This window comes from Tympanuchus pallidicinctus, unplaced genomic scaffold (genome assembly GCF_026119805.1).
Source record: "Tympanuchus pallidicinctus isolate F22 unplaced genomic scaffold, pur_lepc_1.0 scaffold4, whole genome shotgun sequence".
Classification (NCBI taxonomy): domain Eukaryota; kingdom Metazoa; phylum Chordata; class Aves; order Galliformes; family Phasianidae; genus Tympanuchus; species Tympanuchus pallidicinctus.
This window is the reverse complement of record NW_026294758.1, coordinates 47325205-47613562: the sequence shown is the minus strand read 5'-3', so window position 1 is coordinate 47613562 and position 288358 is coordinate 47325205. Positions and strand designations below refer to the sequence as shown.

Genomic DNA, 288358 nt, shown 5'->3' with positions numbered 1-288358 from the left:
AACCCATTTTGATTTAAAACCTCATTTCTTATCTGAGAAAAAAAAAATTCAAAAGCATCACCTACTCTGTGATTTCCTCATTCTTATAAATGGTATCATGCTATAGGAGCTAATGGTAGCACTTCCAAGAATAAAGTGCCTACTAGCTTTTCAACTAAGTATTTCTTAGTGTTTTTTCCTGTTGACTTTAAAAACCTGATTTATGTGGGTAAGCCTTGGCAGTTTTCAGGTTTTCCTTGTCTTTTTACCCATTTAAAACATTTGAAATGTGTGGCCTGTGAATGTCCTTTGTGTATTTAAAAAGCAAGTTGAGAACACTGTGCAACATGTCAGCAGCAGATACTACTAAATAGAGATGCTTGTTCCACATCATGAGAATACACAGCAAGCAGCAAAACTTTCTTTGGTACTCAGATTCCTACTTGGTCTATGCAGGCAACTTCAGCAGACATCCTGAACCAAGGGACACAATGCCCTGTGACCAAAAGGACTGGAATTGCTGTGTTAATTTTAGGAAAAATAAGGATCAAAGACAATTGTGGTTGTGTGATGTTTTAAACTGCTAGAGTGTTATGAGAAAGCAATACTGCAAACGTTCACACTTTGCTGGAAAAGCGCTGTAGGTACTAGTTACTCCACCAAATACTTTGGAGTTTAATATCAGTGATTAATATCAACTATCTTTCAGTTTAATTAAACTGGAAAGCAGACCTTCAGGTACAGTTCCTGCTTAGTCACAAATACCTGATCTATTAGGTGCCCACCAAATAAATTAACCAAATCAAAAGCAAGACAGATCCTCCTAGGCCCGACTGAGTTGCTGTTCCTCTACATGGATATTCAAACCTCTATGTGCTGCAATCCTATTCCCCAAGGATATAAAGAATATTTACAGCTAATTAGTGCTATCACTTATGCATTTAGCAGTTACAGTTACTACAGGGCTACAGTTCAGAGAGAAGGAACAGCACAGTTCCCTGAACAGCTTACATCTGGCCTGCTATCACACATTAGAGCCCATGCCACTGGGTGTGCCTTGCTTTTATTACTCCAGCATAGAGATTACAAAGCATTATCTATGCTGTATCTAGCACAGATAAACTTTCACAGCACTGTAGCAGCACCTCATTCAGCTGCAGGGAGATATCCTTCAGGACAGTAAATAGCACCTCTATTTCTTTTACAGAAATAAAAAGCTTAATAATAGTAAAGACCATTCATATATCTCTGCTTATTCTGACTCTCTGCCTATGTTATTTTATCTCATACTACTGAAATCAGAAAGGATGTTTCCCTTGGAGGATCAATACTCTCTATACAAACTACAATTTTTCTTAGCAATGTAGCTGTAGATTGACTTCCCAGCACTGCGCTACTGTTAAACAATGTCTCACCACAGCCTAGCCTTGAATCCTTAGGCTGAAGAGGTCAGGAGCAGCTGGTAATGTAAGTGATCTAAACTGGTGTGGTGAAGATCCTGGCTGCTTAAAGCACAGAAAGCAGCACTTCCCTTTGCGGCTTTAGAGGAAGGAAAATCAAAACTGATGACTGAAGTAAAGAAGTGTCTGCTACCATTATGAGCCTTGAAGCTTGTTTAGCTCCATATCCATAAGAAATGCTGTCTGCAGTCTGCAGACAGGGGATTAAACACAAAGACCCTAAAAATGGATGGAGCCAGTAGTGTTAGTTAATTATTCTGAATGGTATTTTCAGCTGCTTGTAGGATTTATACTGAAGGTATTCAGTAAGATAAGCTGTAAGGTGTAGGCAGTGAACCATGCTCTGGTTGATTAGAAGCGCCACTACATGAGGCAAGTGCAGATACTATGACTTGATCAGCACTAATTTGAACCATATGCTTTGGGAATACTGATAGGTCCACTTGTTCCAGAGAGGTACTTAATTACTGAATTAATTTATCCTACCAGTCAGAATTATATTACAAGCAATCTATGTAATGTAAACCTTACAAAACAGAAAACGAACTACTATGTTTTTCCTCCAATTAGCTCTAATCATTGTTAGAGGCTACTTTCACAAACTGGCCATCACAAATCAGATTATATATCTATCACTGTAAAAAAAGAAATAAAGAAACAAAAAGGAACAAACATATGAAGATACAGGGTACCTTTTCAAAGTTTTTGGATTGGTTTGTTTATGCCTGATTCTCAAGTGCACCAACTTTTAACTCTGTAGCTCAGCTGTTTGTACACCTTAGAAGAAAAGTCCCATCTCTGCCTCAGCTTTCAGATGCAGCTGTGATTTCCTGGGCACACCCAGGAGGTCAGGAGTTACAGTTTATATTCTCTCCTTGGTTTTAGTTTTTCTCCATCCAGATTGCTGTAGACTTGTCCTGAGCTTTTGGTAAAAGTGAGAGAAACTCTGATGTTGTTTCAGCTTCACTATGGAATTCAGCCCAGCATTGCTAGAAATTGCTGCACTCTGGCTAAATTTCCCCAGTTGCTACTTCTTACCCTGACTGCTGTCTAATTTTTGGAAAGCTATTAGCATTGTCTGCCAAACCACCCAAATTTACTCTTCTTCAAGGGTCTGCTGTCCTGCAAATGTTAGTTATTTCCACACAGCTGCAACATGAGAGAAATAACAAAAATAAGCCAGTGCTGAGATATTAACTCAATAGGGTTTGATAAAAAGTGGGATAAAGAAAGGCACCTAAGAAACAGAGATCAGCAAATGGCACGCAGCCTCTTGGCTGATCATCTGTTTTGTCAGTATCTCAGTATTGTTTCTTTCAACCATATATTTTAAACCATTTTTTTCCAGAAGTTAATAATTTATTGCTCCTGGTGCTGAACGCTTGCAGTGCATCATCTGAAAAGATAAACATTTTATAGCTGAATCATTAAGATAAAAGCATTTTTATAATCAGTTCCTGGTCAATGCCCTACAATCGCTGTAAATGCTAGAACTGAACAACCAGTAGTAGGTTTAAATAACTTAGTACAGTGCTGTGGAACTCAGCAGCCTACAGTTCAAAAATTTAGTGATGATTTTAATTAAACCTGAGTTGCCTATTTTATACCATTTTTTAAAACATGCTCTGCTGCTTTTTAATAGCCATATGAACAGTAGGACCTCACAGCTCATCAACAGATGTTAAATATTAAAGCATTGGATGCTTGCTTATTGTGGAGTCTCCTATCCCCCTGGGACGAGTCCTGAATCTGGTCTGAGAAGCTCGAAATGAACAGTCTAAAGTTCCACGATATTATTTTATAGTTTACCACACTCAGAAATGTGTAGGCTGTATCTTATATTGCCTGATACATGTCATCATTTCCAGCCAGCACTCCTAAAAATAATTTGTGTTGTTAACATAGGTACCTTACCGGGTTGCAGTTGATTACTTCTTGTCAGAGTCTCCAGTACCAGTCCAGCTAATTATCCTCTAAAACACAGAGGTAGTTTTGACTGGTTTTGCACTGCCATTCACATCTCTAATAGGTAGTGCTCCAAAAAAAAAGTGTGTTTGATCCATCAGGTTAAGATGAACGAAGTTTACCAATCACAGCATGTAACATGTCTCAAGATCCTCAAGAAATGATGTGCATAACTAGCTAATATTCTTAATGGAGTTTTGTTTACTTGCTAGTAGAAACTTTAGCAGGGCATATTGAGTAGTAAAAGCATATGGTGGTATTTCATCATCCCTGAAAGAGCTGCTGTTCAATCCTATTTTATGCAGTTAGATACTTACAGACATTGTAAGAATTTAAGGATTTCAGAATTAAAACAAAGAAGGAATAAATAGCCACTAAACAGAAAATGATCTTGGAGAAGAAGGGACACTTGAGAAGTGCTAGTTGGTAATAACTTGGCTCTTCAGTCAAGAGAGAAGGTATTGGAAATGGAGCAGCGGAGAGCAACAGCACATCCCAGTAGCACAGGCAGCTCATGTACCTTTCTAACTGTTATACTTCTGACTGGTTTTCTACTCTCACGCATAGTAGAGGATAAAGAACAGTGCAAATATGGGCTTGCTGTATTTTAAACACATCCTTTTCTTATCCTCACAGTTAGTGGCAGGTTTCACAATCAGCATAAGCATGAGCAATGTGGAATGCTCACTAGTGTTGCTGAACTGAATGGTTATCCCACACACACACACATACACACAAAGCAAATATAAAAGCTGCATTTTCACAGTACCACCACGTAGTTGCTAATGCCAGCACAAAAGAGATGGCAGGAGTGCACAGTCTGGGAGTTAAGACTGTTGTGAAATTGCACACTACTTATGGACAGGACCATTGTATTGTCACACCAGGAACACTGCATAAACAGAGAGCTGCATGACTGGTTTTTGAGAAGGCATGATTTGAGAGCCATTTGCCAGAAGCTGCTTTGTTCTAGTGTAATCTTTCTTTTTACTCCCCAAAAAACACAAGAAAGTAGCATCAACTGAAAGGAAAGAAGATGGTGTACATTTCTGTAGAGTTCATTAGTGGCTATGTTTATATCTCCTGGTAGGACAGGACTCAGCAAATTCATATCACAGTTTTTGAGCACTTTTCCAAATAAGATACTCTGCTGTATTCATCTGACTGAATAAAAGGGAACTAGTGTTAGAATAATGCTTATGTCAGAAGTACAGATGCTACCTTAAAAAAATATTTTATTGAGTGGATAATCTACCAAAAAGCTGATTTTGATGCTCCTTCTATGTTTGAACTTATCAAATGGATCACATTGTCAGTATAGAGGCATGAAAAACACTTAGTTGATGGCTGCTTAATAGCTGTGGTTCTAGAAAATGAATTTAATTAGTTTCAAAAACGGACTATGCAAGTGCTGCTTAACCTATTTTTACTGAGAGGTTCCAAAAGTATCAGAAGCCTGTGACAAAGAAAAGTTGAGAATGCAGAAACTTACTCTTTATGAGTTGTAGTTCACAGCAGTTTTTTGATGCGGAAAGTATAAGTAAAACTGTAGTGGCATTTATCTTAAAACTTTGTTAAGATATATACATCCACGCATACATATACATATATATATAATATATATTTTTATATATGCATTATATACATATATGTAATGCATAAATACATATATACATATATATTTATACTTGCATATATAGATGCACATTTATTTATATGAATTTACAGTAGAGATTGCTTTATCTAGCAATACAGACTCCTAATCTGTAGTGACTACTGTTAAGTTATTATCTTAGGCAAAAAGCAAGAAATAAGACAGGAGGACTAGGCAGTTAGGTTCTCATACTCTTGAAATAAACTTGAGGGCTGAGCAAGGCTTCACGTGATGTCTGCATAACATCACTGATATACAAGATGGTGAATTTCTCTCTTTCTTGTCATCTTTATATGACAGAATTCCATGGATCACCACAGGTGAAGCAAATTAACAGCCAAATAACTTTAATCTATCTCAGCACTCCTAATGGAGGCTGAGCAGAAAAATACCCCACGGCTTCTTTCACACTCCTATTGACTGAAAATCATGGAGAAAGGTGCAGTAATTGATGAGCTAATCCCAGACATAGCCACAAACACTTCCATTTGTGGATAAGATCTTAAAAAGGAATTCTTTATTAAAGCGTAGGATGTGTACCATAGTTAAAAATTCATTGAAAACTGGTATTCTGGAATCTTAGCAAATCAAGGCTGTGTGACACTTACACCTGGATTTAGAGATAGTGATAGGCTGTGGCAGAAAGCATCTGTTGGGCTCTACTCCTAGGCAGAGCTTTCTGCCCTTTTGCATTGTAGCCTCAGGGGAAACAACTGCTTGAAACTGCTTTTAGCACCATGTGAACTCCCAGTGTGAATAAAAATCAGGAGAAAAAATGGCCTTTTGGCACTGCATCTTAGACTTCAGTTCCCCATTTAAAAATATTAAACCCAATATAAACTCAGAAACAGAGACTGGAACCTGGCTGTTTTCTTCTCAGTCTTTGTTGGAAATATATTGTTGACTAAAAAACAGGAATGGTAAGTCACAATCTGAATTGGAAAAAAAAAAAAACCTTCAATAATTTTAATTTGGATGATTAGAGGGTTGTTTTTTTTGGGGGGTAGGGGGAAAGGAGGGAAGAGGGGAAAAGAGGGGAAGACAGTGTGCTTCAAGGAGGTTGTGCTCTTTGCACCCTACTTACTAAATCACTGAGAAAGAGAACTCCTAAAAGCAGGAATTAGGTAGAAACAAACAAGTTGTTTCTTCTTTTCTGCTCTATAAATAACTTTATTATTTTTTTTCCCAACAGAAATATTGCTATCACTTAAAGCAGAATGAGTCTTATAAAAAAAATAACTCCTTTTTCCTTCCACCTATAAAAATTTTCATTCTTACTGTAGAATCTTCTCAGGGAGCTAATTAGAAGTAGAAATCTCTTTAACTGATGAGCATCTGACCATTAGGGCATTTTCAATTTCTCATGGCATCCCAAATGACACTGTTACGGAAAAGCGTAAGCGAAAAGAAAGAGAGACTAATTGGAACAATTAATTGAAACAACGTATAAATAATTTCAATTATAGGAATCCCGACTGCTCTCTTGTTCCTTGTTATGCGGCATGACGCACTGGGGTGATACAACAGAATTCTCAGCAAATTCTGTGCCACATTCTCATTTGCTGCTGATAAATACTGTATTTATGATGTGTTTTATAATAACACACATCAGCTCTATTTCTGCTCCCAGCTTCCAGTACAAGGTGCTCCATACAAGCAGAACAGGAGAATTCGTGACTGTAGAGGTGTGTGACATTGCATGCTTGAACTATCCACTCAGCCAGCAAAAAAGTTAAGCCACTCACTTGAATACTTTGCTTTTTAAATGTTCCTTAAGAAATGTCAAAGAACATTTCTAACTTTCTTTCCAAATAAATATCCAGCTCTGATACTCACCAGACTCTGGGCAAAAGATCTAAAATGTGCATTTTACAGGCAGGCTTGTCATGCTCCTATATAGAGCTTCATAAACATTGAGACACAAAATCTACCGATCAGTTCATTATAAAGCTTATCATTCTTCCAAGAAGCAACTGCACACCACTGCTTATGCACCAACACCACCGCCTAAGTTGGGCATGGGCTCACCTTGAAGTGACTGCATTCCCTTGATCTGCTTCTGCTTGGGAGCTTGTGCTACCCATGGTGATTAGTAAAGTTATGATCCTGCTGAACACATAACAAGGCATCTACTTCTCTGGGTAAGGCTGGAATTCATGCTGCATCTTTTGCATGGTGAACCTTTTGTACAGAGTGCACTGATGCTATACTGAAGAGCAGAATTTATCTACATTCTATCTTGAAATTTTCTATGACTCTTGCAACAAATACAGTGGGTTTATACTTCAAGACATTAGCTGTGCTACAGCTGCTTGAGGTAGAAGATGTGTGATTTTTGATACTAGCAGTCATTTCATATGTCATGGTGACTCCTAAGTATGCTACAGGGATCTTACATAAACAACCTATTCAGCAAGTCAGCGCGGAGTTTGGGACTAATTATAATTTTACATGGTTGAGTGAATCAGGAATGTACCATTCAAGAAAGGCCTGGCTATAGAGTTACATTTACTCATAACATCCACCAATATTTTATCTTGCTTTGTCATGTACCGTGCTCCTAGCAATAGGCATAAACCGTTCAGCAAGAACCTCAAATTAACATTTGCTTCTGTATTGTTTCCTATCTGCTTCTTGTGTAGTTTTTCACAATTCCCTGCTTCTGTGTTTTTGCAGGAAATACAGTATGAAATTCAGTTTTGTATGGACATAAACTAATCTCCTGGCAGCAAAGCAAGCAACCCTTCAGATTATTGGTTGTGTTAACAGCTCAAGGGCCCCTGCGTCACTGTGAAAACAGGATGTGTGGAAGAGAAAAATGTGAAGACCTAATAATTATACTGTTTTAGACGTAAATCAAATCTTTTACTTTTATTTTGCAAACCAGAGACAGTCATCTATTGAAAAAGCACCATTTCCTTATCAATGCATTCTACAAAACGGGCATCACACCGAGATAATACTACGTGTGTACTGATTATCTGCATGAACAAAAGGTACCCTAGTGACTAAGTACTTACGCTTGGAGGATGATTTAAACTTTGTAAAGCTAAGCATGCCAAATACACTCACTGAGATCAGTTACGCTGGTCCTATCTTAAATTATGTCTTATTTCACACAACTGTGGTTGGAAGGAAACGACCTTATCTGGTTTCCAGATGTCCACCAGTTGCTCTCTCAAAAGAGGGATGGAAAATGTAAGATGGAAAAGCTAATGAGTTGTCATAAAGGCAGTTTAACAAGAAAAGGAAAAGGTGTTCATGAATGCAAAGCAAAAATAGGAATTTATTTGCCAACTTTCTGCCAACAGGTAGATGTCCAGCCACTTCCTGGGACGTAGGGTCTCAATATGCATAAAGGTTGCTTGGAAAGACAGAGACCATACCCATGAATGTCTTTGCATTCTTCACCTTTCCTCCAAATTTTACTGCTGAGCATAACATTTCATTGTATATAATATCCCTTTGGTATACTGGAGTCAGTTGTCCTGGCAGTGTACCTCCCACAACTTGTTCACTTCCAGCCTATTGGCTCTGAGTGCAGAGGTTGGTTTGGAGATGCAGTCTTGATACTGTGCAAGCACTGCTCAGGCACAGGAAAAACTGGCTAACTACAAATACAAAGCACAACAAGCTGCCGTGAGGAAAGTTAACTCCATCCCAAAAAGACGCTGTATGAAATACATCAAGTCATCATGGACAAAAGCGTCAATACACACAACTGATGTTTCATGATCAGCAGAAATGATATAACTGACAAGAAATCAACAGTGCAGCAGAAAAGTCCTTAACTCGATGATGAAAGCAACCTCGGATTTTGATGGAAACTGAACCAAAATATTTAACATTTTTCCTGCCTCAAAAGCAAATTTATTTTCTGGAGATTGTCCTTACTGTACATCTAGCAGAAGAGTCATGTCATCCATGGGCTCGAGGGGCATAAAAACAGTTTTTCAGAGCCACAGTGTACAGCAAGACAACAAATTCTACGGGCAAATGAACAACTCATGATAAAATAAACTTGGTAAAATTCCACCTGTCAGATTTAATAAAATGAAAAATCACAGAGAATTAAAGTATGGGATACAGGAGGCAGAAATATTTCCCGTTTTAATTAAAATGAGGTCAAACAGTTGGCACAAAGCTTTTTCAAATACAAGGGAAATTTCCATTTCCTTTTTCTCATGATTACTCCTCCTCATGTTTGCCCAGCCTACTACATTTCTAGGGTTACTGAAGCCAACTGCAGTGGCTGATAGTTGACCTACAGATGAGAACTGCTATGATATCCAGAACTTCCAAACCATTAACAGATGCTGTTGCAAAGGCAACAAAATAGAATCACAAACGTAAAAAAAAAAAAAGAAAGAAAAAAAGAAAATATTTTGTATTCTTTCATTTTTGAGTGCTTTCAAGGTTAGGAAGAAGGTCTGTTTTGTTTAATCTCTTGGCATTGTAGCCTAATGTGGGAGATTTCACACACTGATGAAAAGTTTCCCAGTAGCATTAATAATAACTGAAATAGGCCTCACACATATGACAGGAATTACTTCTATTCATATATAGTTATTAAAAAATAGCACAAAACATTTGTTGACTTACATTTAAATTTGTCCCCATCTTATTTGTTTTAGTCATCATTTTTCTGTCATTTGGAAGAGATAATATAAAACTGAAAACTCTTGCAAGCAGCAAGAGAAGGTTAGTAAAATCTCATTTAAAGGCATAAATTGATTATTTATGGAAAGAGTTTTCTCTGTGATGTAGTCTTGTTGTGCAATTGATTAGATAGAGAAAACAGCAGCTGTCTTAAACCTAAAATATTGATTATAGCTGCTAATGATAACTGGAATCAATAACATGATCTGGCATGTCAACACATATGTTCCTGTATTTCCAAGGCAACCATACCTTTTAATGCTGCTCACAGCTTTATATTTATAGTATTTGTCCAAGGTACTAATTCAGAATAATGATTTTTCTGTGAGGCCTTGGTAACCTAAAATTTTTAGATATTAATTAATTGAATTATAGTCATTTTCCATCAAGCTATCACAGCAGGCACACCTGTATGTGATCATCAGAACTGAGTAGATTGAAAGAATTCTGTAAGACCTATCATAATATCTTCAAACCTTATAATAAGCGTTCAAACTTCTGAGGACTCTAATCAAGTTTGAATGCACTCACTTAGTGGAAAATGTCACTGTTTCAACCTAAGTCCACTTCACTTTTTGTGTAGGCTGTATGTACTTTACAAACATACATATTTGTATGTGAAACACAACCTGTGCTTCTGGTTGCATCACAAAATGTTTACTAATTAATCCTGTTTGGAACAAATTATTATGATGAAAAAACAACAAAGAGCAAAATTGGGTAGTCCAAAAAAGGGGCCTTGAGCTTTGTTTTACAGAAAAACTTCTGTCGGAGTGTGGTATATGGAGTGCCAGGCCAGCTTCTGGCTCTTCATTCACTCAACATCTTAGCCACTCTAGCTAGGTCGTAATACCATTCCTTCTACTCTCATGCAGATGTATGCACAATTCCTTTATCCCTCCATGATCCAATGCACTGACAACATAAATGACTGTAATGCAAAAGTTGTACATTTAATTTTCATGGAATTTGACAGCACTTAAGTACATCTTTTATCACTTTCACTATGCGGCAATGACACACAGCAAACTTGTCAATGAGTGTTGGTTACTATACAACTTCTGTGCTTGTAGGTAAGACAATAAATAATACAAGCTGATAAAATTTGTCCACAGAGACAGGCCGATATCCAGACCACGAGGCTAATCAAGACTTTTTTTCTGAAATGTGTTATAAATACGAACATTACCGTATCAAGAGTCACTGCAGGAACTCAAATCTATGTGGAAAAAGAACAGTACAAAACCTGCTGGAGAATCTGGGGCATTGTGCTGGCACTATCATGCATAAAATTTCATTATTTTGGATGGTTTCTATGCAGACCTATGACCCACTTCTGTTCCCACTGAATTCCATGGCAGATTTAATAGGTGCTCTATTTTTTTTTTCATTTTAATTGGCGCTCTATTTATAGAAAAATATGTAACTTAAAATTATGCGAATTCTAGTCTTGCCTCATCTTCTGCTCCTCAAGGAATATTTCTTACTGAAGGACAAAATGCTACTCCACAACAGTAATTCTGAAAGTGGCCATGTGCGGTGTCTGCGTCATAGCTGGAGTAGCAGACTATCCTACTCTGAAGGATAGTCTTTTTTTTTCCTAACTACTAAGATACCATAAGTACAGTTCATGACTAAGGTTTTGCCTGAATTTTACAGATTACCCCTCAAAATAAGGTAAATAATTTTATACTTCCCTATTTTTGATTTCTTAGCAAGCAGCATTTGTCAAAGTAAAAGTTATCAGAAAATGCACTGATGAGGTGTGAAAGCTGGAAAGCCAGGAGCTCCTTGCCATTAGTTAATCTTCATTCTCTTCTGCAATATCAAAAGTCAAAGGTAGATTCGTAGATACACTCCCCTCTTTTATTTTATTAAAGTGAGCTGAGAGAAAACTCCTCATGCTAACATGTCTGGAAAGCATCAAGGTCATTTCCACTCAAAAGATTTCATGCCACAGTACTCAATATTCAGTTTTTTGAAAGGTTTTGTGTGGCTGTCAGAACCTCAGAACAGGACAAGTGAAATGAAGAAACAAAAACGCACATCTGCCACATAAAATTAAGTTTAAAAAAAAAGTAATGGGTAATGTCAAGATAAGTTGTGGTGTTACTCATCTCAGATTTAAGAAACTTCTATTTGTTCCAGACCAGTGCCTAAGACAGGAGGGGACTCAAAAGCAGTGAGCTGAGGAACAACACCTGAACTGTGCTGCCCCTTAGGAGATGTGTAGTTATTTGATGCTGAGCCACACAGGCATGCAAGGATAGGCAGCTCAGTGGGGATTGAGTGGTACATAGATTGCTCCAAAAGTAATGCTTCCTACTTGTTTCCATGGAAACAGATACAACAGATAAAAAGAGCACAATAACAATATTTGACAGAGCACATTCTCAGCTACAAAGCACTAGTTTCCAATAGAATCATCACCAGTAGCTATGTGTTTTCATCAGCAATGAGCAAGTGCCTGAATGCTGCTCTTCTAAAAAAATTCACCAGTGAAGGTGACCCACCATCACTGTCATCACTCCTGACGTGCACCACCCACCACCTCACTGTGATCACATCCCCTGTTTGGTCTCTATAATGCTTCAGCAAGTGTCAGTGAATATCAGCGGGTGTCATTTTTTCCACATGGAGAAATTCAGCAACACAACTTTGCTTCATTCGCACTCCATGTCAGACATCATTTGTCAAAGTGCCCCTCTGCTTCCATCTGTCACATGGCAGCAACATGTGGTCAGTTACTGGTGGGAAGATTCAACCTTTACTGCCATACCACAGACATCTGCCTCTGACATCACTGGCCAGCATCATAAAATAGGAGACATTACTTCTGGAGCAGCCCTTGTAAAATTATCCTGCAGGTGAGGTGTGACTGCTCTTTCTACACTTCAAAAGTCTGGCTTGGCAATACCCTAAGTATATGCTAACCTTCCTTTAAGTACTTAAAAGCTATCAACTTCCATTTCAATGACCTTTAAAGCTATTTCAATGATCCAGTTCACAACTAATTTACAAGCTTGTTTAATTAAAGCACTTCCATTTAAAAGAAATTCAGAATGTGCTATTTCTGAGCAGCAACATTCAGCAATTGGATGCTTATCCAGTTCTGGCACCCTGCTAACTTGTGGATGCACACAAGCAAGCTACAATAAGCAGATATGAACTCCCTTTGCCAGCACACCAATCTAACGGGCCTCCAGCCAGCTCCAAACTGAAAACTCTTGTGACCTTGTTAGGGTGACACTGTGCTCAAGCTAATATGCTGTGCTCAGTCAGAGCGATCTGGGCTGGGCTTCACAAATATGCTTTTGAACTGGAGCTGGCTTGTGTCCAGGTGGCTGAATGTACACTCAGAGGGAATTTGTGCATGACTGCAACTAACCATGTAGACACAGTTCACTATCATCAGGCGAAAGGCTATGTCTTATCTCCAAAAGACTTCCAATTCCAAATGCATGCACTGCATTTCACGTAATTTTCCCTTCTGAGCAAGTGAAGACCTTTTGCTGTACCCTAAAAAACTATTACTATTATCTTCTGGTGTTACTTACTCTTACCAATTCCAATTTTGTAGGATCTATTCGGAATCTCTTATTGCAGGAACCACCCATTTTCCTATGTTTTAAGGAACATTCCTATAGTTTGGTTTTGCAGGGCATAAGTAACACTGTTATGCGTGTTCCAGTTTTGTAACTGCCATCTCTCACAGAGCTGAAGTCCAGTCGTGTTTCATGTACAAACTTCATATGAATGTCTGTGCACTAAAAAAGGCTTGCTCAGTAAAGCTTATCTTCTAAAGCATTGGTAAATATATACGTTTTGACCATATTACATAATTAACAATTGTTTTAGTTCATTTTACTACGATCATAACTGAAGATGAAAAGAAAAGCCACCCAAAAACCTAACATATTTTCTAATTTGATGATTATAGGTAGTACCCAGGTCTTTTATGCACTTCAGAAGAGCTGCTGCATTTATTTATCACAATACATAAAGCAAGAATTTTTATGATTTGCATAGTTTTGTGTCTACAATTGGAACTTAAATTCACTCTTTCACTCGTTCTCACCCTCTCCTCTATGTAAAATTATTGACAAAGCTGAGTTCATAATGCTCTATACCTCTGAGGACATGAAAGTCATGCAAATGAAAAGCAAAATAAGTGTGGAAAACCAAACTGAAAAGCAAACCCTAGCTCTATACAGAAGAGTAATAGATTATACAAAGTGCAAAGCAGAAAAAGACTGCTGTTAGGTGTTAGAAAGTACTTAGAGCAGGAAAGGCAAATCTAAAAATCAATACCGAAAAGGGAAATTAGGTCCATTATTGAGTAATTGGGTAATAATTGAAGTGTGGTACTTCCAATGGACAAAAGGCATACCATACTACATACCTTAGGCAGATATTCTAACAATTTAGGTCTGCATGAAATGTTGGATTTTCCTTGTGTAGTAGACACATCCTACCTCCTACTGCGTCTGTGTGGGAAAATGCATTAGAGACTGTGAGCTGTTCGGCTTGTGATATAGGCCATGTCTGATCACTTACACTATTACCCTTAATCTAGGCCATTATGAATAAATTAAGGCTCTTCTATGTCTTCAGTGCTTCAAGTACAACTAAGACTTCTAATATATTAACAAGAAATTCAAGGACTTTTCTGACCACATAATGAAATAATTCTGTGCCTTTACTATGTAACATCTACCTGCTGTTAAGAGTGGCTAGCATTAAGATATGATGCTAGGGCCTATTTAATTTCATACACACTTGGTCATGAGCAATTCCTTCTTTCTTTTTTTTCAAAACTGCCCAGATTTCTGTCATTACATTTATTGCAACCTCCTTAGTATTCATAACAGCTTGTTTAAAATTGCATTAAGAATTTTGACACTGGATATTGTGAAAGCAAAACTTATGTAAAAGGTATCATTATTGATCTGTCTTTAAACATCTGGAATGACTGCTGGCATAAAAAATGGATTAAAGCATATCAACTGGCACAATGAAAGTAGGAGACACCTCATCTACCCAGAATCCAATAGCAAAAAAACAAAAACAAAAACAAAAACAATCAATACTTCCCTCTTCCTGGAAAGGAAGAAAGAACCAGCAGCTGTCACACTGCATACACAACAGAGATCTGTCTGAAGGACCGGTATTCAGATTTTCATTACAATGAGCAAGGAGTGTCATTAAATTGTCTGTCTGACTTAGGGATCTATGTTGCTCTTTTAAACAACGGTTAAACAAGCAAAGCGAACTTGATCTTTTAATCTCCTCTGGGTACCTTTATTCTAACTCACTTAAATACCTTAGAAAGTATGCCCATAGGAGACATCTTCAAGAGGAAAGGACAGAAATCTGTGCCAACAGTGAGGAACCTGATACATAAAAGTACTGATTCCCACCACCTCCAAGGAGAGGTAAGAACACAGTGTGGATAATCTAGCCCATATGTGCAAGTGCACCAATTCCCTAGGGATTTCAGTCATGTCTGGGAAAGAGAGGAACACAGCTTCAGTTGCCCAAACTGTTTGCTCTGTCACAGAAATCCTGCCTGGGCATTTAGAATGTTGTTTAAGCTGTGCCTTCAGGTCCCCAGACCTGTAAAATAGAAGCAAAATAAAGCATCCTACTTCCTATTGCATCTGTGTTGGGAAATGCATTAGAGATTGTGAGCTGTTCGGCTTGTGATATAGGCCATGTCTGATCACTTACACTATTACCCTTAATCTAGGCCATTATGAATAAATTAAGGCTCTTCTATGTCTTCAGTGCTTCAAGAAAAAGACTGTGGAGGCATTCCTAAATTAAAAAGACATTTTTCGTCTTTGTATGCTTTTAAATCTTTTTAACCTTAAATAAGAAAAAAATTAAAATTAAAAAATAAAAAAATAAAAATAAAACAAATCTTGGCTAAGCAGTTTAACTAAGAAAGATTGATTCAAACTGTTTTTCTAGTAGTTGTTGCTGATGTTGTTTTGGTATTATAAAAACACATTCAGCTATTCAACCGTGCTGGATGTTAATATGTAGGTCTTCGTAAAACCTAAATTAGATTACAATGTTAGTAGGTCATAATGGATCTATTGTTCTTCTACCATGTACATTCCTATGCAATTCTGCTTCTGATAACAATTCAGCCCCAAGAATCCAGGCTGAAGCAGAATGTTTTATCTTTATATCAAGTCATCTAATGAAAGCAAATACAAAGAAATCATATACTCTAGAAAACAGGTGCTCTGATAAGTACTTCCTTCTTCCATTAACACTGAAGAAACAATCTCAGGCATCTTTCTGGTGATGCAAAAACTACCAAGAATGCCCAGTGTGGCCATTCAAACTGGAGTTATGAGGCTCACCACTGGAATAGAAGAGAGACTCCTCTACACAGGAACTAATTTGTCTGTGAGCTCAGTATTAGCACACTGTACCTGCACACACACCATGGAATGTTCAAGTTTCCATGGCAAAAATCTTGTTTTCTCAGTGAACTTGCTGGACACACCACCTGCAAAGGGTGGGAGTGAGGAGGAACAGAGATGTCCGTATATTCTGAATAAGATATCGCAGATATCTTAAGATAGCGCAGACGGGATTTGCTGTCCAGGCCTGGGTATGTTACCAGGTGAATTATCCACTTGAAAATAATTGCTGAGATCCTGCAGAGTGGCAAAAGTATTTGCTGGCTTATTTTGCTATTGTTCCTATTACCTGCAAGTCAAAAAGTATCATTTCATGTAAAACTGCAATGGAAGCAATTGCAGGAGACAGGCAGGAGCCTGGACAGGACCCAACCCCTCCACCTACAGCAGGGCCATTGTATAGATGAGCCCCAATGCCTGAGCACACAGGGAAAAAGCGAGCCGCTGGCAGCAATCCTATCCACTGCTCTCTGGTAGCAGATTTCATCACATGCGCCATGACTTGTATGTGCACAGAGCTCAGCCAGCAGTGCGCACACTGGACACCAAGATCACAAGGGAACAAGATTACAAGGGATCCTTTGACTTTCAGCATGACCTTTTGGCCAGGTCACATTTAGATCAATTCTTAAAGTGAATTTGCTCGTAATCCCAGGGCTGCTTCTGCCTCGTAGAGCAGCTGTAAACTGAAGTTTCCAGCTCTCTGCTAAGTGTCCTTGAAAACTGCTCCATACATTAAGATAAGCAAGCTCTGTGGAACATTCGGCTTGTTTAACCAAGAATGAAACTACGTAATTTAAATTGGCAAAGATGGACTCAGAGCCTCTCATTCTTCTCTAAGTGTGACCAACTGAATGTAGCATGCTTAGAATACTGTTAATTTTCTCTCAGTAAAGCTTAAATACAGGGAAGAAAACTGTGGGTAAACTAAAGAGACAATGGTATTTAGTTGCAGGAGAAAAACTGGAGTCTCCGTTGTTGCAAGGCTTTATAAACACATTAGGCAAACATATGTGAAGAATGACATGGGAATATCACAGCCTTCCCTAAAGAAAGCAGGTGGATCAGATGACTCTGGAGAGGCCCTTCTAACCCGGTTTTTCTATAAGTCTGCCTTGAACTGCTTACCTCCAGCTGCACTTACCCACTTTTAAAGATGCCACTTTATAGATGCAAATGCTAATGCCAATCTTTGCTTACCCCCAAGTCTGGTAAGAGTGTCACTGGACCCATGAAAAAGCTAGGTTAAGATTTTATGATTTTATGTACTGTTATCACCAGTTATTAAAACTGTCATAAAATAATAACAAATACTAAGAGTTAACTGTGTCAGAGTTACAATTCCCTACTCACTTACAGCATTAGACTTCAGGTGTCTCAACAGCAGCTACGCTGTATTTTTTCAAATAATTCTTTTAGAAGCACTTCTTTTTGCTTGGGCTGACCCACCTCCATATTATACGATACACTCATTTATGTACTTTCCCCACACAGATAGCTGAAGCTTGGGGAAAAAGTCTGTTGCTACATTCATATCCAAAGGAGCAGCAGAACCACAGCAGACAGCTACATCCACGCAGCTGCCCGGCATGCATTAAGCAGGGTGCTACTAAACAGTCAATTAGGAGTTGTTATTGTCACTGTTATTCCAGCAAAGAAAGTGAGAAATAGACACTTCTGCTGAACCACAGGCCTGGATTTAGACACACGAAATTCCTTAATGTCAAAGTGAGCAGAGAGATGTTTCTACTGACGGTCCAAATATAGTACTTAAGCCCCAGTGTTAAGAACAGACATAAAAAAAATATTTACTTCATTATATAATTGGTTTTAAAATTTAATTGGCAAAAAGCATGCCAGAAACTGCATAGAGACTACTCGTATATACTTTTCTTTAAACTGGGATCAGGTGAAACTTAGGTTAGGGGCTTGGTTAGAAAGTGTGATTCACATCAGCTCAGGAGAAATTCACCATCACAGCTTTCGGGACCTGGAGGGGGAGTTTGTTCCCAACTGTAGAAATGCTTGAGTTCGACAAGGGTGCCTGGGAAAGTGCTCAAGGCCAGGCTGGATGGGCCCTGGGCAGCCTCAGTTAGTGAAAGGTGTCCCTGCCTGTGTGTACAGGGTAGCTGGAACTGGATGATCCTTAAGGTCTGTTCCAACCCACACCATTCTGTGATTCTATGAAAATCTATGCGCTTACACTAAAGCTGATTTGTTTTTTAGCCACCAACGCTTCCTCTCTGAGATGCACAGTTCCTGGAGATGAGTCCTCCAGAACCATCTCTAAGGCAATAACCACATTCAGAGTGAAAACAAATAAAACAGTGACAGGACTGAATCAAGCAGTGAGGCAGAATGTAGTCTGTAAACAACCAGGACAGATTACCATGGCAAATGCCTTCCTGCTGAACCAGTCCTGTGGGCTGTCCCTCAGGCTACTCTGCACAAGCTCTTCTACTGGGCTGCCTGTTGTAAAGCTTAAATTATAGATATATGTGGAGAGCAGCATGTCAGCAGGAACCACAGAATTCACTCCCTGCAAATTAAATAAGAAACAGCAGATTCCAGCCACCATGAATCTGCTGATGAAGGTTGGGATCTTGTTCCAATATTAAACCTTGGCTTTTCATCTCCAGATGTGAAGCAGCATGCAGCACCAGTCAGTCATGTTCCCATTTTGTTGTTAAACAGCCACATTCCCTAGCTGTTGTCCACAGAGGCCATTTCTTTGGAACCCTAGACCAAGTGAGCTACTTTTGGGTTGATGGCAAGAAATCTCACTACTGCTTACTCTCTCTCAGCAGTGCAACAACCACAAAGAACTACCCTAATAACGTCCACAGATAGCATAGAGACCAATGACGTGAGAATCTGGAACTCACACATACTGAAACATACATTCTTTGGCTTTTACTCATCACAGAGATGACTACTCAGCTAAAATCTCATACGTAAAAGAGGGGTAGCTGTTCTCAGCTATTTGGAGCTGACATGTCATAGTAAGACATATCTTTTACTTCATGTCTTTCCTAACTGAAGAGTATTCCTCAGCAACTTGTCAACAGCACCACTGATGCTTACACATAAGCAGTAAGTTCAAACATGACAATAAGGATGATAATGAAAATCTACTCTCGAAGGGCTGAGTAAACAACAGTCAGAGCAAGAGTCAGGACATGCTGGGAAAAACAGCACACAGAAAACAAACTCAATATAAATTTCAATTTCGTTAATTTTACACAGTGAGTGTGACCCTTTTCTCACTGAATTCTCTGGCAATCACAATCCTGGCTGCAGAATGAATTCCAGCATAGAACGTGAATGGAAGAACGTGACTGGCAGCTGTAGAAGGATGTGGAATTTAATTAAGATGATGTAGAAAAACAGATTAGCTTTTGCAAACTCTTAAAATGACTATAGCAGCTGGAAATCTTGCCTACGTCACCTAGATTGTCAAGCTCCACTTTGCAGAAATGCCCTCAACCCCAGTAGCCCATCTGCAGTGACGCTGCACTGTTCTCTGTTTCACTGTTCAATTACTATCACTGTTAGAAACACCTTAATGAGTTGAGATTTTCCCATTTCAGCTTCAGGCCATTGCACCTTGTCTTTGCTTCTTCTGAGAATGTGCATAATTCCCTTATTTCATTTATACTATTATTGCTGCAATTATTTATAGTCTGTTATTGCAAATCTCTCAGGTCCCCCCATGATACAGCTCTTTGAGCATCCTTTTTCTACAATATATCTTACTTTAATGTTATCTTTGTATCTTTGTTACCTTTGTATCTACCTCATTTTTTAAACAATTTTAACATTATGGGGACTAGATTTCATTCACCATTCTAAACATAGTGAAAAATAAATAAAAAAAAATACAGCTACATGAACCTGGGAAATTGCGGGTGTGCTTTATGCGACAGTGACAGATAGATTATGAAGGCCCTGATAACACAGTTTTCAAATGGCAATTCACACATTTTAAACACGGAATTTTAAGAGCAAAGCTCCAACTATTCGAGGCATGTCACAAATATTGTCTTTTCTTCATTCTCATGATGCAAAACATGGGAACAGACCATCATCCTTAAAATGAATTATAAAAAAGAAAAGCATGTTTTTATCTATTAGGGTGGAAGTGATTCCTTTTTACACATATTTACACAAGATGAATTTGAAATTTAAATCATGAATAATTAATAATATTTCCCTAAAAATTACCAAAATCTTCAATAATAATAAAAATTAAGAAAGACAACCACAAAGTTTATTGTAAAACCAGTGCACTCTGAATACATAAAATAAATGTGGTTTAATAAAAGAAACCATTAAGAATAGCACAGTTAGGATTGGCTAAATAACACAGAGGTTTCCATCTATCTGTGGGAACAATCTTAATAGGTTTTCTCAGCCTTTATTTGTGAAATCATTTCATTTATTACTACCTGCTGGCTTATTGATAGAATTGCCAGATTATTCAAAGCCTTCCCAGATTTTCATTAAAAAAAAAAACAACAAACAAACAACAAAAACACACACACACACACACAAAAACCCCAAAACCAAAAACAAAACAAAAACCAACCAACCAACCAACCAAACAAACAACAAAACAAATAAAAACATAGAAACATAGACTGGTTTGAGTGGAAAGACTTTTAAGATCATCTAGTTCTAACTCCCCTGCTATAGGCAGGGACACCTCCCTCTAGATGAGGTTGATTAAAGACCTATCTTGAGTGCTTCCAGGTCTTGAGTGCTTCCGGGAGGGGGCATTCAAAACCTCACTGGGTATCCTGTTCAATGTCTGGTCTCCGCACCCTCACAATGAAGAATTTCTTCCTAGTATCTAGTTTAAATCTACTCTCTTCCAGTTTAAAGACATTTCCCCTCATCCTGTTGCTACGTGCTCTTATAAAAAATCCCTCCCCAGCTTTCCTGTAGGTCCCCTTCAGGTACTGCAAGGCCACTATTAAGCCCCTCCGGAGCCTTTTCTTCTCCAGGCTGAAGAGCCCCAGCTCTCTCTAAGCCTGTCTTTATAGAAGAGGTTCTCCAGCCCTCTGACCATTTTTGTGACCCTCCTCTGGGCCTCCTCCAACAGCTCAATGTCCTTCTTGTGTTGAAGGCCCCAGAACTGGACACAGTGCTCCAGGTAGGGTCACATGGGAGCCAAGTAGAGGGACAGAATTACCCCCCTCAATCTGCTGGTCACACAGGACCTTGCACAATCTACTGACATTCTACCCATAACTAAAAATCTATTAACTGCTGTTCTCCAGATTCAACCCCCAAACACTGAAGACATACTGCTGTAGACTGTTTCTATTTCCACAGTGTTTCCACTGAATTACTTGAGCACTTCCAATGATTAGTAAATACAACCCCAAAACATGCCTTCAGACACAGTGAAGCACTTTTATCTTCATTTTACCAGATAAAAAGGGATAGAAAGAGGGAGCTGCCCAAAGAATATTTGAATAGACTTTTAAAGAGTCAGGCCATAAATTGAACCTAGGTCTCCTGAGCTGCTTGCTCAGCATCTTCACCACTACATTTTTTAAGAAACAAACAAACAAACAAACAGATTTTGCAGTAGTGAAATCCTAGGAATCATTCATTATATGCAAATAAGATTCATCTTTCTGTATCAGAAGACACTACACTGTGTTGGTGCTGAAATGACTGACTACAGAGACTGGGACAAAATGTATCTCCAAAGAAAAACAGTAACATAATAGCATTGCAAAAACACAGCTTTAAAAGGGCATGGGCTTACATTTTAAAGTGCTCAAGTAGAGACAATGGTTATAATAGTATAGTAATCTTGCATACTAATGATGTGATAGACTACAGTGGAAAAGATGGGGAAAACAAACCTGACTCAATCAAAATAAGCCTGGAAAAAGAGGGCTCTCCTGGAGCCAGCAGATAGGGACAGCTCTGCAGCATTACAAATGAGAAAGATGTGTCAGGACAGCATGTTATTAGCGAAGAGTTAAACTTCTACACAGAGAACAAGTACTAGTGACAGTTGTTAATCCTGACAATTTCTGGATTTGATTGATGGTAAATTTCTTGTCAAGCAGCATAACCCATACTGCTATGGTTCAGCTTTAGGTTTCTTTTCCATCAACTTTTTCAGCTCAGAAATGAAGAGATCTGACCTGCATGTCTATAAACTGATTCACTTAAACACAAATAAAATGGTACATAGAATTAATTTTTCCATTGTAAAACATTAAATATTGAAAAACTAAGAGAACTGTGGGTTTTAAAGAGTTTGGAATTACTTCAAACGCTCATCAAATATGCTAATAAATAAAAATGAAAACATGATATGGATGTGTTGCTTATGATACCAAAATTAAAGATTCTGTAAGTGTAACTATCACTACATTAATACTTGGTCACAGTTTTCAACAGAAATAATGACCATGCAGTCAAAGATAGTATGGCTAATGGAAGAACAGGAATCACCAAAATGAAGCAGAACAGAAACTCTGTGGGTTTCTGCAGTGGAGTAGACAGCCTCTGTCCTAGGACACATGCTACAGGAGAACAAAACAAACATTGTATTTAAGGAAGAAAGAGGAACTATTACTAGAACTTCTCAGTGAAATCGAATGTTTGAGTTCAGTAGCATACAAGGTTTTAACACAAAATGGAAAATAACAAACTGAATATGTTTGGGAAATGCGAGAAAACACAACGTGGATTTATCGGAATTGGATTGTGCCCAGCTCACCTGAGTCCATTTTTCCATAAGCAGCCTGATTTTTTCAGTAAAATATTTAGACTTGGTCCATACAGGACCCAGCAAACCATTTGATTACCCTACAAAAGAAACTATTAGTTAAGAAGAAAATCCTGGTAATTCTGTACAAGAGATGTCAGATTGGAACGTACACCTTGCAAAGAACATATATTCGGTTGTAAAGGTTACTAAGAATCTGTGATCAGCCATCAGACCGATTTATTTAATATCACCAACAATGTAGCCACAGAAATTAGAAAGTGGATAATAAAATTAAGGACTCAAAGTTGAATAATGCATATAATAGAAAATCAAACTGAAATGCAAACTGAAAGGCAAAAAATGTCTAAAAATCTATGAATTGCCATGCAGAAGTCACTTCCCTCCTTTGATTATTCAGTTAGTGGGTAAGTTTCCATGTCTTGCACTTTAAATGCGGAGGTGAGGTGAATACCAAAAACAGAGACTATGGAACTATCAAATGAATCTGGAAAAGAGGCAGAGTCAAGGTATTTCTGTCTAAGAGAGTTCTAACATCAACATTAAAGGGCTGGAATGAGAGCCTCTCTGGAACTGTATACACCCTTCAACACCATCTATTTTTCTGTTTTGTCAGTCTTGAGAAAGTTGGACTCAAGCTGGGAGACAGGCTGATGATCTATCACCTGGCATTCCACTGGTGACAGGTACTGCCTATCACCAATAGAGTGCCTCAAAGTTCTTCTAGATTAGTTTAGAGAGAAGAGGAATGAGAGCATGGAGATGAGGATATCAAGTAATAGAAGAATTAGAAACAAAATGATCAGAAATTAATTTTATGTAAAAATAGGAAATAATGAGGTATCCCAGGAGCAAGACATTCAGGTAAACCTTGACAAAGTTTACAGTAAATTTCACTGGGGAAAGAAGTAGGAAAAAAAATAATAATCAGGGAATCCTCTGCCACCAAACAATGCTGGGAAGGACTGCAACATGATACACAATCAATTTATGGCTTCTTTATGACTTACACAGCATGGCACCAGACTACACTTAACCTTCCCTCCTAGCTTTCTGCCTAATATTATAAACAGATGCTTCCCCTTTTGAAAACATTTGCAACAAGGGAATAATTAACCTTACGAGAATAAGACATATTTACATCTACCCTGTCCAGGTATGTCCTAAAATAGCCCAGACTCAAGAAAACAGAATTTCAATCAGCAGAACGAGAACTAGAGTCCATTCAATTCCGATAAAAAGACTGATTTACATTATATTATCTAAACAGACAGAGAATCAGGATTTCATGGCATCATTTCATTTTGCAGGAGTAATTCCCTTGTAAGCAGAATCAAACAATTTTTCAACATGTAGAACAATAATATCTTGTATATAAATTCAAAGACACCAGTGATGGCAAACTTCAGTGTAATTTGAAATTTAAAGGAAGTGCTATTATACTGCACTTCCTCAGTTTGTAAATCTGTCCACCACTTCTTGCAAAACACCACCTGCATCAGAAAATTTGACCACTTTCCTGTCAAATACCCCACCCCCTCTCAGATGATGGTATCCAAAAAAAGACCATGAAACTCAAACACAATGGGAAGAGAAAGAGCTAGTCAATAAAAATGGCAAGAGTTTACAACACCCTTAGGGATAAGAAATGAAATGTGCATTTAAAGTATGAGTAGGAAACACACAGTGTGTCAACAGATAATTTTTGCAGCAACCATGGGACATGGAAGACACAGTCCACTGTCGCTTTGAATAACTGATGAGCCCACTGTGTCTCACTATCCATGCCCTTAGTTTACTCCTTTTCCACTGCCAAGCAGTGCCTATCTGACCACACAGAGAACTCCCTCAGTAGAGGTCTCCGCTGCTTGCCCTTCTGCAGAGGAACAATTCTCTTTCACATTTGCTACCGCTTGTTCAGATAAAGACCTGTTGGGAATTTTCAATGTTCAGACTGTAATCTTTTCCACATTATTCTACAAATTTGAATGACTCCAGAATGTTACAGGTTATCTGTTCATGGTTTTGTGTTAAGGGAATATAACATTTCATGTATCTTCAGTTATACCCTAATCACCTCATTATCCAATTAAGAAACTTCTCTGTTAGTATTCAAGAACACAGTGGTCCATTGCAAACTCTTCAGTAACATTTTTTTTCTATTCCTCATCATACTTTCTATACTCTACAAGCACAACAAAACTGAAATATAAATCAATTCTGTTCATTATTTTTAATATACACCATCATTTTCCGTCCTTTCCAAAGAACCCAAGTATTAATATCCTGCCACACCAAACACAATTTTGGAACACAGATATCAGATGTGTGTGTACTGCCACAAAATCACTATTACTCATGAGCACACATGAAGAAAATGCAAACAAAATTAAAATTCCTCTTTATTTTCCACCAGAAAGCTTTACAAATATTTACTTCTGGATGAATTGTAGTGAACACTATTAATAGAAGCAGGTATCACAGGAAAAACTCCCCAGAATATAGCTCAGTTCCTATTTTATAATGTTGGTCCACTATGTCAGAGGAAAACATTGGTGATACGGCAGCAGAGGTTGAACATTCCCACCAGTGTCTCATTGCCACGTGACAGGAGGCAGCACAGGGGCACTCTGACAAAACGGCGCCTGAGATGGAAGTGTGGATGAAGCAAAGATGGGTTGCTGAGTTTCTCAGTGCAGAAAAAAAAGTGGCACCTACTGACATTCATTGATGCTTGCTGAGCAGTGAGGCGGTGGGGGGCGCATTTCAGGAGCGGCAGCTGTGGGTCACTTCTGCTGGTGCAGACTGTTACAAGAGCAGTGTGCAGGCTCTTGTTCACAGCTGATGAAAACGCACAGCTCATAGTGGTGAGTGTTGAAAAACTGATTTGTAGCTGAGAATTTGCTCTACTAGTGTCATTTTGTACTCTTCATTGTAGTGTCCACAGAAATAAATAGGAAGCATAGCCTTCAGAGCAACTTATGCATATTGAAAATAAACATTGAGGTATCAGCTATCTAGCTTATTACTGGAATCTACACTGCATGTCACAGGAGGGAATTATGAAAGAATATCTTATTTCCAAAGATAAATATAAAAACTTCAAGTACTGACACAGCTGCCAAATGAGCTGGGCTGTATTTTGAAGCCACTCATCCCCTTTTCTCACCATAATTGAGATGTTACCAGTTTCTAGTGGGAAGAAAAAAAAAAAAAAAAAAAAAGGAAATTTTGGATCCAACAGGTGACATTTTTTGTAAAAAATGTGCAAAGCACATTAGCGCTTTAACTGCTTTGACATCCTCCAATACTGTAATACTAAATAAAATGTGTTGTTGTTCATATTACACATGCTACAGGAAGAAAAAACCCTGCATAGAGAAAATGGGTAATCCACAGCACAGGAAAAAAAAAAAACGTCCTCAAAGAAATCAGGAAATTTCACTTCATGATGGCCAAAGATTGTATCCAGTATTGAAGAATGCATCCAACAGGGACAAGAATATCCTAACATACTCCCAAGTTTCTTGTACCCCTTTTGATAGCAAAGTACTGTAAAGAAGTTGTACTAAAATGAAGAGCAACACGTCAGTTGTATGCCTCATCTTTATATCTCAGATTATGTTAATGGCATGGGTAGGGGAATATGCTTGTGAGTCTTATGTTCCTATTTGTTAGGTGTCCAAAGAACAACATAGGAACAGGGTATTGTAAGTGGAAAATTTTGTTATTATCACTATATTTTCTCAAGCTGCACAGAAAACACACAACACAAACCTGAGTAGCATTTTTAACAGTGATAAAGGCTTCCATATAATTTGCTGAGAAACCTTGTAACAATAACACAAAAACAAAAACAAAAAAAGGCCAATTTCTCCTTCAGACACAGGTATCAAATGATGTGGGGCAGAGGGATTCATGCACACACTTATTCTATATTATTACTAAAGGATGCATTCTGTCTCTATTAGGCTGTGTACAGCTCCACTAAGGTTAGTTATATAGATCCTGGCTCTGCACTTCAAAAACACAAGAACAGCTCCTTCAATTACTGTCAGTTTAGGCATACAACGATCTTATGAGCAAGTGATATCTTTGATAGCAGCATATTTCTGAAGACAGTATTTTTGCAAGCAATCCTATGGCAGGATGCTAGCTAGCCCATGATACTGTTACTTTCTCTCCCTGTGAGGCTTTCTTTTTCTTTATTACATTAAGTTACTGCTGCAGACATATTCTCATTTTGTGTCCTTCACCAAAGGAACTGGAGGCAAAAGTCTCATTGATTTAAGACCTGAGGGTAAACTAGTAATCCCAGTGCTTCAGGAACTCATTTGGAAGGGAGACTATAAGGTCTTTAAGGCAAAAAGATAAAGGAAGACCAAACACACTGAGTTCACACAGATTGTATCGACTCCAGAAGGCCCCTTCACGTTCTTTGTTTTCTCTTTTGATTTTACACTCCACAATAAAAACAGCCGACTATCCCAAAGAACCCAGGCCTATTCTAAGTCCAAAGGCATTTTCAGGTGAATTGATGCTGTAAAGTCTCTAGGTCCTTATATCCATCAGAATTCCCAAAAGGTAAGTTAACGTGATGCCATTTCCACTACTAGGGTCACTTTCCAAGGCAAAGGCAATGCCTGGCTGGTTCACAAAGCTTCTTGGCAATCTTTTCCAGCTTTTTTTTCAAAGGGGCATCACCAAATATTCAAAAATGTTTGCCAGTGATAGTACATGGAACAAAATGGAGATATGAGGAACTGTCTAAAAGAATAAGCAACTATAAAACTGTTATTTATAAAATTCAATACCAAGTACCACTTGACTCTTTACAGTTCCCTGCACGTATGAACAGATCATTTGTAGAATACTCCACAAAGACAGCAGGTCCTCTCATCCCAAATGATGACACCTGTGACAAAAAATTTCCTATCTGGTGAAGCCCACTGAATCTGCCTGTTCAAGTTATGCAGAAGCCACAACTAGAAATAAATTTTCTGAATGCTTTTCTCTGGTCTCTCAAACAGTCTGGATGTTAGCCCTGGATAATGCCTAAAAGCTTTTGGAAACATTAGCCCTGTGCTCTGCACATCATGTGTATTTATAGTGCACAATTAATAACATCATAGCAGATACATAGTAATGTGAGTAACAGCTGACAGACCAGTAGCAGCAGGTTACGTGAGCAAGGGGAACACTCTCTGAGACTGCTCTTGGCTACAGGACCTTTAAGAACAATGTGGCAATGCCAGCTCTCTATCTCAATGCCATCCTGTGCTCCCATTTTTTCACCCACCTTGCACCTTTAGCTGCCTGATCTCTTGGTAGCTGAAGAAGTTCCACTCAAACAGATGCAGCAAGAACTGAAAGAGACTCAGAGCGACACACAGAAACAAAGCAATGCTTATGCATTTCTCAGGCAGATGATGAAAGGTCTCAGTACTAAAAAAGCCATCTCACACTCCCTGCAAGCTTCGGCATCCTTACTGAACTTCAGGCTCCCCTGGATGCTTTACCCTTCCATTATCCGTAGAGAAGGGTTGCTTTTCTCACAGGAGTGCGTATTCACAATCGAAACTGTTTTATTCTGCTTCTCTTGTATAGATCTATCTGGGCTTGAGTACTCATGCGTGGCCAAAGCCACACATTGCTCACAGAATGCACCACAGACCCTTTCCCCCCCACACTGCCTATGCAAGGCTACAGCTTTGTCAAGGCACAAAACCTCCATGCAGACATTCCTGGCTCCCAAGGCACAGAGGTCACTATATAAAGGGTGGCTATCTCCATGCCCCTCCTAAAATAGGCAGGTATCCTGTGAGGATGCTAAGGAAGGGAGAGACCTCTTCAGTCCAAGATCCTATTCTGGAGATAACACCAAATGTTCAGACTCAAGCACATCTTAACTTACTTGAAACATTAAAAAAAAAAAAAAAAAAAAAAAGTATTTACCATAATTTTTGCTCTAGAAGTCCAAATGGTTAGATGTAGAAAGGGATGGATAATGCAGGGGACACTCTTCTCCCTTCAAGTGAATCTATACCTCCCATAGACAAATAAGAAAGACCATCATCCAGTAGCATAAACTCAGTTATATCTGATTGTGTACTGCTGTGGAACTGGGGTCTTGCTGTGTGTTGCTTCACTCAGCTCATGAAATATTTCTGTAATGGTAACAGACCATTTGTGAAAATGAAGTTCAGACTAGAGTACAGCAGATCATGCAAGGGTAAGCACTCGACTGAAGGCAATTTGTCATGCAGAAGTTCTGCAAAGAGAACTATGTTTTCAGAGTACCGCTTAAACTAAGCCATCTTCTCGAGGACCCCAGTCAACCCGCTTGTACTTAATACATTTTTCTTGTTGGAAGCAGCATATGTTTGCAAGGACATGGCTGTAGCAGCCAATGCCACATCCAAAGCAGAATGAGAAAGCAGAGGCTTTTCCACCCTGCCCCTGAGGCCAGGACGAGGGAGGGCTGTAGGAAGGTAAACAAAAGGAAGTGCTCTCTTCGCGTTTATCTACATATTAGAAATACAATTTCCAGGTGTACTCCATTTACATGAAATTAAATTTTGCCCTTTTTTAATAAGTCTCTGCAACATCAACCATTTGCCCATTTGGATGGCCTGGATGATCATTAGTTACATGCCAGTGCGAGATAGTCCACTCCAAAGTCATTAATGCAGTGGTGTGATTTGGCTTCAGTGGAATCACGACACAACTGGATATGACTCAAGTAGGGCTCCATCTGCAAACAACACATAAAGAAACACGTTATGGCATTTCAGCAGCATGGAACAGCAAACAGTGCTTCATTCCAAGAATCATTCCATAAGTGAAAGTGACCAACAACTAATTTACACTACTGTCAGTTTAATTCAAGATTTCACTTCCAAGGAATGAAAGCACATCCTGCTCCTTAATTGTTTTTGGATGAAGAATCTCACTGAAGCTTGCATTTCCACCAAGATATTAAGAGCATAGAACACGCAATTAACGTGAAATACAAAAAAAAGTAAATATGATACAGAATCACTAGAACTCAGTTGTAAATTTTAATAGTGCCACAGACAAAATCACATTTGCTTTTTAAGGATCCATCCTTTTTTTCATTCACCGAGATATAACTGGATGTTCAAAAGGTTACACGTGCAGAACAAAACCACCAATTATCCTTCTTAAAATATAAGGGTAAGCTTGTAATACACACGACTTTGGCATACCATTTCGTGCAATTACTAACTACAATCTCTGATTTCAGAATGCAGAAGTAGCGATTTTCCTCCTCAAAAAGCAGCGCCCGCTTCGTTTAAGCCAACTTCTGCTGCGGGAGGGAGGAAACACGCAGGCGAGCACGCGGCGAAGGGACACCGAACTCAACAAACGCTCTTTTGGCAACAGCCATCCGTCGGCGCGTGTTCCGGCACGCCTCGCGGTGCTGCCCAGCGCGGAGGGCCCAGCAACACCCCCTCCCCGCGGCGGGGCGCGGGATCGGCGCGTGCGGGAACAAAGCCGGCGCAAGCTGCTGCCCGGCACAGCCGCTCCCACCGGGGCTGCCCTGACCGCCGGCCACGCGCAGGGGCTGGCAGCGGAGCCGCGCGCCTCCGCCCTCGGGAGGAAGGCCAGGAAGAACGCGAAGCTCAGCCCGCGGCACACACCGCGCCGCCACTCACCGCGCCGATCCGAGCCGGTGTGCGGGCACGCCAGAGCGGCCGCAGGTGCCGCGGAGGAGGAAGCGGGGGCGGGCGGCGCTGGCGAGCCAACCGGGGCCCGGCGCGGCGCCGTGAGTCACCACGGCCGCGCAGGGCGGCCGGGCAGCTGGTATAAGAGCGCCGCGGGGACGCCCTCCCCCCGTGCATGTCTCCGGCGCCCTCCTTTCCTCGTCGCCTTTCTGACCGCGGCGTCTGCACGCCCGCCCTCCCCGCCTCTCCTCCCTCCCTCTCTCCGTCCCCTCGGCGCGGCGATGCGGTCGAGCCGGCAGCGTGGAGATCGGAGCGCGGTGGCCGGCGGCGGGTGTAGGGCGCGGCGGTGGACGCTCCCGCGCTGCGGTGCGCTCTGCCTGCTGCTCGCCCTCGGCTGCCTGCTGACTGCCACCGACGGTGAGTGCGGAGCTGGGGCGCGCACCGCCGGGGTGCTCCCGCCGCTCCCCGCGATCGCTTCTTCCCTTTCACCTCTCTCGGTTGTTTTCGTGGGGCTTTTTTTTTGTGTGTGTGTGTGTGTGCGCCTTGTCTGGTTGGGGTGTGCTTTTTCTTTTGTGCGGGGGCGATTGGGGCTCCGCGGAGAGGAGGGGAAGTGCGCGGGGCCTCCGGGCTCTGCCTGCCATCACCACTCTCCGCCGCGAGGCACCGCTTCCACGGGCGGACAGAGCACGCATGGGGCGCTGCGGGTGGGCCCGAACCAGCGGCCGGCTCGCCCCTCCCCGCCCCGGAGCGGCTCTGCCGGGAGCGCCGCGGTGCCGCCGCTGCTGCGGGAGGTTTGGCGATGTCTGGCGGTGAGGGAGGGTCTCTACGCTGGGCTGCGAAGAGGGCAGCTCCGGGACGGCCCACCGTGCCGGAGGGGTTGTCAAACTACTCTGCAACTTCGGCTTGGTGGCATCCAGCAGCGCTGGCGTGGCTCCTTCGGGCCAGCTGTAACCACCATGGGGGATCTCCACCTGGCGGCGAGGTTGAGCCTTACCGCGCTGAAGCCCTCGCGAAGCGGGCCGTCACAGGTAGCTCAGAAGGTGGTTGTAGCCGGTGTCGATGTGGTTACCTCTGCAGCAATGGAACTTCAACGTTAAGCTAGTTGCATGGTCAATTAAAATCATTTTCCCTTTGACTGGAGGGGTAATCAGTGAACGGACTTCTCTCTTTCTCCGGGAGACGAGCTGCTCTCCTAGGGGGGTGGTGGGCAGTTGCTGTGTGTTGTTGTACCGCATTTGAGCTGATGGCCTGGGAGCAGTGTGCTGTAATCTCCTGACCAGCGCTCTGAAGTGCACTGAAGTGTTTGGCTTTGGTTGTGTTCTCAACACATGCTTATAGAGAAGGCTTTGTAGCCCCAGCAGTGTGCTGCAGTTTAGACATGGGGTTTGCTGGGTAGGACCCTGCCAGGAGACTGCCTCCTAGTTCTCCTACCGTAACTGAGAAGGAAGTCTGTGTTCAGACCATGTCTCCATTTCCTGATCTGTAGACTGCTTCCATGCCTTCTCTACAGTAGACACAGGCCCTTTGGTTAACAGCTGTAACACGAAGGTTGGAGTTGCTGGCACTGAGACCACTGGTGCGTGGTAGTTAGAAATCTTATGAGGAGTCAGGCATTGCAGCAGCTCTAGTCCTCTGAGTTTCTTCATTCAGTTTGAGGTGGTGGCCTCCCAAAGCAGCTCTGCTTGTTCCTCTGTGTGTGGGTTTCCCAATCAGGATTGCAAGCTTTTCTGGTAGTTGGTGTCATATGACAGCACACAACTGTCACATGTCTGGCTGGCCTCAGAGAAGTAAACTGACAATCTGCTTAAGGAGTGGAGACAAATGGTTAAGGCAGAGTTAAGAGAAAAAGCTTTGGATGTGTTAACTTAGTTGGAAATGGTAACTGATCCTTCATCCTGCTTGTAAGTTTGTTCCTCAGAAGTGGGTAACCTGGGAAACAGTACAGTGATATTTCTGACACTTAGCTTAGAAGTAACTTGTAGTTACTTGTCTTCCTCTTCCACCCAAGACTTATTCTAAAGAGGATGAAAGGTTCTGATGTATGACCAGCACATGTGGAACAGCTTTTGAATTAATGGTTGTTTGATATCAAGCTGAAAATCACTAGATGGCTAGCGACAGAAGCAGCAGCTGAGCTATGAGGCTGTTTCAAAGAATGGTGGATTAGAGTGGTAGCGTCTTGCTTAAATGTCTGCCTGGCATTGCAGAACTGTGCTTAGTGCAGGATGGGACTGAAGGTGGTGATCAGCTGGAACTTGCTGAGTGTGGCCTTCAGAGCTTGAGAGCTATCTTAAAGGAGTAGCAACAGATGATAACCTTGGTGGGTGAGTGTTTGGCTAGCAATTCCTTATTTGTTCACAGGCTGACAAAAGTAGTTGCTTTGGTAGGTCAGCTGCAAGAGAAATGGCACCTCTTTGGGATGACTCCTTGCAGTGATTGTGAAGTTATAGCTTTAACTCCCAGCTCAGCTCCTGTTCCATTTAGCTTTGTGGAGTGTTTCCCTGTTGTTTTTTTTGGTCAAAGTGGTGTTACACTGTAAGTTACAATATACTGTGCAAGCCTTTACTAAGTTATTCTAGCTTGAAATAGCATAACTAAAGGCTGTGGGAGTTATTTTGGGATCTCCTGAGTGGCAGGCTTAGTCTAATAGTGCTCTGGCGTGCTATTTTGGGAATGGTTGGCTGTTCCCACTCCGAAAGCCTGGGTAAGAACGTCTCAAAACTAGCAGGAGTCAGTCACTTTGTGTTTTAGCTAGTAATACAGAAATAACTAGAATGCTGTGTGACCAGGCAAGCAGATGTCTACTTCTGTTAGCAGCAATTGGACAGTAGAGTGATGCCAACTGATAGCAAGCTGATAGCTGTGGCCTCTGTACACGCTCAGCTGGCTGAAGTCTCCCCTCTGGCACTACTAGGCAAGCTGCTTGTTTGACAGCTGTTGACCAAGCAGTGTTAATGTTGAAAACCTTGTGTTGGAAACTGCCTGCTGGTACAACTCCCACCCTGGAAAGGAGTGATGGAAGTGAAGAGTGTATGTGCTGATGTTCAGTTGTCCTGGCACTCCTTAAACAATTCCCACAAAACAAAATGTTGCAGCTTGACTCTGTCAGTGTTTCACTCAACCAGTAAAACTGCTGAAACATCAGAGCTCAATAAGCTGCTATTTCAAATCGTTTACTTACAGCATGAATTTACATTATACAGTTGGCAAGTAAAACTGCCCTTGTTCTCTTGCTTATGCTCTGTCCAGTGCTTGCTGTTTTCTAATGCTTGAGAGCTAGCAGTATAATGTGAAATGGATTGGTTTCAGAAAGTTTATTGGCTTCCCTTCATTTGGAAACTGTCTTGCATATTGCATGTCATACACCAAAGATATAAAATAGCAAGTGGAGTTCTGCTAAAATTAGATGCCCTATCAAAGCTGTGGAAGGCCGAAACGGAGCACCACCATTACAGTAGATCAAGGAGGAGCAGGAGTTTTGCATCATGCCATAGACATGTGCAGCCAAAACTTATGTATGTACTCACAGACTTGCATTACGTGGAACAGATCTGGCTTCTCTGCTAAAGAGGCATGCTGCTGCTTTCACTGACAGTTGTGGCAGGGCTTCGAGACAAAGCATATTCCCTTGAGGGACAGGGACATACCATTTCAGGATGGAAGATATTCTGGAGAGTTCACTTCAAGCATCATGCACAACAAGAGTACCTGACTTAAGCATATTAATAATCAGGCTTAACAGTTTGCAGACAAGAGACTTAATTCCAGAAAGAAGTGATAAATTGTCTTGCTCTCTTAGCGTTATGCTAGACCTAGCTTTAATAATGAGGAAAACATACAGATATGTCATCGCACTTCCTTTTGCATCTACCAAGGAATGCCTCTGTGGACTCTTGCTCATGGGGACTCTGTTAACAGTCAGATAGTGGGAACTATCTCTGTTCATTATTGTAATTTCTGTAACTTTGGGGCTATTACTGAAGTAACTTACATGATGAAAAAATGTTGTTCAGTTATAGAGCTGATATCTAAGCCACCTTTACAAACATCTTGGGATTGTAATACATTATCTTCAGAGTACTGGAATGCCAGTCCGGTTTGAAATTTATTCATGTTTAAAAGCAGCTTGATCAAAGTCTGTGGAGGTTTTTAGAATGCAGAGACAGGCTGTAGGCAGCAGGAGCCTGCTCATGAGCATCCCTTTGCCTTGCAAACTTGACCCTGTCTTAAAAATGAAAGCTCAATATTGTGAACACTGAGACTGATTTACTACCATCTGGCAGGTAAACTGTTATACTGCTTAATCTCTGCAGTTTTACAGTGAAGGAAAACTTCTGGTTCTACTGTCGTGATTCACAAAGGTGGCAACAATAAAATAATTCATGCTTGGCATCAGCATGAAAACATCTGTTTATTGAGTATGGGATGGAACAAAGGAAATAGTGCTAAGTAGCACAGGGGCTCAGGTTCTTTTCTTTTCATTAAAGGTGCAAAAACAAAATGTGAGGAATCCCAGTTCCCTTGTAGTAATGGGCGCTGTATTCCTTTACTCTGGAAATGTGATGGTGATGAAGACTGTTCAGATGGCAGTGATGAAAGTGCTTGTGGTAAGTAGTCAAGCAGCAGTAATCCCTTTGTGGCTGTACTTAGTAGTTTGCAGTAGGGGTTAACAGCAGAAGGTGGGTAACTGGAGAGATGTTTATTCTGACCAGCATTTCTTACAGCTCTAATACAGATTAGAGGAAGAATTGCATAGAAAAGCTGGGGGACTATCTAGGTGTCCTGTATCAGTATGATGCAGCTGAATTTTCCTAGTCCCTGGAAGTCTTCTGGAATTGAGACAAAGGCTTATGACTGAAACTTTATTTGCTGGGGGTGGCAATTGCCTAGAATGCAACAGTGTTTTTCAGTTTTTGCTTGAAAACACAGTAGAAGCTTGTTGCCGTTTGTATGCAGCTGATGGCTATTGCAAGGTTAGATGTCCTGTTATGTGTGAAAGTGGTTCTACTGCATTTCTTGTAAACACTGATTCTAGCTCTGGCTGCCAGCCTGATGGTTTTTATTGACATGAAGGCCAGGGCAGGTGACTAGACATACTTAGAGACAAGGCAGAACAGACTTCATATCCAGCAGTGGTGTGGCTGGACTGCTGGTCTGCTTGAGTTATGCAGTTGGGTTACATAGTACCAGGCTTCTGTAATGACACCACAAATCAAATGCCTTGATAATGAGCATGAAGTTCAAAATCTGAAAATAGCTGTTAACAGACCTTAATTTAACTCATGTGTAAATGAAATCATGGCTTTTCTACCTACCTAGCTACTCTTCTTTAACATTAGCAGTCCTTCAGTATCTGCTTTTGGGAGTATAAGTGTTTCTGTGTGCTGTATAACTCTCTGGGAAGTATCAAATAGTGGTGGTGTTAGGCTGGTGGGGGGGGGGGGGGGGGGGGGGGGGGGGGAGGAACAAAACACCAGACATCCAAGAACTAAAGGTTGTTGCACTGGTTTCCTGGGGGTGAGGTAGCTAGTCTCTAGCTGCCAACAGAAAAACTGACATCTGGTATTAAAAAAGTGCCTATCTTTTTCCCTTTCAGTGAAGAAGACTTGTGCTGAATCTGACTTTGTGTGTAACAGTGGTCAGTGTGTGCCAAACAGATGGCAGTGTGATGGGGATCCAGACTGTGAGGATGGGTCTGACGAGAGTGCTGAACTGTGCCGTAAGTGTGCCTTGCCCGTCAGTGCAGGCAAGCCAGCAGGTTGTGCCCATTTGACTTCTTTCTTACTTGTCACCTGGCTTGCCTTCTTTTTTTTTTTCTTTAAAAAAAAAAAAAAAAGTTTCACTTGTCTTGGAAATGCATCTCTATAAGGACTAGCTTGGCTTTTGGCCACATCAAGGTCTTGACAAGACTTACTGCTGATTAAAAGGATTCAGAACTGGGACGTCTGCACTTGTACTTGGCTAAAGATAGCAAATACGAGATTTCTGTTACAACTAGAGAAGTTAAGCACAGCATTGCAGGCCTGTGTCATGTTCAGAGTGATCACCATCCTCCAAGACAGCTACTTAACCAGGGCTAGCCGTAGGAACTAAGTGACTGACTTTGAGCTGGGGGTACAGAAGCAGTAGTACTAATCTCTGACTATGAGATTAGCAGACTGTGTATTACCTAGTCTCCTACAGTTTAATAGTTTGTGATATTCAATCACAAAAGCTACTGTGACAGAGATACTTTTAAAAGATGCTTCCTGTTCCTTTTTTTTTTTTAAATATACTGAATAGTACAGACTAATATAGCCTCTTCCATGTTAGAGCCAATGATTTCATTGGATGCTGGCTGTGTTCAGAGCAGCAACCTTTCAGACTCAACTTTCAGGACAACTGCTAAAATCCAAGATCAATAGCTCTTAAATTTCAGAACTCTTAAATTGAACTTAAACTTTTTTCAATAGATATGAGAACATGCCGGGTAAATGAAATCAGCTGTGGTCCTCAGTCAACCCAATGTATCCCAGTGTCCTGGAAATGTGATGGTGAAAAAGACTGTGACAGTGGAGAAGATGAAGAGAATTGTGGTAAGGGATGAAATGGTGGCTGCATAACTCTATTTGAAATTGACTTGTCTGAAAAGGAGCTAGCTGGACAGTATACCTGGGAAGATAAATTTATTATATCACTATTTTCTTAAACCTATATGTATTGCAGCCCACTTAAAAAAAACCAGATCTTTTCTAACAGTCCTCTACACTTCGAAATTAAGAAATACAACAGCGTAAGCTATTCAGCATCTGTCTTTTTCTCTGGCTAGTTTTGGGAATAGCTGTAGGCTTAGTTACATGTCAGATAAACCATCAGAATTTGTTCTTTTTAGGGTTTCTTAACAGATAACTCTACTTGCTCCTTATATTAAGTTTGTCTCCTAAAGATGTAGCTGGGATTTGTGGCCAAGGAAGCAGCTAATTTACTACATAGCCCTGTTTTACAGTATTTTGCACGCTTATTTGAAAGTGTAGATTAGGGAAGCTGGCTTTCAAGCGTTAAGGGGCAACTTCAAGCCAGTCCACAAGTGAAGCCAAAGCTGCCTCTTAGGGTGCAGTGTTTGTGGCTTGTTCTAATGTTTTTGCTGTAAATGAGTTGCCTGAGGTGTCCTGAGGTGAGACAGATTTGCTGAAGCAGAGTTACAGGGCTTGCTTCTACCACAGCTACCTTGCCTGGATGGCTTAATGAGGTACAGATCTTTGGACTTGTACTCTGCATCTGTGGGGTAGCTGTCTTTTTCAGCAAGCAAATGATTTAATCTGACAAGTATATCTACAGACAGCATTTCTAATGAAGTTGATAGAACTATCAGCCTAGGCATACTGAGCTGCTAGCTATGTTACTATAAAACCAGTATTATCTGTACCAACAGAAGTTCTGCGACTGCTTAATGTCACAGGACCAACTTTTGCAAGATCTTCATCAGCTTATCTTCAGTGGCCCAGGTATATGAGCCACTACTATCCTGGCACAAAACACTTCAATTTCAAACTACAGTGCATGCTGACCATCTGGCTACCAATACCTTAGACTATATTCCAGAGTTAGCAATTCTCTTACCTTCTGTCTCTGGTTCACAGGTTCTGAGCCTGTTTTCTTAAAGGCTAGCATGCTAAAGCAGAACAAACTCACTGCTTCAAAATTTTCACTCAGTAACTCAGAACTGATGTTTCTCACTTTTCATGCTTAAGGCAAGGACAGCAGTTCATATGTCATATGTGCCTTGTAGGTGGTCAATAAGATTATCCCAGAGCCTTCTTTGTACAGGATATTGACCTACTGTCAGCTTACAGCTGATAGAGCAAAGAAACTGAAAAGCAAAACATGTTCTTTCAAAAGTCTTCTTTATGATAACCTGCTAATATTTTTCACTCCTGTTACTGCAGGCAACGTGACTTGTAGTGCAGCAGAGTTCACATGCAGTAGTGGACAGTGTATTTCCAAGAGCTTTGTCTGCAATGGTCAAGATGACTGCAGTGATGGTAGTGATGAGTTGGAGTGTGCACCTCCAACATGTGGTGTTCATGAGTTCCAGTGCAAGAGCTCAACTTGCATCCCTATCAGCTGGGTGTGTGATGATGATGCTGACTGCTCTGACCACTCTGATGAGTCTTTGGAGCAATGTGGCCGACAGCCTGCACCTCCTGTGAAGTGCTCTACCAGTGAGGTGCAGTGTGGCTCGGGTGAATGTATCCACAAGAAGTGGCGCTGTGATGGAGATCCTGACTGCAAAGATGGAAGTGATGAAATCAACTGCCGTAAGTTGACTTGGTCATTCTTCTATAGGAGGTGCTCCTTGGCCCCTGTCTTTCCTTTGGCAGACTTCAGGAGTCAAACTGTCTAATGGCTGTCCCCACAGCTTCTCGGACCTGCAGACCAGACCAGTTCAGGTGTGAAGATGGGAACTGCATCCATGGGAGTAGGCAGTGCAATGGTGTGAGAGACTGTCTGGATGGCACTGATGAAGCAAACTGTAACAATGGTGAGTGTGCAGCTAATCAAGACTGAAGACTTGCAGAGTTGCTGAAGCTCGCAGCCTCCTCATAGTCTTCATTATCTCAGTTATTCAGTGTTCTGGACCTGGCAAATTCAAGTGCAGAAGCGGCGAATGCATAGATATTAATAAAGTGTGTAACCGTCAGGGAGACTGCAAGGACTGGAGTGATGAGCCTCTCAAGGAATGTAGTAAGTGAACAAACTTCTTGTGCAGTGCTAACAACTAAATGATTTCTCAGCTGTCAAATGTTGGGCTGAAATACTTATGTGTATTTACTTAGTAGCAAAAATAAACAAGAGTAACCCAGTTAATAGAACTGTTCTTTATCATAGCCAAACTGACTATTGGGATGACTTTGTGACCTGAAGATACATGAGTTCATTAAACTCTGAAGGTTACAGGATCCTCAGTCTTATTCTGCTGATGCCTACTTATAACACAAGCAGCATGTTGATAGCTGAGCATATGTGGTCTTGAGGTGGTCTTCTTCAAATGACTTCAAGTACCACTGTGATCTTTCTCCTTGTGCGAAAGCAGATGAGTGTCTGGTACAGCACTCCATAACTAAGATTTTAGGACTACATATATATGCTGTTTAAGAAATGACCAATTCTTCTCTTCTAGACATAAATGAATGTTTAGTCAACAATGGTGGATGCTCTCACATCTGCAGAGATCTTGTTATTGGCTATGAATGTGACTGTCCAGCTGGGTTTGAGCTTGTAGACAGGAGAACCTGTGGAGGCAAGTATCAAATAAGTTAATAGTAAACCTACTAGTAATACTGTAGATGAGAACAAAATTTATTTCTCTTCACAGATATTGATGAATGTCAGAATCCTGGTATCTGTAGCCAAATCTGTATCAACCTGAAAGGGGGTTACAAGTGTGAATGTAGCCGTGGCTATCAGATGGATCTTGCTACAGGAGTGTGCAAGGCTGTGGGTAAGTATTGGCATAAGACAATATCTCTAAGCCTGAAGCCATTGCTTTGAAGTGAGGCAGTAGGTGATGTAAATTTTCATGGTACTGTAGTTGTGACCCTGGTTGTGCTCTTAACAATGTAACTTCTACAGACCTGGACAGTCCTAGCATTTTGAATAATGCTATGACACAGCACTTAAAGCAACCATGTCTACCTGACAAACTTTCTCCCGGGGAGGAGAGCGTCCATCATAAAGGAAGAAAAGAATGGGGTATGGTACAGCTAAGATGTTTTTCAGCATCCGTTTCCAAGTGTGGAATGGCAGATACTAAATACAATTCATTAAAACTGTCTTGAAGGCCATTGGTATGTGACTTGATGTCTAGAAGCATCGATAATATATACTTTTTTCTGCAGGGAAAGAACCATGTCTAATTTTCACCAACCGACGGGATATCAGGAAGATTGGCCTTGAGAGAAAAGAATACATTCAACTAGTAGAGCAGCTAAGAAACACAGTTGCTCTAGATGCTGATATTGCTGAGCAAAAGCTTTATTGGGCTGACTTCAGCCAAAAAGCAATTTTCAGGTAAATGGACTTGGCCTCTAACTCTTAGTGCTACCCTTAGCATCCTGCATTTTACCCACGATTCTCCTGTAGGCTCTTGTGCTGAGAACTAGATAACTGATGTCCATGACTAAGCAGAGCAGGTACAACCTCCTGGAGCTAGCATGTGTACACTTATTGCACTTCCTTGTATCAGGTTCAATTGAGATTTTTTCTAAGGTTTTACAAGTACATCTTCTAGAATGCACACAGCTCCTGGGCATGCAGCATTTGCTGAAGTGTGCAAAGCTGTAATCTGTGGGGAGAAAGAGGAGTAAAAGCAAGTAATTTTTGTTTTCCAGTGCTTCTATTGATACCCGTGATAAAGTTGGTACACATACTAGAATCCTAGACAACATATACAGCCCTGCAGGAATTGCTGTTGACTGGATTTATAAGAATATCTACTGGACTGATTCATCTGCAAAGACCATTTCAGTGGCAAGCCTGAATGGCAAGAAAAGAAAGGTTTTATTTCTTTCTGAGCTGAGAGAGCCAGCTTCTATTGCTGTGGATCCTCTGTCTGGGTGAGTATTTGTCCTAGTTCTCTGGAAAGAACAAATCTACCATCTAATCCATGTGTGTTTTGATAGCTGATTTACACAGCCTTTGTCTAGCTACTCGTTAGCAAATGTCATAATTTAAAAGTGATACTACACAGTACTATAGTGTGTTATGTAACATAAATTCTGCTTCACAGCTTTATGTACTGGTCAGACTGGGGTGAACCAGCGAAAATTGAAAAAGCAGGAATGAATGGATTTGACAGACAGCAGCTTGTGACAACAGAAATCCAGTGGCCTAATGGAATTGCTCTAGGTATGTTGAGTTTATCTCTGTGCCAGAGGTAGTGTGGAGCTTTAGCAGTCTCTTGGGTACAGAAGCCAAGGTCATCCTTTAGAGAACTATTTTCAGCTTTTGATATCGGGAAGCTCTTGCATGCCTAGAGACACTACAAACAGGTGCAGCACTTCAGATGCTGAAGTGGTAACCTTCCCTGCACTGTTCTGTATCCTCGCTGAGGCACAGTGTGCTTAGGCAGCACTGCAGCAGTTTTTTGCATTCAAATATAATAAGAAACAGTATGGTAGACTGCAACTGTTCTTGAGTCTGTGGGTGTTGCAGCCTTCGCAGGAAGCTCTGGCAGTCTTGTCCATGTAGCCAATAAGTGGTGGTGTTTGGTATTTCTTTTCTCCTCCTAGATCTTGTAAAAAGCCGTCTGTATTGGCTTGATTCTAAGCTACATATGCTGTCAAGTGTGGATCTGAATGGCCAGGATCGTAGACTTGTGCTGAAGTCTCATATGTTCCTTCCTCATCCTCTTGCTCTAACAATATTTGAGGTAAGAATGGCTTGCTGCAGTACTTGTCAGAGCTCTTCTTCCTAGTATGTGGCTAGCAATTATTGTGCTGAAAGAAACATAGAGATAATGGGAGGTAATGACTATTTTCTAGGATCGTGTATTCTGGATTGATGGAGAGAATGAGGCAGTCTATGGTGCCAACAAATTTACTGGAGCTGAATTGGTCACCCTAGTAAACAACCTCAATGATGCACAGGACATTATTGTTTATCATGAACTTGTTCAGCCTTCAGGTAACTACCACAGTTTATAGTTATAACAGCATATACTTGCATGAAGCCTGCCGTGATTGTATGTTACCAAATGGTATCCTACCCCTGTATACTATCTAATTCATTTTGGTACTTGAAGCTTTCAGCTAGCCTAGCATCCTCACTGGGTTTGAGAGAGAATCTAGTTGCAGTTTTTCTTGCTTGGACAGAGCAGATATAACCTGCAGAGATAAACAACTTACTAGAGCAACTACTGAGCAAAAAATTATGCTGTACCTCTGGAGCATGAAAGCTCACTCCTGTCAATCACTTAAAATGAACCTGTACCAACAGGCAGGAACTGGTGTGAAGAGAACATGGTAAATGGAGGCTGTAGCTACCTGTGCCTGCCTGCTCCTCAGATAAATGAACACTCTCCGAAGTATACTTGTGCATGTCCATCTGGATATGTCTTGCAGGAGGATGGTCTGAGATGTGAAGGTATGGTAACAAAATTCTTTCAGGACTTATGGGGGAAGAATTGGGAATCAGAATGCTAAACCTGTAAGAGGCAACAATGACAGTACAGACTGACAACTTTGCATGAGTAAATATGATGCAACTCCTCTTGGAGAGGGTGGTCTTCTAGCATGCATTAAGCTGCCCTCCAAGTCTGCAGGTACTGTTCAAAGTCCATGCCTGGCTTCTGTATCATCATCATTTGCAGTAAGACCTTGTGCTTCCACAGCTTTCTGCAGACAGCAGGCATGTGCACAAAGCATATCTGGTCCCTTTGTTAGAAAACTGGGGGTATAAACTAACATTGCAGTACAGTGAATCCACTATCTTGAAATGCTTATGGGCTGATCATGCTGAGTTTGTGTACCTCCTTTCCAGTTCCATGCAAACCTGCTGCTGATAGTACACTGAGTGCTGGCTGTGTGGCAAGCTTGTTTGTCCAACCTAGTGGCAGTAGAATCTCCAAGGTGTCTCTTAATAAATTGCATGTCAATTGACTGCTCCAGTCAAAGCAGTGAATGTGAGGACATGGTTCTCCATTGGCTGAAGGTAGTGGCTGCTGTATAGGATAACAATGAAAGTCAAAGGCTGTATTTGACTCTATGGAACCAAATATTATACAGGGAGCCTGAAATAAGGAGTAGGGTGGCTTATATTTTCAATTACTTCAAATAAAGCTTATGCCTGTTTAACTGGCTTACTTGGTTCATGGAATCATTTTTGATCAACACCTTCAGTGGAAGCTGTACTTACTGAAATAACTAATGTCAGTGTTTCCAATAAAGCTAACAAGCTGCATGACCATTCTGCCATCTGCTAAGCATTTGCTGCCATGGCTGTCATAGTTAAGCCATTGCAGAACTTTAGGATTAACTGGGTTCTTGATTTATAATTAGTTTCAGGTACTGGAACAACTGTGGCTTACACTGAGACTAAAGATACCAGCACAACTGAAAAATCTCCAACTGTTGGACTAGTTCCTGGAGGTACTGGTCCCAATAACTCAGATTGCTAAACAAAAGATAAGAGAAATGCAAACTGACCTACTAGCATACTTGAAATCTTCTCCTTTGCATGCAAGTAGAAAAAACAAGCTACTTCATGTATGTAGTAGAAGTACAACAGCTGGAGTATGTGATAAACGGAATTTGTTTATTTATGACTGTATGTATGGAACCTGTAGGTTCCATGAAACGCAAAAAGTGCTCAAAGAAGGGTAGCAAAAAAAAACTTCTTAAGATGAAGCCTCTTAGCGCTGTTCTTGTAGAATGTTAACCTAATAATTTGGAGCAACTTTTGGGCTTAATGAAAAAATCTGCTAGCTTGTGATTAAGCAACCTCATTACTTTATCAATTCTTGTGTAGGTTTCAACATCAGTAGTGTGGTGTCTGAAGTAGCTGCAAGAGGAGCAGCAGGAGCTTGGGCTGTTCTTCCTATCTGTGAGTACCATTTGTTGAGATCCCTTTTGGTGTGGTAAGCTCTTCTTGTTCACAAGTTTGACTTGATGCTACTCTATACTTAAAATGTATGTCTCTTCCTAAAGTATTGCTGGCGATGGCTGCAGTGGCTGGCTACTTCATGTGGCGTAATTGGCAGCACAAGAACATGAAAAGCATGAATTTTGATAATCCCGTCTATCTGAAAACTACAGAAGAGGATCTCACAATTGATATTGGCAGACATGGTGGTTCAGTTGGACACACCTACCCTGCAGTAAGTAAACTGATTGACATGCCTGAGGTTCCAAGCTAGTCCTCAGACTAGATGTAGCAGAGGACTGCTGATTGACTTTCAAGATGAGGCTGGATCAGGCCCTGAGCAACCTGATCTGGTTGTGTATGTCCCTGTTCATTGCAGGGCAGTTGGACTAGATGACCTTTAAAGGCCCCTTCCAACTCCAAGGATTCCATGATTCTGTAAATTGGGGGAGGTGGCTGTTTTGGAAAGCAGAGGCATACTGACTGCTCGAAACTACTGGGCTGAATCAATTGAGAGCTCATACTTTTAATCAAGATTTAAGTCATAGCAGGCAACTTCTGCTGTATTACTCAGATGGAGTAAACCAGTGCAAGTTTTTAGCCTGCAGAACTAGAACATAATTCAGACTGCCCTATAGCAAAGACTTGCATTGGTTGTTTTTGTTTTTGTTTTTGTTTTTTTTTTGTCCTTTATTGGTAAAATTGTAGTTAACACGCTTCTTTTCTTTTTACAGATATCTGTTGTAAGCACAGATGATGATATGCTGTGAGCACTGGATCAGTAATCACTTTCAGTTTACTTTGTGTTTTACACTTACGGGGATGATAAACATGCTTGTGGCTGAAAGACTTCCTCCGTTCTTTGGAAGAATGAAGAAACTTTGTGTATGGAACACTTACATAATTTGCTGTTTTATACAGCTTAACAACCAACTCTGTAAATACCTGTCCACAACAATTCAGCTTTTAGTGGTTACTGTTTTATCAGTAACCCTTGAATTGGTCAGTCAGTAACACCACTGGCCAAATACAAAGCACTTTCCATAGAAAGCCATATTCCAGCCACAACTTGTGCTATAGTATAACAGCTGTACATATGTGTATATGCCACTTGTAAATATTTCTGGAAAATCACTATCAAGCACTTTGAAATACTTAAAATGTAAATTATTGTACACTGTCTTTTTCAATGGTTGGGGCAATGGCAATAGGAAAAAACGGGTTACTATGATTGCCAAAAATTTGTAAGCATAAGTAATTTTGTATGTATGACTGAAATAATCTTGTCTCATACCTCTTAGAGCTCTGCAGGTATGAATGCTCTTTGGGGAAACCACTGTAAATCTGAAATTCAGAGAAGGGGGAGAAAATAAAAAAAAAAAAAAAAAAAAAAAAAACTAAGCAGTTAAAGTATTGGTCTCCATTATTCTCCTCCCACTGTAGTGGAACATATCTCCAGAGTCAGTAAGAGTGTGAAGTGCTGGCTGAAGTTATTTCAGCAGTGCCTAGACTGTGAAGGGAGTACTGACCTGACAGCTGCTTGAGCAGGGGTCTGACCTTGTTGTCTTTTATAAGAGTCCAGCTGGACAACTGGAGTAGTATTTTTTTTTTTTAGCTACTATCAGTCCACAACTACACTTCAGTGCACAAGAGGTAGTACTGACAGATGCTACATGCCAGAGGTGGGTATCAAAGCAGTATCAGTCAGGTAAATGTAAATGCCTTGCATAGTACAAGCTAGCAGTGATACAAGTTGTTAGCCCTTATTCTTGATGGCAGCTACAGTGCAGATGGCATCTTAGTGCCTATGTTTGCATGAAGGAATGGCAGAGGTGTAGCTTTATTATTTACCATGGCAGCCTGCTCTGGGAGTCTCAGAGCCAAAAAGCCCATGTTGCTACACCTGTGAGGTAGTGTTTCCTTCCCTTCTGGAGCAAGGGCGCTGTTTGATTTGGAGTAGGAGGGGAGGAACTGATCCATTGTGTGAGTGATGCTGACCCTTGTACTTTATTGGTGCTCTGCCTTCAACAGATGAAGTAGGTGGACCTGCTGAGCTTTTCCTACTTGCTTATACCTTGGGGAATTTAACTTAAAATGCAAGCTGAGTTAACAATTCACCTTAGATTGTTAATTTATAGTATTGGCTCTGATCACCTTCACTGCTGGAGCCTTTCTCCTGGGTGAACACAACAATTAATAATCTCTACAACTGTTCTGACTCTAGAAGGTGGAATTCATCCCCCTAGTAGCTGTCTAGTGCATTCTGTTTCTGTGTTCAATTTGGTAGCACCAGATCTATTCCTTGTATACTAGTGCAATAAAGAACAACAACTGAATTACCTTGCAGCTTCTGTGGTTCAAGTACTTTGTTCTGTGATTGGAGTCAAGAAATGCAAAGATTTCGATGTTTATGCTATGACTACTTTAGTAGTCTCCAATTTATGACTAGGGAAGCCATCTTCTGCTCACTCATTTTCTTAATGCCAGATTCATTTTTTGGATCTTGGTCTTGAATTGTCACTCCCATGAACTGTGCTGTGCTTCGTTGTGGCCAAGCCTAATGCAGATGTGATAAAATAGTTAACTTCTCTCCTAGGGTGAAGAAATTATTTCTTCTTGGATAAAGGTTTGAGGATAAGACATAGTCTAGAAGATGCTAACATTTCTTGGTCTTGCTTCAGTAATGCCTTGTTAAGAATTCTCCGTCAATTATACTCTAATAACCATAAAAATCAAGACAGAACTTGGATTAGTTCCTGGACTTGGTTCTAATGCCTGTTCTCACTGTGCTTACATTTAGGGCCTGCTCTCTTGATGCTGTTCTGTGTATGTCTTGACAGATGAGGACAGTATCCAACTTATGCAGATTTAGGAAACTTACTACTCCTTGGGGAGTTGAAGCTTTATCAAGCTATCTCTGGCAACTCTTGTATGCCTCTAGATGATTTCTGAATCTGGAATAACTTGCAAATAAGAGATTTCAAGGAGACCTTTGAATTTTTTTGGTTAAGAATATTCTTTATCCCAGAAACTACTCAGGAAGACAAAGTGCCTTTAATTCCAGCATAATAGGCGAGAATCATTAGTTTGGCTTTATTTCTTTGTTTTGCTTTTTTTGTTGTTTGGTTTTTCCTGTTAACTGTCTAACTCAGGATGCTATGAAGTAGGTGTGCTGAAATGTGGCAAAATCTAAAGCTGAATTGTCAGCCAGCAGCTAAATGGAAGCAAAAAGCTTTGCCTTTTTAGTCTTTGTATGGAATATGTTTAACATCACTTTTCTTGCTAAAATTCCTTGCTGTCACTGTGTCATACCAAACACCACATGGAATAATCAATAAAGGCACTTATTCCTGATGTTGACATTCAGTGGAAATTGAAACTTAAATCCTTTTTTCGGAATCTGAAACAGAAATTGTAAGTTCTAGGAATTTATCTACTGATTTCAGTATACTGAACAAAGTTGTCAGAACAGTGCTTAGACACACAAGTTGTTTCTATAGTCCGTAGGAGGCCTAACACTTTTTACCTTCTAATAGCTGGAGGGAGGAGGGAAAGGTGTATAATAGCCAGTTACATAACATGGTCTAAGAGTACATAAAATGTACTTAGTTACAGATGGTTTTTGTCTCTTTCTCTCACACAGATTTTTCTGCCCTGCCCTCTATCGTTTTTTTTGTGTGTTTTGAAATTGTTTATTTCTACTGCAGGCTTGGAAAGTAGTCAGGGATTCCTTCTGTATAAACCACTCCAACTTGCATAGACAAATGCCTTACTATCTTTGAACAATTTTTTTCCCCTGCCATCTGCATGTCTTTGACTCTGTTTTATTGCTCTGTCATGTGACTCTTCTGGCACCTAATGAAGGTGGTGTAGCTGCACAGAGTACTGCCTTTGCAGCAGTCTGTGGCTGTGTTGATGGCTGCTAAATGGATTCTCAGAGCTTATCCTTGTCTGAGCTCCTCAGCTGTGGTCTCAAGGGCTCCCAGAGCAATGTGATATTAACAAGGTCTTTGGTCAGGTTTCACGGATAACTTGGTTTCCTATGGCACCTGAAGAATGTATTGCCAACAGACGCATAAATATGACTTCAGCTGGTTACTGAAGTAGTATTTAAATGGTGTAATTCTTGTTTCCTATCTGAATTCAAAGCTCTATGGTTCTGAATACTTTTTATGTTTGATGTCTGCTAATCAGTATGAGTTCAGAACTAACTTTTAGGCTTTTTTTATTTCTTTCTCTTACAAATGCTCACATTTCTTTTAGCAGTGAATCTGCTACCATACTTTTTTGCCTGTTATTTGATGTGCCTTTGAGCAATAATGTAAAATACCTATAATGCTAGCAAAAGCAGATGAATATAAAGGGAATTGAAGTTGCTCAGTGCTTCGCTTCTTCCTCTTGTCTGTTTCTCTAAAAATAGCTGCTATGTACCTTTTGCCAAGCCAACTTGTATTTGCTTACATTCTTAATGAAAGTACCTATCTTTCTTTTCCTTCAAATCTTTGCTCAGAGAAGATACACTTATCTTCACACTTACCTGTTTTTACATGAGTGCTGAATCTTGCTAGTTTAGGGAAGATGGAAAATACAGACAAAGGCTCAGGCATGAAGAAATGTAGTGGGAGGCCTCAGATGAAGGAAAAAAAAATCTTGCAACTGTAGCAGCACTCTTCTTTCAATAGCCTTGGGTGTGAGTGAAGGCCTGCCAGCATGCTATGGGATGTCTGTAAAGGAATACATTCCTCTTTATCTTGCCTTGTTTGACACAAATGTATTGAAAGTGACACAAGTATTGAAAGAACAGGCTTGGAGTGATCTGCTCTATTAAAATACATTCCTGGTTTACTGTTTTTCACTTTTATTGTCTTGAAAAAAAAATCTCAGATTTCCCCCGTTCAATGAAAAAACCTTTAAGAGAGAGGCTATGAAGTCACACAGCTTGCCTGCTGCATATCTGGGCATTTGAAAATCTAAAATATAGATTGCATGTTGAGTGATACTGGTCTTGATTCTGCCTTGCACAGTCCTATTCCAGACATGTACATACCTCTAGCAAGCTATAAAAACTTGCTCTAATTTGGACCTGATCTGTGGAAAAAAAATCTAAATTCCACAAACTGTGAACCGATTACAGAAATCTAAAGTTAACTAGGACACTCCCTGGTGTGTAATGAATTGCTTGAACACAGGAAACAATGGGCACAAAGTCAAGTTAAATTATTTGGAAAAACTGATTTAATAGGTTATGTTTGTTTGTTGCAGACATGCTGTCATGCTAAAGGGTTAATACCCAATTCAGTGGTGCAGATCCAATTGCGTGGAATGGAATTTGTGATCACTCAGGGAGTTTGGCCATGCCCAATGAGAACTCTTACCATTATGAATTCACTGATAGCATGGAGCACCTTCATCTCGCTGTGTCTGAATGGACTTGTATGATCACCCTTAAGAATTTGGCTGTGGAGTTTTACACTCTGCTCTACTCTCCATGTATTCCAAGCTCCTCTGATGGTGATAAGAAGCTAAGGTTTGTAGATCTTGTGTTGCTTACAGAACTGCCATGGAACACACTCCACAGATGTTCACTGTGTTGCACCCTGAAGGTTTCTCTGAAGCTTTTCTTCTTTTAAAAGGGGAATATCCCAATAAGCTACTTCCAGTAATAATTTCACATAATCCACTCTGAGACTATAGTCACTCGAGCTTCACAATATTTAGAAGGAATTGAGGGGGTCACAAGCAGTCTTGTTCTGAGGATTAGAGTTCAAAAGGCTCTTGGGCTGCTCACTATTTATGGGATAAGATGGTTGACTCATTATATTTAGCAGTACACTGTTAGCAGTCCTGAGCAACCCTTGAGCATAATAGCCAGGCTGGAGAAGGAGAATGGGAGTAGGAGGGAAAACACTGTCACAACATATCTTCTGTGGAAAAATTAAGTGGTTCTCAGGTACTTTTCCCTACGTTCTCCAGACATGATTTTTGGAGTTCGAACTTCAGATTATTCATAAATGAAAATGCTTTATTATTCTGCCAGTCCATAGGTTTCAAGAACTTGGATAGGAAGTTGAGAGGATTAGCTTAATGTTCTGAGCAGCAATTTCCCTCCAGTGAAAGGTATTCCTTGTTGAAAGGCCCCTTGGAAATGGTCCCTGATCACTGAATATAGAGATTGCCATAACTGCATAGAAACAGTGTTGCCTCCTATGTGGTCCCTCTTGCAGCTGCATGCAAGTGATAAATTGTGGTTTTGTTTGGGCTAATTTTACTTTATAATTTCTTAGGTCTTCATTGTATAAAAACTAATTTGTACATTTATATCTATCACTTACCCTTTCTAATTCAAGAAAGCCTGTAAATTTGTGCCTATGTAACAGATCATGGTTAGCATAAACTCAGCATACGAGAGGGAAGGAAAAGGAAAAATATTGATATTTTTAATTTGTATTTTACCTACACTAGTCCCCTAGGCCTAGATACTCCTATTAGTCTCCATGATGAAATTTGATGGACACATGAAGGGAAAGATCATGAGAAACATTTTGCATAGAGCTAACAAGTGTTGATTGCACCTTACCAACATGCCTACTGTCAGTCTTTCTACCCTGTCTTTTACAATATTTCTGTGTACAAACTGTGATACATCGCAGCTTGAAGGGGAGGACAAAGGGAAGGGAAAAAAGTGGTTAGGTGCTTGTGTTGTGAGGGATATGGTCAATGATTTGTGCACTGCGTGGAGGTGGATAACAAGAAGGAATCATAGAATCACCAAAGTTGGAAAAGACTTCCAAGATCATCTTGTCCAACCATCCACCTACCACCAATATTTCCCCACTAAACCATGTCCCTCAGTACAACATCTAAACACCTCTTAAACACCTCCATGGACAGTGACTGCCCGGGCAGCCCATTCCAGCAAACTGACCTGACTCGGAGAAGTATTTCCTAATGTTTATCCAGAATCTCCTCTGGTGAGGCTTGAGGCTTTTCCCCCTAGTCCTATTGCTAGTTACATGAGAGAAGAAGCTGACCCCCACCTCACCACAACCTCCTTTCAGGCCTTTGTAGAGAGCAATAAGGTCTCCCCTGAGTCTCCTCTTCAGACTGAAGAATCCCAGTTCCCTCAGCCTCTCCTCATAAAACTTGTGCTCCAGACCCCTCACCAGCTTCATTGCCTTTGTCTGCATACAGCCCAGTGCCTCAATGTTTTCCTTATATGAGGGGTCCAAAACTGAACACAGTATTCAAGATGCAGCCTCAACAGAGCTGAGCTGAGTACAGAGTTCTGCTAGCAGCACTATTTGTGATGCAAGCCAGGATGCCATTGGCCTTCTTGGCCACCTTGGCACACTGCTGGCTCGTGTGAGCGCTGACAAAAACTCCCAAGTCCGTTTCCTCTAAACAGTCTTCCAGCCTGGAAGACTTCCCTCTATCCTGGGATGAGTCTTGATCAACATCTTTGTCAGGAATTCTGAGAAGTGCATAGAGGATATGATTATCAGGTTTACAGAGGACAAGAAACTGGTGAAGAGGCAGAACACTGGTTAAGAGTAGAAGTGCTGTCTGTGGATACCTGAACGTGTGTGAAGAGGCGGCTTGGTAGGGACCCCAGAGAGATGTCTCAGAGAAGAATACAGCCCTGAGAATCAAGGGAGGGCAGAGGCTGTCTCCTCTGCTAAGAGCTCATCAGATCTCATCTGGGTATTGCATCTGCTTTGGGGCCACCAAAAGAGGAAGGATATTGATAAACATGGCCTTATTCAGTAAGCAGCCAGCAAGATGGCTCTAGGAGAGGTCTTGACCTGAGAGAACAGGCTACAGAAAGAAGCCACTTCTGCTGGGAAAAGCATCATTTTATTCTCCAGTTCCATCTGAAATGAGTAGCTCAATAATTTTGCACTTCAAAATATATTACTGCTTCAAGCTCTTGTAGTCTGCAGGTCATATGAAGATTGAAACTTATTTACTCCCTCGAGAGTATTCTTACTCTCTAGGAAGTAGTGATTTTCTAAATTTCAGCTTGTTCCTGAAGTGCTAAAAGGAGTTCCCATGTGAACCTTTTCCAAATAATGACATTTACTAAAATCTCAGTACAAAATTTCGATTAGATGTGCAATTATTAATGCAAGAACAACGTAGTCATTCTAATTTTCTTTGAAGAAGAAAAAACTATCTCTTTCATTAAGTAGCAGTAGTAGGAGTGTTTTGGAGGGTTTTTTTTTGTTAGTTTCGTGGTTGCTGGTTGTTGGGTTTTTTGTTTGTTTTTGATTGAGGAATAGGATAAAGTAATTGAGGGAGGAGTTGTCCCCGCTGAATTTATATCTGAACTTTTTGTTGTGATCCTTTCAAATTACTAAGTTCCCACTACAAGGTAAATTTTGCCTTAATAATAGAATTTGCACAGTTGCTTGGAAAGAAGTAGATACTGTCAAATCATTGAATGAGCTGCCAGTAGATGAATAGTTAGCTCTGCGTAACCCTTTTAATTCCTCAGACATCTTCATTGCTGATATAAATTATGTTAAGAGAACACAGACAAAGAAAAGCTGAAAGATTCTTATTTACAGGGAGCAGGATTTAAATGGTTTCATAAGAAAAAAGAGAACATGCTAAAAGTGATTTTTTTAAGCTGGCAACCTAAATACAAATCACCACCAAATGCTGAAGGCTATAATTTTGTTGGCTGTTTCAGTAATTCAAAGATTACTTGCAGTCATCAAACATTTCTCCTTATAGGATACCATATGAAGGTCCTTTGTTGACCAGCGAGAATCCCTTGCTGGTGAGTGAGGAGGCTGTTCAGTGCTCCACGCATGAACGTAGTTCACTCTGACATGACTTTCACTAAGAACAATCCCAACACTTCCACCTGGTGTTCAGCACTTACACTTTGGGGAATGGCCTCTGCAAGCAGCTGTGAAATAAATCAGCACTAATGAAAAATAATCAGCACTCCTGATGTTTATTTTGTTCTTCTATTCATTGTCTGACACTTCAGTAGCAGCCAGTTAATTTAACGAAAAACAGTGTGGCACTTTTCAACATTGTGCTTTAGAGATAACTGAGAAAATGAATGTGCCTTTAAATTATTTTGGAATGGGAGTAAGCAAAGCATCCAGCCTGATCATGCATTCAAAAAGAGAACAGGAAAACCCCAATCCCTGAACCAGTGCAGGATACAGCACTCACTTCTAGCTGTTATAGAGCTTGGGTTAGTCCGGAGTAACATTCACCATCCATCTCCCGAGTCAAAGAGCAAGAATAAGCACATCCTGGATGTACATCCTGGATTATTCTGATTTTCAGAAACAAATAAAAGTATTGGAGCATTTGATTACAGAGAAGAGCATAAAATAAATTAAAGCCAGAGGTTAAGCTGCCACATTAACTTGTCTTGCTTGGAATTGCTCTTGGTTCAGACTATTACTTTATGAGCTGCAGTGAGTACAGAGAAGAGAAATAAAAAAGATTCCCAGTCCCTAGTTTGAATATGAATGAAAGTCCAGAAGGTGAGTACAGCACAACCCAGAAGAAGGGAATATATTTTGTTAGTGCTTTAATTCACTTTGGTGCTTTTCATTTGGTGCAAATTGGAAGGAAACGAAATCAATGACTATTTTCAACTTGACAAATTTATAGCTTAAGTTGCCTAAAACTTAACAGTTTGCTTTTAAAAGAAGTACACAGATAAGTGTATCAGGAAACAGTCCAGTTTGCTCTGTACAATGTGCTTGAAAGAGGAAAATAAATGTGCAAAATTCACAGAAATCCTTAGCCTGGAACAGAAGAAAATGCCTTGCTCAGCAATTTGTCTTCTTAAATGGACAAGCTGACACAGCTAGATACAAAGAGGTATTGTCACTGGATGCTTTGGCTTGTTAGAGTTTCTGTGCTCAAGTCCATCATGTTCTATTATTTATGGTTCACAGACCTTAGAGGTATGGCATGACAACACAGTCCCGTGCTGTGTAAGGAGTCACAACTGCTTTTGGATTAGGTAGATACAGAAGGCCATTAAATAGCCCTTCTGGTAAGCAAATGGAAAGTCTATTCCAGCCATTTTGCTATTTGTCTCTCATTTTATTTACAGCAGAATCTATTTTCTGTTCATCAGTTTTTCTACGTGTAACATTTCACAAGAGATTGGTGAACATTAACTAGAGCTTGTAAAGCTCTAGCAGAGCATGGAGGGGATGCAAGTGCATGTATGAACACTCATAAATATAAGAAAACATAGATAAGCAGATTGCATTTATGGATGGCCAATGACACCTCTTTCTTAACCAGATTTACACAAAGACTTGAGGTGATTTCTATTGTTCTGCTACTTTGGCTTTCCCATTAGGTCATGTATCCTGGTGTGCATCATAAGAACGTTTACTTCACTGTTAGCTGTAAAACTTTTCAGTATGCTGTGCCTAATGAGAGAGAAAGCCAAAATTAAATATGAAAACTGAAATGCAAACGTATAAATTGTCATTATTCCATGAGCTGTAATGCCTGAGATGTAATCAGCGAGTTTGAATGTTGCCAGACAAGTAAACAGAAAAAGCTGTGTTATTAACTGGATTTTAAACACAGAACCATAGGAAAACTCCCTGGAAATCATCTAATTCACTCTCAGAGCAGAACCAGTTCAAAGCTAAATTGTGTTGCTCAGGGCCTTATATGGGCAAGTTTTGAACTTTAAGGGAATGGAGTTGCCACTGCCTCAAGGCGGCTTGGTGCAAGACTGCATTGCTCATGCCCAGAAGACTTCTGAGGAACTGTTCTCCATGATGCAGTCAATCCACTTGTTCTTTTGCCCACTCTAGTACCCAGGGCCCAGTATAGCACACACTGTCATACTGGCTGTGTTTGGGAGCAGCAGCTGTTGGTGGTCCCATGTGTATGCTGCTGCGCATGACAATCCAAATACCCTGGTACTTGTATGCCCTTTGCTTCTTTATGGTAATAACTAAATGTCTCACCCACAGTTCTCAAATTCTCAAACAGTAAGGGATCTGAATGCAGATGCCAACTGTTAAGACAAGTAAGCAAGTATTCCTCTTTAGCACAGCTAACATAGTGCTTTTAATGAAAGTAAATGTACTCAGGGACCTAGTAAGACTTTTGAGTAAACACATAGATCTCTAAGCCTTCAATCCACAGCTACAGTCAGTAGATCTGAAACAGCTCAGGCTACATGGGAAGCTCAAGAGTAATTTGGATTTGCTTTATGTTGCTAATGTTGTCCCTCTAGTTTTATCAGTGGTTACATGAGATAAGAAGCCAATCCCCAGCTCACCACAACCTCCCTTCAGGTAGTTATAGAGAGCAGTAAGGGGTCACCTGAGCCTCCTCCAGGTTGAACAATCCCAGCTCCTTTAGCCGCTGCTCATAAGGCCTGTGCTTCAGACCCCTCATCAGCTTTGTTGTCCTCTGAACCTGCTCCAGGGCCTCAATATCTTTCTTGCAGCAAGGGGCCCAGAACTGGACACAGTACTCCAGAACTGAGTGCAGGGGGACAAGCATTGCCCTGTTCCTGCTGGCAGCACTGTTTCTGATGCAAGCCAGGATGCCATTGGCCTTCTTGTCCACCTGGGCACACTGCTGGCTCATGTTCAGCCAAGCATCAATCAATACCCCCAGGTCCATCTCCTCTACACAGTCTTCCAGCTACTCTTCCCCAATCCTGTAGCGTTGCCTGGGGTTGTCGTGGCCAAAGTGCAGGACCCAGCATTTGGCCTTGTTGAACCTCATCCCATTGGTTTCAGCTCAGCTATCCAGTCCATCCGGATCCCTTTGTAGGACCTCGCTACCCCCAGGCAGATCGATACTTCCAGCCAACTTGGTGTCATCTGCAAACTTACTGAGAGTGCACTCAATGCCCTCATCCAGGTCATGGTATTTAGGCTGTAGATCCAGTCAGGAACAGGTTGAGAGCCTGTGGGTTAGAATTAGGGACAGGACTAATAAAGGCCAGCTGGTGATAGGAGTACATTACAGGCCACTTGATCAAGGGGAGATTGTTGACAAGGCTTTCTTGCTTCAGATGTGGGAGGCATCATGCTTACAGTCTCTCATCCTGGTGAGGCACTTCAATCATTCAGATATCTTTTGGAAAGACCGCACAGCAAGCTGCAAGAAGTCCAGGAGGCTCCTGGAATCCATTAATGATAACTTTCTGGTCCAGGTATTGGACAGACTGACCAGAGGTGAATTACTGGACCTCCTGCTCACCAATGCAGAGGAGATCATTAAAGGTTGTAAGGTTGGAGGCAGCCAGGACTGCAGTGGCCATGCCCTGTTCAAGTTTGTGATCTCGAGGAATGTGGTTCTGGAGAAGAGTGGCATCAGGACCCTGAACTTTGGAAGAATGAACTTTAAGCTGTCCAAGGAATTGTTGGCCAAAATCCCCTGGGAGGCTGTCCTTAAAGACAATAGATGTTCAGGAGAGCTAGCTACTCTTCAAGGATGTCTTTATCAGGGCACAAGAACCCTCCATCTCTCTGAATAAGAAAGTGGGCAGAGGAGATAGGGAACCAGCAAGGCTTGGCAAGGACCTGCTGGCCATACTGAGGGCAAAGAAAGGTGCGTACAAGCTCTGGAAATGAGAGTGTGTCACCTGGGAAGAATACAGGGATGCTGTCTGGACTCACAGACATGGGACTGGGAAAGCCAAGGTGCAGGCAGAACTGAACTTGGTGAGGGATGTGAAAAACAATAGCAGGACATTCTACAGGTACATTGGCCAGAAGAGACAGGCCAAAATGATGTACTTCCTTCAGTAAATGGAAAAGGAGAACTGGCTTCAATGGATGAAGAGAAGGCTGAGGTACTGAATGAGTTCTTTGCCTTGGTTTTCACTGGCAGCCAGGATTCTAACATTTCTCATGTCCTTGAGCCCTGCATCCCTAAATCTCTTGGTGGGGACCAGGACAGTAAATCCCCCCCCACTGTAAGGGCAGAGCAAGTCCAAGATTGCCTCATGAGATGGAATGTGTGCAAGTCTATGGAGCCAGATGGCGTGCATCCCAGGGTTATGAAGGAGCTGGCTGAGGTGGTTGTCAAGCTGCTCTCCATCATATTTGGAAAGTTGTGGATGTCAGATGAGGTCCTGGATGACTGGAGGAAAGGTCACGTCACTCCCATTTACAAGAAAGGGAGCAAGGAGGACTCGGGGAACTACAGGTTGGTGAGTCTCACCTCTGTACCTGGGAAGATCATGGAACAGATCATATGAGGAATGAACGTGTGATCCGAGACAGCCAACACAGCTTCACCAAGGGAAGGTCATGATTAACTAAACTGGTGGCCTTCTATGATGGAGTGACAGCATTGGTGAAGAAAGGGAAGGCGACCTATGTCATTTATCTGGACTTGAGCAAGGCCTTTGACATAGTCCCCCACCACATCCTTATTTCCAAATTGGAGGGGTGTGGATTTGATGGGTGGACACTCGCTGGATAAGAAATTGGTTAAAAGGCAGACAGAGGGTGGTCATCAATGGCTCCAGGTGGAGGCCAATAATGAGCAGCATCCCCCAGTGGTCTGTTTTGGGACTGGTGCTCTTTAACATCTTTATCAATGACACTGACGACAGAATCAAGCGCACCCTCAGCAAGTTTGCTGATGACACCAAGCTGAGTGATGTGGTTGACACAGTGGGAGGAAGGTATGCCATTCAGAGGGACCTCAGCAGACTTGAAAGGTGGGCCCAGGTGAGCCCAATGAGGTTCAACACAGCAAAGTGCAAGGTTTTGCACTTGGGCGGCAGGAATCTCAGGCATTTATACAGACTGGAAGGAGCAGTCCTTGAGAGCAGCCCTTCAGAGAAGGACCTGAGGTCCTGATGGATGAAAAAGTTAACATGAGCCAGCACTGTGCTCTTGCAGCTCAGAAAGCAAACGGTATCCTGGGTTCCATCAGAAGAGGGGTGGTCAGCAGGGACAGTGGAGTGATTGTCCCTCTCTGCTCTTGTGAGGCCCCATCTGGACTATTGTGTCCGGGAGCTTCCAGTACAAGAAAGAGAGCTGTTGGAGAGAGTCCAGAGGGGAGACACAAAGATGATCAGGGGGCTGGAGCACCTCCCCTACAAAGACAGGCTGAGGGAGCCAGGCTTGTTCAGCCTGGAGAAAAGAAGGCTGCATGGTGACCTCATTGCAGCCTTTCAGTACCTAAAGAGAGCCGATAAACTTGAGTGGAGTCAACTCTTTGAAAGGGTAGATAACAGCAGGACAAGGGAGGGAGGGAAGATTTAGGTTGGATGTCAGGAGGAAGTTCTTTACCATGAGAGTGGTGAGGTGCTGGAACAGGCTGCCCAGAGAGGTTGTGCTTGCCCTGTCCCTGGAGGTGTTCAAGGCCAGATTGGATGGAGCCCTGGGCAGCCTGGTCTAGTATTAAATGGGGAGGTTGTGGCCCTGCATGTGGCAGGGGTGTTGGAGATTCATGATCCTTGAGGTCCCTTCCAACCTGGGCGATTCTGTGTGATTCTGTGATTTGAGAAGATAATTTTCATTCTGCTGATCTTAAATCAAATTCTGCACTGCCTGCTCCCTGAAAGTGGGCATATTTGTTTATTATTAAACTAGTCATAATTAAGAGTTTTGCTTCTATGCTAATATTGCCCTCATCAATCTTTCATTTTTAATTTCTCCTCTGCTACTCTTCTCAACAGGCTCCTTGGATCATTAGCAAACATGAGCAGTACAAGATAATCAGCAATGCAGGAAGAAAGAGACAGTCTTCTGAGGGTAGGTCACCCCATACTGTTTAAGATGTCAGCAAATAGTTAGTTCTTTTTTTTATTTTTTTATTCCACTTCAGAAAACACTGCTAGGTATTCCCACTGTGAGGAAACACAGCTTGCTGGAAAGCTGGGATAGACCAGGATGCAGCCCTCCCCACAGCCTCCACACTTTTGCTCTGCTTCAGCAGTGCAGAAGGAACACCAAGCTGCCCAGTGCAGAATTTCACACAGCTCACACAGAACCTGAGTGGTGCTTCTGTGGTACTGATCTGGTTGTGCTGGGGACCAGGCCACTCCTCAGGAAGTGTGGAGCACAAAGCTGGGTTCCGTGGCTTGCGTCTGGGACGTGAGCCAAGCACAGGAGAGCCTGAGGATGTGCGCCGCCTCCCACTCTCCTCCCCACAGCAGCTGCATGCTGCAGCACCCAAATAAATCTTCATCACTCCATGGTGGATCTTTTGTTCAGCTGCTTTTGCACATGGAGGCCTGGGTGTGCCATCAAGTTAACACAGGATTCAGAGCCTGAATCTGCACTGTTGTCAACTTTGAGCAGTAATTAAATGTGCATGCCAAACAGCAGTCAAACAGCTCTACACCCCGACCAGCTTTTTGTCTGGCTTTTGTGTGCAATCAAGTGATTGCACAAGAGGCAAAACAGAATAAAATCCATCCTCTGAAGAGGGAGATCATTTCAGCAAGAATAGCTTACTTGCTGCAGAACAAACTGCGGATTTAGCCATATCATTGTCATTTACACCCTAGCTACAATTAATTAAAAGTCCCTTCATGCAATTAAAAAGAAGAAGCGAACACTCAGATATATTTGTGATTGTACCCAGACATACAAAAAACAACACTGTGTGTGGCATCATGCTGAACAAGAAAAGGTATTTTTAAGAAATACTTTCAGTGGCACAAATGAAAATTGCCAACATTCCCACATCTTACTCTGATTTCAACAAATTCAAAGCAAAGTTATTTGTTCTGGATAAAGGGGAAAATAACAGATCACTAAAAATGTCACGCATTAAGTTTATTTCACAGCTTCAATGTTGGATATCACTTCCATTACAGTGATGTAACAGCATAAAATATAATATTCCTTGTCTGAAACTCTATACTTCTGATGGGTTTGCCTAGAGTTTGGAGGACAGCCATTCCTCAAATGTCTGTGGGGAATCTGGAGCTGGGACTGCAACCCTATTTCCTCAAAGTAGCAGCTTTTACAGATATGGTAAAAGAAAGTAACTGCCTGCCAAGTTCAGTAGGACACAAATTGCAGAAGAGCAGTCACCAGGACAGAGATAAGAGTGAAGAGGTTGTTAAGATGGATCAGCTAAATTTGACAGTGAAAGTTTTCAGTCTTAATTTTCCAGGTAGCTTGTTGACTGCTGTATGCAGGATACAAGTGGGCAGTTTCAACAATACAGTGAAAGTCTGGAGTGTGTATCTATTGCATAACAGTTTAATCTTCTCGATTTGATGGGCTTTACCACAGTTACATGAGCTTAAGAAAGCTGTGAAGCTTTAAGGTCACAACCTGAGACCAGGATATGCCTCAGCCAGATGGCAACTTTCCATCCAACACAGGGGATGCTTTTACTTGTAACTATGTAAAGAAAATGTACATATACATGATGTGTTTTAAGAGTGACATTCTAACATTCAGCCTGCCTCCAGGGAAAGAGGACATCTATGGTTTAAAACATTTGATTAGGATTATTTAAAAAAAAAAAAAAAAAAAAAAAAAAAAGTTATAAGAAGCAAATTTTTATCCCCTGACTTATTCAGAAACACATGTGTCTATCCAATATTTTGAGGATATTTTGACCACACAAGCAGAAAGAACCGTGTAAATTTCAGGGTTCCAAAAAAACAAAACAACAACAATAAAAGACCCCAAACCAGCATGTCAAAACACATGAAACAGAAGATGATGCAATTGATTTAAGGAAATAAAATGATCATATTTTTTTTTTGTAACAGAGCAGTTAAGCATTTAATAAAAGAAAAGTAACAAACGTAATAGTGTAAGCCATTAAACTTTCATTAAATAGAAGTTTTACAGCTTTCATTTTTCTGTGCTATAAGTATTCAGAGTCTGAAACTATGACCTCTCAGATGCTTTCCTTATGACGCGTTGTCGTGTCCATCCACGAGAGGGCAACATGGCAAATCTACATCAGTGAGTCTGACACCCAGTTGACAAACGACATTGAAATAGAACAGTGCCAGTAAGGCAAGCAAGACAGAAAGACTGCGAGGAAATGTTTTTCTGACCTATGACCAATTTTTATGTACAATAATCCAAGAAACTAAATGAAAATCCATTTAAAAGGTGATGTTAAGTTCCAGGTGCCGAAAAAACACCAAGAAACTGCGGTTTGATGCTTCTCCCAAAATGTTAGCATTTTGCCCATTCCATGTACATGCACACATACACACACAGGTTGTATCAAACTCAAAACTGATGATAAGTTTTCTGTAAGGGGACCCAATTATGCAAGCAAGTGAATTAGTGTGTTTGGGTCAGCTGCAACCATGCCTTTTAAAATTTATTTGTTATATTGCATTAATGTTCTTTCTTCCTTCTTAAAAATGAAAGGGAAAGTAAATAATTAACTAATATATTCCCACCTTAGTTGTTTTTCACTGACTTTCATATTAATGACTTCTCCCAGTCTACACCTTGTGTTATTGGGCAGCCTATAATAATCCCAGTGAACAACTAACACTTTCATTGGAATATCAAGCTGCAAGCTTAATTCTGCTGTGGAAGAGATTCTTATTAGTCTATAGTAATAGTAAATGAAACTATGAGGTCCTTTAACACAGCAGACCATGTGTTCAAAAATATTCTATCTACAAAGAAATTAATGAGCAGAATTTCTTTCCCATGATTGAAATAAACATTTGTATCTATGGCATATGACTCCCCAGCAGCAAACTGCAATTGTAAGGCAATTACTATTTCATTTTCTCCTATTTTAATTATAGAGTGTGTTGTAAAGACATTAAATAAATTAACAAGACCATTGTTCATACACTAGTAGATTTTTGCCTTGCTTGTTTGTGGTCTTAGATTGTTGTCTTTGTTTGCTGTGCACTAGCACAATTCTTACATGATTATATGCCTTTGTCAGACAAACTGGAAGGAGTCACACAGAATCACACAATTGTAGGGGCTGGAAGGAACATCAAGAGATCATCAAGCCCAAACACCCTGTTAAAGGAGGGTTGTGCCCTACAATAGGTCACACAGATAGGTGTCCAGACAGGAATTGAATCTCCAGAAGGAGACTTCACAACCTCTCCATCAACTCTGTTAAAGATTATTTCTTCCACATGTTATTACAGAACTTCCTATGTTCAAGTTTCAGGCCATTCCTCCTTGCCCTATTGCTATGCCCCACTGAGAAGAGCCTGGCCTCATCTATTTGCCTCCCTCTTTCCTTTAGGTATTTATAAACATTAATCAAATCCCCTCTAAGTCTTCCTTTGTCCAGGCTGACACACCCAGGTTACTCAGACTTTCCTCATACGAGAGATAGTCCAGTCTCATCTATGCGGCTCTCCGCTGGACTCCTTCTAGGAGATTCCTGCCTTTTTTGAATTGATTCCATACAACAAATGTAATTTTAGGTGACTTCATTGCATGCCTTTACAATAAAGTGGTTTAGGTCTCTGTGCCATTTTCACTCATAAGCATGGGAACTAAGAAGCATTTCTATGGCTGTTTCCCTTGTCTGCTAAGGGAGAACCAGAAGTCCCCAGGGAAAGAACAATGCAAATGGTATGATTTAAAACCTCTGCTATGGCTTTTTGAATTAGACCCAATGTGCACTGCACTTTGTGGGCAGGGAAGCAATAAACTTGCCATTAGTGGCTCTTTGGTCTTTGGTCTTTCTGTCTGGCATGTAGTCAGGCGGGGAAAATTACAGCAAGTTTGACATACTAGTACACCAGCGCAACCTTTACAGTCCTTGTGTCTCGATGAATTAAACTTTCCTAGGTTAATAAGAAGGTTGAGCCACTAACTTGTTTGACTTATTGCTAAACCATGGTTTGTCCACACAAGTCCAGGCCCTTAAGAAAGCATTATGACTGTTACCTATACCTACTCTACCTCAGCCTTTCAGAAATACTTTCCGTATTCTCACTTCTTCAGACAGACAAACTGAACAGGTGCTTTCAGGAAATCATGGCTTTCATTAATCAACTTATTAGGAAATGTTTGTATTTTTTTTATCTAGAAAGATTTTTTCCATAGAAGTGAATTTAACACTGGTACAAAAAAATTAAGTGGTAGTTGTAAAAACTGAAGTAGCTTCCTTTGGCACAAACTTAATTCAGTGATGTGATTTGCTACTTTAATATCAATAGACTCCAGAAACCAAGCCATTGGGCACTCGCTCTGGTGTGAGTGATTGCCAAAGAAAGCAAAGAAATACTATCCAGCATTTGTATAGCTCTACTTTTAAGGTTATTGACTTGTTTGATTTACCTCATGTAAACAAAACACGTAGCTATTGAAGTCAGTACCTAATCTTTCTTGCCAAAACCATTCATACTATCAGTCCATCTCATCTGTACATACGTAAAATGTTTCATGTGCTATTTTGAGTTTAGCCTTTTGCTGCTCTGTGAAAATAAAAATAAAAACTATTTGTAAAGCTGTGTCACACATCTACGTCCATCCAGCATGTGTAGTTCTTGTAGAGGCAATAGGCAGTGCATTCACGTGCTGCTGGCTTCCTGCAAAGGCCTCTCAAAGGTGTGGGAGACAGGCATGGAGCATGCCGTTGTGCAGGAAAGTGGAAACAGCAGTGAGAGCAGCAGCAAGAGAGCTCACATGAAATCTTAGGTACTGTGTCATGGGTTGAGTTACATCTGCTTTACTGACGAAACCTAAAACAAGACATATGGGCTGTAAAATCTGTCTGCTTGGGGTATTGGCTAATCGCTGAGGAGCTGGTGGCTGTTTCCATTCTAACAACTAACAGAGGAGGGGAAAAAACAGGATGTGGTTTTTCCTCTTTCATTTCTCTATCTTGCTAGTCCTTTTAACTAGGCAAAGTAATGTGCCCAGAAAGGTCATGGCTGGGAGAGCTCACATGAGAAATTCACCTTTCAATATGGCCTATGGAAGGCAAATCAGCAGCAAGCTTCCATTCCAGTGCTAAAGGTCAAAAGTCAAGAAAAGGAATTACCAGCCCGAAGTAAGAAATCACACTGGGGTTTCTGCAGTTACAAAATGCATTTATATTTCAGGGTGCTTTCAAGTGGAGAGTTTTTCTTTCCAATTCTATATTAATCATTACAATCCTTCTCAATAAAAATGATTGGCATTTAATTGGTTATAGTCACATCCTGTCACCTGAATACTGCTGGTTCCTTCGCAGCCATTGTATGCATTTATGTAGGGCATGTTTGAAGTCTGCAAGTCTGAAGGGCCACTCTCCAAGGCATTAAACAACAGCAGACTCACAACACAGTACCTATCCTGCAATAGGAAAGCAACATATAAGACTGTAATCTTTTTTTTTTTTTTTTTTTTTTTTTGAATGCTACTGACATTTTAGCATTGCCCAAAGCTGTTATAAAGGTAAAGGCAGCACTGTAATAAATAATGAATAAAAACAGAAAAAATTATTCTGCTCTACAGAATTTTCAGTCTTTTGGGAAAAGAGTGGCGTAACAAATAATATTGAGGCAAAAAAAATACAGTAATAGCACTATTGAATAAAACGTCAGATATGCTTGTTTTCTTACCATAACAGCCAGCTCTCCACGCACAGGTCTAAATCTATAAACAGGGCTGTTATCACCACCCTGAGAGTCACAAAGCCAAACCTCCAGACACTTTTCCAAATGGTAGAGCCCTGAGCAGAAACTTCCTCCTCAAATAGGGGTAGGGCTGTGTGTCTGTGATAGGATTTCTCCCACCTGCTTTCTCCCAGTAAAAGCATGATGACGATTACAGCGGCATTGATGTTCTGCAGTTTCTTGTTATGTTTTAAAGAGTCCATGGGCATAAGTCAGTATATGTTTGGTCAAAAGGTAACAGGGGAAACAGCAACCAGAAAGCCATAAATAGGAGGAAGCATTGAAAAAAGAAGTTGAGAGTTTTTCAGCTCCAGACCAAAATGGACAATAATGGAGCAGAACCAGACAACTGTTTTGTCCTAACTGTATCGATGTAATTGTGTTTTAGTAAGCTGAACTGATAGTAAGCTGAGGTACTTTCTTGAGAATGCATCTCACAGTAATCTCCTGTTTCTCCAACTTATAGGTGCAGTAAGATACTCTCTCTTCTCTGAAGCTTAGAAAAGATCAGTCCTTTGAGGACTACCCATTGGTGTTACTTAGACTTAAGTATATAAGATTTGTTGTTAAGCTTTCAGGGGACATAGTAAGGTCACAGACACTGTCTGCTGCATAGTATTTTCTTAATGGATTATTTTTACTGCATTGTTCCTTACACACTTTCTGTCTTTCTCACTATTATTGAAAGTTCTTTTAGATCTCAGTTGCAAGAGCTTGGTTTTGTAGGCACCATCCGCTCCATGCTTTATTCCTCAAGCCAAGTAATAGAAAACTACACAAACAAATGCATCGCATGTCTATCCCACCACTTTCATGGGATGACCTCTTCCTTCAGCTTGAAAATTTCAGCCTTCAAAGAAAGCTCTTTCAATGTTAGAAACAACTTTTTTTTTTTTTTCTTTTTTTTTTTTTTTTGCCCCCTGGTAAAGAAACTTATCCGTTCTCTCCCCTCACAGACTGAATCCATCTCCACGTTCTTTAATAGTTTCCAAAAAGTTATCACATACATATCCTGTGAAACTAATGCTAGAATCACAGGAGATGAGGCTTGCTTTGTTCATTTCGTCCTGCTCAGGGTACTGCAACCCAGGTAGTACCCTTCTGTTACTGACAGTGTAAAAATAAAGGGTACCACCTGGCCTGGGAGTGTAAAAGTGGATGCAGAAATGTTTGGCAGCACTACAGAATCTGATCTCTGGACCTTACACAGACTGAAAGATCTTGATAGAAAATGGCAAACACACAAAATGAGATGGTCGATGTTCATGCATATATATATGTTTACTGATCTTTATGAGGTCTATTCAAAGGCTTAAGGGAGTAGCCTTCAGGACAGTGCTGCTGATCCATAAAGCTGGAGTCCAGCTATAGCGTTAGAGGCAGAAATATTTGCTATGTAGAGAAGAAACGTCCTAATTCAGTTTTAATTATTGCTGTTCACGACAATTTTGCATTACTCTTTGATTCTGTTCTACAGAGTATAAGTATTTTTGAACTATAATCATGGATAGGAAAACATAAAAAAGTTACAAGAAAACAGTGCCAGCCTCATTCATTTGGAATGTTATAGTTATCTTTCGTCCAAGATTTATGACTGGCAGAATATCTGTAATAACACATTTAAAAATATCATATTCTATGCTAACTTCCTCCAAGATCTCAAAGATCTTACACCTCATAGATATGATATCATTGCTTTATGCATCAAGATCCTACAGAGACTCACTTAAACTACTTTTCTCCAACCCTAAGACCAGCGGCTGAACCACAGAGCATCCTGGCCAAACTCCACACAGTATTCCAAAGACATACTTGCACCACAGAGTCCCACAGGAATCTCGTGTTCCTTTTCATTTCGTGCTCCACTCTGCTTTGTTGTGCAGTGTCACAGAGCTGAAGAGGTGCACCTGGCCAGCTGGAGACAGCTGTGATTCTTTGATGAATGAAACAATCCATACACTGTGCGAGAATGACTTTCCATGATCATATCCTTACTCAGTGTGAATTAGCTCGAGCCCATTAAAGTTAACAGAGTACTGATTTATTCCCTAGAAAAAACAGAGACAGTTTACAGCAGTGTGGCTCTCACCAGTTCACTAGTGGGATCTAATGCCATCATATTTTTATACCTTACAGAATCCAGATTTGAATGACTCACACTCATTTAGCAGCCTTGTAAAAAAAAAAAAAAAGAGGGGGGGTGTGCAATGTGTGCCATAATTCCTATAGTAACTATTCCTATAGTAACTTCTCATCTGTGGAACTGTTGATTCAAACTTGGATTCGGCAGATGAAGAAACACCAGTGATGTCAGAGTCTGCACATTCATCCAGTTTATTTAGCTCAAGGGAGCTAAATACATGCACACACATTCAAAGACTCTCCACTACACTGTTCACAGCCAAAAATCCCATTCTCAGAGGACAGGACAACTGAGGCTAAGATGTCAGCTGAGATTCTACAGCTGGTGAATCGGCATTTACTGGAATTCTTATTCTCTTCAATCTCTCTTATTATTCTTTTTTTTTTTCTTTTTTTTTTTTCACAGTTTATCCAGATACTGCTCACAGCAATACCAGCCATCAGGTTATCTTATGTCCTATTGCTATTCACTTCTCTGTTTCCAAATTGCATTTAAAGAATTTCACGTTTTGGCTCAAAGAAAGAGGAAAGGTTACGATTGGGAAACATTTTACTTCAAGAGCTACTGCCTATGCAGTTCTGTGCCAAGCAGATAATTGCAGCAGCATATTGTGAGTAGACTGGAGGGGCAGATATAGTATTGTTCTCTTCTCCATATTCTTCATGAATGCAGAAGCAAAATCAGGCATACTTCCACAGTCACAGTTTGAGTCCCTGAGCAGATTGTTTCTCTCAGAAGCAAAATCAAATACAGTGAATCAAAAGCACTTCTGATTCCTTCTTACCCTGAGGCACATTAATGGCAAGCTTGCACCTGTGATAGGAGGCATTGATCACCATTGTTTTTCCAGTTGTATTTTTTGAAATACCTTGTGCTTTCACTACATATTTCAAAAGTCTAAAAAGCTGGAATCTCATTTTTCTCCTTAAAGCATAATTTGAACAGATTTAGGTGGGTAAAGACCACTTAATGCAAAGAGTACCAGGGAAGGTTATGGAACAAATCATCTTGGATGAGATTGCACAGCATGTACACAGTGTCCAGGGGATCAGGCCCAGCCAGCATGGGTTCGTGAAAGGCAGATCGTGCTTGACCAACCTCATCTCTTTCTACGACTGGGTGACTAGTCTGATAGATGAGGGAAGGGCTGTTGATGTAGTCTTCCTAGACTTCAGCAATGCCTTTGACACGGTCCCTCACAGGCTTCTTCTGGGGAAACTGGCTGCCCATGGTCTGAACAGATACACACTTCTTTGGGTAAGGAAGTAGCTACAAGGCCATTCCCAGAGGGTTGTGGTGAATGGAGTGAAGTCCAGCTGGTGACCCGTTTCAAGTTGTGTCCCCCAGGGGTCGGTTCTGGGGCCCATCTTGTTTAATCTCTTTATTGATGACCTAGATGAGGGGATTGAGTGCACCCTCAGCAAGTTTGCAGATGACACCAAGCTGGGAGATGGTGTTGATCTGCCTGAGGGTAGGGCGGCCCTTCAGAGGGATTTAGACAGGCTGGATCGCTGGGCTGAGGTGAATAGGATGAGGTTCAACAAGGCCAAGTGTCCAGTTCTGCACTTCAGGCACAACAACCCCATGCAGCGTTATAGGCTTGGGGGTGAGTGGCTTGATGAGTGTGAAGAAGAGAAGGACCTGGGGGTGTTGGTTGATGCTCGGCTGAACATGAGCCGACAGTGTGCCCAGGTGGCCAAGAGGGCCAACAGCATGCTGGCCTGCATCAGAAACAGTGTGGCCAGCAGGAGCAGGGAGGTGATCATCCCCCTCTACTCAGCTCTGGTGAGGCCGCACCTCGAGTACTGTGTTCAGTTCTGGGCTCCTCACTACAGGAAAGATTTTGAGGTCCTGGAGTGTGTGCAGAGAAGGGCAACAAAACTGGTGAGGGGTCTGGAGCACAAGTCTTATGAGGAGCAGCTGAGGGAGCTGGGATTGTTCAGTCTGGAGAAGAGGAGGCTCAGGGGAGACCTCATTGCACCGTACAACTTCCTGAAGGGAGGTTGTGGTGAAAAGGGATTTGGCCTCTTCTCCCAGGCAACGAGCAGGACACGGGGCAATGGCCACAAGTTGTATCAGAGGAGGTTTAGGTTGGACATAAGGAAGAACTTCTACTCTCAGAGAGTGGTCAGGCACTGGAATGGCTGCCCAGGGAGGTGGTGGAGTCGCCATCCCTGGCAGTGTTCAAGAGGTGTCTGGATGACGTGCTGCGTGATGTGGTTTAGTGCTTGTGGTGGCAATGGTGATGAGAAGACGGTTAGACTGGATGATCTTATAGGTCGTTTTGTGAGTACAGGCTTGTAAACTGGCTCTTTGCTCAGGAGCAAATTTCACTTCCGGAGAATGGCTTCAGTTATTCTTCAGATATTAAGCAATGAATGTATGAATTGCTCCCATGAATTGTTTATTTCATACCATGATGCATGCTGAAGTGAATTACTTTTTTGTTGTTGTTGCTCTTAAGCATGAAATTCAGATGGGAACATTATGCAAAAGTCCCCAAAGTGTCTTTTGTTTCTCCAGCAGTTCATTTCATTGTGTCATCCCAGTAACAGATCCTCAGTATAATGGTGAATGAGTTGTTACATATCTAGGTTATGTACTGCAACAAGGAAGAAGGGCCATCTGGAGCCTCCTGGTAGCCAGCTCCTATGAGAGTACTTCATCTTGGCTGTTGAATTCAGGGTATGCATAGTAACTGACAAGATGGCACGCTTGCATATTGCAAGATATGTGCTTAATTTTTCTGGACTGCCACATGGCTAAGGTTTTACCTGCCTGCAGATGGTTTACGTCATCATATAAGTGTTTTAAAACCATTTGGGAGAGCTCTGTGTTCGTAGTGCAACAAATAAAAATGCTGTAACAAGGACACATTCCCTTCTCTCAGCTACATTATGTAGTACTTATTCCAGATGAACCTATAAAACATACCCTCTCACCCAATAAGCCATCCTCAGTTGTAAATCAGTTTTACCAGGTGAAGGCAAAGGTAAAGGTAAAGATAAAGGCAGAGGAGTTTACTTATCTTCCCACTTCACAACAATTAGTAGTTGTAGGACAGTTTTTGCATGTGCAAGCTGTAAAATATGCCCTCAGAAGAGAGATACACTCTGTTTTATGTTCAAACTATTTTTTAATAAACCTTCACACCATACTTGCTTAGCAAGGAATTGCACGATACCATCCATTCAAAAGTCATTAGGGCACAAATGGAGCTGTCATTACTGCATTATTTCCAGCCATGGAGGAACACATGCTTTGCAACATCTAGCTCTCAGAAATGCTGTCAGCATTGTTATTTGTTTTGTGCTGTATATAGGAATCCCATGCAATTGCCCAGATCCCCAATTTTATAAATGCAGAACAGCAAAACTGTTCCTGCCCTCATATCTTCCTGTCTTTGTGCAGATTAGAGACAACAGACATAACAGATGGACAAGTTCATAACACAAGAAGGAAATATCAGCTGTGCCAGAGCACATCAGAGCTCCATCTAACTTACTGTCTGGTCCCTGGCAGTGGCCATCTGCGGGTGCTTAGGGAGAATTTAAGGACATGATACAGCAATAGTTTGCCAGAACACTCAAGCCATATCCACTGATTGGCAGGTCAAATACTTCAAAACACAGAATCACAGAATCATTTGAAGACTTCGTTAAAGACCATCTAGTCCAAGTCCCCTGCAGTGAACAGAGACAAATACAGCTAGATCAGGTTGCACAGAGCCCTGTTTAGCCTGACCTTGAATGTCTCCAGGGGTATCCACCACTTTTCTGTTCCAGTGCCTCATAACTTGTTGTAAAAAACTTCTTCCTTATGTCCAATCTAATCCTCCTCCTCTTTAGTTTTGAACTGTTTCCCCTTTTCCTACCACAATGGACCCTACTAAAAAGTCTGTCCCCTTCTTTCTTATAGTCCCCCTCTTGATACTGAAAGGCCACTATCAGATGTCCCCCAAAACCTTCTCTTCTCCAGGCTGAACAGCTCCAGCTCTCTCAGTCTATCCTCATAGGGTAAGTGTTCCATCCCTTGGGTTATTTTGATGGCTCTCCTCTGGACATGCTCCAACAGGTCCATATCTCTTCTGTACTGAGGACTCCACATCTGGTTGCAGTACTTCACGTGAGGTCTCACCAGCACAGAGCAGAGGATCACCTCCCTCACCCTGCTGGCCACACTTAAATTGATGCAGCCTATGATGTGATTGGCTTTTTGGGCTGTGAGGGCACATTGCTGGCTCATGTCCAGTATGCCCCCACATTTGTTTAGCAGGACTGTGCTCCATCCTTACATCTCCCAACTTATACTGATAGTGGGAGTTGCCACAACACAGATGCAAGACCTTGCACTTCTCTACACAAAGTCATTGCCTACCTCTAAAGCAGCCTTTCATGTTTTCTTCTAAGAATTAACCTAGTTCCATTTGTTAGCCATTAAAACTTTAGCAGCCACAGAGTCTTTAGGCAACTAAATTCAGAGCCTTACAAGCTGTCATGTAAAGGAGAATCTCTCCAGTTTCCTTTGTTGCCCTTAACTCAAGAAAAACCTTCGAGTATCCCACACTCATCATCACTGCACCATGCACAATCTTTTCATGACTCCACAAGTGCAGTCCACTTCTTTCTTCTCCTCTCCAGGCTGAGAATCATTACTCATGCAGCCACTTCTCAGGATGAAGAAATGCAGAATTCTTTCACACAGACAGTAAGGTCCACAGGATGGCATACCACTTGCCTAGCCCCAAATTCAGTCTGCCTGGAGAACATCAGGTTGATTTAGCTCAGGGTGAATTATTCCCTGGGATAATACACATCTTGGTGAGTACAGTCATGCACAGTGAAAATCATCCCCATCCAGCCCAGCAGCATTCTGGCACTCAATGGACAGCAAGGCCTCAAGGACAGTGGTGAGCAGAACAGCCCTTAGCACCCCTGCCCAAGGTATGGGATGGAGGTGAGGTTCTCTGTGGAAGGTGAAGGAAGGGAATAGCAACAGAGCAAGCTGAACCACACTGCTGATCTGCCCTGAAATTCAGTTCTGCCTCATCGCACCAGGATCTGCTCATCTCCCACCCACTGCATCTTTCTTTGTGTTTCCACAGGCTGCTCACCACCAGGAGACTGCAAGTTCTTGCTTTTAAACCACCCCACTGAATGCTCTGAGACAGTGAGCAAGACTATGTTACGTCTCACCAACATACTAAATATCACTTATCTCACAGAGAGCAGCAGTAACTCCAGGGTGTTTAATTACCTAAGGTACTCGAGCACTAAGAAACACAGTAAACAATTAATATAATTTAACTTTACAGCTAACATAACAAATTAAAATATAGAAACAAACCCATTTTTTCAGTTCATTAGACAGGACATAAACTCTCCTGTGAACAGGCCTGACAAATGGGATTTCCCTTTAGGGCATTACTTATGAAGAATGACAAGTAGAATATTTCTATCAGCACTTTGCTGAGATTCTGTCAGCAAATTCCCAAACCTTGCAGTTCCAAACTAAACTGAGAGTTTCTCTTTCATGGCTCTTATTAGAAGCTCCTTCTCACCTAACGCATACGGTCATCCTCCTAAGATCAACTCCAGTTCATTACAAATAAAATTTGGATATCTCATCTAGTAGGTAAATGTGCTGTGCAAGCATCATGCTGAAATGCAGAAAATTCTTCATCCAGACTGACACTTTTTGTCCTAAAGAACCAAGATTTCCATCCATCCGATCTGTTCACCTATTTGTACCTCGGATCACCCCAGCATCCAGTCACAACAGGAAAAAAACAAAACAAAAAGAATACCTCTTTATCTGCAGTCACCATCAGCACGTATGACCCATCAGATCCTGTTTGCACTGCTCATAGCCTCCATAGCTCCCTGTGAGCTGCACCTGCAGTCTGACTGTGCAGCACTCACTTCAAACTAGAGACACCGTGCAAAACTGAATGCTTAAATCCTTCCTCCACCAAGTGTTTTTTGTTATTATAAGTTAAGGTGGAGCTCCCTTGGGAGTTTATGTGAACAGAAGGTTAAACGGATTTGTTTGTCAGTGACATATTAATACCTATTGATGTACATCTTACATTTTCTGAGTTTCATGGCATCAGCTTGACTTAAACAAAAAATCTGTCATCCCAGATTCTTCACCACTGTAAGCTGTTACAGCAAAGGCTGTATTGCCTTCCAGTGTACACAACAGCCTGATTTACTTTGGTTTATTTGGACCAAGGGTTGAGTTTGCCAAAGATTTGCTCCTGTTACCACAGGTAAGTAGGGGAGGATTTAGCTTACCTAAATCCTATCAAATCTGAAATGCATGTACTTAAAATTCAGCTGAATTTCAGCAAGCAGTCTAACCCATCTGCTTTTCTTTACAACCTAACACAATACCTCAACCCACTAGCCCACTGTCCCTGTGCTAACCTGGCTGTGCTGCTGGTCCTCCTCTTTGAACCGGGATTAGGAACTGGGCACGCCCTACCCACCCAGAGGGTATTTGGGGACACAGGAACAACCATCCATCTCCACACCAGTCTGCCAGGGATGAGTGGGAGTGGTGGTGCAGCCTTGATGGTGCTGTGATGGTGCCACTGCCTGGGGACAGCATGCCAGCCAACATGAGTGAAGGCTGGAGGGACAGGAGCCCCAGAGCTGCTGGCTGCTTGTCATCAGATGCTGCCAGCATGCAGGGCCCACTGGGAGAGCAAGAAGGCTGTAAGCATAAATCTCCACTGTCCTGTGGACAAACTGGGTAAGCATATTAACTTCTTCCCAGAAAGCAGCGCCTTATAAATTGGGTACTTAAATTAAGTGGACTGATTTATACCATCTGTTGTTAAACATATTATTTGTGTGTGCCTGTGTGTGTTTCTTCAGGTTATAAATTAGGCTACAGTCAAGTAGATGGTACTCACATGCTGCTTCACTTACCAAACTGACTATAATGTCTCTTCTGTAATCATTACCATTTAGCTGCTCTGGACCTATGCCAACCTAGGGCCCATATTCAACTGCTTATTTCTGAGGATAAAAAAAAATTGGAAAAAGACAAGTAGAAAATGGCTGGAGTCCCAGTGTTGAAAGCTTACAATAGGGTTAATTTAAGTTCAAGATTTAATTTAAAGCAAAATTCACAGCAAAATAAAACATATTGAAGTCCATAACTCTGTGAGCACAAGGGAAACAGCAAGTCAGGACACTGTAAGGTGTCCCCAAGTCCTCTTCCATTCTCCAGCATAACCAAGGGTTAGCGCATGCCCCCTTGAAAGTCTGTATGGTTGGACATTACAGGCCTCAGGAAGGGCTGTAACCTCAGAGGTGGACAGCAGCAAGAAGTTCAGCATGTGGCCAAATAGCAAGAACATCAGAACTGCCAGAGCCCCAATGGGCAGTGCCAGCTGGTGGTCTAATTCCAAGAAAATACTTTATTTGAAGTCAAGTATGTCCCTCCAGCGTGTACGTGGCAAGCTGGGAGCTACTCTGGGATACTTTATGAGCTCCATGTGCTACCCTGCCTCCAGCAGACTGTATGCACACATTGGTTTGATTCATGGGGAGATGTGGAAGAACTGTCAGGCCTCTGAGAAGCTGCTCACAAAAAAGAGATGGGAAACAGAGAGTTTAGGGAAATACCTTCTCCTGAAACATTTCCCCTCCTTTTAAAATTTCTTTCTGAGACTACAGTGCTAAGTCTCAGTTAATGTGAGGCAGCTGAGAAGCTGTGGGTACTGCTGTTTACAGTACTGTCATGATCGTTTCACTCTCACCTTGTTTTCTCCTGTGTTTGCTTTGCTTACATTATCTCTTACAATAAACTGCAATCTTACTTCATTTTGTATGAGTCAGGCTGCTTTTCTATTCACCTGAAACAAGGATTTCTTTTGGTTATTCTTCGTCATCATCAGTTGTGCAGTTTTTAGTTCATCAGTATCTCTTATCTATAAATGACTATTCCTGTGTTTCTTGTTACCTTCCACTGCTCTGCCCCTGACACACAGCACCTCTTGCCACAAGGCCTGGGTCTCCCTGTCGCTTTCAACCAGGAAAGAGAACAATTCAGGAAGATTTCATCTCTGGTTTTGTTCTCTATTTCAAACCTGTGAAAGCTGCAGTTTGTGTTTGTGTTTCTGGTTATGTGCCTGCTTGCACTACACCCATCAGTAGTTGAAATCCTGTGCACAATGCCTTGTTTTTATACCAGAGTAGTGGCAAATCACAAAATGGATCATATATCTTCTTTCAGCAAGGACATTTCTTCGTGTAAAGAAAGGAGCACTGTGCTTAAACACTCTCTTATCATTCTCCTTGGTCTTACGGCAAGTCAGTATGATCCCTCTGTTTCCCTGCCTCTCTGGCTCCCCACAAAACAATTAAACGCAACTACATCCTCATTACTGCATCTGTTGTCTTACTTTCAGTGCTTATTTTCTTGCTACCTCCATCCCTCTGATCTACAGCCACTACTGCCTGCTGCTTCTCCTTCACGCTCATTTCCCTCTACAGTTACCCAGCATGTGGCATCCCACACCTTCCACATCTAAATTATGTCTGGCAGGTTGCTGAATGCTTTGACCCCACAGTGTCAACTTTCGTGTTGATGAGCCATATAATCACATAGGAACTGTACTGACAAGCTAGTGGAGAATTTAGATAATAACTAAATAAAAAGAGATGACAGATAATGAAGTAAGACATGGCACAATACAGTTAGTGAAGCAGAATGGTAGCAGAATACTGCCCTTCAGGACCCATTTGCGCTGTGGGGGATTTTAGCAAGTTACTGGGAATTAAAACTTTTTTGCACATACTGTGGAAATCACTAAGAGACAAGACATGAAAATGCTTCTTGGGCCATACAGTCTTTGGGACAGAAAAATGTCACACATTCTGGAAAGCTCCTGACCACCTACAAATGACTGAATAACCCTAAGTCAAGTATTGTACAAGAAGAGACCTCATGGTCTCAGACCCCAGACTCCTGATACTCCACGCATCACCAGAAATCATATCAAAGAATATAACAAACAGCATAACTACACTTTTTCTGAGCTTTGCAGCTTCCCACAGAGGTGCTGACAACTTAGGCAAATCACTCTGTTTACTACACTGTCAAGATTAGCTATTAGCAGTTAGTCACGTTTGGCTTCTTTCTTCCAAATCTCTGCTGTTTCTGAATAAGCTGGGAAACAGCTCTGTTTATCATCCTCCTATTTTCTGCTTCAGGCCACACCATGCTGTCTTATTCTGGGAAGCTCTTCCTTTCCTTCCCTCCTTCGTCCCAGCTTTAAGCTATCCTCAACACAGTTTTTCCAAGCTGTAAGGAAGCAGCCACATCTCACCACTCATGCCACTTGCTTGCACTGGCACCAGGCAGTGTCTCACCAACACCTGGCTTTTTATTCCACCTTCCTGAAGCCGCTCCTGGTGATTCTGTGATTCTGTGATTCTGTGATCATGATGGTGTTACAGCCAATCACCTTTCTTCACTGCCTTTTATTCTCCTAGGGCAACTTGCAGAGGTGAACTGTAAGAGCTTTTTAAGCTATCATGTCCTTTATTTCTGAAATCATCGTTGTGAATCTGCTTATACCAGACTAACATGTTACCTGCAGTTGCAGATGTAGTCGTAGGATATTATTAAGCCCTGTATTCAGAATGATTCTTAGTAGAAATGAAAAAGAAGTGAAATCATAGTGAAGAATAAGAAGTCCCACGAATCTCCTTTCTGTCCTCTGAAGGTTTTCCTGCACACTGATGTTAACACCATATATGAATTACTATGCTGTTACGTGGGAATCAGCAAAAAACTTCAGTTCTTTAAAGGCATTAGGTATGGTCATAGATAGACATAAACTGCTGTAGTGCCATGGAAATACCGAATTCTCACCTGAGACAAGCAACAAATAGTATGTAGGAAACCAAGTACAAGCAAGCAGGACAGGAGCAGGATGAGGTGTTTTCATTCAGCAGAACTGGGGCCCACTGTTTTGGTGCAATGAGGAACCAAGTGGAGTTTTGCACAAAGATGGAGCAGAAGTCCTCTGGGGACGCTGCCCATGAGGAAGATAGTGGGGAGCACTGCAGCATGGCTCTTGTGGAGGTTTCTGCCTTCAAACATCTGTAAAGAACAAGGAAGACAAACACAAGCCTTTAATGAAAACAGGTGTGGAAACTTAGCTAACTACAAAAGATTCTGGTTTTACTTCACCTGCAGGTCTATTGAGGTAATCCAGTTACCCATGATGTAAACATTGTCAAGTTTCTGCTGAACAAATACTTGCTAAATATGGTCTTCCACACAATCTGTTCTGTACAGAGGTTTTAAAACACATGGCAACCCCCATTTCATTTAAGACATCATGTAATGAACCTGTCATTATATTCCCATCTAAAAAGTTGCTGAATAGGGATTCCTGACCTGCTTTTAAAACAGTAGAATACAGTGAATTTTCTAAATTAATCAATCTTCTGGAAGATTTTCTAGATATAGTGTCTATCAGAGGCTGTGATTAGGTTTAAGCGTTACTGTCACCTTCAGAAAGCTTCTGCAGTTCAGCAGCTTTCTCTGTTCCTTTCTTTGAGTGAGGAAGCAGAATGGAGGCAATGATGTTCTGCCAGAAGTCAAAAGCAAAGGAAGATTTTTCAAAGGTATTTTCATTATCTCTTAAGAAACGGTATCAGTATCAGTAAAAGGACTTTTTTTGTCTCCTTCAGCTCTCCATAGAGTGGAGACAAAGGCAATTTCTGAGAACACCAAAGAAAAGAGAAGTTTTGGGCATTGCATTGCTCTGAGCAGAGGAACTCAGAAAGTTTAAGCCAGTGCTGTGCAGGGTGTGGAGAGAGCAGAACAGAAGATTAAGCTAATAACCTGTTAAAACCACTCAAACCTACACTCATGAAATGCCTGACAAACTCACTCTATTAAAGTGATTTACAAATGGTACATGGTTGTGAGAAGGACAGCAATCTTGTTGACAAATTTTCACACATTTGCATAAATATGTGTGTGTACAAACAAATACATGCAGAAAATCTGGCTAAAATCCAAGCAGCAAAATCTTTCTCTGCCCCTGAATTATTGTGTTCTTTGGTATGCAACACTGTAGATAAGGTTTTACTACAAGACTCTTGTGTTATGCAAATACCTCTTGGAATGTGAAGTTAGCACTGATGGATGTATCTCGGCAAAATCTCTTTTTCCACTGCAAGGTTATTTAATTTCATCAAAAAGTCCCAGGAGTAGTTTGCTTGTTTTTAACCAGCCTTTCATATCTATAAAGAAATGCTAATAATTTTGCAGCAAAACATTTCAATTTGTACGCTAAAAAGCAGAGCACACAGTGAACTAAACACTCACTGAGCACACTGCACTCTCTTAACATGACCCAAGAGGTGGGCTCTCCAGCTCTGGGCTCTGCAGGCGAGAGCATCTCTGGGGTAAGTACATGGCTGAGTGAGGACTGAAGAGTGCCAGTGCCAAGGCCTGCTGCTGTGGAGCACGGGGACAGACTGGGCAAGGAGAATATGATGCAGGTACATCATGGGCAGAGAAGGAAGTAAGGTCCAGCCCCGGAATAAAACACCGGAGAACAGAGGCAGTCCAGCCACAGTCCCAGTCTGACAGAGAGACAGAATTTTGCAGTGGCAAACCCTTATGAAATCCATTATAGGTTATGAACTTAAAAATCAGTCCAACTCATATGGTATTGCCTCCTCTTCCCTCAAAGACAGTGCTCAAGCTCAGGTGTGAAGCTGGATGTGCCTGTACTGAGGAGGACCTCCTTCCTTCCCCACAGACCTGGCAGATCCCAGGATGTATTTTCAGATTTGGGATGCAGCATGAGACCTGCATGCGAGAAAAATGCAGGTGCAAAGCTGCAAGCAGAGGTTCAAAAGATGACTGAGCTGTGCTAGCATGCTACCACTTGGAAATCACTTGGAGTGTTGGGAGAGGAAAGGCTCAGGAGGGGCCATCTAGGAAAGGAGAAGAAGAAACTAAGAACAAAGCTATTGGAATGGGCATATTTGTTAAAGGAAGGAAGGAACTTGGAGAAGGCTGTCCAAATTCTTAAAAAATACTTCCAGAACCAAGTTCCTTTGGAATCTTCCAAGTCTGAGTGGTCGTCTTGAATGCAAAGTGCATGAACTGACATTTTCCAGTTGCTAGCTGATTTCAGTAAATTCTACATAATGGATCAGCATTTCTACTGATGCTGTGTGAGAGCACATAAATCAGGAGAAATGGCTGTCCTAAGGCTTTGGCACTTGTACATATCATATCACATTGTAACAGAAACTTCACCTTTGGCACATCACTAAGGATCACTGTGCTGCCTCCAATGGCTGTGTAGTGATAGTCCTTCCTCGTTGCAGAGTTTCACCTACAGTTTTCTCTTTTTGGCAATACACTATAAGGGCCTAACACCACCCACTGCCCAAAAACTACTTGGTGGTATGTGAGCATCACAGTGTGGCCTCTGCTTCCATAATATTTCCATCTTCCCTACATAGAGCTGATATTCATTCACAAGCAGTGAGTAAAATTTGTTCTTGTTGATGCTGTTGTCTGCTTGTTAAAGTTTTTTTTTGTGTTCACTGCAGGGCTGGCACCAACTGCCTGTGTATGAGGAGACATTAATATTTATGAATGAGCCACTACAAGTGACAGTGAGCAGTAGAAGCCTGGCAATATGCAATATAAAAAATAGCAGCTGATCCTTCTACTTTATGTTTCCTAATTTGCTCCTCTGCATCCCGCCTACAAAACAAATAAGGTAGCCAAGGAAGAAAAATGAAGGGGGAAAAATGTCCTAACTAACTAGACTGGGAATGAGTGACTGCGAAACCTTATTTTACCTGTTTTTTCTATTTGGGAAGTTCAAGCAGAGACCCTCAGGTGTCTGAGAATTTCCCTCACAAGAATATCTAGGTTAGAGTCATTAGCTTGCTAGTGGCCTTTCTTGTTCTCCTTAGTAGGAATGTCACAAAGTGCTAGCATCTGACAGACATCAGTTCCACCTGCTAGAGGCTAATGCTGCTGCAGTACAGTACTAGTAGTGAGCAATGAGCATTTCCATAGACCTCTCAGAACTGGGACTGTGCAGATCAGCAAAAAGCAAAACAAAATGTTACAGCAAAGGCTGGGAAAAGCAGTATTAACATACTCTCACCTGAATCTTAATTAAGAAATATTCAAGAATTTTTGGTAGTGAAATGACAGTATTTCCAATTAGTGTTTTTCTTATGCCTGAAGTAATTTGCTAAGGCGAAAGAAACAGCATTGAAATGTTCATTAATTTGTGTTAAGACTGGTAACAAAGGACTAACCATGACATGTTTTAATGTTCAAAGCAAACTGCAGAGCAGATGAGAGCCTGTAATAATAAGGCACTGACATTTCTAATTAGTATAACCGTTACATTTTTTTGAATGAAGAAACAGAATGGACAGTGGAGAAGAACTTATGAAGCAAAACATTTCCAAACACACTTGAATATGAACTGCTAATAATGCATGCCTTAAACAGTGTAACCTGAAGAAGCCTTGGTCTATGCACTATGATCCACTGATCCATCAGGATACAGTCTGAGAACAGATGCAGTGCAAAAATTCTCACCTATTATATCTTTCTGCTCATCAGGACCAAGTGAACATTAAAGCTACAACCAGGAGGCAGGGAAAAAGGGGGAAAAGTTTAGGTCTTACAGTAAATAAAATACCATCAAAACAAAATTACTGGAGTTTGCAGGAAAATACTTGAGATTAACAACACAACAGCAGGAGTGGAGATCAACAAAGGAAAAATATTGCCACAGGTGAGCAGGGATAGAATGTCCTGACAGCTTGTGAAAAAGGGTCAGAAGCTGTGAGAGAAGAAAGGCTAAAGGACTGCAGATGGAAAGCTCTTAGCAATACACAGGTTCAGGCACTGTGCAACACTTGCTTTTACAGAAGGCAAGCTATATACATGCATCACGTCCAAGGGGCAGACTTTCATGGCTACAGTACCACTAAGGATATTAATGAGGTGAGATATGGCAGAAGTAACACTTTCTGCTCAACAGCTGACAAAATCAGACCCTGAAGATACATTTGCTTGAAAACAGCTCATCTTTTTTTCCAGTTATATCAGTCAAATTAATAAGCCTCAAAACTCTCACTTTATGGCTTTTTCCAACAGCATCACTTTGCAGCATGTGTAAGATCTCAAGCTGGGGCAGAACTCAGCCACATCAGACTAGAACAGCTTCTTGGAGTACCTGCTGCCTATGTTTGAGAAATCTCTGAATTGCAGCAGCTGGTCCATTTCCAGATCACACCTTCCTCCAGGGCCTGAAGCATTCAAATTTGCCCTGGTTATGTCTGACCCAGGTGCAAAGACAAAGGTTCATGCTATTGGCAATGGTCTGACATAGCAGTGCTGCGGACCACGTCACAGTGTTGGCTCAGTCCAGGCCTACCTGCCTTTTTGAAAAGCAGTCATCAGCATGGGAAACCCACCTAGAACTAGCTGCTGTTAGGCCCCTTACTGACGGGGAAGCCAGGCATGGTGAAGCTGTGACACTGAGCAGAAAGAAACACAAAGGTAACATGGCCAAAGATGAAAAAAATGTTTAACAGAAACTTGAATGTCATGCTATGAGACTGAGAGACTGTTTTTGCATTGAGATACTTGGGAAAAGGCATATATGTTTAAGGAGCAAGGTGTGAAACCAGGATACCTCCCTTTATTCTTGGTGCCTCAGGTTACTTTTCAAATTTGCCAATGTTTTAATAAAGCTGCTGTTGCAGGATTGCTGGGATGTTTAACACGATAGCTCAAGATTCAACAAGAATTTGTCCTGACTTAGAAGCAACAGAAAAAAAATTGGGCTTTCAGGTGCTCCAGGCATTCACTGCAGCCTTCTGTACCAGTGAGGGTGCTGCCAAAGGTAGAAATTTTGCTCTGTTTTGCAGCATCTCAAGAAGAGTTTGAAGCAAAGCCTGCTAGAAACTTATGCACATGTTCTCCTTTACTTACGCTGTGTCAAGAAGAGCATGGGACACAGTCTGTTTGTATTTATTTTCTTACCTTTGGAAAGCACTTTAAGACCTTTGATAATGAATTTCCACACAATATCTGCATTTTAATTATTCATAATTTTAATTAAGGAGAGCTAAGACCCCCATATACTCATGTAGATGAATGAAAGGAGTAGTGTTCCCTCCCTCTCCTCTCTGCTCCTCAGATATTTTCACTTTCAGATTATTCTTAATCCTTACAATCTTGAATTAGGGAAATATATGTTTTTTATTATCAATAGACTTTTAGGATTTTTTTTTTACCATACTGAATTTTCATATGTTTATGGATCCATAATCATTCACGTCACAGCCTGAGGGAGATGAGGCTGAAACAGGATAATAGCCTTTAAATCCCCTTCTCTAAGCACTCAAATCTTCCCTGTCAGCAAGATTAAAACGGTCAACAGCAGTCTTCATGTGTCTATATCCCACACTCAGCTTTCATAGCAACTGAAGTGGCAACTGGCAAGAGGAAAAATGCAGAACTGCTGCTGTGTTTGATACCAGTAAAGAGAGAAGAAAGCGGTACTCTCCGTCCTACTAGTGCCAGAAAGGACTGATGCTAATTTCTCAACCAAGTGGATGAAAATAAGGGAGAAAAGCAAGGAGAAATAGTATGTTGCAGTTTAACATGAGGAGACAATTTCCTTTCCTTAAACATAAAGGAAGAGAAAGGGAAGTACCAAGTGTCTTCACACAGCCCAACATGGGGAAGGATAATGAAGGTGTGTGTTTAGACAAGCAGAGTGATTTTTCTGGAACTGCTCCACTGAGCTCTCAGCCCATGCTGCTCCTTGGACCAGAGGGAAACTACAACTATTACGTGGATGATGAAGATGAGGAAGAAGAAGAAAAAGACCAAGGAAAATGGCCAACAGGGGACCCATTTGAAGGAGAAAACAAGCTCTCATCATCCATTCCTTTCTCCCCAATCTTTTCCCCTGGGGCCCCAGCCAGGCCTTCCACTTCATCCGTGCTGAACATTAATGTTGGTGGCCAGAGCTACCGTCTCACCTACCAGGCAGTGGCCACCTATCCCAAGACCCGCCTGGGCCGCCTGGCCACTTCCACAGACCGTCGCTGCCAGCTGGGCCTGTGTGATGACTATGCCGCCCAGGTGGATGAGTATTTCTTCGACCGAGACCCAGCTGTCTTTCAGCTGGTGTACAACTTCTATGCTTCAGGGGTGCTCCGGGTGCGGGATGAGCTGTGCCCACGCAGCTTCTTGGAGGAGCTGAGCTACTGGGGCGTGCGGCTCAAATACACACCCCGCTGCTGCCGCATCTGCTTTGAGGAGCGTCGCGACGAGCTGAGCGAGCAGCTGAAAGTCCAGCGTGAGCTGCGCTCCCAGGCAGAGGCTCAGGAGAATGAGCAGCTCTTCCATCACATGCGCTACTATGGGCCCCAGCGCTGGCGCCTCTGGAACCTCATGGAGAAGCCCTTCTCCTCCGTCACTGCCAAAGTGATGGCAGTGGCCTCCAGCTTCTTCGTGCTCATCTCTGTGGTGGCTCTGGCACTCAATACAGTGGAGGAGATGCAGCAGGTAGACAAGAAGAGTGGAGAGAGTCGGCCTGTCCTGGAGCACATTGAGACTCTGTGCATCGTGTTCTTCACGCTGGAGTACTTGCTGCGCTTGGTCTCCACACCAGACCTGCGTCGTTTTGCCAGCAGCGCCCTCAATGCTGTAGACCTCATTGCCATCCTGCCCCTCTACCTGCAGCTGTTGCTTGAATGCTTCACTGATGATGACCAGCCCCGAGGTCGGGGCTCTCAGCATGAGTATGATATCGAGAAGGTGGGACGGGTGGGCAAAGTGGGACAAGTGCTTCGTATCATGCGTCTCATGCGCATCTTCCGCATCCTCAAGCTGGCCCGCCACTCCACAGGGCTGCGTGCCTTTGGCTTTACCTTGCGCCAATGCTACCAGCAGGTGGGCTGCCTTTTGCTCTTCATTGCCATGGGCATCTTCGCCTTCTCTGCCATGGTCTACACAGTGGAGCATGATGTATCCAGTACCAACTTCACCAGCATCCCCCATGCTTGGTGGTGGGCTGCCGTAAGTAAACTCAACTCGCCTTGCTCGGTAGCCAGAGATCTTCCCCTTCCTTCCTCTTCCCTCTCTTCTCTCCTTTCCCTATCGTTCCTTCCTCTCCCCTCCCATGATAGAGATGCTGACAGTCTTGAAAACAAAAGACCCAGATCAGTGAACATCTGCTCTGAATTCTGAGCTTACAGGACATATGCACTCACTCACGCACACACATGCATGCACTCATTCATCTCTGTTGTAAGCTTTAATCAGGACTTAATCAGGCTGCCGGCAGTGACATTCCCATCTGACCAAACGCAGGCAGTACTTGCCTTTTAAAGAAGGGTGCAAAATAACACAGAAAAGCATTTTTCCACTAAATTCTGTTGTCAGTGTTACCAAAACAAACCAAACAGTGTAGATCAGTCTAACTGACCGCAGGTTGACATGAGACTTTCATGCCTGCGGTTTTTGAAGACATACTGTGATCCATCATGTAACTGCAAGAGGGTAAGACATGTTTTTTGTTTTTCATGGTACTCTGGACAGACACATTTGAAAAGTTAAACCATCCCAGAGCTCTGGCCATTAAAATTCATTAGGACCAGCAGCTGTTGCATCCTGCTCAAGTGCCATTTTCATGATACGTTTGTACACATAGACACATTGGTGATTATTTAATGTATGCCAGTCTTGCAGAGAAATAAATACAAAATAAGCAGAATAGCTCAGGGAGCTGAGATAAACTGCCCTCTACATCTAGGTCATCTGTCTACATCCCATATCAGGGAGGGATGGTTAGTGGCAGGTTAATGTCATCTTGAATATTTTTTGCAGCCTCTGCCAGAAAGAGTGTGATTGTAGTCCCTCTCAAAACAATAGGGGTGGTGGTTACTGACTGAGCTTCTGCTGGCAAGCCTCAGAAAGAAAGGCAGAATGACCTCATTTCTAGAGTCTGCCACTGGGGTGATGCACATTTGAGCACATTACCTTGAGGTCTGAACTATCACTGACCTGTAATGCACTGTGTTATATGGAGAGATGTTTTTATGGCAGTGTTTTCCAGACTAAGGTAAGTTCACATCTTGTGGGGGCATTAAATTATAGCCAGGAACACAGAATGGTGAGAGCTTAATGCCCACTCCCTTGATTAAATGTTTCCTGGCTATGGCAGAATGATTCAGCTTCCCAAACTCACCTCAGAAGTGTTTGCCATCAAGGATGGCCGTGCATTTACTTACAACAGTTTAACCCTATTTTCTCAGTGTAATGGACAATTAAAATGATAGTTATATCCTTCAAGATGAGCTGCCAATACAAAAGAAACACCTGTGGGTTTATTGGGGCTAACAGTGAAAGCTGGGAAGGGAGCCACAGGCTTTGAGTAAATGCTTAGTAGATAATCTTCATGCTCAGGTATGGCAGCTTCTCAGCTTTTCAATTATCATCTCTACAGCAATGTTTTGGCAGGGAAAAGATGGTGTTTTTTTCCCAGGCGCTGAGGAGAGGGGGAAAAAATCCCTCTCAGTCACAACTAGCAATATTAAAAAAGAAAAAAAAAAAAAAGAGAGAGAGAAAACAGCAGCTCTGTTATGCCATAGCAGCTGTGCCTACAGCAGCCTGAATCAAGTCAGAGGGGAGCTGGGTGTGTCTTTGCTTCCCACTACTCTGCGACTTGTTTTAGCCTGTTGCCATATGCAGAGTTTCTATATTTCATCTCATGGCAACTGATCCCATCCTGCATAATCCACATTTAAGGCACGGCTCTTGGGCACTTTCCAGGGAAAAAAGCCCAGGCAAAAAAACTTCAGAGGAGTCAGGAGACCTCCTCATCCTGGATGATCAGCTCAGCACAGGGCACACAGGACAGCAACACCAATCTGTCTGAGAACACTTTCCTGGGCAGCCTCTGGGGAGACTGTGGCCAACAGTTCTGTTTCAACAGTGGCTGATGAAATGTGGAAGTTCCCCATATGTCTGCAGTGATTTTCTGAATATGCAGGATACACGCAAAAAAGCATTCGAGATCACATCTGCAAGCTGATAATGCCATGATTATTTAGGTACTGCTCTGAAACCCATGTAACAATGACTATTTAAGAAATTCCTATTTAGCAAAGCAAGTGCCTCCAAAAGAGATGCTGTAGGTTGCACACTGAAATTCTATGGCATAAAACATTTTTTTTAGAGCCCATTAATTCATTAAGAATAAAAACTGAGATATCCAGATTACTTAAATTTCATCAAAATCCAACAGTGTCTGCAATCTGACCCACAGGAGAGAACAAATGTTCCTCCCAGACTGTCACAGTGATTAGAAGACTGTGCCAGTGGAACAGAACCTTATCACAGGATAATGGTTTTGTCCTGGCTACTAGAGATAAACATCTTGCCTTCATCTCAGTATTTATTTTTGGAGATATTTATCCTGTATTATCATTCAAATCCAGTGACTTAATTTCCATTAAACCAAATGACTAATCCTTTTTATTCTGCAGGAAGCACAAGGTGCATCCTACAAATACGCTTATCTGGTGCTGTCTCATGTACCCTAATGCTTACTTCATTTGAAATAACATTTTATTTAGCATGTTAGAAGATGGAAGACTACACTCCATGACCTTCTTAAGACTTATACTCAGAGCTAAAGCCACAAGGGCATTACAGTGAAACTCCTATTTCCGGTGGTATATTCCTACAGAAGTTTTATATCACCATTTTGTAGATACATGCATTCTCTTTATATACTGAGAAGAAGATTAAATAAAGTTCATTGGCTGAAAAACACCTCTTGAATAGGAATAATACAAGGAAGTGCCACATTGCAGAAGCCTGTGAGTTTTACCCGACAAAGAAAAACAAGTTATTTTTACTAAATGTAAACACCATAAAAACACAAGATGTGTAAAGTGGGATAATAAAACTTAGGAGTTATTTCATGTTGTCTGGTTGGTAGTACATCATTCTTTATGTAACATCCTCATAAACAAACATCCAGGAATTCTGAAAACAAAATTTTACAGAGTTTACAAATTTTAATTCAGTACTTGATACAGTGCTGGGCCCATACATCAAAGCTTCTTCATACATACGTAATCTAAAAAGAGAAAATCTTGAAGGCTCAGAAAAAAAAATACAAAAAAACCTCTATGAAGTATATGTGAAAGGAAAATTCACAGATTCATATAAAAACGATACATTAAATACCACCACACCCCTTCCCCCCTCTCCCCCACACACAAACAGAAGCATTTTCAACAACTCCCTAAACTTCTTCAAAGGGGTGAATTCAGGAGAAGCTTATTGTATACCCATAAACCGAAACAAACAGGAACATTCCCCACTGAAGGTACGCACAGACTACACTGGTTTAACCTCTGACATAAAAAGGATGAGGCAGATCAAGCAATTTATCACTATAAATACATACATATTGTAAGCGTGCACAGCCTTCTAGGCAATTGAGTAAGATCTTTACTTTTTTTCCATAGCTCCTCGTATCATTCAAAGATTCAGTCTATCGTATCATTATATATACGCTTCATTCTCCTGGATCACTTCTTCCAGTGGTGCTCACATTATAGAAATACATTTCACAAATAGCTTTTCACATATTTTTCATTGTACGTAATACTTGTATATACATGATAATCAATATTAATACTCAAAATAAAACCTACACAGTAAGTCCCAAATACTGGTTTCTATAGGCATGCCAGATTTAGACACAGAGGATGTGTGCTCTCATCAACTTCAGAATTGCCCCTGCTCACTGCACATACCTACAGAAGTGCTGAGGAAATAAGTGCCTGTATGCAGCCTCCCTGCTAATAAGCTGAATGCTGGTTTGCCCATAGGTCAGCATCTCCACTGTGGGATACGGAGACATGTGTCCAGAAACTCACCTCGGCCGCCTGTTTGCATTCCTGTGCATTGCTTTTGGGATAATCCTGAACGGCATGCCCATCTCCATCCTCTACAACAAGTTCTCAGACTATTACAGCAAACTGAAAGCCTACGAGTACACTGCCCTCAAGAAAGAGAGGGGGAAGGTGGACTTCACGCGGAGAGCCATGAAGAAAATCTCTGAATGCTGTGGAGAAGGTGGAGCTCGCTCCTTGCCACAACACGGATAGGAGCAGAGCTTTGGATGTGAGGCTGAAACAGAGAAGCTGGAGGAAAAGAAATGAATCAGCAAAGCTAACTCAAGAACTGAAAAGGTTGAAAGTAACAAAAAGTAGGCAGTGAAATATGCCTGCAAGGAAGCTGTTTTTGAAAGAAAAAAAAGGCTCAGATTAAAACAACATTTTTTTTATTTATTGGCAGTATTAGGTTCACGAGCTTATGTGCTCATGAGATATCTAAATGATGTTCTTCAGACATACAGCCCAGAAACTCTGAATTAGACCCACAAGAAGATGGGACCCCTGCAACTGGCCAGACCCTTGCTGAAAACAAACCAGACAAAAGGGAAAAAAACCCAAAAACGCTGTAATTAAGGTTTGGCCATTTCTCTGCTGCCAGGGCAGTCTTAAAAATCAAACTTCTTACTGAATACTCACTACATTGACTGCATTGCTGAAATCAGTTTTTCACCAGCTTTCAAAATAATGAAAACAGCCTAAGATGATTTCTTGAATATTAGCAGCATCTGTCCTCCTTGAGCTTTCAGTTTCCCCTTGCACTGATAGCTTACCTATCAGTGTCCCAATTGTATTTTCCAAATGTAGCACTGCAAGTGACTCCTGTTTTCACACCTAGGTGAGCAACGCTGGTAAAACACCAGCATTAGTAAACGCTGGTTTACTATTTCTCCCTCTACCACTTCTGTAATCATCTTCCATTATGTCAAGAATTAGTGGGGATATCTGGAGTATGAGCTCATAAATGTCATCAGTTTTGCAGACACTTCCAAGCTAAAAGCTTCTCTAGTTGTAGGATTAAGTGATAAACTATTCTACAGCATCTAATGTATCTGTTTATTGAATTGTTAAAATAATAATAGGCCTGTCAGAGAACATAAATGATAGAGAAACATTCTGTAAAAACCCTGAAATGAAATGTGTAATAGACAATATCTCATAAAGACTTTTCATGCAAAGGATCTTATCAGCACTTAACTACAACGAAATTTAGACATCATTTAAAGACAAGGTTCACACAGCCATTATTAGGACACACATCTGACATCTTGGTTCACCTCCAGGTGCTCCATACTTCCTGCGAGTACTGAGACTTCTCACATGGCTGGACTTTTGCAAGTGTCAGAATCTCATCCCTAGAACTAAATAACAAACAGCAACAATAATACTGAACAGGATCAGCATTTCATGCATTAGGTGGCTGCATATCAGGAATATTCTTTCTACATAAGAGCAGCCCTAGCAGTTAAAAATCAGGAATCTCAACAATACATCTGGAAGTTACTTAATTGATACTCAGACCCACACAGAGTAAACACAGTAATAAAAAGAAGCAATGGAAATGACTGCTGCTCAGCAGCACAACACTCTTGCCGTGAAACAGCCTGACAGCAGAAGTGCATTTTAGTATTTCTGAACACCCATGATGTTTCTGTGCTGTTTCTGTGCAATTCCCTATTGAATGTAAATGGCCATACTCAAAGCTCAGTCATGCTGGAGACAATGGTGTTTGAAGCTCACTCCTTAGACAGCTGAGGGTAAAAAAGTTCATTAATTTTGCCACGTCCATGCACAGTGTGTCAAGCATTGGGCCATTCTTCCTTTCAGTAATGAGAAGGTAATTAGTAACCAAGTTGCCCTTCTCATTCTCTATCTCCAGACAAAGGTATTATAAGCCCATCTGTCATTTCATTCTGTAGGAACTGTGCACTGATCAGCTGTTAAAAACTAAACCATGACTTCAAGGCACAGCTGAGCCCCATGAGTTGAATGCAATAGATACTTGCTGTTGTGGATGACACACACTGCAACAGACACAATCCTGGCATTCACTGAGAAGCAGCAGCTGATTTACCACTGTAAGGTGGCATGAATTTACGTTGTCCTTCTGGAAGCAACATCAGAACCAGAGTCCTGAAAGCAAAGGAAGTCACTCTCTCACACCCCCACTGCAGTTCAGTGAGGTGGTGGCAGGTAAATAAAAGAGAGAAAGAACAACTGCACTTCATTTACAATATGCAGCTTGGTCCAGCAGTTTACATTCATTCAGTTATATCCATCTACAGATTTAAATGTTTATGGACACCCAACATTTCAAGATACAGAAAGATGCTTGCATGTACCCCACAGATGAGATATTCATGCATGCAGCTCAGCAGGTTCTTGCCACATAGAGAAATCCAGAACCTCCTCTACTGAGGTTGGTCCTCTTTATGGCCTCAGACCCCAGATCGACTGCCAACCCCATTTTCCACCCACCTGTTTCACATGCAGGACACATTCAAGAAGACAAGTACTGGAATAAACTTTCCACACAAAACATGAGCAGGAGAAAAAGGACGGTTTTCTCTTTTAACTAAGAGTTACAACTGAATGTCCTCAATAAGTACAAGTTCAGCACGATTTTTACATACTGCTGTTCTAACTGTTCAAATACAGCTTGGAGGGTCTCTCCCACCTCTGTAGCTGAATCTGTTCCAAACAGTGACCCACTACTGACAGAGCAGAAAAGTCTGTACAGCTTAAGGTTTGCAGCACTTAGCAGGCAGAAGGGCGTGTGACACAGGCTTGGACTCAAAAAAGATCCATGAAAGCACTGACTAGACAGCAGAATATTCCCAAACACTCACTCTTCACTGACAGAAGAATCTTTGGATGACAGATACAGTCTGTTGGGCCTCAAGAGCCAGTCAGTCTGTACATACTGCAGCTACATGAAGGCAGGACTCACAATGCCCTGTGGGATAATGATTACAGGCCAAAATGTTTTCAGACATGGAGGAGACTAATTTCTTATCCTTCAGAAGACAATACTGCCAAATCCCACCCAACTACTCTGAATATTAAAGCTATCCTAGCACTAACGCCCACTGCACACTCTTCTTCCCCACACTTACACACTCCTCTCTCCGAAACCCAATCCCTTCTTAATGATGGCAGCTTTGGTGCCTTTGTGATTCCTCTGTCAATTAATTTAAAATACAAATGTGACTATCTAGGGGAGGGTATAATTTGATTGGTTTTGCAATAATCTGATGCTAGTCCTGTTGTACGCAGCAGAGAAGCAGGTTCTTGGTGGAGTAATGCGTTTTCTAACAAACCAGAAGTTAGTGTTTTGAGTTTTCTGTAACAAGTCCTTGTTTCATTTTCCACACTACCTCCTCCAGCTTTCTGCCTTGTGGCTTGCCTCATTTTATTGCAGGGGTGATGAGTTTAAGTCCGTGAATTCCAGTAGATTCTGCCTAAAACAGAGGTCCCCCAATGGCAACCTCCTCTGAATGCCCAAGGTGTGTCAGTACCAGCAATTTCTGTGGAAGAATGGTATGGCTCTCCCACCTGCCGAACTCCTGCCTGAGGCTCTTACCATACAAACTGGCTTAGATGCTCTAGCCAGGTCAGAGGAAGGAAGGAGTTAATTCTCACACAGAGCAAACTCCTGACCAACCACAGTGGGCTGTGTGTACCTTTGTGAGCTGATTTTGAAACTGGGCACTGTGTTTTGCCATAGTGGTTGTGGTGTTGTTGCTGCTGACACAGTGGTTCCTTCTGAGAAAGACCCTAAGTTATTTTACTCTGCCACATCCAGTCAGACTTCAAGTGGCGTCAAAAGTGTCCCCAGATAATTGTGAAATGAAAAAACAGCCAAGTGCTACACAATAATAATAAAAAATAACACAAGGTAGCATTGATAATTTGATTACTTAAATGTCATAGAGCTTTGACAATCAAAAAATTTCAGAATAACCTTTTTCAAGGGAAAATATTCTTAGACACAACAAAGATGGGCAATACCATTAAAGGTATACAAATAGGGCTTGTTTTATGCAATGTTACTTTGGTATAACAAAGGTTTTGGTAAAGCAGGAAGGAGGTTTTTTTCAAACCACCAAGAAATTAGAAATCTTAGAATGCTGCCATATTCATGTCTTTCATTTTAAGTAACTACAGATATTAGTGAGTCCTAGAGGGAGAAGGAAAATATGTTCTGTCATTATATTTCACCTCACACTTAGCAAATGTTATCCCTGGTACACAAAGAAACATACTGTTTATCTGGATGGCCTTCATTTTCAAGCTCAGTGTTGCTTGTTCTACTCATTTTAGGCCTTCAAATGATTGTAGTAAAACAGGAAACAAAAAACCCAAAAAACCCAAAAAACAAAACAGAAACAAACAAACAAACACCACAGCAGGCAGGGATGCTGGAAATCTGGAGAGACTGTCCCTACATGAGACAGTGAAAATAATTCCAATTAGAATACGATTTTGCACAAATCCGTGTCTCAGAAGAACATCACTTTCAAAATGCAAATCAGCAGCTGTTTGCTGTTCTCATTCACAAAGATAGCAATTAAAGGGGTAGCTAGTGTACAGCCATAGATTAATATGCATCTGGTGCTATTCCCAGGCTTCTAAGGCAAATGGTAATATTTAGTCTATAAATACACATGATTTTAACGACTGTAAACTAGGTATAATTTAAAGTTTCTGGAGAAAAATCATGACCATCAAGAAACCTAGGAGGAAGAACAAGAATCTACTTACTAAAAAACTAGCTTTAACTATTTAGAGCGTTCCATTTTTATGTTGTGTAAAAGTACTTGATTCATGCTTATCTGCTATTGACAAAACTTCTACTAACTTATTTATTCAGTAGTAGAGAAATTACAAGGCATTTGACTGTAATCCAGCTTTTTATCTTGGACTTTGAAACAGAAAGGTCAGAGGTATTAGCTTTTTATGTACATAGGTAATTTAATGGAAATATGCAGAGAAAAATTTAAGTGTTCTCCAGCTATTTTCTGAGATAGAGATTATGAAAGTTTTCAAAATAAAACTGGTCAGAGCTCATTTCAACTCTGTCAGATGAGTCTGTATTGTCATTCTAACTTCTGAACCCAATTTGATCCATTTACAAGCAAATCATTTCCCCCAGTTAAGAACAAAATAAAGTACTAACATGCCTAAGAGTCAGCCTTTCAACATCGCTAATAACAGTTCACCGAGCCACCAAACGCTCATACAACCTGCTGGTTCTGGCAGAACAGACTGCCTGAAACACTACTGCCTGGCAAAGAGGTGGTCACTGAGAACAACTGTGCAAAGGAACTTTTCCATACCCATAACAAGAGGCTTGCTCGGTAGGAAAGTCACACTCTTCTTACTTCCTCACCAAAGCCAACAAATGAATGCAAAGGCAGAGAGTGCAGAAATACAGAGCAGCCCACCTGCAACAGCAAGGTCGGACTCTGAAGGGAAAAAGCTCCGTGTGACCAGCTGAGCTAGGTCTGCACGCACATCACCTCAGGCTGCTCTAGACAACTCCTGAGATCCTGACTGGCCTGACATCCAAACTTCTTAACATCCAAATATTATATTTGGGTCAGCAATCAGGATACAAGCAAGCAAGCGAAAACAAAAACCAGAAGCAGCATGTTCTAGGAGGTCGGGCACACTCCCTCATCACACACAAGTGGCGGCTGTTCCGCCGCGAAGGGGCGAGGGAGGGATCCTCCTGCGGAGCGCGGTCCCTGCGTGGAAAATTGTTCGCTGCTGCCGCCCGCAGGCCCCAGGCTGCCAGGGCCCCTGCATGCACACTGCATGAGCTTATCTCACCCAGCTTCAGGCACGCTGAAAGCCTGGGCCTCCACGAAGCCCTGCCAGCAAGAGCTCCTACAAGAAAGGAGTAATTTAATAGCACTGTAAAACTGGTGTTATTGCCACTCGGGGCTAAATGGATCTTCAATCTAATGACACCTCAGCCATTCGTGATTCATTTTGCTAAATTTAATTTCTAAAAGATAATCCCAAAGTTTGAAGTGCTTCCCACGAAGTCACTGTGCAGGAAGGGAGCTGACTCTGGGCAGATCTGGAGGATGTATGGTTAATACTCAGTACGCCTATGTCAAAGACAGTTTAAGCAAAAAAAAAAAAAAAAAAAAAAAAAAAAAAAAGTATCAACATTTACACCAGAAAATTAGCCACTGAAGACAAAGTTCCCTTAACTTCAGGCTGAATGGATCATTTCTGGAGAAAAGGATCCTCAATGGAGACCTTATCAGCCACTGCAACTGCCTGAAAGAAGGCTGTGGAGAGGTGGGGATCAGCCTCTTCAGCCAGGTAACAGTGGTAGGGTGAGAGGGAATGGCCTCAAGTTGCTTCAGGGGGAGGCTCATGTTGAGTATCAGGAAAAATTTCTTCTCAGAAGGAGTGGTAAGACATTGGCACAGGCTGCCTAGGGAGGTGATGGAATCACTGTCCCTCGAAGTGTTCCAGAAACGTGTAAATATGGCACCAAGGGACATGGTGTAGAGCGGTCACAGGCATGGGTTGATGGTTGGGCTAGATGATCTTAGTGCTCCTTACAACCTTAGTGATTCTGTGATTCTGTTTTAGATCAATACTGAAGATTTTATTAGCAGAATGAAACATAAACAATCGAAGAGTTGGTCTCAACCAATTTTCATTCCACTTTTGAGGGCAAGGTGAATTTAAAACAATGCTGATTTTCTGGGGGCATTTCCTATACAACACAATGCGTGCTTTGCTTCATTGCCATGCTCTGATGAGACCAGTGTCATTTTGTACACAGATTTGAGAAGAGTTTGACCGTGAAGCTGAGCCAGCCCAGGAGATTAACATGATTCCCTGTGAAGGTAAGGTCTGGTATGGCTATTACCAGGCTGCCTGCTGCCCGCTCATGCAACTCTGCCGCTTATTTCATGCTCTGGTGTTAAAACATGCAACATTTGTTTAGTGTTATCAGCTCATTACTAGAAATTAATTCAACAGCACCACACACAAGTCTCTAATGGGTATGCAAAGTGATTCAGCTGAGTGAATAACCTGAGAAATGCCAGAGCAACTAGTGGAGGCATGAAGAAAAATCCTTGTGGGTTATGTTGTGGCAAGCACACTGCTGGACTGAAATAACAGTTCAACTGGCACCAGAGGGGCTGGGGAAGAAGACAGACACACAAACCTCTAAGCACCCAGCTCCTAATTTGTCTCTTGTCACAAGCTTTCCCTGCAGCTGTAATAGCACCACTGCACTAGCACCCTTTTAACAGAGATCCTTTTTTTTTCCTTCTGCACCAGGTGCTTTTCCCAGTTCCTCCCTTTGGAAATCTGTAAATGCCTGTTGGTTTATAGCTTTGGTTTGTTGGTGAGAGAGGCCATGTCCTCATGTGCATGACAGTGTTTCTCTTTCCATACAAACCATTATCTCCACTTGGTATTCAGATTCTTCCACAAAAATCCACCTTGGAAACAAATCAGACCCAACATATGAAACTCACCATTATAGGTTCAAATTCACTATACTACGTACCTTATCCATAGACACTTTGCATTACTGTCTGAAAAACAACTTTCATGTATAAATATTGATATAAATATTGATATAAATAAATACTGATTGTGGTCAGTCATACAGAATCTTGACCAGAACAGTGGTCAGTCCAGCATTAACGCAATTTCCTTTGTGAAAATACAGTGCTTCAGTCTTCATTCATACCCTTTGGATTCCACTCCCAGCCTCTTCTTTGGTCTTAAGAGCACTCAGTTAATCAAAAGAATATTGACCTTAAGAAAACAATCTGAAAATTAGTTTGGTTTAATGAAACAGTTACTGTGCTTATCTTCCTTCACTTCCATTAACAACAAAACAAACAAACAAACAAAAAAGAACAACCCAACAATAAAAAACTTTATATGGGAAACCAGTTAAAAAATGAAAAAGAGAACAGGAGAAGAAGAAGGAAAACAAGTATTCTAGGTATTGTACAATGCAAATTATTAGGCAGAAAACAATAGCCTATGCACTGAAGCAAGGGCAGTCTGAGCAGCACCTCACTATCTTGAAGCAGACACACATTTTCTATTGTAATGCACCAAAAGATTGAAGAACAAAGTAAGATCAAGGGCAAGCATTCAAAGTGCAACCAAAGCAGAAGGAGTCAAGCAATTAGAGATGTGATGTTATGGCATATAATGCATTTGTTCTGTATACAACTGTTTATTTTAAGGACTGGTTGCAATGTGCACTCGGTCATACCTGAGCAGCAAAGCAGATTCTGATGTGCAGAGACTGTGAAGCTCAATCATCGTCTATCAAAGTAAAAGCCCTCTAACTACGGCACAATGCTGTATAAAATAAGAAATCCAACATCTTGCTTGACATCTGTCATTGATGAGGACATGTTAAAGGGAAATCATTGGAGCTGCAAGTATGCTGGTAAGCAGCATATATTCTTGGACAAAGCCTAAGAGTTTTCTCATGTTCAGGCCATGACTAACAAAATATCAGCAATTTGAAATGTAAAATTGCATGTTCAATAATCTTTCATTCTTTTGAAGGTAAATCATTCAGACATTTCTCAAAGATGGCTTAGAACCATAATCACGGTTGGAAGAGACCTCCAAGATCATCTTGTCCAACCGTCTACCTACCACTAATATTTCTCCACTAAACCATGTCCCTCAGTACAACATCTAAACATTTCCTGAACATCTCCAGAGATGGTGACTCAGCCACCTCTCTGGGCAGCCCATTCCAGCACCTACCACTCTCTCAGACAATATTTTTTTCCTAATATCCAACCTGAAGCTTCCCAGGTGCAACTTGAGGCCATTCCCTTCAGTCCTATTGCTAGTTATGTGGGAGAAGAGGTCAAAACCCACCTTGCCACAACTACCTTTCAGGTAGCTGTAGAGTGATAAGGTCTCCCCTGAGCTTCCTCTTCTCCAGACTGAACAATCTCAGCTCCCTTAGCTGCTCGTCAGATTTGTGCTCCAGGCCCGTCTGTTGTTAACAGAATATCTTACACATCACATCTTTGTTGCCCATGTGGACATGCTCCAGGGCCTCCATGTCTTTCTCATAGTGGGCGGCCCAAAACTGAGCACAGGTGCGGCCTCACCAGAGTTGAGTACAGCAGAACGTACAGTTGTTCCTGCTGGCAACACCATTTCTGATACAAGCAGGAAGCTGTTAGCTTTCTTGGCTACCTGAGCACACTGCTGGCTCGCGTTTAACTAAGTGTCAACCGACATGCTCATTTCTTCCACACAGTCTTCCAGCCACTCTGCCCCAATCCTAGGGCTTTGCCTGGGGTTGTTTTGGCTGAAGACCAGGATCTGGCACTTGGCCTCGCTGGACTTTATCCCACTGGCCTCAGCCCAGCTATCCAGCTTGTCCAGAACCCTTTGTACATCCTTCCTACACTCAGTCAGATCAAGACTTCCTCCATTTGGTGTCATCTGCAGACTTACTGAGGGTACTCAGTGCCCTCATCCAGGTCATCAGTAAAGATATTTGAACAGGACAGACCTCATTACTGACTCCTGGCGAAAACTACCTGTGACACAAAACCAGCTGGATTTAACTCCACTCGCCACCACTCTGGGCCAAGCCCTTCAGCGAGTTCTTTATGCAGCAAAGAGTGAACCTGTCCAAATCTTGGCCTGCCAGCTTCTCCTGGGAAATGCTGTGGGACACAGTGTCGAAGGCTTTGGTGAAGTCTAGGTATAGTATGCCAACAGCCTTTCCCTCATCCATCAGGCACCTCACTTTGTCAAGCAGGACCTGCCTTTCACGGACCCATGCTGGCTGGGCTTGATCTCCCAGCTGTCCTGCACAGGCTGTGTGATCTCTCTGAAGATGATCTGCTTCGCAACCTTTACTGGCATTGAAGTCAGGCTGATGGGCCTGTAGTTCGCTGGATTCTCCTTATGACCCTTCTTGTAGATTGAAATCATATTGGCAAGTCTCCAATTCTCTGACCTCTCTGGTTGACCAGGAGTAGTAGTAGATGGTGGAAAACCGCTTGGCAGTCACTTCTGACAACTCCCTCAATACCCTGGGAAGGATCCCATCTGGCCCAATGGACTTGTGACAGTCCAGATGGAGTAGTAGGTCTCAAACTGTTTCCACCTGCATCATGGGTGGTTTATTCTGCTCCCCATCTCAGACTGGGTCAGGGTGTAGAGTACACCGAGAATAATCAGTCTGACTTTTAAAGACAGACATAAAGAAAGCACTGAGAACCTCCACCTTTTTCTTATCTTCAGTGGTCATGCTCCCCACTGCATCCAGTAAAGGATGCAGTTTTTCCTTAGCCCTTTTCATACTGTTAGTATATTTGTAAAAAAGTTTTTTGTTCTCTTTCACTACAGCAGCCAGATTGAGTTCATGCTGGGCTTTTGGCTTTCTAATTTTCTCTCTGGATATTTGAACAACTTCTTTGTACTATCCCCAAGCTGCCCATCCCTTCTTCCACAGGAGGTAGACTCTCCTTTTCTCCCAGAACCTCAGAAGAAGTTACCTGTTCATTCACACCAGTCTTTTTCTCCTCTGGCTCATCTCATAGTGCAGGGGGACAGCCTGTTCCTGTACCTTTAAGGCTTCCTTCTTAGGAGCAACCAGCCTTCCTGAACCCCTTTACCCTTCAGGACTGAATCCCAAGGGACCCTCCCTACCAGTATCCTGAGCAGTTCAGATTCTGCCCTCCAGAAGACAAGGTAGAAGTTTTGCTGGTCCCCTTTGACTTCACCAAGATTTGAGAACTCTACCATTTCATGGTCACTGTCTGGGACAGCTCTCAATCTCCACATCTCCCACCAGTCCTTTGTTTGTGAACAGCAGTTCTAGCAGGGCATTTCCCTTGTAGGGTTGTTTATCAACTGCATCAGAAAGTAATCTTACACACATTCTAGAAACCTTCTAGACTGCTTCCTTTATACTGTATATATTTCCAGTATATATCAGGGAAGTTGAAGTCTCCCATGAGAACAAGGGCTGATGACTGCACAGCTTCTGCCAGCTGCTCATAGAACACCTCAGGTCTCTTCATCTTGGGTAGGAGGTCTGTAAAAGACCCCCACTAGGATGTAAGGATGTAAGCCTTGTTGGCTCTCCCCCTGATCCTTATGTATAGGAGCTTAACACTATTAGGGTATCAGCTCCAAACTCAACACTGAAATGCTCTCTAACATGGAGAGCCACACCACTATCCCTTCTGAAGAACTTATAGCTATTCACTGCAGCTCTCCAGTCATAGGAGAAATCCCACCATGTTTCCATAATCGCAACTAAGTCACAATTTGCCAGTTCTGCATGATGGCTTCCAACTCCTACTGTTTGTTGCCCATGCTGTGTGCATTGATGTAGATGCATTTCAGCTGAGCCATTTCCTCACCCCCAACCTCAGCATCATTCACCAGGCTCATCACTAGTGCCTCTTCGTACCTACTTTAAAGCCTTCGAGCCTTTAAGTTGGTGCAGCTTTTCTTCCCACTGCCTACTGTTGAAGGACTTGGAATATGAATCTCCTTCTAAACATTTAACCTCCTCAGGTAAACAGAAGAAAAGAAAAATCATCACAAACAACAGAAAAGCATAAGTGGAAAGTGCAGTGGCACAGATCTGTAAAACAGCTTCTGAAAGCATTTCAGCCATATGAAGGATGGTTTTGACTGTCACAAAAACTGATGCTATCACCATGCTGTGAAGATAACTTAATAGCAGGTGTTGTGGCACATAATTTTCTTCATCTAACCACCCTTGGGAAGCAAAAACTTCAGCAGTACTGAACCAATTTTCACATTAGTTTATTCCACACACAAAAAAGGCTGTATCAGACATGCCTATAAAGTGCTAAGATTCATATGTGCTAAGGTTTTTGGTGGTTGTTGTGGTTTGTTATTTGTCTTTTTTTTTTTGTCTCCCACTTAAGTGGCCATCTGTTTTAAAACATAGAAAACCCTCTCAATGACTTCTAAATTCAGTACTTCTAACACCCACTCACATATGCCTATACACCAAGAGTTCTTGTTGGTTCCCTCCCTTATGTTTTTCATGACTATTCTACTACTCTGATAAAAGATATAATGCATGTAGACACAATATGATTAGCACAGTCTGAAAAGCTAAAGCAGTGTTGCTGTTGGGGGATCATAGGGCAAATAGTGAATCCACAAGACTTTTTATTTTGTAAAGCACAGCTGTACTTGTAAGACACATTTTGAACAAAAGAACTTAAGAATCCCATAGTTAAAACCACCTTTGATAACAGCAAGATGACAAGTTGACCAAACTCATTTCAACTAGTACAGCCCTTCATTAAAGTTTAAATACATGACTAACACTAGCAAAAATCAAATATAGAAAATGTTGGACGTATGTAACAATTTTCTGCTGATACCTAAGATTGTGAAACCAGGCATATTTTCTGCCATCAGTGGTTATCCCTTCCCTCCTTGCCTCTACTGAATACTGCTTTGTAAAGTACTATTTTGACACTATACTTGCTTGTAGTGTTGGGCACTACAGCTAAATAGGTCTGGGACTTTGCGTGCACTGAGGATTAAAATAAACAGGGCTTTAAAGAATACGAAAGTTCAAGAGTAAAAGAAAGTGCAATTATGGAATAGAGCTTTAAGGAACCAACTTGATAAAAGACCTTTAAACTCCAAGCAGAAAATACAGAAAGCTGCTAGAAGAGAGTTATGTTTAGAGTAAATACACTTATGTGTTTTCACAAAGCACTTGAGGAATGTCATATACATTAACGAAGGACTGGCTTTGACACTGATTTTCAACTTGTATTTGTGAACGGTCTTATGAACTCCACAGATTTCTTCCAAGAATTTAGAAGGAAATGTGGCCTGATTAATGCAGCAACATTTAAACAGTCAGTTCTCAAGGCAAAAGAAAGAAAACTCAAAGGCAAAAGAAATGACTTTAAAGAGTACTAGTACTAAATTATTAGATCAGCACTATTTTTTTTGACATACCGTAGGAATAGAACACTTGGCAACAGTGGCAAAAAGCCATTGCATGTCATGTGGTGTACCCATGTGGAGATGGCCCTGCGTCCATTCTGACAAGTCTGAACCAGATAAGAGATAAGTGGGATTAAGAAGCAAAGTATCACAACCAATAGGCTTAACTGCAGTACATGTAGTTCCAATTCATCCTCCCCTCCCACTCCTATTTTTTGCAAATTCTAATGATCACACTTCGTTCTCAGGAGGACATTCAGAGTACTCAGAAAGAAATTCAGAATCACTACGTACATTTTTTCTGCTTTTTGAAGAAACATATGCTGATAGAGAGTCTGTGGAAAAGTGAAATATTTTTTTGTTATTGGTACCTGCAGCCATCAGCAAGAAGGGGGAAAATGCTTGTATTTATCTTAAATCATGAGATACTGAGATGCAGTAACACCTGTCTGAATATTTCCAAAGAATGGTACACCAAGGTCATCTGTCCTAAAACACAAAAATAATGACCTTTACTGTGCCAGACTGTTCTAGCCCTCTTAATGATTAAGTATTGGCTGCTCGTACTCCAATGTCTGCTACACAGAGCACCAGAGCGAAGTGTTGGCTCTGGAGTGCAATGGAGATTGTCACTTCCCTAGACATCTGCTTTGAAATAGGTGCCCTGTAATTTCTGGAAGATGTTCTCTTCTGAGCAAGTAGCACATTTACTTGCTGTATATATACTTCCATTTTCTTCTTGGCAAGAAAAAAAGACAATATCATTAGCTCTGTTAAGATGCTGATAGAAATATAAACAATATAGATAGTATGAAGTAGTCGGAGGTCCTTGTCAAGTGCATTTCAGACAAAAGAAGAGAACACTGAAAAAAACCTGGCCTCTGAGTCTCCCAGAAAATCTGTCCCTCGTACTTTTACACAGTCATAGACACTTGGTGCGGAAGAAACAGCACTGCATCATCACCTTCACTGTGGTTGGAAAAAGAATCCACTCATTGAAGTAACTTAATCAACTTTGGTCCTGTACCTCTCCTTCTCCTCCCTTTTTCTCCTCTTCTAGCAGCGCTTTTCAGAATTTGGCTTCAACTGGCATTACTTTAGTATGTATGAAGAAAAGTTGTGTAACTGGATTCCTCCATAAAATAAGAAAAATTGTTTGGATGGAAGCACAGTGAGCCACTGGGTGGTGCATTTCAGCAGTGGCAACAATGGCAGGAAAGACCAACCATGTTCCAGATGGGCATGCAGAATTTTCTGGACCACATTATTACAGTGATACGAATTTCCCATCAAAGAAAAAGTTCAGGATGCAGTCCTCAGTAGGTAAAGAGATGTGCACTGCCTTGGAAAGAGACGGTCCTTCCAGATTTCCTGGAGCCCAGACAAACCATCAGCTCTGACCACTACATGACAACGCTGACTAAGCTGAAGGCTTGAACTTCCAGAGTAAGGCTAGAGAAGAAGGCACCTTTTTCTTGCAACACAATAAGGCCAGGCCCCACAGCAGTTTGAAGACCATGAAGCATACTGCCCGTCTTGGCTGGACTGTCCTACCACACCCTGTAGCACAGACTTGGAGCCTTCTGACTTCCATCTGTTTGGGCCAGTGAAAGGACTGTGTAGGCAACATCATCCATAGCAACTATGCCATCCTGCCAGCTGCACCTTCACTGGTGCAGATGTTTACAAGTGTGGCACGTGGATTCTTGTTTATTGCTGGTAAAAATGCAGAAATAATAGTGGCCCCTGCATTGAAAATCAGTGTTTCGTGGCTGAAAATTAAGCAGATAGCGTTATTGTGCTTTTCTTCTGGGGTTTCCATGGAAATAAATAAAGGCACTACTTTCAGCACAAACTATGTATTTAAGTTCTATCTCTGCAGAAAAGTTTTCTCTGGCAGAAAGATAATGTCATCTTTAGCATAACTGTAACTAATGTTTACTTAATCAAAAGTGGTATTTCTCAAATTTTGCGAAGAGAAATTAGCAGTCACTCCAAATAATTACATAATTTAAAAATTCAGAGAAGGAACACAAAATACCAAATCAGATTCACCTAAGTAGATGCTCTCATAGAGCTTTTTGCTGTTCTGTTTATTGAAATAGTCTTTAAGCATGACTTAGTTTCACTGCTGTGTTTAATTCTCTGAATTGGAAATATGTCTGTGCTAGATTTCAGGCATTAGCTTATTCTTCTCAGTAACCTGAAAATTGGAGAGGGATATATCATACTTCTTCCTAGATATCTGTTTTACACTGGCACCAATTATTCAGTCACACACGCTTTTTTGGGCTGTAAATAAGACTTATTTAGAAGCAGTTTACTGTATCTTAAATTCCTTATCTGTTGCTAATTAAACTTATCTGTTTCATTGTCACAGGAGAAAATCCTGTTACAGAAACTAATGAGCTGTAACCTTCAGTAATTGATCCTGGAGAGGATATCTGCTTACAAACATGAAGATTTTACACCACTACCAGTCAGGTCTAATTGGGATTAACCTTTAGATACTCACTATTACTCAAAAGCTTAGGTGGAATTAGATGGAAGCACAGTCAGCAAAGTATCAGTAAATGAACAGATGCACACAGAAACAAATGATGGAACTACTTCAAAGTGTAATGCTCATGTATTAATTAGTTTAGTCTAACATTAAGTAATTAAAATCAGCTGTACTATTTCAAAAAATTTGCTTACTCAGCATGGCATTTCTCATTCTGGAAAACATTCTCACCATGGAGACAGGACTACAGCACAGGACCAACTGGCAGCAGGAGGTTACTTCTTATTAAGATGAAACAATGTATTTCTTTGTTTTGTATAAACTACTTATAATTATACATACAACCTTGAAAATACACTTGAAAATTCCAAAACTTGTAAATAGGTATTTCTAGGGAAGCAAAATACCACATGCTAAGCATGCAAGTCTGAGACTCAAAACAGATCATCTGATTTTCTTGGGTGCTGAGCACTGCAGTTCCTTATGGTCTGTAAAGCAATTGTGGTAATTTAGGAAACAGCTTTGTAAATGTAAAACACAGGAATTATGCTAGTACTATTGACATATTGACAATAGATAGCAAAGTCTTGGATGCCTTCCAAATGAGTGGTCCTTATAAAACACACAGCATCAGAAACACTGCAATGTTTCATTTCTGTCTAAACACTCATTCTGAAATCCAGAAATGCTAACGTTTTGTCAGAAGAATGCGTAACATAATTAAATTGATACTACTATTATTGGTATATTTTAGCTGAGCAATGCTCTCATAAGTACCCATAACATATTCCCCACAACTCAGAACTGGGGCCAGTTTTAGCTTTCTAACCACTGATTTTGATGAAGGAATCACCTGTACCCACACTAAGTTCACAGACGACCCCACGTTAGGCAGGAGTGTTAATTTGTCTGAGAGTAAGAAGGCTCTGCAGAGGACTAATGAGCTGCACCCACTTCCATGGTGCTCTACAAGGCTTAATGCTAGATGTTTACCTGGGTTATAACAAATTCATCCAGTGATATATGCTTGCAGAAGTGGGGAAATTGCGTGGCAAAATAGAACCTGAGGGTGCTGGTTGACAGCCAGCTGAACAGGGTCCAGAAATGTGCCTTGGAAGCTGAGGAGACCAATAGCATTACTGGTTTCTACCAGAAATGCATAACCAACAGCACTTGGAGAAGTGATTTTCCCTTTGTGCATAGTACTGGTAATAGTGCACCTTGAGTATCATGTTCATGCCCCTTACTGTAAGAAGGATATTGAGTTGCTGAAATGTATTCAGAGAAGAGCATGAAAATGGTGGAAGGACTAGAAAACAAAAGATACAAGGACTGGCTGAAGGAATTGGGATTTAGTGTTACAACCTGGTTGGATTTTATGATCTGAAAGTCTTTTCCAATTATGATTCTGGGATCGTTTCCTTACTATCTTCCTAAATGATTCTAAGAAAGCTTTGTTGAAGAATAAAAATGCTTGCAGACCAGAAGCCAGTCATGAATACACATGGGACTTGAAGTTTTCCAATTTTATCTACCAAGTTTCTGATGCTTTTTAGGGAAATAATCTTGTCTGAGGATATGAAAAAACATTCTTGCATATTAGCGTATCATTAGCTACTTCCAATTAGTTGCAATGTATTTTATGCTAAGGAAGCTGTATTTAGGAGAAATAATGGCAGCCAATGCAGTACTAAAAACTGAGGTGCCTTAGCAGGATAAGTGTCAGGAGCAAGTGACTCCTACTATTAGGAATTATTTTATTTTCTGTCTGGATCAATCTAGCAGTATGGCATTAAACACCAACAAGTTGTTACATGAATGCCTTATCAGGAAAGTTGCCTAAGATTACATTTTTCTGAAGAAAGTACAGCAAACACTTGATATTCCACAGAAGTAAACTCATCCTTCTTACTACAAAGAAGGTAACAAAAATACAGACTGGCTTAGTAGGGCTTAGAAGTCTTTACTTTTCAGAAGACTGAACTAAAAAAAGAACTGAACTATGATCCAGTGGGAGCAAGCCTCATTTTAGACCTTGTTTAAAAAAGATAAGACAACAACATTTTCTTTCTGTTCTTGTCAGTTCTTGAAGGATGAAAACTTCCATCACTCCTTTACAAGCTAAGAATTGTTTTTCCTAAGAATTTGTTTATGGAAAAAAGAGGGAAGGGTACTATGAACACGTGTATTTACCTTGTATACAACAGCAGCTCCAGAACAGATGCTTCCATTTTTATGGTAACTAGGACATAATAGGCACACAGATTTTAACAGGTATCAAAACAATTCTGTGTAAGTTACTAGGATTTAACTTCATCATCATGTCAAGAAGTTTTCACAAACACTTGCATCTTGAGATTTCTATTTCTAAGAGCAGCCATTCACACAAAGCACAATGAGCTCAAGAGACAAACTGCTTCCAAAATGATTTAATTCACAAAAGCTTAGAACACAGACATGGACCAAAAATCTTACCAAATGGCAGCTAATTGCATAGTTGTAACCGATCTTTTTAGCTTTGTGTACACTAAGAAGTCAATTTCTCCAGCAGTGCTTCTATTCCTTTTGTATTTTTATTCAGCTTCAACTTTGGAACAATTTTTTTCAGTCCTTTTCTGACTGCATTTGTTACTTTTTGATCAGTGCTTCGGAGAAGGCTACAAGAAGAGGCAATGGGGAAAATAACAAGATGACAAAAGTCAATATGTAGTTCATATGAAAAATTGTCCACATGTGGAGACTAACTACTTTAAGAGACAACAGAATATAACAGCTTGCCCTGACCTATTAGAGAAAGATGTAAAACTTTCAAAAAGCATGAACATAATGACTTTTCTCAGCTGAACCAGCCCTCCTCTGTACAGCCTTGCCAGACAAGAGTGTCAGCCCACGTCTGGGTCAGCCAGTATCAAGCTCACTCCCATTATTGCTGTCTTTCTTGCAATGCTGATAGTAAAAATGGATGTAGTCAAATACATTTAATACATATAAAGTACGTTTAATATTCTAATTATGTGTTTCCTTTATTGCAAGACTCAAAAACTCAGTAGGTCTGTTCTTTACTAGACATTACCTTCAAGGAAAAAAAGATAATCTTTCCTAGCTAACTTTTCCTCATAAGAAAAGAGGAAATCCATAATAAACCATAGAACATAGCATAATATACAGCATAATATTCTGTGTTTCCACCTCAGTTGTCCTTCTCTCCCCTTCTTTCAAGGTAGTAGTGTTTAAATATAGTAGTGGAATGTTTTATTACAATATAAAGTAGTAGAAAGAATTACAGAATCACAGAATTGTAGGGGTTGGAAGGGACCTCCAGAGATTGAGTCCAACCCCCTGCCAAAGCAGGTTCCCTACAGCAGGTCGCACAGGTAGGCATCCAGGCAGGTCTTGAACATCTCCAGAGAAGGAGACTCCACCACCTCCCTGGGCAGCCTGTTCCAGTGCTCCGTCACCTCACTGTAAAGAAGTTCTTGCACACATTTGTGTGGAACTTCCTATGCTGCACTTTTGGTACTATGTATACCAAAGAATGGTACACATAGTTTGCTAATTCAAAATGTTGAGTGAACACTGCCTAAAAAATTTACTATTTTATACAATTCATATATACAATCCAAAACAGCATTAGGAGTTGCAACTAAATAAACCAGGTATGTCCAACCTGCAGCCTACTTTCTACCTCACACCATTGCAGAAGAAAAAAAAAAAGTATAGCTAATGGTGGTGACTATGTTGAAAAATAGTGTTTTGCTGCTGAAAATGTGCGCTATCAAACAGTTATTGTGCTCACTGTATCTGTTGTAGCTTCCTTGAAAGTAAGCAGGAGGCATTACTTTAAGAGCAGCCTAAGGATATACAGCCCAAAACAATCAATTCTTGTTCACTCAGTGTGGCTCAGACAATCCATTATGTTGAACACGTATGAACTAAACTAAGATTGGAAGCAAACTGAAACACACATGTACGGGTACCAAATAGGCTGCATGATGCTATTAGTCTTTACAAGCCTCACAATTATTCTATTTGACTTAAATATACAGATACTTAAAACCATGTTTCCTTCATACTCTATAAACACGACTGTAGCGGCCCTTCTGTACGTAAAGGAGGCCTCCAACAAAGCAGGAGACATTCTGTCAGGGAAAGCAGGCACAGGACAGGGGTAATGGCTTTAAACTAAAAGAGTAGATTTAAATTAGACATGAGGAAGAAATTCTTTACTTAGGGAGCAATGAGGCACTGAAACAGGCTGCCCAGAGAAACTGTGAACGGCCCAGCTCTGGAGATGTTCAAAGCCAGGCTGGATGGTGCTCTGGGAACTTGCGGCGTCCCTGCCCATGACAGGTGGATTGGAACCAGATGATCTTTAAGGTCCCACCCAACCCACATCCTTCTATGATTCTAAGAAGTAGACATATCAAGCTGAACTGAGTAAAGCGGACAACAAATTACTGGTGCTTAAGGAGGGATTTGTTTTGTCTCCTTAGCAAAGTCACTTGAATTTCATCTGAAAACATCTGTACGAATATATGTAAAGCTGCTTTCAAACTGCTAGTATCTATAGATATTTCAAGACACTGTTTTTAATGTGAAACATCTGCATGTCTCACAGTACTGCCAGAAGACAATATAGTCTTATTTTCCCTTAAAGTTCTTCTGGTAAGCAGATGTCTATGTATGGACAGAAAATTCTACAATTAAAAAAAAAAAGTGACGTGAGAATGAATAAATAGTTTTGTGTACCTACACTGAAACATATCACTCACAAATTCAAAAAATACTGAGCAGAGATAACAGAAATATAAACAAAACAGCACCTATGACATTTTGTGTACAAGACTTGATTTACAGTAAGCCCTTCTGTAACATCTGCAGAGCTCTCTTACAATCTTATGATGCTTTCCATGTTTTGTGCTTGTCCTCGGCCAGAAACAGGTGCCAAATTCTTTTACAAAAGTCAAAAACAATAAGGCAGTGGAAGGCTGGTGTCTGAAGTGTACCAGGTATCTAAGCAGGTCACTGCACTCAACGAGCTGCACATTAATTGGTCAGTGTGCTTAAATGACCAGGAAGCCATAAGCTTCATATGGACTGAATGAGCAGTTCTGAAATTTTGATATGCAAAACAGGCAATGACAGAGCAAAAATCAACTACAGTTTTGAGAACATGCAGCATCTGTAAATTACCTCTATAAGAGAGATGTGAGTTCCTTCATGATAAAAGGACCTCAGTGATTTTATTAAGAATACTGACTAAATTAGATTTATCATTGTAGTATGATTTAGATAACTCCTCTTTACTTTAATACATAGAGTAAAAAAAAAAAAAAGAACTTCAAACTACAAAGGATTCAGATGAAAATAAAATTCCAAAATAGAATAAGAACACCATACACCAAAACAAAACCACACCTCACAAATGCTTTCTCTTCATGCAGTTAGGTGAGGTTCAATTTTTCTGAAAAGTGTCTGACTGGTAGTCTAGGGGATGAGTTCCCCTACTTGGTAACAGAGCACCTATCAAATCTTTACCCTATAGTGACATGTGTCATACCAGAGAGGGGTAAAAGTTCACATTCCTAAGATAAATTTGCATAAATTAACATACATGAACACATGTTCTGTGCTGTCTTCTATAATAAACACAAAACAAGTATTTACATATTTGCAGAGGTGTTCAAAAGCTATTGAAAAGCTGTTCTCACACAGACAGCTGAACAGCTCTTCAAGTATGATTAATGGAAAAAATTCCACAACTTACTTCAAAATGTTATTTGGACAAACAAAATATATTGGTACATAAACCAGCAACATTATGTGTTAAATGACTCTGCTCAGTCTTAAGTTAGAGAAAAAAGTCCAAGCATTAATACACTGTCACTGCACAGGCCTTATAAAAATCTCTACTGAACATCTGTGCAGAGGATTAGATTACTTATAGGCTTTAGATGCATGTACTGAACTTGCAAGAGGCAAAGAAAGCATTACAATTTTATGAACAGAACTATCTTTACAGCCAGATCTATAAGACTACTGTGATGTTGTGTAAACTGTTTTTTAATCTGGATTGCAACTACTGTTCTAATACCATTTCTTCTCAGAAATAATCTGAATGGCAATGACTGAATAAACTTAGTATAAAACTCAGATTTCAGCAGTAAGACTCGTATTAGTTAAACACCTTTTGATTCATCTTGCAAAAGTGTGGGAATGTCAAAGTATCCTCGCTCAAAGATAATAAGATGGAAAGCAAACATCAAGGAACCTACAGTAACTGTAGGAGAGGGAGTAGCTGTGGAAAAGGGGAGATGGTGTTTTCATTTTCATACCATTTTGTCTGTTTGAATTGTTTGCCAATTCTGCCTCAGACTAAGCCTATATGAGTAGGTCATAAGGCAAAACCTTCAGTTTCCATGACCTGACACTAAAGTTTAGTTACAGTGTGAAAACAGCAACAATTAGTACCACTGTTGGCATATGATAAAGTGATAGTAATCTGATTCTTTTGTGCTCTTTTTGATCTCTAGAGCTGCATCATTAACTAATTCCAAGTTGCAAGCCAGTCAGCTCATCATTTATAATGATCTATTCTGAATACTTATCTTTTTATGAAAACATACCTGGGCTCCATGATTAAGGCATCACGACACAGTAATAAGTTACATAAAATAAGAATCTGCATTTTGTGCAAGCTGACCCCAGTCACAGGTACTTCAGGGTAAGCTATTTTAATGTAGCTATTTGTGGAATCCTCCTTTAAGCCTTTTGTGTTTGTAAATACATGGTAGGTACACTTAAAATTAATTTTTTAATCTTATTATTTTTCCAATATTGAGTGGCTTCCTAGAACTGTAGATGCCCAAGCTCAAAGAAAAACCCTTGGAAACCTTGGAAATGCAGCTTTGAATTTTTGCAGTATCTTCTTCCACTGCAGATTTACCACTGGCAAAAAAAAAAGAAATCTCTGCCAGCATAGTGCCAACTGATAATTGCTGAAGAAATTATACTAAGAACTAATAACAAATAGTCATGAGCCTTACATACCAACAAAGAACAATGGCACCTCGGTTTACTTCTGCCCAGGTCTTCAAATTCTCAATACCAACACATTCTATCAATGTTCTTCCAAAGCAGCCTTTAAAACACAGAAGAGGGGAAGGGGGAGAAAAAAAAAATTAAGATAGTACCCTTATATAAAGAAGCAAGTTAAAAATTCTCTCCAACTGCAATTCAAGCAAATAGTTTTTAGCCTCTATGTGTTCATGAAGTTATTATCCCTTAAAATAATTCAATGCACTGATAGGTCTGCAGGTTTTTGACTAGTTTCTAATACTTCTAATACTAGAAGTATTGCTTAAAATTTAGCCAATTGCAACACTGGGTGACAGCTTACTAGTGTAAAGTATTATCTACTTTTCAATTTTTTCAAATGATTTCAAAGGCTATCTACATCTTAAGGCATACACTCCAAAGTAAGAACACCACAGGTACACAGCCATATTTGAAGAACTGAACCTGAGAGTGAATTATCTTACAATTTGTAAGCTGGGCAAATTTAAGAGGAAGTAACCAAAGGTACCCCAAACTTCAGCACTCAAACACTGATGCTGTTTCTCAGTACCACTTCAGATTAGAATTCCAAATGAAGAACAGGTTAGTTTTTATTCCGCTGTTCCACACGTTATAATAGTTTGGTTGTTTTTTAATGCTGATGCCATAGAATCACACCAACAGAACTTAACGACACATAATTCAGTGAAAGACAAAGAAACAGAAAGTGAAAAACTTGTGTTTAAAGTGGAAACTATATACTGCAAACATAAATTAAGTCACGTAACCATCATAATATCAATTAGTGTAGTCTCCAAAAGATGTTCAGATAAAATACATCTTTGAACGTATCCAATAATTCACTTACAAAAAGAAGTAGCAAAACAGCCTCCTTTCAGAAACATTTAATAAGGCCCAGTGATTTCTCATTTTTCAAAGAAACAGCAGAAGGCTGAGCACAGTAATTATTAATAGGTATTTCAGGTCTGATAATTCCACAAGAAAAAGCCCTCTACACACAAGAGAAGTTCTCTCTTGTTTACCCTACACGATCCACCTCCATTCATTTTTCAAGTTTTTTATATAGGACAAAAAGTAATCTCTATTCATATATAGTGATACACATACAAAGATTTTGCAGTTATATAATAAAATGAGTTCCAAAAAGCTAAATTAAGATGAGAACATCTGTGCCCAATCTCTGCCTTCTGGGATATAAAACAGCAAAGATGTCCTATTTTTGTGCCTGAATTACTGTAGGAATAGTCATACAGTGGTACCTCAGCAGCACTAATGAACACAGTATGGATTACAGCTTGGCTCACAAGCAGTAATGAAAGAAGTCTTTCTGTCAGAAAAGCTTTACCATCTCTATTATTATCCTTTAAATTGCTGTGAGTCTGAGCAAAGAAAAATATTTTAAGCACAGAAACTAACACTGCCCAAGTACGCAGTAAACTCAAATCTGCAAACTACACATCAGTACTTGCTTTGTAGAAGAAAAATGTGCCTTTTATGTTCTGTCCATGAAACACAATTCACAACAGCAAAAAAGACAGAATCAGTGATCTTAAAAGATAAAATTTTCATTAATATGTTTACAGAAATAAACAGAGCAATCTTATTTAGGCTATATTACAGATAACATAAAAGTACAAACTTGATCAAATAAGGCTAAATTTCTAACATACCTTCTTTCCCACTCTCTCTCATTTTTTCATCTTGCTCTACTAACCATTTCAGCACTAAATGACCTGCTGGATGCTCTGCAATGTGAAGCTTTAAAAGGGGAAAAAAACCCACAAATAAATTATTCAGTGACATTTCAAAATCCAGTTATATTATAATGCCTGCATGCTTTACTTATTTCTTCCTTTGCAAATATCTGAATAGTTTTTGAAAGTTAGCAGTTTGTTTTTATTCTGCCTTGCAGCATCTAACTTTCAGTAGTTAGTTAACTACTAAATATTAACTGTATTTTCTGCTCTTCATCAGCTAATATCCACCACTCTCAGCACTTAATGCTTATTTAGTAGAATCTCTAGTTCTTCTTCTACAAGAAGATCTACACTTTCGTTATTTTCATAGACTCCAGAAGTCGCCACAGTACAGCTCACAGAAAACCAGAGAAAGCATTAGTTCATTAGACCATAATTATAACAAATGTGTATTTTAAGAAGCAGAGGTAAGTGATTTTGGAAACAAGAGCTTGAAGACAGGTGCTTCTTCTAGTATGTCCGGGTGTAAAGCCCACATTTCATGGTGGTGGCAAAGAAGCAAGAAATCTAGTTAATTTGTTAAGAATGGGTGGTATTTTTAACACTCTTCCTCCATCTATAAACTGTCTTGATAGTTCTGTTTGTACCTGAAGTACCTCTACTGCCATTTTCCATAGGCACTATGGAGGGAGGGGCACTACAAAATTCAGGGAGGCTGAGACAATTCAGCAAAACTACAGAAATCTGGAGGGCATCTTATTTACATAACATTTTTCATTTTCTAGTCTACAGAGACTTTTCTCACTGACTTTAACTCAGCAAAACAGCGGAAAGGTTCCCATGTATGTTTTGAAGAGACAGTCATACTGCAGGAACAGCTGTTAGCTACGATCTTCCCTTGCATGAATATATTCATTCCTGAAAGCTAAGAGGCCCTGTCATTCTCAGTGTTAATAGTTAAATGAACTATAAGAAGTTACTAACTGTCTGTGTTACATGACTGTCAGCTACTTTCCCACAGAATATTTAAATTAGTTCTGGAAAATTCAAGACCAGGAAGTATCTTGCTTCTCAATTCAGATGAAATTCTAGCTCAAGCCTTCATTATTACATGCACAATAAGTTATTAAAGGAACATATCAGAAAACAAAGTGAGAAAACTTGTAGCGTACAAGTTTATTGTAGAAGTCCATTGGCTTCTTACATTAAGGAAAAAATACACAGACTTCATGTTAGTATGCAAATGCACAGCAAGATGTCAAGGTCTTATGTCCTGTTACATTACCTGCCCATCACAGCCACCTGGAACCAGCTCTTCTGCTGCTAAATTAGCAATTGCATTTAGTGTGGGCTGAATGTCACCAGTAGCTGTTCTTAAGATGTCAGCAACCAAGACAAAGGCAGCTTTGTCCATTACTACTTCTTGGGTATGTTCTTGCAAGTACTCTAGCAAAGGTGGGGAAATGGCTTCCAGGAGTTCTTGGCGGCGGATTTCAGTATTCTTCTTACTGATGAAAGAGAAAGGAAATTAATGCAGAAGATTTGCTCTGTACGCACATCAAATCAGAACATACACGTTCTTTGAGACAGCTAAAAATTGTTAAAGATCAAAATAATTATTCTTCCTTGTTCCTCATTCAGTTAAATGTTGCACACATTTTGAGAAAACAGAGTAAGAATGTATATAGCCTAAAATTGTCATTAAACTTCACAAGAGTAAGTTTCTCATTAACAATGGTAATTTAACCTCCATCTGCTGGCTATTCATTTTGTAATTGCAACTACTGAGAGAGCCTGCTTAAACAATTCACTTTAAAACTCTAGCAGCCTCAAAACCTGACAAGCATCAATATCAGTACAAGATAAGCGGCTTAAAAAACATTAATTTTAAATTTTTATTGCTATATCTAAAGGTCTAGCAGACAACCTAACTCAAACAATCATCACATACAAACTTTAAACAAAAAACAGAAAAGCAAGGACTTCAGATTGATATATAATAATAACACTTATACACCGTAAATAATGCATTATTGCATATATTTCAATAAAATTAAATTTATCATTAGGGAAAGTTGCACAAACTCTTCTGGACTCCAGGAAAAAGAACGTCATATCTCAGTTACCTATAGGCATTTCCATCACCCTGCTGCAGAAGTGTGATGATTTCTGGAACAAAATGTGCAGGGTCTCTAGGACTTAGCAAGTACAGCAAGACTTTTTTTCCATGTTTGTTGGAAATTAAACTGGCCAGGGAAGCATTTAATTCCTGTAGAAGTGAATAAACAGCAATAAAACATTGACGAAATAGTAGTTTCAAGCCACCAGTAGTTATGTATTTTTTCAAATGCAAAGCTTAGAAAAGGAAAACCTCCCCTGACACAGCTCCTTTGTGACGGAAGAGAAAGGGACAGGTGGCTAGAAGCCGGCAGGAAATGGTAAAAATCTTCATAAACTGTAACGAGCATCAGTTGGATTAGCACTTCATGTAGTTCTTTAGTTTTTAACTCAATCTTCACATTCCAACCCAGAAGAAAGAGTGTCTAAAGGGGAAGACCCCTTCTCCTTGGCGTGTACACTGAGATTTAGATCTGTGTGTAGTTATTTTTACATGGATGACAGATGTTCAAGTATTTCAAAACTTAGAACAGGTAAATAAAATACTTAAGTTTAATACAAGCAAATACAAAAGACTTTGAAATCAAGCTATAACACAGTCAATTAACATAATAAAAACATTTATCTCTAAATCTTGCAAAAGTTCATTTCTCCCACTATTTTTGTGACTGATTAATCACAGAATTTACTTGCTTTCACTGCCAGAGCTATAGAAGGTACCCGCAGAAACTCTAAATGACACAACTGCACTCCTTTCAATGGAATCTTCTCCCTAACGATACTTGCTCAGAATATTCCCAGCAAGAGCTTACCCACTGAAATCTGCCTGAATTCTAAACTCTGACAAGCATTCAATATATAATTCCAATCATATATGAGAGTTTAAAGCAACATAAATTATCTGATCCAGGATTAAGGCCACATAGCTAAGAAATTGTAAGAAAAGACTTTCCTCTGAGGCTTTCAGGAGTTTGCAATTCTCCCTCTACCTAAAAAATTCCCAACCATTCTTTCAATATAACGAGCAATGCATTTTATAGCATAAGAAGAATAAAAACACACAAAAGAAAGACTTGGCAAGTGTTGCTTTTTTTCTTCCCCAAGTCTTTGTCTTCTTCACATTAATTCAGCTTTTAGTATGGACAGAGAGGTAAGTTTAAAAGGTATTTCAGAGTCTAATTTTGTTTTAAAGAAAATATTACATTCTCAATTCTTCTATAGAATATACTTCAGTATTTGATTTCTTCATGCTTCTGCCTCTTCGTCAGACACTAGCTCTCACTCCCCCTCTTAAGAGCTGGTTTTGATCTCATTTGAGAAATTTTTCATTTTCCCTGATGTCTTTTTCATTTTCCTGGCCAGAAAAGCTACTTCTGTGCAAGAATAAGTTGCCTACACACGCTCTCCTTTACTTCTCTGTCCAGTACGATGACTAAACAGCAAACATTCAGCTATCTGGGGTATTATCAGGAAGTTTCAGGTGGTGGAAAAGACACAGAGTATTCAGATGCTAAGTGACATAGTGGAAGATAAAACCAACCATAGTATCTTATTTAATAAACCCTCTGTATAGCAGGGCGCTTGAAACAACCTACAGAAGTTCATCAGTGATCTTGATGAAAGATAGCTTTGATATGTTAGGGCCTATTTGTTTGGAACTTGCCCAAAGTTGTTAAATCATTCAGTGGACTCTGAAAACCAGCTGTGATCACAGGTTGTATAATAGAGAATCACAAGTCACCTCCGCAATGAGATGCTTTCACTTTACCACACTAGAGAAAGGGACTCTGAGAAGAACTTCCATGGTAGGGTAAACAAACTCAATATCTCCTGACAAAGCAAAAACAAAGCAAGCCTTGTCATCTTCTCATGACAGTGTCATGCAAAGCATTTCCCTCATTTTTAACTCCCTGCCGCTGGCTCTCAATTCGCATGTATCATTAATGTGATGAAACCCACTGCATGAGTATGGCTATGAGCACACTACAATATACATATATAATATATATATCAATATTATTTTATTCATGTTAGAATTAGTTCTGCATTATAAAGCCCTTCTTCTCAGTGTGAAAACAGTAAAAACATCTTATAGTAATAGTAAGAATTGCATGTAAATGTGACTTAAGTAAAAATACTTTATGAAAATTCGTTTTTGGAAAGAAGGTGGGCAAATGGGACATTCCAAAAGGAAGTAAATGCAGACAGGACTATACTACTTTTTTTGTTTATTGTGTAATTATATGCAGTTGCTGCAAAACAGCTGAACTGCTCTCATGTTTCAGATGCCTGTATCCACTTTAGAAACTAGATGAATATTTCAAGGATTTTTATCCCAAACATTAGTTATCGTTTAACTATCAACATACTGAGTAAAATGTCAAGCTTTGATAGTTAATGTAAGCCTATGGCTTCAGCATCCAACCAAGAGTCCCAAGTACTTATTTTTGTAAAAAGTTTTGTTATGCTACAGTCAAACACATTGCCATATTTCTGTTCTGCCCATAGCACCAACATCCCATCTGACGTCATGGGTGAACACAATAAAGTTGGAGGCATTACTTTCAAAGCAGCACACATACCAGGAGAGCTTAAACTTATGACGACATTTCTTAATTTAAAGAGATTCAAGTCTTTCCGCAGTCTGGATGAACATGTACAATTGTTAGCAAGTAATGAATCTAACTTGAATTCAAATTCAATAAGTAAATGCAGAGAAAATGCCGAGTTCTTTTATGACAAGAAAAAAGTGACACAAAAAGAAATAAAGTTGGAAAGGGCTTAAATAATTCCTAAAAAGTGGATGGATTCTTACTGTCATACACTTGTACAATGAAAAATGAGATAATGCCTGTGTTTTAGGAAAAAAAATAATTACTTACAGTTATAATTAACTGTTTCACAAGTTTAGTGTCGTCGATGCAATCAAATGCTGCCAACAAAACCAAATGAGAAAATTCACCCTGCAAGGATGGGAACAGAAAACTTCAGTGACACAGTTGATTTCTGTGAACAATTCATTTTGTAATAATTCATTTTGAACCAACACTTAAGACAATTCAACATTACCTGAGCATACAAGCTAATTCTGTCTGCGTCACAACGAGAAGCCTAACAAACCTGAAATCCAGGCTTAAGAGAAGCCTGTTTCTAAAAATGTAGATAAATTTGATCTGTCATTATACACTGCTATATTGCTTTATCATATGCTAGATATTAACCCAATACAATTGTATAATCATCACCTGAAATCATAGGATTTCCTTTGCTGGCACGCTGTATTCAGATTTTCTTTCACAGAAACATGAAATGGTTTGGGTTGGAAAAGCTCCAAACCCCTGCCACAGGTAAGGACACTTTCTACTTAGATCAACATGCTCAAAGCCTCAAGGATCCTGGCCCAAGTTGATTCAGTCAAGGTCATCATTGGCTTTCTAGGCTGCAAGTTCTAGGCTGCATCACACTTCCAGGCGTTGTCAAGCTTTTCATCCACTTGTACACCAAGGCCTCTTCTGCAGAGCTTGTATTCACATTTGGGGTTGCCCCAGCACAGATGCATGTGCTTGCACTTGATGTTGCTGAATCACATTCACTAAGGCTCATCTGTTGAGCCAAGAAGATTACTCTAGTTAGCACCTCTTCTTCTCCAATATGTCAATTGCACCTCTCAGTTTAGTACTGAGTTGCTGAGTTGGCAGAGTTGCTGACAATGCACTCAATCCCACTGTCAAGGTTGCCATCAAACGTGGTATGTAGTAGTGGTCCCAGCAGTGAACACAATTAGCAACTAGTTTCCACTTGGACACTGAGATGATGACCACACCTTTTGAATGTGACCATCTAGCTAATTCCTTATTTACCCAGTGGATTATCTATCAAATTCACGTATCTGCAATTTGGAGACAAGGATGCTTTGCACAAGTACGAGCAGATGATACCATATGCTTACCAGCCAACACTGTAAGCTCTGCCATGGATGGTAATTTTCAGGAAACTTTTTTGCCCTTAGTGAAGCCATGCTGGTTGTCACCAATTATCACTCTATCCTACGTGCCATGACACAGCTTCCAGGAGGCAGAGGGCTGAGCCTAATGAGCCTTCAGTTCCCCAAGTATTCCTTCTTTCCCCTTTCTAAAAATAGGATTATGTTTCTCATTTCCAGTCACGGGGAACTTCACTGGAGCGCCTCAGCTTCTCAAATATGATGGATACAGCTGACTAAATTTATTCTCCTGTTCCCTCAGGACTCATGGATGCAAATCATCAGGTCCCACGGATTTGTGAACATTTAGGTTCCATAAATGGTTTCAAAGCTGATCCTCTTCTATAGCTGATCCTCTTCCTAGTCCCTGCTTTTGTTTGCTGGGATTTGAGGAGTGTGGCTAGAACACTTTCTGGTAAAGACTGAGGCAAAAAAAAGTAATTCAGCACTTCAGCTTTCTCTATATGCCAAGTAAATAGGTCTCTTGTTTTCTTTTGGAGAAAAGAAACATCCTGACATTTTTGTCCAACTTTCTCACAGTTAGGAACATAGCTCTCGAGAGCAGAGGAAGTGAGCCTTGAGTATCAGCCAGGTTTTTTGGGACACCTATCTCTCCAGGGCTTTATCCCAATACGCCCTAACAACCAGATCCTGGAAGAGATTGAAAAGTCTTCTACCGTGCATTTGCTTAAAACTGAAATGAAGTAGATGCTATAGTTCTGTAGAGCACGTATCTAGCAAAGTCAAATCTACACAGCACAGGCAGAACCCAATTCATTTGCAGGTCAGTGAGATTATATGAGGGTGATGTTAAACTTTCAATAATCCCAAACTGTTTTAACTGATATTCAACCTGTTTCTGATTTTTGCACACATATTTTTGGTATGTGAAAAATCAGATAACATTACTTCGGCCAGTGGTCTTCAGTCGAGTAGTGTGCAAGACAATCCACTGGGGTGAGAAAAATGTTCTTGTACCATTTGAAAGTAAGAGATAATTTAGAAATTGCATATCTTATCTTTTTTAGTTTTAAAAACTGTATGTTATTATGTATCTGTTATATCACTACATCATACTGTATATTATTAAGAAATAAATGTACATAGTGGAGATAGGGTTGCATGGTCAGAAAAGCCTGGAGACTACTGACTATGCTATTAGTAAACAGAACATCACAGCATCCGTACGGAAAGAAATCTAAAAAGAGATTATTATTTTTTTTGCAGGTGTAACAACAGTGCTGTCCAAAACTACAACTGCTACTCTGTGCCCCAATCTCCAATCACATCCCATCCCTGGAGGTGCACAAGGCCAGTCTGGATGAGGCCGTGAGTAATCTGGTCAAGTGGAAGGTGTTCCTGTCCACGACAAGGGGTCTGGAACCTAATGATCTACAAAGTCTCTTCCAACCCAAACTATTTTCTGATTCTATGACTCTTACATGATTAGTTCATTTTGAAGCTCCCACACTTAAAAATCTGTGTCATGGTTTTTAAGTAATAACCTTAGCAATGACATCCCCAACACGTATTAAATTTTAATCTCTATCTAGAAAAGGAAGTATTTCAGTCACAACAATCTGAGCAAGGGGTAGTATAAAAACAAAGTATAAAGATAGGCTCAAGCATACCTGCTTTCTTTCTGTCTCAAACAATTAATTCTCCTATATATGAATTAAAGAGCAAAGCACTGCAGGAGAAAGAATTACAATTTACTCTGCTGCCTGAAGGAATAACACTGCATGCAGTGCACACAATGAAGCTTCTCAGTGCCTTCAAATATATTAGTATAAGCTGCTGATTATTTCAGACTATTTACACAGACCATCACTACTGCAAATCTAATTCTGGGATCTCATAGCTGCTTCCAGTTGCGCAGTGCACACACACAAAAAATATCAGCCTTTAATCATACAACAGTTATTTCTGATATATTTTTATTTATAACTAATGAACACTCACCGTAGCTATTTTTTCAATGTATGTCTTCATAGTTTTCACAATAACTTTTCTGTCCTATCCAAAAAGGAAGGAAACTCAAGTGAGCTCATAATGCCAGTAACTCTGAATAAGTGTGCTCTTATTTACTTCTTCAAAAAGACAACTTCCACTTTGCTTCCTAAAACTAAAAATAGTCACTCAAGTCCAACATTTGTACTATGTCAGCACTCAAAAAACAATGCAAAGGGTTAAATCTGAATTTACAGTCTCACTACAGTCTCAGAGACATTCTGTGAGGTATCTACATGTTTAGTCCAGGAATGGGAGATCCCAAAAAGAAGCAACTTCAAAAAATCTACATACAACCACTTATTTTCTGTCAATTACTTACAGAATAGGAATGCTCTTCAACTCTTTGTTTGGAAAGAAGCCTAATCAATATGACCAGAAACTCTGAAGCAGAGATTCTACTTGCAAAACCCCTCAGAGCAAGATTTGTTTTTGGAGAAAGTTTCCTCTGTGTTTCTCCCTTCAGCTATTATGATCATTGCTCAGTCCTTTTTTAGATACATCACTAATCTCCAGTACCTAGCAAATTCTTTTTTAAAAAAGTATTTGCTTTTTTTGCTAAGCAAAAAAATTGAGATGTTATTACAGCATTTTCAAGAACTGATGGTACACACCTTGAAGAACTTCAAGAAATCATGTCAGCAAAAACAGTTCTTCTTACCTTTTTTTTTTTTTTTAAATTCTTGATATTTTAAAAGCAAGTATAGTTTCTCTTATCATCATTTTCCTACTGCCAATTCCACTTGCATTAAGAAGTCTGCATGATGAATGAATGGCTAGTAAGAGTTTTATGTGCTAAGCCAAAAAATACTGCTGAAAGGAAAAGTAGATGCTTCCATTTCACGAATTCTCACAATAGCATCCAATTCTCAAGTTCCACTACTTACACTTGCCTGTGTAAGCGAAACAGGACTACTTGTAAATAGAAGAATCTATGTGAACAGTAATGCAGATTGGGCCTAAATTCAAATAGAAAGCAAATAAACATTACCTTGGGGGTACCATGCCATAAACAGTGCATTGCTACTCTGGCTCCATCATGAGTGTGTGCCAGGTAGATGACAGCCTCTCTGATAGCTTCTATCATTTCCTGAAGAAGAAAAGGTGATTAAATAAAAAAGAACAACCTGTGGAATTTTTCATGGAGACATCAAAACAATTTCTGCCCACAACACTACAGAGAATATTACCAGCCCTACAGAACTACTCACTGCCTTGATTTACAAAAAGTAGCCTCCAAAAGATCACCAAGGTCTATAAATGACACAAGTCTGCCCACTCCAAAACTACACTACCTACTGTGTTAAACTAGTACCATACTGAAGCTTGCCTGTTGTCCCATTAATGAAAATTCTCAGCATGGTTCTCAGAACTGACAGATATTAGAAGAGACAACTACAACTATTAATTTGGGGAAAAAAACAACCATGAGGGCATACAGTTCATTTATACACACAGGACATCAGCGAGATAATATGAAGAACTAAAAGTCATTTAAATATCAAAAGTCCCTAGAAAGTGCTCATTCACATAACTGTCATCACTAGTTATGTGCAGAGGCACAAACAGCTCTACAAAAAGAGTTTCCAAATGATGACATTTGCACAAAAACAGAATTAAATTCAACAAACCACCCTTTGCACAAAAAGATTATTCCAGTGGTACCAGGAGCGCACAAAAGTAAAAACAAAGAAGAGACACATTCTTACTCCTCTTGAAGTAGAAGAGCATTGTTAATTCACAACTATTTTCTGTTGAATTACTATAGAAAACTATACTCAAAAATCCTGAATTAGGTGAAATATCGATTTAGACTACGCCACGAATAATCTACCTCACTAGTCTTATTTTTGGCTGTGTTCATCACAAGCTCAGTCTAGGTGAAAACAGGGGACACACAGTAAGAATGGAAAGCTCCACATGGCCTGGATTCAGATGGCGCTGAGCTGCAGAATGAGGATAATGGACAGTGGTTGGAGACAGGTCAAACTAGGTGAGATACCACTGCATTAGTGTGAAAGCTCACTGTAACTAAGTCTTCATACAACACCATTCCCCAGTTACTCATCTGGAATCATCAGATGTACAAGGCTGGCATTTTAGTATATTTTCTTTTAGAGGCAACACTTTCACAACATAATTAAAGCTATTTCATTGAAAAGCAAAAGAAAACAAAATATAATGAAAAAATACTTACAGATCTTTGTTTTGGAAGAGCATGAGTGAAAAAGTCCAAAAATACTTTATGTACCAGTGAGTGTTTTATCACAGCCTCTCTGTATTTGGAAAGAAGAACTAAGTAAAAGCCCTCCAAAAGCAACAGTTCTAACAGATGTTAGCACTACTTCCTCTGTATTTCCAAAAAAAGAAAAAGCATGGTGTGCAGAAAACTCACTCATGTATGATGTATTTACAATGTGTGGGAAATTCTACCAATAGATTCAAAAACCTAACAAGACATTTTATTTTAACGACCACTCAAGAAGTTTATTCAGGCACACCACATTCTTTAGAGTTTGACCAACTGATTTGGGCAGGTACTTCATAAAACTTCAGATATTATCACAGCGCTAAGGACAAAATCATCATTTCTTGCTACCCAATGCAGAAATATTAAAGGTGAAAGAGAAGCAGTGTTATTCTTATACATCATCTATATACAAGTATCACCATCTCAAAAACAAACAGATGCATACTAGATTGACACCTGTAAGTCAGTTTTGGTCCTTACTTTTGTGCCATTGGTGTAAGTATCTGCTTCATTTCATCTAGAATGGCCTCTCTCTTCTCAGGCTGAGCTTCTAACACTTTATCCAGTGTTGGGACAAGTGGTGTCTGAAATGAATATCCATTCAGAGTTTTAATTATACCCTTCCTAATGTTAGAGTTCATAGAAAATGTTACAGTCCCTTGTCAATCAGCAATTCATAAACAATATCACAAAGAAAATGAAATGTCTGCAAACTATCAGTGTAGCTACTTTGCGTATGTCAAACTATACACAAAAATACATCTACAGGTCTGTGTAACTGTTATGAGCAAACAAAGCTACCTCTATGGCCTGAGCTGTTTTCTGGCAATTACAGCCAGCTCTTCATGAGGCTGGCAGGTACCTGGTAATAAAAAAATCACACTAAACTGGCAGTGTGTTTCTGAAGAAAAATTTTGCAAGACAGCATACATAGATGTCAGAGGCTAATACATCAATGAACTAAGTTAGAGGTACAAGAAATTCCAGGCCAAGAAAAGCATGGGAAAGGAATACTACATAAATCTTCTATATCCTAAAGTTTGCTGGCATCTAGTTTAAACGCGTGCACTGTAAAACCTAATTTCTAAAGGTTGTGTACTCCCAGAAAAATTACAGTCCATGAACAAAGAAAGTGAGCCTTTTCTGTTAAAGTGCTGTTAAATGCTTTAATTAAGCTCAAGATAACCTGAAATAAAAATGACAATATAGTTCAGAAGTTGTTGTTAAAACCCTCTAAAATTCTGAAAAAAAAAAAAAAAAAAAAAAAAAAAAAAGTGAGGTACAAAAGTCACTCTGAAGTAGTTAATAATTGGGGGAAAAATTTTGTACATAGTAGGAAATATTTATTTCTCTATTAACAGGAAACAAAAATCTGTAAGTCAGCAGGGAGAAAGAAATACTAGGTCAAAAGAAAGGAGGTAGTATTTTTTTTTTTTAAAAAAAAAAAAAAAAAAAAAGATCTGCCACTGTCTGCAAGGTATATGCATCTAAATGATTTCAAGAGTTTGGATTCAAATCCAAATCTTCACTGGAAAAAGAAAATAAACCAAAATTGCATGTTGTATACAGAAAAAAGTGCATCTCGCTCGCACTCAGTTCTCACAGTGTAAGATGGTTTTTATGTAGAAGTCATCTACAGCATTGATGGGGAATTAAATCACAATCTTATCTCAGTAAGGATGACTATTTCAGGCTAGACACTGTAACAACTCCAGCTAAGCCAAGAGAGCGGTGAGGTGCAGGTACAGGCTGCCCAGAGAAGTTGTGGATGTCCCATTCCTGGAGGTGTTCAAGGCCAGGTTGGATGAGGCCCTGGGCAGCCTGGTCTAATATTAGATATGGAGGCCAGCTGCCCTTCATGTGTCAGGGGGGTTGGAGCTTCATGACCCCTGAGGTCCCTTCCAACCCAAGCCATTCTATGATTCCATGATGAACACTGGACTGCAGAAAAAGCTCGATCATGAACGTACTTCACATAGATCAAGCTGAAGAATACAATCTTAACCTATAGCAGAAATGTGCAATTTACTTGTGCATTTACATATGATAAATTAAATTAGAATGCATTTGGACATAGAAAGGAATTTTACTGGAGAATACTGTACGCAAGGGAGGTATCAGTAACACAGGGCACTGGATGACAGTCATCACAGGATGACTGGATGACAGAATACCTTAAAAGAAAAGGAATAAATCACCTTGTAAACCTGAAAAGTATTTCCATATAGTTCTTCTGTCAGCATATTTCTCTGTTCCAGAATGGCTTTGTCATTATATGCATATTCCACTACAGCAGATGCTTCAGCATGACGGAGCATTTTTTTCACGTGACCTTTAAAACTTTTTATTATTTCAGCAATTTGTTGTTTTGTCCTGTTTCACAGGGAAAGATTGATAGCAGTACTTGAAACATTAGGGAGGATATAACCTAGCAGTAGCTTCATTTCTGAAAACCTATGTAAGTGATAAGTATTAGCAAACAAACCAAGAAACATATGCAACAGGGCGGATAATCTTTATGATATTAAATATGTACAGAAAGGCAGGCATCCACAAAAGTTATAAAGGATGATCAAAGATACATAAGAGAAGAAACCTGTGGGTAATTACAGAAGGGTAATTTCCTGAAACACTATGCTTCAGTGAACACTGTCTTTACAATCTAACTGTTACCCTTAAAAGGCACAAAGCACATATTTGAGGGCTTTACCTGCATGTTTTCCTTAGTAATATGTGTTGCTCTACTTTTACTTCTTGACAAAAAGAGAACAGTCATAGGAAATATCAAATACTCACTGTTACAAACACATTCCCATAGACATAGCTTTTTTAAAATCATCATTGATGATTTTAATAGATAAAGAGTAACACTCATGCTGGAGATCAAAAATGCAAGATAAATAAGCAAATTCACTTCATACTCACCCATACATAAGAAACTTTTTCACAATATTCCTGGAATATTTTGACTTACTCAACTCCACAAGGCTATCTAGAAAAAAGGGGAAAAAGAATAGGCTCACTTTGATTTTCCTTTATATCAACACGTAAGTAATGGCTTTGGGTTTTGTAGTGCCTTTCAAGACCTCACTAGGAATAACACATCATGTCACCATAAAGTTAACAGTATTTATGAGAAAACAGCACAAAATCATACAGGTAAAAGGCAGATGGGAAAAAATACCTTTTAACTCTTCAAATGTCTCTTGCCTTTGCTTGTCATTACCATATTGAATAAAGCACTGGATCACTCGAGTTGAATCATGTGCAAATGCTAGCTGCAGGACAGAAATGTTCCGTTACTCTAGAGCATTTGTATGATACTATGCACCAAATTTATTTTACATTTTATCTCCAAAAGAGCTTTATGCCACATGCAGCACATAATTCCGATTACAATAATCACCTACTACAGCATACTAATTTTTAAAGTGTTTTTATTACTTTAAAAATATTCTATAAAACAACACAGAGAAGGTTTGCAATTGGTGACAATTAAGAACACCTGTTACATACATGAAATATTCAGTACTGAATAAAAACTCATTTTCACTTGTGTCCTATGGAATTTCAGAATGAATGTTACCAAACAGTTTCAGTTCTGCATGGCATATCAAGAACCACTGTAGGATGCAGCAATATACATTTCCAGGCAAATTCAAATATTCCGTGAATTAACTGTACCAAAGCATTCTTTTGGCTTAGGATCAAAACAATACTTCTGCAGTGCATTACCATAAAGCAACAGCCAGAACTCTGAGTGGCTGATTGTAAACTTCACTTTCAATTAGTTTCTTTAGACTTGGCAAAGCATCCCTGCACTACTGTCCTCAAATCTAAGAGCCAAATCAGCCTTGCAATCCTATTTTTTTTCTTTCTGGGAAAGACTTGCAGCTAAAATAACATTCTCTGTAGCTTTTGGGAGACTGGGTTGGTACTGAATTATATAAACAATTCACCATTTTTAAAAGGAGCTTCTGTGAACTTTGCAGGTTATACAGAATTTGTTAATAGCATTAGGTTTCCTTACATTTTTGATTTTTCCATGAAGTAGTTTTTGTAGCTCATTCATCAGCTTTTCCCGCTTCTCCTTATCACATTTCTTCCTGCAGGAAGGGAAGTAAAGCAACCTTAAGGAAACTGCATTTTCATAGGTTGATGCAGTTCTATCTCTATGTTAAAAAGCAAGGCATTATAACATATTATGAGATTAGCTCCTGCTAATCCACATTTGCACTGCCATTAATTAAAGCTGAGGCATAATAAAGTGGCTTTAGAGCCAAGAAACCAAACCAGATACTCATACTTCAAAGTCATTTTCTTAGTAACAACTTTAATTAGCCTAGAAACTCAATTCTGCAATCAGAACTGCTAGTGCCACTAAGATACAGAAGATTCTTAAGTGCCTTACAGCCAAATGTAGAAAACATACAATTAGAACAATGCAGCAAAATTAACTCCTCTTTCTGTCATAAGGCCACAGTCCTGAATTACACTTGCCAAAGAACACTACCCTCCAGAAAACACTAAAAATCTCAACAAGCTTGCAGTGATCCAACTGCAAGATTAGACTAAAATCTGTGGTTGATAATTCAAAAGACAAGACAAATCCTCAGACATCTTAGTCTACAAATGAAAAATCCAGATATTTCTATAATGATGAAAGATCACACTTCACTTGAAGTCTCTGAAGACTTGCCTGTAATGGTGTCATTTCAAGACAGTTCCACAGTGAAAACACAGCTTCACAAAAGTTACCAAAAGGAAGTACTCCAACTTATGACAGTGAAAGACAAAAATAAGAACATTACCTTCTCACGCTCTCCCATATTTGCTTTGATTTTACAATTATATCATAATTACTTTTATCATTAAGTTGCCTGCTTTGCTTTAACTCCTTCTTTTTCTTTTTGAAGTCATTCCATTTAGGCTTCTTAGAATCTGACTCTGAAAACAGAAACATCAGAAACACTTATTTTCTATAGTTGAGAAGAGAGGAGCAAGGGAAACCTTCAAGTGTGAGCGGCAGTAACTCTTTGACTTCAATTCCTAATGTGCCAGGAGCTTTGTCTGCATTTTCCCAGCACAAATATTTCATAAACATGCTAAGCTGGTAGTTTCCAGTTTTAGAATAACAGAACAAGGCAAACAATGATTCTTCCCCTCAAAGCTCACTCAAAGGATGCACTGCAAACATCTTCACAGCTTCAACACTGACCCTAGATGGACCTACCACTCTGTGACTGTACAGATCCAGTGAATTCTCCCTTTGGCTCTTCCATACAATCCTTTACACCCCTTTACAAGGTACCTCAAAGACCAACCAGTTCCAACCCCCTGCCATGGATAGGGCTGCCATCCAACTAGATCAGGCTGCCCTGGGTCCCATACAACCTAGCTCTGAACATCTCGAGGGATTGGGCATCCACAGCTTCGCTGAGCTACAGCCTCACCGCTCCAAGCAGGTCCACAGGGCAAGAAGGAACTGGTTTGGGGGGATGCCCCCCCAGAAGGCCAGGAGTTTACAGCAAAAATGGTCAGAAGCCTTCCTGAGGAAAACAACAAGTCTTCATCCCACAACCCACTGTGCACGTGCAGGAGGGAAGGGTCTGCATGCTAATGAACTCTCGGAGGTGTAACGAATGTGCACCCGAATTCTGGGAAAACTATTGATTATGTCTTAGCTTGGCCTGTATCTGGAGCATGACTTTTCCTGACGGTGTGCAAGTCAAGTGATCTATCCCCCCTTGCACCTGGAGTCTGCACTGAATAAACTGTATCTGATTTGTAATCCCACTTGGGTTACAGAGTTTGATTCTGCAGGTCACTCACTGGCCTTTCTGGCCACAAGGGCACGCTGCTGGCTCACACACTGGCCAACCTGCCATCCACCAGGACACCCAGGTCCTTCTCCACATTCTGATGGCATATGAATTACTTAAACTCAATACTGCACCTTTATATTTGACTTCAAGACAGCTCATAACTAATTGCTGGTTTTCATGACTTGGGCCCACATTTAATCAAGAGAAATATACCATTACACAGGAGACACTAAATCCAAACTTGGAGTCACTGAGTCAATTAGGAAAAAGTGATTACAAGATCAGGGCTGAGGAAGACAAACCAGTATAAAGTGCATACCAAAAATCTCAATTTCATCTAAGTCAGCCCTAAGAAAAAAAAAAAAAGTGCATCTACTCACCTCTCTCTGCGCTATCGTCATATTTCCTCTTCTTTGCAAGCTTTTCTGTTTGCTGTTTATTCTTGACTTGTTTGACACTAGCTCTTTCAGATCTTAAATTTCCTTTCACAGGCTTTTTGGAAATGGATGTAGGCTTTTCCTCCTTATCTCTTTTACTATGAAAAGTCTTTGAAGGAACTGAATCTAATTAAAAAAAAAAAAAACTCCACAAATTAAAATATTACCCTAGAACCATTGTTGCTTCAAAGTAACAATTATTAAAACAAGAATCAGACTACCTCCAGAATCTGCTCCATCCCCTGCTCATATAGAGTGACCCAGGGCAGGCTGACCTGCGCAAAGTCCAGATGGTTTCTGAAGATCTCCAACAAAGAGATCCCACACCCTCTCTGGTAAATCTGTCACTTTGCACAGTAATGAATTGCTTCCCAATGTTCAGATGGAACCTCCTGTGATCCAGGTTTTGCCCTCTGCCTCTTGTCCAGGCACTACTGAAAATACCATGGCTCTTCTTCTTTGCACTGTCTTTTGCAGTATTTACGGGCACTGAAAAGACCCCCTCGGAGACTTCTACTCTTCAGTCTTAACAGTCCCAGCTCTCCAAGCTTCTCTTCACAGCAGAGGTACTCCAGTCTCTTTGTCATCACGGTGGCCCCTCACTGGTCTCTTTTCAGTATGCCTACATCTTCCTTCTACTGGGAGGCCAGAAGTAGACAGAGGACTCTCAGTGTTTCTAAGACAGCAGCTGAAGAAGCATGCCTCCTGATGTGGTGACAACACTGCTTAACAAAGCTCAGGATATCACTCATTTGTTTTGCTGCAAGGGCACACAGCTGGCTCATAGTTTAACTTACTGCCAACTGGAACAGCAATACTTCTTCCATACAGCACAGCTTTTCACTGGGGTGGCCACAGCATGTCCTGATGCTGTTCCTCCCCATCTGCAGAACTCTGCACGCCCATTCCTCCAGACAGTTCAGGTCCCTTTGGATGACAGCACAGCTTACTAGTGAATCAGTGACTCTCCCAGCTTATGTTACCCACGAGGTTACTAGGAGTGCACTCTAATCCATCAACCACGCTAACAAAAACGTTGAACAGCCCTGGACTCAGTATAGAATTTACAGCGCTCTGCTCATTAATGGCTTCCAACCAGACCTCACACTACTGATCACCTTGTTTTAGCTCTCAGCACTGTGCCAGTTTTCAACCCACCTCACTGCTCATCCAGTACTTTGATCAGCTTATCTTAGGATCTCATGGGAGATGGTGCCTTACTGAAGCCCACACAGAATACGGGCACTGTTTTCTCCAAGTTCACTGGGCCAGCTGTTTCATCATAAAAGCTCATCAATTTGGTCAAGACAGAAATAAAGTTCACACGTGCAACAATCGTTTAGTCAGAGCTCTCACGAGCAAGCCTTTGCCTCCTTACCGTCATCTTTCTTAAACTTTCTTTTTCCACGCAGCTGTTTTCCACGAGGTCCTTTCCCGCTCTTTCCTGGAAACTTCTTGTTATTCCAGGCTTTCATCACGACAACACTGCAAACGGAGAAAGAAACAGCGTTACACCAATTCTACGTCGCTAACGTCACAACGAATCACGACCCCGAGCCCTTCCCGCGGCGGCCCTGACCCGGGGCGGCGGCACGGCACTGAGCCCGTCCCCGGTTGCCACCGCCAGAGCGCGGCAGGCGCCCGCAGTCCAGCTCCGAGCTCGGCTGGTGAGGCCGCGGCTGGCTAGGCCCGCACAGCCCCGCCTCCGATCCCCACGGCCAGTCCCAGTGTCGGCACCCAACTCCCGGACGGCGGTGGGCGCCGCAGCCCCGCTACTGAGCACGGCTTTACCTCCTGGCTTCTCCGACTCCTCCCTGTCCCGCCCGCGGTCTCTCGCTTCACGTGTGCCGCTCGCTATTGCCGCCGGCGTGCTTTACGGCGGCGCGCGAAACCGGCATCGGCTCTCCAGAATGATGTCGCGCGACAGTATCGTAACAGGACCGTAAAGCGCCGTGCGGAAGCGTGGCACGCCCTTCTGCCCTCCCTATCCGTCCTGTCCCCGCTCGCCTCGTGTTCGGCGTGACCGAGCTCCTATAAGCTACTGCACGGCGATGAGGGGTAGCAGCGGTGCGGGAGGACGGCAGGCGGAGCCGTTATCTCAGCTGTGCCGGCCTTGCGGGGTCGCAAGGTCGCCTGGCTCTTTGAGGGACCTCCGGCTGCGGTCCGTGGCCGTAAAGCCGCGCTTATCTCACCGGTGTGCGTGGTTGTGAGGGGAAGTCAGAGCGCCTCCTAACGCCTCCCGTAAGGCGCTCAGCTGAGTTGAGAGAAGTTGTTTGATGAATTAAGGCTGATATGCCACGTGGTTTAGTGGGGAAATACTGGTGGTGGATGGGTGGCTGGACTGGATGGTCTTGGAGGTCTTCTCTAACCTTGGTGATTCTGCGATTTTTGTTTGTTTGTTTTTGTCAGCTCGGAACGCTGACAACACGCGCAGAAAAATAACATGAAAATGGAGATCGTGGTCTGAAGCCTGGCCCAAACCAAGGGTCACACACAAACTGTGTGTGCTTCTAAATGCTCTGCGTCTCTCTTTGAAAGCCCACACATAGGTCTCCACATCAATTGAGTGATCTGCTTTCTAGTGGCTTCTTATCAAGAATTAAGACAATTAAGACTGAAAATACATTGCTGCATTTATCTTGATTGCTATAATACAAACACCTCTCACAGAATAAGGCAAGTGAACATTTTGAGTGTCAGCCAGAGACTTCAAGTCAGTCAGTTTACACATTCAAACATCCATCACTTTTACAAAAGATTATTTTACAAAATAATTACAGTTCTTTAAAGTTCTTCAGGTACCTTAAAACAGGGTTGCAGTTCATGATAGTTCCTGACCTAACCCAGTCAGGAGATTCCCACATATGTTCAGAGTTGGTAGGGATGTTCTCATGCCTTCTTTTAATTTCTTTTTATCTCTTCTTTTGGGCGCTGTTCTGATTTCATGGAGATAAAAATGATTAAATGGAAAAAAAAAAAAAGGAAAATTCAGGGATATGATTTTGCAATTTGTGTAAAAGATACTTAATTTGGAAACAATCGACATCTGTCTTTCATAGGAGTCTGATTTCAAGATCCAAATTTACATTCATATTCTTCTAAAATTGTGATTGACTCACGTAATTGATATTCCCAACTTTATCACAAACATGCTTAGAAATGTGCTTGAAAATGTGTTCCTAACACTTTTTAAAGCAAAAAGAAGAAAGCACTTATTTGGTCAGCTAGAACAAGCAGATTGCCTATAGTAATATGTGTTCCACTTTAAAGCCACAGACTGAAGAAGATTGTACAGCATTTTCTTTTGTTAGTACATTCTCATCCATGCTGATTTCCTTGTGGGATAAATTTGCTGTTACAGAAGCAGTGCTGGCCATTTTCAGCATCTAAAAACATTTTGGCTCAGAGACACAATAGATCTAGTCTTTGCATTAAAGCAATTAAATGAAGATCCTCAGTATGGTTGCTGCATATTGCCTTGTTCAGGGCTGCTTTATTCCAGTGAGCCTTGTAAGACAGGACTTCCGAAGGAGCAGAACTGTAAGAAAATGGAGTATAGCCATAACTTAACTGTTCCTCCTACCAAAACAGCAGAATAACTAATTCATGATAACCGGATAATTCTATTTTTGTTATTCAGTGGTACAGATGGTACTTGATTTTTGAAGACGTTGTCAGTTAAAGTCTTATTCTCTTTTGAAAACTGTTTCTTGCTGAAAAGCTGAGGAATTTTACTATACAGTTTTGACTAGATACGTATCTCAGCTACCTGGTATTTGCTGTTGGACATTAAACCTGAGCTAATAAATTATAAAGCCTGGTAACTTGTCAGAGATTTTCTGCAGATATTACTGCAGTAATAGCTTAAAAAGTGAGTGGTATAGATTCTGAATAAAGGCCAGCTAAAACTGATTACTGTGACCAAAGATAGCTGGAATATCCTTCCAAAGTGGCTCTTTCACACTCTTACCTTCCCGAAAAGAAAAGAAGCCTCAGTACTCTGCAGCAGTTTCTGCAGGCATATTCATTCTCTAGACTTGGCAATTAATGGTTGCACTGTACATAAACTCAAATGGTTGCACTGTACATAAGTTGAACTGATTTTCCTTTAAAAAATGCTTGTATGTACAGCGGAAAATACACAAACAAACACAAGATACTAAAATGATTAACCCACATTTCAAAATAGATAGGATTCTGTCAATACTCCAGGAAGAGAGTGCTGGAGTAACTTTTTTTTTTCTTTCTTTCTTTCTTTTTTTTTAAGAACATCTCCTGTAATAAACTTGGATGGCTGATGGAGGGAGGAGGAAAAAAAAAAAGAACAGAACAAAAAAGCCATACACAGGATAAGGAAGAAGTAGTTGAGTGTGGTTTAAGACCCCACAAATCCCATACAGCACCAACCCAAAATAATGCTCATTCCGATGAATCGTCACATAAATATATCCACCAACAGATGTAAGATTTTGTGATGTAGGCAGGCTTGTTAACAGCCACAGAGATATGCTCCCCTGTATTATCTGCTGGAGTGCAGTATTAAAATGTTCAGGTGGTTTGCCCCAGCGGTGTGTTCCCTGTCCCTGTTCTCGTTTTAATGCTCACCATCAAATCGCAGTTGGCTCTCTGTTGACCCTCAGGCAGAATTCCATGCACTCCAGCTGGTCTCTGACCCCACGCTGTGTCCAAATGATAGCAAGCCAGTCCATAACTAATCAGAGGACTGCATCACGTGAACAGACAGGTCAACCTGCCTCCTGTTATTTAAGCGGGATACAGTTTTCCATTTGGAACAAGAGTTGAACTAATCTGATCTAGCAGACCAGAGGGTAAGTGTTTAAGATCACTACTCACATACGTTACCACAGGAGAAGGAATCCAAAAGGTCTCCTACTCCTGGAAAAGTCACACATTGCTACATTTGCACCTCATTCCACTCAGTCATCTGCTCTCGAGCTTCCCTGATCCAAGTAGGCTGAAGTCTTGGCTTTTCCCTCGCTCTCTGAAGCATTTCCTGGCCACCAATTTTCTACTCTCTTCCCAGGAGTCCTAGCTAACCATAACCTGCATTCTGCACTTCTGTTACAAGCATTTCATTTACCAGCTTCAGGCTAGAGTTTTAATATCCCATCATCCCTACCAACACATAATGATAATAGGATTTCTTATTCTGCTCAACACCCTTGAAAATATTTTAACTCAAGGCTTAGGGTTAAATCCGATGTTAAGAACTGTCACAGGTCATCAGAAGGGCCTGGTAATCACTTGCCTTACTGACACCATTCCCTCATGAAAGTCATCAGTTTCCAGCTCTTCTTGAGTTTACAGCTCACCAGAAGCCCCAACAGATACTTCTTTCACGTGACTGTAGTTTCTAATCAGCGTTGGCCTCATTACACAGTATGCAGATGAGCATTCACCTCCTACACCTTTGCTGCCTGCACTTCATATTAAAGTCCAGTGCTTTTTCTGACTCTGCTGATATTAGCACCATGTTGCGAAATTTCTTTCACTTGTCACACTGTGGAAACAAAGCATAATCATTCATTCTTCCCTGTTTTAACATAGAAACACAGAATCATTGCAGCCCTGGAGTCAGAAGGGACCTTTAAAGCTCATCTTGCCCAACTCCCCTGCAATGAATAGGAACAAATGTATCTTGTATTTATGAGAGCTTTTGCATCTCTCAATCATTTGTTCCACAGATGGAGAAATTCCACCACTTCCAAGTCCTTCCTGGGGATTTTTGACTTCATTCCCATGTGAATAGGAAGCCCTAGCCTTCATGACCCTGATTTAGTAGGCTCCTCACTGAGACTGCCAGTGAAAGGCATGAACTTCAGCTGCTTTTCAAACACAGTAGAGTTCAGTCACACATTCGCCTTTAAAATCACACTGACTACTAGCAATTTACTATACACTGTGCTGCACAGTACAGTCTGCATTCTTATTTACCCCCATAACGAGTAAACATCACAGACAATAACAGAACAGGTCCAGACAAACAAATACAGCTATGATAGGAGAGGTGTAAAATCTACAGATAAACTATATGCTATTGCAAGGGTAAGAATACAGATCTGTTTGAGAGTCTAATCACACACCAGCAGTTGTATGTTCATGTTTCTACAGTCAGAGTAATTTTTATATGACCTCTAAATTAAGAGGATTTAGCCAGGGATATTGTATCCCTTTAAAATAAAAATAAAAACTACAAGCTTCATTCTTCACAAGTCTTTACAGAGAAGTATTCCCTTATCAGTGAAATAGCTAGTAATCTAGACTAGAAATGTTTGCTTAAGAATTGGATAAAAACAGTAATCTCCCTTTAGTGTGTGTGTAAAGAATCACAGTAGCCACTACCAAGTTGTTCTTTTCCAGAATACCCAATATATAATAGCTCTGGGAGACTTGGCAGAAAGAAAGTGACTATCATCACCTCAACATGAAGTTCGGAGGAAAGAAGGGAGTCAGCTCTTTGAGTTTGCCCATTTCTTTTATTGCTTGAACATCCTGCACCTTAGCAACAACTACAAAATGCACTGCAGTACCATTGACTCTAGCCATGCTTTTTCTCCTCTCAACATTATTGTCTATCCCTTGTAAGCCATCATAAACTCAAAAAACAGCAACATTACTCTAATGAGCAGCTACCAGAGCTGGACAAGCATACCACTGGACTATTCCAACCTAGCAGGCTGCTTCTCCCATCTAATGCACAGACTATTCCAACACTGCTCATAAGCTCCAAGCTATCACCAAGAATATGTACACAAGTTATGACAGACTGCTTCACAGTCTGCACAGGAAAGGAAGAAGGAAAGGAAGCAAACAGCCTGCGCTTCAAAACACGTTTGCAGTTCCCCTCGTGCAGCCCATTCAAAGTCTACCCACGCATCTCCAGCGTGGCTGAGCACTGCAACACCAGCCTATCCCTATCTGCGTAGTGTGGCGGGTACGGAGCCTTCCGACGAGAAGAACGGGGTGCCCAGCCTCACGTTGCCTCCAGCAGGTCATCAACTCCCGTGCCTGCAAGAACGAGCGCACAGGAGATGAAAGGCCAGCGCTGACTCCGGGCAGCGCTGACGGTCGGGGACAGCCGTCCTGCGCAGGGGCACCGGGTCCCCTCTGTCACCGCCAGCTGCGCGTCCTCCTCTCCCGGCTGCAGCTGCAGGGCGCTGGGTGCCGGGCTGACGGGGTGCAGCTCTCCAGTGAGTAGAAGCAGCTTCGCTCCTTTGCACAGCAGAGACACCTCCTGGCGCTGAGGGGCATCGGCGCTGCTCCGCATCCCCTCCCCCCAAGTCGGGCTCCGGCGGCGGCATTCATAGTCCCACAGCGCCAGCTTGCGGCCGCTGCGCCACGGCCGGGCCGCTGCCGTCGGGACGGGGGAGCTCCGGGCGTTGCCGCCGCCGCCGCGCGAGGCAGGCTCTGCGGAGGGAAGAGCCGCTGTGGCCCCGTCCTCCGCCAGCGGGCTCGGCTCAACCAGCGCGGTCGGCTGGCGGCGGCCGGCACGGGGGTAGCGCCGCGTGGCCGGTGTGCCTGCAGGCTGCTCTCCCGCTAGTCTGAGCGAGCTGCGCTGCAGTGATGTTAAGGGTATTTTCGCTAAGACCCAGGAAGCTCGGTGTTAGTTACTTAGGTTGTTCGGCTGTTGTTTTTATTTGTTTGTTTGTTTTTTGTTGTTCGGTTCGTTTCGTCCCCTCGGTGCTTCGCCCTTCGCTTTGGTTCCTCGGAGCGGAAGGGTGTGAGCGCAGCGTTAAGCAGTAGATGTCGCTCTTTCCCCATAAATGATTTATCTGGCAAAGGATTTGAGTTTGTTTTGTTCCTGAAGCGCTGCGGTGGGGGAAGAGCTGCCAGGTTGTGTCGATCTGTTTGCCTCCGTGATGAAGAAACACTCTGAGGTTTAATTAATGAATGCTTGAGAAGTGCTCTGACAGCAAAATGCTGTTGAAAGTTTAAATGAGCTTCAGCTCATTTTCCAGATATTAGTGCAGTAGGCATGTCTTTTATACTTCTGGACTGCGATCTGAGGTCTATAAGAGGTCCATTTCCTAAATACCCTTCTACCGAGCCCCTTAAGCTACGGAGTCTGGAGCACAGGCCTTATGACAAGTGACTGCAGGAGCTGGGATTGCTCAGTCTGGAGAAGAGGAGGCTCAGGGAAGGTCATATTGCTCGCTACAACTGCCTGAAGGGAGGTTGTAGTGAGGTGGGTGTTGGCTTCTTCTCCCATGCAATAGCAATAGGATCAAAGTTAATGGCCTTATGTTGTGCTGGAGAAGGTTCAGGTTGGATATTAGGAAAAATTTCTTCTCAGGAGTAGTGAGGCATTGGAACAGGCTGCCCCAGGGAGATGATGGAGTTACCATCCCTGGAGGGATTCAAGAAATCTGTGGGTGTAACATCTAGTCTGTGCATGATGGGGGTGAGGTGATGGTTGGATTTGATGCTCCTAGAGGTCTTTTCCTATCTGAGTGATTCTATGAATGTTAAGGGGAATCACTAAGTGTAAATAAGTAAATCACTAGTAAAGTAGTGCACATACAGTTGAGCATTTGTTTGCACTGATGGCTAGGATGTCCTGTCAAAGGCAGCACAGTTATGTCATAGCAATAGCATAGTTCTCAGCCTGGATTTAATTACCGCTTCTGAGAAGGAAAAGAAGATACAGGTTTCTACAGGTACACAAACCAGAAAGGGAAGTCCAAGAAGGCATACTCCCCACCGGGTGAACACACAGGCGGTCTGGTAATGACAGACAAAGAGAAGGCTGAGGTACTCAGCAATTATTTTGCTCCAGTCTTCACTAGTGACTGCTCTTCACACAGAGCCCTTGAACAGATGGGTTAAAAGATGAGAACAGGCAGAGTAACGTTCCTTCTGCAGTAAGCAGAGATCAGATTTGCAACTGCTTGAGGAACCTGAGCATCCGTAAGACTATGGGTTCCAAAAAGATGCATTCTAGATTCCTGAGAGGAACTGGCTGGCTCTCTTTGATATTTGAAAAGTCACAGAGGCCAGGTGAAGTCCTGGTGACTGGAAAAAAGACGTAACAGCGCCCATTTTTCAGGAGGATAGAAAAGATGATCCAGGGAACTTCTAACCTGTTAGCTTCACCTCAGTGCTGGGAAATATCACAAAGCAGATCCTCCTGGAAGCTCTGCTAAAGCACATGGAAAGGAGAGAAGTGATATGGGATAACCTGGAGGTCTTTACCAAGGGCAGGTCCTGCCTGACCGACTTAGTGGCCTTTTATGATGGTGTAATATTGTCTGGACAAGGGAAAAGCCACTGGCATAGTCTGCCTGGACTTCAATAAGGCCTTTGATGCAGTTCTTCCATAACATCCTTCTCTCTAAATTGTGAAGATGTGGATTTGACTGAGTTTGGTGTACTGTTCAGTTGATGAGGAACAGGTTGTGAGATCATTCTCAGGAAGTGGTGGTCAATGACTCAATGTCCAGATGGACATTGATGACAAGTGGTGTCCTCCAGGAGTCAGTAATGGGACCAGTGGCCTTTGATATCTTCATTGGTGATATCGACAGTGGGACTGAGAGCTCTGTCAACACATTTGCGAATGACACCAAGCTGTGAGGTGCAGTTGACATGCCTGAGGGATAGGATGCTATCCAGAGGGGCCTAGGCTGACTCAAGCAGTGGGCCCCAGAGAACAGTGTAAGATTCAACAAAGCAAAGTGCAAAGCCTTTGCATCTGGATTGTGGCAGACCCCACTATCGGTACAAACTGAGGGGTGTAGCTATAGAGCACAGCCCTACTGAAAAGGATGTGGGGGTACTGGTGGATGGCAATGGGATTTGAGCCAACAATGTGCCCTTGCAGCCTAGAAAGGCAATCATATCCTGAGCTGCATTAAAAGAATTGTGGCCAGCATGGCAAGGGAGGTGATCCTGTACCTCTACTCTTTGCTGGTGAGGCTTGACCTGGAGTCAGAGATATAGACCTATTGGTTGTTATGACCCAGAGCAGGGCTACAAAAATGATCCAAGGGATGGAACATCTGTCCTACGAGGACAGGCAGAGAAACCTGATAGTAGGCTTTCAGTATCTAAAAGGAGTTTATAGGAAGGAGGGGAACAGACTCTTCATTGGAATCTGTTGTGAGAGGACAAGGGGAAATGACTTAAAACTGAAAGAGATGATGTTTAGATTGGATATAAGAAAATGGTTTTTTTTTTGTGATAAAGTGAAGCAGTGGAATAAGTTGTGAGAGGTGCTAGATGCCCCATTTCTGGAGACATTCAAGGTCAGGCTCTAAGCAAACTTATCTAGCTATAGGTATTCATTCAAGGGGAGAGGGACTATATGAGCTTTAAGGATCTCTTCCAATTCAACCAATACTGATTTCATCCCAGAAATGCTTGGTTGCATCAAGAGAAGTGTGACCAGCATGTCAAGGGAGGTGATTCGCCCCTCTGCTCTGCGCTCGTGAGACCACACCTGGAATACTGCGTCCAGTTCTGAGGCCCCAACACAGGAAGGACATGAAGCCATTGGAGCAAGTCCAGAGAAAGGCCACAGAAAGGATCAAAGATCTGGGGCACCTCCCCAGTGAGAACAGGCTGAGAGAGTTGTGGCTCTTCAACCTGGAGAAAAGGCAGCTCAAGGGGGACCTTGTAGCAGCATTCCAGTACCTGAAGAGGGCCCACAAGAAACCTGGGGGAAGGACTTTTCATAAGGGCATGTAGTGACAGGGTGGAGAGAAATGATTTTAAACTGAAAGAGGGTAGATTTAGACTAGATATTAGGGGGAGATTGTTGTGAGGGTGGTGAGACACTGGAACAGATTGCACAGTGAGATTGTGTACGCCCCTCCCTTTGGAAGCACTCAAGACCAGGCTGGATGGGGCTTTAATCAGCCCGATTTAGAGGGAGGTGTCCCTGCCTATAGCAGGGGGTTGGAGCTAGATGATCTTGAAAGTCCCTTCCAATTCTAAACATTCTATAATGTGATTCTATAATGGAAGCAGAACTGACTTCAGCATGCAGGAATCCAGTACCATCCATCATCCCTCCTGCCGTAAAAGTCTGTTATTACAGATGGATCCCTAAGTCAGGGATGAAATGTACTCCTCTGACAGTTCAGAGGGATAACTCACAGATAACAAGAATCTGTGGTGGTAAGTATAAAAAAGTAAGATAGATGTTAATTAATTGGGATGTATAGGAAATGGTGGAACTTGAGCATGACATAAATGGCATGGAAGAAGGGTGAATGTTGTCCTTGTTTCAAGATGGGACAGAGTTGGTTTTATTCAGGGTCTGGTACAATGCTCTTCTGACTTCAGGAAAAAAAAAAATCTTACAATGCTGATAAAACACTGATATTTCAGCTGGTACTGAACAATGCTGCACAGAGACAAGGACATTTCAGTTTTCAGCTTCTTGTATTATCCTGTCAGCAGGGGTCTGAGGGGACTTGAAGATCTGCGAGGGGACAGAACCAGGGTAGTTGACCCAAAGTGACCAAGAGGATGTCCCATGCTGTATGGCATCATGTGGAAAAACTATGAAACTGAGGGCAGTGGGCCAAGCTGCCATATGGGGTCTGGCTAGTTATTGTTTGGTGGGTGCTGAGCAACTGCATTGTGCATTACTTGTTTTATAAGTAAACAAATGTGTGTGTGTGTATACATATATTGTATACGTATATATGTGTATATATGTATGTGTGTGTGTATACATACATATATACCCTCACACATGTATGTATATATAGTATTGCATTCAGTTCTGGGGACCCCAACACATGGAGGACATCAAACTGCTGGAGCATGTCCAGAGGAAGGCCATAAAGGTGATCAGAGGACTGGAGTACCTCCTTATAGGAACGGTCTGAGAGAGCTGGGGCTCTTCAGCCTGGAAAAGAGAAGGCTCCAGGGGAACATTGTAGTGACCTTCCAGTAGCCAAACGGAGCCCAAAAGAAAGCTGGGGAGGGACTTTTTGTAAGGGCATGTAGTGAAAGGGAAGAGGAAATGTCTTAAAACTGGAAGAGGGTAGATTTAGACTAGATATTAAGAAGAAATTATTTACTGGGAGGGTGGTGGGACACAGAGAAGCTGTGGATGCCCCCTCCCTGATGGTGCTCAAGGCCAGGCTGGATGGGGCTTTAATCAACCTGATCTAGAGGGAGGTGTCCCTGCCTATATCAGAGGGTTGGAACTAGATGATTTTAAAGATCCTTTGCAACCCAAATCATTCTATGATTATCTATACATGTATAGGTATAGATATGTATGTGTGTACAAGCACATTTATATACAGTCTTATATTTAATTATCATTACTCTTACTTCTTTTTCTGTTTTAGCAAATACAGGTTGATTTTTTCTGCTTTAGCAAATACAGGTTGATCCAGAAACAGTTTTACTTTTTTTTTTTTTTTTTTTTTTTTTTCCAAGTTTCTCCACTATCCCACTGAGATGAGAGTGGAGCAAGTGAAAAGCTGTGTTGATTGCTGTGCTGATTGCTGTGTGAAGCCTCAACACTGTTTGCTCAGCACAGAAAAATGAATCTGTAGGTAGCCTGAATATAAGGTGAGAGCATGCTTATCAGTGATAAGCATGGAAGTGCTAACAGAGCAATTCTGCCTCTCCTAAGTGCCAGAGCCTGAAGAACACTGAGTTGATGGCACACAAGTAACACAATGGGGTGAGGGCTGGGGTGTTGCTGCTCTTCATAATGCTCTAGAAAAGAAGGTAGGAAGGATAGTTTGGAGGGGTTAATTGTTTTAACTTGTGCACACAGACTCAATAATATCTTTTCCTTTTGTGTATTTTTACTAGATTGCGGCCTCACCAGGTTAAAGATGTGTTACTGACCTGCAGAATTGCTACTTTTCAGCTCCATCAGGGGTTCAGGGTGTTCCATGGAAGAGGTGTGGCTGCTTCAGGCAATAGCTCTTCTTATGTCAGGACACCATCCATTAGTGTGGCTCTGCTGTGGGCAACAATAATTCAGCTGCAAAGGAAGCAGCTCGAGGCAGCAGCTTTTATACCAGTTCCATCTCTGAAAGTATGTCTGATTTACTAACTGCTAATTACTAAACGAGCAATGACCTACTGTGCCTCCCCTCAACTCTGATAATGGAAGCAGAGCAGATTTTGCGTACAGTGTGCCAGTGAAAAATATCAGTACGCAGAGAGATTCTTAGTAGAACAGTGCTGCTTATAAAATTGCTGAGAGTAAACCGTCCTAATCAGCATGTTGCAGTTATGAACAAGCAGTTTTTGGTTTTAAATAGAAAAGTCTTACTGATTGTTTTAACTCAGGTATTAGGGAAGTGGGATTTAGCAAAACTTAAAATGAAATCAGAACAGCAGCATCAAGTAAAAGCAAAAATCCTCTCTGTTGTACTGTCAATATGCCATAAATGGATCAAGGCTTCTGACCTGTCTTGGTCAGATGTCTTTGTGGAATGACTGGTTTACCTTTCAGTTGATTTTTGGTGTAAACCTTGATATGGATCTGAACTACAGCTGCAGTCTCTATGACTTTTCACAGAATTGAAGCTAGTGCTGTAGATAAGTCAAATGAAAAGCACTTAAATAACTTGATATGGGATGTATCTTTCTTGTGCTGAATCATTAACACGATGCAGAAAACTACTTTACAGAAGTAGTTTCATTTTTAACCCTTCTTACTCTAGTGTCTCCTTTGGTACCCAGAGTGTCTGAATTCCTCCTACCCTTCCGCTGTGCTCCATTCTTTGAGCTCTGGATTGCAGTGCTTTGGGATGCTGCAGTAAACTTACACTGATGAACATTACACTAACAAAGCCAGTTGATACAAACAGCAGCAGAGGATGAATTCTGCAGGGTCTTCCTGTTAATAGCGGAAATGAACCGAAAACTGCAGCCTGTTGGCTGTATCAATTTGTTATTTGATATGAGAAATATTTCTCTAAGATTGTTTTCTTCTGCGTGTGTGCTGGGGCAAGACTTTGTCAGCAAGGCACCAGCTAACAATGAAGTCTTTGTCTTCATTGACAGTCAATTAGCATTATTCTGTAAACATGGCTGTGGCTGAAAAATAGATATTGTTGAAAATTCGTAGTGGGATGCATTGCAGGAACCAGGACTGTAGTGAAATTACACTCATGTCTGGACAATAGCCTACACCTTAACTTCTCTACCCAATAAACTTGAGCTTTTCTATCTTTACCATATTTACACGAGAAATATCTGATTTAAAACTGATACCCAGTAATCATTTCGATATTTTAGCGTCCATTACATGGGGGTCCTCATTAAAACAGCATTCTGCACATTGTATGGAACAGAGCCTGCCACGCACGCTTGAGACCCATGAGAAACACAACCTGATGAGATCAGTGAGGATTTGTGCAACTGAAAAAATCGGTAATGGGAAAGTACTGTTGATATTTCAGTTGGTAGGAATCTTACTACCTGCGTTCACTGGGAGGACACACTCACTGCTTACTTCTGTTGCTTTAAATATATAAAGTCTTATTTAAAATCCACAAGTGCAAATAATTCTCTTCCTCAAAACCAATGGTATCACAATTCAAAACAGTTGGCTATACAAAAACAGAACCAATTCAGATATGTTTGTAACAAGAAAACAAATTTATTGATTTTAAAAGACAAGACACAATTTTGTTTTGAAAAACACAAAAAGCTAGCCTGAGTTCAAGTCTGAAATATTCAGAAAAATCCTACTGTCTTTAGTATGTTCCAGTCATTTTTTTAAACAACACACTAAAAGTTAATATATATTTTTATAATTATAAAAGTTCCCCAGTTATTGTACAGTACACAATACAAATTGCCCACAAACTATTATTTAGCTCCTGCCAGTTTTGAGAGGACATGATATACTAAAAGATTTAGCATTTCTCACAAAAATCACATCAGGAAATACGTATTTACAAAATCAAATACATTATACAAAAAAACCATCACGTTATTCTGTAAAGATGTCTTCTTTAAATAATTAAAAAGTATATTCAACTGTAGTCCAAAAACTGGAAAAGAACATTACATTATCTCACACATACAATCTACAAAAAAGTCGCTTACCTCATTTACATAATATATTCAGTCAACTGGAAAATAAAAGTTTGAATCTATCCTAGTGTTATGATGTTTCCGTGCTGTGGGACTGAACAATGTAATCTGCCACTTACTAAGTGAAATTTAAACGATGGCACTTAAAAAAATACACTATAAAATAAATGCAACAATGGAAGTTTCCTAGAAGGTAAGAAAGCCCTGAGCGATGACAAAATTACTGATTGGTAGCTCTAGAATTAACCTAATTAAAGTTTACCACCTCAGGCACAATTTTCTAAGTTTTTGAAAGGCACTCAAAGTTTCTTTAACAGCCTCATTGGTTATTAACTGTAAATCCAAATTTCGAGTGAAGATGAGTGGAGATGGGCAACTTGCTTTGGTACAAAGTGATATATTTCTGGCATCCTTTTAATTGCTTAATTGGGTTGTGTTAAGATGGATATAATGTTTCAATGCAAGGCAAACACATTAATATTGTATCAAAGAAAACTTCATTTGGGGAACCCTTTAGTATTCTTAAAGCTCCTGGTGACATCAGCGAGTCAAAAAGAACCGAAGTGAGTTCCTGGTAAATACCAATCCACGTGAGGTTGTCTGTCCCTCCGAATCCTAAACTCCTCTAGCAAAGACATCTGTTGTTTCAGAGTAAAATTCATCCAGAACTGAAAACTCTTGTAAGATGTTTGCACCCGAATCAAGAAAGTGCATAAGGATAGAAAGATCCCGATTTAGATTTAAGTGAGGCTCATTTGATGCTAGTAGTCTTGTTCTGGGCCTTATTTTCTACCGTAAATTTTACCCTTAGTGAGAAATCTTCAAGAACAATTCTTACCAAATATTTAACTACTCAGGGCTTCCAATCCCAAAATGTTAATTTATTTTTCGAAAGGAAAAGGAAAGGAAAAGTAATAAAACATGATCATTTTCAAACTAAGGCATATTTTACTTCAAACAAACACTAGGCAGTCACTTTGTAAGTGGCTTTTACTATTTCTCAAGTTAAACTGGTAAATTAAACTCAGGTCTACCGGCACATAAAATCACTAGCAGCAATGATCAAGGCATGCAAACTCAGAAGCATTTACATTAAATTATGAATTAAAAAGTTGTTAAATTAAAACCCTTTGAGTATTGCATTTATGATAATTAATTCTGCATGAATTTGCAATAACTGACTAAAAATGTCTACAGCTTACTTGCACTATACTACTGATGTAATTGCATTAAATAACTTAAAATGAGACCTTTTGTGTTTTTTTGCCCTCAGATAGACTTCAGTAAGTACAGCTGCACGTAGTGTTTGCGACTGATACTGCAAGAAACCTGTAGAAAATTTACAGTACTCTCACTTAGTAAGGTGGCATTTCTCTCTTTAATGTCAAAGAATCTGTACTTGCTACTACACTCATTCCCTTGCTCTTATAAGCAGTGTTTGTAAGATCTAAGGGGCTTTTTAACATGTTAAAAGGCTGGTGCAGTTTCTAGGCTGCTGTTAAAATTCTCATGTTCAGTAAGGGCCATCCCTTGCACCCCTGCAGATGAAACTGAGTCAAAAACCTTCACCTTAGCCTTAGTTATTATTGCAGTGACTGAATGTTAAAAGGAGTATAATTGGGTTCTGGTTTAAGAAAAAGATGGCAGAAAACTTCAGTGTAAACATACCAAATATTCTGTAATTTTTTTCTTTTTCGCTAAGCGTTTAATTTCTAATGATTCTCTTTTACATTATTGGAGTATTCCATGCTAGCCTACCTAAGGAGATTTTCAAAAAAGGATAAGTATTTTTTTCCTAAACCTTCATCTTCTAAAGGCATCATATTAGACAACTTAATGTCCATAGAAACACATTTGATTTTCTTCACGTATTTCTGCATTTATGAAAACAAGGGAGATGAAGAACTATTTTCCATTAGGCAATACACATCAATGGCAGTGAATATTTGGCTAAATCTATGGAACCTATCACAAAACCATTCCTGTATAGTAAGCAAGTATCTACTTTAGAATTATATAAAAAAGTAATAATAATCTACAATGCCATCAATCAGCTATTTTGAAGTGTATGATAAATGGACTGAATAAATGACCTAAAATGCTTTATTCTCATCATATGACTTACAATGCTCAAAGGGTTAATGCAAGGCATTACGTTAAATTAATTTTATAATACTAGAAATAAGCACTGTGTGTTTATGCTCCTATTCCAGTTTTTTTGTTTGTTTGTTTCTCTTAAATCACCAAACAAATTAGCAGAGATACTACAATTCCAGTTACTGATTTTAAACCATATACACAGAGGATGTCCCGTTAGAGAGACAAGGGCCCAATTTTCAGAAATTCATGCTGTTCTCTCAAATGAATGTTTTAAACTCTAAAATTACTCTTGTAGGTCATACTTACATCATTGATAAATCTATTTTTCCTTCCCTGCTTTTATAGCTAAAATGATTACTTTCGTTCTGTAAAACCATTCTGATTTGAATCCAGTGTGATTCTAAATCTAAAAGGTTTTCTAAACAGTGCAGGTGTCAATTAGTGATATTCAGAAAGATATCATGTCTCTTAGGAGAAAAAGGAAAGATGAAAAAAGAGGTTTTAGATATTTTAGAATACCTCGCTTTGAATTAAATTTGTATATATGCCTATACATTCCTGAATGACAGTACACCAGAACATCACCTATTTTCTTATTTATGAACTAAAGGCTGTAATTCTGTAAGTCATTACTGTATGGGTAAATAATTTAAAATCTATTTTCCAGCTTTCTAGGGAGGTCTTTTTAAAAGAAGGTGCTTATAGCATGCTACAGTACATGAGTAAAACACAAAAATAACAACTGAAACCAGAAAAGAAAAACAAAAGCTTTGAAACTGATTTACCATGAAAAAAATTGGGAATGTACCAGCAAATCATCATAAATATAAAACTTTTGAAAATTGGGCCCTGTGCTTTGAAAAGGTAGTTTAACAATACCCATTCCCCTACACTGTTCACTGTGATATTTGTGCTGACAGGGAAAATGCCTTTTAATAGTTATTTTGAATTCCATTTCACATAAACCACTATCAGCCCTCATAAGGTCTACCCTGTGGATAAATGCTAAACCTCTCCAGAGCACTGGCAACAGACTTCAGAGCTGGTGTGCCAACCACATGCTGCGCATCATAGAATCTGGACTGAGGTATTCATATCTCTGTAGTTTAATCATTACTAAAACCCAACTATTAAAGATAGCAGAAGTGTGCAAAATGTTTTACCTGTGTTTGATTAAAATTTCATTAAATTTAAAAACACAAGACCTCCAAACCTGCAACTATACAAACTAGCTTACAGCAACTTAGTTCTTCTAAAAATCTTGTAAGAAAACAAGTATGAGGAAAAAAAAAAAAAAATTTAAATTCCAAAAAGTAATCAATTGATAAGCATAGAAATACAGACGCCATTTAATTTTCTCAATCTGGGATAGTTCCAGTTTGTTTTGATAACTCATTGTTTGTAGAAGCTATGAAATACATTCTATCTTTGTATTAATTTTTCTATTTTTTTTCTTTCCTTTTTTTTTCTTTTTTTTTTTTTCTTTTTTTTTTCTTCTTTTTTTTTTTTTTTTTTTTTTTTTTTTTTTTTTTTTTTTTCACTTTGTGAACAGTGAACAACTGGGATGGGAGTGGGAAACGGAATAATTAAAGATACTCAGGTCCCACCTCTTTCAGCAATCTAAATTTACCTATTACAATCATTCTCTTTTCTCAGCAACAACAAATACAACATTAAAATCAATAAGACAGTAAGAAAACATTATAGGGTTTGCCAAGACAAAAACTGAATGAAGTACTACAGTATTAAAAAAGTTTAAAATGAAAAAAAAATTGAATTATTTCACTTTATTTTAATTGTAAACATCTTATAATGCACAATGAAGGGGAGTAAATATTTATCACAGCTTAGTTTTAGGATTTTTGGTGAAGGGTACATCTACGCTGATTTCCAAGGATTAATCAGGACACACTGAGCAATATATGTGAGAGCAAAATCTATAATGAGATTCAGTGCAGTTATGAGTATAGAAATAATGAATATAAACCTCACTTTCTCTTCTTACTGAGGTGAAAGCCATTTATTAACATCAAGCAGGAATTATGCCTACACAGAGTAAGCAGGATGGGTTTACCTCCCAACTCTTTAAAAGGAAGTTAAATTTAATTTTGCACACCAATAATGTTAGGACATTTTAGTTGATATGTAGCTGTATTTGGAGCACATGTAATCTATAGCAACAAACTCCTTTGCTATAAATACACTGTTAATTTTGCTATTCTTCTCCCATTTGGTATATATTACTTTAAAGTCATGTCACAGACACTGTAGGTAAGCCAAAAGAACCTCTAATTTTTTTTACACAGTCATTTGTATAAAGTTGATGTTTTTGTGCTCTCCTTCACTTTTTGGCTTTTTTTTTTTCTTTTTTTTTCTTTTTTTCTTACTCAATGCCCTATATAACGTGGCAAATTCATGTGTCTGCATAATGAAATATTTAAGAATAAAAATGGCAATTAATGTATGCTTTATATAAACTGTCAATACGAGATCGAGCCATTAAAATGTAAAATCAGGCTGATACCCCACAAAACATACAAATTGAAAACATGCACTGCATTGTGTACCTGCTCATTTATTCATTTTTACCTTTTAAAATTAGAAGTAGACATGGGTCTAAAAATATATATAATCATGCTTGGGACTATAGTCAATCTATCTTGACATCTGAATGTGGTATTAAAGCTAGTTTTGCCTTCCAGATTCCCAAGCAAATTTTATTTGTAATAAAGTGAAATCCAGCTAGAAACAAGAAAAAATAGGTTTATTGTCATTCTAAGAGGGATATTAAAATCATTTAATAATAAAAAATCATTTTATTATTTTGAAGGCTATGTAACCTGTCCTTACTTCTTAGGGAATTTGAAAATGACAGGCACACCTTGTTGAATTAATTTAAGAGTTAAGAATAACAAAAAGTACTAAGTCTTAGCTTCAGTTCTGTTTAAGGCACCATGTAATAGCCGAGGTACAATGATCCCTGATGTACATTCTTAAATGGCAATGGTCCATCTAGCCACCTATTCAAATTCTACACAACTGGGAATAAGTAAAAGTGAGGTGTGCCAGTTACACTGCCTTACCTAATTTTTTGTAGAAGTTTAAATCCACTGTAACAACAAGGAAATATTTTTGTGAAAGGAAAATGATGCAGGTTGCTACATTCCTTGCATTCTATAAATTATCTTTTCTAAGAGCAGCAGATTGAACCACTAATACGAAAAGACCTGGAATAGAAGAAAGTCATCCAAATGGAATATTTTCCTGTATGTCCAGTCCAGCTTAAGTAGCATGTACACTTAAAAATTAACAGCAATAATTAAGTCACTTCTTTTTCAGCTTCAGCTTCTAACAACTACAGTCCCACTCAACAGCCAAAAGTACCTGTTCAGTGGCACCACATTTAGTATCAGTAGTCTTCAAAACAGAGGAACTGGTATGCAAATAATACCTGGAACTGTTGATTTTTAATGAACCTTGCATTCTTAACATGATGGTCAGATAATTAGGTACGTTCGTTACGTACGTACACATTATCACATTGTTACAATTCTGCCATTTAAACTTGCTTCTTTCTCACAGAAAGAAACTAGTATATCTTCTCAACTCTTCAACATTATTACAAAAAATCCCCCTGAATACTCACAATTTTATCAAAATAGTGTCTTCTAGTTGTCCACGGAAAAGCACCTTTTATAACAAACTTGATACATCTGTTGTCAAATAAGTATGCCTCCAGTGTAAATCAAAGAAAATAGTTCTTTTGATATTTCACAGAAGTGCATCTATTTAAAAACCTATGTATATGAAATCATCACCATAACCAATAATGAACATTAAAATATTTAAAAAAAACTATGAAAAAAATTAAATTATTATCAGAGGACAAAAACATTAACACCAAGCTTTGCAAAAATCTTTCTTGCATTTGATTATAAGAAAACTCTTCATATTGAGTGGCCAATGTAAAATGATCCTGTTTACAAGAAAATCTTTTTTAAACAGGTCTGGCAAAATGTTTACACCCATACCATTTAATGACTCCAATAAAATAATGCTCAGTACAGCTGAAATTTGACAACAGTCGATTTTCAGACTTTTTTTCTCTTTTATTTTTTTTCCTCTTAAACCCAAAGGGCTAATGTAATGATGGGGGGAGGGGAGAAGTTTCACATTAGACTGCAGTATATGTATTTCCAGTAGCACTGCACTGTCTGATAGTCTGAGTAGTTGCAACGATGTGCTCATTATGAATTGGGTTCAGGAGGTTCTGCTGTACTCCACTCTCAAGCACTGGCTGCATGCAGCCCACCTGAAATGCTTGGTTTAGCTCTGTTTTCTCTCTCTTTGCTTGCGGCTCTCCATTTTCATCCATTTCTTCATCTATTTCACTTTCAACTTCGCTGCCTTCATCTGCATAAAGGAAAAAAAAAAAAAAAAGATCTAATACAAATGGCTTTGTTTTGCAAATAATATTTGAAATACAAAGATATTGGGATGACTAGCAATCTGATGAAGTACAAACTGAAAACTTAAAACTTTAATGGAAAACGCTAATGATTACATCAAATAGATTAATAGACTCCCATTGTTTTGATCACACTAGTTAGATACTAGTGATGAAAGAAGGAGAAGAAATTACCAATCCCAAAACCAGTATCTAACAAACAACAGTAACTTCATATTGTAAAATCCCTTTCATCTTCAAGATCTGATAAACCTTTTGAAGAATTATTACATATTAGGGAAATGAGTGAAAAGAGGTTGTGATGTGACATCAAATTGTACAACCAATCAGTATAAAATGTATGTCAAAATATGGCATGAAGAGCTCGTAAGGAACTCATTTCTTCCCACCATCTTCTCTGGCAAGCTACGTAGCAACTGCATGCAACTCTAACTATGCATTAGTTAGCATTATGCAATGCTAAATCTTCATTTAGCAGTGATAAAGTTACATAAGCCTACTCTTGTCTTTCTTCCCACAGCTGTTTGCTTCTTTGTACTACCAGGCACAACACCAGTAACACCAGGCTTAACTGGAAACATTTCCTGTGTTAATGCTAAACGTCTTTAAAATAAACATAGCTATGATATTCTAGTAATTATTATATGCTGGATATCAATGTATCTGAAAAACAAACATATGCATTTTATAGCATGATACAGCTCTAAGTTCTACTTATTTTGCTCAGAGACACATTAATTCTACACTGACTTATATACTGGAAAGATTAAAATGCATACCTTTATCCATATTTCCAGGGGACACAGCATTTAAATCACCAAACTGCAAAGTAAACAGTGGAAAAAACTGAGCACAGTCTTATGCAAATAGTATGTAGAATGCCTGTGATGGAGCCAGACTGTGCTCCACAGGTTTGAGGCTAGCATGCAAACACATGGCCTGCACTGCAGCCACATCCATCATGCATCAATTCATTTTCCATTCCATCTTGTATTTAGTAAGACAGTTGTCACTAAAGAAATTTTCACAAATTAAAACGGGGAACTACAAACTTATATCATTCTTTTTCAAGATAGCATCATCAGGGCCTTTATCAATTGAAGTGAGCTACTTCCATGCTGAATGTCAGAAACTGTGACAGATATTTTGAACTATCGATATTTTATCCAAAATGTCTTTTTAAAATTTCCCAGAGAAGCTAAAAGAAAAATGAAGGTGTGTCTCTAAATGCAGCTATAGCATTGCAGATTTACCTGGAAGACAGATGAAATGCACTGCTGAGGAAAAGTTTACAAAATGGTAACCAATTTACTTGTATTAAAAAGATGTATTTGCAAAAATGTTGTTCATATTCTAGATGTATAACATTCCTTCCTTTCCTTTCCTGAATTCTCTAACTCTCTTAAATGAAAGAAATTAGCAGAGTAGAACGTCCTCAGTGAATCCCAAATGAAAGGAGGGTTTTACTTAAATTATACAGTTCTGACAGCAAATGATACCAGCCTTTTTCAGAAATACAGTAAGACAAAACAGTAACTTAAGGAACACTAATGCAATGAGCACCAATACCATAATGTCATGTCCTCGCGCTTAGCCTTACGCTACTTTGGCTTTGTGCATGAAGTGTTCACACAGCTATGCAATAGACAGAACTGATTGAAAAGAAAAATAATCACTTATAAACACAGGGCATTTTTATTTGAATGAATTTGATCCAGTTAACTGCAGCACTTGTCAGTACTTTTGCTGACAAGTGTCCAAAGCTGGGAGAAAAGGAAGGCAGGAAAATGAACATGCTAATCTCAGCTGCAATACTAGCATACGCTGTCCTGTGATGTTTGACACGGATCTGGTCTTAGATTTCCTCTTTTTATTTCAGTCACAGTCACTGAGTATAGAAAATGATTAACAAGCGTGCATTTAATGAGTATCTGCGCCTTCTCTCCTGTACCAGCCAGTGTTGTTAATTTTTTTCAGGATTCCACCTTCAGTTTACATCAAATAAACAACTAAACAACTCCTAAAAACTGATGCATAAATATAGGATGTGTGTTAAGAAGGCAAAGATGAAATAACTGTATACTTCTAAGTATCTTACTGCATATATAGGGCAGACTAAGGAAATAGACTATTAAATTACTATTGTAATTTAATTTGTCTAAACCCTCATGCCACGTGTCAGGAAATCATTTCACAAATACAGTGAGACATGTCCGATCTCTCTTGAAAGTCTGCTATCTATATACACTATTTAATGATACTGTTAGTGTATTTGAAGGAAGAATGAAACCTGATGTCAAATCAACCTGCAAAATTACTCGCAAGTTATCAGTAACAAAAATCGCACAGTGACTCCCAAGTGTGAAAATGTAATAAAGCTGTGCCATAAAACATCTACTTTATTTTCAAATACATAAATTTCCCATCACTTTGGGAGAACATTTGATGAAAATGTGTTCATTCTTCAGTATCTCACTCAGAAGTTTAGATGAATTACTGGAGAAAAGAGTGATGAAATAAACCTCGCCTTGCAGGTGCCATAGTCCTCAGCTGAGGCTCTTTGTGTTTTTTAAGCCTATAAATTTTGAAATGTATGAAAATAAACTGTGTCACAGATCTCTTAAGTATAAGTGTACATGAATGTGAACAATACCCTATGGACCAAATAGATAACATCTTTCTGAAGTCACTGGGAATAGACAGCTTATGATAATTTTTGTACTGCAATTATGATAATTTTTGTACTGCAATTCCAAATATATGTTTAAATACATGTAAATAAATAGATCTATGTAAATGACAGTTTCCTATTTCCTCCTTATCCCGACCCCTCTTTTTTTTTTTTTTAATTTTTACAATACTCTGTTCTCAGGAAAAAGAAAAGAAAAAAAAAAAGAGATGAACATTTTTCAAACTGTGCCAAAACTTAGGTACATTAATCTGTGCACAGATCTGAGAAGGAGCAAGTTTGTTTGCAAATAATTGGTTAGAATTCAGTGTGATTTCAGAACTCTGACAGTCAAACAACGAAACAAATGTGAAACTGTTAATATATTCGTAACCCAGTCTATTCTTACACTGTAGAACATCCTACAGATTCACGTGGAAGTTTATAAAATTTGTAAAGGTATGTACTCAAATTCATCATAAATCTATCAAATCTAGTCTCTTACATATTATCTTACCTCTCCCATAACTGCAATAGGTGTCTCTCCTGTGGCCTGAGCAACACGATGTTCTACTAAGTAAAACATGTATTCATCATAAAGCAAGCGGATCAGATGAAAAGAGCCAAAGCTAGCAGCACTGCGCAAGGTTAGATCTCGAATCACCATTGAGCTATTCAAAAATGGAAAAAAACATCTGTGTTATATGTCATCGTCACATTAATGCTTATCCATACCAACATTTCAACTCAAAACCAGTATTCTTACAAACATTATGCACAATGTCTGACTGATGGTGTCTTCGGAAAGAGGTGTTCAGGAAAGGCAATTATTTGATTTTCTCTTTTTGCAGAAGATGTTGCTGGCCACCATGTTAGAAAAGAAAAAACTGGATTTTTTTTTTCCTTGTTCCTTTGCTTTCCTATCTGTATAACCACCAAGATTTGTGCATTTAGGTTTCCCAATAAAAAGGTTTTACCATGATTTTAATAATTCAAAGTTTAAACAAAATTAGAAAAAGACTTCTGTGTATGTCTTAGATTGACAAATTCTGGTATCTTCAGCAAGTAGCTGACATAATCATTTTCAAAGAACCAGCTTTACACTCACAACTGATTCAATAAGCAGCTAACATGGAATGCTAACTTGCTTTAATCCACTTTCTATACTGTAAAAAAAGTTTACCTTAGCTAATAATCACACATATCACACTGTATTAATAAATAAAATTAAAAATAGTGGCTTAATAATTGTACAGTTATTTAACCCAACAATTCCACATTGTGTTTCTAACTCACAACAAAATTCTACCTGCATTCATATGGCCTTCCAAACAGCAAGAGTATCAGTTAAGTCCTTGCCAAGTTGTAAGTGTCTCTGAGTTTGATGTTAATAGCAATTTTCTGGAAAAAAAGCCACCCACATACTTTTGGTAACTTAGTGACTCACAGTTTGACGTTGTATCTGTCAACCTCATTACAGTGAACAATTCAGCGAGTAACATAACAGTTAAAATGTTTTACAAGTATTAAATACTACCTGTAGAAAGACCATTTTAACAGAAATTGCCGTGCTGCTTTAGGAAAGCTGGGTCTTCCTTCATATGGTTTCAAGGCTTGCATCATAACATTATCAAGCCAGGCAGCCCACTGCTCCAGAGTGCTTTGCTGTTGAAGAGTCATTTTGAAATCTGTTTCTAGCCTCTGAACCATGTTGTCATCACACTGGCACACCCAGGAAGCCTGCTCCTGTTAGAGCAAATAGCAGCACTTGAATTAACAGTATATGAAACAAAGCACAGAATGCAATTCATTCTTAAAGGTTAAACAATTCTGTGGAGGAAAAGGACAAAAAATGCTTATAGAACAAACTAAAAACTAGTTTTTGTTTTTATGTCTGTCACAATTTTGTTCAAAGAAAGTAGGTGGGGAAAACACAACACATAGAATCAGTTGTCATATGCAGAAATAAAGAACAATGGAAATGACACAAGTATGTTTTAGTTTTCCACATTTGTTTTCAGAAGATATCTTTTACTTTCTTTGTTGATGATTTTTCTACTGAAATATTTGGGAATTGTCAATTTTTGTTGGGACTGCTGACATGCCAATCAGAAACACCAGTTAAGTGGGGGGGTCTAAAATAATAAGACAACGAACAAGAAATGAAGTGCAAGGTTCCATCCAGTATGAACAAGATAACTTGAGTTATACCATCCCACAAAATAAAGTTTTGTACATGAACAAGAATTGCTTTATTTGCTGGGTGTATGTTACACATATACACATGTACAAAATTAACTGCAAAGAAATGGAGAAACATGATTGCATATAACAGTGAACACTTTGATCAGCATTATCAAGATTAAATGAGTCTAGTGGGACACTTCAAAAACTAAGAGATTACGTGAAGACTCACTCAAGCCCTATCCTTAAACTTTAGCTATCATGCGCTAAGTTAACACCTCAACATTAGCAGGCTGTGTCTACATTAACTTATTAGCATAATTAACATTTTGCATCCTTGGTCAAGTACACCACCCACACCTGTTCTTTCATTCTTGAAACATCATCCAATGATGTTTCAAGAACAAGTCTGAGGTAAATTAGAAGAGATTTAAAGGTCCTTCGAAGACAGCTGAAGGATTCAGAATCACAGGCAGTGTTTTCTGCAGTCCTCCCAGTAATGGGAAGAGCGGTGGGAAAAAACAAGTGATCAGCAAATATTAAAATACTTGAATGCATGCACGTGGAGGGGGCAACACAGCTGGTAACAGGGCTGGAGGGCATGTCCTATAAGGAGAGACTGAGGACACTCAGATTGCCCAGCCTGGAGAAGAGGAGGCTAAAAGGACATTAGCTCTCCCTGCAGCTTCTTGAGGAGGGAAAGTACTGAGAAAGGTACTGGGCGCTGTTCACTGGTCATCAGTGACAGGATGGACAGGATGGGAAAAAATTGTGCCACAAGAGGTGGCAAAACATTGGAACAGTCTTCCTGGAGATGTGGTTGATACACTCTGTATGTCAGTGTTCAAGATGTATTTGGACAATGCCCTAAAAAATACACTTGAACTTTTCGTTAGCCCTGTAGCAGTCAGGCAGCATGACTTGATCTTCACAGGATCCTTGTAAAGAAGCTTTTAAAAATTCTAATGCTACCATTCATATTCAATATTCATCATTCAATACCATTCATAGTTTACATATTGCTGTATAATCTAACTGTGTGTGTTAAAATATATTTATTAAAAAGTATATAAGAAAAGTATAAAGAATAAAACTGTCACTAGCAAACTGAGTTTTATATGTAAAATTATCTCCTCACAAAAACAACCCAACAGAGAACTTCCAGTCATCTGGAATATTTCACTTTGTTGGGCAAAAGGAAAACAACACTTCAGTGAAGGTGTAGAATCATGCGGGAAACCTTTTTTGAAGGCTAAGTAGAAACCAATTCTAATCTTTATTAATCTAATAACTACTCTGGAAATCTCATACGCTTAAGCACAGATACTTAGACAAAACATACTAATGTAATTGTATTTGAACGAATGAAACAGCCTCTACTAAAAACAACATTACACGTTTAATTGTTTTCAGAGACATTCAGGAGTTGTGCTCCTGAGACTGAATTATGCAGTATCATTTATGATATTAAGAAGACATTACTCATGATATACCCATTCAAAGAATGTATGTGCTCCATGTTTTCAGAGAATTTGGAATAATTTGAGTACTTGAAATGAATAAGTACTTGAAAATAGATAATGGCTCCAAGTTCTTACTTTCCTGAAGTACATTTGAACTGAGTTAGTGCACCTATGAATCATTAAAACTTTATCATTTTTTTTTCCTGAAAGAATAATGACAGCTAATGCAAAAATTCAAAATCTTTGGATTTGGAGGAAACAAAATTATTTTTCAAAACTTGTTACTTGAAGCTAAATTTTACCTGAACATTGGCAAAATCAACACGGTTAAGATCATTGAGCATCTGGTTGATTTGAGAAGTGTTTTGAAGAACAGCACGAGCTGCTTGAGCCAGGTGGTTTAGAGATGTGTATCTTCGCAGAGTCTGGGCAAAGGCACTTACAGCGGCAACCTATGAAGAAATTAATTTATTTTAAAATCTTGTACCACCTTATCTTAATCTTAAATCTACTACCTTAAATCTTAATCTATCTGTAGATTAATGCACCTGTCACTGTTTATGTTCATTTTAATATTCTGTATTAACGATCCATAATGTGAATTACATTTGTGTAGCAGATCAAAACTATTTTCTTTTTTCTTTTTAATTTTTTGACAAAACTGATTTATTTCCTCTTCCATTATTTGACGATATGCTAAACATGAAATTTAGCATTAAAGTTAAAACACTACTGCTTTTGTATGCTACTGCACACTGGGTTTGTCAAATGCAAGAATAAAGCTGCAATAGTTTTGTCTACCTTGGTTTGTATCATCCTCTGTGGAATATTGTTCATGGCATTTGAAAGCCAACCTTCAAGGCTTTTTGCAAAATTGCGAATGGCTTGGGTCAAGGCACCTGCACATTAAAGAAGAAAAAAGCAAATGAAAAGAAAGCAAAGTACTTGTTTTGAAATGTTTTGCATCTTCAGTACTTTCATGCTCAATATTTAGATCCATCCCTTCTACTTATTGGAAGACAAAACAAACTAGGGTTCAAAACGCCTAATTCAGATTCTAATTATGCAATGATTTAGTTTTGTTTTAATGAACAGTTCGAACTTCCTCACCTAATCTTTCAAGAAGCTGATGACAAACAGTATTGTTTTGGGCATTTCTGTATAAAAACATCTGTAATTGCAGCAGTTATTTCCCATACACTGAAAATTTCTATCTCTCAGCTTTCCATTTCCTTTAAGTACATATTTTAAAGAGCAAATCTCTATAAAATTCCTGTTACTGGAATACTGCAGTTTCCTCAAATAGACCTGAAGCAGTGTGAATCAATGTCATGGTGCTTATTTCCACTTTAAAGAACAAAATCCAATAAGGATATAATCAATAAGCAAAATGTAAGACTAAATTCCACTGACAGAAAGTAATTATTCAAGCAGCTGCAAAATCTTTTTTCCTTTACTATAGCATCTACAGAATTGCTTGGGTGGATGACAAGGATTTTGAGGGGAGTTGAAGCTTTTGCAGCAATCGGTAGTATAGTCAAAAAGAAAGTTTTATGAGGGTTACTCTGAAAGTAATGCCTTTATTTTATGATGGCCCATGACATCAGAGGCAGACGTTGGAGATATAACAGTAGATGCTGATCTTTCCTGACAGTATTCCATTCCATGTTGTTGTCGTGTGACAGATGGCAGCAGAGAAGCAGTCTGACCAAATGAAGTCTAAATGGAAGTGTGGATGAAGTGTGCCTCTGAATTCCTCCATGTGCAAAAAAATTACACCCATTGACACTCACTAATTATGGCTGAACCGTTATGGATACCAAACAGTGGATGTGAGCAATGTGAGGTGGTGGGTGGTACATTGCAGCAGTGGTGACAGTGAGTGAAAGACAAGCCATGTTCCAGTCATGCCAATATTTATGAGTGCAACATGCAAGCTCTTGTTCATCGCTGGTGAAAACGCACAGATAATGGTGATGCCTATATATGAAAAACAGTGTCTGGTAGCTCAAAATTTTCTCTACCAAGTAGAGATTACTATGCTCTTCATAGCTGTTGAAGTATCCATGAAAATAACCAGGAGGTATAACTTTCAGGTCAACCCATGTAGTTATTAAAGAAGGAGGAAATTAAGTTTTTACACAAGGAACTGCACATGGAAAAAAAGAAAATCTTATCTCTTGAGTAGTAAAAATTTTGCTTTCTAATACTTACCACTTGCTCACTGACCTAATAGAGTCCATTCAAACAGCTGGGAAAAGAGACAAAAATAAAAACTGCAGTTTTCTAAAAATGGAGAATCACTGCAGGTGCAAAAATGAAAAGTAAAAACACTAGAAAAAAGAAACTACATTTACTTTCAAATGATTTCAGCTACATGTGAGAGGAAACTGTAAAGACTGGGTTCTGTTTATGGAGCAGAATACTTTCTGGTAGACTAAGGCTGACAGAACATGTCTTAGAAATACTCTTTTTACTGTTTGAATTACTGGTAAACCCTTTAGTCATGGAAACTGTTACTAGAAGATCAATTAATTAAAAATAAGTACTTCATTCTATCGTTTTCACACTACTTTGAATTTTTACTATTAATGCATAGAAATCATATTAGCAACCTACATAAAGGAGCACACATTTGTATGCCTAGGTCTTACAAAGTATCTCAATAAGGTAAGTATTCTATGGTAACAGATGTTCGTTTGTTTAACCTTGAAGTTTTCACATAGAGAACAAGCTCTTCAGTTCTATCCATTATTCTGCAAACCTCTGATACTTAGTAAATTCTTTCTCTGCTCTTACTATTTAACTATGTTTTCATTTCTTTTATTTCTTATCTACAGAGCAAGAAAATGCAGAGTGGAAGGAATAATACAAATACCCTATGAATTATATTTAGTAACCTAAAGAAAGTATTACTCTTATCACTTCTGATTCATTTACTATTCTTTTTCACCTAATTATTTATTATGAAATTACTTTCACCATTGCAAAGTTAATCTCCCTTAAAAATAAATATGGAAATGCAGCTCAGTTACATCTTTTAAAAAGTCTTTAACTAGGAGGAAAGTAGAGGAAGAAGTGGAAGAATTCAAAGTTTTGAATAAATATTTCTTCTTTATAACTATATCAGATAAACAAATGTCAGTATTGTATGGTGAATTTCTAATGAATTTTTCAGATATCTTATTAAATATAGAATTTATCTTATACTAAATCTTTAAGTATGCATCCACTCATTGCCAAAAACTTATGGACCTGCATCAATGCTTTCTTCATGTTATCATGAAAGAATAACAGAGCAGAAACTTTTCAAAGAATTATACAATGAGTTCACTTCAGAGTAAAGGGCTTGAATTAAGTCAAATGTTACTAGACATACACAAAATAATTTTGCAATCAGAATTACTGACAGAAAATTTGATTTGGATGAGAACCTAACAATCTAGAGTCTGAATCGCAGCTGAAAGCTCTCTAACATATAAATCTCAAAAACAAACAAACAAAGTCTTTTTCTGAAAGCTTTACAGTCTCTCCAGTACTTTTTGGTTGCTTGAATTTGTGTAATATAATGTGAAAATACACTGAACATAAATTCTTCTCCTATGACAGAAACTCCCAGGCAACTTTTCTGCCCATTCTGCACAGGTGAAGGTGCAAAAAGTCTACCGTGCAGAAAAAAAGATCCACTGCCAGTACAACACAGACTCAAGTCTATTGCCAAGGATATTAGACAATAATTCAACTTATTCCTTATTCAGACAGCATTATATTTTTCTTAAGAAAAGAAATTTGAACCTTTTAAGCACTGGCATTTTTCATTCATTTTGTGGGTACTGAACATTTCAGCTAACAAAGTTAACACAGGATAAAGCTAAATCAACTATATTTTCCTCAATTACCTTTTCTACTCCAGTAATATCTATCACACAGGTGAATAGCACAGAAATTTTTCTTGAATAAAAATACAAAAAATCTAGAAAAATTGTAACTTGAAGAATCATGCTTACTTAATTACTAAGCTTTGTTTTTCCCATTTTCAGCAGCTGCTGTTGTTACCTTTCCATGTACTTAGAAAAAAGAAATGAACTTAATTTTGATAAAGCATTTACAGTCCTTTTCTCTAAACTTTCTTAAACTTTCCCATAAGCTAGTATTTTCCCACAGAAAATAATCAATTTATATACTTAGCTCTGCTCCATTCTTGTCATAGTCAATCATTATGTACAATCTCTAAGTTTTCTCTTGGCCTTTTGCAATGGTTTAGAATTGGAATTAGAAGATATTCTAATTCAAAAGTAGGAGTTACAATACTAATCATTCTTTAAATAGTAAAGAGAGAATTTTTATGTACCGTTGTTACAGGAAACCTGACTAAAAAAGCAGCTGGTCCTGAAGATAAAACCAAGAAAATACATAGGTTGGTCTGAAAGTAATGCCTCCAATTTATTTCCATGGAAACTACAACAGATACAAAAAGCAAGGTACCACTGATAGAGCAAATTCCCAGCTAAAAAACTCTATTTGTCAGCACAGTTACCACCATTAGCTGTCCATTTTCAACAGCAATGAACAAGCACCAGCAGAAATGACCCAGTGTTGCTGCTATTATTCCTGAAATACACCATTACGGCCTCACTGTACTCACATCCACTGTTTGGTATCTGTAAAGGTTCAATAAGCATCAGCGAATGCCAGTGGGGGCCATTTTTTCACACGAAGGAATTCTGAGATAAATCTTTGCTTCACCCACACTTCCATATCAGACGTCATTCTGTCTGACTGCCCCTCTGCTGCCATCTATCACATGGCAACAACATGTAATGGAATACTGGTGGGAGCATTCAACCTCTGCTGAGCAACATCTGCCTCCAATGTCATGGGCCAAGATAATAAAATAGGAGACATTACTTTCAGATCAGATGTAAAATATTATATGGCTTCAACTCTGATTGCTTTCTGAGCAAAAAAACTGGAATGTCAGAAAATAAAGGCAGAAATCTGTTGGGAATTATTTGTCCTGGGAATAGAAGTGTGCTATGTATCAATAAACCTGATATGCAGTCTCAAAACAGATACTTTCAAACAGAGTAACATTTTTAAAAAATGAGAGCTAATTCTAGCAAGAAAAAAAAAAATAATAGCCTGAGAGAGACCTGATATCTAATATGAGATGATTGCAACCCATTTTCTTGACATCTTTTATTGGTAACGCCCAATGCATCTGATCGAAAGACAAGGTGCCATAAACTAAAGAGATACCATGTAAAAACTTGCACTTAGGTAATGTTTGAACTATGGTAATGATTGAATGGACAGATAGTTAATGATTCTTCCTTATAGGATATATGAAGAAGAAACAGTAGATCAGAATTAAAAATTAAATTAAAAAAGAATTAAAAATTCAGAATTAATTCTTCATTGCCATAACAGCCTTTAAAGTTGATTCTTTTTAATAAGGAACAAAAATCGAAATGTCAAAAAATGAAAACACAAGGCTCAGATACATTTTTTCTGGACTGGTTAAATAGTAATTTGTAATGTTGGTAAGCTAAAAACAACTTCATTTAATGGAAATACTCACTGACATTAGCTTACACTGGTTCAGGGGTCACAGTGCCTCTTAAGTACTTTTCATGTGAAACTTGATCTTGAAAATTAGACCCTTCAACTGCACTAAGATCCTCAGATATTTTAAAATATAAGGCATATATACATTGTCTCTCAGGACAACTTTCTACACAAAAGACTTAGGGATAAAAGATACACAGTAGTTCTATAGCTTTAAAAATAATACCAAAAACTTGCCCATGTGCCATAAGACCACACACATATTAAAAAAAAATCTCTTTACAAAACGTTTTGTGTTCAACTTACTAGGAATAGGTCTAAGGACGTCAGGAATGAGAATCTCCACCAAAGCCTGGTACATCACGTGATCACAGTTACACATCCATTTCAGAATAGATTCATGTTTGCACAGAGTAATCAGTTTTGCTTTTGGAAGTCGACTTTCTATTTCACTCAGATTGCTGGAATGAACAAATGCAGCAAATGAATAAATGAAAATGCATTTATAGTAGACAAAAAACAGCAATTGGTATTAAAATCATTATTTAATAAATCAGTTACAGATATCTCAACTACAGTCAACAGAACTTCTTTTCACTTTGTGTCACCTGAAACTGGATTAGAATGCTTGCACAGATCTGGTATAGCCCATGAATTATATAGAAGTATGAATCCGGTAGGCTTAAAAGAAATGGATAGAATACTGTGAGAACACCTTCATGATAGTTGTCTAATAAAAATAATAATAATTAAACAAAAAGACAATTTTTTCAAGACTGCGATTTGCCATATAAGCTGTGTATATTAACAGACAATATCAATTTATTTTTAAAATGCACCATAACAAGAAAAGATTTTTACTCTTATAGTAAAACCAGTAATGTCTATGCTGTTGTTTGACACTTCAACTATTATTATAACAATCAGTACACAAAGACAGTACATTTACTGACCTAGGTTCATTAACAGTAGTACCATCGGGTGGAGTAGAGGGAGAATAGCGCCAGAAAGTTTGCCACAACTTTTCTATCAGGCTGAATTGAAGATTCACTACCACATCCAGAATTGCCTGAGAAAATAAAATGCAAATACAGATTGTCTTTTACCTAGCTTCCCTCTAGTCCCAACTCCAAATAGAGAAATGGCTTTTTTTTTTTTTTTTTATGTAGTGGAATAAGGGCAAACTTCCCATTTCTGAAATGATAAATACTATTTTTACAGTAGTAAAATTGTATGTATACTAAGTATGTACGCTAAGTATTGATAGTAAAATCGATGTATTATCCAACAGCATAAGATGCTTTGCACAGAGAGTAAGACCAAGTGTACATGCACAGAAGCCTCTAGAAATGAACATAAATTATGTAAATGTGTCAGAGAAATTTTCCCAAAGATAGTTGATACGACTCCAGACTCGCTGTTTTATTCATTTCGCTTATTCAGTACCGTTTTGAAAACCCTTTTTAAGTAGTTTTAAAATATATATTTTTCAATATTAGGTTTATTTTAATCTTCCCAATGTTTCTTTAAAATGAGAAAAAAAAGGTTTTTTTTAAATGTAAGCAATTAAATGACAATTTAACATTTTTTACACTTCCTATTGACAAAGCCAAAGATCTGCACATACAATTTTAAGTCTGGCTTCTCTAAAAAATTTGGAATGCATACATATGATTACATTTTCAAGAATATTACTTTTTAGAATACATTTTTGTCCTGACGGAGGAAATCCTCCCAATAGCATTTTTCCTAGTGACCATTCCAGTAGAATTAGCAAGATAATGCCCTTCCAGTGAAATAAGCAAAATATCCTGAAGCCAGCTGTAGAATGGCTGTAGCATATCCAACATTACTATCTTGCACTGATTCTCACTCACTAGAAATAATGAACCTAAAAAAAAAAACCAAAAAGATTTGTAGGAATTATAGGAAATACCTCACAGTGCTCTCGATAAAGACTCTGCAGTGATTTGATGTCCTCAAAGGTTGTACCATCTGGTAGGGAAGATATTTCAACTTCACCAAATTCTGGAAGTACTCGAGATGCATCTGTTTCCATAACAACACAATGAAAAAACACAGTTATGAACAGTGCCTATTGTTCCTATGATCAGGAAAAGACTTAAGGATGATACAAAGAAATAAATTCTAGAATGTCTTTACGTTCACAGTGAAGATTCTTTCACACTTATTCTATGTTAAAATTGTGAAGAAATTCAGACAGCATTTTTGAAGTAAAAAAAGAAAACAAAAAAACAGCTGCAACTATTTGTCTCTTTCCACTTACAAAACTACAGCACACTCTCAAAAAAGATCACTAGATGCTTAATGCTTAACCCACGTTGTTAATCAATAAAATGCACTGTAACAAACACATAGGGAGGAAATGTCATCCCAGAATATCAACATAGATGTGTATATATCACTCTGCACAGCAACTGTGTTGTGATTTACAGAATGTCAAATATATCACATAAAGAATTTGCATATTCCTCTTTTTATACTTAAATGATTAATATTAAATATTACATAAAACCTGATAAATAAAACATAAAGCTTAAGTGCCTTTTTGTTCTGTTGTTAGTAGAAATTTTAAAAAGCCATTATAACTTTAGAAACAATTTTTGTACTTGTGTGACTTGATATTTGCAGCGGAGTTCATCTTGTCTATTTTTGTAGTAGAATAAAAAAAACATGTTTTAATACCTAAAAACTGCTGATGATGTTGACTTTGGGCAATTACAGTTTGTTCAACAGATGTGCCTGTCTGTTGACCACTTCCTGTGAAGCCATCTGCAACTCCATCCACTTTCTGCATGGGCTTATACCTACAAAAATATCAATTTCAAAATTATCCTTTTTGTTAGCTTCTTCATAGATGAGCTCACACAGCACAGGCTATGTTTATCCTGATTTCTCCATCTCAAAACAAAAATTTACAGAAAAGTACAAAAATAATTTACAAATTTTTATTTTCTTTGCAAATGACAGAAGAAACATGATTACTAAGGGCAGCCTGCACATTACTAATGAAGAATTTATAAAACTTATATTACAGCACCACTACCAATTTCTTTTGGAGTTTAGTGTAAGAACAACATAATCATTAGACTGCCTAATTTATGCCATTTTAAGTAAAATAACACTGCTATCTGAAGACAACAAAAATGGAAGACTTTGAAAACCTAAATCCTTCATACTGAGGTCTCAAAATCTTTCATAAAGTCTAAAAAATAAAAGTACAGTTATTCAAACAGGAGTGTTAGACTGGATAGTCAAATGTTGTTAGACATCTGACATGCAATAGGTCACATCTGTGACTTGCAAAACACCTGAGAGTTTACTCTCAGCTCTTAGTAGCAAGAATTTGGCTACTTTGCACTTTTAAAACAGAATTGTAGTCAGTGGAAGAGGAGCACCAAAGCTGAACAACATGTCATCAAATAGTGTTATTGTGCTCTTTGTACTTGTTGTAGTTTCCATGGAAATGTATAGGAGACATTACTTTCCATGCAATATAAGTACTATAGCATATACAGTACATTATGTAATTGCTAGTGCAAGTTGTCTTTTTTTTTCCTTAATCAAACTATATCATGCTTGCCTTTAACTGTGCTGCATGTAAAAAAAGAGGTTGATGTCTCTTGCCAAGTTTAAGGATCATAATTATCATATAATCTTCACTGGGATGAGTATTTTTCCACAACTTCATATCTCAAACTTATTGGCAGCATTATGGCAAAATGGTGTGGTCCTACACTTACTTAATTGTTCCTGACAGGTTTTGAAAGAAAGGAAAATATTGAATATTGTTAAAGTGTCTGATTCTGGATTCCCCAGTCTAGCCTGTGTTTAGAGAGAGTACAAATGTCCCGTATGAGATAATGTCTCTGTTAAGAAGAAATAACTAACTTTATGTGTATTTATGGGAGAAGCAGCAGTGTTGACCATAGCTGCTATGTCTTAGTGTTACAGCTTGTGGTAAGACTGTGCTATTAGATACCCTTCTCTTGTTAAGAATTAATGCACTTGTTTGCTTTTGTCTTACAAGCCAGATTCAAGAGGCGGGGAGAAGAAAGACTCACCTTCCTATCTCAAGATTATTCTTATTAGCATAAAGTCTGCTCTGCATCAACAGCAGAGTATCTCTAAACCTGGCTAGGGAAGAAATAGTATATGATTAAATCTGGGCTAAATTTAGTGTTGTATTATAAATGCAGGATTGATTTATACACTTGAACTGGTACCACCCAGAAGGGGGTGATTTTTTTCTCCCATTTTCATGCCAGAAAATAAAGCTTCAGCAATTTTAAAAATAAAGAGTTGTCAGTGTCATCACCAGCTCCTCTGATGGAGCTGGCATATTGATGTACAGTTTTACCACACAGCAGAGGCATTTCTGGCTATAAAAAATAATGCACAGATCACGAAAGCATTCAAAATTCATTTTCTAAATTATTGTATCAGACATCTTTCCTTAGTATTTTAGCCATAAAGAACCTAACTTTGATGAATCTTTTCAGAAATAAAGTCAGGGCCATATGTAACTCTATTTTCGAAATGAGACTTCTCACTCCAGTAAAGTATTTAGGTCAATTCCTAACATAGGATAGTGACCAACAGTTAATGTTGTCTAATGATGATATCATATTTATCGTGTAACTTCATGACAAATGTTCGCGTTTAAAATCCTGAAGTAACAAAGTGCATAATTTAAAATGCTAGATGCAATTCCTTTTTCAGTATTTAGGTTCATTCATTTTTATGTCAGGTACAAGTGGATAGTGCCAAGCAATGCAGATGTTCAATTAAACTTCAGTTAAATTTAGCATGCTAGACAGAATCTTCACTCAAAATGTAACATAATTAAAGCACTGGAATGGGTTGCCCAGGTAATTCCTGCTCCTGGAGGAATTTAAGAGACATACGGATATGTCACTAAGGAACATAGTTTAGTAAGGGACTCTGCAGGCCAGATTGATGGTTGGACTTGATGATCTTGAAGATGTTTTCCAACCCAGATGATTCTGTGATTCTGTATCTTATTATAGGAATTAATAATTTTCAACACCACTAGAAAATCACTTAAACCAATGAATGAAAAAGAAAAGAAAATATTATTGCCAGGAGCTTCACATGAAACGTAAGCAAAGAGCAGTTAACAACTTAAGATTGGCAGTTGAAGTACAGGTGGACCTCTGGCACCTTAGATGAGAATGGCTAGCCAAAGGAAAAAAAAAAGATGTAGGTATTGTAAATACAAGCAGAACTAAGCTTGCGCTAACAATATGCTTAGATTTAAATCTATTTTTGTGATTCATCCCTAGTTCACTCTTTGTGAGAATGAGCTAATGTGCTAAAGTGTGTATACTGTGTACAAATATCATGTTCCCTTCAATGGGGGAAAATCAGGTTTAAAAATTAACAGTAATCAAGATAGTGTAAGCAGTTTGCAATATCACAGGCAACAAATACTAAAGCTATTAACTACAGAAAAATCAAATATATTAAAAAAGTACTATACATACAAAATCTACACGTACCAAAGAAATATATGAAAAATATTTGGCAGGCTTCAACATTTTTTCATATTCAGATCAAGCTGATGCTAGGTACTGTCTAGTATTTGAAGGAACTGAAAACCTTTCCAAGTAAACTGCTATGAATACATCACAAACTTTCAAACAAAATATACAGATCATATTTCAATAAAAGTATTGGATCCTGAGATATCCCTAATCTAGGAGCTGAAATAGAACTTCCTTGTTTTTTAAGCCACAATAAGCTCAACTTCCCAACCATGCTATACATAAAAGATATGTGTGTGATCTAAAGAAAGGCTATGGATGTTTTCTAAACAACTCCATTTGGGATTTTTTTTAGTAGTTCATCACAAAGTTCTCTTATTATCATTTTAGAATACTATGACAATAGAATTGCAGCAGTTTTACAGATGCTAGTATGTCAGAACTGTAATGCACCTATCTCTATCTGCAAATGGAGAAACAGTATAAAAATCCATAATTTCTCTCCTGTCCATTAATGCATTTCTTTCTCTAAAAAAATCAATAAATACTTGATGTTTCCGAATTACAATGGCTTGGTTTAAAGGTAATATTTGACTAAATAGTACGTACAAGAAACTTGGGAAAACTGACGAGAATAGAAAAAACACAACTTACCTTCTACACAAAATAAATATTTACAGTAAATAACGTCAACAGGAAGTGATGATTAATGAGTTCTGGTTAGAACAGTATAGTTATCAGTTAATGAATTTATTAAAAAATACTTTAGTTAAATGTCCAGTTCCCACCAATGAAAACAAAAACACGTGCCTGGTGTGTACAAGAACTGAGATATTAAAAATTAATATTAAAATTAATTTCCAAGCTGGACGTTTACTTATGGAAATGAAACTGAAAACAAGTGAGGAATGCCCTCGGGAGTAGACAAGAATGTCTTTTCCAGCTGTCTGAAATGGACATATAGATTATGAGAAAGATTTCACAGTAAAACTGAACTTTAATTTTTGTAACAGCTTTAAAGATGTCTTGCTTAATATACTCCTGTTCCACCAATGTTTTATGAAATCAGAAATCTTAGATATTTCTCTTTAGTATAACATGGCAGAATAATAATACAATTCAAGTACAAAGCAATTTCAAGTAAGTGTACCATTTCCTTTTTTTATCCCTAAAATTGTCTGTTCTTTGTAGTTTTTTCTATGTGCATATCCTCACATTCTTTCACCAAAACCACGTGCCTTTGTTATCTCTTCCACTCTTGTGGAAAAAAAAATATCCTTCACTCTTCCCAGAAAATACCACTTCTTCCAAATACTTCTGTAATTTCACAGATCTTCAGCAAAAACAGATGCTGAGAGCAAATACTTGAACCAGCCTACAGGCAAGCTATTATGGTCATGCTAGTTCTTTCAAGGAGAGAAAATAAATATCAAACTGGCCTTAATCATAAGCTTGCTATAAGCAAATTATCCATAAAACCATACTGAAATGAAAACACCAACATCTGAAATTAAAGGTCCTATTTCTTTTCTTCAGATTGTGTTAAAATAACTCTAGGTAGTTCATAAGAGTTTGTTCTTACAACATCTCACTTTTTATTATTAATTTTTGCAAACTTATTTAAGTTTCTATGTAAATATTCTTTCATGTTGACAGGTATGTGACTTCAGTGACATAAACTGCTTATTTGGCAAACTTCTATTTTTCACAGTAGGGAAGCTGAACAGAGTTCATATTAGAATTTCATCTTTTCAGTGGAAAGCAAAGTAAAAACCTATGAACTAGAAATATTAATAAGTACTCATCTTCATTTCACACTTTACCTCTGTTTCTGCTGCATGGGCTGCTGTCTCATAGCCATATATTGCATGTCCTCCTGTAGTCGATTAAGAGGAGAATCTGGCTTGACACGAATCCCATAGTAATGGTATTTGGAGTTCCCCCTTTATGAAAGAGCAAGCATTGAAAGAAAAATAACATTAGTTTTATGCATATTCATTGACTGGAAGAGATTAGGTACAAACAAGCCCTAACTCTCTTTCCATACCTGCCTTTTACAGGCAGGGTATAATTTTACACCTTTGGGAAATGAATTCACTCTCTTAAATATTACCAAACATTTTACACTTTGTTATGAAAACAAAACAAAACAAGGTTATATATACATATCTCATCAAAGTCACAAAGAAACACAATCCTTCATAATTTCCAAACAATAGACTGCATTTAATTTATGTTGCAGAGTATTTATCAAAATGTGAACAGTAAAAATTGGGAAAAGTAAAAATAATAACAACATCGGAAAAGCATTAACATGTTTGAAATTAATAAACATAACTGTCAGAAAACCAATGTAATGCTTACATACAGCTTTATGTATAGTTTTTAATATCAGAAAAGTTTCTTACTCATAATTATTGCTTGCGTTTCTTATTATAGTTCAAGATGTCATTAACACTTACCTAGTTCCAAGTCTTCTTGTCCGTAACCCCATGAAAATTGACCGTATGAGTTTTCCAAAGGATGCTGCATTGACTGGATCCAGCTTGTGCTCCTGACAGTGTCGTAAGTAATGGTTGTAAAGGGTACTTCTAGGGAGGCTCACTCCTTCTGCAGTTTCATAATTGTCCAAAAGCCACTGAAGCTATTTCACATATAAAAAAGAAAAAAAAAAAAAAAAAAAAAAAAAAGGAAAAAAATAATTTTAATTATTACTTTATTAAAAATATCTTAACCTTACAACATTAACTTATGACAGTTCAGAAGTCATTCTTCAGGCCTACTGAAAAGAGATCCTCTTAATGCTAGCTATACCATGTTGTTTTAGGATCTTCAGAATTACCAGGAAATAGTGGAACTCATTACACTTTGATCTCAGTTAAGTGTCCACTTCTTAAAAATATTTTGATTCAGTACCACACACCAACTATGCTTTGGAAACAAATTGTTAGCACTGCAAAGAAATAAAATAATACAGAATGTAATTCATACTGTTTCACAAAACAAACTCATTGGATTAACAATAGTTAGGTAGCACATTAGCAAATGTAATAATTTAGTGCTTTTCTTTTTTCCTTGTCAGACACTAAAAGACATAAAACTAAACTGAATGGGATTTTTTTAATGTTTTTTTTAAATTATTTTTTGCTCTCAAGTACACAGGGAAAAAAAAAAAAACAACAAACTACTGCATATGAGCCAAGGAACAATCTAGATAACATTGAAAATAATGGCAACAACTGTATAGCATTAGGGCTACAATAGTAAGTCTTGGCCTTCTTTCCTTTGGAAATGCTGGAAAATAGAAATGAATATTTTCATCTACAAAGTTAGGCATTTTTGGAAAACTGCCAGAAAAGAGTTTTCATGTCGCATCACTGGACTTTACGGTATGCAAACACAAAACACTGTAGCTGTCAGTAATATATAAAACAAGTGAAAATGACAATTTAGCAGTGCTAGATTTAACAGTACACGAGAACAAAAAAAGAAATTACAAACAGTAGAGTTTGAGGACACACTTAAATTCCACTGCTTTTGTTTTTGGGCATGCTAAAATGTTCATTATCTTTCTCTGGTAATTGCTGTGGTTTCTGTTCCCTGAAATTTAGGGATTTATCTTAGATTTATCTTGGATGATTAATTTACTTTTTATTTGAATTCTATTTCCTTGTTTTCCTAACTATTTAAATCAAAGTAATTCTGTATGAACATTTAAATCTGCTATGGTCAGAGAACTAATCAGAACTCGGATTTAATTTGATCCCCCAATGAAACCCCAAACCAAGGACACTGGATCTTATCAAAGCATCATTTCAATTAGAAGAGATACTTAAAGATGATTTAGTCCAACTACCCTGCAGTGAACAGGGACACCTTCAGCTAGATCAGGTTGTTCAGAGCCCCATCCAGCCTGACCTTGAATGTCCCAGAAATGGGGCTTCCACCACCTCTCTGAGCCACCTGTGCCAGCACCTCATCACCCTTGTAATAAAAAAAAAATAAATTCTTACATGTATTCTAAATCTCCCCTCTTCTTGTTGGAAATAATTACCATTTGTCCTATCACAACAGATCTTGCCAAAGAGTCTGTCCTATTCTTTCTTCCAGCCACCCTAATTTTCAAATATGCAAACAGAATAACTAAAATAAAAAACTATTAAGCTACATTAAAAGATTGATGAAGTCCATGTGTTATTTGGTGCTTTGCTAGATTGCTGCTTTGAATACTGAATTTACAATTGTTTTAATCACCTTGAGCAACTTACTAAAACAAATGAAAAAACTTTCTTTGAATTTACTCTAGAACATTTAAACAGCAGTTCCGTATTTGCCTATGTCTATGTTTCTTGAGCATAAGCTCTAGAAAAATGTAACTGTGTAAATGGTTCCAAGACAAAAAATGTTACAGCTATGTGTGCACATAATATTGCATTTCAAATAGACAAAATGAAAAAGTAATCCATCATCACGGTTTTATATGATTTGTTAGATTATAGCCTGGAAGAAAAAGGGAAGTTAGTATGTGATCTTAAAAGGACCGTTATTTACAAATACTATAAAAGTATTCTAAACAATTTTTAAATTATATAATCATAAAACTGAGCTATTCAGGTTCAAATCATGGCTTTAATATTGACTATACTGTATGGCTAAGATGGTTAAAAGTATGAAATATTTGCATGGTCAGACATGCTACATTGACTCCAACTCCAACTAAGCTGCAATGCTTATAGAACAGTAAAGTATCACTGCAGAAGTCAATCAGAAGAGAAAAGAAGAAGGATAGAAATGGCAAATTCCTTAAAATAAGTGCACATTTAGGAAAAAAAAAATAAAAATACCAGAAAGTTTATTATACATATCATGGAGTGAAAAACCAAGTATTTTCCACAAATCAATATGACTTGCAAAGTGGAAATTAATACTAATTCAATACACAATTTAGAATTCTATTTTAAAAACTTTTAAAGCCAATTATTTTAATAAATGTCAACTAGACTATTAAATGACAAATATAAGAAAAGCTTAAGAGACAAAGAACAATACTCTACATATTGGCCTTTCTTGAGTTTTATGTCAATAAACACTGCGTTCTAAATAAGGTACCATATTTAGTAAGTTTCATCTAGATCGCAGCGACTTCTTCCAAAACGACTGAAGTGAAGGAAAAAATTGATTGCCACAAAAATATGTATTTTTTTTTTTCTCAAGTCAAAGGGATATATTCCTATCAAATAATTCTGTAAACCTTCACAATCAAGAAAGAAATAGCATGATGACAATGCAGTGACATCTGGATACAAATCTTATGATCACATTTCTATAACAATTTACTGACATACAATTTATACACTGTAAATAGTACAGAGGACCAGGAGTGAGTGGAATAGCTCGGGAAGCAAGGGATATTTTATAATTCTTTTTGGTTCTATACCAAAATTTTGAACCTCAAAGTAGACTAAACAAAACATATCAACCAGTGGATAAGTTCAAATGCTAAGAGAAATTTCTAATGCTTGGCCAAACAAATGGTCCCTTTTACAATGACATTTAAGTTATTTTATTATTGTTCATTGTCCTGTCTTCAATGTGATTATGTTATAAACATCTGGAACATTTGGATGTTCACAAAAGAATTAAAATCTAAAATATTACAATATAAAAGTCTGTTCTGTATAATATTTTGTATAACAATGTAGTGTGGTTCTCCTCATTAAATATTGGCATTTTCTTAAAAAACAAACAAAAAAAGCCACAACTGAAAAAAACACACAAACCAAAACCAATCAAACAAAACCACATGACCCAGAACAATCCTGGCTATGATTTTGAGTTTATCAGACACATACAGAAAAAAATCCAACACCGATTATTACATAGATTATTAATTTGATTTCTGAGTGACAGCCTTGTATTTTTACATTAAAACCATAAACCAAATGTAATTTTTTACTGTAAAACAATAAAAGAATTTGCATGTAACTACCTATAAGTAAAGTTTAGTAAAGCTGAAAAAAAATAGACAAGGTGAATAGAACCTAATCAACATGGAAAAAATATCAAATATAAAACGACTAACATCAACAGAAAAAAAATCATTTCAAGAAAGTCTAGAAATAAACAAAGTAATATGATTATAAATAATAAGTTTCAAATTAACTTTGTGCCCTTCTCCTTTCATCTCACAGACATGTTTATTGTTTTTATCACTATATCTGGAGATCATGTTCTTACACGTCTTCAAGCTTCCTGTGTGGAAAATTCTTAACTGTTAAGATTTGCAGAATGTGAACAAAAAGTAAGATAGTTAATTAAGACATATATGTGTACTTTAGTCTAATATTCTATTTCTTTCCACGCTGCGATATGAATCTTTAAGATACCCAAGTTATTTCATAATCAGCTCACTACTCAGAACAAATGAAAAAACATCTAAAAATGTTTTTAATGTTTTAATCTGAAGACATTATTTAGTTATGCTGTTTGCCTTTTCCTTTTCATATACTTGTACGTTAATATATGGTACACAGACTGTTCTTCGTAGGCAATTTTACTGAAAATGTCGAAAGCCAGCTAATTAAGCATAATTTTGAACAATACTTCACCATTTACACTATAGTTTGCAAAACAAACAGATGTGTCAACTTGTGTTAACACAGGTTTAAAACCTCAGAAACAAATAATACCCTGCAAGATACCATCAAGACATTCAATCTGACAAAATAAAGCCATGAGAGATGCAGTAAAAAATTACAAGCAACTAAGATGGAAAGATTAAGAGCACAAAGTAGTAATAAAATAAAACAAACATTCAGAGGCAGGCTAAGCATGCAGAACAAGCAAAAGAGAGTGTATGTGAAGTAGAGACAACTTACATGACTGTTGAGAAGAGAGCTTCTGTGAGTGGACAGACCATCAGACTTTTGCAGTGTCTCAATCGCCATTTCAATCTGATAATAGATGGCATTAAAAAAAGGACTCAAGACAAGATAGTAAAAAAGTCTGATCAGAGAAGTTTTGAAAGGCGCTTACAGATCAATAGAAATGCCTAGTTTTTTTTTCCTGGCTAGGACATATTTTCTATTAAATGTTGTCATGCTGGATCTCAGAGAACACAAACCTCTCCACTGAGATCGGAAAGCATTTTGCTTGCACACATACTGCAGGATCACAGCCTCACAATTCAATTTACCTTTCTCCTTGCTCAGGAAATGAGAGCTCTCCAGATTTGCTTAAGAGCTACACTGAAACATAAAAAAAACCACAACAAAATAATCCTAAATAAAGACAACAATGCCTGACTGAACAAAAGTATCGCTTATGACCAAGAAAATTATCCCAAGCAGAATTTTAAGACAGGCATCCATACATTCTCCCTTCAACTACAACAGGAAGAGCTGTTTCCATACTGAAGAAACAATTGAATTAGATACAAAACTTCCTCTTTCTGCAATAACAAGCAAATCTCAATCCCAAATAATTTATTGGTTTTCTGACATTAGTTTCAGTGGCACAAGGTATCACTGACTGCAGCAGCACCATCGAAGTATCCCCAGCTGCCAAAGTAAATAGAAAGTCAGGAGTCACACAGACAGCAGGATCCAACCTTCAGAAAAATAGCTTATTTTTTCACAACTTAAAATAGAATTTTAACTTTGTATTTTAGAACAACACATTGCTATTAAATATTCAGCATCTTCGAAGTGCAAATGTATAAACACTCACACATTTTTCCCAATCTTTTCCTTTGAATATCAGTGGATCTTTTCATGCTCTATAACAACATTAAAGAGTAAAATTGGAACCTGACTGCAGTTTAGCCAAGCAAGAACAACATTGAAAATGACAGAGACAACGGGATGTGCAGTAAGAAAAGGCATATAATTAACTACATTAAATGGCCACAACAAAAGCAATGGAAAATGCAATGGAAATGCACTTAGATTTTTAAAACTACTTTTCGTTTTCCCTGTAGACCATTTAAAATTATCCTTCCCCATTCTACTTATATCACAGTACTATCAAAAGATTTTAGTGTTATAATTTATCAGTGTTAGTCTACTTCATTCTCTGAATACCAGAGACTGAAAAATAGTTGATATTAAAATTTACAGCGCAAAATAAATTAGCTTCTCCCTTCTTTATAGTATGACTGGTCAGTATTTTTATTCCAATAGTTGAGATAAGTAATTCCTTCTTTCTTTCCTGTAACTGCTTAATATCAGCTACATAAACCTATCAAAGAAGTGTACTGAGTATATGATTACTATGTAAGAAAATGAACTCTGGCACGACGACAACTTTCTTTAATCTGATTTCTTCTTGCTTCAGTAGAAGAAACTATGAGGTTAGAGTACTCAATCACATAGAAAAATTCAAATTTTAAAGGCACATAGAATGATAAAAAGTATAAGTTTAAACATTATTATAGCAAGATCGATTTGCTACATATGGTAAAAATTTCCCTTCATAATTCCACAACCAAAGTATACATATATATATATGTCCTAACTCTTAATCTTAAGTCACTTGTTCAACAATGCTTGCTTTACAACAGTACTACAACACTAAGGTTACACCTCATTCCTTCTATTGCATTACTTCCATTATGCTGCTGCAATGCTGGTCCTGTTTGCTCAGATAATCAGTTGGTTAAAAGTAGCAATAATTGCTCTTAAAAAGAAAAGAGGTACTGCAGATGCCACTCATTTCTCACTGCTATGTTCCTTCAATGTCTTGCGACGCAGTGCAATTAACCAAATAAAGACAGCCCTTCTTTTTGGTCATTTGGGAAAATTTGTAGCTGAGGTTTATTCTTTAAAGTAGCTTTCACCAGTATTGCCACTGAGGACAATGACTCTGTCTTTGCAGATCCCCAGGTTTAAAACAAGATTTTTACAGTGTTAGGATCATCTAGTCCACTTTTTCTGCATAACCTAAGCCAAACAGTCACCACTAAAAATGTTACCTCTAAAATGTTAATTAATTCATCAAGCTCAGAAAGATACCAGTTCCATATCTAAAATAAGCCATCATTATCTCTAAGGAATCAAGTTTCACAACACAAATTGTTCTAGCTACCAATTATTTTCATTATTTCTAGCCTAAATTTTCATAAGGCGAACTTCTAGTTTTATCTGACAGATATCTCTCTAATAAAAGAAACCTTCTTCTTATGTAGCAATACAATCACATCTTCAGTAGTTTTGAACATAAAATTACTTCAATTTGAAGGAAGATTTTTAAGACACTAAATCATTCTCATCTCTATTCAAAACTGCATTCAAACATACATGAACATTGATTACATAGGTAATGTAGTCATTTTTACTGTTATATTATTTAGAATATGAAAATAATATCAACTTTTTTTTTTGCATAAATACAAATAAAAAACTAATATCTATGTGTTTCTAGCAATGTATATTGAGAGAGTCCAGGCACAGCTAACAATATTTGCACTTGAAATGCTTAATGAAAGAAAGGAATTACACATTCATTTATTTGAATGTGTGATCAGTCATAGATTTTCTCCTTTTCTTCTCTTAAAAAGACTAAAAACATTCCTTATTAAAGTGTTTTGACTGATAACTGAGATATACACTGTAATTCTATCACTCCCACAATAACTTGAATATAACCATGTTAAATATTGCATGACAATCACCTTTCATAGTAACATAAGCAATGGGGGGAGCAGGAGGGGGGAAAGAGGAGAATGGATGGAATAAATTAAAGCATGATAGTCAAGAAAACTGTGATTCGAGACATCTCCCTTAACTTACATTGTTTGCCTTACATTGTTTGGACACAGTTGTTAATGATTAAAGGTATTTCTCTTGAGATAGTAAATTCAATACTTTGATCCCAATACAGGCATCTGGAAATCCACATTGTTCAGTCTTTATGTGATCTACTGATTCAGAAGTTATTAAATATCCTTGTTAAGTTTATGCCTTAGTTTTCATTAACATGTTAATAGACAAACATAATATACATAATAGTTTCAGATATGTATAATAAATTTCTAAGAGCCAATGGCAAAAGTAGCAGCACTTTTTCACGATTCAACTAATTAACACAAAGTATTTACAGTAAGTTGTTCTGAGATGGTGAGGACATAAAGAAGACAATTAGCAGAAGTTTAAGACCTGATCTGATTGATCTGAAAAATCACTCAGAGCAGCCACAGGCTAGCGAAAATCCAAAATGTTTGGGTTTCGGGTCAGATGATATTTTCCTTCCTAAAGCTGCAAATGAAAAAAGCTATCCATCTTCTCTGCTCATGGTTCTCAAATATATGGTCAGAATGATTGACCAATTCCACTTTCTCTCCCCAGAATCATCCAGTTCCTTGTATCTATGATTCAAATATTTATAACTTCAAATATATTCTAAGCTAGTTTTCTTTCTGTCAGTTTCCCCCATATTTGATACAAATGCCCTTGTGAAAAACAAAAAAAGTCCTCCACTTAACTCTAAAAAATATCTGGAAAGGTCACATATATATTCGTTGCATTTCTCACATAAGAAAAAAAAAAGTGAGAAGCTAAAAGAAAAACCGAGTTCAGATTACAATTATTATTAACATCAAATTTGAAAGCATTTATGACAAGACAGAGCCAGAGAGAGGTATATAGGCTATTTTAGAACAAACAAGTATTTAATTAAAATCAGAAAAACCTACTCCTGCAGAAAGGTGATGCCTGAACTCCAGCAATAATGACTGTTAAAATAACATCACTGACAAGTCATCTTCCATCCAGTTTAAGCATTTTTAGTAAAATAAAATGAATTAATAGAAATTATTTTCATGGATTCAAAGATATCTATTTTAAATATTTAATAATAAAAAGTTGTATTTTATGCAGTCCTTTTTTTTTTTAATTTTTTTTTTTTTAATTAATAATTGGAATGCTACACTTGCCAAAATTTTTTTCAAGCAACACTCCATCTTCAATTTTAATATAAAAATATCAGAATATCTGGTGGAAACAAACCATGAGGTGCTTGAAGGCTTTTCAGACAGAAAACACAAGAGCCAATGAATGAAGATTGAAGCTAAACTGACTCAGAAAAGAAACAAGGTGAAGCAGATGCAGGACAGGTTTGTGAGGTCATTCTCCCTTATCCTGATCTTGTAGAAGGGACACAGCATCAATTCAAGAAATACCACAGAGCAGCAAAGGACTCACGGGGTAGAGAAATAACAATTATTATGGTCACACTACATCACTGAAACCTAGCTCTTGTTCTGGAAGAGAATGATGATGCTCCAGAGTTCTCAAGGAGAAATCAAAGAAGAAAAGTCTTAGAGAAGGGAGTTCATAATGGCACAAGGTCATCAAATCTAATTTTCTTCCCCACGAGCTAATTCACACCACTTACACTTTTTAAATTTCTTTATCAATTGTAGTGATTACCCATTAATACAATTAATTTAAAAGAAGAAAAAAGAAGTTTATCTGCCTCCTCCTATCTAGAAATGGATGCTTCTTTTTCCACAAAAGACATGTTACAGTGCAAGCAGTCAGACTGCTTGATCCAATATTTCTCTGCAGCGTAAATGTCTATGCATCTTTAATTTTATCAGAAATTCTTTGTTTTATGCTGAAAAATATAAAGTGGACCTAGCTAACTAAAAATTCTGCAACAGATTATCAGAAAAAAGTGAGGAATGGAGTTGGAAGGAGTTTCTCTACTGGGAAAGAGATTAATTAATACAATCACAACCATTTTCCAAATTATTACAGAATCACAGAACCGTAGGGGTTGGAAGGGACCTCCAGAGATCGAGTGCAACCCCCTCTGCCACAGCAGGTTCCCTACATCAGGTCACAGAGGTAGGCATCCAGGCAGGTCTTGAACATCTCCAGAGAAGGAGACTCCACCACCTCCCTGGGCAGCCTGTTCTAGTGCTCCGTCACCCACACCGTAAAGAAGTTCTTGCTCACATTTGTGAGGGACCTCGACAGGCTTGAGGGCTGGGCTCGGGTGAACCGAATGAAGTTCAACACAGCAAAGTGCAAGGTTTTGCATTTGGGCCGGAAGAACCCCAGGCACCCGTACAGGCTGGGAGGAGTGGTCCTTGAGAGCAGCTCGGCAGAGAAGGACCTCGGGGTCCTGATGGACGAGACACTGAACATGAGCCAGCAGTGCGCTCTGGCAGCTCGAAAGGCAAATGGGATCCTGGGCTCCATCAGGAGAGGGGTGGTCAGCAGGGAGAGGGAGGTGATTGTCCCTCTCTACTCGGCTCTTGTGAGGCCCCACCTGGAGTACTGTGTCCAGGTGTGGAGCCCTCAGTACAAGAAAGACAGAGAGATCTTGGAAAGGGTCCAGAGGAGGGCGACTAAGATGATCAGGGGGCTGGAGCACCTCCCCTATGAGGACAGGCTGAGGGAGTTGGGCTTGTTCAGCCTGGAGAAGAGAAGGCTGCGGGGCGACCTCATTGCAGCCTATCAATACCTGAAGGGAACCTACACCCAGGAGGGGAGTAAACTCTTCAGAAGGGCTGACAACAGCAGGACTAGGGGAAATGGATCCAAGTTGAAGGAGGAAAGATTTAGGTTGGATGTTAGGGGGAAGTTCTTCACAAGGAGAGTGGTTAGGCCCTGGAACGGGCTGCCCAGGGAGGTTGTGGATGCCCCGTCCTTGGACGTGTTGGACGGGGTCCTGGGCAACCTGATCTGAATGTGGATGTTTGGTGGCCCTGCTAGGCAGGGGGGTTGGAACTACATGATCCTTGTGGTCCCTTCCAACCCAGGTGATTCTGTGATTCTGTGATCTGTGATTTGTGTGGAACTTTCTACGCTGCAGTTTCTGGCCGTTTCCTCTTGTCCTGTCTCCACATATTGCTGAAAAAAGTCTGGCCTCGCCACTCTGCACCCCACACCTTATAGACCTTGATCAGGTCCCCTCTCAGTTGTCTTTTCTCAAGGCTAAACAGATCCAGTTCACTTAGCCTTTTTTCATAGGGCAGATGTTACAGGCCCTTCACCATTTTGTGGCCCTCTGCTCTTTTGTCATGGTTTTATGTTTTTGTTTCTTCGGGTTTCACTATTCCACATCAAAACATCATGTAGTGCACTGGGCATTAAAGTGTTACTGCCCCAATTCCAGGTACCTATCCCTGTACGTTACAGAAGTCATGGGATCTGACCTTTCTGGCTGGGGCGCTCTCTTACTGCCTGGCAGTGAGTGCTGGAAGGTGCTTTCCTAGCCGCTCCAAGCTTTTCAGGTTTGACTCGGTCCCAGGAACTCTCTCTCTCCCATCCTGTCTGAGTTATTAGTCTCAATTTCAATTTAATTGTATTATATTGTGTTATCTTCTATTCCGGTAACATAGTAAAGTAAGTTTTCCTCCATAGATTGTTGCCACTGTTCTTTTCCTCCCTTCCTTCCTTCCTTCCCATTTTGTGTGGCTGGGGTGGGGGGGGAACAGCTGGGGCCTACTGCCCCCCTGGTCATGGGCATAAATTGATCTAGTGAACTCCGTGACATCTTCCCAAGAGATCCCTGTCTTTTTTGTACTGGGGAGCCCAGAACTGGACGCAGTGCTCCAGATGAGGTCTTACCAGGGCAGAGTAGAGGGGGAGGATCACCTCCCTCAACCTGCTGGCCACACTCTTTCTAATGCACCCCAGGATGCCATTGGCCCTTTTGGCCACGAAGGCACACTGCTGGCTCATGGCCAACCTGTCGTCCACCAGGACACCCAATCAAGACACCCTCTCTGCAGAGCTCCTCTCCAGCAGCTCATCCCCCAACCTGTACTGGTGCATGCAATTATTCCTCCCCAGATGCAAGACTCTTCACTTGCTTTTGTTAAACCTCATCCGGTTTCTTACTGCCCAGCTCTCCAGTAAGAAACCAGGTGAGGTTTAACATAATTATAACCCTGTCAGCTTAGAATATTTGTTGTTTATTGTTTTTAAAATAATTAAAATAGCTCTGTACTAAAATTATACAATCAAGATACAACATTTACAATAGGCTTCCTAACTTCATCTGTTATTATTCTTCTATCTTAATTAATTGCACATTTTGGGTAGATATCACCCTTGCTGTAAAGTTAGCATATTTTGCATGCTGTACTTACTAAGAGAAGTAATAATTTGTCCTAATACAAACAATCAATACTAATTCTGCTTTTATTTTATATTTACACGTGCCCTGAAAGAGGATAAACTTCTGCAACAGTGTAAGTGGAGACCTCCCATAGCTGGTGATGACTGATAAGTGACAGCTGTAATAACAGGTCAGTACTAAAGCATATTACAGAAATCAGCACTAACAAACAGGAGCCTCTCACTGACTGACAAGCATAACGATATCTTTACTACTAAAAACTTTATTAACTTAAGATAGTATGCAATATGTTGTTTAGATCATTCCGTTTAATCACAGTAACAATCTGTAGACGTATATAGAAAAAAAAAGATTGAAAGATGATTTACATTTCACTATTAATAATGCAATTCAATTTTCTAGTCAGACTCGTAACCACATAGCTGCATTCATTCATGATAACCAACAGTAAAGCAAGGGGATTCATCTTTCATCAAGTTGCAACATCTAAATTAATTTCAGATAGATAACCAGCTAAGTTAAATCACCTCTTGTTCAACATAATCTCATTCTATGTGCATTCACATCCAAATGTGTTGTTTATATTGTTTCTCTCTCTAAAATTGCTTAGTTATTTATCTGCCTAAAATCTGACATAGGTAAGTCTTATAGTCTGAAGGCCTTTCTACTTTGGGAGAAAAAAAATTCATTTTGAGGAAGTAGAGGACTAATTCGATGCACGAGGCAAGGACACCATGGGAAGAAACAATTAAATCAGTGGAAATAAAACAACTGAAGAAAATGTTACAAATATTCTTCATGCTCACTAGGTGTATTTTGTTGCTTAGTATATAGAAGGATTTTTTTTTAAGTGGTCAAAAGAAAATTGAATTTTTACGTTTCATTCATCCAATACATAGTTTACAACACATACCAATTTCACATATTGGACTTTTAACTTAAAACTTTTTTTTTTTTTTTTTTAACTGCAGCCAAATACATTAGAAAAATCTAACATAACTTACTATAAAAAGATAATGACTTCATCAGTGATGGTGAATAACAACAAAACAAATGAAGCTCCCTGTTGCATGCAGTAACAAAACTATTACCTCAGTGACAAGAGTAAACAAAGCTAACGATGGCCTTATGCCGTAATAAGTAATGCTTCCCTTATTTGTATATCCTTTCTCTTTAGGTGAAAATTCTCCTAGCTAATTCAATATTAGGAAATATTTGCTGAAAATTCTGATAGCAAACCAGACTAGATACATGCTATTTTAATGTCTCCAATAAATGCTCTATGTAAGAATGAAAAATGGAATAATGGTGAAGATCAAATGAGGATCATGAGAGAAATGAGATCCAGTTTTCTAAAGGGCAATCCAAATGAAGTATTGCATTGGTCTATTTTTCATAGTGAATTTCAAACAGACCTGATGTTTTAATATTGCAGTCTAAACTGAATCTTTTATGTTTCAACTGATCCGTGAAAATTTCAGATCACTATAAGTATCCAGATCCTAAAATGATAAAACCTAAAACCTGTGGCCCACCAAAACAGCAAGAAATCCACTTCTGATGTATTCTTATGTCTTGCACAATAGAACCATACAAAATAAACAGTACCTTAAAAAATAAATGAATAAACAAACAGAAGATAATATTTCAGTGTTAAAAATACAATTTAATCATTGTGATTCAATTAGCATTATTTTTAATATTCATAAAAGTAAGTTAATATTGAAGCACAGAAGGTACTCAATCTAAAAGAGGCTGTTTTTTTTATACATGAAGCAAGACAAAGTTGTTGCTTAAAGAACAAACCTCAGATTTTGTTAAATCTTGTAAATTTGACACAAAAGAACTGAATTGTTTTAATTTGTTAAATATACCACAGATTTTTGTTTTGTTCAAGTAATTTCAGGATATTCAACTTTTACTGGACATATTTAAATTTCGTTTGATTTCAAATTCAAATAAACATTTTATGACTGACTTTTGCTGTTATAGCAAAAAACAGAACTTATGATATGCAAAATACTAAACTTCATACTTTCTTAAATGAATAAGGAGAAAACTAGCATGAATAAGTAATATTTGTATTTAAATGCATTTAAATACAATTAAATTAAAATTTTTAGAAAAGAACAATGCGTTTAAAACAACTATAAAAACATACAAATATCATTGGTACCTAAATATTCAAAGTAATATCACTTTTCAAAATTAATTTGATCTTGATCTGCTTCTTACTTGTGGCCACAGAATAATACTCTTGTCCTACCTTGCTTGGTAGTTACAAATCATGTGCAAAAACTGCAAGAAATATCTTTCAAATAATTAATATTTTAAAGAAAAATAAAAGTATTGATTTTATTTAAATTAAAATTCAGACATGTTTTTTTCTTATGAAAATTATTTAAAACACATGTAAATGTTACCAAACACTCTTTTTTATTTAACCGTTAAATATAAAGACAACATTCTATTGCCAGCTGAAGGCTCCTGCTATGCTACTGATACGTATGCAATTCATTCACTATGAGTCTCTGCAATTTTTATTCTCACAAAATAATACTAGATAGTTAAGGTAGTCTGAAAGTTTGTATGAAATAATACATCTACATTGTACAAATGTATATATATATATATATATATATATATATATATATATATATATATAAAAGTACCTTAAGAATCAATATCAAGATATTTTATTGAATCACTTAAGTGCTAATGTAAATGTTCATCATTATTCCAGATAAAATTTAAAAGAATACTAGATTTTACTTGTTACACTGGTTCCCAAAAATAAAGTTGCATTCATTATGGCCATGCAGTAAAGCTAGACTATGTATAAGCCAATTTTCTTAATGGGAATAAGAAAATTTGAGTAAGTGCTTAAGAGAAGAGTTGATGCTCATACTTAAATGTCCAAAACAGTATTTATCATAATTCTAACAGCACGAACCTTCCCACAGCATCATAAGATACCTCCTCAACAGGGTTTTGAAAAGTACCATGTATGAGTAAGAACAAATGTTGAAAGGAAAAAATATGCCAAAATTCTGAAAATACAAGAGTATTTTAAAATATGCTACCACACATACACTAAAGTAAAACAAAAGATAAAGAATGCAGGAAGTTATAACCAACTACTTACAAGCTATGTTATTTGATATATACATCTATTAACATGAATATTTTCAACAATATTTTTTTAATTAAAAAAAAAAAAAAGCTTTTTGAGTTCTTGTAGAAATATATTAAGCTCAGACAGACTATCATGTAAGCGTTCTCAAAATATTCACAGGTATTACATGCGTGCAAAAATATAAAATGTAAATATTTGCAACCCATCTTGGGAAATACTGTTTTGTTTTGTTTTTTTTTAAGTTTCATGCTTGTGCCTTGTTTTTTTTTTTGTTACACATTAATTTCTTGTGTCACGAGAAAGTACTGTGTAGTACTTTACTAGCATAATTTTGTTGTACTTTCTTAAACAAACATCATATCAGTCAGAAAGGACATCTTAATGACTAAGTCCCAAAGATTCACATCAGTATGAAATACTTACTGTAGCTGGGGAAGTCCGTGTTGTATGAGTCACTGAATGACCAGAATTTTCCATTGAATTGCCAATCAAATAGGTCCCTCCTGAGCTGCTAATGAGTTGTCCTCCTGTGACACCCATCTGAATCCCTCCAGTGCCCACCATGCTATGAGAGGAGACCACTGTTGTCACCTGCGCAGAACTTCCTTGAGTATCAAAATAATTTCCCCCAGTGTTTTGGCTGTACATCTGGGTTTCTGTGTAAGGATAAGTTGTTGATCGGCTTCAAGAAAAGAAAACAAAAGGAAAATAAATTATTTGTATTGTTCATTGAGCTGAGGGAAATGTTATATTTCTAGTACATATCTGCAATTGCTATAGCCAAATTAAAAAAGATTGGCAAACAATCCCTTCTCAGAGAATAATATTTCTGCAAATAAATGTACCAAGTAACTAATCCACTAAAAACATTAAAACAAGTATTCACCAAGCCTTGCAGAAAAGTTTGTCAGCCTTACCTGAAGAGGATCAAAGAAAGGAAGTATGACAACAATTAAGAAGATGGACAGGAAGAGTTCATACAATAATTAATATGGAGCAAAAATTGTAAAGCTCCACCCATTTCAACTTTTTACAATCCTACCATAAAATATAGAATTTCAATCATTCGCTATGTACTTTCCATACTAAGATGCAAAATTGCAAACAAATTATGTAAATCTCAGCCAAGAAAGCTCAGTGTTCAAGAATTCCATGTTATCTATTGATTTTAAATGTTTTTATACTTCTCAGTTAGAGCTTGAGATTCAGAACTTAATGGTATTTTAATATGTTTATTTTTACAGGGTGAATTTAAAATTGAACATGAATTTGTGCTATGATGAAAAACTGCACTGAAGAAATAAAACCAAATGAGAATTATGTCATTTGTAAAAAGCTTACAAACATTAAAGAAGGTATGCAGCAAAAACGTTTTAAAAATTATTTTTGAGCATGAAATATTCATGGCCCATTAATGAGTATACTCTTTAAACTATTCAGTCTGAAACTTTTTATCATGTTTCAAATTCTTAATCACTTATATTAAATCATTACCTTGCATGGGTTATAATCTATTCATAATTATTGAATAAGTACTCACTCCTTTGTTCACCAATTATTGAATATGTACTAGCTTTCTTCACCAAAACACATTTTAAAATTATTAACTGTATAGTAGTAATTACTTCAAAGCAAAATTCCTTATTTTTGAAAAATCTGCCTGAAAATTTCATCTTGTTCCACAGTGGCTAAGTTTTGTATTTTAGCAAGTAGGACAATAGAAATGCCAAAGAAAAGAAAATGATCAGTTTATTTAACCATTAATTTTATTTCTTAAGCATAAAAATCTGTAATGTTGCCTGTAATCAACTGACAACACTCATTAACTTGGATTTGCTTATGTTGAGATACAGTCTGTCCAAATAAATACAATTTAAATCTAGTAGGATTCTGAGAAAAGACAAGAGTTGCCAAATTTCTGCTTAAGCCTACAGTTTATTATAATCGTAGAAACCACAAAATCATGCAAAACCATGCAACTAAATATGACAAAAAATTTCTGACATTTCTATCCAAGATTACAAGAGGAGGCAGCATTCAGTATTTATACAGTTGATAGATCATTAGTACATCTGTCCAAGGCTTAGAAGTCAGTGTTTTTTTCCATTTATCTACACAAGGATTAGTTCCTTATTAAAACAGAGAAAGGTAATAGAAAATTACAGCTTGTTCTGTTTTTCTTTTTTAATTATGAAAACAATAAACAATAGACTCAGAGATAATGATCTTTTGCTTCAGAATCATTACTTTTAAGAGAAGTGAAGAACATATAGCACCTTATTAACAATCAAAGTCAGAATTTTTAGTATCGCCACAGACTTCAGAGACTTAGAGAAATTTCAAAACTTTAGATTTCAAATCCTGAAAGTTTTACAAAGCTCACTCTATTATTTCCTCTCAACCCTCTTTAAGTTAATCAAATTCTTTTTTATTTTGGGTATTGCAAAAGCTTCAAAATCAGCAGTACGAAACTTGGAAGTTAATCTACAAGAAATGCCTTGCAGACTCCTGAAAACGATGCAAAATAGTTCATTTGGGAAACATCACTAAAGTAGGCAGCTAATCTATTATTTATTTGGAAAAGTAAAACCAGTTCTTCTTTGCATTGCAGTAGCCTTTGCATATATTTAAGCATCATGCAGTCCTGATTCACCTGTTTGATCAAGCCAAGGTATCATGGTCAAACCTTGTGATAGCATTGAAATATTGCTTCCCTTGTGATGTAAAAGATAACTGCTAGCAGAGATGGTGTTACACCTGACTTGGAAACATACAATTTATTGAATTTACAGAATTTACTCCAATGCAGTAAGGGTCAGTTTAGGAAAAAGTAGTAGTGGAAGTGCAGAATAAACAGTTCAGCAAAATGCCTGTGAAGGAAGTAAGCACTGTAATTTCTCCCAAAAGAGAAATATCCTATGAGGGACCAGTACAATATGGCAATGAATGAAAGGCCAAAGGTGTTGATGATGGTAAAAACAGATACAGATAAAAGAAACAGACTGTCCACAAAGGACATAAGCAAGACATACCACACTTGTAGAAATGAAATTAAAGAAGTAGTACTTTGTACAAATGCAAAGTCTAGAAAGTGCTCAATGTTTCAGAAGAAAAGTGAGTCACTCCGTGTGGAAAGGATAGGGAAAAGCAAATATCTGTTTGCTTTTACCTTGTTCTGATCTACAAATCATGTTATGTCCCTAAATAAGGACTGATTGTATTGCAACACCTAAATCTGCTTGTAACTGCTTCTTATGACTGCACCGAGAGCGATCTTTGGGATAGATAGATGGGTTGGACTTCGAGATAAACATATTTGTTCCAACAACCAGGTTTACATCAGGTTCTTCACGTACACCTGATTATTGGAGATGATAAAGCAAATCTTCAGCAACAGAGATCAATGATGTAATTAAAAGTGAGATAAAAGTGTTATTATTACATGCAACAATAACTGCAACTCAGCAAAGAGCTCTTAAACTAACCAAAAGATGCAGGCTATACCAACCGGATGAGGTGATGCTATGGAAACCAGTAACTCATAGGTTTTAACGTCACTGAATACAACGTGAGCTTTCAACACAAAACTGTGCAAAGAGAAAAACATGATGTTATTCTCTTTAGATATACACAAAGGATAACCTGAAATAAGGAAGTTATATCCTATTTCTCCACAGCACTTGCAGCACGGATATGTAATACATCCTCAAGTAGTCTGGCATATAGTCATTTCTTGCCCATTGCAAATGTTGTCACAGCACCATCTCTTATTTTTCTGTACAGTTGCATATTTAATCTCAGCAGAAGTAAAATCTTCTGAATGTTTATGAGGATTACTTTGGTGATACACCATGACTTGAGATACGTTAGGAAACAGAATCTAACAGTTACTCCTACAGGAAGATTGTGGAATTCAGTATTAGTTAGAATGTGGCATTAGAAAGTTCATCAGAGTTCCAAATACATTAGGCTACAATGTCCTAGCTTCCAAAAGGTTGTGCAACCCAGACAGTGTTTAACTGGAGAGCATGTAGCACAAAGTCAAGATTCCACACTGGAAGTTATTGAGACTAGCATGAGCTGGACTAGGATTGCAAGGTATTATAATTCACCTGTTATACATTATTTCTTAGATTTTATTATAGCATCATAGATTGGTTTGGGTTGGAAGGAACCTTTAAGATCCTTTAAGAACCTTTAAGTAGTTCCAACTCCCCTGCTATAGGCAGGGACACCTCCTTCTAGACCAGGCTGCTCAAAGCCCCATCCAGTCTGGCCTTAAGCACCTCCAGGGAGGGGGCATTCACAACCTCACTGGGCAACCTGTTCCAGTCTCACCACTCTCACAGTAAACATTTTCTTCCTACTGTCCAGTCTAAATCTACTCTGTTCACTGGAACAGGCTGCCAGGGAGGTGGTGGAGTCTCCTTCTCTGGAGATGTTCAAGACCTGCCTGGATGCCTACCTGTGCGACCTGCTGTAGGGAACCTGCTTTGGCAGGGGGGTTGGACTCGATGATCTCTGGAGCTCCCTTCCAACCCCTACAATTCTGTGATTCTGTGATTCTGTGATATACCCTCATACTGTTGCTACATGCCCTTACAAAAAGTCCCTCCTGCCCTTTCCTGTAGGCCCCTTTCTGGTACTAGAAGGCTGCTATATGAGCCCCTTCAAGCTTTCCCTCCTCCAGGCAGAAGAGCCCTATCTCTCACTGCCTGCCCCTGCAGGGGTGGTGCTCCAGCCCTCTGATCCTCTCTGTGGGCCTTCTCTGGACCTGCTCTAACAGCTCAATGTCGTTCTTCTGCTGGAGGCCCCAGAACTGGATGCAGTACTCCAGGTGCAGTCTCATGAGAGCAGAGGGCCTCCCTCTTTAACATGACTTGCAAAACATAATGCTAGAAATAAAACACATGGAGCTGTGTTAAAATGTTGTTATCAAAAGTGTATTTTTGACACGAAAGCAGACTGATTTCTAAAGCCATTGTCTCTCTGCACTGACCTTAGAAATAAGTGTTCTGCATTTTATTTCAGACACAGACATATTACTATAAAATTTAGCTATTAAGGACAATTCTGTCCCTTCAAAAATTCTGTTACTTTGAAAAAAAAAAATTAAAAACAACAGTGAAGGAATAAATCTAGCTATCTTCTCTATCAGTTTTCAGAGGACATGTGTACACGGGAAAAAATTTCTTCCAAGCTGCATCTATTACTTGATTCTATGTATATGTCAAGACTATGATCTACTTACTAATACAAATCTGTGCTCCTGACATCCCATTATGTCTCTGTATTTACATGAATTGATCACAGCTTCACATTTTCTTTGAGCAAATAATTGATGAGACCTTTCACATTTTTGCTTAGAAAGCATCACCTATAATATTATGCCAGCTTATGTCTTAGAAATGTCTACCTTGCTGAAGGATTTTTTTTCCCATTACTCTTCATCTTAGTAAAAAAAAAAACAAAAACATAACAAAAACAACAAACATTTATTTCTTTTCCCAGGATTTGGTTAGAATATCAGATAAGTTAACTCATGTATACTTAGCATATTAAATTAGTTTTCAATTTGATGTATACCAGTAACTTCTGTGTTTTGCAAAATAAGTAATTAGGAAGTGCTCTCTTATTATCAACTATAGACACCAACTGGCAAAACAAAACAAAACAAAAAAACACTGGATAAAATGTACTTTTTTAGCTGAAGATGTATACCTTTATACTGTACAATTTGAAATGTTAGCAGCCTCCACAACTTGTCAGTGTCAAATGTTTGATTTTTCCCTAATTCTACCTTAAATAAATGAATGTTATAATAATAGTTTTATTAATCTAGTAATAAACTCTGAAGTACTCAGTTGAGTTTTGGGATGGATTGCCCAAACCGTTGCAGCAGGTAGGCATGTAAGTATTTCATTTATATCAGTTCTGTAACGAATATTAGCCTTTAGTGGTATTTAGTTAAATATGGCATTATTTACTTATATATTAAGTATGAAAAACAGTATAGATGAGAACTAAGATTTCAAATGTTTTAGCTGTATAGCAGATAAACATAACATTGCTACTTAAGTGCAGAGTAGCTAATGCTCACAATCAGTGCTTTGGTATAGCAGTATAGCAGAAAACGTCTGTGCAAAAAAACTAAGAAAGTCAATTTCCCATGAGAAAAATATCCTGAATTTTCTTTAACTTTTTAGCATATTCCTGTGGTCCCAAAGCTGATAGTGAGTTTCATGAAAACTATAGAGAACAGAAGAGAGAAGGCCTCAATGAAGCGAATGGATTGCTGAAGCCTCTGAAGGCTGTGCTCCATATGCCATGTGAAGAAGAAAAAGTACTGTACACCCTAATATCTTATACAACAGAACATGATACAGAAATCAGATGATAATGGGGAAGGCTAGGTCATCAATTTCACTCTGCCTTGTGCTTCCTCACAAAAAAGGCTGCTCCTGTAACCAGACTATTAATTCAGGGTTTTTCACAACAGATCAAATGCAATGAAGTAGTAAACTTCTTCCACAGAAACTTCCTCAATGGGTCTAAAGACAGCCAGAGGTGGAAGTACTGATTAAAAATGTATAATTTATTTCCACCAATCTCCCTGTTACAAGCATCAAAACCAACACTGATTGAGAAACTCTAAGTATCATATCTGTAACCGGAGAACAAAAATTTAAAGTATGCAATTTGCTCCATAAAGATAAAAACTTGATTTTCTTTTCACATATATTTTTTATGTATTTGGAAATTTAAAATATATCAGATAGATTCAGCTTTATAAAATTTACTTAAAATAGAGCTGTATTATTCAACATAAGGAACTTCACATTAGTTCTTACTCATTGATAGTTTTGCAGTCACAATCAAAATGTAAATATGTTACTGACAGACGCTGATTACCAATTATTGAGATCTTCCACAGTCAGTCCAAGATCTTTTTCCGCATGAAAATAAAATCATAAAAGTGCACACAATGCACAACTGTAGGAAAATCTATAAACCAGAGAATGAAGTAAGTGAAAACATTGGAGAATTCTTGCAAGTGGCATTCTCATGATCAGTAATTTAGAAAGATAAGGGCTGTTAGTTGCAGTCATCTAAAAATTCTGGTGGTGAAGTACAACTGTCCTAGAATCCAAGAAATATGGTGTTGCCAATGTTAGGAAGAGGGTTTGTACTAAATATACTAGACCTCAAGACTTTGGCTTGTCAGACATCTTCTGTCTGGACATATCTATGCTGGCCTAGACCTTTGTTCTAACTTAGCTGTAACATTTATAATCTGGGAAACGCTATGTAACCTATTTCAGTTTTATTTTAGCTTAGAAACTATTGTTATGCCAGCACTGATGCATTTCTCTAAATAATAGGCAGTAGCATAAAATAGCTGTTCTGTGTAGAATAAACAATCCATGACCGTAGAATCAAAATACAGCAAAGAACACTATGTGTATGAGATGACTGTATTCAGCAAATGTAAAACACATAATATCTGGTAAATTAAGATGCAAACCAGAAATGGAAACCGCAGAAGAATGACTGTCTTTCCTGTAGAAAACACATACAGAATTGCTGTGAGAGTATCTAGTATAAGTAGAAAAACTCCATCATTGATCATACCTCTCTAGGCATAGAACTGTGACAGTGATAACTTGCTATAATTTTTCCTTACATGGAAGCCATTGACGTGAGTACGCATAGGGTTAGTTTAATGGTAAGCATAACATCAGAGAAAAAGGAAAAGATGCTAACAAATACTGGAAAGATTCCAGGAACAGAACAATTTGAACTGTACTCATAATAACCCTTCTATCAGACAGATAAAAGACTTCAACTAGAGAAACAGTAAATTGTTGGTTTTGCATCAAAGGTGTGTTTGGTCCACATTAGCTATACAAATCATAGTACCATAAATTAGTGAATAATGTGAGGAATAAAGGCTACAGTTTCAACAGCATCAATTCTTAGGCAGTCTCAACAACTAAACTCTCTTTGTTACACAAGAATTAGTAGAAAAAATATCAATTTTGAGACTAATCACATTACGTACATTATTAAACACTACAGTTTAAGTAAGAAAAAGTTCTTGTCTAGATCAGGGGCCTTGCTTGGCTTCTTAATACAGGCGCAACCACAGTATTTTTTATCCATATCTACTCAGACAAACCTGCACATATTAATGCAACAACAATTCATTTTAGCTTCAAGGTAAAGTGACGTGCATGACAAGCAAATGTGTTATTAACCATAAACAACTGTAGATAACATCAAATATTCTCAAGTATGTGATAAGCTTCACAGTACAACCCCTGCAACATCATTATCCCCACAAATACAATAAAACCAAATAACATTAAGTGAAACCCAACAAACTTCCTTCCATTAGAATAAAGAATCAGGTAACTGATTCAGGCATTCTTTCTAAATATTTAAAGTGCATCCTTTGTTGCTACTGTATATGGGTTCATGCTAGTTTATATGTACTTTATTTTGTAACAAAGGGAAACTCATCAGACATACTGGAACTTTTATTCCAGTAAAACTGTACACTTAATTAATGTTTTCACCTTAACTATGAGTTGCAGATCATGAGTTTCATCATGAGATCATGAGATCATGAGAGTAGATTATGCAATATATCCTTTGTCTGATTTGAGTTACAATTCAGATTTTGATTTAGCATAGTCATAAAATAAATCAAATATATAATCATAGAAAAACAACCCAAAAGACAAAGTAGTGATCACTCCTGTCAATCACATAATCTACAAACCTAACTGTTTGCTTAAAGTGCAACAGACATTTCAGAGTAGGAGTATGTTGACAAATTGGCTTTAACATAGTTATATGAATTTGTCAGAATCCAAAAAGCTTATTGTTCACACATTTCAGTAGGATGGATAGAAAAAGATGTACTGCAGTCTAAACACTTGCCTAAATATTTTTAGCATGAGAGGTTGGCCTCTGTGTTTTCTGTCACAGCAGAACTCAACACAGCTGTGTCAGCTTTGTTTAGGGATGTTGTGAGATTTTCAGAAGTTTTAAAATGTCAATCCCACATTGATGTAGCTCTAAACAAACAAATTCAGTGGCAAAACAAGAAAAAAGTACATATTTTTTAAACCATGTAACTTAGGTAATCATAAAAACGGCAAATAGAAAACCAATTCTCTATTCTGTTAAGGAAGTTAGCCAGTGGTAACCCAGAACCCTGTTCCTTCATAACATTTTGTGCATAAGTTCAGTAACTTCCATTTACAGAAGTAACATTTGCCATTCTTAATCTGAAGTATGGAATTATAAAGGAAAATTAATTTCACAAGACAGCCTTTACGAATTCTGAGTAAAAACAAAGATCAGTTACATTCTCAATGGAAAAATAAATCTCCAGAAAGGTTAATGTTCCTAAAAATTTTGAAAAATAAATTTTATCATTGGTAAATTCTCCTTTTATATGAGGAAAAGACAATCTGGATTAGGCTCACTTGTTAAGTGATCACTAGCTAAGTGCTATATCCCATTAACGGGTTCTACAGAAACTAACAAATATTTTCACATACAGAAACACAAAAAAAACATGGATTACTGTAGATTTATTCTAACAGTAACAAGTAATATTGGTTCTCTTTTTATTAAGGACTGTAAGCAGTCACGTAGTACCCAACTCATATTGCGAGAAGTGAGCTTGCTAACAGCTCACATGAGAACTTACAAGTGCTAAATGACAAGAGAAGCTTGCATGTACTAGTTGCAAATGGAAAGCTACAGACTACACACAGAACAACAAATGCTGACAACCCCTATGTGCTATATCTGGGACAAGCTGGAGACCATGGACTACTTCAAATCCAGAACTGGATATTCTAGAAGTTTGAACTCTTCTGTTTAAACAGGGACAACAATGTAGAGGATTCATTCTTTATAAAAATTCTTATGAAGGACCATAATTACTTCATCCTCTGAGGGTTTATTAATTTCAGGGGAAGATGCTTACTGAGGCAATGACACTCAGCATAACATAAAAGGGTCCACCATATAATATTCATAATTAGTTTTCAAATTACCCTTTGTCATCGAGGAAAGAGGAAATGTCGGCATCAATTCTTTTTTCAGAAAAATTTTCCACATTAAATATTAACTTAATGAAAGCTTGCTAGTATTGGAAAATATTTATCTTTAATTCATGGAAAACAAATGGTAACACTTTCAGATACATGACAATCATCACTTAAAAATAATTCACTCATTAAAGAAGTATAAGCTACGTTATAGAATCAAGTTCCTATTTCTATTTTTGAAGCACAGTTTAGAGAAGAAATGGTTAGCAGCTGTATCAGAAGCATCAATATAAATGTAAAGCCTCCTGTATGCAAACAGTATGTTAGCGCTGTTTATCCATTCATAGTTTGTAAGACTTATTTTTCTCAGCCACCCACTCATCTTGTATTTTTCTTAGATATGTGTTTCAATGACTTAGGTGGGAGGAGACCTTAAAGATCATCCAGTTCTAACTCCCTTGACATGAGCAGGTTTGCCACCCACCAGATCAGGCTGCCCAGGTCCCATTCAATCTGGCCTTAAACACCTAAAGGGATGGGACATCTATAGCTTCTTTGGGTAACCTGTTCCAATCTCTCACCATTCACTGGGTGAAAAATTTCTTCTTAACAACTGATCTTTATCTTTCCTCTTTAAAACCATTCCTCCTTATTCTATCACTGTCACAATGTGTAAAAAGTCAGATTCTGATTATCATCTCTTAAGAACTGGAAGGCAGCAATGAGATCTTCCCTGAGCCTCCTTTATGCTAAACAAGCCCATTTCCTTCAACTTTCCTTCCGAGGAGAGGATCTCCAGCCCTCTGATCATCCTCATGGGCCTCATCTGGACCATTAAAACACCTCCACATCATTTCTGTGTTGGAGGCCCCAGGGCTGAGTGCAGTACTCCAGATGGGCAGAGAAGAGGGAGACAATGACCTCCCTCATCCTGCTGGCCTCCCCTCTTTCAGTGCAACCCAGGATAAAATTAACCTTCTGGGCTTCAAGCACACACTGTTGACTCATGTTGTACTGCTTCAAGCCAGGGATGAAATTAGAAGACCTCCAATGGTCCCACAGATTATTCATTCTATGTATCTGAACTTGAATGTTGGTGAAAATAACTTGATGGTGGAAAAGCATGCTTAGGTGAAAAGGAAACATACAGTAATAGCCAGAAAAAAAGGCTTAAGAATCAGCAAAAAAAATAGTTTACCCTCCTTCCTCTGCCTCTCCTATTCCTCTGGAAAAAAATATTGTTATTGTTTTATTAAATAAAGGGATTAAATTACATTATTGCTTCTGCTAATAAAAATCCAGCCATTGCAGGATTTTATGTATTTACCACTAGAACTGCACCCAAGAAGACAGAAAGCCTATGGGAAGAGATCTTTTTTTTACAAAGATGGTAATGCTATAATAAAGTTAATAGCAAAACTTACTCATAGACCTAAAAGGTGCTTCTTCAAGCAGCACCATGCTGGATAGGTAATTTCATTTAAGACCGACTAAAACACAACACTTATATCTTAATAAACTGAATTTAGCTTTCAAATAATGATAATTTTGACTCAATCATTTTTCTTTCCAGCTTAAAATACAGGTGTTGAAAGAATCTCACTGACAATATATATTTAACTTTACATTTTAGTAAACATTCAAATGCTAATATTTGCCAACTTACATAGCTCCATTAGTGTAGACTGTGTCGCTTCCTTCCACATACTGAACCTGGGTTGGGTAGACATGCTGTACTTGCTGTACAGTTTGCACTTGCTGCACCTGAAAACAAGAGCATCATAAAATAAATATACTGTGATAAAAGGAAGGAACAAAGCCTCAGTGAATTTCCTGGCTTCTAAACAATATGGGACGTCACTGTTCTCAAAATTACTAAAGCTGGTGACATAGTAATAATGCAGAAGAATATTGTTTTTACAGAATAGTTATATTTTAAATCTAGTAAGAAAAAACATTGAAAATGTACGTTCATGCAACACGCATACTTCACTGCTAAAGACAGAACTAACTAAAAAACATAAAAGGATAAAATGAAGCATAATTATGCTTTGCAACAAGGAATTACATTTACTAAAAAGTATCCTTTGTCCACACATATGCTTTTCCTTATTCCATTTAAATCTGAACAATACAAATTTTAATATACAGCTTAACGTGCAAAAACACACAGCTATGGTGTGCTGCACTAAATTCAGAAATAAAGGTTTAGATCAAAACATTTTCGCATCTGTTTAATTGGAGTTAAATTACAGTGGTAAAAGGCTTTTTCGATTAATGTTTTGACTTAAAGGTATGCCAATGAATCAAAAACCTCATTCTGAGTAACTCTTCTTCCAGAATATCAGCAGCTACAACACATTCCAAGGTAAGCTGTTTCTAATGTTAATGAGATAAACAAAAAGAAGTAATAAGATATTATTATTTTCATCTATATTGCTAAGATAGCATGTCTGCCTTGTTAAAACATATCATTGGACAATTCCTTGGACTCATATGCTATGTAAAGCAGCTTCAGGTTATGCATATTTCCTATCCAGTCTTAATTTTTTGTCTTCTGCTATAGCAGAGATTAAGAAATCCATATTTTACATGAGCTGTTGTTGAGATAAGCTGTATTTTAGCTCAGGTGCAGTCCAGAATCTAAAGAAAGTAAAATGACTGAAAGACTTCATACACGAGCAAACCTTGCAGTAGGAACTGAATAAAGCAAGAGACAGTGTGCATGTTTATGCAATAGATTTAGTGTAAACTAAATGACTGCTGATTTTCTCAGATGTTTTGCTAGGTAGCATCTTCTTCATGACCCAGTTGCTCCTGAGAATTGCAATAATCAGACGTATTTGAGTCTCAAACATTTGATGGATCATTTCCCAAAGCTCATTAAGAATATCTTCATTTTAATATCTTAACTCCACAATAATCTAAAGAGTTTTAAAATAATCATAAATTTCATAGCCTATTATAGTATTGACTCAGATTGTGAAAGGAAAATCTAAATTTTCACAGGAAGTTTTTCCTAGTTCAGTATTAAAATACGAATTCAGAAAATTAACAGTGTTTTGAAACCAACTTTACCAGCATGATAGAAATGTTGACACACTGTATGATACTTAAATTATCTATTTGCAGTTACAGCTTTCTGATTTGTCACATAAATCATTATATAATTACATAATTACATAATTGGCATATATATAAACATGAAATACAAATTCTCCACTTCAAAAAGAGAGCTGTAAGAATATTTCTAAATACTAAGGCAAAATGTTTATGTGCTTCACTGCGAAACATACGTGCCACAGATCACAGTGGTTTCAAAGCCTAACTCTAAAAGTATCTCTAGTTCTACAATAGCCTGTAATTAATGGAAGAGTGATCAGGGCACTGAACTGATCTTCCTAACCCATATATGGAGAAAATATCTTTAAGCAGGCTTTGTTCATAGAGCCAGTAATTTGTAACCTGTTATGTAATGGATTTGTTCCATTTTCTGTCCCAGTAGTAAAGCTGGGGAAACGTGAAATTATGCTATTATTAAAATGTTTCCATTCAACCTCTCCCAAAAAGCACTTCACTGCCTGCTCGTATGCACTGAAAGTGGCTTACTCCCTATGAAAAAAAACAACACAACACTACTGTGTTCTATTAATAAAAGGAATTTATTTCCTCCCCATAACCTGCATACTTCATGTCAGCAAATGCAGGCCATATTCCCATTCTGTACAACCTATTATACTCTTGTTATAAGAATGTAATACTCTTGGATGCTTCAGTTTCTCTGAAACTCAGTACTGCTCAAGCTGATTGACTCTGATGCCAAAGGAAGCTTTAGTGACCACACTGTTTTGCAGAGTATATACCTATGACTTTCTCTACCTTTTTAAAGTTTTAAAATACTTTTCCTGACAAGGAACAACAAGTAAGTCACCTTTAGAATAAATTTGTGTATGGAAGTTCTATGGAGCTGAAAATCGTTGTTATACAATAACTTAAATTCCATTTTTATTTCCTATTTTACTTCATTTTGGGAAAAAATGTTTCCAGGAAAGTTAAATTAATTTAACTGCCTTTGGATTATTATTATTTTTTCTTTCATCTTTGAGGAGGGAAGAAATCAAGTGCATACATATATATTTGTATATATATATACGCATATATTCTCCATGGGTATAAAAGTATTTTAGAAGAATTGACCTAGGGGGAAACAAAACATCACAGAAAAAAAAAAACATCACTGTTAATAAAAACTGCAATAATTAAATAAATAAAAAAATAATTCTATTTATCATTTTTCTTGCACATTTTATTAAGTGCAGAAAACAAGAATGACAGAGCGATTCAAAACAATGAAAGAGTTGTGAAATATTTATTACCAAGTATCATACGCAACTTTAATAATTGTATGTTCTTGGGGTAGACTAGTGATCTACTCATGGGAATTGATGTTACTGTCCAGCTTGAGAAGAGAATATTAACTGCCTGACATAGGAAATAATGGGTTAAATAAGGTCAAACAGCAGACCTTTCATTCCCCTTGCTTCAGTGATTCTAGCCTCAAATGACTGGAATGGGATTAGAAGTGAGCAGCTGAAATGGTCCAAGAGAACAAAAAAAAAGAAAAAAAAAAAGAAAACTTATTACAATATGTACGTGCAATTATAATCACTAGTTGCAGAAAAATAAATTATATTCTTAACTGTGAATTCTGAAAGGAACAAATGAGTGACTATGTAATATCCACATTTGACAACAAATTTGACAAGAATTTGACAACAAATGAAAGTGAACAAAAGCATACTGAAATGCAGAAAATACTTTTAAGAGTAAAGGAAATTCAAGAGAGAATTTTGATGAAGTGCAGATGTTCAAAGCACTAGCAAACAAAGAGTAGAAAATCAGAGTGAAACATGTGAAGAATTTTAAACCTCATTTTAAAGAGACCATATTCACAGTGCCTGTGCAAATACTTACATATGCATTATTTTCTATCCTTAGCTATAAAAATAATTTTTGTACTCTCATTGGTCTGGAATTCTTTTGGCAAACAAAGTATAAATAGCATATGCTGTAATATTCTAAGCACATTCATAGGTATGTAATGCTTACTGTGAGCCTATGATTATGGTTCTCTTATGCTGAGCATGATTTTGCTTGAAGACTAATTTTGATTAGCACAAGTCTGCATCTCCAGTTTAATGAAACAATTACTTCATGAGGTGATGGCCACAGTGAATGTTGACTACAATAACTGCTTTGTTCAAATTTAGATGTGAAGTGCGTGTTGAAAAAGCAGTGATATGTTAATGAAAAATCCCCATATTTGAGGAAGCAAACTGAGAAAATTCCTCCAACTATTAAGACAATTCAATTACACTCGCAACAGTTTGGTCTTCTCTTGATGCTGTTTGCTTGCATGTATACATTTTTGTCCTGTCACCAATCTCCTCCATCATACTTCAACAGTGACTGTTTCTGTGCTGCACAAAACCAACTACCACCACTGCAGTATTGAGTAAAATCTAATCTGGGATTTTCAGTAACTGAATTTATATTTTTTTCTGTTTTGGAGTTCCATAGTAGAGTTTTATGAGATCCATATTTGTACTAGCTATGTGAAAATCAGGGATTTGTTTTAGTTGAAAATATCAGGAGGTACTCTTTTGCTCAAAAGACATGAGGCTTAAATACAGCTGTAGAGGGGAAATGCTCTTATTCCATCCTTATGCAGTTGCCTCTTATTCTGAGCCAAAATTTTATATTTGCTAAAACAGCACAGATATATATAGCATTATTTGAAGAGCGGTGTCCTCAGGAGTCAGTACCAATTCCCTTTATTAAATTCATCAATGACATCGACAGGGGGATTGACTGTACCTTCAGCAAGTTTGCAGATGATACCAAACTGTGTGGTGTGGTTGACATGTCTGACAGATGGGATGCCATCCAGACCTAGATAGGCTTTAGCAGTGGGCCCCGGTGAAGCTCATGAGGTTCAACATTGTGCAGGGTCTTGCACCTGGGTTGCAGCAACTCCCACTATCAGTACAAGCTGGGGGATGTAAGGATGGGCCACAGCCCCACCAAAAAGGGCCTGGGGGCACTGGTGAATGGCAAGCTGGACACCAGCCAGCAATGTGCCCTCACACCCCAGAAAGCCAAATGTGTCTTGAGCTACACTAAAAGAAGCATGGCCAGCAGGGCAAGGGAGGTGATCCTTTATCTCTATTCTGTGCTGGTGAGATCACACCTGGAGATCTGCATCCAGGTGTGGAATTACCAGTCCATGAGCGACAAAGACCTGTTGGAACACACCCAGAAGAGGGCCACCAAAATGATTCAAAGGATGGAACCCCTCCGCTATGAGGACAGGGCTGAGAGAGCTGGGGCTGTTCAGCCTGGAGAAGGCTCCAGGTAGACTTGGTAATAGCCCTTCAGTATCTATGGGGAGCAACAAGAAAGAGGAGGACAGATTCTTTTGCAAGGTCTGTTGTGATAAGACAAAGAGAAATGGTTTCAACCTGAAAAAGGGTTAGGTTAGGATAGAAGGTTAGAAGAAAAAGGGTTAGGTTGGATAGAAGAAAACAGTTTTTTATGATACAAGGCGTGAGGTATGACAATGTGTAAAGATCTGCAGTGAATCAAGCCTAGAGATGCATTTTTTACATTTATATTGCACTTGCTTGGAACTGAGAATTAAAGAAGAAATCATACAAGAAGCAGTATCATAAATATATTATGTAAAGACATAAGTGTAAATATTCAGTAATATAAATTTAATTTCTGTGAGTTACTCCATGAAGTATACAATAATCTACTGCCAGAATCACATGGAGTATTACTAGTGCTTTTTGGATGCATTAGCATAAAGAACAGACTCAGAAAACAGCTTGCCTTCCTAGGTAGCTATTTTAATTTCAGCAAAATAAAATCATTAAAGCGGAGCAAAACAGTTCATTTAGCAGCCTACAATATCATGTTCTACACTACTGAAGAACTACCCCTCCTGATTTTTTTTCAATCTTCTCAAAGCTCACAGCCACCTACCTGTTGCTGAACTGGTACTTGCTGTACTACCTGCGTGGGCACTGCTGCCTGGCCAGCCACAGATGTCTGTAAAGTCACAGTTGAACCTGTATCCGACCCAGCTTCTGATGTCTGCATCGTGATCTCTGAGTAAAATTAAAAGCAAAATTGTAAGATTAGTGCATCTATTTATTTTATTATTTTGGCACTTATTATAGCACAGCAACTTGGGGGTTTTGTTACCCTATTTGGACCATAAAATCAGCTAGTATCAACTTTGGTGTTCGCTAAAAGGCTTTTTTCATACTAGCATACTGCAAATGCTAGTTTTTTTAATCTTAGTATTATCTTACATTCTTTTATTTACATACATAGAAACATCTCACTTAGGTATCTGAATTTTGTCACTTTGGGGACAACTCAGCAGTAAGCATTGTCTTCCCCACACTTGTAGATAACCGGTCAACATTCAAATCTTTTCCTTTTCTATCTTCCTAAATTTTATTAAAAAGTCTATATGAAATTCAAAGCTAAACCCACAGACTACAGAATGAAGGGATATAATCTGGAAAGACTCTAAAAAGCATGTAAAGAGTCACAGCGAAAAAGAACTCAAATAACCTTCCGTAGAAAGCATTACATCAACCTGTGTAGTTGTAACTATGAGAAGAAGGAACTCATTGCCAACAAAACCATACAGAAGTAGGTAAGTAGTAGAAAAGCAGCAAGAATTTTGACATTGACATTTGAAAAGGAACAACTGGAATCTGGATTCAACATAAAAAAGTTAAGAGAGACAAAGAAAATGCCCTAAAAAAAAAACATTATCAAAAAGACAACTGAGGAAGACTTTTGCTCTACAGGGAATATACAGGGAACCACAGGATTTCTCAATTTTGCGTGGCAGAAGTAGCAATACAATGGACTGGAAGGCAAATCAACATTAAATGAAAATTAGGAAGTAGATTAAAAAAATAATAATAACTGCAGTGCGTTATTAATCAGTATAAATAAGAACCAGATGAGGCAGTTACTTCATTGCCTAATACTTTCAAAACAGAAGCCTGTGTACTTCTGTGAAGGATTACAGTGAACACAATAGTAGTCTCTAACCTAAATGCTATCCAAAAATCTGACTTGTCTTAATCCCTATTCATCTATATTAGTACCAGCATATTTTGTCAAATTGAGGACCAGTATCACTAAAGATCAGTAGTATTATAATCCACACTAAAATAAGTTCCTATGAAAAGTCTGCAAATATTCAGAATACCAATATGATTTTTTTTCGCTTAACTGTATAAGTACAGATGGGTAGCTGGGAAGAAAGTATCATTTAATCTCCTCCAAACAAAGAACGCCCGCCAAAAAAAAAAAGAAGACCTACAATATTTTCTGAAACAAAGCCATTACTGAAAATGTAATGACTCGCGGGCATACTAATTTATAGGAGGAAGAACTTGTTATTGCACAACTACACCTAAAAAGCTCATTAGAAACTTCAATATTCTCCTTGCTTGACTACTGAACCAGCTGCAATAACAGACCTTCCTTTCAAGGCTGTGTTCCAAAGTAGTTTAACCTGATTTAAAGCCAGGTTTCTGCAGTCCCTCCTCCTGACTGTGCATGCAAATTAATTTGCGCAGGAAATAGGCATATAAATTTGGCATGGGTAAGGGACAAGCTGAGATAGGACCTTGCCAGCTGAGAACAACACTGGCTTAAACTTTGTGACCCATGTCTATAGTACATCGGAGATTGTACTGCTTTTGAAATATTCTGACTGAAAACTAACGATCAAACTTGTCTTAAGCAAATCAATAAGCTCTCAAAGTCATTATGATGCCTGACCTCTATACTTCTTTACAGCACACCTGGCAAAAGTTAAATGCAGAAAGAAACCAGACTTCACAGATGACTACTGAAATGTTAAAAGTCCTAATTAAATAAGAGCTTAAAATTCTGATTAAAAATGGGTGTCCCCAGGATAAATGCATTTACTGTGAAAGAGCAAATTCCATTCCTTTTTTTGTGCACATTTATAGAAAATGCAACATAAAATCCAAAATGGAATTATTTAATTTGAAGAACAACATCACAATTCACATATCAGTCTATTTTAACTGAACAATATTAACAAGAACAGTCAACTTCCAGTAATACAGACCAGGAAAAAAATTCTGTTTTCCCATGCAATCATTTTTTAAAGTGACTTGTAGGTGCACAAAACTAAATTTCTCCACATTGTAAATAAACTGAGTTAGAGAGTTAGAAAACTATTTTTGCAAATAAAGGCAAAAAGGGAATTTATATTTTTTTATAAATATGCTTACAATTATCTATGGAAATAACTTATATGGCACTGATCTTCATATCTTTTGAAGAGAGTCACAGCACAGCACAATGGGATAGTGAGTGTTTTTGGGGGTTAAAAAACAAAAAAATTGTCGTAACAACATTCCCAATTGAATGAGCATTTTAGCTTTAACATTTTGCTGAACTTTTACTTATACAATGTAACCATTTTCTAAATTGAACAATTCAAGTTTTTCTCAGTTCTTGCTCAGCATCAAGCCACTGCAAATAAGATAAAAAACTGGGTGAGTTGGAAATTTTTACAAGAAAAGCAATGAAACTGGCTGTTACAGGAAACCATGAGTTTCAGGTTGCATTTAATCCCCTTGCAGATGATCTTCCAAATCCTAAAGCCAAAGATTTTTGTAAAGAAATATTCTTACTACATAGAAAGCAAAGTGACTATTAGCAAAAACTTTTTTTTTTTTTTTTTGTATTGAAATTATTTAGAAAAAAAGTACTATTTTGCCTCTCCATTAGGAAGAAAAAGTGAACAATCAAAAAGCACTAAAATGCATTATTTCCTACCATCCTTTAGCTTTACTTGTAATTACATGCTGTTTTCCCAGTTAGAGTGTACAAACATGTCAATCACTGAAAGGGAGGAAGAGTGCTGACTATAGCTAGATATCATTTTGACTGGAAGAATCTGTTCCATATTGCCACATCTACGTTAGTTACCATGCCACATCTCAGACACAGTACTTGATCACTACAACTGTAATTCAAGATTCTTGAAATATCAGATTGGAGTTCTTCAATCTAAGAGTGAATATCATACATTCCTGTCTTTGCAGCACTTGTCAGGGAGAGTGTCTAGTTGACATTAGTGCAGAAAAAGATAACAGCTTTGTGACAAGAACAGAGGATACCCAGATTGTAAGTCAGTCATCAGTTACTGTGGAGAAGCAGTGAGACGGGAGATCACAAGTGTCAGTGCTAGATGACAGTCTGTTGTTAGGTACTGAAGGATGCTGAAGGATCCTGGAGTAGTCAAGAATCAGGTACTTTGAACCCAGTTCTATAAGTGGCAGTGTCCACATAATAATACATAAGACATTAAAGGGACACATGAGAGTAAATCCAGAGCTTTGTGGGAGAGAACTCCAACAGAGAACTGAAAGATACCTCTGGGAATCCCATGGCCTGTCCTCGGACAACAGTACAGCCAGCATTGCTACACTGACCTGACAAACTTCAAATTTTGTCATCTCATCAATCTGTACTTGTCACTGGTAAGGGTGCAGCTCAAGCACTGTGTTCAGTTTTGAAGACTGAAGTACAAGAAAGACATTGAGGTCCTGGAGCATATCCAAAGAAGGGCAGTGAAGTTGGTAAAGGGTCTGGAGCACAAGTCTTACTAGGAACAGCTGAGAGAACTGGGATTGTTTAGTCTAGAGAAGAGGAGGCTCAGGGGAGACCTTACTGCCCTCTACAACTACCTGAAAGGAGGTGGTACTGAGATGGGGGTTTGCCTCTTCTTCCACCTAACTAGCCATAGGAGAAGGGGTAATGGCCTCAAGTTGAGCCAGGGGTGGTGATCATAGTGCACTGGTGACTGAATTCATTTAATCTTCGCATCTGGCTGCCAGTTTGGTGCCAGCAATGCATTTAAGCATTAAGCCTATACAGTGTGATGTGCTGCTCTACCTCAGAGTCACTGTACACTTCTACAGGGGGATGAAAAGGTGTGAAAGACAAAACTGTTTCTCTTTTCTGTCTCAAAGCTTACTTTGTAAGGCCCTTCTGGTGATAAGAGTCTAACTGACTCTTTCAGATTATCTATAGGGGGGTGAGTGATTGGGTATCACTGTGCCACAGTACTTCTGATTATAAAGATAAGCAGAAGTGGGGCAGCCTTTTTCGGGGTTGCGGCTTGAAGGATCTGACCAGTGCAAAAGGCGATAATGCTTGTGCATGGCAATGAAGGCACCCGCTCCCTGCTGGCTTATCTGTTTGGCCAGGTCTGTCACACTAACAGAGAGTAACTGAGTAACTGAGAAATGGGGGATAAAAGGCTATCACTAAACTAAGGACTTTGGAGAAGAACTGGCAAAGAGGGGAGAAACCTGTTCAGAAGAGATCCCCCAGGGCCTGCCTGCTGCAAAGCTTCTTGGCTCTCTCCCATCCCCCACGGTGACTGAATGAGTTCCTGAGATCCACAAATGACTACAAACCAAGCTGGACTCACGATGGTGACTATCTTCTCTCTCTCTTGCTCTCTGCAAAAACTCCTTGTTCTTATCTCCTTTCTATTGCCCATCTTCCCTTCCCCATATCCTTCAGCAATTAGGATTTGTAATAAACTGGTCTAGCTAACATATGACCTGTTGTGTCTTAATCTCGCCGTCGGGTATACATATATTAAAAGAACCTCCTCTCTTTCCTTTAAATTGGAGTGAGACAAAAAGATTGAGCACAGCCCCACCAAAAAGGGCTTGGAAGCACTGGTGGATGGCAAGCTGGACAGTAGCCAGTAGTGTGCCCTCACACCCCAGAAAGCCAAATGTATCCTGAGCTACACTAAAAGAAGTGTGGCCAGCAGCGCAAGGGTAGTGATCCTGCACCTCTACTCTGCACTAGAGAGATCACACCTGGAGACCTGCATCCAGGTATGGAATCATCAGTCCATGAGAGACAAAGACCTGTTGGAACAAACCCAGAAGAGGGCCACAAAAATGATTCAAGGGATGGCACCCCTCCGCTATGAGGACAGGCTGAGAGAGCTAGGCAGCCTGGAGAAGACTCTAGGGAGACCTGATAACAGCCTTTCAGTATCTGAAGAGGAGCTACAGGAAAGAAGAGGACAGACTTTCACAGAGTCTGCTGAGATAGGACAAGGAGAAGTGGTTTCAAACTGAAAAAGGGGAGATATAGTTTGAGTAGAATTTTCCTGAAAAAGTCTCCTACAAGTGAGGGTGGTGAGGCACTGTAACAGATTGCCCAGAGATATGGTGGGAGCCCTGTCCTTGGAGATGTTCAAGACCAGGCTCGACAAGGCTCTGAGCAACCTGATCTAGCTGCAGGTGTCCCTGTTCATCTGGGGGATTTAGACGACATGACCTTTAAGGCTTCCTTCCAACTCAAATAATTCTATGATTCTATGACTAATAATCTGATAGCTTAATTGGTAGCTCTATAGACTGATTTATCAGAAGGTAGGCCAGGATGGCTACTGCATGGCTGGGGAATATAAACTTTGCTGTCAGTTTTTCTTAAGCAAAAATATACCTAACGACTTAATATTTATTTATTGAAACATATTTTTTTCATCTTTCCGCTCTAAGTCTTTATCCTAAATGCAGTTCTTCACAGTGGCACATTATACATCACAGACTTACTCTTGCAGATACCTCACAGAAAGCATGCAAGTAAACTTTTATTGTCTTCCTATTCACTATTAGTTTTTCTAACATTATGTTCCTGAGTCAGCCAACATATTTGTTTTACATTGCATCAGTGTTCCTTGAACAGATTTTGATTATCTAGATCATGTCTCTGCATTTCTCACTTCTGCTACATATAAGCAACAGGACTGTATATTTCATCAGAAAAGATACCATCTTAGCCTAATGGCAGTCAGGTGTATCACAAGTAACAGATGCTTGTTTGATAAAGATTCTTTTCATTCTGTCTAATTAAGGAGTTGGGCACACCCACCTGTTAATGATCTTGCTTTGTATAGCTAGAGCCTGCTGTATCACATGTATGGAAGCTACAAAGGGCACATTTTGAAAGAAAGCTAATTAACCCCTCCAAGTGGGAAAAATATACTGCCCAAGCCCAGCTGCTGAATGTGAGATTAGTAGTTCTTCAGTCTAGCAGACAGAATACAAGCAAAGCTCTTTAAAGCAAAACTCTTCTGTAAAATTTCATGTTGTCTGTTAAGTTCCCTAGCAATTTCTTTATACACAGACTCAATGGGTCCTCACTCTGTTTTTTAGACTTGAAATATCTAGACTGAATGGTTAAGGAGTCTAACTCTTATCAATTACTAATCAAACAAGATTGTTAAAATGTGTCATATTAATGATTACTGTTTATTTTGCCGCTGGACTATTTTAAGCTGAACTTATTTACTTTTTTTTAACTGCTAGAGTTTTCAAAAGTTTTGATCAGCTACATATGCTTTATTGTCTACACAAAATAATTCATCAAGGCAGAAAATAGAAATGTGTTATTTACTTTTAAGTGTGTAGGAAATTTCTTTTTTCTTCTCTTGAAGGCTAAATTAAATGAACCAGAAGGTAAAGTGAACAAGATCTTGTAATAACATGCAGTAACAATATGTTTCTAAGGGTCAGAATAAAAAGCTAATCTTCACATAATAAGAATTTATAATGATGAGTCGTCAGTACACTTATGAAGAATTTCTGGCTATACAGTGTGTTTTCACATCACAGTAAAGGAAAGCTTCTTAGAACATTAACTTTCAACAGGTAATCCAGAACACTTGTTTCTTGGCCAATAGTATATATTGAAACAAGTATTAATAATACCCTAGAGTTTCAGGTAAGCATTCCTTTTTAATATTTGTGTAAATAAATTTTATGAATAACAGTCTTCAAACAAGAAATGCTGAATGAATACAAGGAGCCAACTGTACTTATTAGCAGTAAAGAAGGAAGTTTATACACGCCATTCACAGTGACAAAGGGTAATATTATAAGTACTTGTAGAATATTAACATATTTCCCTGTTTTAACACCAGTTTCTTACTAAATACATATTACTTGCTTGCCTTAAGATTATTACACCAAAGCAAGCAGATGAACAGTGCTGCTATAAGGATGGGTTACTAATACTTCAGTTAACAACATGGATTTCATTAATCTTTTAATCTTTTTAAGGATCTATGGGATGAGCAGTGATTAACTGAATGGCACAGAATAAAGTATATAAAGTGATACTGTGTGTTCACATATAATTTACATTAGCATAATGCTACAATAGCAGCATGATAGCAAGAGGAAACACAGATATACACAGCTGGAAGGGACCAATGGAAGTGGTTACTGTTGCCAACTCCAAAAACACAATAATAAAAATGAAAAAAAATGTTAGGACAATCATATTACTGAGCATCTAAGAGAAATACTAATCAAAGATTGCCATTATGAAATTCCATATTTCCAGAAAGTCACAGAGAACAAGCACATTGACACTCAAGCTGAATGAATGTCATAATCCTTTCATTTTCATCAACCTACTAATTTTATCTGCAAACATCTCAAAATTGCATTTGCCCTTGGTAGGCAATACATCAATATTACACATCCAGCCTACAAATCAATACACACGAACAACAAGATTACCTTCACAAACAACAGAACAAACTTTTGAAGAGATGTTCTACTGAAACGATATTAGCAAGTACAACAGTTACAGAAAACAAATCTAGCAACTCATCAATTACTTTAATTCTATTACCAGACACTAATTTTTCAACCAGAGATTCTGTAAGTGGAAAAGTCCAGGTGATGTTCTCCATGATCCTGCCAACAATGTGAAAAAGTATGAGGAGTAGGGTGCTGATACCATGTGTCAACAGTAGGTTATAGAACTGGTGCTGACAACAGGACACTGGGTTCTATGACAATTGGACTCCAAAGATCATTGTCTGCTTACTAGAGATAGCATCCATTTCATTAAGTGGGGCTAAAACCATTTTTGCCATCAGGAAAGCTCACTTTATAATGAGGGATTTAAACCAGGAGCAGCTGGGCTGTGGGTCCAGTTACCAGCAGTTTTGTAAGGGGATAGTGGACAGAACAAAGGGCCTGGGGTGAGATGAATGAAAGGCAACATGTAATCTACAAAAAAGGGCTTAAGTGGTGCGACCCTTAGTATTTACATATAAACTAGTCCTACAAGTCATCAGTATAGATAAACCACCTACACCCCTTCTGGGCTAGGCTGCTTCTCTGAAGTGGTTGTACACAAAGGCACAGAGCATGAGAAACAGTGAACAGAAGCTAGACATCTGTGTGCATTTCCAGGGCCATCATCAGTATTGCGAAGTATACAGAATTCTTTGTATGGTGCTTCTTTTTCAGTTCTTGCATTTCTCAAAGGACATAGTCACTGCTTTAGTTAAAAAATTGCAATTGGATATTTTTGTTAAGAGTAATAGCTCCTGAAAAAAGTGTTGAAAACAAAAACTGGTAATTCTAGGCTAAGTATTCAGCATGACTGCTTTAGTATCAGATAGAATTCCTAGCTTGATCCAAGATCCTGTTCTGATGCACCAACGATACTGTCAAATTAATTATAAAGTCTATCACTACTTCTTCATAGTTTCGAAAATGCTTAACAAAATGTATGTTGGAAAGTGAACATAACCTAATACTTCAAGCAGTGGTAACCACTACTCCAGGCACTTTGCCTAGCAGCTAATGCTTTCTGAGAAAGAGCATAAGTGCAGTGCAACACCTGGAAAAAAACAAAACAAAAAAAAAACCAACAAAAAAAATTATCTCAATTGTGCACTGCAAATATGGTACTGAAAGTAAATTCAGATTTAACTTCCAAGGTCAGTTCTGTTATTTTTTCTAATCAGATACTGTATTGCAGTTCTTTTGTCTAAAGCGTGCATATGAAAACCAACATTAACAAAAGAGAAGAAAACAACATATAAAAATAGAAGTGTTGTTTGTTTTCACAGAATAATAGAATCATTAAGGTTGGAAAAGATCACTAAAATCATCTAGACCAACTGTTAACCCATCACCACCGTGCCCAATAAACCATGTCCATCAGAGCCACATCTTCATGATTCTTGAGCACCTCCAGGGACAGTGACTCCACCAGTTCCCTGGGCTGCCTGTTACAATGCACCACTTTTTCTGAGAAGTAATGTTTCCTAATATCTAATCTGAACTGCTCCTGGCTCTTGAGGCCATTACCCCTTCTCCTATGGCTAGTTAGGTGGAAGAAGAGGCAAACCCCCATCTCAGTACCACCTCCTTTCAGGTAGTTGTAGAGGGCAGTAAGGTCTCCCCTGAGCCTCCTCTTCTCTAGACTAAACAATCCCAGTTCTCTCAGCTGTTCCTAGTAAGACTTGTGCTCCAGACCCTTTACCAACTTCACTGCCCTTCTTTGGATATGCTCCAGGACCTCAATGTCTTTCTTGTACTTCAGTCTTCAAAACTGAACACAGTGCTTGAGCTGCACCCTTACCAGTGACAAGTTCAGAGGGACAATCACTTCCTTGATCCTGTTGGATACTCTATTTGTGACGCAAAGATCCTGCTGGCCTTCTGGGCCCCCTGGACATACTGCAGGCTCATGTTCAGACTGGTGTCAACTAAAACTCCCAGATCCTTTTTCTCCACACAGCTCTCCAGCCACTCTGCCTTTAGTGATGCATGGGGTCGTGACTGAAGTGCAGGACCTGGCACTTGCTTTTTCTGAACTTCATACAATTGATCTCAACCTACTGATTCAGCCTACCCAGACCTCTCTGTAGAGCTTTCTTACCTTCCAGCATATCAACACTTCCTCCCATCCTTGTGTCATCGCAAAACTTACTGAGGGTGGATTCAATCCTCTCGTCCAGATCAACAATGACGATACTAAAGTAGAGTGACCTCAATATTGACCTCTGGGGAACACCTTTTCTTTCATCACTCAATAGATCAAAATATCAAATGAAAAGTTGAAGTATTATAGTCACCAGAGGCAGCCACTTAGATTAACAGAGTAAGCAGTATTTACAGGAAATTGTTTCTCTTCTCTATGCATTATGTCCATGCTACACATTTTTTTGGTATACATTTGTGATGCTTCCTGCGTTATTTTCACGAAAGGATTAAAGCTGGAAGGGACTTCTGGAGGCCTCCCAGTCCAAGCGTCAAGCAGGGGCACCTACAGCAGGTTGACTAGGAGCACGCCCAGATGCCTTCTGAACATTTCCACAGAGGGGACTCCACAGTCTGTCCAATGCTCAGTCACCCACACAGCACAGAAGTGCTTCCTACTGTTCACACTGAGCACTCTGTGTTCCAGTTAGTTCCCACTCTTGTCTTTGCCTCTTGACCTGTCACTGGACACCACTGAAAAGATTCAGATAAGCTTCAGGCCGTACATAAATAACCTGTGATACACTGTGACTGTTATTAAATAAACTGCCATTACTATTATTGATTACTTATTTTGTGATTACCCCTACAGGCCACCTAACACTTTGGGATTAAGTTATTAAAATAGTAATAATCTATGATAATTTCCAAATGCTCCACTTAGCCATTTCTTCAGTACGAAACACCTCACATCCCTGGATTATTACCCTGATTACTTTATTAACTTTCTTCTTTTCCTTGCCAACTCAGAATGTGGATAGTAAATCGCTGGATAGTAAAGAGAGGTTAGGGGGATTAAATAACAATTAAAGCCATAAGAGCTCTTCATGAGTATTTTTAAGAGCATTCAATAGGCAAAAATATTAGAAGACTCCCTTTAAATTTAGGAATATGTACAAAATTAAACAGCTGAAAGCAAAACAAACCATCATGCTACTGCTACTCTACGTCAAATTAGAGAGCACCAGTTCTAATAATAAATTTTACGTATAATGGGAAAAGAAAAGGAATAGGGGCACCTTTACCTTAGTTCTGAACTACACAAAGATTGCTTCAAAGTCTATACATCATAAGAACATATTCCAAATGGCTAATGCTTTGTTTAAATTTTTGAGAAGTCAAAGTAGTTGGAAACATTAGAGCTGATGTTACAGGCTCAAACACACCTCAAAAGATTTTCAAGCAGACAGCACTGATCTTGTTTTTTTTTTATTTTATAATTCAAATCCATTCAATATTTAATTGAAGTGCTTGGAATATAATTACGTACATAACTATGTGATGTCACCTTTGTATAAAATATCTTGAAAGTAATTGAAATGCATATTTCATCTTTACCGTATTAGTTGAAAAAACTGCACTACAGTAAATATAAATTTTATATACTAAAAAATAGGTGTTTTAGTAATTAGCAGCAGCCGACAAAACTATGACAGCCTACTAAGTCTGTGACAGCTATGTCAAATAACTGCATTTAAAGAAAAAAAAGTAGGACACATCATGACAGTACTGTTCCAGCTTTTGGAGACTTTGGAGACTTTATGTCCAGTGATTAATCTCCATTTCTATCAATCTTTCCCCCCCCCCCCCCCCCGACTTCCCAGGATATAGAGTACTGCTCTGAAATTTATGAATCTTAGTTAAAAACACAGTTTTTTTATATTGTACTATTTATAAGGTTATTACAAGGAAAATTCTATGTAATCTATGCAAACTATTCCAGGTTGAATATATTGGATAAAATCTCGCTCATTTCCCCCAGTTTGGGAGACAATGTATGTCTAGCAGGACAGCAAATGAGTTACTGATTACCTTATGGAAACACAGCAACATAAAGAAGCTTAGGTTGGAAGAAAACAATGATTATCTTGTCCCAGACTCCTGCCATGGGCAAGGTTGCCACCCACAAGATCAGGCTGCCCAGGTTCCCATCCGGCCTGGCCTTGAACAGCTTCTCAGGGCAATCTTTTGCAACACCTCACCTTCCATGAAGTGAAAAATTTCACCTTGATAGCCAATCTAAATCTCTCCTCATTTAGTTTAAAACCGTTCTCTCTCATTCTATCACTATCTACTCATGTAAAAAGTTCATTTCCCTCCTGCTTATAAGATCTCTTTAAACACAGGAGGGCTGCAATAGCTCTCTTGGAAGGCTCCTTTGAGCTTTCTCTTCTTCAGGCTGAACAAGCCAAGCTCTTGTAAGATACTACTCTGTAAGTTATTATTCTGTTAACTTCTGTGTCTCAAAGCTTGCTGGGGACACAGATGGACTTGTTCAAGTCCAGACAAGTCCCGAGCAAGGCTTGTGAAATCCTTTGTCTGGGGGAATGCAGATGGACAAGGCCAGGGGCAACGAGAGCGAGATGAGCTGCAGCTAAATAGCTCCTTTGTGTGGACCCATCTCCGGATGATGGCCATCTCAGGGGGTACTCAATGACTCTTGCTCGAGGCCCATCCTTGTCACGTAGGCAGGAGAACAAGGAGGATAAAAGAGGAACTGAAAACCACGAGGATGGTTTTCTGACAACAGATTCCTCAAGAAGAATGGAGGTTTCTGACAACAGATTCCTCATGAAGAACGGCGGGGTTTTCTGACAACAGATTCCTCAAGAAGAATGGAGGTTTCTGACAACAGATTCCTCATGAAGAACGGCAGGTTTCTGACAACAGATTCCTCATGAAGAAGAACAGAGAGAGAGGAAATCCTGAAGATAGAGGGATTCCTGAAGATTGAGGTGATTCCTGCATACTGTTGAACTCTCCTGAGCCTGCTGCCTGACCGCTGTTGCTACTTCAAGAATTGGCTCCTCGACTTCCTTCGACTTCGCCTTCCTCGTCTACCTGCCTGCTGCCCAGTGCCGGCCACGCTGCTGCTCCCCGTCTTCTGCTGCGTTCTGCCCGGGACCTTCAAACACCGTGCAACGGGACCGCTGCTGGATCCTGCTGGTGACTCTCCCCGCTTTACGCAATTCCTGCTTCTTTTCCATCTTTTCTATCGCACTCCTTCCCTTCCCCGTCTCCCTGATTAGGTCTTAGTAATAAACTGGATGGAACAACATATGAACCGTTGTTTCTTAATCTCACACCGGGTATACAGATATTAAAGAACCACATCTCCCTCCTATAAATTGGAGCGAGACATTTTTTAATGGCGTAGTCGTTGCAGGATACCCGCTGTGAGAGTGTTGTCCTTCCAGATATAGTTTGAAACTTTTTTCTTCTGTGTGTACCTCCTGGAGTTGCAAGGAGCGATAGTTTTGAAAATTTAGACGTGAGTCCTTCTCCAGGAAGACCGCTCCATATTCTGAAACTTTACCTTTCATGTGTGTACCTCTCGGGGACGTATTTTGACTATTTGCATTTTGATTAATACGTGTGTGCCTCCTCGGGAAGACTTCTCTGGTTATTTGGTGACTGAAGTGCGAAACTTGAAGTGTTAACTTAAACGTGTGTGCCTCTCCAAGAAATTTTATTTACTCCATTGAAACCAAGAAAGTGTTGCTTTAGCGTCACATTTTTTGTGCTCCTCCAAAGAAAGGGAGGAGTGATTGGATCATTTGCATTTGTTTAGGTGTGGTGTATCTCCCTGGGAGGAGCGGTAAGGAGTAACTGAGCTTTTGAATACGTGTACCTCCTCCTCCCTTAGTGTAGATCTTTCATTGTATTAGGAAATAAGTGACAGTATTGCCAGTATGAAAAGTGAAGATGTGTTATTTGACCTTTTAGAAAAGCATGGTGCTCGTCCCTCTTTGTCAGGGGTGGACTGGGCACGCCAAAATTGGCATAATTTGCAGAGCGTTTCGGACCGCATTAGTGTCTTACAGAATGAGGCTCGTTCACGAGCTGGAAAAGGAAAGTCGTTTATTTGTGCTGTTCTCGGGGCTGCTTTAAAAGCTGCCGTGGAGTTCCGAAATGAAAAGCATTCGGCAGAACTCCAAACCATAGAAGCACTACAGAAATCGGTTAGAGTTACACAAGAATTGGTAAAAACTCTGCAGTATCAAATAGTTAATCTCGAGGAACAACTAGAAAGAGAGAAAAATAATTCGGCCTTGTTGCAGATGGCTTTCAAGGAACTGTTAACTAGTAAAGATACTAGCGATACTGTCACCCATAGGTTGCCTCAAGAAAAAACCTTTCCTCAGGAGGAACTACAAGAAATAAAGGAAAGACTAGACAAATTAGAAACCCCAATAGCCCCATTGCGTCCCTTGATAAAAACAGAATATACCTTCGATAACAGTGAGGATCTAGATCCTCAAATGAATGTTAAGGAAATTCCGTTCTCGGCCACCGAACTAGCAAAACTCAAAAAGGACTTTAGCCGCTCTCCAAAGGAATCAGAAACAGAATATGTATGGAGGGTGAGTCTCACTGGTGGCGACCAGATTCGGTTAACAGAAAAGGAAGCAGAAGGTTATTGGGGACCAGGAGTATTTTTAACTACTGGTAACAATCGTGCTCCCTGGTCATTAACGCAAAGGGCTGCCTATTGGGCAGGTGGTCTCAACCCTTTAGAAAGGGGAGATCCTCTTGCCATTACTGGAACTACTGACCAATTAGTAGAAAGCGTTCAAAAGGCTGCTTGTCTCCAACTGATGTATGATAGAAAGCTGCAGCCGCATCATGAATCGCCCATGATGATGCCTGTTGATCCTGAGAGAATGACCCCTTTAATTAGAGGGCTTCCTGAATCACTGAAACCCATAGGCATACAATTACAAGCAAGGATACAAGCTATGTCACAGGGAGAAAGAACCCGGGCAGTGTTAGAAGAAACTGTAACCCCCAACCTTCTGCAGTCAGGATGCAAAGTATGGACCTGGGGGGAGGTAGCCCAAGAGTTAATTAATTATGGAAGAAAATATGGGCCGGTGGTTTCTTTTCCCAGTAAATCAGAGCCAAGAAGTGTAAGGCTTGCAGCAGCCAGTCTTGCCCCCAGGCCACCTAGCCCAAAGCTCAGTGGGTCTGGAAGGGTCTCATTGCCAGTAAAAGCCGGTAGGCGGAATATCTTTCATAAACGTAATGGACTTTGGACTCTGGGCTGGAAAAAGGGTATTCCACGAAGTTTGATGGATGGATTGACAACAGATAGGTTAGAGAAATTAGTTAAATGGTGGCCAGAACAAAAGTTCGAGAATCTTGAGGAAAGCAAAACCCCAGGTCCTAGGGCCTCTCTCAGGGAGCCTGAATGGTTATCCAAGCCATTAGAAAACTGATGTCTCCGCCCCTCCCAAGTGAGCGGGGTGGGGGCGGTGAAGGGTGGATGTATTAGAAAGCTCACAACAAAGGGGAAACACTTATCGCCTGGACCAGCCTGTGTCAATTGGCGCGGCTAACCTGAGGCTTGTTTCCCTAATCTTAACATGATACCTTAACAAATATCCTTGGAAGGCCAAGGACACCGCGAAAAAAGGAATATAAAATTAACACTTGCTGGATTGTTCCCTCATTTGTTAACCATATTAACAAAGCCCTCCCCCCAAAAAAAGGGCAAGTCGATGTCTCGTTTTATTTTTTCAGAATACTCCTATGGACCTTGACTGAACACAGAAAGGACTCTAATGTTTTGTGACAGAAATATTGAAAATGTGATCATGTTAGGATACTGAATATACCTCTTGATTACATTTCGTATTTTTACTGTGTTTTGTGTTGTTGTGGGTAGTAATGTTGTATCTCTATTTGTTATATTTATTTGTTATCGGTTATTGCCAAATGTATGGTTGTCTCTTTTCTACTTTTTATTCATCATGTAACATTCGTGTCACCACTCCCGAGGTGTCACTGAGTGGTGTCTGTGGCAAATTGATATTGTGTGCTGTTGCAACTCTTATGTTTGTTAATTGTATGGTTCCGTGTTTTATAAGATGTGTTGTATCACCTATGTAGATTGTAACCTCCTCTATTGATGGGGAAGTCGAGCACATCAGGGCCCACCCTGATGAATCTCTTGTAATGATTGTATGAAACTTTTGATTCCCTACCCCCTGCTCCCCCGCTCCTTTACCCCTATGCTTGCTATCTTTTTCTTTCACCATCATGGGTCATCTGTGTCCCATTTTAAAGCAACCTTTGAGTCACGGGGTGGTGTAAGATACTACTCTGTAAGTTATTATTCTGTTAACTTCTGTGTCTCAAAGCTTGCTGGGGACACAGATGGACTTGTTCAAGTCCAGACAAGTCCCGAGCAAGGCTTGAGAAATCCTTTGTCTGGGGGAATGCAGATGGACAAGGCCAGGGGCAACGAGAGCGAGATGAGCTGCAGCTAAATAGCTGTGAAGTGCTCCTTTGTGTGGACCTATCTCCGGATGATGGCCATCTCAGGGGGTACTCAATGACTCTTGCTCGAGGCCCATCCTTGTCACGTAGGCAGGAGAACAAGGAGGATAAAAGAGGAACTGAAAACCACGAGGATGGTTTTCTGACAACAGATTCCTCAAGAAGAATGGAGGTTTCTGACAACAGATTCCTCATGAAGAACGGCAGGTTTCTGACAACAGATTCCTCATGAAGAAGAACAGAGAGAGAGGAAATCCTGAAGATAGAGGGATTCCTGAAGATTGAGGTGATTCCTGCATACTGTTGAACTCTCCTGAGCCTGCTGCCTGACCGCTGTTGCTACTTCAAGAATTGGCTCCTCGACTTCCTTCGACTTCGCCTTCCTCGTCTACCTGCCTGCTGCCCAGTGCCGGCCACGCTGCTGCTCCCCGTCTTCTGCTGCGTTCTGCCCGGGACCTTCAAACACCGTGCAACGGGACCACTGCTGGATCCTGCTGGTGACTATCCCCGCTTTACGCAACTCCTGCTTCTTTTCCATCTTTTCTATCGCACTCCTTCCCTTCCCCGTCTCCCTGATTAGGTCTTAGTAATAAACTGGATGGAACAACATATGAACCGTTGTTTCTTAATCTCACAGCGGGTATACAGATATTAAAGAACCTCATCTCCCTCCTATAAATTGGAGCGAGACAGCTCTGCAAGCCTGTCTTCATAGGAAAGGTGCTCCAGCCCTTTGATCATTTTCATGGCCTTCTCTGGACCCACTCCAAAATCTCCACATCTTTCTTGTGCTGAGAGCCTCAGACCTGGATGCAGTACTCCAGATGGGGCCTCACAAGGGCAGAGCAAAGGTGGACAGTCATCTCCCTGTCCCTCTTTCGATCCTGCGCAGGATACTGTTGTCCTTCTGGGCTGCAAGCACACACTGTTGGCTCCCATTAAGTTTATCATCTACCTGAACCCCTAAGTCCTAATTGACATGCCTGCTTTCAGTGTGTTCTCCCACTCCGTACTTACATCTGGGATTGCCTTGCAACACCTTGCATTTGGCCTTATTGAACCCCATTAGTTTCTCGTTGGCCTACTTTTCAAACTTGATCTAGTGCCTGGTTTAGTGGCTAGCAACCCTGCCAGCAGGAGGGAGGATGAAACTAGATCTTTGATGTCCCTTCCAACCCAAGCCATTCTATGATTCAGTTACAGGGTGCTATTTGAAGCACATCACATTGATGGATTTTCTGAACTGCCATAGCTGAAACACAGTTTAACTACTTCAAAAAACTAAAATATTCTGATGAAAACAGCTGACCAAGTTTGACCAAGCTGAAAAGGCATAAAAGGTATGGGACCCAAAAGCATGGAATCTACATGAGATTTTTTTTTTTAAACCATATTTTCAATAAATCTATTATAAACAAACAGATATCAAGAGTTTAGTATCTCTTACCTATCTGTTTTGTATGTTTTTATGCCATAATCTGATATTTCTAAAGGATCCACAGAGAGCATCTCTGTCCTTTCCATCTAAGATTGTTCCTTACATTCAAGCTTTTGCTAACAATAGAGTAGAATTTGTATGGTATCTCTGTAGATACTAGAGAAATCTGATTTGAAGGAGGGGAAGGGTGGAGGCATCAATCAAAATGGATTTCTTTGGACTTGAGAAGTGTACAGAAAAATTTTACTGTTATCCAAGGAAAGAACAAATTAGCCAGAAAAGTAGTGAAACAATGCTGGTGATATAATTGACATCCCTACTCTTGAAAGTACTGAAAAATACTTTCAGTAAAAAAAAAAAAATTGGACATGTCTTGACCAATCTGATCTATATAATCCTACTTTTAGCAGGGGATAGACTAGATGGTCCCCAAGGTCCAATCCAGTCCACATTATTCTGTGATGTAATTTCTAAGAACTGTAGTCCAGTAGTAGAAATAGAGTAGAAGTGTTAAAATACATTTTTATTGCATTTAATTTTGAAATAAAAAGCAATGTTGAGCAATATAAAATACATAAAAACTGATGTTATTTAGACCTTTATAGGTTTTCAGAGCCTCCAGCGCTACTGGATTGGAGATATGTCAGTTTACAAAATTAGCCTGCTTAAAGATCATTTCGACCATCTTAGCCTTTTCTAAACTCTCATTCTTTTGTAATTCTAGGGTTAAACATTTTCCCTCAATTTCTCAGGTTAACATGTCCATCTCTGAACTAAGTACACAGCCTCCTGAATAGAAGACGCACAGGTAAATTACTTCCCTCCTAAATGCCATGATATACCTTGATAACTTCAGAAAAAGTGCATCAAAGTACTTCTCGTGATAATCAAGAATATTTTCTAGTTACTGGAGTTTCTTGTTATGGGACAGACTTCTCACAAACTCAGCAACCAGAAGTAGCATTTTCTACTTGACAGCTGTATAACTGTCTACACGCAGTTGTAAATAATACTGGAGAAACACTTACTTGTCCAAGTCTTCTCCCCCTTCAGAAACTGAAGAAAGGCAAGACTTTTGTAAGTTACATGGCACTCCAGTCAACTTCCCATCCTTCTAGAAGTCTTACAACACTACGATGCGAAGGAGAAGAAAAATCCTATGCACAGTCCATTCCAAAGAAAATTAAGTGCATTAAAATATTTCCTATTTCTTCATACATTTCTTGATATGATAGGGTAGAGGTGTTAAAACACAGATTAAGAACTGTGTTAACACATTTCATAGCTAGCCAGTATGCCATAATTCAAAATTACTAATTAATAAAACCATGAGAAGACCTTCACTTTGTCATCCTATTGTTTTTTGGTTTTGCTTTAAAGGGATATGTCTTCTAAATGGTAGAGATGATGATTATCCTGAAGCACAGTTACTCGAATTCTCAAAAAACACCAGTACTGTGGGTCTAAAACAACATAAACTCTCATTTAGAAAAGTATGTCAACCTAAAAAATTCTGTCAGTATTCTTTCCATATCTCATATACGTGTTCTTAACTCATCTGACGTCTTGGACGGAGACAAACAAACACACCGAACCAATGTTTACATTAATCTGCATTTGGGTTAACTAGCCATTATGCTTCTTAGTTATTGCTATTTTCTAGGCATCAAAAGGGAGGCGACTTCATCAGAAAATCTGGAATGTCCAAGTTCCTTCCTTAAGCTTTACTTATGTTTGAGGAGTCTGTACAGAGAAAGTGAAGAACCATACTAATGAACTGCAGCAGATGACAAGTTTGGGTAAGGAGAGCACATATTCAAAATCAAACTCAAAGAAGGTACTGACCACTGTGATGCTGAGAGTGAAAACTGTTCCTCTGCATTTGATACACCATCCTGTGTGATAAATGCAAAAGAATAATGGGAGTAGACTTGAAGATTAAGTTTGAAACGAAACTTTAGAAACAAAGATGTGAGTTTTTAAGGTACAAATATTTCCAGTGAAGAAGATAGAAGAAAAAAGACAGTTTGGATCTGTACACTGTCTTAACAAATAAAAGATGAAAAGAACACTCTTGGAGAAAACCAGAAAGATGTCTCAAATTTCTCCACCACCTGACAGGTGGAAATAATGAGAACTAGTTCAAAAAAGGTAGGAGGTACGAAATAACATACTCAGTACACTTCATGTAACTTCGCCTTATTAATAATGAATTTTACAACCCACAATCTTGTTCATTCACCCTGATTGGATTACATCATGATACCTTATTATCTCCTGCAAACACACAGGGAATTACTTGTTCTTTCACTGCTAAGAACCTAGCACGGTTACACTAGCATGACTGCTGTCCTTCCTGTCCTTTTTGATTTCTGTAGACTTCGTCTTGCAGCTTTTGTTCTGTAAGAATGTTTCACAACTAATCTTAGTCTTCTTTAAATTGTAGAAATGACACTAATTATACTACACTTTCTCTTCATACAGAAAGAGCAAACACACTGCTGTCACCATTTAGAACTGACTTAAATGACATAAAGAAATATGCACAGACTCTCAGTACAGAAGTCAGTTTAATTCTTACAGAACTAATGTACTAAATACGCAATTCCACCACTATTTCATAGAGCCAACTACTTACCTTTTCTAGAAATAGCAAGTAGCTCTTACTTTGCCTGTAACACAGATCAATGTGAAGTTTATATCACAATTTTTGGAGAGCAAGTGGAACTTGGAAATCAACTGACCATTGCTAAAAACACCAAGTGCTCTCAGCTACTCACTCATTTAGCATATATGAGTAAATACTACAGGTAGTTCTGCCAAGTTTCAACACAAACATGCAAAAACTCAACCACAATATGGAGAATTTTTTTTAACTGCAAAAGAAAACTGACCTAACAGCCAGACTCCGCAGAATGATGTGTTTTAAAAAAGCCTACTGAAGAATTACTTCTTCTGGTGTATATATCAATCCAGTATGCTATTCATGTCTTAGTATGTGATATCAACTGATGTGTAGAACAGTGACTACTGTTGAGAATGAGAATACTTAAGAGTTTAAAAAATGGACATATTCATACTCTGGTTTCTGTTGCACCCATTTTATATCCATAATGAACATGTTTACAGATGAGCCAAGTCTAAATGGCTTCTTCAAAACTGAAATGTCAGAGCTGCTTATTAATTGGTGCAGCCAGTCATATTTGCCACTTCAATTACTGTATTTAAGCATTTCGGGCAAAACAAAATTTCTTTATGAAGTCTAAATTATACAAATGTAGAACACTAGAATGAGCTGTATGCTTTAACACTCTGCAAGAAAACACACTGTAAAATACAAATGACCTTTTCTTCCTTACTTTCAAATTATTTACTAAGAGAAACACTACGTTTTTCCCAAAAATGACAAAGTCACAATAGCACACTTCTCGTAGCTCTGTGATTTCCTACCACAGTCAGCACTTTCTTCTTTCCCATCCTCTTACTATCACTATTTTAGGGAAAAATGTAGCTACAATAAGCCAGGTGTTTTGGTCAACAGGAAAATAAAATACCAAAAAGAACAAAGAAAATTCAGTAAGTATAGACAGTGAAATTCCACAAACTACAGCCATGAGATTTTATTCAGTATTTTTACTCAAACTTAAAGATGTGAACAATTATGCTGTAAAATTTTATTAATAAATGACTTACAACACCAAAAAGACCATACGACATTGATTCCTATTCTTAATTCCATAGTAGATTAACAAAGATATGGAAGCAGTTTCAATGTTAGGACCACACATATCAAGAAAAACTCTGCAAATGAAAACACTAAGCTGAAGGGGAGTTGTGTGCTAGTTTTATCCTGAGCTCAAAAGAGAACAGTTGGATTTGCACAACATAAACCATTCCAAAAATTTTGTTTATTATGCCAGGAGAGATTGACTGCAAAAAAATGATGCAGTGTAATTGCACCTTTTATAATGAGTCATGAAAAACAAAATCAACATAGACAACAGTGCTCACACTCATAGTACAGTAACCTGTTCAGATCAAGTATACTGCAAGTTCTATATGCTCTACCAACTTTACTTCTTTGAATGAGAAGAATGCAACAAAGAAAATTCAAGTAAGTTTGCAAATATACAATTTTATTAGTGAAATCAGCTACTGCTAGATCCACGAAGTCTCACAATGGCAAAACATACAATTAACTACATTTGAAACAACATCCTGCACCTTTGGGAGAACTCCCAGATTTAGCGCTGGTGGGAATAGCCAGCCATACGAATACCAGTTCAGTATTCATATGAAATCTTGATATAAATCTCTTAGCAAATCATAGAAATATGTTTTATTTATACTTTTATATACTTTTATGTGCATATATATGTATAGCTCTATAGATTGTATAAAGCTATATACAGAAAACATATATAGTGTAAAGCTACATATATTAAATCTTTCTCTAGCCTTAAAAACAGAAAATGCTCAAAAACATTCATTACAATAATGTAGGGAAATTAATCAATAAAGGTTTAAAACTGAATCCAAAGTAATCAAATAGGAAGATATATTAGGTTTGGCCCCTTTTGCACAATTCTGATGAACAAGTGAAGGAGAGAAGGGTCAGATGACAGGGAGTTTTGTGAGGAGGTCAGAGACAACCTAGTGGGAACACATTTCAGGGCTATGGACCTATCCTAGGAGTCAGTTCAACACAGGGTCCCTGTGCATCTGTAGCCACATACAAAGAGTCCAATCCTGGAAAAAGATATCCCCAATTGCAGCACCAAACTGCTTTCTAGGATGGCCATGTATTACTGCTGAGACAGCTTCAGGGCTTTGTGCTGTGCTTCAAGACACAGGCATTGCTGTCTGCAGAAGTGGAAATCCTGAACAAAATGCCCACGTTAGAAGAATGTGCTGAGGGAGTGGGAAAAGTGGGAATCCTAATGAAAATGACACAAAGACAAAGAACCATCTGATGGGCCTGTGAATCAGAAACTTCTTCCAGATAAGCTTCATAGCAAAAGGGCAAGTCCAAATGGGAGCTCCCTTTCCCCACTGTTTTGGGGGAGTCTTACAGCTCCTTCTAACACTACGAAGAGGCACCATATGTTTCCTTACCATTAATACCAAATAAGAGGATGAAGACTGTCTTGGTTAGACCACAGTCACAGTGAAAGCAGGAAGACCTAGGCTGTTGCGTTTGAAATGTAGCCAGTAGACCCATGCATGTAAGATATGACACCAACTGCAGAAACAGCAAGGAGGTGCTGCAGAGCCTAAAAACCATGCCCATTTTCAAGTGCTGTAGAGAGACAAGTAAGAAGGAGAACTCATAAATGGGCTGATTTGTTACAAGAAGACCATTAATTAGAAAAACTGAGTTAATTTTGTATCACTACAGATATATGTCAGCAAGGAATAACAGAAATTATAATGTCCCATAGATGAAAGCTGCATTTCTTTTCTTAATGATCCAGTAGCAGAATGTCTTATGCTAGATGGAACCCCCAAAGAAACTTACTAGTTGTATTTCAGCCCACCACAGAGAAAGAAGTTGTGTCTACAAATCTAGGATGGCTGCAGATGCCTCTAGGAGACGGGCAGCTCTTTGAATCACCCAAATCCCCCAGAAACAGGTCCTCAGGAAGTCCAGCTTCCCCTAGTCCTCGGATGTAGCACAGTAGAAAGACGGACAGAGTATCTCATACAAGCCACGTGTAGCTTTTCTGATTCAGAAATCTAGGACTTGGAGCTTTGCAGAAGAACAAACATTTGTTATTTGAGATCAGCTACCACCACATGACATTCGTGAAGCTTTTGTCTGGAGTCCAGAGGAAATTTCTGGCCATTCATGTTATTTGCTTGAGCCCTGTGATTATGCCTGGCTCCATCTTCAATTTGTCAGCAAGCTGAACACTGTATTTTCACAGTATTACTATAAGTTATATGCAGTCAGAGAAAATTTTAGACTGCATTAGGACTCTCTTCAGAAAGTAAAAGCTGTGTTTCTATGAGACTTCCCAGTTGGTTAACATTATTAATAGAAGATACTGGGTGTTGGGTACACAGTCTATCATTCTAAAATTATAGACAAACAGCTGCACAATTTAACCAACCTAAACAACAGTGACTTTCATCTCTTTTGCTGCAAGTGTTAGAGACCACTTACAGGTGACAGATAGAGATGTATGAAGGGCTGGAAAAGCTACAAAAGAAACTGTGGGTACAAAAGAAACTTTGTGTGTACACAAAGACAATGCTAGGATGCCCTTTGAGAATCTTTTATATGTTAACACATATATGCATTATCCTCCTATTTGAGAAGAAAACATGTTGGAAGGCATAAAAGCCAAACAACAGCCTCAGATATCTATACACCTGTCTTCTAATTTTAAATGATTAATAGGATTATGATGTAAAGGACATTAGGAAGGCATCATAGGGGCAAGAAATATCTGCGAGCCTTACCCTGCATTTTGTAATAATATCCACATTTGTGAATTTTATGTCCAACAGTGCAGTTAATGCAGGCAAAAGAATAAGGTACCCATGCAGATAGCTGTGGAAAATATTTACAGAAGCACAAGACCCCAGCTATAAAAAAGTGAATTGTTTTTCTATGGGAAAGCAACATAAGTGTAAATGCTGGTTTTAAAGTACAGAATGTGTTACAAAGAGATCTGTAACATAAACTAATACTTCATGCTCATGATCCAGAAGAAGGGCAACACTATAATTTTTATGATATGAATTGCAGACAGGAAAGCTGGACAGAAGTCCCATATCACGCTTTTATTGTAAAGGTAGCACCAGATTGCATATGAAGAAGAGGAAGGGACGGAAATGTAAACTGAAGGAGAACAGGAGACTGAATGGGACATACATTTTTCAGTGTTTATTCGGTTGTTTACAGACCTAAAATTTCAGGACTACATCTTCCTAGCACCTAATATCGAAGGCCAGGATGGCTAATTAATTGTTAGACAGCTTCTTGCTTTTGTTCAACTCGGCAGGCAGCTCAGCCACACACAGCTGTTGAACTGGTTAAACTGTGAGACCTGTCACAGGGACTGAAGCAGCAGCAGGGTACTGCAGGGGCTGCAGCAACCACAGGGACCTTCACAGGAGCTGGAGGGCTTGCTGTATTGTCATCAGATCCTGAGATCTCTTTCCCTTTAGGATACTGTATAGTTTTGTACAGGGCTTGGTAGGCGTAGGCCTACGCCTAGACCTCAGCTCATTGCAGCGATTTGTGTCTCTCTACAATTGCCAGGGAAAAAGAAATATTTTCCAAATATTTTACTAGTTTTCCAGAATTCTGAAGTTTTTTCAGAGTGAAGTTCCAAAACAGTGGGTTTCTCACTGTTCTAGGTACTTGCCTACACCATTCCACACTCCCTGCCACTCATACCAATCCTGCCCAGAGCAGATCTCTGGGAGATGTTCCTAAATAGTTGTTTAACCTTAAAATAAACCTGAAAAACATTCAGGAACATAGCAATAGGAACATATTGGTTTGACATTTCTCCCATAGTCTGGCTCCCCAAGGAGACAAAGTAAAGAGTATGAGTATGAAGATGACTGCAATGTCAAAAATAAATACCAGATTAGTTTTCCGACTGGTGTTATAATGCAAAGGAAAATGATAATCTTAATCCAGGCCCTAGAGATTGTAAACAGGACAACTAAGAATGCATACAGCAACTAAATAATATGATTCCATGAAAAAACTCCAAAAGACCTCTGCAAATGAGGAAAAAAACAATATTGTGAAAGACAACTATTAAGCTATTAAAACAATTCAGCACTTACAGCAATTTTGTTTTAACTTGCACTAGTCAGATCTTCTGTCATCTCAATCCTTTCAGTGCCACACGGGGTGCCAAAATGGACTGCTGTGGTTTCACTGGGCTACTTACCCTGATCAAAATACAAATGTAACTATTAACGGTAGGATGCCACAATTATCTGGGGAAGGCATTAGGGCTTCTGTGGCTCACTCTCTGGATGATAAAATGAAATACATTCTCAGATATTTTAAAGAAAATAACAGACAGGTATCATAAAAAAACCTGAAGTGCTTAATGCTGCTCCACAAAAATACATGTTAAATGCCAACAGAACAATCAGAAAGGGGAAAATAACTCATTCTTCTAGAGCAAAACAAGACAAAAGCAATAAAGCTACCTGACTCTGGAGGCCCCTAACAGCATTCTTTAAGAAGTCAAATAATGTACATCCAATGGTATAGAACGAATGTATAAGCACTCCTTCATAAACCAGGAAAAAAAAACGTATTTCTTCCTCAGTATTTGTATACAAAGAAGATTTCATCAAGGGGACAGTTTATTCAGTTTAGTCTGAATTTTCTTTCAGACACATGCCATTTTAAGATTGAGAATACCTAAAGACTAAATTTAAAAATTAATAAATAGTGGGCTAGTTAAAAAACACAAACAACCTTTCAGATGGATTCCAAGTTTTTTATGTTTGTTTTTTTTTACAGATATATGAAAATCATTATAAGAAAGTGAGAATTTTTATCCATTTTACCTTTTGTCAGGCACATAAGCAAGGTCTGCGGTTAGAAAGTCAATGGCTGAAACTCTATCATGAGTAAAACAGTTCCTATATTTCACAGAATCACAGAATTGTAGGGGTTGGAAGGGACCTCCAGAGATCATCGAGTCCAACCCCCTGCCAAAGCAGGTTCCCTACAGCAGGTCGCACAGGTAGGCATCCAGGCAGGTCTTGAACATCTCCAGAGAAGGAGACTCCACCACCTCCCTGAGCAGCCTGTTCCAGTGCTCCGTCACCTCACTGTAAAGAAGTTCTTGTGTACATTTGTGCAGAACTTCCTGTGCTGCAGTTTCCAGCCGTTTCCCCTTGTCCTGTCTCCACTCACCACTGAAAAGAGTCCGGCCTCGCCATTCTGCCCCCCACACCTCAGATATTTATAGACCTGGATCAGATCCCCTCTCAGTCTTCTTTTCTCAAGGTTGAACAGACCCAGTTCACTCAGCCTTTCCTCATAGGAGAGATGCTCCAGGCCCTTCACCATCTTTGTGGCCCTCCGCCGGACTCTTTCCAAGAGATCCTTGTCTTTTTTGTACTGGGGAGCCCAGAACTGGACGCAGTACTCCAGATGAGGTCTTAACAGGGCAGAGTAGAGGGGGAGGATCACCTCCTTTGACCTGCTGGACATGCTCTTTTTAATGCACCCCCGTAAGCCATTGGCCTTTTTGGCCACAAGGGCACACTGCTGGCTCATGGCCAACCTGTCATCCACCAGGACACCCAGGTCCCTTTCTGCAGAGCTCCCCTATTGATATTTCATCAACACAACAAGGAATTGTAATCATACATTTTATTCAAACTATACTGTTACCCTGCCCTGTTCTACCTTGCTACTTCAAATGTGATGTCTTCACTGATGTTATTCCTGCTGTGCAGGTATTGAATTTTTGGCAGTGTCACCATTTATTTCAAAGAGAGTTCCTGGATCTTCACCAAGTCTATGGTGAAGATTAAGCAGATGCTGTTGGGAAAGGGGCTGGCCTTGCTGGGTAGCATGAGGTAGCATCCGCCAGCTTTATTTTCACCCTACTTGAACTCTAATAACAACATGTCCTGCACTTGGGCTACTTTTCTTTCTTACAACTTTCACAGCAATCATTTTGTAGATTGTCCTCACTGAGATTCACTTTTTAATGTCCTGTAGAATGTCTTCTTGTTTCATGACCATATCTCATTAAAATTCATATGTGCATGGGTACCTGTTCCCACAGTTTCAGTTAGTATGAAACTCATCCATGAACAGCTGCTGATGACCTCTGTCAAAAGACTTTTGTCATATACATTGTGATATGCTGTCCCATTTTGAGTAAAGTGCATAATTAACTTTAAATGAGTCCCAGGATTTCTCAAACCTCACAGAGCTTAAAGGGATCATATTCACAGGCACGGCACTGATAGCTCTGCAGCTAAAACTATGGTTAAACTCTGATAATACAAAGTTCAGTGAGAACTGCTGCATACCAAAATATCTCCATTTCTCAATGTAAGCATCCCATTAAAACACTTTGTAGCGAAAGCTTTTAGTTCTTTACAAATAAGTAGATGCTGTTCATTATGCTTCTCTAACAGCTTCTTCAAAGGTTGGTTTAAAAATTTGTTTCCCAATCAGTCCGTAATTTTTGGCATGTACAACCTCTGCTAAGTAATTCCTTTAAAAATCCCAGCTATTGAAAATCCATTTTCCTTTTAGATTAATGGTGGAAGCATGCTTGGAAAATGTGCCTATCACTATACTTTAAGTGTAATTAACCCCACTGTCATACTTGGAAAGCTATCACGCACATGCACTGTGTCTGTTGATACTGAGCATGAATCTCTTCCAACACAACTACCTTGTTCCTTTTAAAATACTTCCTTGGCAGCTTAAATAAACTCCAGGTGTTCTAGTTAGCAAGCCAAGCTGTCCCTTGGCTTTAATCCGTATCAACAGTCAAATAAAATTGGACTTTTACCCCTAAAACCTCCCATCTCTTAACGAGCAAAGGAAAAGTGAACAGATGTGGAGGCATGGAAATATCTACTGACATGATATTACAAATATATGAGAAATTGAACATTCAGACATGGTTTAATTCTTGAACAAAGAAACTTCATTAATTGATTATGATGGAGGTGAGGTATCCAGGTTACTTTTTAAAAGCCAGTGTCCTCTCTTTGCTCATTATATCACTGTTGCAGTCCTGGATAGGAAGAAATCTGACTTCTGTCTCCTCAGTCAGCCAGCTGCAACTTTTTAAAAGGCTCAACAATGACACTGACCTAAGCGTAAATTAACACATGTAACACAAGCCTATGCTTCTTCCTGGTGTTAGAAGGAGTTGTAAGACTCCCCCAAAACAGTGGGCAAAGGCAGCTCCCATTTGGACTTGCCCTTTTGCTGTGGAACTTTCCTGAAATAAGTTTCTGATTTACAGGCCCATCAGATGGTTCTTTGTTTTTGCATCATCTTTTTTAGAATTTCCACTGGGGCTTTTCCTTACTGTCCTCAGCCCTTAACATGTTCTTCTAAAGTTGGCATTCTGTACACAATTTCCACTTCTGCAGACAGCAATGCCTCTGTCTTGAAACACAACTGTATCATTTGAAGTATGTTTTCTTCTCTAAACAATGGGAAGCACATTTTACTCAGATTCTTCCAGCTTGGAAAGGAAGAAGAAAAGTACAATAAAATACAATAGATGGTTCTATCAAGTTTCTATTATGTGCTATCAAAACTAGCAATTCACTGAGTCTAGGCACTTCTCAAAAATTAGACTCTACCTGAGGCTGTGATTCCCTCTAATGTGAGGTAGTAAGAGCTTCAAAATAAGAAAAGAGGAAAGAATGCTTGGAAAGATTTCTTGTTTGTAAATACAGAAGAAGAAAAACAGCTAATAGATAAATAAAACATTAAAGAGCAAAGGTGCGAATACTACTGCAGATGAGAACATAAGTAAGGAAAGGGAAAGTTAATGAAAGGAACACATTTAATCTAGTTAGGAAATAGATTTGGATAATATCAGTCTTGTGCAACAACAAAAAAACTCACAAAGATTTAGGACCTCTTTTCCACTTCCTGCCCCACAGTCAAACTTCTTAGTGCAACATCTGAGATTCGCTATTGTGATCAGGAATACAGTAGCACAGCTGTCTGTCATTACTTAAAAAAAAAAAAAAAAGTGTTTAAATACAAGATTTATTGAAATTAATATTGTAATGCCGTTTCATTAAACGTCTTGAGTAGTTTAAAAAAATTTGTTTGGATCAAGAGCAAGACAGGTTAAGATCTAGAATGCATAGATCTAAGAATCTCTGAATAATTTTAGACAGATATGTTACTGAAGAAGCCCATGGTAAGAAGAAACTAAATTCTGAGTTGTAGTTGAGAAACATTTGTAAGATAACACAACTGCTGGTACACATCCCTTAAGAGAATAGCTGAGTAGATTTTACCAACAGATGGTTGTCACCAGTGCCTCAAAGTCCAACCATAGGCTGGTTGCCAGTTGAGTACTTGCAGGGATTGAAAACTAGGTTCATTATTGTTTAATGTCTTCATTAATGACCCAGATAGCAGGACAGAGTGCCCCTTCAGCGATCTTGAAGCTGATACAAGACTGGTAGAAGTGAATTACAGATGGTAGATGAAAGTCATGCGATAAGACTGATATGCTTTTTGAGTGAGTTTTGAATTTTTACTTTCTTGTATTGACTAACAAAAAGGACAATGTTTGCGAAGTAAATGGATTAGATAAAGATGTTTGAGTTCCAAAATATTTCTTGTACATTATTCTAAGCTAAATATTTTAAAACTATTCTTCATTAACTAAGCTGCTCTCAATTTTGTACTAGTATATTATTTCTCCAATTTAATAAAAAAAATAATAACTTGGCATAAGTATTGATGGAAGAAGACAGGGAGACTCACTTCTCTTAACTCCTAGTTATTTCCTTTCAAATGCAAGAACATTCCTGGGAGGCTAAATCAAAATATGAATTTATGTAAGTGCATTGACAAACTTCAGAAACAACAACAAAAACATACTCTTGAGACAAATAATTAAACTAACACTTGAAAAATCTAATTAAGGATTAATCTAACTAGCTTGCTCTGGACAACACCAATCAACAACACAGAACAGACTAAATCTCTAGATTAACACATTTATTTCTGAATCTTTCCAGCTAAAAATTGCACACTAGGAATAAGTATCCAATTTATAACTTATATTTGTAAATTTTAACAATCTTTCACAATATAGAACCACAAATCTGAAGTTATTTCCTATCAAAATGGTATGTTTTTAATATGCCAATTTAATATGCCAGTTTTTGCATTCCAGGATATATATTTTGATTAGTTGTGACATTGTTATTTGATTTCTTTCAAATTGGGTTAAAATATTATCTTACAATGTAAAAATACATATACTTTTATCTGTAATTTCCATTACTGATAATGCTAACAAATTTCTAAAAGGAACTACTTTTCAAAAAATACTCCAGCCATTGTTGTTCCCATACTAAAAGCAACTAAAGCGGTAATCATTTTTCAAAATTCAGTTTTGCAGTCTGAAATGTTAGGGATTATATATTTTGGACAATTTTTTAGGCTCTGCAACATTGCTTTTTCTTGTGAAGAGGAACTGCTAATGTCAATCATTCCTTCTCTTGCAATACAAATATTCTTTGCAGCTTTTACTTGTCACTCCCATTACACGTAATGTAGGCAGCTTAGCGCTAAATCAATTTAAGAAACTGCTGAATTTAAATACATACATTATTATTATGATGACATAAAAGGCAACAAATGACTTGCAGCTCCATTTGTTTTCTTTGTTAAGGAAGAAAAAGCTAATTATCTGCAGCTGTCAACCATGAAGACCTAGACCTATTTAAATCAACATTAGCCTTGGACAAGCTAAAATATTTATCACATCTGAATTCCTTTTTTTCCCCTTCCTAGAAAGTAAGATTTTATTATTAAACAATATGTTTATATAGAGGAGTGAATAGAGGTACATCAAATGTAAAAACTGTAAGGATTTGTTTTTCAAATATAATTCCCTATGTTATTTTAAAGATGTATGTGGCACACTGAAAGAGAATACTTACTTTTACCATTATCTTGCCTAGGATTTTACAACTGTCAAAGAACCTCTGTGTAAAAATATTAACTAAAGTCACATAAATAGTTCTTCTTCCAAAATTATACTTTACATGGCACAGCTCAATATTTAAATTAGAAAGGCCATGAATCTCACAAAAATAGAAAATACTAAAATCTTTACTTGAATTCAAACCTCAAAGAAAATTCTGAAGTCTTGCTAACTATGAAATGTATGTAGAATGTTTCTTTTGCAAAGTTTTGAGGTCACTCATGCAATATGTGAGCTTTTAAGACTTCGTACTTCACTGTCTTTTTCCATCAAAATCCCTTCTCCAGTGAAGTATAAGAAACAAACAAAAAAACCCCAACAAAGTAATAGGGAAAGGGCAATATTTTATATTAATTCCTTCTCATTTTTCTAACATATTAAGATACAGAAATTGTCACATTTAGAGCTCCAGAGAAACCTCATTAATTTTTCCTACTTTTTGTCAAAAACAAAACATGACTGTATTTTGTAAGAATCCATTTAAGCTATAACAGTCAGTGCTCAAACTTTCACTCTAGTATCATTATCTGGAATTTCTCGACCCTATTATCCTTTCCTTTTCCACTCTCATCTATAACACATAGTTCAACAAATATTCTTTCTCAATTCTCTATGCTGTATTTAAGGTCTGCCCAACTGACTTCAACTTCCCTTGCGACCACCACTTCCACACACCATCACTGATTCCTCTGTACAAAAGTCATCTTTCTAACAAGAATCTTCCCTTATCAAAACCCTGTCATATTGATCAATACAGGATTCTATCAAAGTACAGTATTACAAATGAATAGTCCAGTTTGTCAGTTAATTTCCTGCTATTTTTAAAATTTTGTTTCTAATTTGACAGTATTTGCTACAATGTTAGCTAAGAAAAAAAAGAAAAGAAAAAAAAAATTACAGAAATTATTTAAAATTCCATCAATACTTTCATTTCTGATGGAGCAGAAGATTAAAAATGCAGTAAAGTTCCTCTTTTTAAAGAGTGCTTCTCTAGTACTCATGTCAAGGAGTGTCATATCAAGGTCTTCTGTTTGACAGATTTGCCAAAATAGTCATCATTTATTTCTATGTATTTTTTCAGCCATCTCATCAGCAACAGTCCAAACCTCCCAACTGCTCTTCTGGTGGTGTGCACATTTACACACAAAATTCAGAGCTATTTTATACATCAAGTATGTGAAAAGTTCTTAAGCTGAATTTCATTAATGGAGAAAGTTAATTAAAATCCTGATGTGTCTAGAGGAGAAAGAATATCAGGGAGACATAAAATTAACAACCATGTGATTTTTAAATATGATTTAGATTAGTCTACACTGGCAGACAAAGAACAGACTAACTTGTATCAAATGCAAATGTAAGAGTCTGGAGATCAACTAGATCTTATGCTGAAATGAGACCAATACTTCTGCAGGACAATATCTTGATGCTAGCATGACTAAAATGTCATGTTTTTTCACCTTCTAGTTTACATACGTACTTTAAAATGATAAAATTAATTCTTGCTTGAACATTTAGTCTTCAATGAAACCAAGAGGGACATAAACTAAAACTTTTCATTTGACAGTGGACGAAAGAGAGTCAAATATAACCAGCAAATTAAAAGTTTTCCTTCTTATGCTATGATTTCATGACTATTGAATATTTTCAGTACTAAGTTCAGACTAACTCCTGTGTTACATCTAGATTTTATTCTGGTAAAATCTGTTTAACTTATTTAAAGATTTCAGTTTGGTTTGCTATAAAAGGAGAGGCTGAATAAACATTTTAAAGGTTATTATTGTAAATTAATTAAACTGAACACATTATACTATCTTGATGTGTGTATTTTAAAAGCAATAGATGTAGATGTATCTATTCCACCTGATGATCAGCTTAGAGAAATTCAAAAACAAAAGAACAGAGATGAAGTCAGATGAAGTAGGATTGATCAGTTTTGCAGGAAAGCTTAACCAAGATCTAAAATGCCAGGAGCAGTTTTGTTACATCTCAGTCCGGAAAATAGGTTTAGAAAATACTGCAGAACAATCCATGTGTGAGAAAAAAACAACAGCAACCCATAATTTTTTCTATTTCAAGAAACCAAGTACTCATTCAACAAGTAAAATCAGTCCACAGGGTGGCAGAAAAGAGACAGAAAAAAGTCCCAAGAAGTCCTGAATCATATCTGCAGGAAAAAAAAAGTCTAGCTTCAGTAACGTTTAATGTAGTAGATTGAAAAAGAGGAAAATGAGGGGAAAAAAATGAAAGTACCAAATTATTTACGTAGGAAAAATTGTTAGGAAATGCATTGTACTAACACAGTACAAGAATTCTTCCTGTACAGTTTCTACACAGAGTAGAAAGCCAGACATGTAGTTTAGTAAGTACACCTGCTAGAAGAAGTGTGTTTTGTGATGCATTTACAATAAAGGCACTCACTCCTAAACTCTAGAGTTTGTGATACTTTTCATTACAAACAATGAGAGCTCTATAGATTTAGCACTAGTACTAGTACTTCTAGTACTAGTACTAGTGTAGCAGCAGTAGTGTATTTAGTTCAGCCTCAAAAATCATCAGGACTGGAGTCTAATTGTTTTCAAAGAAGATAGAAAAAAAACAAGAATTAACATAAAACTTAACATTAACTCAATATCCTCGTAGTATCTCAGTAATCTAAGTACAGAAGAAGCACAGTTATTCAAACAAGCATCTATAATCTAATTGTGGTGAGAAAGGATAGAAAACTTAATGCTCCCATAAAGCATAACATGAAGTGCCGAAAAATATAACAGACTAAATAGAGAGATTTCACTTGAAAACAGGCTCTGCACAAGCTCCCCTACACTCAAGTGGTTAGATTAGAAACCCCTTGTTTCTAACACTATCATCTTTTAGAAGCACTTAATCCACCTAGCACTTTAATAGTTTCAGCTGTATTCTGCATGAAATCTATTCAACATTTCACTACTTTCTCACCTTCTAATAATTACTAATAAACACAGATTTGTACCTACACAGAACAAGGAATCATATGGCAAATACTCTTTTGTTGATTTCACTTGTGGCAGCATGTAGAAGTTACTTAAAATACATGGAACGGGTTTTCCATAATAAAACATGCTTAAAGATTTGTCTTTTAAAAAAACTTGTTTCTCTTTCATATTCAAATTTTACTTCAAATGCTTTCGAGTAGGTAACTCACTCAAGACTTGATCACACTGCTAAATTGATTATCTACCCATCAAGAAAAAATATTACACTCCATGCTCACCCACAGGGCTAAGCACGTGAAAGTTATTTCTGACAATTCTAATGAAGATATCAGCAGGTCAACCCCAGCGGTATCACTGAAGACTGTGAATTGATTTAGCTCTTCTTGTAACATGTGAGGATCACAGGCAAATATAAATTTCAACCATTTCATTCATAATGTTCGCTTTTGAAATTCTTTTATCAGCATGTGAATTAAACAGACATACACTAAGAAGCTGTCATGCTGTAGATAATCCTGGAAGTTCTAGTCCTTGGAAATTGTGTTTTGTCTGCTTACTGACTTCATTTTAGGTTGCTTACTTCCTGTTACAACAGCATTCCTGATTTAGAGAACCGTAAAATAATTTAAAAATGGGTGCACCTGCAGCATAATAAAAGTAAATATCTAAATCATGAAGAAAGATATCGATTATTTTAATCAACTTAGCTAAAATACAACTCATCTGCTGACCAACTTGTTTATCTGATCACTTTCTAGAAAGTTAGGTAACAGAAAGTTTAGAATTCAGCTCTATAGTAGATGATACAGAAGAGACTATATTCACTTCTGGGTGCTGAGCTCTGAACTAATATCAGGAGGCAGTCTTCACTTTTCAGCTCTAGATTCTTAATAATATACACAATAACAACCAGTATTTATTTTCATAAGTCATTTAATGGAATATATAACATTATGCATGTCACTGGTTTAAAGACAGAAAGGGAATTAAAAATACATGCAGTACCTAGCATATTTCATTCCCTGCGTTATCTCTGGACTAGATAATCCAAGAGCATTGGTTCTTGCAGAAGACTTGGGATCTTTAAAATCAGCCTCCTGATCTTCCATGTTCTTCCTTTCACAACTTTGAGCATGTTACTTAGTCTGCCTGTGTTTCTACTTTCTCATCTCTGAAATGAAGACAAGTATATTTCTTTCAGAGACGTGTCTGAAGAAATACGGTGAGATTCTAGAATAACAGTAATATAAGAAGACAGTATACAGAACATGAAATAGACTGTTCTCAGATTTCTACTGAAATATGCTTTGGTTAATGCTGTGAATTGATAAATCAATTCTCAAGTACCATGTTATTTAAATTCAAATATTCCTAGAAAGATAAAATACACAATTATATAATCTTTAACAGTTGAATATCCATTTTAAAGTCTAGTCAGCAAAAGGAATAAACTCATTTCTGAACAGCAGATTGCTTAGTAAGACATCTAATGATAGAGCCTTAAGTATGTTGAAAAGTTGATGTTTGGTTGGTATTTTTTTTTTGTTTTGATTTTTGGTTTTTTTTTTTTTTTTTTTTTTTTTTTTTTTTTGTATGTTTCTTGTTTCTCACCCCATCAAAACAGTACAAATGAAAAGCAAGGAAGCATTCCACACAACTTCTATCCTGACAACCATTGTGCTCTGTTTTAAAGATCAGCCATTTAACCAGATTTAGCTCAACAGATTTTAAAACCTACCAAATTCTTAACAATCAACATACTACAGACAATGCTACAGCTTTGTTTATTTAAATTAGCCCTCTACTAGCAATGGATAAACTGTAACAGAAATGCAAGAGCTACTTTGTACTTCCATCTCAAAAACCTGACCTTTCAAGACATTGTGTTGTATGCTAGAGATGCTTAAATAATATTTTTGATTGCTATAAATGCCCTCATGAACAACTTCATGCAGAGAAACTGCTTCAGTCTTTTTGCCAACTAAAATTTAAGTACTTTAAGGCCATTTGGCAGAATGATACACTGGAATTGATGTAGACAAAACATTTCTAAGAACAAATTACTGTAAAACTAATAGTTTTTTACTTCAAATAACTGCATGTAATTTACTCATTCAGAAACCTCAGAAGTGTCCCTACTGAAAAATCAATATTTAGCTCCTGTTTTCAACAGAATCAGTTCAAATTGGAACGTGGAATCCATGGAATCTGTTTTAGAATGTTGTCTACAGAGTAATATTTATGAACAGCCTGAAAGGTAAGCAACAGCTCTTTACAACTCTTAGACTACTAAATTTCCAAGAGGCCTCCAAAGCTTCTGGAAACACAGTATTATAACATTCAACCAAATCTAAAATGAAATGTTCAAAGCAGAACATGTTTTCCTTCTGACTCTTCTCTTCAGTACAATGTGTAAGTCATGGTTCTGGTTGAGACAACATTCATTTTCTTCAGACTTTTGTATGATGTTGTGTTCTGCACTTCTGATGAAAATAGTAGTGTGTTAATAATAGTGTGTTAACACTGATTATAATTACACTGTCTGTAATTGTTGCAGATCAGTGCTTGCACAAAGGTGAACTTTTCTGCTTCTCACGCTGCCTTGCCAGTTGGGGTTGTACAAGTTGGAAGGGGATACAGACAGGATTGCTGGAGCAAAGTGATCAAAGCAATACTCAGTATCATATTTCCTGCTCAGTTGAGGTAAAGAAGAAGGAATGCGGATATACTGGGAATGATGACATATTCCCAAGAGATTTTTATGCATGATAAGCTCTGCTTTTCTGGAAGTAGATGTGTATCTTCCTGGCAATAGGAAGTCGTGAATGAATTCTTTATTTTGCTTTGCTTGCAGGTGCGGCTTTTACTTTAGCTGTTAAACTGTCTTTATCTCAGCCCATGTGCTCTCGTGCTTTTACCTTTACGATCCTCCCCTCCGTTCTACCTGGGGAGGATAAGCAAGCAGGTGCATGGTAATTAGCTGCCTACCTGGGCTGAACCACAACAATTTATCTTCAAAAGCGTCAGAAAAATTCAGCTCTGAAAGAATGTATTTGCCTCACAGTAGTACACAAATTCATCTCCAAGAAGTAGTTTGAAGAAATTACGGCTACAAACAATAACTGTAATGCAATAATTTCTGACATCCAGCAAAGAAAACCACTAAAAACAGTAGTAAAAACATTTAATATTACATCTCTAAAAGGTCCAGGCCAGTATGGAAATGCCAAAAAGCTAACACAAAATTTTACTATTGAAAGACAATCTGGTATGGCATAGATTGGCAGCACAAAGTCTCTCTGGGTCATGTAACTCAACACTGATTTTGCTCATTCCACATAAGAATGTGTTATTTGCTTATGATCAAAGCCATTGTGGAGTGTGTAGATTTGTGAAATAAGGAATGTTTTAGTCATACAGTTACAGTGCAAGTGATACTTTGCTTATATAGCTCAAACCTAAACAATTCAATTTAAGTAGAGAAAAAGAACTAAACTGACAAGCATACAAAAGAATGGCAGCATGAAGACAAGAGTGACTAAGTACAATTTGGGAACAAAATGCTTAACATTTAGGGCATTATTACCTAGTAGAAGATACTTTTTCAACTCTATAGTTGTTTCATTTCAGGCATTAAAGCAAGCAATAACAAAGAAATCTGAAACAGTACTTGAACCTCTTGGGAAAGAAAAAAAATAAACACCACAGAAAGATGTCACAATTTGCATGTTAATAAATTTTGACTTAATAACTCAGCTGGGTAGTTTAGAGAAGAAGAACTGACAAATGTCAGCCTATAATATATTTCACTGGACATTACTGCATTTATTTTATATGTGTTTTGGTATTAACATTATTTTTAAATAACATCACATACTTTCTATGCTCATTGCTTTTTATTTAAGAACTGGATACCCATTTACTTATTGAAAGAAACTGCACCGACTGCAGTGTATTATTTGTCATGATAACACAGCCTTCAAGTTCCAAACACGTGCATTGAACAGAAAAGGAAAGAACGGTCCTTATTACTTGTACTCCTATTAAATACAATATCTTTTAAAAATTGCAAGTTAAATTCATTCTATTTCAACTAAGTAAGTGACATTAAAGTGGTATCACTGCTATTCACAAACACAGCAACATACCATATTTTCTGAAGGCATGAATAATCTTGAGCTACTGATCATGATTTTGGCTTGGTACTTACATTTCATGATTAACTAAGGGAAAATGAGAATAAAATTTGCCACACAGGTATGCACCTTTAATCATTACTACAGGAAATCTACCTCTAAAAAGATCTAAAAACTACCCGAGTTCTAAACACAGATCTTCTCATTCTTGTATGCCTCACAATCATATTCAGAAAGACAGAACCTAACACACAATATCTGGAGAATTCTTTAAAAAGAACTCCCTAGTGACAACTTCCTCATCAGTCAATCATAAACTGATACAAAATATGTAGCCGCAAAAACTGTTTGTATTCTTTTGCAATTTGGTTTCCAAACTTACTTAGCATTTTCCTTTCTGAAGTCTTAAGAAACTTGAGATTATCAACTGCCAGAAATAAAGGAATCTCTAAACCCAAAGAAAATCTACATAGGTTGGGCATTATAGATTTTTTCAGCATTGAAAACTTCAAAAATGAAAATAAAACAAGCACATTCTAAATAACTGTTTTCCAGATTGGAATAATATTATGCCTTTCAAAGAAAGTAAATTAAGGAAAAGGAAAGAAAAAGCAGACAACAAGAATATTATATAAGCAGTAGATAGAGGGCAGCACTCAGACGTACCTGAAGGATGTGTGAAGGGAGAGCATGAAAAAAAAGAATCACAAGCAAGCATGCACATAAAAACAGATACCCCTCCTCAGCATAAAAATCAAGGAAATGGGTTAAGATAGCAATTACTGGTTTATAGCAGGTATTCTTGTTTGTTTGCTAAAGACCAAAACAAGGACTTTAAATGACAAAAACCAGTACAACTTCTTCCTTCTACTGCTATGCACATCAAGAAAGTTAGTACATCCAATAAGATATTGCACTGTGAATCATACAATTTTTGATGACCAGGAAAAATGCAGTGATTAATTTAATTAAGAAGTGTGGGGTTTTTTTGTTTTGTTTTGTTTCCTGTACACCTATATCTATATATATATAATATGTATATAATATATACACCTAACACTATTTTCAAAATGTTTTCTAATGTCTGAATAAATAGAATTCACGACTGAACTTTGAGACAGCTACTGACAGCTGAACAATTATTCCCAAGCATAAAGGAAAGTCAAACAAAAGCACGTCTTTGGGATATGAGTCTTCAAGGTGCTCACACCATGAAGCACACAATGAAATATGAAATCACTGCTATAAATGGTGCTCCTTTTTCAGATAATATAGAGGTGACATAGAAAACTCTTTTCCCCATCTGAGGTTAGTATGGTAAATACATAATTCACAGTATACTTTAAGCTAGTTTTTTTTTATGAGTATCATAACACAACAGAACTTTTTGTCTCCATTAATCTTTGGAATACATGGTCACTTTTTAGCAATTGAGAAGCTGAAAATACTGTCTTCCAGAGAACAGGAACACACTTTATATGTGCTTTCTTGTTTATAACTTAAAAAATAAAATTAAAATAATTTCACAAATAATTTTTCTTTTTTTTTTTTTTTTTTTTTTTTAGTAGCACAAATCTCGAATGGCATTCTGAAAATTTTGTGAGGAATCTAAAGAACAAGGAAATTCATTTTAATCTAGACCATTTCCTGTAATAGTATATATCATTATCTATCATTTTTGAACTAATAGACATTAATCTATCAACTTCACAGTTCCCTCCATTAATTCAATGGGTCAACAGTAAAGATTATTTTTGTATAATTTTATCCTGTACAGATAAAAGCAAGACTGATTCACAGAAACTGCACTGTAGCCTCTGTACATCTAAATTTTCCACACAGGTCACTTCAATTTTAAAATCTTTATGGGCACATGAGGAAGTGAAACACTAACATACACAAATATAGCATCAATGTTCAAAGAACATTCTGTACTTATATCCCATTAAATGCTATGTTTATGCGATTTAGGCTCATTAACTTGGGTTTTAAGTATTTAATTAAGCAGAAAAACAGCTCATTTATGTTCTTCACTCTTCTTGGAAGATAATTGTGCCATAAGTACAGTATACGATCCCACAGCGAAAATTGTATATGGGTAAATTCATTCAAGAATGCTACTATACATGCTCTAGCAGTGCATAAGTAGCAGCTGGTTCCCAGAAAATTAATTACATCCTGCAGTCATTCACAAAACAAGTAAATTTAACATCAATATTGGTTTTCACTTGAAAACATTCACTACTGGAAACTCTTTACTCCTAAAATAAATTTAACCCTTAAATACCTTGTAATCCTAAAATTCACTTCAGTGGCACTACATAAACAGCATTATTGTTTATTATTTCTGTTCTGGTTAGTATATTGGAATAAGAACTATTCCAGTGCATAAATTAAATTTCATGGAGACTAAGATTTTGTCAGAATGGATGTCCAGCTGATTATTTTATCCTGTGCTTTTCAATAAACAGACATTAAACAAAAACATAACACTTTCAACTTCAACTCAAGCATTTTTACACTGAATCAACATGAGAATAAAACATGCTTACACGCGACAGAAAATTCTGGAAATAAATTTGCACATCAACAACAGTGATTAAAAAAATCACGAGTAAGAATATCATGCAATGCCATAACATACTCACTGATTCTATGAAAAACCTTCTGGTCTAGGCACAAAGATAAGTACCAATTAATAAATATATAAAAATACAGAAATCTAGCTACTTGGAAAAAGGCATGTGAGTAGTTGAACAAAGAGAATGACTGCAGTTCTGGAAAGCAACTTACATCCTTACAGAAACTTACATAAATTCTAGAAGTATCATTAAGGAATTCACATGATTAGGGGAATTCACATTTATGGTAATGCATAGTGGATACTGCCTCTTATTAATGAAGATGAAAGTCTACAAATGCCTAAATTGATCTACAAACCTCTAAAAATTCTACACTTTACTAATACTTTTTTTTATTATTTAAGTAAAAACACCAGTGATTGAGTATTATCTCTGACTAGGAACATTGCAGAAGATATGTTCCCTGTTTTATTTTGTTTTTGTTAGTTTTCTGCTTTCTTTTTTTTTTCTCTTTTTTTTTTTTTTTTTCCCCTCTATACACATTAGCTATAATTTCATTGCCAAGCTTTAAATTGATTGATTTTCTAAATTAGAAACATGGTACTAACTTGGAATGCTGTTGAGACTTGCACCTAACTCACATTCAAATTAACAGAACTCCCAAAACTTAAATTCAGCACCAGATGAAAGTTGTTCAATGATAAATGATTCAAACAATATTTTTTAGACATTTTTCTGGATTTGGGACTTAAGTATTTGAATATAATCAAATACAATCATACAAGAGATCATTTTTCATTGAATATATCTCAAAACACCTCTCTATTAATACTCTTTGCAGTGAGAATTCCAGTATTAAATGACATCAAAGAAAAACATTCTGAGATGAAGGGTTATGTCAGAGGCTACTCTATACAGTCATATCTAAGATGTCCACTTAAAAGACAAAAAAAAAACCTGCCACTACCACCACAAAAAACAAACAAACAAACAAACAAACAAACCAACAAACCCCAGCTTTTCCATTCAGAATTCAATATATGAAATTCTTGTGAGAAAAGCAAGAATACTTTTGACCAGCACTGGAATCCACTGAGATAGCACAATCCAGTACAAGATCCCAAGAAAACTCAGTAACATTACAGTGTTTAAACTTTAATTTTTTCCTCATTCTGTCCTGTGTAGTTACTAGACTGTTGCCACTTTTTTTTTCAGTGGCTGAAGATGCTCTACATCTTTAGAACAGCTTTCAGTTATTCAGGAAAAAAAGAGTTGAATTTTAATGGAATGTAACAGCTAACAAATAACTAACATGGACTTTCAGTTAAAGCAACTGGACTTTTTCATAATGGCAGTTCAACCATTCCCTAAAATAGATACAGGAAATGAAGTTTTTTTTATCTTGTGTACAGTGTAGATCTGTATCTCACCTCAGCAATCAGCATTGCAGTATTCAATTCAGCCAAGTTTACTTAGATGTGACCATCCAGAAACATATGTATTATTATTTTGTGAGAAAATTTCTCTCTCATTCCAAATCTCCTTCTTGCCCTCATATTTTTACCCCTCACACAACACAAGCCTTGAAAACGATATTCTGAAAGACATAAAATAAACTTGACTGTCAGTTTCTCACAGTTTTATTCATCATTCCTTTTTATATAATCTTCACAAAACATCTCCAAATCTTTATAAATAATGTTAGATTTCTAACGATTCAAAGGAACATATTTTACTGTTTATCTTATCTAGGAAGATCTTAATTATTTTTTTTTAAAATACATATATCTCTGGGGAAAAAAACAAACAAACAAACAAACAAACAAAAAAAGTAGATGAACCACTGCATACTATCTATCTGCTAGCTGAATCAAAAGGTAACACAGCAAATAGTAACTTCAGAAAAGCCTGACTATGACTAGCAACCACTCTCCAGTGGTAGCTTATAACACAGGCTCCAAATACAGACGGGGAGAATCTAAACAGCAGGCAGTTACAGTGTAACCTCCGTTAGGGAAGCCTCCTTGCAACTTCATTAATTCAATCCTGACTCTTTCTATTCCTTCCACAACACATAACTGCCCAAGTAGCTAGGGGCTTCTATGAAGTTCCTGTACTGATCAATTTATATCAAAATGCTCAGATTTAAAAGCCATTTAAAGCAGGCATTAAGTATCCTCTACACCTGATAATCCATTCAGTGTTCCTTTGTTTCCTCTTAGGTTTCAAACTACTACTTCAAAGTCAGTCCCTCTAAGCAGCTTTGTTAGGGCTTTGGTACCAGAACTTTTCAAAAGTACCTTGACTTTGCAAAAAGGTTTGCCACTTTGAGAAACAGAATCTCCCTAAATTCAGAATGGTTTATTATGAAAAGAAAACCATGACAACTGTTTGTACTCTTGCTTTATTATTACATCCGGCCTGGTCACTATTGGAAATTCAGTCTATTATTGTTGCTAGGAGTCCGTTGCTACGCAACCTAAAAGGGTTATGCAGTGCTTTCAGGCTAAGAAGCGTTAAAAACCCCGCAGGCCTCCTCCTATGGTTCTACACAGTTTGTTTAAATAGATTAACACTCTTCTCAGTCAACCCCCAACTCCAGGCATATCCTTAAAAAAAAAGTTACAATAGCATGCTGTAACAATATAAACAAACACAAAACCAGAAAAAATTACACAGAAGCAATATATCTGATCTCTACTGCATGTTAATGCAAAGTAAACAATAATTCCTTTCATTCATCAATTTAAGCACGAAGGCTACAACTTATATCTACCAAAACCTTTCAAGGTTAAGTTTCAGTTGTTAACATAATGGAGTTGCACAATGTGGTCTCACGGACATTTTATAATGAAATCCAACAGAACAATACATTAAGTTACATACTTTCAGATGGTGAAATAATATTCATTCTCTATATGTCCAAAAGGCCTGTAAATTGTACCAAAATGTCACTGGCAAACTGAATTATTTTGCCCTTCTGTATCATTGTCACTTACATAGATTCTGCAAGCCAAATAAGATGTCTATGCAAATTCAGTTCCTTCAACAAAATTTCTCCAAATCTGCAGGAGAACAGCTAAAACATGACATCAAGAAGAACTCAACATTATGTCTTTTCTCTTTCTAATAACTTGAAGCTGTTCCAGCTTGCACTGCAGAACAAGTTGTTCTTCAGTAACAGAACTAAGAAAGCCATGTTTCCTCCAGATTGGTACTTTAATGGACCCATTCTCTAGCACAGGGTGAGAATGTTTGCTGACTGATTCAGAAGGCTTCTGAGAGTACAAACTGAGTAGCAACTGCCTTTCCTTCAGGGCACATTTTGACTTATCATTGCAAATAAATTGTTTTGTTGATGCATGTTTTTCTGGTATGTCTATCTCTGATATTGCCAAATCAGGGAAAAATGAAAACAAAAACCAAATAACATCAACAATAAACACAGCACCAGCAATATTTCTTTAAGGGTTCAAAGCTAAGAAAGCAACACGGCATTTTTGGAAACGCTAAGACCAATTGTCTACACAATAGCGATAGCAGCCAGAGCCATAAAACAGATTCCAGAAGTCAGAAAATGAATTTTTTCTCCCCAGAATGCTTCAGTGAAAAAATTTTCAGGATGAAATTTTCTAGAGAAAACTTGAAAACAAAGAGAAATATAACCTGTCCTGAAGAAAAATATCTCACATGGCTAGGTTAAGAAAGAACACTTCACAGGAATGCACTCTTAGGGGTTCTCCAGAATTCATAATCTTGCAATATCTTCCTCTAAAGAAAAAAAGCAAACTTCGTATCTATATTAGGATTAGATTCTGTATTGGGCTCATATACCAAGGTTTTGACAGTAGAAGGCTGCAGGGGTGGCATCTGTAAGCTAAGTCCTGCAGCTGCTCCATGGCAGATCTGAACCAGATCCAGCTGCTATAAAAGGGACCTGCCACTGCCAAAGCTGAGCCATGAACAACTCTGGTTGTACTTGTGGGAGGGCAAATTTGAGAAAGGGAAAATCTGCTTCACAACAGCTAGTAGGAAAGAGGAGTGAGACAACGGGAGAAACAGCCTGCAGGAACCGGGGTCTGAGCAGAAAGAGGGCAGGATGTGCTTCAGTTGCCAAACAGAAGTTCCCAGCAGTCCAGTAGAGGTCCATGGTGGAGCATGGACCTGTCCCCTTAAAGCCCAGACGCTCCACAATGTGCATACACCCATATACACCCATAGAGGAGCCCACAGTGAAGTAGTTGATGTGACTGAAGGAGGCCACAGCCCATGCAGAGCCCCCAGGCTAGAGCTGCAGCCTGTGAAGAAGAGACCACGGTGGGGCAGGAGGGCTGGGAAAGCTGCCAGTAGCAGGGACCCATGCTGGAGTACTGCACTCATGAAGAATGGGCCTCATGGTATGGAACCACGCTGGAGCTGTGCTTTGAGAACTGCAGCCTGTGGGGAGCCCATGCAGGATCAGTTTGAGAAGGACAGCATCCCATTAAATGGACCCACATGAAGCAGAAGCAGAAACTGACCACAAAGGAGCAGCAGAGAAGAAGCAGACAGATCACTGCCCCCATTCCTCATTCCTTTACACTGCATGGTGGAAGGAGGTAGAAAAGAATGGTGGATGTGAGGAAAAGGATTTTCATTTATATACAGTTTCTCACTTCTACTCTCTTAGTAATAGGCAATTAATTATATTAAACACTGAGTCTGTTTTGCCCATGATGGTAATTGGTGAGCAATTTCCTTGTCAATATCTCAACCCTTAAGTCCTTTTTCATCATATTTTCTTCCCCTGTTCTTTTGAGGAGGGGAAGTGATAAAGCAATGCTGTGGAATGTAACCAGCCACTAGTGTGAAACCACAGACCTAAGCCACAAGAAAGCTACCTTATCTCCATATAAAGAGAAGATTTAGCTCTAGTAAAGGAGACAGTCAATAGTCTAAGGAAGACCACAACCAAAAACTACAGTCAAACACGTTTCATTACCTTTTACACCTGAAACTTTAAAGATCTCGAGTATGATCACTGGTACTTCAGTTTTAATAATTTTATAAAGAAAAGGTCATAGCAATGTTAATTTACATGAATGGCTGTGATCTCAAAGACAGCAGGCAGTTTAGCAAATATCAAGAGATACAGAACTAAACAACAACAACAATGAAACTGAGCATGTTCTGCTGTAGAAGTACCTACTGGTTTGTAATTAAAATCTAAGTACTGATTAATCTGAACTAAGTTTTACAGTCACAATTTGGAGCTTGCTAAGTGCATTTGTGTTGCAGAAGGATGCATTAGAGACAGGAAGCACTCTGACAAAAAGAACAGACATTCAAAGCTATGTGCAGTTCTCATTTTTCAATAAATAATCTTTCATAAGTAGTCTGTGATATTCCCTTCAATGTCACTGAAGCAGATGAACCTTGCAGATGCCAAAGTCTGTTTAAACAGAACAGGACAGGGCCAATCTTTGCTAAGGCCATTGAGACACACTAGCTGATAGCTCTAATGAGCCTGAGGCCTCAACTTCCATCCTGAGATACGGAAGATCTCTCACCTGGTAGATCTGGCTATTCAAAAAAATGAATGTTCCCTTTGCAAGTAGCAAATCAGCTCTAAGTGACAGTTCCAAATCATCAAGCTGATTTAAGAAGTTAATATTGTCTTCTGGAACTCTGTAATTCCTGTTCTTAGGATATAATTCACTATCACAGTTATACCAGAGAAAATTCATGCAGAACTTCTCCCACATATCCTCTGTTTCTCTCATGCTTTCTAGACGTCAAATCACTGAATGCTAGTAGAATTGATTCAGTTCTACATACAAGCTATATACACAAACATAAGATATTAAATACATACTGTTTTTCTGCACATGCATATATGTGAAAACATATATTCTAACAAACATACATAAACTCAGAAAGGGACACTCATCTACTCAAACTAAGTGACACATATATTTTTATTCATACTTCATGTTATTGAACATCTTCCATTACAAATTTTTTTTCATATCATTGTAGCATTTACCCTCTCACCCATAGGCAATTTCAGAAGATTAAGGACTTCAGCAATTATGAGAATAAGACACAGAAAAAAAGGTTTTGCCTGTACTTATTGAAATACAAATATTTTACAATATCAAAATTATAACAAAACCAAGTTTTAGTAAATGCACAAACTCCATCAATATTTTAATGTGGCATAGCCACGAAACTTCATTAACAGAAATTGGCAATATCAAACTTTTTAACTGTGACTGTGATAAATTTCTCAGGAGACAGTACTTAACAATGCATGAATTGCTCACAACATCATCTTCTGTATACAGATTAGTGACACTGCACCCTCAGATCTGTAAACATGCTAGAAGATGAAGATGACTATAATTTTCTCAAAAACTGCTCCCCTACAAGTTCATTAAGGTGTTTACCCTTAAGTCAACAACTGAGAAATTGTTCCCCTTGTATCTCCGAGCACTCCCACAGACTATTCTGAAAAAACATGAAGTAGAAGTGGTAGACAAGGAAAGGAACAAAAGAAAGATGGATGAGTAATTGGAAAAGGCCAAGCACATAAGAGAATAATCAGGAGACAAAATGGAAATGATATGTAAAGGACCTGCTATTAGGCTGAAAAAAGAAGATTGAAAACTAGTAGTGAAAAGCAGAGAAAATAGCTGGAAATAATGCATACAAACTAATGGTTCTAGGCTTTCTGAAAATTGTACTTATCCTGCTTTAAAGCAGAGAGAAGCAAAAAGATTTTTAAAAACACCATCCATAAATGCTGGAAACAACAGCAAAAATCAGTGCACTGTATAGAAGAAAGCACATAAATTATTGAAAAAATTGTCATCAACGTTAATATAGAGAAGAAAATGATCATACGTAAAGATCAGAAGTACAAAAATTTACAGCAATAAAAATATATTTCACTTCATTTTAAACAAGACTGGATATACTTCAGTAAATTGTTTATAATTCTTAATGAAATTCATAAACATTTTTAGTATCTTCATTTTTTCGAAAATTGCGTTATTGTGTTCAATCACATCACTCGTCATTTGCAAAATATATTAAATTTTTAAAATCATGATAAAAAAATAGCATTCAGAAATAGCAAGAGTACATAAGAACTAAGTGCTACAAGAACAGTGACAGCATGGAAATAAAAAGTATGTACCTTCTACTTCACATGTATTTAGGTAAACATATGATGGGCTGTAAGACTAATTTAGCTATCTGTTAAAAATTACAGCAATATTTAAGTTAAAAAGGTTTTCCAGTAATGCTTTGAGTAATATGAAAGGAGATGGTAGCCTTTTCAAATCTCCAGGCACAAAAGGCTGGTCTGAAATGTGACCAGAATAAGGATAAACATACAGAAAAAAAAAGTTCAATTTCATTCACTAAAACTGCACTAAAAACCTGAATTTGTCACTATAGCATGAAAATCATAATCTAAACTACCCATGTTAATAATAACCTTATGAAAGAAAGCAATAAGCTGACAGGAAGCAAAATTATTGTTGTAAATTTTCAAAAAAATCCTTATACATCATCTGTCTATGGATGGTGCAACCAAACATAAAATCACAGATTTGAATTTATTACGTGTAACAGATATAAACAGATATAAAAGATTATTAATATTCATATGAAAATAAGGGATTGAGAGACTCCACAACAGCTGTCAAAGAAACCTGGATCACTAAGCATTGCAGTTGATGAGTATGTTTAGACCTACTTAAATATTTTAAAAATACCGTGAATGAAGTGGTCCAAACTTTGATTAAGAAACAACCAACATAGAAATTAGTATAGAAAATTATGTTTGTAAGCAGTGTAACACCCCGTATCTTGTGATGACTTGCACAGCGTTTTCAAAAGCTGGCCTCTTATTGCCTTGGTAGAGCATACATATTTTCTTTCAGGAAACATTCTGACAATCTCAGCGTTGCATGTAGCAGCAATTCTCCAGCCAATCCCAGCAAGTATTATATGATTGACTCTGCCATTGAAGTGGCCAATACCTATGAGTTTTGCAGAAATCTTGGCAGGTGTCAAATGAACACATCTTTTTAAATTCAAAGAATTTTTAAATCCTCAGATCCTCCAACTCCTCAATATCACTTTTTCCCCAGTTTGGAGAGATTAACTATTCTCAGGCTTTTGGTAAGAAAAACAGAGTCTTAACTTCTCAACTCGTATTGTTTGCAATGATACAAATTTGGCCAAAAGAATCTTCCTCGGAATGTGTATTTTAAATCTTAGAGGTCCTTCCCAATCTCAATGATTCTGTGACTCTATGACAGAAAGATGAAGATTGGCTAAGAAGAAAACAAGCATCTGCCGGCAAAGAAGGCACCTTACAGAACATGGAAGTGGAGATTAGTAACTGTGGGCTATCCCCACAGCCCAGAAAGTTGGATGTATGTCAGCAGTATTGCAGGTGTGATGCTTAGCAGCCTTGTCATAGACAGTATCTCAGGTAAACTGTTAATTATTAAACCACATACAAGCTAAGCATACAGCAAAGAACAGAAGAAAAAGAAAAAAGAGCAAACAACTAAATGCTGAATCGAGGAGCTTAATAACTGAAAACGAGTACAAAAAATAATTAAAAAAAAAAATTGTAAGATTAAAAAATACACTAACAGACATCACTGCCAGCAATGAAACATCAAAGAAATGTATTACGTTGGATGCAATGACAACTAATATTTTACCACACACACCTGACATTCAGAATCATGCTAGACAACACTCATTTTAACCTTGTTCTCTTTCTCATGTGACTTCTTCACTGTTACATAATCTTTAAAAAGCACATATTTACTTACAGTACCCTGTTATTACCTTTAAAAAATGAAAAAAAAAAAAAGACTTTTTTACAAATGTATTAATAATAAGAGGAGGGCTAAGGAGAATCTCCATCCCTTTCTGGATGTGACAGTGATTGTGACCACTGAAAGTAAGGAAAAGGCTGTGGTTCTCAATGCTTTCTTTATATCTCTCTTTAAAATCAGACCAGTTATCCTCAGGGTACTCTACCTCCTGACCTGCAAATCTTGGATGGGGAGCAGAATAAACCCTCCATGATTCAGGTGGAAACAGTTAGAGATGTGCTTCTCCACCTGGACTGCCACAAGCCCATGGGGCCATATGGGATCCAACCAAGAGTGCTGAGGGAGCACCTCGGATACTGTGTTTTTGGTTCCTCACCACAAGAAAGACATTGAGGCTCCGGAGCACAGCCTGAGAAGGGCGAAAAAGCTGGTGAGAGGTCTGGAGCACAAGTCTTACGAGAAGCAGTTGAGGGAGCTGGATTATCTAGTCTGGAGAAAAGGAGACTTAGGGGTGACGTTATCAGTTTCTACAACTACCTGAAGGGAGGTTGTGGTGAGGTGGGGATCAGCCTCTTCTCCCATGTAACAGCAACAGGACTAGAGATAATGGCCTCAAGTTGTGCCAGAAGAGATTTAGGTTGGCTGTTAGGAAATATTTATCTGAGAGAGTGGTGACGTGCTAGAATGGGCTGCCCAAGGAGGTAGTGGAGTCACCTTCTCTGGAGGTGTTCAACAAACGTTTAGATGTTGTACTGAGGAACATGGTTTAGTGAGTTCCACAGTGCTTTTCCTGCCCAATAGTACTCAGCACCTCAGAAGGTAGTCTCTGATAGTATTTCTTGGATTTATACATCAGTATTTTATTTTTGTTCCATGTATGACTTAAAAATAATCATTACAATGTGTTTCATTTTAGAATGTAACATATAGACAATATTCTAAAATTATTAAATACTTATCACCGCATTTCTTAGAGAAATAATTCTCCAGCCTCTTACCTAGGATTGACTCAATGAATTATGTCAAAATACAACACTGCAAAAACAAACAAACAAAAAACAACTCACAATGATCCTTTTAACAGAAACGCTCAAAGTTAAAAAAAAAAAATCAATTTTAACTAAAAAAATTTAAAATCTTGCTTCAAATAGGCATCTCTGATATAATGTATTCTACAAAGAAAATTATCTGGCATAGTTTTTTAATCTACAAAACCAAAACTACTGGGGAACAAACAGAAAGTACAGCCTGAAGCCGAAATGAAGTGATGAATACTGATCAACATACAAGGAAACCGACCTGGAAAAAAAATATTATGGGAAATCCATTAATTACAATAAAGAAAAGAATGTGACGAACTGAGGTAACGCTATGTAATAGGTAGGTAGCAAATCCCTATATTTACAACAGTTCTATAAATACAAAACAAATAAAATATTCAGAACTGCAGAGCAGTTCGATCCAGAGCATGGTTTGTTGGTTCGTTTGTTACAGAACATTCCTGATGGAAATTTTTACATAATCTGACAAAAACAAAACAAAAGAAAAACACACACACACACACACAAAAAAAACCAAAAAAACAAAAAAACCCAAACCTCATGCTTAGGTAATAAAAATGCTGTTGCTTTCAGAGGAGAGATTAATGAAAGCTAACAGAAATTGATTTTTATAATTGTCTAATAAAATTTTTGCCGAATTAGACTCCATAACAGTGCTCACGTAGGATATGTGTTAGAAAACAACTAACATACAAAGAACATTTAGCGACAATATGCATTAAAAGTATGTCATGAAGAGTAGCAATTTAATTTGATTTGCAAATCTTAACAGGACATAAGGCTATTTTTACCTTGTATGTATGAATGTATGAACGTAATTATTTCACTTATTTTTCAGAATCACCAAGTAACTGTAAATTAACATTATTAAATAACTATCACTAGCTATCCACTTTGGAACATCAGAACATCAGAATGAAAACTATGACAAACAACAGAAATATCGAATACTTGAAATACATGATGTTAGATTCTTTAGGACTGTTTTTTTTCAGTGGTGCACAGTGACAGAAGAAGGAGCAAGAGGCACAAACTGAACACAAGAAGTTCCATCTGAACACAGTGCAGTTCAGGCTGCCGGTGATCTCAGACGGACCTAAGTTCAACATCTCACCTCTGCTGTCAGAACAGATCTTCATGGTTTTACCCAGTCAGAGCTTGAAAATCTCCAGGGACAGAGAATGCAAAACCTCTCTTGGCCACAGCTGCATTGCTGGGATATTCTCACAGGGAAAAAGATTTTTATTATCTCCTATGTAAATTGCTCTTGTTTCATATTCGGAACATTAGCTCAAGTTATCCCACAGTGCACTGCTGTGAAGAGCCTGGCTACATCATGCAAATATTAGGGAAAGTTGCTGTGACGACCACTGAAAGATTACTGTCTCAAAATTCTCCAAATTCCTCTGTATCTCCTCAGAAGAACACGTGCAATCCTGACTGTCTCAGTGACCCTCCTCTGAAATTACTCCAGATTATCAGTGTCTTTCCTGTAGTGCTGTGAAGGTGAGAGTAAAACTTAACATGAATGTAGATGTCCCCTAATAATTGCTGGATGACACCCGCCATCATCTTTGTGACCCTTTACTGAGCTCCCTCCAGTCTGTTCATGTTTCTCTTGAATTGGTGGAACCAGAACTGGACCTAGTACTCCTGGTGTGGTCTCACCTGTTCTGAGAGGAAGGATCATCTCTCTCGCAGGACTTGTTTAACTTCACGAGGTTCCTTTTGGCCCTTCAGCCTGTTAAGGTTTCTCTGGGTGTCAGAATAACATTCTGGTGTGTTTGCCACTTCCCCTGGCTTTGAGTATTTTGCACACCTACTGAAGATAAAGTTTTCTCCATCGTCCAGTTCATTAGTGAAGACAGTAGAGAGAACTGAAGCCAGTATTGAACACTGGGGTAACTCCACAGCTTACTGAACTCTAACTACACTTTGCATCATTGACTGCTCTCTCTGAACCCAGTCATTCAGACATGTTCTCAGTATACCTTACTGTCTGCCCATCCAACCCATACATAAATAACTTCTTAGGAAGATCCTATGTGAACTGCAAATTATTGACTAGGGGTCAGTGTAGACCTTAGACAACTACACAGGATTGATATCCCTCTTCCTTTTGGCCATTTATTATAATGTAAAACAGGTCAAAAGAGGGTCTGTTTTCAGTTTCTGCTCTTCCACTAGGTGTCACAAAACAAGCACAAAACCACCATGTTCCTAACAGATAATCTGTATATTTTTGTTGTAAGCAAAGATGCACTTCCTAACATTTCATGGTTAATAGGCCATGAGAAAACCTCATGAGAAAAAACATTTCATATAGAAATTGAATTATAAAAACCAGTGGTATGAAAACCATCAGTATTACCCCTTGCAGTAATGCACGTAAGTCCAATTGGAGCAGCTGAACCACCCTGATTAAACAGTTATGCTGTAAAATTATCTGCTACATATTTCTTTTGCTTTTCAGAAAATACTTCTATTTTCCAAACATGAGGACACTGCACAGCATCGAGTGCTCTAATTATCTTCATTTCTTTTGGTTTTACAGAAAACTTAATCAGTTACATGCTGTAACATAAACATTTTTTCAATATGCACTTGAAAGACAAGCTTATTCTATATGTCGTAGTTCAATTTAAAAAAAAAATAAAACATAGACATTAGCTGATAAGAGCAGATTGTTGGGAAAATAAAGTTCTACTTGTGACCAGGCAGCTTGTTTTACAGAGGTGACACAACTAATTACATTAGAGGACTTAACATATTATCAGTCAACCTCTCAATCTCTACTAACAACATCCAATTACACTTTCAAGCTAATTTTAAATGGCTGAACCCAACTACATTGCCCTTCAAACACAATAAACTTTGTGACTGGGCTCTAAGCAACCTGACCCAGCTGTACATGTCTCTGTTCACTGCAGGGCAGTAGAACCTGGTGATCTTTAAAGGTCCCTTTCAACTTTGACAATCTTATGATTCTATTTCAACAATCCTGGACAAAAGCTTTGTGTTTTGTTGTTGTTTGTTTATGTTGATGTAGGTTATGGAGCTTTTTTGTGTGCACACTTTTCTTTACCACAGACAGTCAAAAGATAACCTATCATTTCCTATCTGCTAGGTATTTCTGCCTTGAATGTTACAGCTTTTCTTTTTACAAAAAATGTTACAAAATGTGGGAAGAATAGCTTATACTTTATCCCAAACATTGGTAATTATGTAACACTAGGAAAAAACAAAACCAAAAAAAAAAAAAAAAAAAAAAATGCTGGCTCCAGTTTTACCTTGTTTTAGTAGACTACAAATGGCCAACATTTTGATGTTGACTTTCTTTTGGCTCTTTTGCCATTCAACTTGGAGTGAAACTACCATCCTTGAATCATAGCATGTATCCAGCAGCATTATTATGCTGACACAAGAGTACTTACAATGTGTATGTACAACATTGAGAACACAAGCCAGTAAGTGATGCTAAGACCTAAAACACAAGCCATTACAAAATCAAGCAGCAGGAACCCTTACAAGACAGATTCCCATGTGCAAACTAATTCTACGTTTCCACCTCATTTCAGTTTTCTGTGATACACATCTTGTGACTCATGACCATACAAACAATGAACTTCAAGAAGTCATTACAGTTGGTTGCTACAATGAAGTTAAGATCCTGAGGACTGCTCTTTTTCTAAGTCAAGAAATGCCAGTTCCTTTGGAAATCAATCAGGAGACTATAGAAATAGATACTACAGTGAAGACAAGTGGTAAAGATACCATGCACCTTCATGCCTGCTAAAGATAGGTAACCACTCAATGTTTTGGACTAGAATTATGGAAGATAATTTCAGTGTCTGAAATTTAAATCCTAATAATACCCTCTTCCCCAAAAAACTATTGAGATAATTTGGCAACTGAAATGTAAGTACTTCAGACCACACAAGTTTATTATTTGGTTTTATTATTTGACTACAAACTGTTCAGATAATTTGAAACAGCAATATTCTAAAAAACACATACCAGCTGCAGCTGAACCAGCAAGAACAAAACAAAAACTCCAATTTTAAAAAATTAGAAGCCCCATTCCATAAATCATAATTACTACTTGTATGATAAACTACACTTTTGCTTTGCAGGACTAACACTAAATCTAAATCTATTGCAGTAAATCATAGAACTGCTTAGATTAGTAGGGACATTAAGATCATCAAGCTTCAATCACTGTGCTGTCGGCAGGGTTGCACTCAATAGATCAGGCCCATCCAATCTGTTCTTGAATGCCTTCAGAGATACAGCATCCGTGACTTCTCACTCAGGGTAACCTGTTCCAGAGCTTCACCGTCCTCTGAATAAAAAAATTATTTGTAACATATAGCCTAAATTTCCTCTCTTCTAGTTAAAGCTATCTCCCTTGTCCAATCAGTATCAAACTACGTAAAAAGTAAGTCCCCATCCTGCTCATAAGCTCCCTTTAATTACTGAAAGGCTGCAATGAGTTCTCCCCAGAGCTTTCTCTACTCCAAGCTAAACAACACCAGCTCTATCAATCTCTCTTCAAAACAGATGTGCTCAAGCCGTTTGATTATCTTCAGAGTCCTCCTCTGGACCTGATCCAACAGCTCCACACGTTTCTTGCACTGAGGGCCCCAGGACTGGATGCAGTACTCCAGATGGGGCCTCATGAGGGCAGAATAGAGGTGAACAATTATGTTCCTCACCCCACTGACGACCTCTCATTTGATGCTGCCTAGGATACAGTTGGCCTTCCTGGCTGCAAGCACACACCTTCACTTGTTTTGACTTAACTTTGATCACAAAGCATACTTTAGTCATAAAACCTCTGAATTCCTTTTGCAAAATAGCCAAATATTTGGAAGACGCTAAACATACCTCAGTCACGACAGATCCAGTGCACCACAAATTTGTCTGCTCATTATTGTTCCATTTGAATTTGAACATTGTTCGAAATAATTTGAAAATAGTTCCTTTGGACAATATTATTTCAGACAGTCCAAATAACTTTCCCAGAAGTTATGGGGAGTTGTATTCAACAGAATCAACTCTAAGGAGTTAAAAACATACTGTATTCTACATTCTTCCATTGACTAAATCTGATAGGAAATAATAAAACAAATATGGAAAAATTATTTATAAACTCTTTTGCAACTTGCAACTCAGATGAAGTGGCTTAATACAGAATAGACCACATAAAATAGTTAACTAAATGTTAAACAGACAGTTGTATATTGATGTGGCCTTAAATTCCATTTGCTTAATAAACATGCTAATTTCATCTTATAGCTAACAGCTACTACACTTGTAGTTCAACTGCTCCTCATTAGCTAAGGCTAAAAGAACTTTAAATACATTCAGACCGTTCAACAGATGTAAATTGAATACATTTCATATATAATTTATTCATTTTATTAATAGGTTTAACAGACTCTGTAGAGCTAAATATATTCATTTAAACGCTGATTAACTTTCTACAACTTAACACAAAAAATATGTATGATCCAATCATTAAACTATTTTAGAATCTTATTCAGAAAATTTGAGTACATTTAGTTTCAAAGTGGTGATTAATGAACAACTGTTTTCCTAAGAACACAATTGAAAAGCAAGCAGTGGTTTTTAACTTAAGCAAGTAATTCTTTTTTCTTATTTTTTTAACCAAGGCAAATAACACTGAATGCCAATACTAGCTTGTAAAAATTTAACTAGTAATATGAATTGGCAATCCTTCTTTTGTACAGCTGCGTGCACACACACTTCTTCATGGTTCTTCTACATTGTATATATTTCATCAACAAGAACATAGAGAAGGAAATACCCTTCCTTCAGAAAGGTTGCTTCTCCTGCTTATTCAAGCAGCAGAACAATAAAGTCGTAACAGTACAGCACAGACCTTATCAGAAAAAGAATAAAAAGGTGGTGGGAGAGAAAGGAAGTACAATGCCAACTCTTCCAAATGCTTCACAGATAATGTACAGCAGGCCACTCCATGAGGCTTTAGCTCAAATACACTATTCTGGTCATGTAGCCCACTGGAAGCAAAACCTTCATACAGTCCATAATCATACAGTATCATTGTCAGAGTAACAGAGCTATATATGCATAACTCCTCTCCCTTCTTTATGAAAATATAGACACATTAAGAAAAAAATCAGACCAAAACTACATAAAAAACTCTACACATCTGAAAATTCAGCAAATCTGCACTAACTCATATGAGCTACAAATATATTTTTAAGTTTTAGCTCCACAGAATCATAATAAAGTTACCTGTAACCTTGATAGCTGTAATGTAAATAGTTACGGCTCAGAATTGCATTTCATTTTTTCAATCCTTTCTAAGAAAGTATGATTAACAGAGAAAGAAGAAAACAGCAGGTCTTAACTGATCTAGAACACCTGCAAATGACATCTTGCACCCCTCATGGAGTTGTTCATTTCTATTTCTGTTTATCAGTGTGGTACTGCTAACTTAAATATCCGCTGTTCATGTGCTTAGAAAATGACCCTGAGACTGTATGTAAGAGAAAACATACCTAGATTAATTATAATGAAATAACAAAGCTGAAGATAGAAACCATTTACTCGGTAGATGAACAATGAACATAGTTCCTAGTTATTTATTATTTGTAGTGGCTGCATCTAAAACTTGAACAACGTTGAAATCTAAAGACATGGCTTTTACCTTAAAGAGCTTACAAATTTAATTTGAAATAAGATACTTCAGTAAGAATGTGCAAAAACTGAAGAAATACTACATTATCATAAAGTCTACATACATTACAGAATGGTTGCCCTACATGTCTTCTCAGACAAACAAAGCTAAGCTATACTCACTGTAGTGGTTCATGTGGGGCTGAAATGACCTTTAAACACAATGTCAGATACTTCCTTCCTTGAGCTAACCAATACAAGTCAGAAAATGCTACAAAGTAAAGTACACTATGTATTATACGCTAGGTATAATATACAAACTTTGATATCCACACAGCATTGTTATGGATGCAAATGTAAGAACTGAAACAAAGAAACATTAAAAATATATTGAGAATTTAAAGAGGAATTTTGAATTGCTAGAATTTAAACATCCAACTCTCACTAAAATTTGTATTATAATATGGAAAATTTCTTTGTTAATTTCAACTTACAACATATTCCACCCACCACCTGTCAGTTTTGGGGAGCTAAATCTAAAAGCAGGGGATCAAAGACAAACAACTTATCATGGTAGAACAGAAAAAATCTACACAACTAGAAGTACTATGCAAAACCAAGCAACTTAAGATGTACTATGCCAACTCCAGCTTGAAACTTTTTACACACTTCCGAAGGCAAATTACATTGAACTATATGCCATTATTTACCCACATGCATAAAAAACCTCTGCTTCATTAATTAGTCTTAAGAGTATACAGACAAACAATAAGTATTATTAAACTATAGAATGTACAACAATGAAATTCTAATCCATTAGTCTCATATTCAGTAAAGAATTTCTGAAATCAAAAGCAGTGATTCTTATAAGCATACTATTTTTTTTTATTGTTCTTCTATTCTAGAATTAGTAACTCTAATCAATTAGCACTTCTATCCCTTCTACAGTTCAGACGTTGTAATGCCTATTTTATCCATACAAAGTTTCAGTAAGAACAAAAAAAACTACACAAAGCAACACATTAATTTAAAGAAAAAAAAAAAAAAAACCACAACAAAAACAAACAAACAAACAACATTGTCCCTTTAGGAATCAGTGAGAGAAAGTCCTCAGATTTGTCCCAGAGGAATTCAGGAGAGCTTTGTCAAGAAGTCATCACACCTGAAAGCCCAGCTGAAGTGCCTCTACAACAATGCACTCACCTTGGGAAATAAACTGGAGAAAATGGAAACTGCATTGCTATTAGAAAACTGCAACCTGCTTGCTATCACAGAAACATGGTAGGACAGACAGTACAGCTGGTTCCCTACACTCAAGGGCTATGAGCTTTTTTTAGAAGATACTGACAGGGAAGGAGTAGCAGGAGTTGCCCTCTGTTAAGAAATGGATAGATGGTAAATAGGCATCTCTGAGAAACAGGCACAATCAGGTTGAGAACTTATAGGTTAAAATTAGGGACCAGACCAATAGAGGACATTTGGTGGCTGCCAGATCAAGGGGAGCTGTTGATAAGGCCTTCTTTCTTCAGCTACACGAAGCAACACATTCTCAGTGTTTCATCCTGACAGGGGATTTCAACCACCCAGGTGTACGCTGGGAAAGAAACTTAGCTACAAACTACCCAGAAGACTCGAGTCAATTCAGGAAAACTTCCTCATCCAGGTACCATAAAAAAAGCAACCAAACCTGGTGCTCACCACTGCAGAGGAGATAACTAAACAGTCTGAGATTGGAGACTGACTGGGGCATTGTGACCACACCCTTGTTGAGTTCAAGACCCTGAGAAATATGGGACTGGCAAAGAGCAAGTCAGGACCCTGAACTTCAGGAAAGCACAGTTCTAGCTGCTTAGGGAATGTTGCTGATGTGGTTGCCAAGCCACTCTCATTCATATTTGACAAGTTGTGACTATCAGGTGAAGCTCCCAGTAACTGGAAAAAGGGAAACATCATTCCCATTTTTAATAAAGGGAGAAAGGAAAAGCAAGGGATCTACAGGCCAACAATCCTCACTCCTGTGCCTGGGAAGATCGTGGTACTCATCTTTTTGGAAGATATGCTCTTTAAAGTACACTCAAGACAATGTATTCTGAAACAATAAGCACAGCTTCACCAAGGGCGGATTGTGGCAGACCAGGCTGGTGACACATGAGGGAATGACAGGAACAATGGACAAAGGAAGGTCAAATTATGAAATCTACCTGGACCTGAGCAAGGCATTTGGCATGGCCTAGCACATTATCTCTAAATTGCAGAAATACAGATTAGAATGGTGGACTATTCAGTGGATAAAGAATTGTTTGGGTGATTGTAACTGGAGAATTGTGGTCTGTGGACCTATTTCCAGGCAGAGGCCAGCCATGAGTGGTATTCCCTAATGGCTCTGTCTTGGGACTGGTGTTCTTCAATGTTTTTATTAATGATTTACACAATGAGATTGAGCATATTCTCAGTAAGTTTGCAGAGGACACTAGCCTGAGTGTTACAGTAGACACAACAGAAGGAACAGTTGCCATCCAGAGGGACCTAGACATCAAGACCTACTTGAGAAAGGCAAGGCACTGCACTTCGACTGGGGCAATCCCAGCTACATATGCCGGCTAGAAGAACTCCTTGAGAGCAGTCCGATGAAAAAGGCCTTTGGAGGATCCTGGAGGATGAAAAGATTAGCACAAGCCAACTGTGTGTGCGTTTGCAGCCCAGAATGCCTGGGCTGAATAAAAAGAGCAGTGGCCAGCAGTGAGAAGGAGGTGACTGAACACCATTGTTTGTCCTTGTGAGGCCCCATCTGGAGTATCGCACACAGGCCTGAGGTCTACAGTGCAAAACATGAGTTTCTGGAGCAGGTTAAGAGGAGGGCTACAAAGATGATCAGAGAGCTGGAGAACCTCTCCTATGAAGAAATGTTGAGGCAGTCAGGGTTGTTTAGCTTGGAGAAGAGAAGGCTCTGGGGAAACCTGACTGTAGCCTTTCAGTTCTTGAATGGAGCTTACGAGCAAGAGGGAGACCAACTTTCTATATGGTTTCATACAGACAGAACAAGAGGGAATGATTTTAAACTAGAAGAGGGAAGGTATAGGTTAGATGTTAGGCAAGCATTGTTTACTCAGAGGGTGGTGAGGCACCAGCACAAGTCATCCTGCATGATCTCCAGAAGCATTCAAGGCAAGGTTGGATGGGGCTGTGGGCAGCCTGAGCTGGTGGGTGGCAGCCCTGCCCATAGCAGGTGGTTGGAACCAGATGATCTTAACGTCCCTTCTAACCGAAGACGTTTTATGATTCATTGATCTTTGTCCTTCAAACCAAAATAATTGTATGAAGAGCTTGCAATACTACAATGCCTAGAAACATGTAAGAAAAAAACCAGTAAGTTTTATTTAAATTCCTATGAAGTATCACTGTATTTCAATGCCAAAAAACTCCTATTTATTTTTTTTCTTTTTATATTTCAAATAGCATAGCACCCTCTGGTGCATCTACTACAAGTAAAATAACTTAATAAAAGCTAGTCATTGTTACAGAAAACACACGGTTAGTAAACAAAGAAAAAACAAGGAGCTCCAAGTTAAAAATAAAAAATAATAATAATAAAAAAAATCACCTGACCAAGAAGTGTTAGAAAAGAAAGAATCTAGTTTATTAAAACCAATTGTAATAGAATTACAAATGTTACAGAATAAAAAAAAAAGGCTGGCAAAATTACTTTTGTGACAAAAGTGTTAAGACCAAAAAAGTTTGAAACTAATTCTGTATTCTTAATATGTCATTTTTACTGAAAAATAAAACCTAATAAATCTTAAATGATACAAAGGTAAAAATAAGTTTTTAGTGAAACAAAGTGTTACAACGAGCTATATTTCTGCTCTTTGTCTTGCAAGCAGGACAATAACTATTTGTTCATATAGTCATGAAACAAAAAATCTCATATTCAAAGTCACATCCCCTTTAAAAATCTGATGATAAAATAATTTTCAAAAGTATCACACTATTGTGCTGTATGTTGAATGCTTGAAACTCTGATACTATATGTTAACTATTAAAACATGTCCAGTGACTGGGAAAATAATTTCCTAGCAAAGTAAATCTTGCTAATCACAAAAGCAGAAAACACCACCTGCTTTAGGCAGCTCTTTTGTGAACCTCTGGAAGTCTCAACACAATGCACAAGGAATGAAAGTAACACCTGTTTAAACTAGCCATCTGTCCCTACCAAACCAGATTTAGCTAAAAATCAGTGTATGTACGCTGCTACTTAAACTTCCAAAATATAAATATACAGGTGCTACCCTGTAAGCAAAGAGAAGTAAAAACACCTTTACCAGAAATACAAAAATAATAATATCAAACTTGCGGCTAACAGAAAAGCATTATCTTCAATATTAGTTTATATTGATCAAAAGCTTCATTAATTTGTCATTTCTCACCCTTAGTTTTAAAAATAAATTTCATAAATAAAATGTATAAAAATAATACTTTGTTTGCTCTAACATATTTATATGGTAACAAGCTTGTTTTAAGAACACAACTTCATCTACAAGAACACTACAGTATCATTTGAAGTTTTCATTCTGTATTTGTGATGCATTCACAACACATCACTTCAATTTTAAATAATTGTAAGAAGTAAACAAATGAGCTTCTGAAAGTGAGAGTATTTTACATAATAGCTGGCAAGTTTTTAAAGAGTATGGAATGTTCTAAGAAGGAAAGAGGTCAAAGTAAAGCATGAAGACCAGAACCAGAAATACTAGCTAGAACACCAAAAGAACAGCAATACTATAAGACCATTGCTTTGTAGATACTTTGTTATGTTTCAAGTAAAAAGAAATGAAAAAAATCTTCCTTCTCAATGGAAAGTTTTATAAACTATATTAAACAGTAACATTTATTTCTGTATACAGTTCTGTGATTAACAAACTACCACACAACTACCGCACCAGGTGGAAACATGAAATTGGATAGAGCTAACAAAGCTGAACCTAATTATGAAATAAAGCACCCTGACTTCAAACTTCGTAACAACATTGTACCTTTAATTCCCATTTCATTTATTTTCACTGCATCATTGAAGGGCTCCTCCATAGTACAATGTAAGCTAGCTAAAGCACATCGAAGCCTATGATCCACGAAGACTCATTAGAGTATGCTGAAACAATTTAAAACAATGTTACACAGACAGTTACACAGTGTAAGTCATGAAAATGAATGTTAAAAAAAATAAAAATAAAAAAATAAAATCACAAGCCACTTCATTTTCAAATGCTGGTTAGCATCACAAACACCAACTATTTTGACAGCTGAGGGCATTAGGGAATCAAATGCATAAAGCAGATATCATCTGTGACCACTAAAATATTTCAGAAAGAATAAAGGCTCAACAGTTTTCCCTTTCAGGTCCCTAATATTAATTGAGTTGATCATGGTTGATTTATTACAGTTTTTCAAACAGCAGGCTTAACAAAATACAGCTAAGTAATATTAGAAGAAGTCTTCGGTTTTAGATAAAATTACATACTTTAACATGACTTTTAAAACACTTCTGTACAGAAAAAAAACAAAAACAAAAAAAACTTATAAAACTCTCTCAGTCTGTGTGTTTCCTTTGCGACCACAGGTCTGGATGCTTGTCCTTCAAGGACAGACCTCAACATCCAGGAAGAAAGGCATCCTGGACAGGGCTCTGTCCTGTTGAAAGAAGGCTACTCAGGAGAGGCATGGTGTAGAGCTGACACCAGCTTTTTCAACATCAAGTAAATGCATCGAATGGTTTAGTGACTGATGAATCACATACATAATGTAATAACAATGAAATTAAGATTTAAATCTGCCATATAACTGATGTAGTAAAATAACCTTCTGACTCCATATACATATAACTGAATTGTTACTCACTCTGAATGTTCTTAATATCTCTCAAAGTTATTTTGTAGCAGTACGCGCAAAATCAGCACTTGACGGCTTCATCTTGAATAAAATGATGACAACATAGACGTCTTTGGTAATTACCCAAAATAGAATTATTTTCATTCACATACTTTCTTTCTGAAAAAAAAAAAAAAAACACCAAAAAAAAACCAAAACAAACCGAAACAAAAAAAACACAAAAAAATCCCACAATCTGCCTTGCCTTAAGAAACATTGATATAAATGAAAGATGTATCACAGTTGATGACCATCTGGAAAAAATGACCTGTCACATTCATTGGTAGGTCCATTATGAGATAAAACAACATATCCTTGTTGGCAAAGAAAAAACTTATAAACAGAGTTCCGCTAAAGGTATTCAAATAGAAAAGGTGTAGGATTTTTAATAATAAATTAATAATAAAGAATTTTTTTTATTATGTTTTCCCTTAACGATTTAATTAAATAAAGGAAATAAGTAAGTCACCACTACAAAAAAGAAAAAAAGTCTGCCACACCGAAAGGTGATTTGGCATGTCAAGGAAGAGAGCACAACTGGATATAGAGATGTTAAATGATAATTTTAATCACCAAAAAAGATGCCAGAAGCATACTTTATCCCAAAGAACTTAAAAAAAAAAAAAAAAAAAGTAAACAAAGTATAATTTTCTACCTCCAACAATACAGCAATGCAAGTCTTTAGATCTTAACAACTAAAAAAAAAAAAAAAGCTAACCAATCAACCAACCAAATAAAAAACAAACAAACAAAAAAAAACCACTGGTATTTTGGATTAAAAAAAAAAAAAAAGAAGAAGAAAAGAAAAAATATCATCATTGATAACATAATTTTTACTTCAACCTCTTGTGAGGTAAAAAGGTGCCTCTTCCTTTCTTTCCCAAGCATCCTCTTGAAATGCAGCTGCAGTAACAAAAAATCACAAATCACAAAGACATTTTTAATTTCTTCCCTCTGCTTCTTAGCACACAAACTTGCAGTGACAGTGAAACGTCTCAGATTTCTTTGATTGTGGAGAGTTTAAGAAAACTCGTAAGGATCCTCTCCCATGTACATAATGTGCATTTACTCCATCTACATGCACACTACACCATACTAAACTGGCAACATAAAAATGTAATAACAGCAATATAGTAATAATTCCTAGAAGGATTGCAAGAAGAAAAAAAAAAAGAAACCCGCAACTATGTGTATGGGTGGGGGTACCGAATAAACAGGAAAACACAGTACAAAGAAAATGCAGTTTATCCTAAAATAAGAAAGGACATTAATTATGGATAAATGAAAGGGGGAAAAAAGAAAAAAAGAAAAAAAAGAAAAAGAAAAAAAAAAAAAAGAAAGAAAAGAAAAGAAAAGAAAAGAAAAAGAAAGAAAGAAAAAGAAAGGTTTGGCTGAAAAAACACAGAGAGTGACCGATCGCATATACAGGAGTCTCACTGGAGCCTATGGAAGTTGGCAAACACCTGCACCTCCGGCAGCCACACGGACCAGAACAAGGCCCCTCGCTCTGCGCTGTGCAATGGGATCCATCTCCGCTGCTTCTTTCCTCCCACCTCCACCCCCAAGATGTTGTATTCTTTTTTGTTGTGGCTGTTGTTTTTTGCATAATAATAATTATTATTATTTAAAGAACACAATCTTAGCTTGTGCCCGAAGTCTCGTCTCCCAAAATTCCCTCGTCCCCACATCCCCCCCCTCCGCTTGAACAGGAGACGACGGAAGACGCGTACCCATCGCATCCACGCGATTGTCCCGCAGGTCCCAGCAGCGCCTTCGTCCCCGCACGGCCGAGCCCCTGCTCCCCGCTCAGCCGGCCCCACCGCGCGCTTCCCTCGGCCCCGCGGACACCCCCATCCCGCCGCCCCCCGCCGCGCGCTCCCACGCCGAGGCGGCGGGGCCGGGCGAGAGGGACGGCAACGGAGAAGGCTGCGGGGCCGGGCGAGCGATCCGCGCTCCCCCGCCGCCCCTCCGTCACACGCCGCGGCGCGACGGAGCGTCTCCGGCCCGGATGCCGCGAGGTGGGGGGACGCAGAAGCCGGGGGAAGGAGAGCGGAGGGAGGGCCGGCGTGCGCCCGGCGAGAGCACTCACCTGGGCTGAGGCGGGCTGCGGTGCTGCTCCGGCTGTCGCTGCTGCTGGAGGCGGCTGTTGTTGTTGTTGTTGTTGTTGTGGGTGACGATGAGGAAGGGGGTGAGGATGGGGGTGAGGAGCAGCAGGAGGAGGAGGAGGAGCAGGAGAGGAGCGGTTGTTGTTGATGGGTAACAGTCGCCAGGACTACGGTGACTATGGCGCTTGATTCACAAGGCAACGGTTGCTATAACTCACAAAAGGGAGAGCGAGCGAGGGAGGAGGAGGCGGCGGCCCAGTCGGAGAGGCCCGGAAGAGGCGGGGCCTGCCCTGACTGACGGCCCGGGGCCGAGCGCTACCTGCTCCCTCCGGCGGGCCGGGCGTCGTCCGCCGCGCCCCCGCTCATCCGTCGCGCCAGGACCGCCCGCGCGATACACGCGGTGCCGGCGGCGGAGCGCGCGGGCCGGTAAGGCTGTGGCGATACCGGACCCGGGCCCGAGGCGTGGCCGCGCGGGGGCCGCCTGACGCCACATCCGGCGGGCGGGCGTTGGAGCCCGGCCCCGGCGCGCTGCCCGCCGCGGGGGTCGTGCCGCGCCCGCTGTCGGTCGAGGGGCCGCCGCTGGCGGAGGAGCGGGAGGGAAGTTACGCCCGGCGGCGGCTGCTCGCCTCCCCCTGCGGCCGCCTATCGCGGCACCCCGCGCCTTCATCGGAAATAAAAAAAAAAAGCCCCCGCTAACGGTGGGGGAGCTGCCCGTCTGCCGCCATCTTGAGGCGGAGGGGATGGCGCGGGCCGAGCCCGCCGAGTTGCGGCCATCCGGCGCGGCCTCAGTCGGGCGTCTCTGGCGAGGAGTCGGCCCGCGGTGGGGTCGATTCCCTGGGGCGTCCTCTCTCGTCCTCCAGCCGCCTCGTTTCTGTCACAGCCTTGAGCTGTGAGCAGCCGGTGGGGTTGTGGCGGCCGTGAGTGAAGAACAGCGCGGTTGAGAATCCACCCTGCCACCAACCCGCGCCTGTGCTGCGTTGGGATGTGTGTTTAGGGAACAGGAGAGATGGGGATTGAGGCTGTTTTGTGGCCGTATACAGTTCCAGCACACCCAGTGGGTAGCGCAGTGTTCCTTTGTAGCCCTGGTGCATCCCAGCCTGCAGCTCTTTGCTAGCCTGTGAAGTGTCTGTGAATTGTCTTTGCATAGCTCCTGCAGTCTATTGCTGACAGTGCTTGCCATAGAAAGCACCTAATTGAGTTCTATGCACCCTTCCACGTCCCTTTATCTTGCCATTATCTATACACAGCTCGACAATTCTTACTTCTCACATCAGTCCCTAGAACTTCCTCGTATTTGCCTCACAAACCCTGGTACTACTCCATTACAGCTGTCCCTAGAGACTGAAATTGCCCTTAAGTACTAAACAGAAGTATTTTCATCCCGTGAATAGGTGTACTGTGATTTTTAAAGCCCAATGTAACCATCATGGCTCTAACAATTGCCTACAAAAAATTACTGGGAAATATGAAAGTGTGTAAAAATCAAACCTGAATCAACACAGCATTACATTTACAACAGAACAATCCTGAATAGTAGAATGGTGTAGTTTTACAGATGAAACTAATCTGAAATGCAGTAGCAGTAACTACTCTATTTGGTTATTCAGCTGTAGAATCTTGAATGCTTGAAGAGCTTACCTTCACTTTGCGACAGTAGCCTTGCCAATCAGAAACACTGAGATAAAATCGTAAAAAGTAACAAAAATGGATAGTGTTGTCTTACATTGTTCATTTGAAGGCAAGCTGTATTTCAGTAGACATCTGTTACCCTATCTATCCAGTAAATAAAAGTTGCTTTATTTAGGTGATAATGCACTGAAAGCTTGGAGGATTTGTGCTTTCATTGATTTCTCATTTTCTTGTGAACAATATGAAGGAGGGGACAGTGAGTGATTTCAGAAAAAAAAAAAAAAAAAGAAAATGTTGCCAGAAGGATATGACTAATTCTGTGGAAATGCCTAACCAAATTTCATCTGATCCATGCTGGTAAAGAGAGTTTTTATTTCAAGGATTTTAATACTTAGTATTATACTGTCCTTTCTCTTATGTCAAGTTGTTGCTTGCAAGCATATTTGCTTTGCAAGATGAACAGGATGACCTGTCATAAAGTTGAAGGATAAAATCTCTTGGCTATTAGTTTGCATTCTTAAATCATGGAACTTTATATTTCTGTCCTCGTTGAAAAATGGTATCAAGCCCAGTCAGACCTTGGCATAAATGTGATACACATATATACATTTGTTGCCACCCTTGAATTAATGTGTTTGCAGAATATTTAAATCTCTATTAACATCTCAGTCTCTAAATACATAATCACTTGCTATGTCAGAAGGAGGGTCATGGCTTCTTTTGTTAGTGGGAAATTGTTGAATCACTTCAATGTTTTGATCCTTTCATCTATGAAATTTGTTTGCAGAGCTGTCTGCACTAATCAATCAGAGCCTAACAGAAACTGAAGTCCTGCTTCAAAACATTGTGAATACATATATATTTTTTTTTCAAACTTCAGAATTTGAATTTTTGGTCTTTATCAAAATACACATCTCATCTTAGTATTTGAAGAAATGTCATTTTTTCTTAGCAACAGTTACATATTTCTAGATAATCAACAGAGCATTAAATCACGTCATATGGCTATGGTAAATAGTGATAATATTAATCAACCTTTCAAATTAAAATATGGAAAAAAAAATCTTTTCATTAAAAGTATTGCTAAAAACTTTGTAATTTGTGGTTAGATGCAAAATACACTGCATCTCTCAAAAAAAAAAAAAAAGATTATGGCTTTGCACATGGACAAGTAATAATCAAAATAATTAACATTTTTCAACACTGAATTAAAGCAAGAGTAGACAGACATTTCTTGTACTTGCTTTTTTTGCTTTCAGACTGAACACTTCTACAAATAATTGTTTCTGTACCAAGGAATTTATAGTGAAATCTCTTATATAGAGAAAGATAACGGAGAAGATGCTACTCCTATCATTTTTTTTTTTTTCTGATTATAAATTTTAATGAAATCACTTTTTGATCTTCATCAGAATTACATTCCTATCCCTTCCATTTTCTGAGAGAAGAATTCATTAAGAGCAACCCAGAAGAGAAGCCCTGGACTTGGATGTCCTAGTGAATGAAAAGCTTAATGCAAGCCAGCAGCTTGTTCTCGCAGCCTGTACCAACACTATCCTGGGCCAGTGACTCCTCATAGGACTTGTAGTGGTTTTAAACTAAAAAAGTAGAGATTTAGATTAGGTAATAGGAGGAAAGTTTTCACTCAGGATGATAAAGAACTGGCACAGGCTGCAGCTGTGGTTGCCTCATTTCTGGAGATGCTCAGGGCCAAGTTGAATGGGGTCATGAGAGCCTGATCTAATGAGTGACAACCCTGCCTGCAGCAAGGGTTTGGAACTAGATGGTCTTTAAGGTTCCTTCCAACCCAAGCCACTCGGATTTGATTCAAAGAATACAGAGCTTGACCATTTCTTACAGAGTCATAATTAGTTCATCTGATATTTCATACAACAAAGTCCATTTTTTTGTTAAATCGATTTCATATTGTTTTTTACATTTCCAAATGTTTTTCAGATATATTCTGTCATTTGCAGCATATCTAAGAAGTACCACAACACATTCCTCTCAGCCATACCATGCAGAACAATTATGTATTTATCTTATGAAATAATATAAAGGCAAGTCAAAATACTAAAGTAGGTAAGAGCATACAAACTGTTTCAGACCAAGGATGCATCTTCCCAGTTCACAGAAGTGCATGCTTAAATAAATGCAAAAACAAGCACATACATGTATTTCACTAGGTCTTTACTACTCTGTGTCCCAGGGATTGTCTAAAACCTTCATAATCTGTTTTTATTGTCATCTTCAGAGAATTTTTTCCAAGAATTTGTCAAGTCTCCCATAAAACTCGTGCATTCATGCCATCATTTATCAAGAAGAGCCATGCTGTAAGAATAAATGCTGTATAGTAAATGCTGTATGAAAAAAAAAAAGCAATTTTGCATTCTCTAAAGTCTAGTTGTTGTCTTGTCTTTTTTGTTCTTGTGAATACTCACCATGGGGAGAAGATGAAGAAGATAGTTTAGATGTTATAAAGAATTAGGCAGTTTAGGTGCAGATGTGTAGGCTATGCTGTCTTGGCTGCTTGTCATGTTTCTTTGATTACCCATGTAAGTACGCAGACAAGAACATGGTTCTGCTTAGCTAAATTGGTTATTATTACTGATAAGTAAATACTATTAAACACCTATATTATGCTTTCTTAAGGCCATAACAAGTCACTCACCACTGAGCATTTTGTTTCCCTCATGATACCCTCTTGTCTTGGCGCTCTAGATGGATCCAGCATGTGTAATAGGAGTTCTCTGAATGTCTGTTAATATATTGGATTTTTATAGGATTAGGTGAGATTAGCCTGGTCCATAATCTCAGTTCCTTGTTCATGTGAACAGTATTTCCTTTTTAATGCTGATTTTTCTTCATCTATGGAATCCTTGCCATTTGTTTGGGACTAATATCTGTGTCAGTCTGTACCAGATAGCTGAGGAATGGTGAGTTCTTTGTTGCTTCTGGACTGCCAGCACAGCCTGGATGTTTGACCCTGAGGGTGAAAGCTGTTGGCCGTACTGCCTCTCTGGCCAGAAAATCAGTGGGTATATCTACCTTGTGGCTTCTCAAGTCCTGTGTAATTTGGACACTACTGTGATACTGCTCTGGAAACGCTCAGTTCTGACAAAGATGAGTTTGTGTCTTTTCCACTGTACCCTAGCTTCTATCCTCTCATCAGAAATTAATGAGACCACCAGTAGGTGACTGTCAGGCTTGCTAATACTTTCTCCACACAGTTTTACAAGAAATGTGCTTTCCTGGGATCCCTGTTTTGTTTTGTTTTTCCCATAAGGCACCCTATTGACAATTCTGAGACAGGAGACATTGACAGTACTATCATTTGCAGAGATGAGGAGGAAACAAGATGGCAAGAAGTGGAGGCTTACAGTGAAAAGCAAACATAAAACTGGTGACAGCTGGCTTTATGTGTGTGAGAAGCAGTGTGAGAAGTGTCATACACTCTACATTTTTAAATCTTTCTGCAAGTACCTCTGTACTTGCTACACACTAAAGGGAAGATTTAACAGAGATGCAGCCCTCTAGCTGTGTTTAGGCCCTTACTTCTGTATTAGCAACATAATGTGCACAATCAAGAAATGCAACTTCCAGTTTGCTTGTATTGGAAAGGTGAATTGAAGAAGAGAGTGAAATTTTCGTGCACCAAAACTGTGCTGTGAAGAGAATAAAAGCACAACAAATGCAGAAAATAAGAGATTTGCCTTAATCATGCACTGCTTGTATGAGAGAAAATGCTATAGCAGTCATATTCTTAATTGGGAAACCTGACACATTAATCAGTTTTTAATGTCCGTTACAGTTTGGTTACATTAAGTTCCTGTGGACCAGTCCATCAAACACAGAAGTATCAATAATGATTTTTATAATGACATTAAGATAAATCCCCAATGCAGTTTTTTCCATCTCTCGAGTAATAACAGTCCAGTAAGCAAAGCAGTCACTATTCTTCACTATCTGATATAACAAATGTGAAAATACTGAGTAGGTGTATGTTAAACTACAGTATATTGTAAACAAACAAATACAGGTGTTTTTTTTTTCATTGCAAGGTGAAATTTGAGATTACTCTAGCCACTGAGAATCCATTTTTGTATGTGAAAATGCCTAAAATATCCAGCCCTGATTCTGGGGTTAGTCATTTAAACAATTCCTATTAAAATAATTTTGCTCCATACTTCTAAAGTCAGAATGAGATTGCTACATGTGACCTTATAGATGTGGCAGTGCCAGAGCCTCCTGCTTCTAAGCACTGTTTTGTACAGACATCATAGAAGGTGCCCAGCTGCCTGGCTTCACATCAGGCTTTAAATTTTCTCCATTATGAACAAAAAGGTCATGGCAAAAGAGTGTGAGGGTTGTATGGAATTATCCCCTTGATCTGTTCTGATTAATTCAATCTACTCCAGACAGCGACAAAGAATAAAGGAATTAATTGTTCACCTGTAGCTGGTTAGGAATCATTACTTTCTTCAATCTGGCATCCTGTGGGGTCACTGTTTGTACTTATCTTTACCAGACTGTGGCTGGGCTTAGTAACTACTGTGATGACCAAGTGAGCATTGCCCTTTCTAGAAAAACAGCAACAACAAAACCAGGTAGCTGAAATAGAAAATAAATGTTGTTTTGGGAATGCAACGCACAGCAGACTTTGTGAAAACTGTATTATCATCTACATCATGAACACATATTTTTTACATTTTTGGGGAATGTCTAATGTAACTGTCCACTCTGAAGAACATACACCTAGTAGATCTTCATTTGTATTCAGCATACAGTTATAAATCAAATCATCTGCTTGTTTACAAAGATTCATATTTTTTGTTGAATCCAAATGGGAATACTTCATTGTGACACTGGACTAGAGTAGTATAGGATCTTTTGGTAGATCTACCATTTGCAAGCAGTAGCCTGTGTTTTGTGTTTTAATGCTTTTAATTTGGATTCAATTTGCCAAACACATAGTTTTAAGGGGAAAAAACTGTGCAGTGGAAGATGCAGTATATGATCAAGGGCCTTGTGGCCTGCTTTTGGCATAAGTGTGTTCAGCTTTGCATGGCACTGTTTTCTTCCATTGCAATGAGCCTAGAGAAAACATATTCAGCCCCTCTTTTGTGTATTATCATTCCTTTCTTAATTTATTTACTCAAATACTCATTTGAGTATTTTTGAATTTACTCAAACTCAAAACCTGTTACATATTAAAGCTCAGAAGCAAAAGATCCCTAGCAGCATGGGAGCATCTGAGGTGTGCAGAGAACCCCGACCAGGCTGCTAGCAACAGGACCGTTGGTGGGACCAGGCAAGAGCATGAGGTGGCAACATAGCAGGCCCTTGACACATTTGGGCACCATGTCTGTTAGTTAAGGCAAAGGCCAGAACTTGAGGAGAGAAGTGTAAGAAATGTGGCTTAGACAGCTATTAGAATGAAGAGTCAGTAGGACATTTTGGAATGGTTCTTCAGGGTCATCCTTTTTGTTTGTTTTTGGTTTACTTGTTTTCCCAAGCACTATCTGAGTTTGCTCAAAGCATGTGATGCATGAAATGCAAGACTACCCCTATTGCAAATGCTCCCATCTCACAGTACCACTGTGGTTTTTTTACAAGTTTGTATAATTTTATGTTACAATCTGTTAAGCACCCTTGCAAATTTGTATGTTGTAATAAAAAATATTTTCCTAGAATCTAATGCAACACTTGTTGAAGAGTACAAAGAAGAGCTTTTTTTCAAAAATTGAGAGATGTGAAAAATTTAAACGTTACTAGTTTCTGGTGGTCACTTTTTTTTTTTTTTTTCTTTTCAAATGAGACTTATCAAAAAGATGCCTCTGAAATATAAAAGTTAACTTTGAACATTTGAATCTTGAAGATTTTATGGAACAAGTAAAAAAAAAAGATTTCATTTTTAAAAAGGTAATTTAAAGGCTTTTCGATTCATTATGCTTAGGAATTACTTGAAATAACAGAATTACTCAAATAAGGAAATAATGTGCTTAGAATTATGTTTAAGCATTTGATTACTCATGGAGGAATATTTTTTTAGATGAAGATATACAATATTAATTGTAGTCTTCTTATTAGAATGTAATTTTATTCTTTGCTTAGAAGAAATAACTGAAAAAAACCTTCTGAACTAATGATTTATGAAAATGGTTGAAATAGATGAAGATTATAAACTAGTGATTGATGCTCATGTTAATACGATTATGAATAAACTATGTATTGTTGGAAAGAGTTTTTTTTGCAGTATTAACCACGTTTCTGCTTTCTGAAGAGTAACAGGATGCTTGCACTTATCAATTCATGATATCAAGCACAGACAAATGAAAAAATAAATTATAACCCTAAGCGTGGTAGTTTAGCAGATAATTCCCATAAAATTTTTATATAATATATAATATATATTTATATATATATATTATATTCTATATATTATATATAGAATATATAATATATCATATATAATAATATAATGTAATATAATATATATATATTAATATATATTATATAATAATATTATGTATATATATATATACACACACATATATAATATGTTTATATTATACTATATTAATTGAGCTGTTTTCTAAATGAAAACATAAATTTCAGGTCCTGTTCCTTTTTGCTTAGCATTAACTGCTATGTGCCAGCTGAGGTATTTTCTTAATCTGTTCTGAACTGTAGAAATCCTATTGCACTTCAGAACTTGGTCTATATATCACAAGGTATTAAAAGCAATGTAAGTAGAAATGGCAGTCTTACTTTTCAACACTTTTAAGAAAAATATGAGTTGAATTTCTGAATTTTGTTCAAGGTTTTAGATGAAAATTTAGATTAAAATTATCATAATTAAATGCATGTATAATGAATTATAATTATTTTAAGTAACTGTAGCGTTTTTTTGTCTTTTATTTTTGGCAAGATATAGAGAGAACCGTAAAATCTAGATTGTGCGTATTGCTCATTGCCAGCATCAGTGTCTCTTCAAATACATCTTTATCATGGAAAGGAGAATAAATACTGTTTTTGACAATAGGAGAACAGAAGCATCGCGTGTAAGGATTTTATCTGGAACCACACAGCCATTTGAAGAAATCTTCATCCTCATATTCTGAACTACAATAGGAATATTTGACTTCTGTAACTTGATAAGTATCACACAACTTTATATTTCTTTAAAGCAAATATTTCTTGTCAGAATTTTGCCCTGAGCTTTGTACTATCAGAGATCAGGCACTTTCACTATCTCTGTGCCCATTCAAAGAGTACCATGTGCAAGTTGATGTTTAGTAGCTGCGGAGAGACAATAAGCAATTTTAGCATGCGTTCTAAAAGCTCTTAAAATTGCCTGCATTGATTCACAATTTGGAAGAGAAGGAATTTAACTGAAAACATAACTAAAGCTGTGTTCCTGACTTGTATATTGGAGAATATCCATACAACTTACAGGAAGATTTAGTTGGTGTGGGATGGACTTGAAGTCCCATTTGAAGGCTGAAACACATACAACTCTCTGGGTGTAGCCTGTGCATGTGTTGTGCACTCAAACTTTTTCTCCTGATAAATCCGTAGTGCGGACCATCAGAGCCACAAGGCTCTTGAATGATTCCCCCTGGTAATAGTCATTCTTTGGGTCCCTGAGAGCAGAACTGTGGGAAAGGGTAGAAGGAGCATCGTGAATGTACATTTCTGCAAGTAAGATTGAAGAGGACAGTAAGAGGAAGGAAATAATATTTCCTAAATTAATGCCTAAAAAAAAACTATTAGGAGATAAGATGTCTTAGCAGCTGCATATCTGATGTTTATCAATATTAAACATATTAGCAGACAATATTGCAGCACGTAGAAATTCAAAGATCACAAAAGAATAAACTATCATATCATAAAATATTTCTTACACATAACACAACTTTACGAAATGTATCTTGTTACACCTTGCCTCTTTTGTTGTGTGGTACCACTTTGCTATGTGTTACCTCTCTTTGCAGGATGCCTCTTTGCATCTTGCTGTTGAGATGTACAGCAAAGGAAGGCTTTATGGTGGTTTTAAGATTAGGCATGGGACGTCCCAGCATCCTCAGCCACACATTTTGTATGTAAAGACTGCAACACACTGAGTGAACTACAGAGACAGCTCTGTGTTTCAAATGAAAGTTTAATCATGGCATTTCTGGAATTCTAAGCATAACTTTACAAATGTAATATTTTTTCAATCTGTTCTTTGCTAGGGAATTTCAAAAGAATAAGCATCAAAGCTAATTCTATTGTCATTTATATTCATAAAAGATCAAACTCTGTTTGATTTTTAGGACATATACTTATGATTGTATGTACTTCTCTGTTTGTTTGCAAACCCTCAGAGCAAGGAGAGCACTTTCGAACAGCTTTCGTATAAAGGTTTATATACTTTCTTAATAGTTGAGAGAGTAGTTAATGGAAAGACTACAAGATAGACATTGAGGCCCTGGAACGTGTCCAGAGAAGGGCAACGAAACTGGTGAGGGGTCTGGAGCACAAGTCTTGTGAGATGCTGAGGGAGCTGGGATTGTTCAGTCTGGAGAAGAGGAGGCTCAGGGGAGACCTCATTGCACCGTACAACTTCCTGAAGGGAGGTTGTGGTGGAGAGGGATTTGGCCTCTTCTCCCAGGCAACGAGCAGGACATGGGGCAATGGCCACAAGTTGTATCAGAGGAGATTTAGATTAGACATAAGGAAGAACTTTTTCTCTCAGAGAGTGGTCAGGCACTGGAATGGCTGCCCAGGGAGGTGGTGGAGTCGCCGTCCCTGGCAGTGTTCAACAGGCGTCTGGATGACGTGCTGCGTGATGTGGTTTAGTGCTTGTGGTGGCAATGGTGATGAGGAGATGGTTGGACTAGATGATCTTATAGGTCATTTCCAACCTTGTGATTCTATGATTCTATGATTCTATTAAATATTTAGGTATAGGATTCTTGAACATAAGTACTGTAAAAAATACATGTTAATGTTGGTATGTGTTTTCTTAAAAATATAGTTTTGTGTTTACAGCAATAGAAACTTTACAAGTTTTCATAAAATGTTTTCATTGCAATTAGTTTGCATTTTTTCCCTTTCTTTTGGAGAGGTCTGTGTGTCAGTTCCTTAGAGATCTCAGGATTATTCCTCTTCAGCTACTTTCAGCTGAAAATAATTTTTTTTACATTTACTATTTTAATAGATGATGCAAAATCACTGTTATTCTATTGGATTCTTCACTCAATTTATATTGCATTTTCCTTGTCAAGGTTCAAGTAGATTTAATAAAAATATAAAAAGTAATATCACTGGTGTTGGCCCTCTTGATTAAGTCTCCAGGCTTAGTTTACTTAGCACTATCGTTAATTTCAAAGTATTATTTTTTCACTGCACACCAAATAAAATTTCACGTTATACTAATAATTACTGTACAACCCTACCTGAAAATTGACTACATAATATGATACCTTTTTTATTAGACAAGGACTCTATGTGTACAGACAATATAAAGATGCAGGGTGAACTCTGGAAATCTCATAAGTGGTATGGAGATGGGGAAAGAACTAAATTAGACGTAAGGAAAAACTAGCCTTCACAGTTTTGTATAAGCAGTGTAGAAGTTCTGGTTCTTTTACTAAAAGAAGAGCCTAGAAATTGCTTCTCCTAAGGATAAAAGAGTTTAAGGCAGAGTCTGAGGTTCTAGCGTTTGCTTGCTTCTTTTTCTGCTTCAGGAGGAAGCAAGTGCTTTGGGGTCAGAACAAGTGCAGTTGCCCATTATAGAAGGTAGCCTACCAGGCACTGAATTTCTCCAGTGCTCCCCGGCCTTATTGGCACATGTTTACACTTCCTTTGAAAATATCTTGACAAGGGCATCCAAAGCATGAGTGGTAGCAAGGCAGAGGCTGAGCAGCATTAAGAGCAATAATAAATAAATACAACCAGAGGAAAATGTCTGGAAGCTACTCTAGGGCTGGTCAGTGTGGGATCAGCTGTATACTAGTTTAGGGAAGGTACTGTTCTTTTAGCATCCTCCACTGCTCAACTAAATCTACCTTGCAGTGTCTAAGATCCAAGATGTACAGAAGTTTTGAATACATAATATGTCAGCCTGAATATTCTAAGGTATGTTTGTGTGAATAAATCTGTACAGAAGTGTCTGCTACCCAGCAGTCATATTGTAATTTCTAGTTGTTGAAACAATAAAGGGAGAACAAGGGAGCCAGCTCAGAAGTGTCACAGAGCCTCCCCATGAGACTTCTAATAAAGCTGTTCTGACATTTACAAGTGGATCTTCAAATATGAGAAAACTGGAGTTCTTATATCAGTCCAAAGCAAAATAAACATAAAATTGTCAAGCCTTCAGAATGAAACTTCCATAGCATGTACTGCTTTCACCAAGGAAAACAATCCCTAAGGACAAAGGAGGTCTGTCACCAGAAGCGTAGAAGAAAAATATTCAATATCTGTTTTATATTGGACAAAATAATACTGCCACAGTATCCAGGATAAGCACCTGTCTGTCAAATATCAGAGTAGGGAACCCGTTAAAGATGTAAATTGATAGTGACTGTCAGCTTTGGAAATCTGATATACAGCTTCCATTCTTCTCCTCACCAAGATAAACTAGGAGAAACTGAGTCCTGCTCCTTTCTGTTTGGCAAGAGGCCAGTAGCCGTGACGCTCCAGCTATGTTTGTGTAGCACACCAGACTTCTTTTTACCCTCGTAGCAGCATTCATGGGAGCCGATGTAAAAAAAAAGAAAAGCACCAGTTTAGTAAAGTGAAAATAACTAGTGGCAGAGGGTGTATGAGACTTCCAGAAACACAAGGTAGGAAACTTAATTACTCTTGGTGCTGCTAGCAAATCTTTATCCTTTTTTTACCTTTGAAAAGCTAATGTAGGAAGAAACAGTTAGCAACATGAGAGTGCATCGTCATATTTTTCTTGATACGTTAACCAGCCAGAATGTAGCTGCAATAGGAGAATATTAATTTAACATTAATATCTCCTCTTTCACATGAGTAGCAGAATGTCACAAACTGCAGAGATGTGAGATGAAAGAAACAGATGACTTCTTTTGAACGCTAGTTTTTATTATGATGGATTTCATAGAGTCAGAGAATCATTTAGGTTGGAAAATGCTTTCAAAACCAAGTCCAATTGCAGCACTGGTGCTGATTTCAACTAGCCTAGCCAAGTGAAAATAACTAGTCTGCTTCCACACAAAGGCTATGCTTTGAAATTTCAGTGTACTTTTGCAGATATTGTCTGTGAGCCATATGATCCCAAAAGTAATGTAACTTTTAAAGGCCAAATTTCAGCATTTAAATACATGTAAAGTATTTCCTATTGTTATTCAAAGACATTTGTATTAATTTCCAGTCATTTCAAGATAAGGCTCTGCTTTTGCATTCTCTTTAACGCCATTGGCCTTTTGCAACATTTTTGTGGTCTTGCCTCTTTTACTGTTCCAGTCTTTTTTGTGTTTCTGTATCCCACTTACACAACTTCTGCTTTTGAACTAGATTCACAGCGTACATTTTCCAGTGTCTCTTCTGTTCCTCACATTTTTTAACCTGTAAGAGTATTTGACAGTGTCCATGTTTATACCTCCTGTTTTTCCCCATAAATAGAATGACAGCCAGTACTGGTAACCTAGTGGGTGGCAATCCTAGCAGGGGGTTCTAAGTAAGTGATTATTAAATCTCTTGCAACCCAAGCCATCCTATGAGGCTAGAATTAATGTTGCTGAGCTAATGTTGTAACTGGAGTTGGGATAGTTTTAACTTGTCCATCCAATTGACTTCAATCCTACTGAGAGTAATGGGAGTGAGTGGACATTTGACAGAAAAACAAAACAAAACAAAACAAAAACAAACAAACAACAAAAAAATAATGTTGCCCATGGCATTCTAAAATGAGCATACCAGTGTTTCTCATTAGGGTTTAAACAAACTAACTAGCTAACAAATGGAGGCTAAAATCTAGAATGTAGTAGAAAAAGTCTAGGTGCAAACTTTGTGCATTATAATAATGAAATGACCTTCAATTCAAACCAAGGTGGAAATAAGAAAGCATTTAGCTATTTGTCTTTAGACGATCATATAAATTGCTTGAGGGTTGAGGCTAGTGGTAGCATTTATGTAGGCTTTAGGAATGCAGTGAGACAGTTCAGAACAGAAAAAAAACAAAGTTTTTTTTTATATATACTAAAAGACCACATAAATTTAAGTTGGAGGAAGCCCTACTACAGCTTATTAGGATTTAAGTGATTATCTCAGCATCTGATTTATGTCATCCATTATCAGTTGTGATGTGTAAAGGGAATGGGTCATCAGCTGAGCCAAACTTGTAGCCCAATAGGCTACTTTGCAGCCACTGCCTATTCCTAATCAGCTCAAATGCCAGTAGCTCTCACAAAATGAATCAGACTTCTTTGAGTCACTGAAAAAAAACCTGCTATGGTTATTGCTACTGAAGTAGCAGTGGATGCCTGTTCTTTCACAGGAGGCTTTTTTATGCCATATAAAATGCCAAATTATGACCAAAAGAGAGGTAGACAAAGCAAAATCAGGTAATATTAGGAATATTGTCATTTTAATATCCCTCAAATAAGGATATGATTTGTTTCCCATACATAATAGTTTTATTTATGAGTTGCTCTTTTTCTTTCTCATACAGTAAAGAAGAGATTGATTGGAACAACTGAAACAGTGAAGAAATGAGAAGAGAGGTAGGAGAAGTCTTAGTATGGCCAACAAGATCTCAGTGTGTCTGAATTAGGTAAACAATGGGGTTCACATGAGTCTTTCCATTTTTCATAGCATGGAAGAGTGGCAGAGGCCTCCGAGGCCAGGAAGAAGGGAGGCTCATGAAGCTGTAATTTGCAGCCTGTGTGGTAAGTCTGCACTGGTCCTGACTTCACAGAAGGAGCTGAGAACTTTCCAGGGGTCAACTAAATGCAGTCTTTCAGCCTTCTCCTGCTGTTTCCCCTGCAACATGAATTTGATCTTTTTCCAATTACTCCTCTGTTACATTTTAATATTATGTTTATTGTACCAGGAAACTGTTTGGCCACAGATGTGAAATCAGTAATAAAACAATTAGAAGAGGCATGCTTTCATTTCCTTCACAGTATTAAAGTGAATAGTAGTCTCGTATTTGAGGGTAAAGGCCATGATTTGATATTAAAATGAGGAGAGGCAAAGTAGTTAAATTAAGCACTAGCAGTCACCAGGGAGCCTGACCTCCGCAGTGTTAGATGGAGATCTGTGAGCTAGCTGGCATTACACTCGGTGGGCTCATGTCGCAGAAGAAAGTCACAACAAAGCTGTAATCAACCCTACTAAGACTGAGAAATGTGTATTTTAAAACACAAGTGTAGTTCAGCATAGTAGAATAATTATTGTGTTTCAAGTGAAAATAAAATCACAGCTGCAGAACTAAGTCTTCGAATCTTTTTGATTGTACAAATTATTTTTTTTTTTTTGAATGAAAATTGGAAAAATCCTTAGTTAAGACTGATCTAAAAATATTTGGCTTTCCTTCCACATTTAAATAAAGGAATTTATCCTTAAATCCTTTTCTAATGCTCTTTTTTGGCCTGACAGCACTTTTGACTTCCCTCAGGCTTGTTACTTATTTGTAGCAGAGCAAAATCTATCCCTTCCATGTAAAAACATAACATTAGATTGTATTTTTATTGCAGTCAGGAAATACATCTAGTAAGAATGCTTTCATTTTTAAATGTCTGTAATTCTAGAATTATGCTTGAAGAATTTATAATGATCTTCAACTCTAAATGTATAGTATCACACTTATCAGAAGTGTTTATAGCACACTGCTGTTAGCCAACCTTACACAATCATTCACAAACAAGGCTAAATACAGAAAAAACTTCTGTTGTGAAGCCTGATAAAAGCAGATGTAATAAATTAAGCTTCTATATGAATGCAGTTAACTTTGCCAATTAAAATTGAAACTTAGGGAACCATCACCCTTTGCTCATTCTGCTCATTCTAGCTGCTACAAAATATCTGTTACCAGAAAATCAGGTTGGCCTTGTGTGGAGCCAGATGTTGGACTCCGTAATCCTGTGGGTTTCTTCCAACCTGGGATGTTCTGTAATTCTATAGTTAGATTTATCCAAATTTTTCAGGTATTACTATGTACTGATTTTGATCTGCTAGTATTTGTAAAACTCTGAAAAAAGGAAGGTGAATAAAACAGAATTTTAAGAGAATACTGCCCTAGTTTCAGATATTTATCATTATCACTCTGAATAATTTAATTTACAGATTTTAAATTGACTTTTTTCAAGACAGCAGTCCTACAAAGGAAACTTGGCTTTTGAACAATGATGAATAAAGAGCTCCACACATTTCCCCATCTGCTTTTGCAATTGTTGAAATAAAAATAACAAAAGAGGAAGAAAATGCTATTTTGTGTAACACTGGCCCTTATAACAAAGGTTTTTGGAGTTACTAAGTTTGATTTCCTTAAACAAAAATCTTCCTCATTGCTGATCACATTCTGCTAGGTCTCTGCTTTTGAGATTGGTCCTAAATAATAGAGAAGATACTTAACATATGCTTAAATAAGGCCTGTGCCTTTATATTATCAGTGTTATAGAATTGGCTGGGCCACATCCCCCAAAGTCAACTGCTGTCAGCTGGTGTCCTGTGGTGTCAGCCCTAGCATCTTGCAGTGTGAAGAAGAAATGGAGAGACGTGCAGAAAATGTTCTCTGTTTTTGTCCTGCCCCTGTTTGGATTAATAGCTATAAAGATATTAATGTAGGGTTCGTGATTCACAGGGATACATTTAACAAATAGCTACACAACTTCTGAAATAGAAGAGAAATCACATACTGGCTGTGCAAACTAAATAACCAGCTAAACAAACTGAACATGGTAAATCAGTGGCCTCAAAAGTGGCTTTGAGCTGTCATCTTGTCCTTCTGACGCTTTCAGTAATTGCTAGTTGGGTTGAGGTTAGATGATAAGTTTCTTCTCAGAAGTGAGCAACTCTTGGAGTGTACTCCAAAACAAAAATAAAGTTATGTCTTCTGGGCTGAAAGGAACCATCTGTGGTACAGCTAGTAATCTTTGTGATGTTTAGTGAAATTTGTTTTGGCTGGAAACTGCTGAAAGAAGCTGATGCCCCTGGTTCTGAAGGATTCATAAGAAGACGATTCATAATGCCTCTGGTTCATAAGGATCATAACTCCAAAACTTATTATGATTAAAAGAGATGGCAAAGAAACAGTGTTCATTGGCTGCGATAGAGCAGTTGCTCTGGAGTGTCATTTTTCCTTTTAAAGAAGATAGCTATAAGAAAAATAATAGCAAAGCTATGTAGTTCTCATTGCTTGTGATCTCAACTGGGTCAGGCCTTGGATAAGTGATGTTGTATTGCTCTTACAGTCATTTACTGGTCTTACAGTCATGCATAGATACCTTATAAACCCTGTCCTGTGCGGAATGCTGCACGTTAGCGTTCAGCAAAACAAATAGGAGTCTTACCATGTTTCCCACGCCTGAGCAGACAAATAACACTCTGAAGTTGGTATGGTCAATCCTGCACCTTTGCAGTCTTCTGAGTGCTGATCTAACTGCTCAAAGCTGCTTTCAAGCACCATCTGTTGTCACATGATTCTGCATGCCAGATGCTCATAAAAATGTCTTTCTTGGTTGTTTTAGAAACTAAAGAGCGAAAAAGGTATTAGAAGGTTTCAAACCAAAAGAACTGAGCATGTAACTAGCACAGTGAAATAAAGAAGCATCCTATGCGTATTTCTGCTTTTCATAGCCATAGATTGAACACTCCTCTGCATTAAAGTAAAAATTTTTCTCTTTCCATGGAACAATAAAGAAATCTTCAATGACTGATTGATTGGCTTTTAAAATTTGTAATGTGTTGTTTTTCCAGCAGTGCTTTCCAATGGTTTCTGCACTTGCAATCATGTAATGGCTTGAAAGTTTTGGCTTTTGTTGAAATGATACATTTTAAAGTTTGATTATGTGAAAGGCTGGAAGGTATAATTCCGTTTTCCCAAAAAGAAGGCACACACAAAAGAAAATCTCAAGAATTTGGGCCCCTGAATGTCTGAGAAATTCAGTCGGCCGTACAGCATATAATCTATGAAAGATGAATGTATATGTGATAATCAGCCTCCCTGGGCTTTTTGATACTTTGGAGAAAAACGTAGAAATTGGGTTGCTGGGAAAGGCATCAGGATATGGATAATGTCAGAAGACAATTTATGTTCTAGTTGCCTACTAAACATTCAGCAGAGCTGATTTTACAGTGTTTGTCACTCATAGAGTCTGCTGAAATTGTTCACTTGAATATTAAAGGTTTGGTCTGTGGCCTACAATGTGGGAGAAATAAAGCAGAACTACAGTCACTCAGCCAGAGTTGAATGTTAAGATGGCAAGTTAGAGAATCTTGAGAGAAGTTTCTTTGAAATGCTTATTCAAAACACGAGGAAAAAAGAACAACACAGTAGTCATGACAGAGCTCATAGGAAGTAAATTGCAGTTCAGGCATGTGTTGTAAATTCTTCCTGTAATAATTCTTCAACTTACATGAGTGGTTCTCACATTTATTTATAGCATGTGCACTCTTTTCTTTCATCATATTCATGAATTTCTTTTCTAAAATAATGAAGACAATAGATTGATCACAGCCTTCTTATATATCCTCTATAACTTCAAGTTGAGAGACAAAGCTTAAGTACTCTTTAGCACATCACTTAAATAGGTAATCTGCATATTTATTTCACCAGAACAATGATGAAAGAAAAAAACTGTCAGCCTGATTGTCATCTGCAAAGATGTACTTCAGATATCTCAGCTCGGAAGATGATGGAAATAGACATATTTACATTAGCACCACCTTCAGTCCAAGCGTGAATAATAGGATGCTTTACTGTTGCATACACAATTCTCTGCAGCTAAGTGTATTACTTCAGAATGATACCATTCCTCACAACTGAAAGGAAAAAAAAAAAGAAGAAACAAACAGCTTGTGCTGACAAACACTGTCAGTTCTGTGTTCTTTCTTCTTCTCCCTTGAGTTCTTTGGTACCATATAAAAGCCACATTCTTGCATGTTCATGTTTTGTGCAGGAACCATCTGCCAGGGACTCTTAAGAGCTGAGTGCCTACAAACACACCTTTCTGCTGAAAAACTTCTCTCTCAGCTGTGAAAAAGTCATCTCCACCTACTGACGTTTCTGTCTGTCTGCTCTTCAAAGACCTTTGAAGGAATTAATCAAAAGTGGCATCTTGCTCCATTTCCCAGTGGAAATGTGAATCCTAGAAACACTGAGAAGGTATTTCTAAGCTTAGAACTATATATCAAATCATCCTGTATTCAGTTTTTGTAGGGTTTGGACTGGGGAAGGAGAGAGAGAAATGTATATTTTGCTTTTTAGGATTTCTCAGTCATTCTGTAGATTCACAGTTCCTTAAAACAAGACTTACATCACAAGGCCTGCCATCAGGAAGTCTACAATTAGAATGTCTACTAAAAATTTTACCTTTAATTACACTTAGAGTGAGTTATTAATTTGACTCTGGCCTTTCTCAGTTCTAAAGTGTTGTGTCTGTTCACTTCTTGTCATCGTGTTTTCTATGTTGCAGATACTCAAATATTTTGATATGTCATGTAGAGCGTATATTGTTTTCCAAACCATTTTTAGAGAAATGTCACAGAATTTGTAATGTTACTTCACAACACAACATTAAAGTACTTCTTTCTGATTCAATACCTAATGTGTGTTCAACCTCGTTCAAGTGGTGCACTTGACTTGGATAGAATCACGGTTTGTGAATGATTCTCAAATTCTGAGCAAAACTTGATTTGCAGCCTCACAAGAATTGCTTCTGGTTGCTGTAAAGCAAGTCAATTTTTGAACAGTTTCATAGAGGCAAAGCTGATGTTCAGAATAATTTCAGCACGGGTCAAGTCAAGAAACAAGGGATTAAGTACAAGTGGAAGATAGAGCTAGATGATAGGCAGATTTTGCAAAAAGATAAATTAATAGAGCTATTTTAAAAAAGAAATGTTACTCATCCATATGTAGGATTCATCTGTGTTAAGTCCACTATTACCACTGATCAACAAAATAGGATTTTTGCATATCTTAATGCTTTTCGTGAATGTGTACAAAATTCTGTATCTGGCTTCTGATCAAACCAGAAAACTCATCTATGGATCTCTGAAGATTTCTTCTTGCATGAATAAAGCATATAGACCTTAACAAACGCTTTCTGAGCTGCAGTGATTTTGGAAAAATTAGACGTAATTAATGTCCACATAATTCTGTTAGCCTATATATTTTACAGTTTTTTACCCCATTCCTCTGTTGTTGAATATTACAATCTCCTGTCATCTGAGTGAGAACATTAACAATTTGAATTTTGTTATTTATATTCTGCTATTATTAAATCACAGCATTGAATAAGTTACTGTAGGGACACTGATCCACAAAAGATAGTGCTTCAGAAGAAGATACCGCTGCAGAAGGTTCTGCTCCTCTGCAGTGCAGACTGTGGTAAAAATGGACAGCAGTCTATTCTCCACATAAATGTAATTCAGCAGCTTCAGAAAGTTTCAGAAAGCACAGCATTATATCACTAACTGAAGATGAATTGAAGTTGGGGGGAATTTGGGGAAGAAAAATAATGAAGACTAAAACTCTGAGTACATTTATCTTTTACATGTCAGAAACAGAGTGGGCAAAAATCATTTCTGCATAAGCTTGTACAAATCTTTTTCTGTTCTCTCTTCCTTCCCCACCTCCCCCCCCCCCAAAAAAAAACAAAAAAAAAACCCCATACATTTAATTAGTTAAATATTTATTCTGTAAT

The 288358-nt window shown here is 38.5% G+C and overlaps 4 protein-coding genes and 2 long non-coding RNA genes across 15 annotated transcripts; 3 read left to right on the top strand and 3 right to left on the bottom strand.

Annotated features, from left to right (window-relative positions):
• Positions 1 to 25289: 25289 nt before the first annotated feature.
• Positions 25290 to 30726, bottom strand: LOC128089471 (uncharacterized). 2 transcript variants are annotated; one of them, XR_008210519.1, is made up of 2 exons: positions 30591 to 30726; positions 25290 to 29665 (listed from the first exon to the last, which is right to left on the bottom strand). It is a non-coding gene; the product is annotated as an uncharacterized LOC128089471 (long non-coding RNA). The 2 variants fall into 2 exon arrangements; XR_008210518.1 differs by lacking the exon at positions 30591 to 30726 and adding an exon at positions 29779 to 30119.
• Positions 30727 to 30763: 37 nt separating this feature from the next.
• Positions 30764 to 46565, top strand: VLDLR (very low density lipoprotein receptor). Of its 2 annotated transcripts, XM_052700931.1 has the most exons (19): positions 30764 to 31016; positions 35087 to 35206; positions 36196 to 36318; positions 37052 to 37174; positions 38525 to 38896; positions 38998 to 39120; positions 39201 to 39323; positions 39760 to 39879; positions 39955 to 40080; positions 40478 to 40649; positions 40970 to 41194; positions 41368 to 41486; positions 41870 to 42009; positions 42122 to 42263; positions 42576 to 42722; positions 43637 to 43726; positions 44106 to 44180; positions 44285 to 44454; positions 44954 to 46565. In XM_052700931.1, the coding sequence occupies exons 1-19, from the start codon at positions 30881 to 30883 to the stop codon at positions 44987 to 44989; spliced, it is 2682 nt and encodes an 893-aa protein (XP_052556891.1). In that variant the 5' UTR covers positions 30764 to 30880; the 3' UTR covers positions 44990 to 46565. The 2 variants fall into 2 exon arrangements, with proteins under 2 accessions (XP_052556891.1, XP_052556893.1); XM_052700933.1 differs by lacking the exon at positions 43637 to 43726.
• Positions 46566 to 82693: 36128 nt separating this feature from the next.
• Positions 82694 to 88152, top strand: KCNV2 (potassium voltage-gated channel modifier subfamily V member 2). The gene is made up of 2 exons (XM_052700334.1): positions 82694 to 84043; positions 87874 to 88152. Exons 1-2 carry the CDS (start codon positions 82694 to 82696, stop codon positions 88150 to 88152), a joined length of 1629 nt encoding a protein of 542 aa, XP_052556294.1.
• Positions 88153 to 105858: 17706 nt separating this feature from the next.
• PUM3 (pumilio RNA binding family member 3) lies at positions 105859 to 130982 on the bottom strand. Of its 3 annotated transcripts, none has more exons than XM_052700941.1 (18): positions 130633 to 130981; positions 130220 to 130326; positions 128785 to 128967; positions 127391 to 127526; positions 126610 to 126685; positions 125764 to 125857; positions 125505 to 125571; positions 124778 to 124952; positions 123060 to 123163; positions 122526 to 122604; positions 121320 to 121418; positions 120281 to 120334; positions 117219 to 117299; positions 114345 to 114487; positions 113504 to 113726; positions 112192 to 112279; positions 110495 to 110585; positions 105859 to 106101 (listed from the first exon to the last, which is right to left on the bottom strand). In XM_052700941.1, exons 2-18 carry the CDS (start codon positions 130314 to 130316, stop codon positions 105972 to 105974), a joined length of 1920 nt encoding a protein of 639 aa, XP_052556901.1. In that variant the 5' UTR covers positions 130317 to 130326; positions 130633 to 130981; the 3' UTR covers positions 105859 to 105971. The 3 variants fall into 3 exon arrangements, with proteins under 3 accessions (XP_052556901.1, XP_052556902.1, XP_052556903.1); XM_052700943.1 differs by lacking the exon at positions 105859 to 106101 and adding an exon at positions 107843 to 108141 and having other exon boundaries at positions 130633 to 130982; XM_052700942.1 differs by lacking the exon at positions 120281 to 120334 and having other exon boundaries at positions 130633 to 130982.
• Positions 130983 to 143427: 12445 nt separating this feature from the next.
• Positions 143428 to 268098, bottom strand: RFX3 (regulatory factor X3). Of its 5 annotated transcripts, XM_052700936.1 has the most exons (18): positions 265714 to 267333; positions 264852 to 264967; positions 202213 to 202337; positions 196832 to 196929; positions 185519 to 185777; positions 174747 to 174821; positions 170331 to 170512; positions 169692 to 169811; positions 165047 to 165168; positions 164277 to 164389; positions 163294 to 163409; positions 162647 to 162801; positions 157574 to 157671; positions 157075 to 157224; positions 154663 to 154871; positions 153643 to 153796; positions 151237 to 151279; positions 143428 to 150402 (listed from the first exon to the last, which is right to left on the bottom strand). In XM_052700936.1, the coding sequence occupies exons 2-18, from the start codon at positions 264901 to 264903 to the stop codon at positions 150164 to 150166; spliced, it is 2310 nt and encodes a 769-aa protein (XP_052556896.1). In that variant the 5' UTR covers positions 264904 to 264967; positions 265714 to 267333; the 3' UTR covers positions 143428 to 150163. The 5 variants fall into 5 exon arrangements, with proteins under 5 accessions (XP_052556896.1, XP_052556899.1, XP_052556898.1 ...); XM_052700939.1 differs by lacking the exons at positions 264852 to 264967; positions 265714 to 267333 and adding an exon at positions 267833 to 268098; XM_052700938.1 differs by lacking the exons at positions 264852 to 264967; positions 265714 to 267333 and adding an exon at positions 267474 to 267586.
• Positions 268099 to 268158: 60 nt separating this feature from the next.
• Positions 268159 to 287253, top strand: LOC128089473 (uncharacterized). Of its 2 annotated transcripts, none has more exons than XR_008210521.1 (4): positions 268159 to 268274; positions 282163 to 282214; positions 282306 to 282379; positions 286613 to 287253. It is a non-coding gene; the product is annotated as an uncharacterized LOC128089473 (long non-coding RNA). The 2 variants fall into 2 exon arrangements; XR_008210522.1 differs by lacking the exon at positions 286613 to 287253 and adding an exon at positions 285182 to 285314.
• Positions 287254 to 288358: the final 1105 nt, after the last annotated feature.

Coding starts and splice junctions, on each gene's coding strand:
- VLDLR (XM_052700931.1), top strand. CDS start 30,881: ATGCGGTCGAGCCGGCAGCGTGGAGATCGGAGCGCGGTGGCCGGCGGC. Junction 40,650..40,969: donor AGCCAAAAAGCAATTTTCAG/GTAAATGGACTT, acceptor TTTGTTTTCCAG/TGCTTCTATTGATACCCGTG. Junction 44,181..44,284: donor TTGGGCTGTTCTTCCTATCT/GTGAGTACCATT, acceptor CTCTTCCTAAAG/TATTGCTGGCGATGGCTGCA.
- KCNV2 (XM_052700334.1), top strand. CDS start 82,694: ATGGGGAAGGATAATGAAGGTGTGTGTTTAGACAAGCAGAGTGATTTT. Junction 84,044..87,873: donor ATGCTTGGTGGTGGGCTGCC/GTAAGTAAACTC, acceptor GTTTGCCCATAG/GTCAGCATCTCCACTGTGGG.
- PUM3 (XM_052700941.1), bottom strand. CDS start 130,316: ATGAAAGCCTGGAATAACAAGAAGTTTCCAGGAAAGAGCGGGAAAGGA. Junction 128,968..130,219: donor AAAGTTTAAGAAAGATGACG/GTAAGGAGGCAA, acceptor TTTTTTAATTAG/ATTCAGTTCCTTCAAAGACT. Junction 123,164..124,777: donor ATACTTTTCAGGTTTACAAG/GTGATTTATTCC, acceptor TATTCATTTCAG/ACACCACTTGTCCCAACACT.
- RFX3 (XM_052700936.1), bottom strand. CDS start 264,903: ATGGAGGAGCCCTTCAATGATGCAGTGAAAATAAATGAAATGGGAATT. Junction 185,778..196,831: donor GTCTACACTAATGGAGCTAT/GTAAGTTGGCAA, acceptor CTTTTCTTGAAG/CCGATCAACAACTTATCCTT. Junction 150,403..151,236: donor CCCTGGAAATATGGATAAAG/GTATGCATTTTA, acceptor TCCTTTATGCAG/ATGAAGGCAGCGAAGTTGAA.